A 206,137-nucleotide genomic window follows, 5' to 3' on the forward strand; every position below is an offset into this window, starting at 1 on the left:
ACATGGACTCTCTACAGAACTTCCTTCCCAGAGAGATACACCAGATGTGATCACTATAAGACCCTTTAAGGCAGTGTTTTTCAAAGTTTGGGTTGCGACCCAGTACTGGGTCGCGGCATGTCAGGCACTGGGTTGCTCTGGTCAGCACTGCCAACCAGGACATTAAAAGTCCCATCAGCGGTGCTGCCCAGCTAAGGCAGGCTAGTGCCTACCTGCTCCAACACCGCGCTGCACCCCAGAAGCAGCCTGCAGCGGGTCCAGCTTCTAGATGGGGGGCCAATGGGCTCCGCACACTGCCCCTGCCCCGAGCACCAGCTCTGCACTCCCATTGGCTGGGAATGGGAGCTCGGGGGGCAGTGCCTGCAGATGAGGGCCACATGGAGCCGCTTGCGAGCCTCTGTCTAGGAGTCGGACCTGCTGCTGACTGCTTCAGGTGCAGCGTGGTCCGCGGTGCCAGGACAGGCGGGAAGCCTGCCTCTGCACCCCAGCTGCACCGCTGACCGGGAGCCGCCGGAGGTAAGTTCATACCCCAACCCCATGCCCAATCCCCTGCCCCAGCCCTGAGCCCCCCCCAAACCTGGAACCCCTTCCTGCATCCCAAGCCTCTCATCCCTGGCCCCACCCCAGAGCCTGCACCCCCAGCCCAGAGCTCTGACCCCCTCCCGCACCCCAACCCCCTGACCCAGCCCACAGCCCCCTCCCACACCCTGAACCCCTCATTCCTGGCCCCACCCCACAGCCCTCACCCCCGCACCCTAACCCTCTGCCCCAGCCCTGAGCCCCTCCCACATCCCAAACCCATCATCCCCAGCTCCATTGGGTTGTGGGCATCAATAATTTTCTTCAACTGGGTCCCCAGAAAAAAAGTTTGAAAACCACTGCTTTAAGTCAATGCCCAGAATGGCTGTTGTGTGCTCAAGTAAGGTATGTTACGCATATCACCACCTAGTGGCTAGACACTACAGTTTAACATTATGTTACAGCTTGGGCATAGTTTTGTGTGGCCTCTGTGCCCTGCCCTCAGTATGCAGCTTGTGCTGGCTCAGTCAGGTATGGCTCTAACAAGATGGATCACTGAACACATTGCCACTGGACTGCTGTCGCCATTTTCTCAAAGATCATGAGGAAAGCCTCCAAGGCATCCTCGGGGCTCATTTTCACAAGCCTCACTTGCATGACCACAGTTGCTGGGCCTACGGCCCCTGGAGGGTAAACCCTGGAAACTGTCTGAGGTTGCACAAGGGCCATTATGTCTCTGCTGTTGTGCCCCTACGTCCTGGGCTGACTGTTGGTGCTGAGCTGCCAGGAGCTGCTGCTACTGAGGTGAGGGTGATTCTTGGTCATCCACTTCAGAAGACATTCCAAATACACATTGTCACTGTCTTACCACCCCATGTCCTTAGGACTAGGGTGTTCGACTGTTCTGGGCATGAAAGCCTCCCCCTTCTTCGAGGGTGAGAAGATCATGCTCGCATTCACCACCCAGGTTCATTCCCCAGGATATCACCTGGGCCATGACCTTCTACTCTCCCAAGCTACTGCTCAGCATCCTCCAAATGTTCTAAGAGACGAGGTATCCAAGCCTCTAGCTATTATCTTTGGGAAATCGTGGGAGGCGGGAGAGATTCCAGAAGACTGGAAAAGGGCAAATATAGTGCCCATCTATAAAAAGGGAAATAAAAACAACCCAGGAAACTACAGACCAGTTAGTTTAACTTCTGTGCCAGGGAAGATAATGGAGCAAGTAATTAAGGAAATCATCTACAAACACTTGGAAGCTGGTAAGGTGATAGGGAATAGTCAACTTGTGGAACTCCTTACCTGAGGAGGTTGTGAAGGCTAGGACTATAACAGAGTTTAAAAGAGAACTGGATAAATTCATGGTGGTGAAGTCCATTAATGGCTATTAGCCAGGACGGGTAAGGAATGATGTCCCTAAACTGTTTGTCAGAGGGTGGAGATGGATGGCAGGAGAGAGATCACTTGATCATTGCCTGTTAGGTTCACTCCCTCTGGGGCACCTGGCATTGGCCACTGTCGGTAAACAGGATACTGGGCTAGATGGACCTTGTTCTGACCCGGTACGGCCTTTCTTATGTTCTTATGTTCTTATAATAGCCAGCATGGATTTGTAAAGAACAAATCATGTCAAACCAATCTGATAGCTTTCTTTGATAGGATAGCGAGTCTTGTGGATAAGGGAGAAGACTTTAGTAAGGCATTTGATATGGTCTCACATGATATTCTTATCAATAAACTAGGCAAATACAACTTAGATGGGGCTACTATAACGTGGGTGCATAACTGGCTGGATAACCGTACTCAGAGAGTAGTTATTAATGGTTCCCAATCCTGCTGGAAAGGTATAACAAGTGGGGTTCCGCGGGGGTCTGTTTTGGGATCAGCTCTGTTCAATATCTTCATCAACGACTTAGATATTGGCATAGAAAGTTTGCAGATGATACCAAACTGGGAGGGATTGCAACTGCTTTGGATGATAGGGTCATAATTCAAAATGATCTGGACAAATTGGAGAAATGGTCTGAGGTAAACAGGATGAAGTTTAATAAAGACAAATGCAAAGTGCTCCACTTAGGAAGGAACAATCAGTTTCACACATACAGAATGGGAAGAGACTGTTTAGGAAGGAGTATGGCAGAAAGGGATCTAGGGGTTATAGTGGACCACAAGCTAAATATGAGTCAACAGTGTGATGCTGTTGCAAAAAAAGCAAATGTGATTCTGGGATGCATTAACAGGTGTGTTGTGAGCAAGACACGAGAAGTCATTCTTCTGCTCTACTCTGCACTGGTTAGGCCTCAACTGGAATATTGTGTCTAGTTCTGGGCACCGGATTTCAAGAAAGATGTGGAGAAATTGGAGAGGGTACAGAGAAGAGCAACAAGAATGATTAAAGGTCTAGAGAACATGACCTATGAAGGAAGGCTGAAAGAATTGGGTTTGTTTAGTTTGGAAAAGAGAAGACTGAGAGGGGACATGATAGCAGTTTTCAGGTATCTAAAAGTGTGTCATAAGGAGGAGGGAGAAAACTTGTTCATCTTAGCCTCTAAGGATAGAACAAGAAGCAATGGGCTTAAACTGCAGCAAGGGAGGTTTAGGTTGGACATTAGGAAAAAGTTCCTAACTGTCAGGGTGGTTAAACACTGGAATAAACTGCCTAGGGAGGTTGTGGAATCTCCATCTCTGGAGATATTTAAGAGTAGGTTAGATAAATGTCTATCAGGGATGGTCTAGACCACATGTGTCAAACTCAAGGCCCGCGGGCCACATCCGGCCCGCCATACAATTATATCCGGCCCGCGAAATCATTTTATATATCTGTTTTTAATGGCCCTGTGATATGACGCCCCAATAACACACAGTACAAATCCCATGATGCAGTGCAATTGCCGCCAACGGCAAGCCGCGGTTCAAGTTCGCGGTCTGTTGATGTATACAACGCTAATATCAAATCAAAGCTAGACCCCAACAATGGCCAAGAGAAAAATTGATTCTGAAAACCGAGGCTTTCAAAGCCGGTGGGAGAATGAGTATATGTTTACTGAAATTGCAGGTAAACCAGTGTGTCTCCTTTGCGGGAGTAATATCGCTGTAATGAAGGAGTATAACCTAAGACGGCACTACGAGACGAAACATGAGAACAAATTCAAAAACCTGAGCGCAGGACAGAAGCTACAAAAGGTAGAGGAGTTGAAGAATAATTTGACATCCCAGCAGACGTTTTTCACCAAAGCAAAATCACAAAGTGAAGCTGCTGTGAAAGCAAGTTTCATTGTGGCCGAAGAGATCGCCAAATCAGGACGGCCGTTTACCGAGGGGGAATTCGTAAAGAATTGTATGATGAAAGTGTGCGACGTCCTTTGTCCAGATAAAACGCGAGCGTTTGCAAATGTAAGCCTCAGCAGAAACACTGTTGCTAATCGGGTTTGTGAGATGGCGACTGATTTGAAAACACAGTTGACTGAAAGAGCAAAAGATTTTGTTGCATACTCCCTTGCCGTGGATGAAACTACTGACGCGACTGACACTGCACAGCTGGCGATATTTATCCGTGGTGTGGATTCCAATTTGTGCGTAACAGAGGAAATACTGGACATTAAATCGATGCACGGGACAACGAAAGGAGAAGACATCTTTGGAAATGTATTTCAAAGTGTAACCGACATGAAACTGCCGTGGGAAAAACTCGTTGGACTTACAACAGATGGCGCACCTGCTATGTGTGGTGAAAAAAATGGACTGGTGGGAAGGATGCGCTCAAAGATGCGGGAGGAGAACTGTGCCGGTGAGTTGACAGTGTATCACTGCATCATACACCAGGAATCGCTGAGTGCTAAAGTCCTAAAAATGGATCATGTGATGAACACTGTAACACAAACCGTCAACTTTATCAGAGCCCACGGTTTAAATCACCGCCAATTCCAGTCTTTTCTGCGGGAAATAGATAGCGAGTTTGGCGATATGCCATATCATACGGAGGTCCGGTGGCTAAGTCGGGGAAAAGTTCTCAAAAGACACTTTGAGCTGCGAGAGGAAATCTGCCAGTTCATGGACAGTAAGGGGAAAGACTGCACAGTTCTGCGGGATGAAAAGTGGAAATGTGAGTTGGCGTTCCTGGCTGACATAACGTCGCATCTTAGCGCTTTAAACCTTCAACTCCAGGGACGGGAGCACATAATAACCGATATGCATGATGCAGTGAAGGCATTTCAAGTGAAGCTGCGCTTATGGGAGACACAAATGCACCAATGCAACTTGTCTCACTTTCCCTGTTGCCAAGTAATACGGAACCAAGAAAGTGCCACAGTTTTCCCAAATGCCACCTTTGCTGAAAAACTCAGCGCGCTGCGCACTGAGTTCGCACGGCGCTTCAGTGACTTTGAGGCACAGAAAAGTAACTTCGAGCTGCTTCGCAACCCATTTGCAGTCGATGTGGAAACCGCACCTGTAGAAATGCAGATGGAGCTGATAGAACTGCAATGTAACGGGACACTGAAGGCAAAGTACGACACTGCGGGGCCAGCACAGTTCACTCGCTTCATTCCTGAAGCGATGCCGCAGCTCCGCCAACATGCGGCTCGAATCCTGTCCATGTTTGGCAGCACATATCTGTGCGAGCAGCTGTTCTCTGTGATGAAAATTAACAAAACGTCACACAGGAGTCGCCTCACTGATGAACACCTGCAATCGATCCTGAGAATCTTCACAACACAGAACCTAACCCCAAACATAAACGAACTTGTTGCAAAGAAAAGACTCCAAGTATCAGGCTCTGACTAAATAGGACAAGAAAATGGAATGTTATGATTTGTTATGATTATACTTTTGCTTTAAATTCAATTTTTTATTTATATTTTCAGATTTTTTAATATTCCAGCATGTACAGATTTTGAATGTATTGTATTGACAGGATATTTTTTTATGAAGAGCAAAATATTTTAAGTTGAAATGTATTTATTTTGGAATGATATCCTGTATTTTGGTTCATATTAATGGTTAAAAAACATAAATATTTAGTCTGTTAAATAAATGGTTATACTGTTCGGCCCGCGAGTTTTGAGTTTTGGCCCCCTGTGCAATTGAGTTTGACACCCCTGGTCTAGACAGTATTTGGTCCTGCCATGAGGGCAGGGGACTGGACTCGATGACCTCTCGAGGTCCCTTCCAGCCCTAGAATCTATGAATCTACCACCCCAGTCCAGATGTAAGCAGCTCAGCTCTCCAGTGGAGCCCCGACACCCCACTTCTTTCAGATGGTCAGCAAACAGCCCACCTGTGGCACAATTTCCTTGTGTTTACGGCCCTCTTCCTTCAGAAAAGCTTCTGTTAAGTTGTGGCTACAACCAATCTCACAGGCTAATAGGAGGCAAAAGTCCTATCAAAGGTAGGTCAGCATCGAGTAGTCACGCCCTCCTTTCAGGGTAGGACCATCAGGCAACAGTCATACCAGGAACACTTGCTTTCAGCCAGCCCTCTCTCCAGGACCTGGACACTGGAGGTCTACTCTCCTCTCTGACCTACCACCAACTGTGTGTGTGTTTTCTTTTTTTAAGCTTCTCCCTCCAAGTCTGACATCTCTCACAGGTGTGGTGGGCAGGCTAACTGAGCATTGTGGGCTCATTTACACAGTGTGGCCCCAGTGTAGGGTTTGTATACCTCATCACATGAGGGTGTGGTTTATCCCCCAGGTATAGAAGATTTGGCCCAATGTAAACATATTTTCTCATGTATCCCAAGAAAAACGAGTTTTCAGGGAGCAAATCCACTCACTGCTTGGCAAATCCACATCACAGAAGCAATTCAGAACATCTAGTAAATAAACATCATTGGTCAACCGATGAGCAATCCAATAAGTTTTCTACATAACAACTGTAGTAGGAAGAGGGCCTGAAACATAAGCCCTTGTATCAGAGGCCTAGTATGAGGCCCGAGGCCTAGGCTAAAGTAGTGGGCAAAGCTTTGCTGAAATAAAGCAAAGTCAGGCTATGAGCTAAAGGCAGGCCCTGCTCACAGAATCTGGCAAGAACAGGGCTAATATTGCAAAAACACACATTCCTAAGAGGTGCTAGGCACAGAGCACTTACGCAAACACATTCCAGAAGGGTGGTACCAGAACACCTCGATACCAACACATTCCCCAAAGGTAACGAGAACACACTGATCCCTCCTAAAGATGAGGTCAGGATGACAATGTGATGAATAGAGATGTTTTGATCAAACCAACATGTACAGGATAATGGGTGGTAACAACCCACGTCAGGGGGCAGTAACTAACTATGTCAGAGGAACAATACGTAACTTGTTTGTATTGCTGTATAAAATGGAGTCTCAAAGGGAGTGTCTTTGGCCAGCTGAGGGGATAGTGGAAAGTCCTGCCATTAATTGAGCTGCATACATTGTCATGGGCATACATAGAATCATAGACTTTAAGGTCAGAAGGGACCATTATGATCATATAGTCTGACCTCCTGCACAATGCAGGCCACAGAATCTCACCCACCCACTCCTGTATCAAACCTGTGTCTGAGCCATTGAAGTCCTCAAATCATGGTTTAAAGATTTCCAGGTGCAGAGAATCTTCCAGCAAGTGACCCGTGCCCCACGCTGCAGAGGAAGGTGAAAAAAACCCAGGGCTTCTGCCAATCTACCCTGGAGGAAAATTCCTTCCCGACCCCAAATATAGCGATCAGCTAAACCCTGAGCATGTGGGCAAGACTCACCAGCCAGACCCAGGAAAGAATTCTCTGTAGTAACTGAGATCCTGCCCCATCTAACATCCCATCACAAGCCATTGGGCATATTTACCGCTAGTAATCAAAGACGAATTAATTGCCAAAATTAGGCTATCCCATTATATCATCCCCTCCATAAACTTATCAAGCTTAGTCTTGAAGCCAGATATGTCTTTTGCCCCCACTGCTCCCCTTGGAAGGCTGTTCCAGAACTTCACTTCTCTGATGGTTAGAAACCTTCATCTAATTTCATCCAGGGCTGGCTCCAGGCACCAGCATTCCAAGCAGGTGCTTGGGGCGGCAATCTGCAAGGGGCGGAGGTCCGTGTGTTTTTGCCCCCCCCCCCAGCAGCACGCCGAATTGCTACCGCGGACGGCAGGGGCAGTCCGTGTACCGTTAGGGCGGCACGTGCGTTTCGGTGGCGGCGGCAATTCGGCGGCAGCTTCTGTCTTCAGCTGCCTGCGGCGGCTGCCTCCAGCTGAAGACAGAAGCTGCCGCCAAATTGCCACCGCCGCGGAAACGCGTGTGCCGCCCTAACGGCACACGGACTGCCCCCGCCGTCCGCAGCGGCAATTTAGCACGCTGCTTGGGGTGGTGAAAACAGGAGAGCCGGCCCTGATTTCATCTCTAAACTTCCTGATAGCCAGTTTATATCCATTTGTTCTTGTGTCCACATTGGTACTGAGCTTAAATCATTCCTCTCCCTCCCTGATATTTATTCCTTTGATATATTTACAGAGAGCAATCATATCTCCCCTCAGCTTTCTTTTGGTTAGGCTAAACAAGCCAAGCTCTTTGAGTCTCCTTTCATAGACAGGTTTTCCATTCCTCGGATCATCCTAGTAGCCCTTCTCTGAACCTGTTCCAGGTTGAATTCATCCTCCTCAAACATGGGAGACCAGAACTGCACACAGTATTCCAGATGAGGTCTCACCAGTGCCTTGTATAACGGTACTAACACCTCCTTATCTCTACTGGAAATACCTCACCTGATGCATCCCAAGATCGCATTAGCTTTTTTCACAGCCATATCACATTGGCGGCTCATAGTCATCCTGTGATCAACCAATACTCCGAGTCCTTCTCCTCCTCTGTTACTTCCAACTGATGCCTCCCCACCTTATAACAATAGTTCTTGTTATTAATCCCTAAATGCATGACCTTGCAATTTTCACTATTAAATTTCATCCTATTACTATTACTCTAGTTTACAAGGTAATCCAGATCTTCCTGTATGATATCCCGGTCCTTCTCTGTATTGGCAATACCTCCCAGCTTTGTGTCATCCACAAACTTTATTAGCACATTCCCACTTCTTGTGCCAAGGTCAGTAATAAAAAGATTAAATAAGATTGGTCCCAAAACCAATCCCTGAGGAACTCCACTAGTAACCTCCCTCCAGCCTGACAATTCACCTTTCAGTACGACCCATTGTAGTCTCCCCTTTAACCAGTTCCTTATCCACCTTTCAATTTTCATATTGATCCCCATCTTTTCCAATTTAGCTAATAATTCCCCATGTGGAACTGTATCAAATGCCTTACTGAAATCGAGGTAAATTAGATCCACTGCATTTCCTTTTTCTAAAAAATCTGTTACCTTCTCAAAAAAGGAGATCAGATTAGTTTGGCACGATCCACCTTTTGTAAAACCATGTTGTATTTTGTCCCAATTACCATTGACCTCAATGTCTTTGACTACTTTTTCCTTCAAAATTTTTTCCAAGACCTTGCATACTACAGATGTCAAACTGACAGGCCTGTAGTTGCCCGGATCACTTTTTTCCCCTTTCTTAAAGATAGGAACTATGTTAGCAATTCTCCAGTCATACGGTACAACCCCTGACTTTACAGATTCATTAAAAATTTTTGCTAATGGGCTTGCAATTTCATGTGCCAGTTCCTTTAATATTCCTGGATGAAGATTATCTGGGCCCCCTGATTTCGTCCCATTAAGGTGTTCAAGTTTGGCTTCTACCTCGGAAGTGGTAATATCCACCTCCATATCCTCATTCCTATTTGTCATCCTACCATTATCCCTAAGCTCCTCATTAGCCTCATTAAAGACTGAGGCAAAGTATTTGTTTAGATATTGGGCCATGCCTAGATTATCCTTAACCTCCACTCCATCCTCAGTGTTTAGCGGTCCCACTTCTTCTTTCTTTGTTTTCTTCTTATTTATATGGCTATAGAACCTTTTACTATTGGTTTTAATTCCCTTTGCAAGGTCCAACTCTACATGCATTGAGTGTACTTGTATCAGCTGTAAGGCACCAATACCCTGCTTCATCGACAATAAACCTGGCCGGGTGCCTTCATACCTTAATGGAACTTGTGGTCATTGGGCGGTTTGCTCAAGGTCTGCTGTGCCAGCTGTCTGCGCAGAGCTGGGACGACACACAGAGAGAACACACACACACACACAGCCAAATATCTGATGACATCAATATAAATGTTAACTGGTATATCATAAATTATAAATGTTGACTGTATTAAGTAGTAAATATTGCCTGTGAGATATAGCAGAGACCTGAGATGAGATAAAATGCCAGAAAGTCACAGACTAACAGCAGTATTTTACAAACTCTATATTACTTTTGTTTATCCTCAGGCAATATTTTACCCAGCACAAGAAAACAGTCACAAGTTTTTATTAGACAGCATGATTTTTAAATGTGAGTGTTGTAAATCTTATTTAGAGAGATCTCCAAAATGAGATTTCTATGCTGCTCTGGGGCATTCCTGTTTTTAAAAGCACAGGGTATCTAAGCCAGACGATAACTTGGATTTATAATTGGTCACATGGTTCTAGTTCAGCCACTCAGAAGCCAGGAGAAATACAACTATGCATTAAATATGTATTTGTCATCTTTAGCCTGCCATTTGGATATCTAAAACAAGATTTTGACAAGTTACTGTGGGACAAATCCTGGGAATGGAGCAAAGCTCAAGTAATAATAATTATACCTAGCTCTTATCCAACACTTATCATTAGATCCCAGAAAGCTTTACAAATGTGGTCAGCAACATTAACATCATTTTACAGCTGGGGAAACTGAGGCACAGACCAGTGACGTGAAAGGGATTTTCTCTGCCTGAAAACATTATGGAGATGAGGGAAGTATCCGCAGCATCAACTGGTCAGAGCCGCAACCATCATTTAAAATATAAGGGGGAAGCAGGAAACATAACCCAGTGCTCACCTCATGTGGGGTCTTGGCCCCGTGGATCTGCCACTGACCAGCTAACCATCTTCCCATCCACAGTCAGCTGCAGAGACCCACCATGTAGCTCTCCCCTGTGGCACAAAGAAGATTTGAAATCCCTCTGCATATTTGACACATAGCATTTAAAAATGATTTTGATACTCCCATGTACCCTGGGATATGTCCCTATGATAAGTGTATTGGTTAGTACATGGCCCAGCATTACTAACATATCTGACACTTGTATTTGTATATCAGAAGTAACAATAAGAATACTAGAATATAGGGTTAGAAGGGACCGCAAAGGTTCATCTAGTCTAACCCCCTGCCAAGATGCAGGATTGGTTGTTTCTAAACCATCCAAGACAGATGGCCAACCAGCCTCCTTTTGAAAACCTTCAGCAAAGGAGATTCCATAACCTCCCTAAGCAGTTTGTTCCATTGTCCCACTCTTCTTACAGTTCGGAAGTTTTTCCTGAGATTAAATCTAAATCTGCTATTCCGTAGTTCAGTGTTTCTCAAACTGGGGTCACCACTTGTGTAGGGAAAGCCCCTGGCGGGCTGGGCTGGTTTGTTTACCTGCACCGTCCTTAGATCCAGCCGATCGCAGCTCCCACTGGGTGTGGTTCGCTGCTTCAGGCCAATTGGGGCTGATGGAAGTGGTGCGGGCCAAGGGACTTTACTGGCCGCCGCTTCCAGCAGCCCCCATTGGCCTGCAGCGGCGAACTGCGGCCAGTGGGAGCCGCAATCGGCCGGACCTGCGGATGGGGCAGGTAAACAAATCGGCCCGGCCCGCCAGGGGCTTTCCCTAGACAAGTGGTGACCCCAGTTTGAGAAACACTGCTGTAGTTTGAACCCATCGCCTCTTCTCCTGCCCTCTATGGCAAGAGAGAATAACTTTTCTCCATCCTTTTTATGACAGCCTTTCAAGTATTTGAAGACAGTTATCATGCTCAATCTCATCTTTTCCAAACTAAATCCTTCAGCCTTTGCTGTATGGCTTGCATTCCATCCCTTTGATCACCTTGTCACTCACCTCTGGATCCTTTCCACTTTCTTCACGTCCTTTCTATACATGGGACACAGTACTCCAGTGGAGGTCTAACCAGCCCTGAGTAGAGCAGTACTATCACCTCCCATGACTTGTATGCTATGCCTCTGTTGATGCAAAAAAAGAAAATGCAATTTTAGGTTGCAACAGCATTGCATTGATGACTCATGTTGAGGTGGTGCTCAACCACAACTCCCAGATCCTTGTCAGCAGTGCCACTGCCAAGCCAGTTATCCCTCTTTCAGTATTTGTGCATTTGGTTTTTTTTCCCTAAGTGCAGCACCTTACATTTGTCTTTGTTAAATTTCATTTTGTTGTCTCTCCCAGTTCTTCAATTTATAAAGATACCCCTGAATTTTAGCTCTATTCTCCAAAGTGTTAGCAACCCCCCACCCCGTCCCCCAGCTTTGTGTCATCTGCAAATTTGATCAGTATGCTCTCTATTCCTACATCCAGGTCAGTAATAAAGATGTTGAACAACACCGGATCCAGAATTGATCCCTGTGGAATCCCACTTGAGACCTCCCTCCAATCCGACATCATTCTATTAATAGTTACTCTTTGTTTGCGGTTGTTTAACCAGTTATGTATCCACCTAATTGTAGTTCCACCAAGCCTGCATTTCTCCAGCTTACTTATCAGAATGTCATGTCAGACTGTGTCAAAAGCCTTGCTGAAGTCCAGGTACACTATGTCCACTGAATTCCCCCTATCCATCAAACCAGTTGCCCTGTCAAGAAGGCAATCAAGATGGTTTGGCATGATTTGTTCTTGGTAAATCAGTGTTGGCTGCTAGTGATTACCCCTTCGTCAGGAAGGAAGAATGGGACCCAAAACCACAGACATTTAGGAACCCCTAAATGTCTATATCTATATGGACCATCTCGTGCAGAGGTGGGCAAACTACAGCCCGGGGGCGCATCCCACCCTTCAGATGTTTTAATCCGGGCCTCAAGCTCCTGCCTGGGAGCGGGGTTGGGGGCTTGCTCCATGCGGCTCTCAGAAGCAGCGGCACATCCCCTCTCCAGCTTCTACGTGTAGGGGCTGCCAGGGGCTCCGCACGCTGCCCCCGCCCCAAGCGACTCCCCCGCACTCCCAGCAGCCAGCCAACGGGGCCAATGGGAGCTGCAGGGGTGGAGCCTGTGGACGGAGCAGCACGCAGAGCTGCCTGGCTGTGCCTCCGCATAGGAGCCAAAGGGGGGACATGCTGCTGCTTCCGGGAGCTGCTTGAGGTAAGCACCGCCCAGAACCTGCACCCCGACCCCCTCCTGCACCCCAACCCCTTGCCCCAGCCCTGATCCCCCTCCCGCCCTCTGAAACCCAGTCCCACCCTCCTGCACCCCAGAGCCCACCCCCCCACCAGAGCCCTCACCCTCTCCCACACTCCAATACCCCATTTCATGAGCATTCATGGCCCACCATACAATTTCCAAACCTAGATGATACCCTTGGGCCAAAAAGCTTGCCCACCCCTAATCTAGTGTGTGATTGGACACAGCTATATTAAATAACCTTATGAGAGGTAGGGATTCCCTTCCATTTGAGGGTAACTAATCCCACCACAAGTAATGATTGCAGTATCTTCTATCTGTACCCTTTAATTTAATTGTCAGAGATTAAAGCCTGCCATAAAGCTGGGCATCAATTTCTGTTGTCAGACTTCAAAGAGAGCTCCTGAAATCTCCTGCCAGAATCTATGATCATCTCTGTGGTTTTTTATTTCATGCAGCATTTGCATCTTCGTTAACATTATTTTTGCTCACTTCTGCGCAGCTTGCAAAATACATTCTTGAATCACAAAAAACAAAACGCTCTATATTTGTGATTCTCCTTTCAAATAGATTAAATCACACCCTGGATACAAGTGAGTGATTTGCAGTTGCCTGCCTTCCACTTTAATAGATCACTCCAGAATATTAAAGTTGAAATTTCTCAGCTGAAATCATAATGTACAATATGGATTATATGTTTGAGACTTGTTCTTACAAAAAAAACTATCAAGGTTTCAAGGCTGTTAGCTATGTAGATTCAGACTATTTCCTTAGATCTTTCAGGCCATGAGTGTCAAGAAGCAAATTAATTTTAAATCTGTCAGCTTGTCCTTTTTAAGAAAAATAAAACAAGTGGTAAGTTCTGAATTTCTTGACGTGAATGATGCAGGGCTCTTTCACATTAATTTACCTGCTCTACACTTTTTTCAATCTGCTCTGTAATTACTAATTACAAAGAGAATTAGGATCCAGAGTTGAATCAAGGTAAAGAACACTTGGCAGAATTTCTGATAGAAACTACAAATGATGATGGCCTTGATTTCTCAAGTATGTCTTGTCCTTGTATTGCTAGTTTTTGCTCCTCAAGACTCAACAGAATGAATGCAATGCTGAAAAGTAAATCAACATCACTTCATTGTTCTCAAGCAGAGGTCATAGAGGCAACCCCTTTGTGTGTGGGCGTGTGCATGAAGAATGGTACATTTACCATTAATCTTTTTACTATCTTGCTGATGGTTCTCTCAGTGCAACTGCAGGACAGGTGCATTTTTATTCCAATGTTACCCATCACATCTTTATTTATGTGGTTCCATATCTAGCACTGTCTGAAATGCTCAAGACTGGCTTTGAACTCCGGGTGGCCAGAGAAAACATTGTGTGTTCCATGGCAGGCAACTAGTTTCTAGAGCAGCAGTTGGCTAGGTCAAGGATCTCAAGAACCAACCCCATCAATACTTATTAGTCAAAATGGATCACAGGCAATGTTCTTTTACTGCTTTTCCCAGCTGCAGTTCACTCCCTTTTGGTCCACCTGCCCACCGCACTGGAGAAGGGAGGGTGTTCAACAGTTGTTTTCAGTTCCATTACTGTCATGTTGTGTTCTCACTAGAGAATTGGTTATGACTCCAACTGCCTTTGCAACAAGAGCTCACTCCTTCAGAAAGTAGCCAACAGAGGTTGGGAAAAATCTCCAAAGGCCAGAATAAACCCAAAGCCAATGACTTTTTTCCCCCAATGGGAGAAGGAAAAAGAACTTGAAGAGAAGCAGCACTGGAGTTCGGGATGGTGCCTAAAACCCAGATTTAGGCATGACTGTGGTCCAATGCGCTCCCACTCAGCTGCTGCCTAATCCTGCAGGCACCTAAACTCACCCAACACCTAATTTTTTGCTGTAAAAGTCCCCTAGGCACCTGCGCTGGTGCCTCTGAGCATGCACACTACTCCCTCCAGCAGCTAAAGCACTCACCCAGGATGTAGGAGACCCCCACTCCCCTTTCCATTCTATCCCCTCCCACACACCTGGCCAGATGAGAATGGCACAGACAGGGGAGTTCCCTGGGCCATCAGACAGTCTGTGGTAGATTTCTCTCACTCACTGTTGGTGAAGCCATTCCACAGGAAGAGTGAGAATGACTCTATAGTCCACTGGTTAGGCATACACCTGAGTGGTGAGAGACCCCTGACCTACTCCCTTCTCCTTATGCAGAAGGGGGAATTGAACCATGGTCTCTCACATTATAGCTGAATGCTCCAACTTCTGTGCTAAACAGTAACAAGGGAGGCTTGTACCAGCAGGCAAGCTGTTTCTTACGATAACCCACTTCACCCCCTAAACTGCCTGACTCCAGGAGACATGGTCCCAGCTGCAGATCACAAGCAGCAACAGGCACCTCTCTCACCAGCATCTCCCTTTGGTTAGCTTGGGCAGCTCCGTGCCTAGCATGCTGGCTTTTGTGGATCACATTCTCAGGTGCCTGTCCCTCCCTATTCATCGTATAGGGAGCCTAGGCACCTAACTCAAGCTTTGTGTATTGATTTTCAAGATACCTAAAAGTTAGGTGTTGGAAAGCTCAGTGTTGCAACACCTAACTCCTTTTGTAGATCCAGGCCAGAGAGTCTCCTGGACAGGGAGAGGGTCTCAGTTAGAGCTCTGTAACCATGTACTTGGCCTTGAGACACAAAGCACATGGCCTAGGTCACCTATTATTGCCCTTGGGGCCACTTGAGAGCAGTCATTCTGGGAAATGTAATTCCCCAGGAAGGACCGACTCCATAGGTCATGTGACCAGGGAATCAGGTGACTGACTGCCTTTTGGGGACTATATAAGGCTAGCTGGCGCTCAGTATTGGGGCTGAGGTTAGATACTGAAGGTAGTTGGGTTTGGTGTTTTTTTTGGGGGGGGGGGGGTTTAATGGACAAAGAGGCTGTGGTGATATACTGGGAAATCTCCCCGGGTAGGAGGATGTGTTTTTTCCCTTCCTAACTTGCTGGAAGCTGTAAAAGTCTCTTAGCTAGGACCAAGTGATGTGAGTTGCTTGTCTCTCTTAGAATCATTGTGTGGTAAGAAAGGCAGCTCTAAACAAAGGGCCTGAGAGTGAACTGTAATCTGGACATTATTTTACTGTCTCTTGCTGATGTATCTGGCCACTAGTTTACTAGTTCTGAAATGATCCCCTGCAAGTTCTGGTAAAGGTTCAGTGGAGCTATGGCTGGAGTTTATAGACTTAGGAGTGCTGCCCAGAAGACAGTGCAGCCCTTGTGCACTAATGAGTGGGTAGAGCTCCTGTGGAGGTGGGGGGTGGCATGCTACTTATACAATCTATAATGTGTGTGTGGAATTTACTGCCATGAGATTCTATTGAAACCAAGTGCCTAGGATGAGTCAGTACTTATATGGATAATGAGACCATTCATAGTTATGTATGATAGGATAAAAGTGTATATGAAAAATAAACCCTCATGGTTTAGGGCAGTGGTTCTCAAACTTTTGTACTGGTGACCCCTTTCACAGAGCAAGCCTCTGAGTGTGACCCCCCCTTAGAAACTAAAAACACTTGTTTATATATTTAGCACCATTATAAATGCTGGAGGCAAAGCGGGGTTTGGGGTGGAGGCTGACAGCTTGTGACCCCCCCATGTAATAACCTTGTGACTCCCTGAGGGGTCCTGACCCCCAGTTTGAGAACCCCTGGTTTAGGGTATGACAACCACTGATGGCCTGGAGTTAAGAAGAAATTTCCTATATGAGCAGATTATTCCATAATTGTTTGTTAGGGGGTTGATTGCACCCTCTTCTGAAGCATCTTGGTTTTTACTAAAGATTTACCACCAGTCTGATCCAGTATTAAAGCTCCTGTATAAGAACAAACAATAACATCTAGTTCTCATCTCCTCCCTATTAGAGTCGTAATACTTGAATTTACAAAGTATACATGTACCCATTTTTTATTCCCTTTCTTTCCCATCACCAGGTTTAGGTGCTCAGGGCACTGCATAAATAGTTACCTATAATAACAAACAAACAATAAAATCATTTATTTATTTATTATATATATATATTTATATATAATTAATTACACATGCTAAGAGCCAGATGAAATATCTGGTATCATTAAAAAAGCTGAACCAGCGGGCCACCTGTGATTGAAACAAAACTGTTCTGAAAGGAAGTGTTTCTATGGCTTTTTTTATTTAGCATTAGTAGAGATGAGTTGAGTTAGAAGAGGAAGAGAAAAGCCCAGGGCTCATCAGAGCAAAGACCTAAATCATCTTAAGCTAGGGTGACCAGATAGAAAGTGTGAAAAAGCAGGGTGGGGGGTGGGAGGTAATAGGTGCCTATATTAAAAAAAAGCCCCGAATATTGGAACTGTCCCTATAAAATCGGGACATCTGGTCACCCTATCTTAACCAAGAATGTAAAACTGATCTAATTAAAGAAGACTATTGTTGCAGTTTAACGTGTATAGAACAATACTTAGCCAGAGGACTCAAAATGCTTTATAACGGAGGATAAGTTTGATTAGTCCCTTTTTATAGATGGGAAAGCTGAGGCACAAATGATTTACCTAAGGTCACACAGTAAGTCAGTAGTAGGCCAGAACCTGGCTGGCCTATTTCCCAATCTAAAGCCCTATCCATTGGACCATGTTGTGTCTTATGCTCTATGAATAAGATGTATTATAGCAGCTTGTGATCGGATTTTAAGATTTGTTTGTTTTTTTACTGATTTCTAATGGGACAGTATTCATTACATCACATGCTGAAACTATATCATGATTAAAATGTTTATTTGAGAAAGATTATAATAAAATATTTCTAAAATGATGAGATATGAGATGTGACAAAAGCATTTACTTTCAGCAAACCTCTAAGGAAAAAACACAAGGAAACATTTTGGAATTTTTCTCTCTCAAAACTCTACATGTCCTCAGATTAGCCCTTCTTATAGTCTTTTAACTGTAGCCTTTTAATTGCCTGTGGAGACCATTTGAAACAAATCTGTTTGTTAGCTGAAGATTCAATAACAAGCTTCCTAGAGTGGGTGGTTGTAGCTGCTTCTTTCCTTGTAGGAGCATATATCATCAACTGGAAATGTGTATAGATGAAATTCTCTCTCTATTTTTAAATACAGGTACTTTGCTTATTTTTAGGGCTAGACTGTGACATAACCCATAATAAGGGTAGCATGTAGCTGTGCCATGCACGGAGCATCTCAGGGAAGGAATTATGGCTCAGGAAGCCACAATCCCTTCATGCTTCCTCCATTCTGCAATGGTCTAATTGGCCTGTATGAGCAATAAATTTCCAGCCTCCCTGTGCTAGCTCAGTTCTGCTGGCAGATGCACTTTGGGAGCCATTACTCACCCACTTACTCTGGGGCACTGCTTACTCTTGATTGTTCAAACTACAGGAAGGAGGTAAAGAGGTTCTTAATTCCTCCTCATGCCGCAGTGCAATTGCTATGGTCAGGTATGATCTTGACCTAAAGGACTACCGGAAACGATAAGAAAATTCTATACTCTAATACTGTTTTGTGGCAGACTAATTTTTAAGAGGACAGGGCTCAGTTCTGCATGGTGCTGAATGTGTCCAACGATGTGCTGAGAGCCATCAGCCTTCTCTGCGCTTCAGTGGCAGTTGAGCACTCTCGGCAAACAGCATTTTACAGGATCAGGCTCCTAGTAGTGTATTGCATGCAGGGCCGGCTCTAGGATTTTTGCCGCCCCAAGCAGAAACAATTTTGGCCGCCCACCCGTTTTTTTCTTACCCCACCCCCGGCCCCACCTCAGCTCCGCCCCTTCCCCAAATCCCCAGCCCTGCCTCCTCCCCCCAAGCTCTCAAGCCTGGGAGGGAGGGCAAGCAGTGGCGCGCGAATCAGCTTTTGGCGCGCGAGCGGCAGCAGCGGGAGGTGAGGTAGGGCGGCCGGGGCACATTTTTAGGGGCGGCATTCTGGCGCCGGCCATGCCGCCCCTAAAAATGTGCCGCCCCAAGCACCAGCTTGTTTTGCTGGTGCCTAGAGCCGGCCCTGATTGCATGAAAGGGGCCCAGTAAGCAGCAGCTGCCTTACTATGCTCTAATATGAGGCTAAACAATTATTACAAAGTGATAAAGAAATGTACTTCATCTTTATCAAAAATATTCATGTGGGAATCTGAATGGCATCCATAGGGATCTATACACGCAAGTAACTTCCATTAAGGTTTACCATTATGCTTTACCTAGGGAGGTGGTGAAATCTCCTTCCTTGGAGGTTTTTAAGGCCCGGCTCGACAAAGCCCTGGCTGGGATGATTTAGTTGGGAATTGGTCCTGCTTTGAGCAGGGGGTTGGACTAGATGACCTCCTGAGGTCCCTTCCAACCCTGATATTCTATGATTCTAAGGTTAACAGAGATTGTACAGACATGCTCAGAGTAAGGGTTCCAGACAGTTGCTTTCTGGCCTCCAGATCTAGTCTTGAAACCATTTTAGAGGAAAGGGCTCACAGGTAATGTTGGGTAAAAGTTTAATTCTTATTCACATTTTGCTGCAATTAGCTTTAATCACTTTTTCTCTTGCTGCTGCGAATTTTAATGCGTCATGGATCGTGGAATCTGGTCTTTCCCCCTGCAATCTGGTCTTTTGTGGGCTTTTACCCTATACTATACAGATTTCACGGTGTAGACCAGTGTTTTTCAAATTGGGGGTCCTGACCCAAAAGGGAGTTGCAGGGGGGGTCACAAGGTTATTTTAGGGGGGTCATGGTATTACCACTCTTACTTCTGCGCTGTTTTCAGAGCTGGGCGGCAGAGGGAGGCGGCTGTTGGCCAGGTGCCCAGCTTTGAAGGCAGCACCCCGCCAGCAGCAGCGCAGAAGTAAAGGTAGCAATGTCACACCATGCCATCCTTATTTCTGCGCTGCTGCCTTCAGAGTGAGCGGCCGGAGAGTGGTAGCTGCTGACTGAGGGCCCAGCTCTGCAGGCAGAAGGGTGGCAATACCATACCATGTCATCCTTACTTCTGCGCTGCTGCTGGCAATGGCTTTTCCTTCAGAGCTGGGCTCCCAGCCAGCAGCCACCGCTCTTCAGCTGCCTAGCTCTGAAGGCAGTGCAGCCACCAGCAGCAGTGCAGAAGTAAGGGTAGCAGTACCTCAAACCCCCCTACAATAACCTTGCAACCACCCTACAATTCTTTTTGGGTCAGGATTTCTACAATTACAACACTGTGAAATTTCAGAATTAAATAGCTGAAATAATGAAATTTACGATTGCTTTAGTCCTATGGCCGTGAAATTGACCAAAATGGACCATGAATTTGGTAGGGCCCTAATAAGGATACAGCACATATTAAAAGTATCTGCTTCTGGTGTTTTGCTCTCTGGACCTGGACACTTTCCAGATAGGATTCTTGTAGGGTTTCAATTTCAGGATCTGATCCTATTCTCATTGAAGTCAATAGCAAAATTCCCATTGATTTTAGTAAAAAGAAGAACAGGAGTACTTGTGGCACCTTAGAGACTAACAAATTTATTAGAGCATAAGCTTTCGTGGACTACAGCCCACTTCTGCAGTCCACGAAAGCTTATGCTCTAATAAATTTGTTAGTCTCTAAGGCGCCACAAGTACTCCTGTTCTTCTTTTTGCGGATACAGACTAACACAGCTGCTACTCTGAAACCTGTCATTGATTTTAGTGGATGTAATACTGGGGCCTTCATGTAACAGCTGTTACATTAAAATGTAAGATCAGAGTCTGGGCAGGTGGCAACCTTCCTCTCCGCATAATTAGACAAGCTGGGTTTAAAACACAGGGAAGCATTTTAGCACAATTTTAAAATTTTCCAACCAGCTCTACTAAGTACACAGTGAGCTACAAGTGTTTCCAAATCACTGAGTGAAACAGCTCTTGGTCTTACTTGAAAGGAAAGGGTAGAGGATTCCATAGGAGTGTGGTTGGCTTGGGAGACAAAGTGGTGCCTGCACAGCTTGCCTCGGCCTAAATTACAAAAGAACCCGGAATCCACCTACCCAGCGTTCTAGGCAAACTTTTCACACAGTCCTAATTTCTTTGTGGATTTAAGGCTGAGGAAATGCATGTCACAGCCCCGAGCATGGAAGTGGACAGTTCCTGTGCTCACTTTAAAGACAATTAAACTGATTTATAATGTCTAAAAATGCCAACCAGTTTTGGGGAGTGGATTGGAGGTGTGTGAAGCGAAAGGCCTCCCACCTTCAGTCAGCAGAAAGTGATGGAGTGGTGGGACAACGCCTGCCCCCTGTCACTGAAAGTGTTTGCTTTCTTTTCTGATCATTTCTCAATTGGAGAAGTTTAAGTTAGATAGTTACCAATTTCATTCTCATGAGCCCATTTCCTGGGGAAGGGTCCACCAGGGACAACAACAGAATGCCCAGAGTGGCATTCCATTGGGGTGTGGGAAAAGTATCCCCTCTCAGAGCAAGAAGCAGTCGCTGTTGCTGTATATCCCAGAAAGTTCACAAACCTTATTTATAGCAGCAAATCAGAAAGGCTATTTTTCTAGGTAGAGTCTTAAGGGAAGTACACAACTCATTGACTATAGCAGAATTGCTGCTGCTAACTTCATTACAGCAATGCTAAGTCAAAATGCTGTGATGCTAATTCTCTTCCAACTTTTTTTTGCTCTTTGCTAAAGGAAGTATCTTAATTGTGTAGCTGAACATACAAGTGTGACATACGACTTATTATCAGAACCTGTTTTTTTTTATGTACCATAAAACTCCATCTGTCCTCTCATCTGCAGTTGGCTACGGCCCTTATACCACACAAACACAGAACAAGAATAAGTTATTTTAAATACCCAGTGTATTAGTCAAAACTTGATGGTTTTTTGTTTTGTTTTTAAATACTGTCAACCCAAAATTGTTTTTTCATTTGTGGGCATCGAAGAGGAGTTTTATGTATGAGTTAGGATGGTGGGCATCAAATAATTTTATCCCAGAATTACTAACATCATATAGCCAAATCCTCAGGTGCACCTAATAAGCAGGGGGGACACAGGTGGCTTTCCACCATCTTTTGGGGAGGTCGGGGAGGGGAGGAACTGGAATCCTGTTTGTCGCCCAACAGATAATTAGAGAAGCACAAGGCTTCTCTAACTTATGCCAGAAGTAACCTCTGCCTGGGGGCCATTCTGCCAGCCCAGTTTCTCTGAAGCACAGCACATTACAGCCCTGCCTCCTTAGATCTGCGCTGACAGCACCACGAGCAAGTAGCATAGAATCAACTACAACACCTTGGGATTCCCTTATACCAGGTGTATCTCAAACTGACAGTTTAAGACAGTATTTTGTCTCCTTGTGCAACCAGAGCATGGATCTGTCCAAAGTTCTGGAGAAATAAAGATCATGTTAGCTGTATTATTAATTTTCTTGTGTTATATTTGTAGGGATGTAAACTCATTAGTTGTCATATAAAGTTTTTTACCGGGCGTTAGAAGATGCCCAACTTAGTTAAACAAAAGAGCTCAGTTAATAATGAATAATTTAATCCTGGTTCAGCAAAGCACATACTCATGCATTTAACTTTAAAGCTTGACTTAACTTTGAATATGGATGGACTTATGCACATACTTAAAGTTAAGTGTGTGCTGAAACACTTTGCTGAATAAGAATGGACTTAAGCTTGTTCATAAAGGCTTGGGGCATTTTTAAGTATGGAAAAGTGCAACTCACTTCTGAAAACCTGACCATTCTCTCTCTCTCTCTCTTTTTTTTTTTTTTAAAGCAAACTTGTGATTTATAGATCAGTTTTAGATGCAGCTCAGTAGAATCTTCAGGAGATAACCATGATGCTGAGATAGTCCCTTGGATATATAAAGTGCTTTCCACTTATTTCATATATTGATTAATTTGTTCCAAACTTCTAGACTAAATAATTTGTATTCAAAACAATTTCATCCTTTATTCTGATCAATTCTCATAGCATATTCTCTGGATAACTTGATCAATGACTGTCAGGCCCAATTAATTAGACTTTTTTTGCATTGACTGCAAAGGAACAGGCTCAGAACCATAATGAGGAAGCACAACATAGACAAAGACCTCCAGAAAGAGTTATGGGATAAAAGAGGACTACAACTGAAGCTGGATTTTTCTTGGAATTAGCACATTATAGAAATGAATATGGAAACTGTGCTATGTATTCCGATGATCAGAGAGAAATTATAAAAATCAATCCCTTATTTAAATTAAAAATGTGATAAGAGTGGATTTAACCAAAATGCTGGCCCATTAGGGAGATCTTGTTTAGCCTTATTATCATATGCTCTACAGCAGTGGTTCTCAATCAGGGTACACGTATCCCTGGGGGTACACAAAGGTCTTCCAGGGGTACATCTACTCATCTAGATATTTGCCTGGTTTTACAACATGCTACATAAGAAGCACTAGCGAAGTCAGTACAAACTAAAATTTAATGCAGATAAATGAGAAAATACGCAATTTTTCAGTAATAGTGTGCGGTGACACTTTTGTATTTTTATGTCTTTTATGTAAGTAATTTTTAAGTGAGGTGAAACCTGGGGTACGCAAGATAAATCACACTCCTAAAAGGGATACAGTAGTCTGGAAAGATTGAGAACCACTGCTCTACACTGTGCTATTCAGTTAGAAATTTGGAAAAGCTTTAAAAGATATGACAAGAGAATATTAGAATATAAAACATAAGGGAAAAAACAATTAAACCATTTTTTAAAAAAAATTCATTTCCAAATCCAAAATGTAACATATGAAATGAAAAATAAGAAAGGCTTCTAGTTATAGAGAAGAGGACAGAATCATACCACAAGAAAAATATGATACATCAGGGAGGAATCCTGGCTCAATTAGTGGATGTTTTGCCATTGACTTCCATGGGATCAGGATTTCACCCCATATCCTCTCAAATTCTTTTGTATTAATTGGTAAGAAATCCTATCAAAGTTAACTAGAACTGTCAGATCTACACACTGGCGTAAAATATTCAGCATTACAGATATTTTCCATTTTTTGAGAATTAATAATTTAACAACTCAAGTAGCTCTCTTTAAAAAAGTCTACTGCCCTGCTCTCCTTGAATGAAAATATAGGATCCCCTGAAAGAGCTATGTTTGATATTAATGTAAGCCTTTACACTCCCCTCCCCCAAATGTACATCTCCCAATGTGTGTGTATTAAGTTTGTTTTTTTAGCCTCCTAATTCCAACATTAATCACTATTTTTATTCAGGCCTTCTTCATTCTATAGCGTCCAATGGATTTATTTTAGTGATCTTACTTATTATTGCCCAAAATAAAATAGCAACTCTTCTATCTACACCACATGTCTTGGAAGCAAAACCCATTACCTGGCAAATATTTCCAAATGCAGGAAAACACTAGATTTGACTGCAAGGCATTTTAGTCAGAAACAATTTTTAGCATTCTCACCCTTTTAATGTACCTTCAGACTCCACTGATTTTTAAAGGAGAAGCTAAATCCCTTACAAGATGGAGCCCAGTAATCCTATGTGTGAGTAAAGAGTAGATGGCAGTTGTTGTGTTAGTGGCAGGAATAGATTTATACAACAAAACTATTAGGATCCCATCCCTCCCAGAATGAACATTGAGTGAAATCCCGCCTAAATGCCAACTTAATTGGTTAGAGACATGGATCTGATCTTGCTCCCACTGAAGCTGATGCCAAAACTCCACAGACTTCAATGGAGGTCATTTCTATATTTATATTTCAGCAACAGGCTCTGGGGCGGCAGAGGAAGGAGGAGAAGGAGAAATAGTGCCTACTTCCTATTTGCTGGTGCTGCTTTCACAATCAATAGTGACTAGCTTTTTAATGTTCTTTTGTTTACTTTCTGCTTTGAGCTTTTACTTTCTAAAAATAAAATAAGAGCTTGGAAACAGTCAAGTTCAAAATTCAGAGTAAGAAAAATGTAACAGCTGCCCTGACCTGTATCCTATTTGATTTATTTAAATGTGTCATTCTGCCACCTGAAGAAATCCAGATTATACGTCTATGTAGTAGTAATAATGTAAACCCCAATCCTGAAAAAAAATATGGACATGTTCCACTTCATGGTAGTACCCACATATGTAAAATTAAGCATGAGCACAAGTGTTTGCAGGATCAGGGCTTTATATAGAACCAGACATTTAGATGCTGATTTACAAATAGAGGGCCTGATTCTCCACTGCCTTTTGCTTCTATAGTCATTTGCACTTGTGCAAAGTGCGGGGTAAAATGCTACTCAAGCAGAATCAAACATTTTACATTCATTGTGCACTCTTTTTGCAGATGTGTAAATGACTGCACCAGGTGCCAGACAGCAGAAAATCAGGCCCAGAATAAGATACATTTGTGGTATAGAAAAGTGAATAGGAAGAGTAGTTGGGAAAGAAGAGAAATAACAGCAGGTTACAGTAAAGTCTCAGCTGGTGTAAATTGTAATTGATCAATTTATTCCAGCTGAGGATTTGAACATCTATGTGTATCACAATCAACATCTGTAATAACTTCAGCTTTTGCAAGGAAAAAAAAGGGAGGGGGGGTAGGATAGATGTGCTTTTTTTTTCCCCTTGGAGATCAAACTCTCTTGAAAGACTGTTCCTTGAGGTGCCCACCTGATCCTTAGGCAGAACCTTGCCAATGAAAAGATTCTTGCCCTTCTCCAAAATGAAAGGAAGGATGGAACCTAGAAAAGGAACACTGAATCCCTGAGGAGCTCCCAAAAGGAGGGAAAGCACCTATACATTTTTGTGTCAGCAATCTGCACTCTTTTTCCTGGTCTCTCTACCTAGGCATAGCAAAGCTGCAAGGTTGCCTTTTCATTTATATGTGCCTTTATCTGAATTTTGAAATGCCTGGTTTTGTAAAATTAAACAGGGAAAAGGAAATTTAAAGAGTATTTGTTTCAAACTGCTCCAGCCGTCTCTGCCAATGCCGTTCAATGCTGCATGCTGCCTCGAACCTGGAGACTCCCCCGCTATGGGTCAGTGCCTTTGGACTACCACAACAGGGCAAGCTTGCAGCTCAGAATCGGGTTCTGTGTTCCCATTCCCTACTCACTTGTACTGTCTTATCTACTTTCTCCTGCTGACACCATCAACTGCCACTGGGCTACATGTGAGAAAAGAGAAATCGTTCATATTTGAGCTGATTCCTACTATGTTTCTGAGCAACCAGTTCTATGTTGAATCTTTAGGAGCTGTGCATGGGAGCGATTTTACAGAATGTAGGCAAACGGGCTTTTCCTTACATATGGAACATGAATCCTTCATGAAACTACTGGTTGCTGCTCAGATTGCAAATTTGCTTGGATTTAATGGCACCACAGGATGTAGTTTACCAAGCGTGTTTTGGAATAACTTTTGCTGCATTATTTTCTCTGAGTGCCTTTTTTTTCCCTCCAGTCATTGCACCCCAGATTTGTAGTTCATCCAAACTTCATTCAGTGGTCAGGATTAGCTCCCCTACCAGGACTGTATTGAGGGCAGTGCTCCTGTTTTGACAAAACCAGAGATGTTTAGAGTTTTGATGGACCATGACACTGGCTCTCCAGCCCCTAGTTCTACACAGAAAAAATACTGCCCTGCTTGATATGAATAAAGCACAAATGCCTCATCAATTTTGAGCATGTCAAGTGAATCCCAATTCTGGCCCCCACAGCTGTGCTGAGTCTCTTCTTGTGTAAATCTTTCATGCAAAAGCAAAAACCAGTAGGAAAGACTGTCAAAACAAGGCAGAGTTTTGCCTGCAGGAAGATGAGCTATGCTGCTGCAACCTACAGAATGAATGCCAAGTGAAATACCAGTTACATAGGAATACATTGTTTGCAGATAATGTAGCACAGAGTTTTGCTAAAGCTTGAGGTTATTGAGAAAAAAGTCACATGTTTTCCTAAATATTATATATTTAAAATGAATAGTTTACAACACGGGAGGAGAAAAACCAACAGATTATCACAAACTTTTTTTTACCGTGACTTTTTTGCTTAGTCTCTGGTTTAATGTATCAAACACTACCTCTGATTTTCTGAATTTGATAGTTTGGAAGTTTAAGCAACTGCTATTTGAGAGAAAACCAGCACCAGAGGAAGAAATATTTGCATCAATAATGAAGAAAAGCACAAATGCTACTTAGCACTTACATAGCACTTTTCATGTTCAGTGTGATTTACAAACATTGGCCAATTGATAGTAAATTAAACAGTATTATCTCTTCATTCTTTTGTGACTAATGCTCTGGCGGGGGAATCAGGCGATTTCCTGGTTGACTTTAAGTAAACTGGTGAATTTTAGCATACTGGCTCCTTCACATGGAAGTATACCACCTGTTCACACACACAATTGCTCTCTGCTGTGCACAGGCCCTTATGCAGGACCCAGGACCCTATTTAGCTATCTTCTAATATCTTGCTGCAATCCCATTTCAATCTGCCTTTCCATTTAACGTATGAAACACAGACACAAATATTTCTTGATAGCAAACTGCTATACAGCTGCTACAGGAAAGGTGGATGGAATCATTTTTATGTCCATCTTCTCTGCTGCTATCCAGAAAATTCTTAGAAATAAATTATCTCTGTAAGATTGATCTTGGCCCTAATTTTCCCCCGGGTTCTTTGGAGTAATGTCAGCAGAACTTTGGTAAAGCCAGTGTTCTAGCAAGGCAAATCAAAGTGCAAATTTCCTTGTGTCTGATAACTGTGGAAAAAGTATCCACTTTTGCAAATGCACTTGCAGACCAGAGTCATCAGCCTGGATCCTCAGCTTCTGTAAATCAGTGTAGCTTCACTGACATCAGTGGAGCTATGCAAAATTTACACCAGCAGGGGATCTGACCCATTGTGTGGATGTGGATCATAACTGCTTCTTAAAGGGGAAGGCTACTGTGGATGCAGTGCATTATAGGTGCTTTTCCCGTGCAGACCGTTCAGTTGCCAATGGTCCAATTCACATAGCATGCATACAGCCTTAATCTCTCTGCTCCTAGTTCCTTATCTGTAAAATGGGTGCAACAATACTTCTCTATCTCACAGGCATGTTGTGAGGTTAAGTTCACTGATCTGTGTGATGAGCTCAAATGCATAAATAGATAGGTAATAATTATTTGTCTAAACAACTGCTATGTATAACTGTGTTCCCTTATTGTAAGCATAAATAGACTTAAGAATAGACTTAAACAAAACTGATTTTGATTAATCTAGTGAGAGTATGCCTGTCACATATGCCTGACATATGCAAGCATTGAGGCATGACTCACCCTTTAAACAATGATTCAGATTAGCTTTCCTTGTGGGCTGTATGTCTTTTGTCTGCCTTTGTTTCCAAAGTCTCTGTAATCATCTCACAAGAGCAGTGATGGTTAAAACAACATTAAAATGAGACCTTTAATAGAGCCTGTACAGCGGAGTTCTTGGTGAAGGGCAGAAGGGCATGTCTCTATTGTTCTGCTGAAAAATCAAGAAGTCTGGGATAGAGGGTCATTTTAAATTGGGAAAATAAAAAAAGCAGAGTGACATGGATGAGTATAAAAGTGTTACTGCTGGAAGGGCAATATTGCCAAGTGATGTGACCTTATATTTGGTTACTGCATAAGAAGCTATTGAATGTGGAATAGCTGAGAGTAGTAATACTGACTTCCCCACCACCACCACACCCCACTCCCCCACCCCGTTTGCTTTTACTGAGTCAGGACTGCATGATCTCAATAAGAGACTAAATTTTGGAGGGTGTTTTATTTACACAAACATGAATTTTAATGGCTCAATTGTGCAGTTTGCACACAACTGTGTTAGGGCATGGCACAGAACAAATTGCATTAGGATGACACAAATTGTTTCTCTGGTGCACTGGTCCCACTCGATGGTCGGTTGCATAGGGGTGCTGAATTTAGGGTTGCCAACTTTCTAATTGCTTGAAAACCTAACACCCGTACCCTGCTCTGCCTCTTTCCCCAAGGCCCTGGCCCCACTCAATCCTACTCCCTCCCTCCATCACTTGCCCCCCACCCTCCCATCGCTCACTTCCACCTCTCCTGGGACTCACCGGCTGCCTGCAAAGCCAGGCTGGGAGGAGCTGATGCGGAGCCTGCCCAATTGGGGCACAGCGGGGGCCGGTCCCTGGAGCAAGGGGCCAGGGCAGAGAGGGTCAGTCCCCATAGCCAGGGCAATCAGGGCACGACATGGCAGAAGGGGGTGGACAAGACCGCCCTGTCCCCCCAGGCAGTGGCACCTACCTCTTAGGTCCAGTCAGTGACAAGTTCCCTTTTTGACTGGACATTCGGATTGAAAACCAGACACCTGGTAACCCTACTGGGATTATGGCCTTGACTCCTTCCCATCCCTTTTTGGGAGATTTGCTCCCTGAAGGAGCAAAAACTGAACAGTCCCTGCTCACAGAGATTGCTGTCGTGACCTGCCCTTGTGCAAGTGCAGGGAAGGCTTGTTGTATACCTCCCTTCCCATGCATCTGTAAAAAGGCAGATCCTAGTCTAGCACTCAGTATTTTGATGGTCATGGCAATGGTCACTTATCACATGTAACCTTCCATATCCTACTGCGCTAGATGTACAAATAACTGTAAAAAGCTTTCCAGGTAGCAGGCTAGAGGCTGTGTTGAGACTGAATGGGACTTTTAGTCCACCTTATGTAAAATAAAATGCCCTCTGCCAAATGTTCAATAATCCTTTATCAGCTGCTAAATGACATTGAATGGAAGGGAGCCAGAGGTGAAAGTAAGCCGGTACGGTACGGTATGGCGTACCGATAAGAAAGTGGCTGCCGTTACACAGCCGACCATACGGCAGGGCTGCTGATGGGGGGCGGGGGAAAGCAACAGGGGCAGCTGCCCCAGGGTCCGGCAATTTAAAAGGGCATGGGGCTCCTGGCCCTGGGGCTCCCGACCGCTGCCCCGCTACCCCAGAGCTCCGGTGGCGATTTAAAGGGACCAGGGCTCCCGGCCACAGCTGCCGCCACTGCACCAGCGCCTGGAGCCCCAGGTCCTTTAAATCGCTGCCGGAGCCCCAGGTGGCGCGGACTGGGCAGTGCTAAAGGGCTGCCTGGGGGAGTCTGGCCCCAGCCCTGCCCCTTCCACCCGAGGCCCCACCCCTTCCAGGGGCCCAGAGCCACCCCCCTCCCCCATCTTGCCCAGGACCCCAGCCACCCTGCGTACCGGTAAGTCCGTTACATTACTTTCACCTCTGAATGGAGCGCCACACTTCCTATAATAGAACAATTAACTGATCTGTTTTTTGTGGCCAGACAATTTGGTCCAAGGTTCAGTCCCTTCTGTCTGCCGCAGAGTACTGAAATGTAGTCAGAATAACTAGAGTCCTTGTAAGAAAAGAAAGTGAATAAAAGAACTCTCATTATTTGAGGGAGGTTGCTCTACCCCTTTAAATTGAGTGTCAGAGTTTGCAGTGGATTAGAGTATATAACTTGTAATGCCGTTTTCTCTTTCTCTACCATCTCTACTGTCTATACTCGGAACTGGATCTGAAGAAAGGGATATTAAGAGCAATTCCAGACTGTTCATACGTTTTATTTCACACAGTAGAGCTCTGAGGAGGAATGGAGCTCACTAATTTGAGGCCCCCACTAAACACAACCAGATTATTTAATCCAACTTTTACATCCAATAACATTTTAAAAAATATTTAACTTAATGTGTCTCCCTTGTCCTTATTCCTCCTCCTCGTTTTCTTTCCTTTTTCACTCACTTTGCTTCCTTTTACTTTCTATTGTGGTTTATCTTTTCCTCCGTTTTATGTCTCTCGTCTGTCTATTTTGTCTTATATTTAATGTATTGGTTTGAATTTCAGTACATTTTTTTCTCTCAAATCATTCCATTTTCATTCCCCCTTTCTCTTTCTAATGGTGCCTTACTTCAGCTCCTTGACCCCCCTTCCCTTGTCCATTTTCTTTCCTATTTAATACTTTGCTGTGACCTTCTTTTCTCTCCCCTTTATTAAATTTCTCCCTTCTCTCTTAAGCCTCTGTCCCCTCCTTCTGTCCCCTATGTACTGCCCCTTTTTAGCTTCTCTTTCAAATGAGGCCAGGAAAGGAAGAGCAAATAGAGCTCTCCCACTGCATTGGGGAACTGACTTCTCCTCAAACTCCCTCTGGCTTTAACCACTTGCGTTTACAGTAAGTTCTCATTTAAAATGGAACAAGGAACTTGAATGAAATCAAATTCCTTCCATTCCTACATGCATAACTTCCCTTCAGCAGCATCAGTTCCATGTCACTCTGCTTCTCCTGCCTCCCCACAGAGTGTTACATTTATGGAAAAAAGCTACCTCAATGACTTCATCTCTGTTACTGCAGATGGCTTTCCAGACTCTCAGCCTTTTGTCTCTTTGGGCTGCTTTAAGCTGGTGCTCCTAGTTCAGCTCAGCAGTCAATGTTTCTTTGTGTGCTTAAACCACAAGCATTTTTGCCATTCATGCCTTGGCTACTTCAGACTTTTTTCCAACTCTTGCTGACCAACCTTGTTACCTTAGGGTAAACCCTGGTGTCAGCACTCAGCACTAGTAACCAGGCTCTGCACTGACAAGTTCCTTGGTGACTTGAGATGGAAAGGAATACTTCCACCCACCTGGACAGAGCGGAGCAGCAGTCATTACACAGCTGCTCCTGTAGCCTCTTGGCTAAGAGAAGAATGGCAAGTGGGTCCACGTAGTCACAGATCCAGTGGCCCTCCCAGTCTCCTTGACTTCAGTAGGAGCTGTATATGCGTATATGAAGGTCAGAAATGTGGCCCTCATGTTTATCTTTACCTTTTCCCTAAAGCCTCACTCAATTTGAATATTTTCCATCCTCCCAATTTTGTTGTCTCTGTCTTTTTTGGGAGTTTAGGCAATCCAAACATGATATTTCAGGAACCACTCATGAGAGTAGGTAAGGATATGAAGGATTAAGCATTCAAATGGTATTATATGGTAACCGAGCATAAAAATACAACTGTAAGGTGACTGGATTGTAAGCTCTGTGGGATGGGGACTGTCTCCAAATATGTATTTGTACAGCGCCTAGCACAACGGGGCCCTGATCCTGAGTGGATTCTCTGGGTATTCCCATAATACAAATAATAATAATGTTAAGTACACAAGTAATGACTTATTATGGTGTCACGATGTGAAGAAAATTACTCTTTAAAAGATTAGTTTCGAGGGTGGGGGGAGGGGAAATTCCAGTATGAAAGAAAATGCAGAAACAGTGCAGAAGGAAAGAAGACATCATAGTAGGAGACAGGGAGAAGAATACAACGCACAGGCACTGACTTTTGTTTTTGCTGGTGGGTGCTTTTGACGAGGTGTGTGTGTGTTTGGGGGGGTGGCACTCTGCCAGTTTTGGGAGGAGGCTATTTTCAGCATATTTATACACTTATTTCAGATTTTAGTTATTGAATATGTGTCTACCATTGGTATCTTAACAATTTAATCATTATTAAAACAATAATGAACTACATCATTACATTATCACGAATTATAGTATCTTAAAATCATTGCACTCACCTACAAGCTGTCGTCACTAACGTCCCAATTTAAAGACATTACGTCTCACTATAGCTTTCTGAATGAAACTGTCATCACACTGTGGCTCGTGGGTGCTCAGTACAGGGTTTACAATGGCCCGAATGGCACTGTGGTGCCGTGTCCATGCACAAAAGGGGCCCCGGCACCCACCCCTGCTCATCCCTTCCCCCCAAGGCCCCACCACCACTTGGCCTTTTCACCCCAAGGCCCCATCCGCTGCCCGCTGCTCACTCCTCTCTGCCCCCTCCTCACCATGCGAGCAGTAGGCAGGACCGCGGGGGGAAGATGCTGAGTGGGAGCAGGGCCTCAGGGCAGAGCACGGGCAGGGCCTCAGGGGGAAGAGGCCAAGCAGGGGCAGGGGGCATTGGGACGGAGCAGGGGCTGAGTGGAGGGCAGGGCCACAGTCCAGCCTCCAAGGCTCACAAAAGATTAATCAGGTCCTGTGGGTGCTGAGCACACCCTATTTTTTTCAATGGGTGCTTAAGCCCTGGAGCTTCAATAAAATCCACTAGTATTAATAAATGTGCTGGTGACTGTGTCTGCTTAAGGACTAAAGGCATTTCCTGCAGTACTTCAGGAATAACTTTCATGCTATTGGAGTAGGCAACACCAGCACAAACACTACCCTGCTATGGAACTACTGTTCCCCAACAAATATCAGTTATGACCAAAATAAGATTATATTTTCCATGGTTATGTCAGCTATAGAACTAATTGTCAAACACAGAAATATCCTATTAAAGATGTAATAGAGGGCATCCCATCCCATGTCCCCATCCCAACTCACAAATGCAGAGAGCACTTGGAACTGGTGCAGTTCTGCTGTGCAAATGGATTTGAGGGCTTCATGTCTGGGGTCTTCTCCTGCATGCTACAGAACATAGCTCTGTGGGGGCTCCTGCCAGGCAATGGATCGGGAGTTTAGGGACAGGAGTGAACTAAGTAGAAGTGTGCCCGGTGAATCCCCTGCAATTGCAGCTGCCATTCTGACCTGCTCATTGAGACCATATAGCTGCAAAAGCCACTGTCATGTTGCCCACAGAGCAAGATTACTACCTACAGCCCGCTGACTGCCCCCTTCTCTGGATCTCCCCATTGCTAAGGATAGTTATTTGAGCAATCTTCTGGGGCAGGATTTGATCCTTGGTCAGCAAATGCAAGCAAGTAAGGAGAAAAACCACAAAGTGGAAACAGAAAAAGGAGACACCAAACTCTTCAGAGTCTTTAGATTATAGGGTAAGTATTTTTATAAGGGAAATATTTGTGTTATAGGATTAAATAGTTCTACACTATCCTAGTGACTTTACTGGCCTCCAGAGCCCAGGGCAGCAGGTAATGAATTTAGAATCACATACCATACTGAATTGTTATTATCAACACGTATAGATGCAGCCTTGTACCTGATGAATGACACCTGCTGTGAAAAATGAGTGATTCTATTTTTGGAAGGTATTTATCTGGTATTTGGAAGGTAGCTTTAGATGTATGTTATTCAATGTGATTCTTTAAGCAAGGTAGTGATCTTCTATGGATGTGCAAGCATGTGACTGTATTATACATGTGCGGTACATTTACAATAGTGCATCTTAGATCCTTAATGGCAATGACAGAGTAGAGAGCTGGAAATAAAATTAGCCAGGAATGCAGTTTTGGGCCTAGTCCCTACAAAAACTGGTGGGAGTGTGGCCAGGAAAGGAATGCAGACTTGGCTCAATATGAGTAAAGAAAAAAATATAATTTTGTTTCTGGAAATTAAATTTTTTTTACAGATTTAAAATGGATGAGATTCTGCTTACCATTCAGGAAATTATGTTGCAAATTTGCCAAGCCACTGACAATTACAACATAGCCGTCATGGAAAAGTTATTGACTTTTCTTTTGAAAACTACATGCACTTCCCCGCTTCCTGCGCAAACTGTGCAATTGTTTCTTTGATCCTTTGATCCACATTCATCAACAAAAACCTACACTAAAAGATACTTAGGGCCAAATTCTCAAACACGGCCTCTAAATCTGTACAGGCATATTTTGCATACACACTCATTTGCAGGTGCAAGTGGGAGTTTATGTGGGCAACACAAATAATTTGTGTATCAGACTAGTTGATCTCCACGCACAAATACAGACACCTGCCTGCCAGGGCCGGTGCAGCCACTAGGCAGACTAGGCGGCTGCCTAGGGTGCCAAGTAGTTGTAGGGTGCCAAAAAGCAGTGCCCCAAACATTTTTTTTAAACAGCGGAGCACAAGGCTGCCACTGCTCCCCGCCTCCTGGCTCCAGAGGGGCTGCCCGCGGCGCGGCCAGTCCCTCCCCCAGGGTGAGCAGTCGGTGGCCGAGCGGGGAAGGCAAGGGTCTAGCGCTAGCAGCTGCGCCTTCTTCCCCGCGCCGCGGGCCGAGTCGGGCTCCCCCGCTGCCCCTGAGGCTCTCAGCGGCGGTGGCAGCAGGCTCAGGTGTGGGGCCACCGGCTGCCTGTGCCACCGCCGAGAGCCCCGGGGGGCGGCGGGGAGCCCAGCTCGGTCTGGTGCGTGGGGAAGAAGGCGCATCTGCGCTCTGCTCTTCGGGCGGAGAAGCTGGGTGTCTACTCCACCTGCAAGGTACCTAGCCAGGTCCAGGGAGCTGCACGGGCCCCCAGAGCGCCGGGAGTTGGGCAGGTCCAGTCCCTGGCCTGGGGAATGGTGTATGTGGGAGCAACCCGGGCACCCCTCCCCCAGCCAGCGCCACTCCCTCCAACACCCACCGACCAGCTACCTTCTCCCCTGTGCACCCCTCGCCCCAACAACCCACCCTGTCCTGCCACTTTTGCCTCTGGGCAACCTCCACCCAGCAACACCCCCCCCCCAGCCAGCCACGGTCACCTTCACCCCTGCATCAACCTCGGGACCCTCCCCCACCTGCCATCTCCCTTCTGCCCACTCCTCCCTTGTGCAAACTCCTCCGTGCCACCTTCACCCCCCTGCAACAATCCCGGGCACAGACACACCCCTGCCTTCAAGCCCTTTGCAACAACCCCCTCCTGCCCACTTCTCCCTTGTGCCACTACCTCCCTGCCACTGCACCCCCTGCAATGAGCCCCTTTTGCCTCTGTGTAATCTCTTCCCTGCCACTACACCCCCGCCGCCTCCAACTGTTGGCCACCTCCAGCCCCTGCAACAATCCCATGCACCCCCCTCTTTGCCACCTTCACCCCCTGGAAGATCCCCCATACGACCTCCCTCTTTGCAACCTCCCCCGCGCCCCTGTGCCCCCTGCACTTTGTGAACATCTGGGCCCCTGGGGGGAATTTGGCCATAGGAAGGTGTGGACTGGACATCGGAGGGGGGCGCAAGGTGGAAGTTTTGCCTAGGGCGCAAAATATCCTTGCACTGGTCCTGCTGCCCGCACAATAGCGAAGGCAGGTTTGAGGCCAAAGTGAAAATGTGGCCTATGAACTGATTTCTACACTGCAACTAGATCCCCATGGCTGGACAGTGCCAGCCGACTTGGGCTCGCAGGGCTCAGGCCGTGGGCTGTTTCATTGCAGTGTAAACTTCTAGGCTCGTGCTGGAGCCCAAGTCCCTCACAGAGAGAGTCCTGTACTTCTTTCTGTAGGAACACAGAACTGCTTCCCAATAATAGGAGCTACGCAGTTTAAAGGGGGAATAAATCCCTATGGTTTAGACTTGCAGCAGGATTTTAATTTATAAAGGTGGCCCATGTACTGCCCTCAGGCTGCAGCATAACTGTCACTGTGGTCAAAGGGAGTTCTGTGCGGGATCATGGTTAGTTTATGCCCTAAGAAATCAAACCTCCCACACTATGCTCAGTAGGCACAACAGAGTAATATCACGGCAGCATCCTGTTATACCTAAGAATTAAAGCTATAGCAGAATAAGGATTTGTCTATCTCCCTAAATTGTTACCATTCTTCTTGTAGGAGTTACTTGTCCATGCCTACTGTAGTGCTGCGTATAGGAACATTCTGAGCCAGATTCTTTCTGATGCAAAGGTGCCAGAAAGCAGCTGAATTTCCCCAGTGGGAGGAGAGGCAAGGTACCTGGTTCTGACGCCATTTTCCTGCAGCACTTGGATTAGGGAGCGTCCCGTCCCAGGAATGGGAAAAGTAGCTTTACTCCCACAATCCTCAGTCAGCACTTTGGGGCACATAGCCAGTGACATAGATCAGAAAAGCCTGGTAGCTGCTCTCCTCTGCATCAGGGCTGGCCTAGAACCCGCTCCAGAATTAGAGCCAAACCAGCTTTCTCTCGCCCTCTTGCGGCCAGTGGAAACCAGGCACAGCAGAGAACCTAGCACTGTATTTGTTGAGAAGAGCTTCCACTTTGGGGGAATTATATAGCTCATTGTGGACAAAATGCCCCAGATTCCTTCTTTTTTTCTCTATCTACAATTATCCTAATGAAATCTAGATTCTTACTTCCTATCAGGAGGACCAATATCTCTATAAGCACCTGCCTCCTGGTCAGTACTGCCACTTCCCATGATTAGAAGATTTAGTCACACTTCTAGCATTTTCCTTTGATCTTTAGCTTATAGGGATTCACCAAAGTTCCTTTGAGGTGACCCGGCACTCTGTCAAATTTCATTTCATTCTTTTTTCTCAAAAAGACAGCCAAACTCTCATTCCCACTTTTTCAGCACCTTATTGTGTACAGAACAAAACATACCTGTATTCTGCTTAACTAGCAAATTATGCATAAACAAAATAAAACTCTTACTCACTTTTTGTTTCATGTTTTCAGCTCTACTAGCTTTCCAAACTAACCAACTTGCTCTATGCAAGTATTTTTTGCAATGTTCCAGTGGTACGTTATGATACCTCATATGTCTCTAAATAGAAATACATGTTTGTTCTTATTTCATATATTATTTAAACAGTGAAACCTCTCTCTTTCCAATGGAGACACATTGCTGGACATGCACCCATCATTCATAAAGTTCATATTTCCCCAGACTAGCCACAGAGACTAAGCATTCTGCACATGTCACAGTTTTATACATATGTATTAAAGGTTGGAGAAACAGGAGTTTTTTCAGGTCAGGGCATGTTATGGAAAACTGTAAGAAGAGCAGGATTTTGGCACTTTAATTTGTTTAAACTGATCCATTTCCAGATCCACCCAAGCTCTGTTATTAAATACCGTACAGTACAGTACATCTCAGAAGAATAATTCCAATTAAAAAACATGATTTGTTGCTAGGCTGCACTTCTATATATATGCTAACTGCAGACCACTTTCCCCTCTTTAGCCATCATTTCTAACCTTGGGCCAGATTATCTGGCTGATACTAACAGTACAGGAGGTCATTGGCATGCAGACACCTTCCTTATCACATGGATAGTGGATTAGCCACCTCTTTGGCACTGTACCCCCTACCCAGACCCAGCAAAGTCATCTCTGAAGTATCACGGCTCAGGAGAATTGAGCTGGGGCCAGGAATGGGAAAGCCCGGGACTGAGCAGGAGTTATTTCATCCATTTAGCCATTCAGTCCATTCATCTCCTGTATTGTACAGTGCAGCTATCAGATTGGGGTAGTGTTAGGCCATTTGCTCAGAAATCCAACAGTTTTGCTGGATTCATCTTTGTGCAAATCTGATTACAAAAATTAACATGGCTGTAGAGATTTAATGGCTGTGGTAGCAATTTTAGGTAGAGACAAACTCAATCCTGCTGTCTCATCAGTTCAGGCACCACAGTGATCAGCATGGAATTGACACTTAGATAATAGTCTTCAGTTACTTTCAAAGATGGCTTCCTGCAAATTCCAGGGCAGGAAATCCTCCCCCGGCCAACCCTGACCACTCTTCTTCTTTGCTCATCCTCCCTTCCACTGCCAGTCCCAGCTCCACAGAACGCTTCTCACCCTCACCTAGGGTTACCATACGTCCGGATTTTCCCGGACATGTCCGGCTTTTTGGGCTCCAAATCCCCGTCCGGGGAGAAATCCCAAAAAGCCGGACATGTCCGGGAAAATCGGGACATGGGGGCCGGCGGTCGGCCGGGCCGGGGGCTTGGGGGCCGGCGGTTGGCCGGGCCGGGGGCTCGGGGCCGGCCGGGCCGGGCCAGGGGCTCGGGGGCTGGCGGTCGGCGGGGCTGGGGGCTCGGGGGCCGGCGGTCGGCGGTGCCGGGCCGGGGGCTCGGGGCCGGCCGGGCCAGGCCGGGGGCTCGGGGGCCGGCGGCTCGGGGGCCGGCGGTCGGCCAGGCCAGGCCGGGGGCTCGGGGGCCAGCGGTCGGCGGTGCCGGGCCGGGGGCTCAGGGGCCGGCGGTCGGCGGGGCTGGGCCGGGGGCTCGGGAGCCGGCGGTCGGCGGGGCCGGGGGCTCGGGGGCTCGGGGCCGGCTGGGCCGGGCCGGGGGCTCGGAAGCCGGCAGTCGGCCGGGCCGGGGGCTCGGGGGCCGGCGGTGCCGGGAGCCGGTGGGGCCGGGCCGGGAGCTCGGGAGCCGGGCCGGCGGTCGGCGGGGCCCGGCCGGGGGTGCTTGGCCGGGGGCCCGGGGGCTGGCGGTGCTGGGCGGGCCGGGGGTGCTCGGCCGGGGACCGGCAGTGCTGGGCGGGCTGACCCAGGCTGGAGACGTCGGGGGGGGGGGCAGACTGGGCCGCGTCTCCTCCCCCCACACCCCCCTTACCTGCTTCAGGCTTCAGCAGGGGAGGGGGCGGAATTGGGGCGGGGACTTTGGGGAAGGGGCGGAGTTGGGGGCGGGGCTGGGGGTGGGGCCCCGTGGAGTGTCCTCCTTTTGGAGGCTTAAAATATGGTAACCCTACCCTCACCCACCCATGGCGTCTCCCTTCTGTTGCCACCCCTGAGCACATATAATTCTTGCCCTTTCCCTCATGCAGTATCTAGGGAATACTGAGGCCTGACACCTGGGATCTAGCAAATCTGAAAAAGTGGAGTCACTGCATCCTTGAGATGAGCGGCCACTTTTTTGAACATATTTGTGTATCCTTAAATAATGCACTAAATAAACCTTACAGAAACATACTTTTCGCTAAACACAAAACAATATAGGTAAATCAGATAAAAACCTTACAAAGAATTGCACTGAAGAATAAATACAACCATAAAAATATTTCATATTTTGCAAATGAAATTATATTAAATTTAAGCTCAAATATGGGTCAAATATCTCAGATATTTCTGGATTTCCTCTGAATTGATAAGTAATATGTTCTAATGGGATGCACGCATTCATATCCTCAATCCATTCTGACACTGAAGGTACAGATTCCTTTGTCCCACAGCCTCATTATACATGTTTTTGCTACTGAGAACAGTACTCCAATAATTTTATTTTTATATCTATTTAATATAACTTCTTCTAACTTATTTTAAATTCAGACAGCTGGATTAAATAAACTAAACACGTTCAGCAAATCTTGCATATAGTTGATCACATGCAGTGGTACTGGAACAATGTGTATAGCCGGGTGCTAAGAGCAATTGAACCAAACTGTAAACCCTGTATATGATGGAAATTATTTCAAACCAGGGAGTGCGGCTGCACCCCCAGCATCCCTATTCCCAGCACTTGTGATCACATCTGACCAAAACTTTGCGTTTCTAAATCACACACATAAAATTCTCAGTCTCTACGTTATTGTTTTAACACAGTTCTTCATGTCACGGATATTTATTTTTGAATGATATATAATTATGTTCAAATGAAAAAAAGTCATCTTTTTAGTTGACTAAGTTGTTTAGTGCTGTACTTATCAATAATAATTTAACGCACTTGTATACCAACCTCCAGTCTTCCTCTAGATAATTTTTCATTCTGTCTTCCTCTTGACCTTTGAAAATATCCCTCATAACTGCCACTCAAAAATCTATATAAATTAGAAGTATTTAATGTAAAATTCATGAGGCTCTTCAGTTCATTTAAAACTATACTTAAAAAATGTCTGAGTAATAAAAAGAGAAAAATAGAATATCCCACTTTCATTTTATCATTGAAAAAGAAATGAATATTTCCTTGCCAAAGATGGCCATTAAACTAACTATGTCTTTCCCAACCTTTTTTAAAAAAGGATATGCCATCTAGAGTTGTTATTTAATGGCCGTAAGGGAGATACATTTTATTTTCTTATATATTATTAAACCATCATACCAAAAATAAAGTCCTGGTATCACTGGATCAAGATAAATTAAGTCCTTAATTTAACGTAAACAATACACAAAGAAAGCCTTACCTCAATTATAATGTTTTACAATATCCATTTACACACTTATCAAACGTCCCTGTCCCTAGGAAAAAAACAAAACAAAAAACCAACCAACCAAACAAACAAACAAAAAGGAGGAAACCAATAGTAATGTATTAGGTTTGAGGCTTTGTGTAAGTTGGTAATAGTTTCATATTGTGGATTTTATATGAGTGTTAAAAAAAATGGACAATTACAAGATAGATTTCTGGCACAGAACGAGTCCTGTGCCTCTTCTTCACCTTACTATTTCAGCAGAACTTTCAATTCATTTATTAAGACTAGGTAACCAAACAGAAAGGATTTGTTTAGGGGAAAGTAAACATGAGATATCAGATAATACCCAGATCCTTTCATACCCTTTAAGAAGAGCTCTCCCTAAACTTCCTGGACCTGATTCTTATTGACACTAAAGTCTCTTTACACACTTGCTCCCACTTAAAGCCACCTTTACACTATCAGAGTGCTGGAAAGGGACCTTAGTACAGAGATATGTTTTTAGAAGATTATCATTTAGAGATGCTTGCTCATAAGCATGGGCGGCGGGTATCATAGGCTGGGGTAGGGTGTGCCTTCCCAAACAGCTTAGCGGGGCTCCACCCCCAGGCCAGGCCTCCCCTGCATTCCAGCACTCTGCCTTGGCTGGCTGGGGCTGGCCGCCCCACCTCCCTCAGGGAGTCAGGGCGCTGGTGCTGGGGCCACGCTGCCAGGAGCACTGGGGCTGGCCATCCCACCCAGCTGCCCAGAGCACCAGGGCCGGGAGTGCTGCTGCCCGGTGCACTGGGGCTGGCTGTGCCACCCAGAGCATTGGGGCTGGAGCCTCACCCCCTGGCTGTCCGGCATTGAGGCTAGGGCCCGCAGTGGAGTGCTATGGGCTCCTGTGGGGGTGGGGGAGCAGTAGGAGGGGCAGATGGGAGGGCAGATGGGGAGGGGCTTTGGAGGAAGGGGCGGGGCCAGGGGCTAGCCTCCCCCAATGTCCGGGTCACCGGCCGCCCATGCTCATAAGGGACCGTATTATGAACATAGGAATTTGAAGATGTGCCCTAAAGGCAAGAGCTGGGAACACCCCATGGCTGTGTGCAGCAGTTCACCAGAGAGATGCTCTCCGGTTTGTTTTGTTAAAGTTTTATTCCTTCTCATTCACTGATTTGCTATTTAATGAACCCCAAGATTGTTACACGAAGTGCCAATGAGAATCAGACCCCATGTTCAAACAACTCCTGCTCTCTTCAGATTAAAAACAATTCCACATTTTTAACACAGATTTAATTTAAATTCTCAGAGTCTCAGTGTTCAGAGACATGTCCTACCAGTGTTTCTCAAACTGGGGTCGCTGCTTGTTTAGGGAAAGCCCCTGGCGGGCCGGGCTGGTTTGTTTACCTGCCCCATCCGCAGGTCCGGCCGATCGCGGCTCCCACTGGCCGCGGTTCGCCTCTGCAAGCCAATGGGGGCTGCTGGAAGTGGTGCGGGCCGAGGGACGTACTAGCCGCCGCTTCCAGCAGCCCCCATTGGCTTGCAGCGGCGAACCGCAGCCAGTGGGAGCCGCAATCGGCCAGATCTGCGGACAGGACAGGTAAACAAACCGGCCCGGTCCACCAGGGGCTTTCCGTACACAAGTGGCGACCCCAGTTTGAGAAATACTGCTCTATACACATACTATTCTTAAATTGTGTCTCTCTTCTTGATACTTTTCACCTCCATATACAGCCTTGATTGCACCAGAAGTTCTGCCACTAAGATTCTGTGTACAGGACAGAAGACACCCACCTCTACCCAAATTAAAATGAGCTGACTTGTTCTATTAAACCACATAGCCATTGTGACTGAGATATAAAGTATCTTGATTTGTTGATGAGGTTTATCACTTGGCTATATTTAGTATGCACAGGAACTCCCATTATTGCCAATCAATGGCCTTTTCCTCTCTGTAGGAATATGGTACTTCAAGAGATGTTGACATTTTGAGTAATGTACAGTGCGTTAGGTAACTCTGTAATATTGTCTGCTAAGAGTCTACTTTAGATTAATCCCACTTTATACAGGGATAACCAGAAAAGACAGAAGACTCTGTAATTTATCACCTGGGGACTTGACGAGTGGTTTACAATCATGTGAGTTCCTGCAGTTGGCGCATAATTTAGAGTCTCTGCCTGTATTTAGATAATAAAAATGGTCACTTTCCCAATGAAAGAAGATATCTGTCATTGTAATAGAAAAATAAAAACATCCAGCAGTACTGGTGCCAGTTGCTCCCTGAACACTTCTAAAATTAATCAAAGATTCTGTCCTCTTTTGGTGTCTTATCCCTGCCAAAAATCCAGTTAACTTCCTAACTTCTAATAGTTCTTTAACAGTTAGTCAACATATCTGGTTATCTGTCCCAAAGATATGGAGAGAGAGAGAAGTTTTATGTAACTCATTTGCCCTAGATTTATCTCTGGTCGGCCCTTATCTTGTAGTACTATCTAAACCATACGCATACTGTATTTCACTCTTGGCATTGGTTTCTTTTCTGTTCCTATTTATAATTGAGGATATAAAGATATTATTTTGTTGAATTTTTTCTGTATAACCCCTTTGAGAAGCCAATATCCACTCTTCTCTGAAGCTGGATAGAATCATCTTGCCTTCTGCGTCAAATTTAGGCTCCATGTCTTCATTTTCAAACCCATACATAACTTATCCCCTACCTGCCTCTCCACTCTTCTCTCTTGTCGGGTCCTTTGTTGCCAGTTAGCTCAGCCTAAATCACATGACTAACCAGCCCAATCATGTACTTGTCCCACTTTCATGCAGGTGCTTTTGTCCATGCAGCATCCTAGGCATGGATTCTCCTATCTAGGCCAATCCACTAACTACACTGCTGTCCTCTTCTCTTTCAATTCCCTCCTTAGAATGTTGTTTATATTACAGAAGTACCTAGAGCCCTAATCAAGATTAGGGCCTATTGTGCTAGGCACAAACCCATAGTGAAAGACCCTGTTACAAAGAGTTTATCATCTAAACAGACTAAGGGTGAGAGGGGGCTGGCACAGAGCAGGAAAGCGACTTGCCAAAGATCATTCAGCTGGTCAGTAGCTCGGACTAGAGCTCAGTCCTGTACCTCAGCCCAATGCTCTCTGTACTAAACCACACTGCATCCCTATTCAGTCATATACAAACCCTTTCCATGCTTCCCACAGTTGCCTGCACATGCCCTCTCTCCCCTACTCTCATTCCACATCCCATTCTATACACACCTTCTTTTATGCCCCCAGGGGCTTTTGATCCCCCACTTCCCCGCATGACTTGCTACTACACTGCCAGTTCCCTGCCTCCTCATTAGAGCTCTCTTCTTGCCTTTTCCAGAGCCTCCTTACATGACTAGAAAACATGGCTCCATGCCACCCTTCCATGTCTCTCATATTCTTGTAATTTCATTGTGCACTCAGATTTCCATTTGAACTGAATAGCAAACTGCTACTCAGATTCCATTCTGAACAGTAGCTGCGTAGGGGTAACAAACCCACCGAAAGGATCTTTGCTTTTTTTGTCTTTTTAAAAATAAATAACCAAAGAGAGGAAACAGGCAGAGGTCCATCATGCCCCAAGAAAAGCCTGCATTGCCAAGCAAAACTTTCAAGTATTTAAACCATGACTAAGCAGTAGGAGTAGGAAACTTGCAAACCCAAGATTTGAAAATATTAAGCTAAGTTTATGTGATGTAAAATCAGGGCTGTTTACTGTTCTTGGAAGTAGTTAACAACCCAGTATAATTTCGCCAACTTTTAAGAGCAGAATGTCATCCCTGATACATTGCTTCAGGAAGAGCTGAAATTGTGATTAGTTTAAATCACACTAAAGTTATTACAGTAACTATTTCACTCACTCACATAGAGCAACTTACAATATTGAGGCTTATAAGGCATAACTTTGGAGAACACTTTTGAAAACACAGGGCCAAAATTTGTCCTTTTATACAGGAGTACAGGTCCCACTGAATCAAAATTTTCACTGGTGTAATTCCGGTGACATCAACAGAGTTAAACCTAATTATGTCCCTTGTTAATAATGTCCCATTGATTCAATCGAATCAATGGAAATTGCAGGTACATTATCATCTGAGTGTAGAATTAGGTTGACAGTTCAGCTCTGGACCCATACTCTGGTGTTTAGTTTGATACTGGTACATTAGAATGAGAGGTATTTATTGCTTACTGAAAAATTAGAAAATGTCACACTGAGACAACTTAGATCATCATCACCACTTTTCTGTGGATCCATAGAGTGGTTATCATTCAGCCAGGGCCGGCTCCAGCATTTCTGCTGCCCCAAGCAAAAAAAAAAAAAAAAAAAAAAAGCCACGATCGCAATCGGCGGCGGCAATTGGGGGGAAAAAAAAGCCGCGATCAGCGGCAGCAGTTCAGCGGCAGGTCCTTTGCTCCTAGAGGGAGTGAGGGACCTGCCACCCCGGAATTGCCGCAGGTGCCGCCCCTCTCCCTTGGCCGCCCCAAGCACCTGCTTGTTAAGCTGGTGCCTGGAGCCAGCCCTGCATTCAGCTGTAGCAGAATGGATTAGGGGTAGGTTAATAAACTGACCAGAGTAGTGGAGTCAAGCAGAATTTATATAACTAAGCAAAAACTGGGTGATTCTGTTATTTAATACATTTTTAAAGTATTAGGAGTATCTGACAAGCCTTCCCAAGCTTAGGAGGTTAATTTTCAATGACCACGTCCTTATTCCCCCAAAACTGTTTGGTTGTGGGTTTCAGCTGCTGTTATTTTGTTTGGGGTTTTTGGTTTGGTTTGGTTTTTTTTGTAGGGGATGTTTTTGCTCTCCTCTGGCAAAACAAATAAACAAACAAATAAAAAATAAGGTATTATAGGAGGGCTCTTTGTCGAGCCCATTGTAGTTAAAGTTGTAAGATACTTTAATTAACCTTATTTTCATGTTAAGAACATTTTGAAACATTTCCCTTTGCTGGCTGAAATTTTTCATGGTTAGGCTTTGCCCTCCAAATGATTTTTTTTTTCTGGAAAGTTTCAGCATAGTCCACTGAACAATTTTTGAGTTACGAGAAAATGAACATTTAATTTTTCTCATGGTCAGAAATTCTAATCAGACTTTTCTTTTGATGGAGCCACAACAAAATCTATTGAAGTTTGAAACTTGTAGCTTAGTATGGGCACAGTCCTAATGCTTTTTCTTTGATTTAGAGGAACTTTTGACAATTAAAAAAGCTATAAGCAACTGAAAAAAATCACTTCTGAATTTATTTAATTGGAATCTGATATACACTGAAGAAGGACTTAATGACTTAATTCTCTCTTTGTAACATAACTATGACCATTCACCCTACCTGGCCTGATATGAGGGCTCGGACAGAGGTAGGGACTGTTACTGTCATGTTGCTATTAGGTCTGTTTATATGTGGATGATTGTAAATGTTTCACTGAAAGGCACACAGTAAAATCTCCCCCTCCCCCAGTACTCCCTTGACATCAGGGTCAGGATGCGAAAAACTGAAGGATTTGGTTACCTTTCTGCCATTTTAATTGCATTCTGCAATAGTGAAGCTTTTGTTTAAAAAACATGTTAATCTTTTTCTATTGTGAAGTTAGTGCCATCATAAATTATGTGTTGCTGTCCTGTTTACTGAACCTGGCAGATAGCTGTAACTAGGGTAACCAGATGTCCCGATTTTATAGAGACAGTTCAGATATTCGGGGATTTGAATTATATAGGTGCCTACTACCCCCCACCCCTGTTCTGATTTTTCACACTTGCTATCTGGTCACTGCAGCTGTAACCAACCAACAACCAGCAGTAAGAAAGATGACAACTCACAATTCATGTACCTCACTGAAGCGTGAACCTTAGCTTCAGAAATCTTATTTCCTACACAGACCCTATAAAGATACTTTGGAAAATATTTTACTGTATTTAGTATTTTATTTTATTGAAGAGCATTGTGCAAAATGAATTTCACATTACTCCGTGTTCTTGTCTGCATGCAATACTACTGGCAATTGATTTTCTGATGGTGCATGAGTTCCTAATGCAAAATCTCTCCAGAAGATTTTAGGGTGAAATTCATTTCTGCCACGGAAAGCCCACATAATCTGGTTTTATACAGGAGAAATATATGTGGACAGTGCAAGTAAAATCAACTCCACCCCACATTTCAGTGAATGAGAGAAGATGAAGTGGACTTCCCACCCCACAGCCACTACTCCAAACTATGAGCTAGAGTAGGTTTGCCACCTTTCTAATTGCTGGTAACTGCGCCCCTGCCCCGAAGCCCCAAACCTGCCCTGCCTCTTCCCCCAAGGCCCCACCCCTTCTTTGCTTCTTTCCCCCATGGCCCTGCCCCTGCTCTGCTTCTTTCCCCAAGGCCTCATCCCATCGCAAGCTCCTCTCCTCACTCTGCCCCTCGCTCGCTGGATCATCTCAAGCAGCTTGCCTGCAGGTAGGAGGCAGCCCTGGCTGAGCAGGGGTGGCATGGGTTAATGACCCAGCACCTCCCCTGCCCTGAGGTAACTGGGCTTTTGGTTTGGGTGTCACTTAGGATTGCCAGGTTCCCTTTTCAACCAGACTTTTCATTTGAAAACTGGGCACCTGACAGCCCTAAATGGCACCTGGACACAGAAGCCAAAAACTGAACTGTCTGGGTAAAACTGTAGCAACACTAGTAATGGCCACTACCTCTTCAAAGGGTTGCCAACCCTACAGGATTGTCATGGAGTCTCCAGGAATTAAAGATTCATATTTAATTAAATATTATGTTGTGATGAAACCTCCAGGAATACGTCCAACCAAAATTGGCAAACCTACCTCTTCATGCTACTTGCACAGGGTGTCGGGACTACTGCATGTGGGTAAATACTGACTTTTGGCCCCTTCCCTCTCCCTCCTTTGAACTGTGTACATTGTAACCCTCCACACTGGCCTATATAGGACTAGCAGGCAGACACGAGGCCAGATCCTCAGCTGATGTTCTGCCCTCTCTTTGTGCAGCACATAAGGGTTCTACTGACACCAACACTGTGCACATTCTCCATCCCTGACTTCAACACATGCTGCAGTACAGGGTGTAAATGTGCGGAGGCTCTTGTGCTAGCGGTACTCAGAACTACCCACTAATGAGTGCAAGTCTACAGAGTGTTATCTACGTGAGTCAAAAAATATTGTATAGTGGGGCAGCTGTAGCAAATATTTAGAGGGCTTATTATATTTTATAGATGTTAAATTGATAACACTAGTTTTCATGACTGTTGTATTTAATGCATATTCTGCTGATTAGTTCAAGAGTAGCTGAAGACAGTGTATGTTTGTGTCAGTGCACAGAGCTGTCTTTCTGTCCCTGTGCTTAAAAGGTAACCTCCTTTCATTCATTGGAAACCTCTGGGCCCGAATCTGATTGCAAGTCCACTTGCATAAATAAGAGAGAGTCTGTTCGAGACAATGGAGTTATATCTGTGTAAAATCAGTGTACTGAAATCAGAGTCAGGCCTTGTGTGCTTTAACAATCTGCCTTCTCCACAAATACATTTGAGGAGCAAATGTGTTTCATTGCTGAAATGATATTGCCTACAGTATCTGCTGTTGTTGGAACACTGTGAGTACTTCTGAAGAATAGCCTAATTATAGTCATTTAAGAATTTTTTTCCATCTGTTCTGCTCAATTACAGATCCCCCCATATTCTCCTTATCTCCTCCCATCCCCCATTGATAGTTGCCTTTTTAACACTTTCTCCCCCTCAGACTTCTCCCATCACATATTTCACTGTGAAGTCTATTCTCCTCTCATTGTCTGAGTACGGTTTCCATTAACTATTAAGTTAAAGGATACTCTCGGGTGGTTTATACCCCAAGCTTTGGCTTTGCAAAAACAACAAAAAATTTAAAAACTTTATATGACTAGAAATGTTTCAATTTGTTTGTGTTTAAACATCCTCCTGCAGCCTTTGCAATTAAATCATTACAGCATTTTACATGAGAATCAGAATGTGGAGCTGACTAGCAACTGACTGGAAACAAAAGTGAAGCTGTCTATTTTCATTGTCCAAACTGAAAGTAAACAATAATTGGCAAAAATAAAATAGATTTTAAAATATCTTTTAATTTTAATAGTCTATGATGATTAGTTTGATAAGCATGGCAATTTATTTTTAAATGTACAATTTAACTTGACAATCTCTTTATTGTTAATGGTCTTATGGGAGTTATGTATATGGTTGGACAGAGATGAATATATTTCAATAGAACATTCATAATGCCTCATTGACAACCTGCTGACTTTTGTAGTTAAAGCTACATTGAACCAAAACATTAGAATGGGTTGCCAAGAGATAATCAAGACTTGGAGTCTTTAAATCAAGACTGATGTCTTTTTTAAAACATATGCTCTAGCTCAAGATGTTGGGCGAAATCCAAGAATCACTGAGGAAAATTATATAACTTGTATTATGCAGGAGGTCAGAACAGATTATCATACCATTACTTTCTGGTCTTACATTCCATATACTTAATAGATTTTATCAGAGAAAGTAATGTGATTTGAGCGTTATCCTGTAAGTTCCACATTTTAAAACCCCGGAACAAAAATTTCAAACTTGGCTTCCTAGCACTAAATTAAGGCTTAGGTATCCTATTTTATGTTCATAATAACTGCTGTTGCTCTGTACTTCAGAAAAGCATGCCATCTGTTTAGATGCCAGAGTTATGGATTCAGGTGCATAACTATAAGCACCCAAGTTTTAAAATGTTTATTATTACTTCTATTCTTTATTTAACCTTGAAGATTCACTGTTAACAGTCATGTTTTGTTATGTGGGTTAAATATTTGGAATAAAAGGATAGGCAAAAGAGCAGGCATGGATGGTTAGCCATGGAGAAGGACCCACAGGAGGTGAGCTTTAAGGGAGTATTTGAATAAGGAGAGGGAAGTTTATTGGTGCACTGAAGGTAGGAGGCTATTCCAGATATAGGGGGTGATGTGATAACAGGTGCAGGGTCGTGAATGGGAAAAGTAATCAAAGAAGGTGGTAAGGAGGGAGTAGTTAAGAGAGTATATGAGAAGCAGGGGTGACATTGTGCCGAGCCTTGAAAGTGAGGACAGGAGTTTGAAATATGGGCCTAATCCATCTCCCATTGGAGTCAATGGAACAACTGGGTATCAGGCCCCACATGTTGGGGGGACTGGTTCTCTAAAGTCCTCTGAAATAGAGAGGCAGAGGATTCCAGGTGAAATCTACTGAGAGTCAGGATCCAGGGTCATATCTCCAGAGGTTTGTCTTGACTAGGAAAGGCAGTCAAGTTTAGTTCAGATTAGCTAACCCATGCTACCTAAACCTGACAAACTCAACCTTTTTTCTAGTGTAGATGCAGGTTTTACCTGGTTGAATTGTAGCCTGGGCTTCAAGCTAAGGGTGTTACTCTGCATTTACCCAAGTTTAGCTAACCCATGCTAGCTATGCCCATCCTAAACTCAATTACTTTTCCTAGTCAAGGTAAACCCCTGGTAAGAAGGGTGTTAATGCCTGCCATTTTGTTCAAACTACTTGAATGAGAAAACATTGCTTTTATAGGCCAAGACACCCATAGAGTTCCAGTGGAAAAAAACCCATAGTTATTTCAGTGACAAACTATGGCCATGTGTACGCTACCACTTTTGTCAGTAAAACTTATATGGCTCAGGGGTGTGAAAAAACACACCCCTGAGCGACATAAATTACACAACAGAAGCGCTGGTGTGCACAGCACTGTTGGCAGGAGAGCTTCTCATGCCTGACATAGCTGCTGCTGCTCGTGGAGGTGGTTTTATTATGTCAACGGGAGAGCTCTCTCCCGCCAGCACAGAGCAGCTACACGAGCGATCTTACAGCGGCACAGCTGCATCACTGTACAGCTGTGTCACTGTAAACTCGCTCATGTAGATATGGCCTCTAATCCTGTTCCCTACCCACAATTTTGCTCTATGGGAAGTCTGCGAATGCTCAGCCACAAGATGCCAGAGCAGGGGTAGACTTCAAGACTTTTCCACATCCAAACAACTGTTTCACACTTTCTCGAATCTATTCAGCAACTTTTTCAAATCATGCCCTTCTTTCTTCCCTCTTTCCCTGCATAAACCTTCTTAAAAGAAAACCTCCCTTAGCTCCCCTGTCTAGTGCTTGACCTACCTTGCATAAAAGAGAAAAAACAACCTGCCGTGACGAATAAGATTTGAATGTAAGACTAATTTACTCCCTTCCTTTGAAAACCTGTGGAAGAGGTAAAGTTTTGTTTAAAAATGTACCAGGTTGATGATGCAGAAAACCCAACTCATTGTCCCTTTGCTTGTAGAGATTAGCAGCCAGGCAGAAAGGCAGGAAACTTGGCCTTCTATTTGGACAGAGCCTGAAGATTCATTAGGCATCCTAGCTCCAAGCACCCACAAATCCCTTTGCAGTCCTTTCAGGCATCCCTCTACTTCTCCCCTGGCAGTATGGGCTCTGCTGCTATTTGTCTCCCCGTTGATGATTGTGCATTACCGCCCCCTCTGAGTCAGTTATAAACTGCAGATGGGAAGTCAATATTGATAACTCTGAGCAGCATTTACTTCTACAGAGATTTCTTCCAGAAACATCACAAGTCTGTTGGAGAAGCATACCACCTAGAGCTGCTCCTTGTAGGCCTGGCTTGACGTGGGTGAGGCCTCATTTCTTGGTAGACAGGATTAGGGAGGTACATGGATCAGCAGGCTGGACACAGAATGTCTGTATTCAGGGCCGGCTTTAGGCCAATTCCACCAATTCCCCCGAATCGGGCCCCGCGCCTAAGAGGGCCCCGCACCCAGTGGCAGGGCCACCCAGAGTGGGGGGCAAGTGGTAGAGAATCCCTTCCCTGGCTAGAGGCGCCTTTTTAATTTTTACTCACCCGGCAGCGCTCCGGGTCTTTGGCGGCAGGTCCTTCACTCGCTCTGGGTCTTTGGCGGCACTTTGGCGGCGAGTCCTTCAGTGCCGCCAAAGACCAGGAGCGAGTGAAGGACCCGCCGCCAAAGACTAGGAGCGCGGCCCGGTGAGTACAAGCCTCATGTGTTTTTTTTTTTACGTGTTTTTTTTTAGTCATCCCTACCGGGGCCCCGTCGAAACTGTTCGAATCGGGCCCCGCACTTCCTAAAGCCGGCCCTGTCTGTATTACCTAAGATGGGGGAAGGGGGGGACACTCGGGGAACCATTTACCATGGACAAGATAACAATGGATAAGATAAATAAGGAACATAAAGATGAGATAACAAATAAATTGTACATGGACAGAGTGGGAACAGAGCATGTTGTACAAGGATTGGTTCCTACAAGGTAACCAAGCCAATCCCGAAACGTGTGATGCAATGTATAATACATGCAATCTAATGTGTAAATGTATATAAAGGAAGAAGTTTGCTATGTAACTTTGGATGTGTGGTGTGCCCTGTAACCACCCCCAGTGCTTGAGCCTAATCAACTCATGCACAGTTTGATGGTATAGCTATAAAGAAACCTCAGTGATGAGTTCGGAGTTAAACTGAGTTGCTGGGAAGTGAGTGGATAAGGTCTCAGAAGCCACCCCAACATACTCCTGAGTAGATAGGGACTCAGTGGCTACGCCAACACTCCTCACATTCACCCCCCCACCACTCGCTCCAGCTAACAGAAATCACATGTGGTTCCAAACAAAAATTGTTCATGTGAGGGACTGCCTCCTAATTGGAGTTAGGGGAACATGTTGAGTACCAGGCGATGGATGCCAAGTATTTGTCCTTGTTTGCTGCCCCTTTTGACATGGAGTGTAGAGCAGCAAAGGACCCAAGGTCTGTCCCATCATTTGCACCATCACAATCTGCAGTATTAATTAAATGAATCCTTACCCATCTTCCTTCACTTGCTCAAAAACTTCAAGAGGACATCTTCAAACTACATTTACTTGGTCTTCCATCTGCTGGTTTTCTATTCTCTAGTTTATCTTTACCACTCTCAGTGATCCTTATCCTTTGTCATTTTGTTTTTCCTTTACAGTAACTGAAGATTATTTTGCCCTCTGTATAATGTACACATACAAAGACCATTCCAAATATAGGTTTTATATTTAAATTATTACATGAACCATGCAGAAAAATATATTACTAATGATCTTTAAAGACTGAAATTCAAATGATCAGATTCCACATGCAGCATTATGAGCATTAATAAAGGCAAGGAAGACTGAACTTGGTAAGTTTTTTGGGGAGATGGTATGATGAGGTTGCCTACAATGGCATATGGCCCATCTGCAACTGCTGTGAGTAAATGTCTCCAGCTGCTGGACATGGGGCAGTAGATGGGGAGGGCTCTGAGTTACTACAGAGAATTCTTTCCTAGGTGTGTGTCTGGTGGTTCTTGACCACATGCTCAGGGTCTAATTGATCACCATATTTGGGGTCAGGAAGAATTTTCCCTTAGGTCACATTGAAAGAGACCCTGGTGTGTTTTTTTTTTGTTTGTTTGTTTTTTCCGTCCTCTGCAGAGATCACTTGCTGGTTTGAACTAGGTAGTAAATAGTGGATTCTCTGGAACTCAAAGTCTTTAAATCAAGATGTGAGAACTTCAGTTACTCAGCCAGAGGTTATGGGACAACCACAGGAGTAGATGGCTGAGGTTCTGTGGCCTGCACTGTGCAGGTCAGACTAGATCATGATGGTCCCATCTGGCCTTAAAGTCTATGAATAAGACTCTTATGGACCAACTTCTAGTTGGAACAAATGGGATTGCTACTTTGGGTCATGCATCTCTCATGTCTGGAAAGCAATTTTCTGGAGTACTTATATGTGGTATCAAGTCTAAGCAGTAAATGTACTTTCCATAATTAAACTATAACAATTTATAATTACCTCAATACAAGTTCTAATTAGTTTTTTAATGGTTATTGTTTTCACAATGCAATTTAAAGTATCAGTAAATGAATATATCAAGAGAAATTCTTGCTCTACTTTTGGCAAATCTGCATTTTGCTAGCTACCCCAGTGTTACATATGTAATGTATGAATTAAATAAATTTAAACCAGCTTCACTTTTTTATTTGTGCACTAAAAGTTATCACCTTCTGCAGGATAATGTTAATTAAGGTCTGCATTCTAATTTTTGTATATCCACTTGTGTCTTGCAGATTGCCCTTCCCAGCTCAATGGTGCATATTCCACAAGGAATTCTGTTCTACAGATTTTGAAAATACATGGCCATGTTCTGGAGAGATTTGGGTATTTGTGCAAAAGGACTGGAATACCAAATCATGTGGTATGTACTCATAGGAAGTCTCTTTTTTCATGACCTTACAAGGCCTGCAGCCTTTATGCGATACCTTATTGTGCAATACAGGGAAAAATACATCAGAAACAAAAAATGTCTTCTGCTCCACTCCTCATGTGATGCTTTATTCCCTCACACACTTTTAGTTTGCCAAAGGGTCATTTAACCATTGTTTGGCAATTTCCAAAGGGGGAAAAAATGCTGGGTTACATCCAAAGGAAGGGAGGAGCTTTTTAAAGTTTTGTATTTAATCTGATTATAAATACACAACTTCACCCTTTTAACATTAGTCATGTCTGTGCTAGAAGGGAGAGTACAAAAGTGCCTGACTAAAGAGTGCAAAATTTTCCATAGTTCGGAACTGTAGACAGGCAATTCAAACTAACATTTCAAATATATCATACTCGGCATAAGAAAGCGCAGCAAATCAGGAGCAAGCCTAAAAATAAACAACTTCTCCTAGGATCTAACACATTTCCTTATATCTCACTGGCTACTTTTCAGAAGGAGTATTAGACAAAAATAATACAAGTGGGAAATAAAGAGAATGACCTACTTTACAAAAAAGAGCTCTCTGTAAAGGTTTTGCTCTAATTGACGGTGTGGAGTTGCATAACCAAATAAGGAGTTACTGTTTATGCCTGTAGTAGCTGAGAACCTTGCTTTAGGTAATGGAGTTCTCTGGCCTGATATGGTTCCCACTGAAATCTCTAGCAAAGCCCCCATTAACTTAAATGGGGCCAGGGCCCATAGTCCTCATTATGGACCCAGCCCTGTTATCCTCCGGTCATGGGACAATCAATTAATCTCATGTACTGGGAGATAGCCATCAAGATTTAGACAGGGAGGAGGCAAGGATACAATGTTTTATGTTGCTATGGCTTTCCATGGGATCGGAATATTTCTCCTAGTTGTGGATCAGTGGTTTGTGATGTTACTCTTCAGTTTCAGAATTGTACCTTAGAAGACGGGGCTGTTAGTGAAAATATGGTATTTAACACTTATGCCTTAAGTAGCTTGTTGGGTTATAGTTGGCTAAACCTGAGGATTCTCACTTCCTATAAGGGGTGAGAAGGATGGTCTTGTAGTTGAGTCCTGGGTATAAGAGCTTGTGAGGGAGGGGTTCTGTGGCTCTACAACAAACACCCACTGTCATCACCTAACCCAGTGGTTCTCAAACTTTTGTTCTGGTGACCCCTTTCACATAGCAAGCCACTTCGTGTGACCCCCTTATAAATTAAAAACATGTTTTATATATTTAACACCATTATAAATGCTGGAGGCAAAGCAGGGTTTGGGGTGGAGGTTGACAGCTCGCAACCCCCCATGTAATAACCTTTGGACCCCCAGTTTGAGAACCACTGACCTAACCTCTTTGTGCTTCAGTTTCCTCAATTATAAAAAGGGGGGAGTGATATTTATATCTCTCCTTGGTGTTATGAGGCTTAAAGCATTAATATTTATAAAGGGGATCATCAGATGAAAGGCTCAGAGTATTATTGTTTTTAAAGTGTGCATATACCAGAGGGTTGTAGGGTACAGCGATCCTACCCTCTCTAACCTGGTCACTATGGAGGAGAGCGGCATAGCTAAAGAGTTTTAAACCCACACTCTACATCAGGGGTCGGCAACCTTTCAGAAGTGGGGTGCCGAGACTTCATTTATTCACTCTGACTTAAGGTTTTGTGTGCCAGCAATACATTTTAATGTTTTTAGAAGGTCTCTTTCTATAAGTCTATAATATATAACTAAACTATTGTTGTATGTAAAGTAAATAAGGTTTTTAAAATGCTTAAGAAGCTTCATTTAAAATTAAATTAAAATGCAGAGCCCCCCAGAGCGGTGGCCAGGACCCGGGCAGTGTGAGTGCCGCCGAAAATCAGCTCGCGTGCCGCCTTCGGCACGCGTGCCGCCTTCGGCACGCGTGCCATAGGTTGCCTACCCCATCTACATTTTCTGGCCAGCTTAAACTGCGGTCGTTCCTTAGGATCTGGAACACAGCAAAATTAGCAAAGATCAACTGCCGCTTTATGCTCTGTCGTTCACTGTGCATATGTATAAATATAGCTAAGTTGATATTTGCTCTCCGCATTGTGAAGAAACCCTCCCTGTTTTTTCTTCTTCTGTGCTTTCTCTAGCCCCAGCGTCTCCTTTTGTTGGATCCTCGCCTGTCTCCTCCCACAGAAAGGGGGGGGTGGGAAGAAAAAAGGTCACGTATGTTTGGAAAAATATGTAGGTCAGTGGAACATTTCCTGCACTTGTGCAAAGGGAGGCAGGGGAGGGAGCGCTCCTCTCCTTCTCTCTGCAGCTTTTTCTTCCCCACCCTTTTCTTCCCAAAAGCAAAACCACCCGCTCTTCAAAAGGGGGGAGACGGGAAGCGATCAGCGGGTCCCTTTTCAGCCCTGACCAATTTTGCAGCCCAGCTACCTTTTCCTTGCAAGAGAGTCCGATTATAGCAAAGCAGCCCCCGCCTCCCCCCTCCAGCTAATTCGGCAACCACGCATTAGCCCTCCCGCAGGAGCTGCACCCCGATGATCGCCGGGCGCAGGCCGGGCTGCGCCCCAAAAGCTCTGCTGAGCGGGGGTGGGGGACGATGCAGGATTTGCTGGGAGGATGCTCCCTCCTCGCCCCCGGGGCACCAACTTTAAGGAGAAGTCCCGGGATTGCAGCCTCCCTGCCTCGCCCCTCAGTGCATTTAACTTAATGCACCAGGACGGACCCCAGCCAGCAGCCCCTCTGCCCCCCTACTTCCTTCTCCTCGCCCCGCAGCAGCCCGGGGTGCCGGCTGGTTGGCGGTCCCGGTGGAGCCCGCGCTGCCGCGTGTCTCTGTGCGGTGCGGCGGGGAAGCGGGAGCCCGGCATGCGGCGTCCCCTTGCACCATGAGATACAGCGGGAACAGCAGCAGCAGCAGCCCCAGCAGGAAGGCGGCGGCCAGACCCCCGGGCTTGTCGTGTGCGAGGACGAGTTTGCCGGCTCCCGAGCCTGGCCTCTTGCGCGAGTGGAGCAGCCGCAGCGGCACCGGGAGGCACCAGAAAAGCGGCGGCATCAAGCCCAGCAGCAGCCGGTGTCAGAGCGGCCGCGGCTCCCGCGCTCAGGTCGCCACAGCGGACAGCAGCAGCAGCTGGGCTAAGCCGGCCCGCCTCCCCCAGCACCCCAGGTAAGGCGCATCCCGCCGCTCCATGCCGGGGGGGGGGGCAGACAGCGAGCCGGGGACTGGCTCCTCTGTGTGTGTGTGTGTGTGTGTGTGCGCGCGCACTGACACACACGTCGCTGGGTCAGCCCCCTCACACTCTTCGCATTTTCTGCGCCCTCAAGGACAGGGAGACGCGTGTGGACACACGCACAGCTCCACTCTGGGCATGATAGGCTACCCCCGCCTGAGTCGAACCAGAAGGGAACGAGACTGAGCCCTCAGGGCTCTGCCCCAAGCCGCCACCATTCGCCTAAGCCTGGGTTTCATGCTGTGGGCGGGGTTTGATCCCCTGTGGCCCTCTGGCAGAGGCACATGTACGGAGCCTCACACACGAGCTTCCCTTCCTGGCTAGCAGGATGGAGGTTGTGTATTCTGGGTTACTCACTCATGTCAGGACGCTGTATAGCAAATGGTTTGCATTTTAATGGACATCACCTCTGACAGTAGGAGGTGTAAGAACTTGGGTTGTCAGCTACTGTCCATTCAGAAAACACACACACGTTCGTTTTAGTTTTTGAGTATTTGGCTTGAACATGGAAAGTGAGTTGGGAAAGCACTGATGGTCCCATGGCCTCAAAAATTATCATGTGGCTGTATTCAGACAGAGTTGAAGAGTGATCTGGGGATCTGGGCATTGATGCTGCAGTCCTTATTCAAGCAAAGTTCCCACTAAGGTCAGTGAGAGTTTTGTCTGAGGACTGGGCCACAAGGTTGTCATTTGCCAAGAGCTTCTTGTAATTTAAACCGTTTGTCAGTTTTCTTCTAATTTTCTTTTCGTTTGCAGACCAGAGAAAAGTTGCTAAATAGACTTCTAACAACATGGACCTTGTTTCTTAAAGAGTTGTGTAGCGTTCTTTTCCTGTCAGGGCACTGGAGTGATTTAGCAATTAGTGAGGATGCTAATCCAAAAACTTTACTTGATATTCCTTAACTGCTTACAGGATGATATCTTACTTTCACTCCAGTGATTTAGAAATAATTAGCTGTTATAAATATTATAGCCAGCAGAGGAACTTTAATCTTTTTATGGTACTAAATCTCCAGAAAGGCTATAAAACCCCTTAGTGTGGGCATGCATAAAATGAGCTTTAAGTGTACAAATTCAACAAGTGTCCACTGTGGCTGTACCCTGAAGTGGAAAATTGTCTCCTTCACTCATGTATGAAATGCTAATTTGTTTCCCATAGTGATGTTTGTTTAGTTAGATTAAATAATTAGTGATTGCAGTTTCATGATGTAATCAGCTCAACCATTGATCTGTGTCTGTTTCTGAAACCTATTGGCTGGCTAACGAAAGGCCCAAACAACCAGACTGCATTTAGGAGTAATGTTATTCATGTGAGTACCCACGAGTAACCTGCATGTGTGAGGGTTTGGGGCCAATAATATATGTCATGAACTTAACACTAACACTGTTTGTCTGTTCTTGTATTTTAAGATACAGAGCTATGATTTCATCATCTTTTCAGTAAAATTTTCAACAAGTTTTTCTGTAACTTAATTATAAGCAGTGCAAGTAGTGACCTCTATAGTTAAGGTTGCCCAACACTTCCCATTATAAATCTCTGTTTTCAACCGCTTAACTTTGTGAAAAGTAAATGTTTTGGGCTGAAATTTTCCATGTTGGTGTCTGCCTATGGCTGATTTTTTTTTTTTTTAATTTTGAGCTAAAATAGTCCAGTCACTTCTGAGAATGATAGTAGGGAAAAATATTGTTTTGTCCATGTTAAAAAAATAAAATCTTACAACCATTTCTTTGGAAGCTCTAATGCCTCCATGATTTTGAGCAGGGAATTAAAATTTGGCAGGGATGTTACCCCGGTGGCAGGGATGTACCTTTTGTTGCTTCTGTGAAAATGTATGCAAATTTGGCCAAGTTATAAGCTTTTAAAAAACCTCAATTTGCACATGCTCAGTGGAGATTTGTTAGAGTTCAGCTGCTAAATTTTCTGAAGACTCTGCGCTGAGCATGCTCCATCTCCTCACAGCTCCACTCTGTGCATGTGCCATCTCTACAGAGTGACTGATCATCCTCCAACCTAAGGCTGCAGGGGCTGAGCAGGCAGCTTCCCTCTGGTTGCTCCTCCTCATTTCCAGAGGCTGAAGTGGTGCTGAGCACCAGAACTGAGAGGAGGCACTGTGGAAGAGATGGAGGAAACAGCTATGCTCAAATGAAGAGGAGTGATAAGTAGTGGGGAGAGGGGAAAGAGATGCAGGAAGGGAGGATTTGGGCATGCAGGGGTTAGGAGCAGAAGTGTGGGATAGGGCAGGAGCTGAGGGGGTCAGAAGATGGGGGGATGGGAACAAGAGGTGGAGAAGGGCAAGAACTGGGAACGGGGAAAGACAGGAATGAAAATGGGTTGGGAGTTGCAGAAGAGGGGCAAGGTTGGGAGCTGGGGGAGGGGTAGGAATCCAAGTGGATAGCAGCAGGCGAAGAGACAGGGGCAGAAGCTGGGGAGGACAGGTACAGAAGGATCTGTAATGACTAGAGCACATTCCCCTCCAGAACCTGGAATTGAACCGATTATTCTGGCGTCGGAACATTCCTTTGATAGCAATTTGTTGTGAAAGCTACTGGCAAAGTGTGTCTCCATCCTCTTCTACTAGCAGGTCCATATAGAAGATAACCTTCTACTGCTACCAGTTACTCTGTTAACTCAAGTGATAGAGGACTTTGCTGTGGATCTAAAGATCCCAACCCTGCTGATGACCCATGTGGGGCTCAATATGCTTCATGATGAAATTTTTGTTTTTTCAATTTTAAAGTTTTAAAAACCTTTGGAAATTGCATAAAAGTACATTAAAAGAATATTAAACTTGCAAAATTCTATGGAAAAATTGTATATGGTAATGTAATTAAAGGCTATCTCACAAGAGGGCCAAATTAAGGTTACATGGGCAGCCTTAATTGTGGTATTTCCTAACTTTTGAGCACTTGACTTGGCAACCTTAATATACTTTTCATGTAGGGTTTTTATATAATGAGCGTAAAGATTTGAAGAGCTACTGTCAGTTAAATACATATTTGTTTAAACATAATTTTCAACCTACATACCAATTACCCGTATTATTACTATAATTATTAAAAGTGAAATAATTTTTAAAATCCAATATATTTGTCACTATGTATTTTCTATGTTTACTTTTTGTACTTCTCTCATCTCATCCTGGACAATGTAGAATTTTAATGAATTTGGTTTTACTTTTGTTTATAGTTAGTTTCACTTTCAGGTTCCTAGTGTTGCAGTGTTTGAGTTTCAGATTCTGCAGAGGAATATTTATTTGTGTAAACATAGCAGTTTCTGTTGGTTTGATTTTGTTTTGCTGTTGGCCCTAGGTTTTATAAAAAATTGTTTATTATAAAATTAGGGTTAGATCCTTCAAATACTTATTTTTGTGAATAAGTTCTCTCACACAAGTAGTTCTGTGGAAATCAATTCAAGCTGACAGTACCCTTTTAACAGATTTGTTATGAGACTGCTTAATTACGTTTTAAAAAATAAATGGTTTATTGTCTGACTTAAACAAAATACAGAGGTATTAGTCTTGCTGATATTATGTTATTATCTCGTATGTCACAATATTTATTCATAGTATAAGGCTCTGGTCCTGCTCTGTGATTCACTGTGGACTGCTGAGCCTGCATGGAGCCCAGTTGGTTTCATTGGGGGAAAGGAAAGGAAGGAAGGGGGCAGGATGGGAACAGAGAGTGGCAGCTTCGTTTCTATCCACTAGGAATTAATCAAAGATTTCTAAAAAGTCATACCGAATCTTTTCAAATTTGTGTGAGGTCCCTCTTTGAAATGTTACCTGCTTTTTAGATGCCAGGTCAGCCAAGTTGCTGTGCCAAGCGTCTATCCCTGGCAGCAGTCTGCTCTTCCATCTAAGCAATATGAGTCATTGGGCTACAAGCTCTGTTCTAGAGAACCAAGCTTTCCTTGAATTGGAGCGTTTCTGAGCTGAAGGGATATATGCCAAATGTAGTTCTGGGAAATAATTTTTAAGTTGTCTTGTTATTATATAAGTCCCAAAACATGTGAGTAAGTGTGGCTCCAGGTGATGCACATTTTCAGCAGCAATCTGTTTAGGCAAGGCCCATGCACTGTAGCCTATGCAGGGACCAAGTATATTTTTTAATGCTAGACTATTTTTATCATAATGAACAAAATTTACCTTTTTTATCTAAAGACTTTATATTGTTGCCAGCTTCTGGATGACAAAATAGTATTTTTTTAAAATTAAAAGTCATTCTGATAATATTTGCTAGCTTTTAGATGAATTCATCCTGATTTTTTAAATAAACAATCTCTCACTATTTTTAATCAGTTGATAACACTACTCTGTTGTCTGGTACAGACACCAAAGTTGGCAGTTTTTTCAAACTAGCAAATACACACACTTGACTATACTATACTGGGTGGACTGATTTAAATCAAAAATATATAAATCACCAATTTTAATAATGATTTAAATCAACAAGCAGGAAACCTTGATTTAAGTGATCAATTTTAATCATGTGTTGTATTTATGCTTTTTATTTTCCTAAAGAGAGGTTGATTCTCACTGGTTAATTAAAACATGTTGCATTGTAACTAACTATATTCTGTACTCTAAATTTGGTGCATTTTTTTTTGCTAACCAGGAGGATATCTACACCTATAAACATTTAATGAAGCAATTATATAGCTTAACTAACATTTATTCAGATTCTTAACTTTTAGATTTTTTTTAGTATGTTAGAAAATACTGAAATATGCATTTCTTAGTTACCATAATTTTTTACTTATGATTTGTGTCAAGCTCTATGTGAATGGAAATTCAAATTCAATCAAAAATGCACAAAAACACAATTTTAATGTTTTAAAATCAAACTTAAATGTGCTGGATACTTAAGAAAAAAAGTTTATCAAAACATATTCTACATTCAAAACTGATTTATTACACAAAGGAAATATCTGTAGTTAATGAATTGCCCTGCTTGCTTCTGGTCACCATGTCCTTTAAGATTTTAGAACCAGTAGATCTCATCCTATCACATCTAGTTTTTCTTCATAGGCTGGAAGAGGAAAACAAGGTTTCCTGCTTTTTTCAACTCCCACTTGGTTTCTTAACTTTAAATGAACTAGTCATTAAACTGAACTAGCTGAATAAACTGAAATGAAAAAAACATTCTCCCTATTTCTGCAGAAAAGGCTACCACTGTCAAAAGCTAGTTTAGAATGTCAACCAAATCGGTGGTTTGATTCTATTTTAAAATTGGCAGAGGTACTACTCAATATTTGTTGTATTTAATTTACATTATTTTAATAGTTTAGACCTTAACATAAATTGTCAATTTCAAATTTAATTTTAAATAGGTTTATTTAAAAAAATCTGTTTAATTTAAATAAAAATTTCTGATTGAAAAAAGCCAATATTTTAAAATAATTGATTTTTATGCATCCTGATATTATAAAATAAAACTGCAGACTCTTGTACTTTTTCATGTTAGAGTGTTGTTGTATAGGCAGTTGGGAAAAAGCAAAATACAGTCCATCCTCGCTATAACAAACCTGTCAGGATCCAAGCCTTCGTTGTAACCAGGGGTTCATTATAGCAAAAGGACAATCAGAACGAATCATAAACTGCTGGAGTTTGTTAATGAAGTCACCTTGGATAGAGGCGTTAGCTTAATTAATTAATATTAATTAAGGCTACAAGTTGGTCAGGGAGGGAGATTTTTGGTGACCTTTGCGACTTCAGCCCCTAGTGGAGGAGCTCCTGGTTGTCAGCTCCCCCGCAGAAGCGGGACTCTGGGCTCCCAGCTGTCAGCCCCAGGTGGTGGGAGACAGAGTGGGAGCCCACTCCTTAGTTTCTGCCCTTGGGCTCAGCCCTGGATAAAAATTATCCATGAATATGCAACATCCCTCCCCCCCTTTTTTTAACAGTACAGTAATGAAGGGCATTATACCAAGGGTGTACTGTATCTAAAATCACTCCTGAGTTTTGTATTTCTTGTTCAAGCTGTTTTGTGTTATTTAATAAGCAATATTAACCACACTTCCCAATGGTGACAGCGAAACAGTGTATTGGACAGTGATTCTGTTGAACTAATAGACATCTCTTTTTCAGAGAGCTGTCAGATTGTTCTGTCTATTGAGCAGATCAACGGTACAGGTTCTTGGGTGCTCTGTAATCAACATTCAATCAAGTTAAAAATAAAATATACAAAATAAAGCCTGAAGATAGAACCTAAATTTGTTAAAAATGTATTTTCTAATTTGGCAGTCACTTTTACAGGTCTGTCACTATGATTTATTCTGTTTTAAGAAAGCATGTACTTCATTATTCAAACTTCATATTTTTATATTCCTTCCTCTAAAAAAACTGGACCTCACTGGATAAGTGGAATCACTGGGAAGAAAATTGAAATTTACACATCACACCAAAATAATTTTTTGCATAAAAAGTTTTTGACACAATCATATTGGGTTTGATTTAATTTTGATATTTTGCAGTTGATGAATTGTCCACTATATTTTCTCTTAATTCACACTTTGAGACTCCAGGCAACTTTTTACATTGAGGGCTTCTTTTCAGAATGAAGCTCTCACTTTGGCTGTCTGAATCAACAAGTGCTGTGGAGCCTCTGAATCAAATTCTATGAAACTTAACATTGCTGGGTTATCTGACTTCAGTCAAATACAACAAGTGGATTGACCATTCAAGGCTTGCTTGCACAGTAGATCCATTGACTAAAGTGGGAATACTCTCACTGATATGTGATAGTGAACATTATCTCTTGTATTGTACAGAAGAATTGGAATTAATTTTGCAGTTGCAGGAGTTGATGGATATTGCATCTCATTATTCATAACCTTTGTTTTTGCAAAGTTATCAGTTTGAGGGCAGGATATTTTTTTTTGTTCTAACTAGATGTATCTTCTTCACTGGGCCTTATGGAATAAGTCTGCAGATTCTACTTGTGGCATTTTGTCTATTTCTGGTTTTCTCATCCAAAACAGAAAAAGGTTTTATATTAGAGGCTTTACATTAGACAAATCCATTTGGCATTTATACTTCTAGTGAAAGTTTCTTTAATTTATGGTGACAGAAAAAGTTGTTTTATTATTTCTGTATGGACCATTCTTTACCTTTTCAGTAACTCCATCCTGTTCATCAGACCAACATCTATATTGCTTCATCTTCAGTTATAAAGATAAAAAAATTTTCTATTCCTCATATTTTAGTGATCTTGTGCTACATTTTCAGGTACACTAATAAACCTTTTTAAAAATAGAGAAAAGCCATTTTCTTATTTACATATGGTATTTTCTCAGTGTTTCTGCAATGTACAGTAGTATGTCCAACTAGATATCCCGATCAAACAGTAGTTCTTTTCTAATTGAAACATGCTGGTGTATTTCCAACAATTTCAGGAAGAGTAATGCAGAGTACAAAGATTAGTCATACAAGTTATTGTTTTAACAATTGTGGTGTTTTTACGATAAAGATTAGAAAGTCTCCATTACACTGTATATTGCTACTGAATTCTTTTGATTTCCACTGAAGTCAAAGGAAATTTTGCCTGAATAAGATCCATAATACTCAGCCCTCAATCTGATTGGTCTCCGAGTGATAATAATCAGTTTAATCTTATCTGTTTCTCTCAAGCACAAGGGCCAGGTTCTCAGCTGCTGTAAATTGGCATATCTTAGTTGATTTTAACAGCTACAATTATTGAAATGAAAAAAAAAAACTGCTGAGAATGAGGCCCCTAATATCCACAATTTCCTTAAAAATATATAGTGCAACCTTTTCAACAACTAAGTACCTTGCAGGTATTCAAACTTGCCAGTATTCAACCCTGAGGAAGCAGAATTTCATTTGTGGCCTGATCCTGCAGTCCTTATTAAGGCTGGGTCTACACTACCTGCCTGAATCGGCGGGTAGAAATCGACCTCTCGGGGATCGAATTATCGCGTCCCATCGGGACGCGACAATCGATCCCCAAATCAACGCTCTTACTCCACCAGCGGAGGTGGGAGTAAGCGCTGTCGACAGGAAGCTGCAGAGGTCGATTTTGCCGCCGTCCCTACAGCGGGGTAAGTCGGCTGCGATACATCGAATTCAGCTACGCTATTCGCGTAGCTGAATTTGCGTATCTTAAATCGACCCCCCCCTGTAGTGTAGATTTAGCCTCAGGCAAAGCTTCCACTGAGGTCAAAGGGAGTTCTGTGTGACAAAGGGCTACAGGTTTGGGCTTTTGAACATTTCTGTCCCCAGCTTCTTAGGTAGGGGTTACCTGAGTTAAAAGCAATGAACAACAATATGGAGTGCTTACTATATATAGCGATTTTCATCTGAAGTCCTCAGAGCAAAGTAAGAATTTAACCTGTTCGTTGAATCTGCCAAAGCAAGATTATACAGGTTTTCTTTTGAATTTTTGAAAATTATTCAGATAATATCCACACCCATACTAACAACTGCATTTCTTTATTCAGTGAAATTTGACTGAAAGACTGATTCACTAATGCTGTACCCCAACGTGGTTGTAGTTTGTGTATTTGCAAAAATCAGTTAACAGTGTACAACATTTTTTTCTTCACCCTATTAATCCCAGCTAAAATGGCATCATCTCACAAAGGCAATGATGAGGGGCCTATCCAACAAAAGTATCCGTGGCTTCTTGAGTCACAGAGGCCGTAGATGATTTTACCTGGCTCCTCGATGACCAATGTATGTAGGAGAAAAGATCAGCCTGTTGTGGTGGATCTAAAAACACTCCTGCATGCTGTGGATTTGTGGAACCGCTTGGAGGGAGGACAATCATGTAAATACACTCCTTCCCTCCTGTATTCTGTTACCTCTCAGTCCATGGACTCTCCAAGTAAGCAACAGGGACTGATTCCAGGTGCCCTACAGGTTGTCTTAAAGGAAAGATGGGAGATGGAGCCTCTCATTTCTCAGTAACTGGACTGCAAGATCTGCCTCCTCTCTTTTTCAGTTCTCTCCCACCTTTGTCTATTTTTTTTTCTATTTTTTGTAAAAAAAAAAAAAAAAAAAAAATTTGGCATGGGGAAGATAGGAATCATCTCTGATCCAATGGATCTTTTTTTCCCCTACCTTCCAGGCTGACCAATACAAAGCTGTTATCCTGGGAGAAATCTTTGTCTTTGGGGTACATACTTCCTTAGCTTAGTCCCCCTGGATGAGAACATTGTGGAATGTCCTGAGCAGGCTCTGTGCATGCCCAACATCATGGCCCTAATTCAGGAATGTCACCCTATTCAGGACAAAACTTAAGTCTATGCTTAAAGTTAAGTACATGTGCTTGAGGTTGATCAAGTGCTCTCCTGAACGGGGATGGGCTAAAGTACATGGTTATGTGCTATCCTGAACCAAGGCCAGGACGTATATTTCAGTGAGGATGGGTGGATGGGAAGGGAGCGGTGCTAAGCAGCGAAGTTAAGCACTACATGGCTGCTAATAAGTGGGAAGTACCCTCTGAAAGTCAGTATAGTACAGAGGAGCCCAAGTGCTTTTCTGAGCCAGCAAATTGGAAGTTACCCTTCATCTGGATATGGCCCTGAGGATATTAGCTGCCCTGAACTTTTGGCTATCCATTTGCTTTATTATGCGTCTTCTCCTTTAATTTCTCCATATGTAACAAGGATGGCATGAGCAGATTTATAATTAGAAGTCATTTATTTTGTTTCTTCAGCTTTATAACTTTTTAATATTTTCTCTTCCACAAGCTCTAAAAGAAGATTTTGTTCCCAGTTCCTCATACATTATATCTGATGTGATTTGTGTGTTAATTTATCAATTTGTTGTTAAACAGACTGATAAATGTTGATTCTGTTTGCTAAGTCTTTGGAGAATTACCTTGTATTACATTTGTTGTGGAGGATTTTTGTAAAATATATAAACTATTTTGTCAATATGCAGTGTTGTAGCTGTATTGTTCCCAGGATATTAGAGAGACAAGGTGGGTGAGGTAATATCTTTTATTGGGCAAACTTCTGTTGGTGAGAGAGAGGAAGGGAGATTGAGACTGGGAGTCGTTGGGATGGGAAGTGTGGGCAGGGGAAAAAATAGTATGTGATCATGTAATTAAAGACTGTATCATAATATGTATGCACGAGGGGGCTGAATTAAGGGTCTGGCATTTCCTAATTTTTGAGTGCTTGACTTTGCAACTTTAATGTAGTTTTTTGTGGGTAATTTCCTAGGTTTTTAAGAAAGTAAACTGAAGTCAGAAATTCTGTCATGTGGCATCATATTGACACTCACATGGTTCATTAGCATCACTGATCCCCACTCCTCAAGGCTCCTTGTCCAAGTCACTCCCAGTTCCCCCATTCCCAGATCCTCATCTGATCTCTCTCACTCCCCCACAGCTTCCAGTCATCCTCCTGCCCACATTCCCCATCCCCACTGGCTCCTTGTCCCAATCTCCCTCCCCAGGCTCCTTTTTCAATGTCAATGCCCCCCCTCCCCTGCAACCTGCTCCTTGTCTTAGTTTCTTTGTCCAATCATAGTTCTCCCGACACACCCCAGCTCCTTGTCAGATCAGTCTTCTCTCATCTCCTTCCCCTCGTCCCCCTGGTTCTCAGTCTCAGTTTCCTTGTTCAGCCAGTGCCAACCCCTCCACCCCAGCTCCAAGTCCCAATCTTTCCTCCACCCCAACTCCCAGTCCCAGTTTCTCTCATCTCCCCCTACAAGTCTCCAGTCCCAGTTTTTGTCACTCCCAACTTCCCCTCCAAGCTTCTTGTCCCAGTTTACTTCTCCTGCCCTCCCTACAGGTCCAGCTCTTGTTTATTTGAATCATGAAGCTTCATCCTCCATTCTGACTGGGCCCAGCAGGGAGATCATAAGAGCACAGACAAGACAGTCTCCCGTTCTCAGTTCATGTGCTTGGACCCAGCATGGCCTGCATAAGCCCAGAGTTGCAATTGTAGGGGAAGTCCTGCTGAGCCCTGGAATAGAGCATGCTCAGTGCAAAAGTAATCTTCAGGATGATAGCTGCTAAAATCTAAGAAGTCTCTACAGAGCATTTCAAAGGCTGAATGTAGGCAGATTTTCACGTGGACAGCAAAAGGCACATTCCTGAGACAAAAGTCACCCCTCTACCAAATTTCAAATCCCTGCTCCAAAGCATGAGGGCCCAACAGCTTTTTTTTTTTTTAATGGATAATGTATTCTGCACTAGCTACATTTTCAGAAATGTCTGAACCATTTTCACTAGAATTAAAGAACAAAAATCATCCTGAAGAACACATCTGGCATGTAAAATTTAAGCCCAAATGGTTAAAAATTGGTAAAGTTATAAGCAACTGAAAACAGGGGCTTATAATGGAGAATGTTGGCACCCCTAATAATAGGCAGCGCTACTAGTCCTGACCATAATTACTCTAGAACAATCCACAGTTCCCTAGTTATTGTTTGGTTTTGAGGTCTCTAAGACAACTGTGACACTGTCATCCAAGAAATGGCAGATCAAAAAGCAAAAGATTGACAGAATAAGAGATTTTGTCATCAGTGAGTAAACCTAAAGAATGGCTGGGCAAAGAGACTGGGGGAAAGCCTCCAGAATGGTTACTAACTGGATAAAAGTACAGAAAAAATGTATGGCTTAAAGTAAGCTCTCCTCTATAAGATGTACAATATAAACTTTGGAGGAACATGTTGTTTTCTATAAACCCTACTGCTGATCTAAGCGTGAGAATGAAACCAACAATTAAGACTATTCAACATACTAAGCATTGGAACTCGCTTACTTATTTTCTACTTATTCGGTCAAAAACTGATCATCTCGCAGAACTATTTTTTAAGCTAGCTCCTCAGAGGCCTTACAGTACCCTCCCCCCCCCCCCGCCCCCCCCGGGCTGCATGATGCAAAACATTCATCTTTATTCACTAGAGGCAAACACATTTTAGGTCCAAGGAAAAGGTGAAAAGATCATTTTGGTACCTAAATCAATTTAAGTTTTTGCAGACTAAACTGTGAAGGCTGCCTTTTTCCCCCTGAATAAAAGGACTACAGAAGCAGTCAAAAGAGGCAGCAATTTTTGATTTTTTTTTCTGCTGTTGATAAAATAGAGAGACAAGATGGGTGAGGTAATATCTTTTATTAGACCAATTTCTAATCTCAGTGCCATCCTGTCCCACCCATGTCCTTGTCCCAGTGTCTTTGTCCAGCCAGTCCTAGTTCTCCCTGTGCACTCTGGCTCCTCATCAGATTTATCTCCGACCCTCCTCAGCTCCTTTCATCTACTCCGCTGCCTCTCAGTCCCAGCCTTTCCTATCTCCTCATCCAATTTCAGTCTCTACTGAGCACTGCTGAACTATGATTTTTTTCCAAACATGGATGTGGATGGATTTTTACAGGAACAACAAGGACATATCTCTGACATAAAGACCACACACTGCCAAATTTCAAATTCCTGCTCCAAAGAATGGAAGCACTGGATCTTTTCAAAGAAAATGGCACCAGAATTTTTTTGAATAGACCATGTATTTTTCATTAGCCTTGTTCTTGGAAATGGCTGAACACTTTTAACTGAAAATTTCCAAAAAAATCAGCCCAAGGCAGATACCCAGCATGGAAAGTTTCAACCTGAATGCTTAAAGTTTGGCAAAGTTATAAGCCCTTCGTTTTCAGTTTAAACTGATTTTTACCGAAAAAAATACCAGATTTTAAGTATTACTTGTTTTTTTTCCATTTTTCATCCTACTTTTGTATCATTCAACTGTATAAAAAATAACTTGTTTTATTAGGAATACAATACATTGCATGAGGTACATGTATTAAGATTATACATTAGTCTGTGTGTATATGCAAAGCTGCCTGTTGAAGTAAGGCTATGTATTAGTCTAGAAGATACACGTAATAAACAAACAGGCATACGCACAAGTTCTGAAGTCTGTGCACACACTGATAAATCTCACCCCCACCATGTACACATTTCAAACTGTTAGTGGATAATGGTGTAAAGATCTGACACACTAAAACGGGAAGAAAACAAAAATCTATATCAGAATACGTTTCAGAACACAAGGAAGTATTCGAAAGTTTTAATAAAACAAAAACAGGAGAAAAGGATGAAGTTGAATGTATGTGCTGCAAATGGTGTGGCCCAATTATTAAATGTAATTATTTATAGGCTACTAGTTCTAAGTCTACAACAAGCAACAGAGGGTCCTGTGGCACCTTTAAGACTAACAGAAGTATTGGGAGCATAAGCTTTCGTGGGTAAGAACCTCACTTCTTCAGATGCAAGATGTCCTTCTTGCATCTGAAGAAGTGAGGTTCTTACTCACGAAAGCTTATGCTCCCAATACTTCTGTTAGTCTTAAAGGTGCCACAGGACCCTCTGTTGCTTTTTACAGATTCAGACTAACACGACTACTCCTCTGATACAAGTCTACAACAGTAAACTGTTTATTCAAATGAAAATTTTATTTGGGGATTAGAGATTTTTTATTGTTTTCTTAAACTCAGTGGTGGCATTGTGTTTTGAGTTCTGTTTTAGTTCTGCAGCAAACCACATTGAATTCCATTAATCAAAGCATTAATCTACTGAATACTTTTCCCCCCTGCCCATCCATTCACCAAAATAAACCCCAATATTTATCCATAAAAATTATTAATAGTTTTATCCACCAATTTTCATCTGTTTTTGTTCTAGTAATAAACACTGATAAATTCCCGTGAAAAATTAAATAAAATAAAAACAGAAAACAAAGGGCCCTAGTTATAAGCAACTGAAAACAGGGTCTTATAATGGAAAATGTCATGCAACCTTAACTATATAACTTAATAATAGGTGGTGCTAGCTGTTCTGCCCATAATAAGGTATAATGGTCTAAACAGAATAGAGGGAGAAATTAACATTTTATCCTGCAATAAAAATGACCTTTTCCTTCTATAAAGTGCTCAAGGCTAAAGGTTTTCTGCCTTGATCACTCTGTGATGTTATAGTAAAGTGTATTGAGGGGCAAGCCTTCCTGTTTTCTCAAATTACTGTTCTTTTTACTATAAAATTTAGGATGAGGGAAAATGTAAAAGTCACATTTATTCTTAATTCTGAGATCTAAAATCAACAGGCTACCAGTGTGTATATACAAAGAAATGAAACAGAAATGGTATTACATGCACATTATGGGCTGAATCCAGAGTTACACCTGCAGAAGGTCTGGCACAGTTTAGGGGTCCAAAGGTGACTTTAAGCTGAGCTGGTCAGCAGGTACAGTGTACAGTAGTCGAAAGCTAAATTATGCTGGTGGCTAACAAGCCCCCTCCCCCCGGAGACATTCTGGCAGCAGGGGGTTGGGAGGGTGCAGGCAGGGCCGGTGCTACCATTAAGGCGAACTAGGTGGTTGCCTAGGGCGCCAAGATTTGGGGGTGCCAAAAAGCGGTGCCCCCAATTTTTTGTTTACAGCATTCCTCCCTGAGCGCGCGGTCGCCAATCCACTTCTCCCGCCTCCCAAGCTTGCAGCGCCAATCAGCTGTTTGGCGCCACAAGCCTGGGAGGGGAGGAGAATTAGAGCAGGGGCGGTGTGCTCGGGGAGGAGGCGGAGCAGAGGTGAGCTGGGGTGGGGAGCTGCCGCGGGTGGGGTGGGGGGGGGGCACAAGGTGGAAGTTTTGCCTAGGGCGCGAAACTTCCTTGCACTGGCCCTGGGTGCAGGGATGCTCTGGTCATGTCCCTGTTCTCCAGCCACATCCCCTATGCTGGTGGCCAAGATGGGGGATGACATAAGACTCACTACAGTGGCTCTATGGCACCTAAGCCAAGGGGAATCCTTCAAGGAACTGTGTCCATTGGGTTTAAGTCTGCTTTGTGCCAGGCAAGCAGTACAAAGCAGATTTAGGGTGAAATCCTGGCTTCTTTGACTTCAGTGTGACCAAGATTTCTCCCTCAATGTTTTGGAGTATTTAGGACTACCATTGGGATGCTCACCATGACTAACTATAAATTAAGGTTGTGTAACAGTTTCTATTCTATCTCTGTTTCAACTGCTCATAAATTCCTGAAATTTTCACCTATCAGGCAGACATTTTTCAGGTTTGGTGTCTGTCCCAAGGTGATTTAAAAAAAAAAACCAATAATAAAAATGGTTTCAATGTCTGAAATAAATGAAAAAATACTTTCTCCATTATAAAACAATTCTGATAACGTTGTTTCTGAACATCTATACAGCGAAAAAAAGATAGAGTAGAAAGATTAAATTTGGCTTGGAAATTGTAATCTGAGTAAATTTAATGAGTAAATAATTGAGAAACAAAATAAATATTGAATCCCGCGGCCTTTTTTGCAGTCACTTTTCAGAAAAGAACCACAGTTTAGGAGGCATTTGTTAAATTAAATTACATCCATTTTGGTATAGGAGTAAAATCAGATTTGTCAAGATTTTTTCTTAGCGATAGCTGAAGTCATATATTACTGATGATCATAAATAATACACTGTTTTCTTTTTAAAGCCATGCATATTGTATCTGATTGACTATTAGTTCATATTTCAAGTTATTAAAATGGGTATAAGTATATATTTAATATGAATGATTTCAAATATCATCCATATGTAACAAAACTTAAGCTTCTAATTAGTTCCTGATCTTCTAATTCCATCTCTTTCAAACAGATCAACAGACATGAAAGAAACTTTTTATGTACACATTTATAAATTATACACTGACAAAATCTAGTGCAGAAGACATTTTATTCTTATGAATTTGTTCTTTGTAACAGGCAAAAACAAACTTTAGGAATCTTGCTATTACAAAATGTTTTCTCTCCTCTTGCATGTGCTGTCTGGCAGTATGTTTCTGAGTTAGCAAATCCAGGCTTACCTTTGAACTCACGCTCATGGCCCTTTTGCTGAAGAAGGGACTTAAATATATGCTTAAAATTAAGCACATTCTTAATTACTCTGCTGGATTGGAGACTATGTCTTATAATAATCTAACGGTGCTATATTTCTTGTTACTAATGTATATTTTCCCCCTTCCATCCAGTATGCCTACATAATATAACCCCCTTTATGCCCCTTTAACCATATTTTTGAGGAAATTATTTTTTTAGCTGCAGAGACATAATTTATGGATCAGACTTTATAGTATATTGCTGGCAATCAGATATAATAAACAGAAATCAGTATGTAAACTAGGTTGTGCTTTAAAGCTTGAAGGACAGAGGCATAAGTGTCAACTACAGTGAGTTTGCAGATATTTGCATATGCAAGGGTCAGATAATGTAACTATTCCTGAATAATAAACCTGTCCTTTTTTCTAACTAAAGAGCATAAAAACCTTTCAGGAGATAGTAGTGATTGACCAATGTTATAGGTGATGCATATAAGCTAAAATTAGTTGCAATTAGTCAGACACTGTGATGAGAGTTGTGTATGAACAGAGCCCTACATCTTTCTTTGTCACTATGCAAGGCTCCCAAGCTCTAAAAAAGAATAATGATGTAAACAAGAAGAGTAAAAACCTTCATTGTGTACATACTTCAAATCCTGCCAAACTGATGCATTAACTCCATGGTTTATGGACTTCAGTCAGCAAAAAAGTGAGCAAGCTCATAATTAAAAGTTTGATTTGTTTTTCATTATTAAAAATATTAAATACATTTAAAACCATTTTAGAGGCATTGGACATTGTTAAAAACATTGGCTAATTTGAAAGTGAATTTAAATTATCCATACGTTCAGTTAAGAGAAATGTTCTTTCATGTAGAGTGTGGAAACCAAAAGCTCTTCCATAAACTTTCAAGGGACCCAGTTAACATTTTCTGAAGTCCAGCCATTATAGCTACAGTAAATACGCTGTTGTCATGGTAATACACTGATCAAAGTCTGAAGGAAAAAAACTCAGGCGTTGTTATGCTTCATAGTGTGAGATGAAAGGATGGCCTGACTAGAAATAAAATAGAATTGATAAGCATTTAGTTCAAGTTGATTTTCCATCCTTCCAGAAAGGCATATTTAATTTGAATTTTAAATTAAACTATTTCAAAATAACTATGTGATTTCATATAGTTATTCAAAGTATAGTTAGTACTCAACATTATGCATGTCAACATTATCATGAAAAGGCAACTTTTTGATGCAGATAGTACTGTATAGCTGAAATCCATTTCTCTCAGTTATTTTGGACAAGATTAATACTTTCCCGTATGCGGCTATGCAGAGGAGTAAGGGGCAGTACATCAAAGCACACTATGGAAATTTTAGTGTGTGGTAGCAGGGTCCACATGGCAACTTAATGTGTGGCAGGCCAGTGCGCTGTACATTCACACTGTGGTTTTTCACGCACTAAGTCTCTGTCCAGAGAAGCCGTTAGATGCCAAGGTGCTAGGGTAATTAAAAATTACCTTAGATATATTCCACAGCTTGCTTTTTTCCCCTGAACTACAGTCAGGATGTGGGGGAAAAAAAGCTATAAGACAACAAAAGGAAACAAGCAAATTAGAGTATTAAGTGAACCAGGATACCCTACAGATAGACTGTAAGTAGAGTGTAAGGGCAAGGAAGAAGTTTTCATCGGTCCTGAAGCAGCATTTAACTTTGTGGAATATCATGTATCCAAAGGAAAAGGCCAGAACTTCAAAGACAAAGGAGACAGTGTCCCTTCAATACTGCTTGCACAAATTTAAATTTGTGCCTGGCATGCATGCATTTAAACACAGCCTTTAATTATATTGATTTGGTGCATACTAATTGTCAAATATCATCCAATTTTTTGACAACCTTAGGTATACATAATTTTCTCCTCTATATTACTGTGTGTGTGCCAGGCAAAGAGAGTCAATGAAAGATGTGCATAGAGGACATGATCCACAACCCTTTTAAATCAAGCAAAAAGCTTCTGTTGGCTTCAGAGGGCATGAATGAAACAAGGGCTTCTGTATATTCTAAATTTTCCTTTCAATTTTCTTTGATTGCTATTGGAGGATAGTATTGGCCTAATGCTTTTCTGCCTCGTGGGCTCTCTCATATAGAGTAACACAGGGTTCTATTCTGGCACCCCCGCCTGCTCAAGATATATCAGAGGTAACTACGTGAGATGGTTTGGGTTATCTGCTGTGCTATTATTATTCTGATGATGTTCAGTTCTGCAGTACACATGTTTCACTGAATGCTGAAGTTGCAGTTTTTCTGTTTTCCAAGTCTGTGTTGGAGATCAGGTCTTGGATGAGAGCTTGTGGCCTGAGGATCAGCCTAGACATGAAGCTGGTTGGGTGACAGAAGGATCTTCAGGATCTTTTGACTGAGGAAGTCTGCTTTTGTCACTATTGCTTAGAGTCTTGGGGTGTTATTGGAAGCTGTCTGCTTTTGGAAATCCAGATCGGGGAGCGGAACAGTAACCAAGAATGCATTTTTCTGTTTAGACCTGGCTAGGGGGTTGTGACATTTCTTTTCAGAAGAGGATTTAATAGGGGTTTAGGTATCTAAATCATCAATGAGTTGCCTAAAATAAGTATCCAAATTTGCAATTTCCCCCATGGTATTTTACATACTTGAAATAGAGTATAAATGTGGTTTATTGAATCCTTAGTCATGTTACAAGAGTAAGGGTGAAATGGACCTGTTTACTGTTACTGTTAGTTTATTACAAACCAAAGCCCTGTTGGTTTCACATGGACAGACCCTTGTGTCCAGGCAGAGCCCTACTGAAGTCAGTTGAAACTACAGTCTTCCATCCACAGTGAGCCCCAGGGCCTGATCCAAAGCCCAGTGAAGTTAATGGAAAGTATCTCACTGATTTCAATGGGCTTTGGATTGAGCCCATAGTAAATAAGATCATCATATTTTCATGTATACGGTTTTAAAAAGAAAAAAATATCATTAAAACAGCAGCTAAGAAAGAAAACATATATGAACTGTAAGGGGCTGGCTGGTTAGAAGATTAGCAGTGGACTGTATTATTTTCATGGGTCTAAGTGAAAATGTGAAATTGACCATTTTCAGGGAAAAACCAAAATCTCTGCAGAACCCATAATCCGACTTTCTGCTGCTTCATTGCTTATTGTGTTCAAGCACAGAAAAGCCTGAAATGTAGGTGTTATTGAGGGCTAGTCTACACTAGAATCGCTACATTGGCTTTCCCGTCAGCATAATTACTCCACCTCTGCTTTTTCACACTCCTGAGCGATGTAAGTTATATCAGCATAAGTGGTAGTGCAGACCTGCCCTGAGTAATCAGTCTAACTGAGGTACGGGATAACATGCAGGAGGCAGGTAGAGATGTGACCTTAGCCTTAGCCAGCTGGCTTATTCTTGGGCTTTCTGAGGCTAATCATGTAGACCAAATGACGGAGGGTAACAAGGGAAAAAGCAAATAACCTTGGAAGGTAAGGAGAAAGAGAATCTTCCCCTCCTGCCTGAAATTTCTACAATACCACTGATAAATAATAATGTTCTTAATTCCACCCCCCGCCCCTCCATTTCTGAATAGTTCATTCGCTCTCCTAGCAGCAGGCTCTGGCTACCCTGATTCCCCTAGATGAATTACTACTGTAGATAAGCCAGACTGACTTTAAACCTTGAGTTACTGTGCATGGAGTGTAAAACATTGAGACAGACAAAAGTATATTCTAAACTAGGAAATATTCCTGCCAAATTTCAGCAGCTGCTATATAGAATCATACCATTTCATGTGTTAGATGATGTGCTATTTTGCACTGTCCATACATTATTCCAGTTGATCCTCAAACAAAAACTATACTGTACTTGCTACATAGAAGCCTAATCACATAACGCGTAAGAAACATTGATTCTGCTGTAACTATTCACTGGGAAAAAAGGTAACTGAGAAAGTGGTGTTTGGCACAAAAACTGTGCAATGAGTAATAAAAAAAGTAGTTCTTTTTAAATTGTTGGAAACATTTGCATTTGCTAATATTCCACTCTGTGCTCTGAGTAATACAATTTTGCATTCCTACCTGAAAACAAACCTTAAATCTACGTTCGTAGAGTGGAAAGTCCAGAATACGTATTGTTCAAAAACACAACAAATTTTAATAAAATATGTTGTGCATAAATTACTCTTCGATTCTTGGACCCAGATTCTTGGCTACTGCAGAGGAGCAGACAGCACAGGAACAGGGGGGATGGCCTTTTTACTCTCCCATTCCTGAGCCTGATATATGCCAGGCTAATCCTGTGAGCTGCCAGTGGCAGCCAATACGACAATCAATATGACAAATGGGCATCTGCAGGGACATATGGATGCCTACCCACACCACCGTTCCATGCCCACACTGTCTACACTAGCTGCAGGAGGAAGTGTTTGGAGGTGGGGCAATGTAAGACCCACAATGCTGGCTCTATGCTACTGAAGGATCCCCCTGCACTGGGATGGCTCCTCCAATGACCAATAAAGCCAACTTTAGGACCATGCTCTGCAGGCAGTGTAGCATCAGGCAGATGCACTGCACTGCAGGATGTGGGCCTGTGACTTTTTCAAAGAAAAACTCCAACAAATTAAATAGTAAGGGCAGGTTCTGTGATTCTTCCTTCAGGTTTGTACTCTTTGGCTTGTGCTAGACACTAAAATATGTCTTTGTTCAATTTATGGCCAAATCCACTACTGTAGTCAAACCTCAAAGAGCACAAATAGGAGGTGTGTGTGTGTGTGTGTGTGTGTGTGTGTGTGTGTGTGTGTGTGTGTGTGAGACTTAAAGCTCACCTTTGCACTCCCCAGTCTTCCTGCTGTGTCTGCTAGTCCACTTTTGCCCTATGTTAGAACAGCCTGAGTGATGCGCTAACGTACACCAGGCTACAGTGGCCACAGGGAGCTGAAAACACAGGTAAGGACTGGCATAGTGCGGAGGTGACCTGGCCAAGCCCCCTCCCATCTGACTATGCCCTTTTCCCCTTCTATACTGGCAACAAGGAGGAGATGTGGGGTAATAGCTTCTACACTGGCACTGCACCCCTGGAGGATCATAAGGTTTACTGCCAGAAAATGCCAGTGGCTCAATGCAAAGCATACCCTTGAATCATACCCCAAAGTATCTTGCCCTTAAAGTTGTGCTGTGATATTTGCTATTTTGCTTCATGAAAAAAATGCAGCCTTAACTGTCTGTGTGTAGGCAGGTGTTTAAGTATCCAAAAAGACTAATAGAGTCTTTCACTTCCATGTCACCAGTTCAAATTAAGCTCAGATTGGTGATGATCAAAAGACTCCTTCCGATGTGTGTCTGGTGGCTTATATAAACTTATCTGGATCTCAGTACTTCATCCACCAACGGTGGACACATCACAAAAACACTATTACAATTCATACTACTATTGGTGGTTCTTGCACTGATTTTGAGAACAGTAAAAATGCAGTTTGTTTAATTTAGATCATTAGTACCGTTCCATTAAGATGATGCCCACTTTCCTGAGCAAATAATTACAATGCTATTTACTTCCTCACTATGTTTTTACAATAGAGCTGAATCAGTTAATCTGATTCCAGTGGAACTTGATATTATAATTATTTGATGAGCTCTTTAAATTAATTCCATTTAGACATTCAATTTAATGCCATTTACCCTGATGGAGTTAAATTAGCTATGACTGACTTGCTATGGCGCCAAAAGAGAAAAGAAAAAAAATTTCGGATTAGATACCTGAAATAGGTTTATATATTGATATATAAAAGCTGCACAGTATAGTTGTAAAAAGTGCCATTAGTTATCACCTAAATAGAACCAAATCAGTCCCAAAGTCCCTCTGGCTTTTTTTTTTTTGGTATTTGGAGATAAGATCAGGAGCCAGTCCATTTCAACACAACTACTGTCCAGATAGATCAGATGTTATATACTTCATTGCTATGGCCTATCAGGTCTTGAGCCATCTATGGGAATTCCACTAGGTTTAAAGCAGCCTCACAGTATACCTTCAAAATGATTCTCTCATTGAAATACGTAAGACTTAAAGCTCTAGGCACACTTTTACAAAGCACAATTACTACACAGGCTATGCCTCTAGATCTGATGCCAATTCATGAGATGTCAAGTAAAAACAGTGACCCATCTTTAGAGGATCTCTATTGCTTGTTAATCTCCGAAAACTGGAAATCTGTATGGACAATTCTCAAAGGGGAAAAGTGATCACTTATTGTAGTAGCTTTGTGCAGGTCAACCCTAGAAGCACTACATTGGCGCAGCTGCACCGATGCAACTGCGCTGCTGCAGCGCATCTGGTGAAGATGCTCTATGCCAACAGGAGAGCGCTCTCCCATTGGCATACCTCTGCAAGGGGTGGTAGCTATGTTGCTGGGAGAGCGTCATAGCACCAGTGTGGACAATGCTTAGGTCATTGTAACTTCTGTTGCTCAGAGGGGTTTCTTTTTCACACCCCTGAGCAATGTAAGTTAAATCGACTTAAGCGGTAGTGTAGATCTGCCCTGTGTTTCTCCAAGATGATTATATGTATGGACCCTTACTCCTAGCCCACCTTCCCCACTTCCTTGAAGTATCAGGTTAATGATTCCTGAATTAGTGGAAGGAACTAAAGTGTGATTTGGAGCATTTTATACCCTGGGGGGACCTGTACTAGAGAGAAGAGGTATGCCATCCCATAGACTCTGCTTGTGAAAAGCTTTTGAGCTCGTGTGTGAGGCATTCCCTTCTCCTATGAACCTCAGTACCACTGAGATGTCTGACGAGTAGCTATACTTTTACTGTAAAAATCTAAAAGCCTATGTGTTATTTCCATAAAGGAACCATGCGTCCCAGTTTTACAGGTGTCCCAGGGATTTCATTCAGGGCATCTGAAATGTCCCCGTTTTATATTTCATCAACCAAAAGTTTTTGTAACTACAAAATCTTTGTACAAGATGTATTGCTACCCTGGTATCAAATGTTTAGTATGCGCCTCCTTCACTTATGTCACATGCCAGTGTGTGTTTCACATCGAACATTGCTCAGGATCACGCTTGCGAAATGTGCCAGGCCACAACATTACACTACGAATCTGATGAGTTGATGACCACATCTAGTCAGTGCAAAGCCTCTGTTCCGGACTTCTGGTAGTGAAGGAGGGAGGGGAAGGGGAGGGGATTGGGAAGAGAGGTGGAATATTTGGTGGTGCTTCTCTCCTCTCTTTGGCCTCCCTAGCCAAAGAGAAGAGAGCAGCAAGGATCAGAGGACCACAGGAGAAGAGGTGGAACGCAGACTTTCTTTGTTCTTCTCTAATGCCCTGGGGGAGCCTTTCCAACCCAGATGGAGCAGATCAAAGAAAGGAGCCAGAATGAGTATTTTGAAGCCCTAAAAAATGTTGTCACAAAAGTGTCCTCGATCTGTATTTTGAAACTATAGTTCCTTTATAGTGCTATGCCCTCATCACTCGCCCTCCCCCCCAAAAGGCTGTGATCAGAGTAAAGGTTTGTATGTTTTTATGTGATTTTGAGAAATTGGACATGTGTGTTGTGGGCTTTTGTAAGCTGAATGTGGAAGAGAATTTATTATGGTGGTGAGGCATCTATAAGAGAGTTTGGGAGTTATGATGTTTGGGTGATAAAATATGTGAATTGTGGTTGTTCTAAATGTTCTTGTAACTGATAATGTCCTTGATTTTTAGTAATTGTTTTGATGGAAAATGTATTTGAGCAAGCTTAGTTCTAATGTAATGATTTTGTGTGCGTGTGTGTGTGTATAGGCGGGGAGAATTTCCCTGTTTCTTTAAAATGATCTGTAAAATGAAGTCTTTCTCACTCAACAGATATGTGTGTACAGTTCTTTGCATTTGCTATTATTTAATTTCATCTTATTGATATCAGACCAATTCTCCAATTCATCAGGGTAATTTTGAATTCTAATCCTGTCCTCCAAAGTGCTTGCAATCCCTCCCAGCTTGGTGTCATCTGCAAATTTTGTATGCATACTGTCCATGCAATTATCCAAATCATTAATGAAAATATTGAATAGTACTGGACCTAGGACAGACCCCTGTAGAACCCACTGATACATTTCCCAGCATGACAGCAAACCATTGATAATTACTCTTTAAGTAGTCTTTCAACCAGTTTTGCACCCATTGTATATAGTAATTTTATCTAGACCACATTTGTGTAGTTTGCTTATGAGACTGTCATGTGGGACTGTATATATCACATCTACAGCTTCTCCCCATCCAGTAGGCCAGTAACCCTATAAAAGAAGGAAATTAGGTTGGTTTGACATGCTTTATTCTTGACAAATGCTTATAAATAGATTGTTTAATAATTTGCTCCAGTATCTTTCCAGGTAATGAAGTTAAGCTGACTGGGCTATAATTCTCCTGGTCCTCTTTGTTCCCCATTTTAAAAGACAGATACTATGTGTTCCCTCCCTGAGTTCTCTAGGACTTCACCCATCCTCCGTGAGTTCTCAAAGATAATCAATCACTAACAGTTCTGAGGTTGCTTGAGCTAGTTCCTTAAGTGCCCTAGGGTGAATTTCATCCAGCCCTGCTGACTTGAATAGATCTAACTTATGTAAATATTCTTTAACCTATTCTTTCCTATTTTGGCTTGCATTCCTTCCCTGTTGTTGTTAATATTAATTGTGTTAAGTATCTTGTTGCATTAACTTTTGCAGTGAAGACTGAAGCAAAATAAGCATCAAACACCTCAGCCTTCTTGATGTCGCCTTTATTAGTTCTCCTTCCCCTCTAAGAAAAAGACCTACACTTTCCTTCATCTTTGAGGTGATGGGTCAGTCCCTGGCATAAATTAGAGCAGTCTGGCAGGGTGCTGGAACAATTTGTGTAGTGGGGGTGCTGAGAACCATTGAACCAAATTGTAAACTGTATATAATGGAAACCACTTCAAGTCAGGGGGTGCTGCTGCACACCCAGCACCGCTACTTCCAGCACCTATGCAGTCTGGAAGTTGTTTTAATTTACACCATTGATCAACTGGGCATAAAAGAGCCCCTAGCATGCTGCCTTTTTCCTTGACTACATCCTTCCACTGCCCTCAGGAGGCTGACATGGGAGACACCAGGCTTTATGAAATCCAAGGATTTCCCTGCTCAGGGGGATTAATCTGCTTTGGGACAGCTGTGTGCCAGCCAGGTGTTCCCTTCCAAAACTACCCCGGAGCATGGGAGAAATGGGCTTTTGATGTTCCACTCCCCCTAAGTGCCTCACTTAGTTCATTGCTGGGTCTTTAAATACATTTTAGCTTCCTTCTTATTCAGCACAAGACTCCTTGCAAGCTCCACTCCGCTGAGATTTTGAGGGTTTAGATTATCACATTTTCCATCCATTTGGTAGGGAGGTACATAAGGTTGGGTTTAGCAGTGCTTAGATTAGCTGTTGCATAGAGTGGAGTGTTAATGTTGCTTGTGTATATTAAAGTAATGACAATGCTGAGGATAGGGGAAAAGAATCCCACAGGAACAGAACATGAACATTAATTATAGGGAAAAAATATATTATTAACATCAGACCTCATGCTACAGGAGGTCCCAGTGTGACTATTATGGGAACTTAATTACTACCTTCCTTTACCTTTTCAAGTCAACTCTTCCTCATAATGAGAATAATTTCACCATTGCTATCACCAGTGTAGTCAGACATTACAGAAAAATTATCTTTCCTGGTATTCCAGTGTGTGTGTGTGTGTGTGTGTGTGTGTGTGTGTGTGTAAGTGCAATAGGTGCACCTAGTCCCCTTTACGATCCCTTGTGTCTTACTTCATTGTTTACAAAACACTGTGATATCCTCGGATAGAAGTTGCTCTGCGATAGTAAATGTGAAGTATTGTTAAGGCCACACAATGTGGCAGTGCCAGGAATATAGTCCAAGAGTTCCTGGCTGCCAGCCCTCAGCCCAGCCAGTGAGCCCCTCATAGTCAGTCCTCTGCTTACATTATCTGTATTGGCCCATATGCAGTGATATTAGATTTACATATTCCAAACTAAATAACTCTAAAAATAGCAAATCAGCCTTTCCAAAAATAATTAAAGGCACCAGTCCTCTTTGGGGCCAAGTAAATATAATAAATTTGGAGATTCTGGGCCCAAACATTTTAAAATATATTATGTTCCTTTCACCCCCAACTCCCTGCAAAAAATAAAAAGACGAAGAAAATTTTAAATAGTGAAATACTCCAATTTTATAAGCAGCTGTATCTCACAATGCTTTTTTCAATTCCTTGCAAGCTTTAAAAATATCTTTACTGGCTGATAAGTGTACATGAAAAATTTCTGCTGGATTTTTTGATAAATTCCTAAGTAAATTCAAAACTGAAGTAAGAAAGCTAGTTATTACTGAAACATACATAGTACCCTCTATGCCAGTGGTTCTCAACCTGTGGCCCACAGGGTGCTTGCAGCCTAATCAGCACACAGCTGCGGCCCATGTGACATTCTCAGGGCCATACAGGTAGTATATATATTTTGTGGAGTGACCCACATAACACAGAGAGAGCTGCATATGCGGCCCACAGTGGTAAATAGGTTGAGAACCACTGCTCTATTGAGATATAGGAATGTAATGAATTGGCTGTGGATACATTATTTCTATTGCTTTCTTGATCACCTTATAAATCACAAGTGACGGAGTGTGAGGGAAAGTAGTGAGTTATGAAAAGTCATCAATTCCAAGAGGAAATTATATATAGGAATCCCATTAATTATTTTATTTGTGCATCAGCATTAATCATAGAACCAAAAATTAGTGGTAGCTTAGGTTCAAATGATCATGACTTGATCACATTTGTAATGTGTAAACAAAATAAAGTCCAAACCAGTAATAAAGTTGGTGCTTTAAAAGGCTGAGTTTCACAAAGCTGAAAATAATTATGAGCCAAATCAGCTAGCTGGGAGGGAGAATTTAATCAGAAAAATGTGAATAATAATTGAGACTTTACTGGATGCCTAAAAAGCCACAATCAAGGAAGAAGGTTAAAAAATTGGCTGTCTTAGAGGGGAAGTGAAGGCGGCTCTAAAAGTATCTTGATCACAGTCTATAAGTATCTACATGGAGAACAAATATTTGATAATTGTCTCTTCAGTTTAGCAGGAAAAGCTATAACATGATCCCATGGCTGCAAGCTGAAGCTAGACAGATTCAGACTGATAATAATGTTTACCTTTTTAACAGTGCAGGTAATTAACCATTGGATCAACTTACTAACATTGTGATGGATTCTCTATCACTGACAATTTTTAAATCAAGCTTGGATTTTTTTAAAGATATGCTGTAGTTCAAAAGGAATTATTGTGGGGAATTTTTATGGCCTGTGGTTTACAGGAGGTCAGACTAGATGTTCACATTAGTCCCTTTTGGCCTTGGATGCTATGAATTTATGAATTTTGCGCTCTCTGTCTCTCTTTGTGGTAATCTTCATTGGGAGTTTTGTTTCTGAAATCAGAAACAATTGATCTCACTGTAGCTTTTAATTTTCCCTTATAATTTTTTAAAAATACAACTCTAAATTGAGGGCGTATTTAGTGTGTTTGATTTCATGTTAAAAATATTTATTTTATATCAAGACAAAGCTTGAAACATTCACAAAGTGATAAAAAAAATGTATCTGCATGCCTCTGCATATTGTGGAGAGAAACAACCATCACAGAGATCCCAGGGGCCTTTCCTTTTCAAAATCTTTTGGAGGGCACACCAGTGCCCTCCTGTGTCTCAAGATAGTCCTGGAATAGAGTCCAATGTTGATCATGCTCCCCCATACTTCCAATAAAGATTAGCCATATTTTTCCCTCAAGACAAGATTGTCTTTTAGTTGATGTACTCACTGGCCTCTCTGTGGTGTCTTTTTCCAGAAGAATAAAATCCTGTGTCTCACTGCAGGGTCCTTATTTGGGGTGAGGGGTTGAAATCACTTTTTCTTTATTCTGAAGGGCAGCAACCTACTAACAGAAACTTCAGGTCCAAATGTCCACTTCCAGAAACATATTGATTATGTCCTCAATTATAGTTACTAGCAGGTCCCTAAATTCCTGTATCTAGAAGGGTTTAAACATCTAGCTATACATAATCCCAATCTTCTGTGCCCTTATACCCTCAGTCCACATTCCCCTACACTTTGCTGGGTAGAGAGAACTAAATCTCCTGAAACTCAAAGGATATTAATAAATTAATTGGTGAAATCACACAAATAACTCCTTTCATCTGCAGAAAATAGATATCTTTCAGGCATCCAGCTGGATTCTGCACCAATATATGACTTCATTAAATAAAAGAGAAGAGAGTTAACAGTAATTGGCCTGGTAACAGGGGAAGTGATGCTGAAAAGCTAACTTACAGTGTAATGACTGCAAAGGGTTTGGTTAAAATTATGACACAAAAATAAATTAATGTACTTTATTCACTAAGGATGAACTTCACCCATAGACTTCTGTACCACATAAACCCCATATGGGTGTTACGCAGGGTGGTGAGAACAGTTAGAGGGGCTGCACATTTGTTCCTGCGTCCCAATAGCGCCACATGTTCTGGCCCCAAATAGGGTGGCATGAGAAAGGTGATTGGGAGTGGAGTGGGGCTGCAAGATCCACTCTTATGTGGATCCAGGGGTCCTATAACCCCACACAGAACTGCAGAAGGGTTGCTTTGCAGTTCTGTGGCCTGACTCACAGACTGAGGGTGGGTGGGATCCATCTCCCCAAGTTTCTGTGTTGTTCCTTGCACACAGCCTAAGTATTTGGGCTTTTCACAGGGTGTATGAATGAATTTTGCTCACCGGCAGATTTTCACATAGGGTGACCAGATCACCCAGGTGAAATATCGGGACGCCGGGGGGGGGGGGGGGGGGGGGCGCAAAAAAAAAAAAAAAGCCGCCGGAGCTCCACGCCCCGCCCCCCCACCAGCTTGCCTCCGCCTGTCTCGGAGACACTCTGCCACAGCTCAGCCGCCGTGGGCCCATGCCCGCCCTGCTTGCCCCCCCCAACACACACACAGACACCGGTCACCCCTTCCCAGGCTGGGGGCTGCTCCGGCTGCCGGCGTGCAGGGCCGGGCTGGAGGGGGCCGGGCAGCGCTGGGCACGGAGAGTGGCGCTACCACGCGGCGTTTGCGGGCCTGGGCTGGACTCGGCTGCCGGCGGAGGGGCCCTGGGGCGGCTCGAGAGGCAGGCGAGGTCCCGGGAAGACGCGTGGCCGCGGAGGGGCTGAGCTCCTGCCGCGCCTCGGGAACCCCTGGCGCGGCAGCTGCAAACGCGTCTCGCTCGCCCCAGCCCAGGCCGGGCCCCTCCCGCCGCCGCCGCTCACTACCCAGCCCAGTGCGCCTCATCCCTGCGGCGGGACGGGCAGGGGACCGGCTCCCCCACCCGCTGAGGAAGAGGCTCTGCACGCCAGCGGCCAAGCTCCGGCTTCCGGTCCCTCTTCAGTCACCCGCCCCACACGCTGAGCCAGCTGCGGCCAGGGGAGCAGACCGAGCTGGCTGCAGCGTGCCCAGAGAGTGCTTGGGGAAGAGGCGGGGTCAGGGCAGGGATTTGGGGAGGGATCCAATGGGGGAAGAAGGGGGCGGAGTTGGGGCGGGGGGGGTGCAAGCGCCTGAGCGGAGGGCAAAAGTGTTTGTTTGTCCAGTGTCCCGGCCGAACATCAGTCGGGACGCGGGACAAACAAACAGATATCGGGACAGTCCCGATAAAATCGGGACGTCTGGTCACCCTATTTTCACACTATGGGACTGAGGCCTGTTATACATTACAAAGCTAGGTCAACCTAGCTACAGTTGCTCGGGGTGTGAAAAATCCACATCGCTGAGTGGTGTAGTTAAGCCAATATAACCCTCAGTGTCGATGGTTGAATTCTTCCATTGACCTGGCTATCACTTCTCGAGGAGGTGGATTACGTACATTGATGGGAGACCCTCTCCTGTTGTCGTAGGTAGTGTCTACATTGAAGCGCTACAGTGACGCAGCTGTAGCTGTGCTGCTGTAGTGTTTCAAGTGTAGACAAGCCATTATTTTTTTTGCATCAGGAAAAATATACAGTATCTTGTTCTTATGCAGTTAGGACAGCACCCCAAGAGAGGAGAGAATCATACATTTGCCCAATGTGCTCTCTTAGAGTAATATCAGTGGGATATATTGCAGTTCTATCAGACATCAGTGAACTGCTTTCACCAGTTTAGTCTGTGCTGCAAATTACAGAGGAAGAAATAGATAAGCTTATTGTACTGCACTGAGTCGCATTGACCCATGTGATCTTCCACACTATTGGTAGATAATGTGATTGCTCTGGAGCAGGTCAATGCACATTCTCACTTCCAGTTATTTTGGGCCAGTGCAAACTTACCGTACCATGAAAAATTGCATCACATAACATGGCACCCAGAAGATGATGTATGCCGCTACTGTGATATTTTTATTATGCCTCAGAGAAAACCCATTTTAAAGCACAGCTACAAAAAGAATTGCCAGTCTTACAGTGAAAAGACAAAAAGCAACCAATATATGTAATCTAATACATGGGGGCCAACATTTTCCTTTACATAAGTTGGCAGATCTGCAAAAACCCAGGGTATCAGCTACAGCTTTCTGAACATGTTACACTTCCAGTGGGAGACAGGTAAATGTGAATTGAATTAGAACCTAATGTCAGGTTTTGTAATAATGCCTGTCTGGCAGGTTGTGAATTTCTGATGGAGGAATAAGAGAAAATCCTGGCACAAATATGTAGTCTTGCGATATCGAGGGACCAACACACAACATTAAAAATGTTATTAACTCACGAGGGAGTTCCTTTGAATTGACTCTAGAGCAAACATTGCACCCAATGTGATACACATAGTTGTAACTGTGTTCGTACAGGAATTTAAATCATTAGGCCAAATTCTGATGCACAGCGTGGAACATAGCCAGAGAGTAGTGCAGACTGGCCAAACTCCACACCCAAAGCTTAGGTGGATCCTGAGTAACACACCTGCTGATGGAAGGCTACATAGCTGCTATGTGTCCACTCACCCAAACTCTCTTCGAGAGGTAGAGTGTGTAAGCCTGATTCTAGTTTCAGATCAGTTTTACACTAGTGTAACTCGGTTGATCTCAAAGTAGTTACTATTGATTTACATTGGTGGGAATGAGAACAGAGTCAGGCCTTGTGTATCTAGTCCAGCTAGATGCTGCAGGGTGTGTTGGGAGAGACAGTGATTCCATGACATCGCAGTTGGAACCAGTGGAGTGGGTTCCCCTGATAGAATGTCAGGTTGGTAGTGAAGATTGAATGGTTTGTTACCCCAGAGTAGGTCAAAGTTCAGACTGGGCCAAAGGTCATCTGGCTTGATAGATTCAGAATATGGAAAAGCAGCTGTCCCCTAAGACATAACAGGACCATCAGGTAAAAAGATTTGCTCCATAGTGATCGGGGCTGAGAGAGAGAGAGAGAGAGAGAGAGCAACCTTCTGTGACTTGACACAAAGCTACATTTTTTAAAAAAGATCTCGTTGGGGACACCCGATCTTGACCCTCCTTTTTCTTCATAGGCTTCAGGTGGAAGTCGTTGCCATCTCAAAAATAGCATGGAGAAGGGCTGCATACAGGAGTGGCCCTAGCCATTTTGCCAACCAGGGTGGGAAATATCTGTGTCTTCTCTCCCGCCCCTCCCCCCACAAATAGCAGAACAAAAAACAACAATAGCCAAGCAGCAGCACAGCTCTCTGGCCTCCCCTGGAAGTTGGCGCTCACAGTGACCACCCTACTCACCCACTCCTAGAAGTGTCCCTGGTTGATCTGGAAATGAGACTGTTTACATGGAATTTCTGACTCCCCTCCTGCTCAGGTCCCCTATCAATATTCTGTGACATTGAGTCAAAGTTAGAGTGCCATCTACTGAATCATCGGTGCCATTTCCAGCAGTGCTTGGGTTTTTCTTCAAGATCTCTCATCCAAGTTGTCACCCTGCCTGACCCTGTATATCTTGTGAGACTGGAAAGCATCCCAACAAATTCATAGCAAGCTAGCTATGAAATTAGGATCTGTATTAGTAATGGGTAATGGGCATGGTAGAATCTTTCAGTATTTCAGAAAGAGTACAGTAGAATATTCTACTGTGGACATTCTGCCAGAGCTCTGATCCAGAATCTCTAGTTGAGAATCCATATTTTTTCTAACGAAATAGTAATTCATTCAGATAAAAGCTAATGACCTGAACTTCGAAAATTATATGTGTTAATTGAGCACACATACAATTACCTGCTGTAGAAAGGCATATAATGCAGTTTTACTCTTAAAACAATGGGGAAAATCCAGAAAGGAGGCTTTGACAAATGTTAGGACTTCCATAATAAAAAAGTTGTTGTTTTAAAAAGTAAAATGGCAATATTGAACATTATGGATTATGGTATATTATGCATACTGCATAAAAGGACTGGCAGTAATTTTCAAAACACAGGTTGCTTGCTCTCTGTAATGTTGTGTTTCACAAATTTATGGTCATTCCATTAGTTATCTATCAAATAGAATGGACATCACAAAGTATTCTGCATTATTATGAGACTGTGAATGTTGTGCTCTTGGCATTTCTAATAGTTTTGTGTCACTGAAAAGATCTGGAAAGAATCATACATTCAGTCAGTCCACATAATGTTATGCAATATTTTCTTACTCCCTCCTTAAATATCATCCATGTCAATTTGACATGTACAAGATAAAACAATGATGGGATGGGAAGTTAGGGAGAGAGTTTTTGTTTATCGGGCTGTAAATTAAATGACGTGTTGTCACTCATGGGCTGCCCCCTTCCTAGATGGTGAAAAGGCAGGCCCGATTCAAGACTTCTTTAAATTCTGTTGAACTATTAAGAGATGCTTTCCAGTGATACTGTTGGTAGAATCTCCATTTCTCACCTACCCCTACCATTACTGCTACCTTCTTTAGACTATGTATAGCAGTTTCATGACATAGCTTCACTGGTTGCTCCTAGGTCTTCTATATAGCCACACAAAACACTAGCATTACATATCTAGGCCGACATTTTCAAACTTGGGTGCCTAAAGTTAGGCATTTAATCCCACATTTAGTCACCTGAATAAGTGGACTGACTTTCAAAGGTGCCGAGCACCCACACCTGCAACTGGTTTCAGTGACTTGTCACCATTAGGAATTCTCTTGGCATTTCTTAATAGCCTCAGTGTAATTCAGAATACTTTGTGAGACGCATTTTATCTAACAGATAACTAATATAACCATCGTATATCTATGAAAAAATTAACATTACAGAAGGGGGCTGCATCAGATCAGTGGAAACCTCTGAAAATTCAATCACTTATGTAGGTGATTAAATATAGATTTCGGTGCTTAATTTTGAAAACCCAAGTTTAAAAATTTTGTCCCAAGCCCAGCCAAAAAAATTTGTTTGGATAGACACCAATGAGGAACCCAAAGAAAATACAACCTACTAAAAATACAGTATAGAACTGTATCAGAAGCCAACTCTCTCCCCAAGCCAGGAGGAGAGGGAAGGAGTTTGCATTAAAGATTGATTTTTCTCATGTTTTTTATAACATTAGTAAAAATGTTTTATAACTATAGTTCATGGTAAAAATATTGGTTAAGCTGCAATCCTCCATACATTAGGGGTATGTGATTTGTTAGTAATTTAGAGGATTATGCATAGTGCTAGAACAAGATAATTGGATTTACAAAATAAGCAAGATTGAGGAAGCTGTCTGGTACACTGATGTGCGTAATACATCTTTATGACCACGAGTCCGAATTTAGTAGCTATATTACCATCCCTCATATTGATATTTCCAACTGAAAAGGCTGAAAGGCTGAAAGAAATAGAAAAATTCTCTAGTATCATACACTGCTATTTTTTCTCTCTATTTAACTGACTATAAATTTACTGCAAGCCTTCAAGTATGGTTTTAAGAACTGTGACTTCTGTCAAAATAATCTCTTTGTTAACATGGGTTGGATTTAGACCCTGACCATTTGAAGTTGCTGAGATTAAAGAAATAGCTCATATTAGTCAAATATTTTCTGAGTTATAAAGACATAAGAATAAATGTAAGGAATACTGCCGTATTACTAAAACATTGGCTTTTCTGCAATGCCTGTCTTTCATCAAAGCCATGGCAACGTAAACCCTTTTCGGCCCACTGTAACGGTGTGGCTTGCCCTTGGGCTGGAGAGCCTGGGGTCAAGACAATCCTAATTACAGAATGGACACCTCATCTTGAGGGGAATCAGGCAATTTTCTATAAAGTGCATAAGGTGGCTGCAGAAAGGGAGGCTGTAGTGAGACTGCAGATTGTGAGAGAGACTCCTGCAAGGAAGGCTCTGAGACCTAGGGAATTGCTCTAGCTAGGAAGGGCTGGGAGTAGCCTGCTAAGGGAGGAAGGACTCCGACCATACCAGGGGTATTTGGATTGTACCTGGCTGGACGGTGTTCAGTTATGAACTTTGCTACCCTAACAAGGGCTGTTGTGACTGGACTGGAAAAATCCAGTGTGACGTTTATTTGGGGATCCAAGATGGGAAATTGAGGTGAGGGGCTTTGTGCTGGGCTGCCACATCCACCCACCCAGATTCCAGTTTCCTAGAGGCCAATGCATCTGTTAGGCTTTCACAGAGTCCCAAAATTTATCAGAGGTTACTTACACCATCTCCAAACCAACTGACTTCATCACTTGAGAAATATGAATGGATTATATATTACAATACAAAGTGTTGATCCATTTATCCATTAGAATTATGTCTAACTTTTAAGAGGTCTGTTTTTTCTAGACGATGTAAATCCTCAGCAGATGTAAATTGGGGTAGCAACATTGAAGACAATGGAACTATGCAGATTTACATAAGGTGAAGATTTGGCCCAATTGCAAGTGTGTTTATTAAACTTCAGTGTAATCTGTCTAAAAGTTTGTTATAGCAAATAAAAGAACAAATAGTATACAAATACAGTATCTGAAATAAGGAGCAGGGAGTGACCATGTACAAATTTATTTGGCAAATGTGCCGGACTTATTTTTTGGGTGTCCCATGATGCTCAGAGTGAGGTGATTTAACATTCTGCGTTGGGATGTATATTCAAAGGATTGAGATTTGGATGCCTAATGCCCTCAGGCCCCTTTGGAAAATCCGAGCTCTAATTTCTGGGATTTTAGAGGCTCCCTACTGCATATTTTTGAGGTACTGTACCACGTTCAGTCATAGAGAGGATAAAGTGTAGTTAATTCTCTGCACTTTAGGTAGTTTACATTGGCAACATCTGAGAGGTTTAGGAGTTCTGAATTTTACAAATTCACAAGGTCTTGGTGTTCAGATTAAACATTTTTTTTAACTTAAGTATGAAACAATAGGAACCGGCATAAAAGCTCTCTCAGGAATTTACCCTTTGAAGTGTGTAAAGGAAGAAGGTTTAGGAAAAAACACCCACATTGAATCAGATATTGTTTAAAAAAGAAAATCCAAACAACCTGTAGTGATGGAGCCGAAGTATAAGTCATTTAAAGTGGAATGCTGTGATGTCAGTAGGCTTGTACTAGTTTTTATTACATTATCTAAGATGCCTTACTTTATATTACATAATTATAACCTGATTGATCGAGTTACCTTTCCATTTCACTGGGGTGGGTCAGATTCCAGAACTTTACTCACATTGAATAATGTTGTACTGTATATGAAATTCCATTAAAATCCATGTACTACTTTTGAAGTAAAGTGGTATTCTTTCTGAGTAAGGATATCAAAGGATATAAAAATCTGGCACTGTTTTTGTCCATAACTATTTTTGTTCTCAGTAACTGTTAAAAATATGCAGCATTATGTAACAGCTAACTTTTCATGTTGTTCAGGGATATAGGCACATACTTAATATTTCTATATGAATTTTGAAATTCCTGGCATATAAATGTCAAGTTGGCTTGAAGTACTAGTAACTTCTAGTTTTCATTATGGTGAATGAGATAAACATTATTTGGAACTGGGGTCAGCTTCCACTGAAGTCAATAAGGCACTCCAACTGAATTAATCTGCAGTAAGTTTGGGACCTTAGCGTGTGTGGCCTACTTTATTTTGCACAGTACTTGAGACTGGGATGTTTTTCACCTTTGTGAGCTAGCATGGCAGTATTTGACTAAAGTTTTTGTTTTTTTATTTTTATTTTTCCAATATCGTTTCATATCTGGCAGAGGCATAATTGAGTAGTAGTATGAGTTGGGTTAAAGTTTGTTATGGGTTCAGTTTATACCTATGTAGCACCTCCAGATCTGGTTCAGACACAGAGTATAGCCGTATGTAGGGCACCTTGGCCCTGGGCTATAGGTCCGTCGGGCAGTCATAGTCTCTATGTGGGAGTAGTAAGTCTGCATTCTTCTTTCCGAACACATCCAAGTAGTCACAATATTTGTCAGAGAAGCTGAGGTTCTGGCCTGGAGCTACTCCCATCTAGCTAGCCCCTGCCATCCAGGGTTCTGTTTCTGAGGGTCTCCTCCTATCCTGGGGCCCCGGGGACAGGTCACCTAGGGTTGGTTGCTTTGTTGGAGTCACTTTCTGACAGTATTCAAAGGATAAGCTAATGCTCCTTCACCACCAGGAGATATATGGATCATGCTGTGCCAACCAAGGAATGCCAAGAATTATCTGGAAGAGCAGTGAGCTGATCACATTGAAGCATATCGTTTCTCGGTGCCCTTCCACTCTGGCCTCTAAGGGGATGGTCTGCTGAATCTCCTGTTCAGACAAGAGGGGTGACCCATCAATCATTTCCATGGATTTATGTGAAATTCAGCCGGACGGGGATCTGCAGGGTTTTGGCTGCCTCAGCATCTGCAGGGTTTTGGCTGCCTCAGCATCTATAAAATTGGCAGCAGCCCAAGAGTCTATCATTGCTAGTTCCAGCAATGATTGGAAATCTGAGGAGACACTCTGGTTCTACTTGAAGGCGGGGAGTGGTTCTGGAGCATGGAGTTCTGGTGGTGTCCAGGTCAGACCCCCGTACTGGGCCAGGGCTCGTCCATTTCCTGAGGTCTTCTGAGCTGGACAGGAGACAAGGGCGTGTCCTGCTCCCCCACAATACAAACAGAGATTCAGCTGCCCAGGTTGATGTGCATTGGTTCGGGACTCAGTTCTACTGGCCATGGCATGGAGGGTGAGCAGCAGGATGTGAGGCCACCACTCCTTTCCTCTTTTCATTGATACTGCCAAGAGTCAATGCACAGGGTGAGGTCAATAAAGGTGCCTGGGTGGGTGGGGTTTTCAATGTGGGCCAGCTCATCTTGTACTTCATCACTGAGCCCCAGGGAGAACTGGTTAAGTTGGGCTGCCTCATTCCACCCAGCATCAGCTACAAGCCGTCAGAAATGGATGGCATAAGAGGTGGCCAGCCCTTGTTCCTGGTGAGGCTTCCGGAGGGCAGCCTCTGCAGAACGGATGTGATGCTGGTCATCAAAGAGAGTTGCAAAGGCTTGTAAGAAGGCATCCCAGTCAGAGAGCATGGGGCTGTTCTGCTCCAACAGGGGGGAAGCCCAATTGAGCGCCTCACCAGAGAGCAGGCTGAGATCCCCACCTTAGTCTGGCCTGTGGAGTATGTTTGGGGGCAGAGCAGGAAGAGCAGCCTGCACTGGTAAAGGAAAACACAGAATTTACGATGATCCCCATTGAATTGTTCAGGTTGTGGCACCACAGGGGCTGGTTCCGGTGATGCATTGTCCGGGCCCGTAGTGACACCACTTCTCTCTGTGAGCATGCGAGTTGCTTGCGTAGAGGCCATGCTCCAGCAGTGAGCTGTGCCACTCGAACCTGCAACTTGGTTACTTGCTTGCACAGGTCCTGTGCTTCCAATGCACACTGCATAACATGGGTCTGCAGTCTGAGGTTCTCTGCCGGCAGACAGGTGACTTGGTCCTGTGGGTCCCTGGCCCTCACGGGGCTGCTGGTTGGAAGGCGTCCTGCCCCTCTATTGTCTGTGAAGGGGTTGGATGGATTTTGGGGGAAGGGTGGGAGCGAAGGGTGGTCTGAGTAAACTGTCACAACCGCGATGTGGGCGGTCAGACCTAGTGGTCAGAGCAGGGGTCAGGTACCAGCAGGTTGGCGTCTGAGACAGGCCAGAGAGCAAACCAAGAGCCAGGCATCAGGAGACAGGCAGAGTTGCAAACCAGAGTCTGGGGTCTCTCACAGGGGGACTGAAGCGAGTGGAGGGAGGGAGACAGGCAATCTGTGCTATTGTTCTGATAACTCCCTGTCATGGCTTCCTGGCTTAGTACTGGTGTTGGCCAATCAGTGGGCTGCGAGGAGCTGCCACTCAGGTTGTGCTGGGCAGTATTTGCTGCTGAGGTTATATTCAGCCTTGGGGTCCTCCCTCAGGAGCCTAGTCAAGCCTCCTATGTTATGTGGAGGCGTGAGCAATCCAGAACCCCCATGTTCCCAGTTTCTAATCCTGCAAATTCTTACAATACTAGAGGCCTTCAATTTCAGCTTCCAACTGGAACATCCCCAGAGCCCTGAAATTTGACTAGCTACTCATGTCAAAAAGGAGCAACTGTATTTTTCTATTAGCTATGAGCAAGGTTTGGACCTTTAGTAATTTCTCTTTATTAAAACACAGCAATTAAGAGAACATACTAAAAATTAAGTTCAGCGTACACTCTGTGGACCACATCCTGCTCTCAATTGATGTGTGGGAGGAGGACAGGCTAAGGCTTTTAGAAATCTTTATTTCAGAGTAGTTGATAGGAATAGTTTAATATACACTATGAAGTAAGGATGTGCTTGAATATGAATGATAAACACTGAAAAGAATGGCTATAATTCTGTTTCATTACCCAATTGTCAGAGCCTTAAAACTGCTGTGTGTAGATATTTAATATGTTGCTAAAATGCACTAGTAATACCTAGAAATACAATTGATTTTACTATCACTTCAGATAAAATGTACAGTACAATGAGGAACAGAGAATGAAATGGATTCTAGAGCTGGTCCAGAACTACTTGATTCGTGTGGTTTTTACTTCAGACTATAAATTTAAATTAAATGTATAACTAAATCTATGAAACTTGTTCAGTCGCATGTTCTCCAAGGATCACTCTCTTCCCCAGAGTTTCAAAATGAGCTGGATACAGGAGCAACTTATCTGAAAGGAATAGGAGTGGGGTGCAGAATATGCAGCATGCTTTAAAAGGGGTGTCGCAGATTGGTCGATCCCTGTACAGCTGTGGAGCTAAAGGAGGTATGGTGGACAGCATTTCCCAAGTGCTTTTCCTGGAGCGGTGTGGCTCTCATGCACACCTAGACAGAGTTGTGACTAAATGCCACAGTCAAACCCATGGTAGAAAGAAACCTGAATACAAATAAAACAAAGATTGTAATTAATGAGGATTCTGAGAATTGCAGGTGTGTGTTTTTCTAAACGGATGCAAGACTATTATTAACAAATTAACAATTCTCATTTGCAGTTTCCCTTTAACTGTTTAACCGCCCACCATCTGCACGATGGGGTCTGATATATACATCAACAGCGCCATTCCCTTCTCTGCCCTAAGTAATACAAATAAAACCCTTAAACAATTAAACTGTGTAATAGAGAGTGTGAACCCCTGGATTTCTGTGGTACATACCGCGCTTTCTTGGAAGCACCAAGTCAAGTGTATTCTGCACTGATGGACATAGTATGTTATACTAATGAGAGGTTTCATTTTAGCCCTTGAGATTACTGTTCCTATAAATTCTAACAGAAAAGTAATCTGGTTTTCAAATACCGTGTGCAAATGTGCCATCCCATCTGCATTCTAGAATAGACACTGCAGAGGCTGAATTGGTGCAATAGAGGGCAATCTTTATAACACAGGGTGTCTGTGCTATCGGTTATATAATTGTGAGGAAAAATTAGCCAGCACATCTGCCATCCATAGGGTAGAAAATAGGTGGTCTTATTTCATCCTTGTTCTGCACCATATGTTAGTAGTTTATATCAATGCAAAACATATACAAAATAGATGTAAAACATTGCCATTCTGGTTTAGGAGTATTTTGTGTTCACTTTGCACTGGTGGAAATGATTACACAACACACAGGCAACAAAGAATAGGCCCTAAGAAGAGTTTTGGAGGTTAGAAAGAGGAATTTTGCTGACTGGAAGACTGAAAGAAAAAGACAGATGGTAAAATTTAAAATAAGAGGTTCTAGCAAGTAAGGTTAAGTAGAGAGAGAGATATTAAATATATAAATTCAGGCAGAATCTCTTTATAAAAAGGGTGATGAAATATGGAACAAACTTTCAAACTCAACAATAGAATAGAAAGTAGAAATGTAAGTGGTTAATGAGGAAATTAAGGGGACTTTGGATGGAAAGCTTTGGGGTGTAGTCACTAAATAGGTTTTTGGATTTAAACAAATGATATAGAGTAACAGACCATATATGTTTTCCTGCTTAAAAAAAAAAAAGATTCCTAGGCTGTATATTAAAACTGTTGAAAAGATATAGGATTTAAAAAGGTGGTTACCCAATATAATAATTGGAATAATTGATGTAGTTTCCTAATTATTAATGTTGTTAAATAGTAGGGTACAGTGTAGACCAGATGAGCAAAATTCTACTCACCTAGAACAAATGATTTTTTTTTAATCAGTGAGAAATATTTTATAAGCTTTCTCACTTTAACCATCATCATGGTAAAGAACAGGCAAGTAGATTTTGTTTTTAGGCTGGTAGGTGTTCACGTCTCATTGTAAGGCTGATATACTGTACTCAGTGTGGTATTGTTCCTGTGACATGTTAAAAATTTCAGCAATGGACTTGCCCACTGGAAATTATTTTCTAATTACCAAGGGCTGAATTATACATTGTTCCGAACTAGGCGGTACAGTTAAAAAAAAAATGAACTGGAGAGCCTACCAACCAGGAAGAAGTTGCTATCCCTTGAGGTTACATTTACATTATGTAAGACCATGTAAAATGATAATGGAGGGATTTTCCTGTTTTTGTGCAGACTAGAGTTGTGAGGATTCTGCTTATATATTCTGCTGAACTTGAGTCTTAAGAGTTAACACTACCTTAAATAGAAAAAAAAATACAGGAATTGTGATATCCACCTTGGCACACTGAAAGTTTGGATTTTGTGTGTCGTACTGTGTAAGAAATATATGGTATAAAAACAAACCTTAGTTAAGCAACTGCTTAACTGATTACCCGTACCACCTTTCTTAGGATTCTTTTAATTTTTCTTGCTTATCTAAAGAAAAGGACCCAAGCACTGAATTTAGTTTTATTGAGTTATTAAATATCCTTAACACCAGCATCTAGTAGTATAGGATCTAAAAAGATAAAAATAGTACTGGACCATGATTTGGCTAACACAAACTAGAAAATTGGTTGATATAACCATTCTGGTTTTCAGAATCAAATCGCACAACTGCAATAGAAAATAACACTTGTACTTACTCACTATCTTGGGAAGGTGGCTTTGTATTGATTTTTGACTCAGAGTCCCTCAGATAGGGCCTCATTTGTGTCAAACTGGTTATTAATTCTGGTGTTGCCAACACAACAGAGGGGAAGAAAATCCAAAAGTAACGCATAAGACAGTTTGTTCAATTACTTACATGCCAGTTCACCAAGCTCTCCTTCCCAATAGACTGCTAATAGTCAACCCTCTTAATCTACTTCCCCACAAATTATACTAGCCCCAGGATCTGACTAACACTCCGAACTATTTCATATAAACCCCTACATTTATGACAGACTATATAGAAAGAATGCAATTCAAGAGGCTTGTATACTTGTTCTGTTTTATATTTGTATGCACCTAGAACTTGGAAGGCAGTATGAAACTGTTAACTCTGGTAGACACATATGCAGAGTTCTGTAGTCTTAGTTAACAACAGTAACTTGCTCAGTTTCAAAACTACTTTACAACAATCTTGACTGGGCTCCATTACAAAATAAGGATACATACTGTAACTCTGTGACAGTCTTTAAAGCACGTATATACATGCATGTACCACTCCTTTATTAGTTAGGTACCCTGTTTCAGGAAGTGGTCAGCTGACTGATTTGTGTTGTCACCCGAGAGAGAGCCTGCATCTTTGCTCAGCCATCAGCTTTCAGCTCAGTTATTGTTCACAGCGGGAGTTGACACTGCAAACATAGGTGTAGCAAAGGACGGAAACAACTATTGTCTGTTCCCAGTGTGCTAGTGGGCAATTGGAATTGCTGGAAAATAAAGACAATTAAAGATTCTGTCCAAGATAGGTATTTGATGTCACCAGGAGGACTCCCAGGTGACTGGCCCAGGACCTCAGTCTTCACCCTTCCACATGTCCATACTTTCAGGAAGTAATGTGCTGAAGGAGATAGGCCGTTTTATCCCATTTCTTATAGGTCGGTCCAACTTGGTTTCTCTTCTTGGAGGTGCTAGCATGGCTCAATCAGAGGGTGACCCATACTTCTGCCAAAGATTCAAAATATCCAACCAAAATGATAATTGTCCTCTCACCATCCAATCAGGGAACAAGACATCACCTTTAGAGTTTTTGCTGCTAGGACTGGAATTTTCCAGACTCTTTGGGCAACACATCTTGTCACACAGGCTTGTGTATGACAAGTTAGTCCATTGCTGTTGGTATGACGTGGTCAGCAACTTATCTTCTCTGCAAATCACTTTCTGTGAGCCCCTCTGTGGTGTATCCCTTGGCCAATTTTGCTGTTATTCTTGCTCAAGTTGCAGTTGCGCCATCAACACTTTACTAGCTGTTGAAATGTCCAGTTTATAGTTCATATAATTTATAAAAAGTTCCTTCATATTCTTTGATGCTCTTTAAACGTGTTTCAACAATCCATTATACAATGCAAAGTCATGTCAAGAACTGTAGTCCTCCAGCAGGCCAGAACAGGTGTATAAATCTTCTATGTATGGCTAAGCTGAGTCTGTGCATTATTAATCAAATAGCTACCTTTCTGATGATTCCACTCTGTGATCAAATGCCCTTATAAATACACTATTTTGGTTACAGTTCCTTTTATTTACTGCCTCTTTCAGCCCAGCTGTGTTTCACTGACATGATAGCATGAGCATGCTTTATGGCAAATATTAGCCTTACTTCTTCACTTTGTCACTACTAAAAGAAATCAATGTGAATGCAACCTGTTTCTTTTCCTAATAGGATTAATAAGGTAAGCCCTGTCATTAAAGTTTACAGTGTATTGTCCAAAGCTGAATCACTTAGTTGACTTCCCTTTTATACATATAACTTCATTTAAGCATAATATTAGATTCCATCTAGTTCCCTATTTTTCACTACTCTATCTGACATATCATATAGTAACTTAATATTTAATATCAATTTTTAAAGTTTTTTCTGTCAGTCCTCTGTCCTGGGTAATTCTTAAATAGTAATAATTCATAATTTTGGGCCTTAGTTACTACAACTGTTTTGTTTTTCAAATCACTGCATTCTTGGTAGTATTGCAAAATATTATGTCTTAATACAATTACTAATAAGCATGATATCAGCACAGACCTATGAATGTTTATATGTTGAGCTCATTGAATAAAGAAGTTTATCACTTATCTGTGAGGAAGCTTTTAATTACTTTTCTGAATTAACTCCAGAGGTGAATGGGTAGATAAAAGATGCTTTATTGTTTTCCTTTATCTTTATTGAGATGTCTGTATTTGTATTAAGCTGCACCTTTGATCTTTTATTCTTTCTTTGCATTAGTAATTGAAAAATATTTGAGTGCAAACAGACTTTAATATGTAATTTCCATTAGTCCATTGTAGTTGTTACCAAAAGCTTTTTTTTTATTTAGTCCTTAGCAGTGATAAATTCCACTGTTCACAGTGTTAGAATTGAACATTCAACAACATACTTCAATGAAGAAAACAACATAAGAATTGCTGTACAGAATTAGAGTTTTGATCCATCTAGTCCAAACTCTTGTCTTTGACACTGGCCAGCACTTCAGAGGAAGGCGTAAGAAATCCTGCAGCTGGCAGATGTAAAAAAACTCCTAACATGGAACAACTACACACAGTATGGGTCAGATTTGATGGGCCCCTCTGGGGATGTAGTGAGGACAGTGCAAGGAGCTTCTTCCATTTGCAGGCTCTGTGCAAGGGTATATCACAATCATGATCTTTCACAGAGCAGGATGTGCAGGCATAATCCTGGATGCACAATAGCTCCCAGATCCCCCTAGGTTTGTGCAGGTCTGCACTACGTGCAATGTGGACCATTGCCTGAATGCCACAATTTGGCCCTTTGTTTGCACTAGAAAAAGGGTAGCTCAGGTGAGGCACCAATCAGAGGCTTTCTATATTCCCTACCTCTGTAGAGAGCTGATATGCAGCTACCAACCTGATAGAGGGAAAGGTTGGGTCTGGGCAGGGGAACAGATGGTTGAATATGGGAGGGAGCTTTCACCCTTTCCTTATTAAGCTCCCTGAGTCAAACCAGCCTCTTGTGAAAAACCACAGCATGGCTAGTGTATGTACCTAGTACATGCCTTCAAGTTCCTATGTGATGGCATGCTCTCTGTGCCTTCTCCATTCCAGCCCCAAAACTCTTTCATCTCCTTCTACCACACATGTCTATGTGCCTTTTACTGTACTGCCCTGTATGACTGGAATGCTTTCCTCAAACCTGTTCACCAAGTCACATGCCTGGACTAATTTAAATTCTTCCTAAATACTCCTTTCTGTCACCTTGACTACAAGCAATGGAGGTGAAATGAAAGGTAAAAATAACAAAAGATGTGTTTTTCAGTGAAACCAACTTGATATATCCATGTCTTACTGTGCAATCACATGATCTTGTTGTTGTTACCCGAGGCTTTCCTCTCTCCCATAACTAGGGCCCTATGAAATCCGTTTTAGTATTGTGGATTTTTCAGTGAATTATTTTCTGATTTTGTTTTTTTTCCATTTTTTAAAAAATTAACTCTGGACCCACGTCTGCCACTGGGGGGCAGAGAGGGAGGCGCAGAGCTCCTCTGTCCCCGATACAGAGCTCCTCCAGCAACGGGACTGCAGCAGAGAGAGAGAAGGGATTCAGTGTTATAGTTTTGATTCTGCAATTCTGTCCATTTCATAGGGCCCTACATAACCTTTTCAGCGAGACTTCTATTGTCCCCTACTTTAAACTATGGCTCTGACCCTGCAAAGATTTATACATGTGCTTAACATGCATGGTGAATAGTCTCAATGCAGTCAAATGGGACTACTCAGTCCATAAAGTTAAGTACTTGTGTAACTCTGTGCAGGATCAGGGTACTTAAAGCTTTACTGCCTAGCAGAATTTTAGGAGAGGGGAGCAAAAGTACCACAGACTGTCTTTCACTGGGTGAGTGTCAAACTGCCTTCTTGGGTGTAGGGAGCTGCAATTTGCATTCCCTTGCACCCAGGGAGATGAATCAAACCTAAAAGAGGTCCAATTCATCTTTAATGTTCTGTCTACTCCATTTGTCATATCTTGGAAACAGGGCCGGCTCCAGGGTTTTGGCCGCCCCAAGCAGCCAAACATAAAAAAAAAAAAAAAAAAAAAAGCCGCGATCGCGATCTGCGGCTGCAATTCGGCGGGAGGTCCTTCGCTCCGAGCAGCAGTGAGGGACCGTCTGCCGAATTGCTGCTGAACAGCTGGACTTGCCACCCCTCTCCGAAGTGGCCGCCCCAAGCACCTGCTTGGTAAGCTGGTGCCTGGAGCCGGCCCTGCTTGGAAAGACCTGCACTTTCTGACGTACAATAAAGTATATGAATATCTTGAATAAACAATGCATAATTTTTGTTAGGAATGTGCCCTTTGTTAAGTATAAAGTTCAGCATTATAATTTTGTTAGTCTCGTAATAGAGGGATCAAAATGTTTATTAATGGCACTCAGAAGCAGAGAGTTTGGTTAAATTAGCTACAAAAATATAATTATTATAATTAAGATTGCAAAGTACTAATGAAGTTCTGTAACAGTTACTTCTTTTCCTCAGAGATTTACTTTGCAAACCTGATTTGAATTTTATATTACATAGGGGAATTCTCTATCATTGTAAAAGGGAGACCATGAATGAAGGCTCCCTACTGTTAGGGCTGTGCTGAGGACAGTGAAGCCCAGTGCAGGGGTGGGATGGTTAGTGGTGCTACGGGGAGTTGCTTGGCAGGGGAGACCACTCATTTAGATGTGGTTCCTGGTTTCTCTCTCTCCTTGCACTAAGAGATTTCTGTGGACCTAGGGTTCCCTCTAATATCCCTCATGGGGGGACAGAGAGGGACCAGGCAAGTCCCCAGAATTAAAACAACAACTTGATGTCTTAGCAGGGGAGGTTACTGGTAGTAGAACTGAGTCCTTTTCCCCCCTAATCACCTAGGGTTTCCTTTGCCTGGTTAGGCCCCATACTCCACTCAAGCAGACAGCTGTATAAGAGAACAGTCAACTGGGAAATCACTGTCGTGGGCCATGCAATCTGTTCAGTCTCCTGGCTGGTAAAAAGTCAGCTCACTGTGGAAATGAAAATAATAATAAACAGCAGAGCACAGGAACTGCAGTTGCAGCTCATGCCTGTGTGGAGTGTTCCTTGCTCCAGCACCCCCGACCCCCTTCCATATGCACTCAGGCAAGGAAAGCCACAGTCTGGCTCTTCATGTGATTGTGACGTAAAGAAAGAATTCTTGAAGGTGACCGATTGAGCAACCCAATGATACTGCTTGCTGAGTATGGCACTGCTGAGGGTGAGTAAAAAGAACAGATTTGTCCACCGCCTGATTAAAAGAGTCTTCTACTGAACAGTGATGTGTTTCTTAGATACATTACAGCAACGTATTTAAGCGACAATTCTTATTAATAATTATTTTCAGCAAGTAAGAATGTCTTACAGCTAATACTTTGAAGAAGACATATTGGCATGGAGCCAAACTCCTCCCCATTGTAAACTCACTGGAGTCAATTGAGTTATACTCCGGATGAATTACTGCATCTGTCATGTAAAAACATATATCCAGCATGCTTTACTGTACACTTTCAAACAAAGGACTCCATTCTGCTTCATTTGAAGTCTATGGTAAAACTTGCATTGTCTTTATGGGGCTCAATTATGAAATTGCTGCACCATCCCACAGGAAGCACCAAGAGATGCCCGTCCTCCTAGAACTTGCCTGAGTGCAGGAGGAGCTACATCCTTTCATCCAAACTCCATCCCACAGCCCCACCTAGCTGGCTAGCCAGTATGCAGTCGGGCAGTGCTATGGCTCAACCTCCTCCTCTTTTTGCATCTTTGGAGGAAATAGTGAGGGAGAAGTGCCAGTCACATTTATAAATTAAATAATGCAAGGTTTTAATTCAGAGCTAGCTGAAATAAAACATTTGCCTGATCTACTCACAAAGTGACAACAGTTTAGCTAAAGGTCAGATGTTGCATGAGGTTAGTTAAACCATGCAGCTTTGTGTATGGACACTCTTACATTGGTTTAAATTTGTTTTACATTAGTTTAACTTGGCCCAGTTCTATACCATTATAAGACAGTCCACACACAGAGTTGCCCTGGTGTAACCAAATCAGAGGTGTCACAATTACAGGTGCTAGCTGCATTTCTCTCCTCTTTCTGATCTCTCTCAGTGCATCCCCATAGGTGTCAGGCCTTGTGTCTATACCAAGAAGGCTAACGGCATTTTGGGCTGTATAAATAGGGGCATTGCCAGCAGATCGAGGAACGTGATCGTTCCCCTTTATTCGACATTGGTGAGGCCTCATCTGGAATACTGTGTCCAGTTTTGGTCCCCACACTATAAGAAGGATGTGGAAAAATTGGAAAGAGTCCAGCGGAGGGCAACAAAAATGATTAGGGGTCTGAAGCACATGACTTATGAGGAGAGGCTGAGGGAACTGGGATTGTTTAGTCTCCAGAAGAGAAGAATGAGGGGGGATTTGATAGCAGCCTTCAACTACCTGAAGGGGGGTTCCAAAGAGGATGGAGCTCGGCTGTTCTCAGTGGTGGCAGATGACAGAACAAGGAGCAGTGGTCTCAAGTTGCAGTGGGGGAGGTCCAGGTTGGATATCAGGAAAAACTATTTCACTAGGAGGGTGGTGAAACACTGGAATGCGTTACCTAGGGAGGTGGTGGAGTCTCCTTCCTTGGAGGTTTTTAGGGCCCGGCTTGACAAAGCAGCAGGATCTGACTGGCTTCTGCACCTATAATTTGTCTCTCTGGGAGTCTGTGTTATACAGAGATCAGACAAGCTTCTTAAAACCAAAGTATTGTTTGTTTAGCAGTAGGAACAAAACATTTAGAGAAAAGGGATTTTAAAACAACAGTCTTCACACGTCTTTCTTATCTAAAGGCTTACTATCACCTTATAGTAGCATAGGCAGGCCTAACTTCTTCCTACGCCACCGTTGGTCACGTGTTTCAGTCTGGTCACCTGCCCACCTGCCCTTCACCACCCTCTCTTGAGAGGGGCAATGCCTTTTTAAACATATTCTGTTTGATCTCCTGGTTCCCAGACCTTGGCCCTGCTTGTTAAAACCAGTTTTGTCAGTTGGCTGGAGCCCCAAGGTAGAATCTTCCAAGCTAATAGTTCGGGAATTGTCTTTTAACAACCCGCACGTGTTTACCAATGGGTGGTTTATCTTGTGCCATTGTTTCCCTTCCTACTTGTTCTCCTTTCTGTCCCTTATTAAACTACAGCAATATAGTCATACAGTACACATCCCAATAACCAGGTCAATATACAATATTCATAAATTATTGCAGAGCAGCTGCAATTCTGTCACAGCTGAAACATCCCACCGTTAGTTAAACTGGTGCACCTTCTGTGTGTAGACACATGGCTAATGGAATCTCTTCTTTGCATCATTTACTCAGACACATTTACAGAAATGTAAAGATTAGTTTCTATTTTAAAAATATACTACCAAAATAGCTGTACATGATTCATCGCCCCAGAATTATTAAATGTCACATCATGCAGAGTAAGAGCAAAAATGTCATCATGTTATTGATGCAAGGGCAGTGGATTATTGGCGTTAATATTTGTATTTATTTTCACACTTCAGATAGGAAAATAATTTTTTTCTATATTATACCTGACTTAGGGCTTGGTTTTGCCTCTTCTCTGCAGCTACATGGTTACACATGTGGGAGGGCGTAACATGATCTATGTAACTCCAGTTGTGCCTTCCACCTAAGGCTCAAGTATGTTATTGGGCATAGAGTACAGCAATGATGTAGCTCCCACTTGACAAGGCAGGATGCTGGGGCAACCTGAAAGGGCCTTCTTCATCTGCAGCAGTCCTAGGATCTGCACAGATGGAGCCTGAGTTCCTGCAGCGGGTAGGGCTCTATGAATCTTCAAACCTCTGAGCTTTGAAAGGAGATGAACTTCATGGAGTCGCCTATGTACTTTTTCCTTCCTGGGGGCTTCCCCTGGGATCAGGAACATGTGACTTCATGTTTGGAAATATATTTACTGGGGCAGATCTTCAGCTGGTATAAATTGTCATAGGTCCATTGAAGTCAGATTCTTCTCTGCTGTAAATGTCTCTGAAGTCAGTAGAGTTACACCAGAGATGAATGTGGCCCATAAACTTAAAAATCCCAAAATGATTTGGTCCTTTGCAAGCCATATATAAATGGTTTACTAGACAAAGGGAGGATAATGAGTTCAGTCTATTTCAGCTCATGAATGTCCTGTTTTGAATTTAGTGCTACTGTAATCTGTTGATTTAAAAGCATATTCTCTTTATGGTAATATTAGCAAACAAAATCTCCTTCTACATGGTTGCATATAGAAGAGGGAATTGTGTGGATAGGATTAAAAGGATCCTGTCAAGTTTATTGCTATACCAGAAAAATAGGCCTACCTTGACAGTAGTCCCATCTGGAAAGGCTTACTTTGTGGACTCCTAGGGCTCTACTGTTGTTAGTGTTTTCCATCCCCTGCAGACCAAACCAATTAAAAAGCAGCCTATGAGGTTTTTGTCAGACTAACAATTACGGAATCAGTGCACATATATGCTGTTGGTGTGTATGCACTAGCTCAGTGTTTGACGATCACAATTAAATGGTTGCAAAAATAAAGAAACAAATTTTGGCGGGATTTCAGAACTCTGAATATCTTATAGTTGAGACTATTTTCAAGGCAAGCTTTTTTGGGCTATTAATTATTACACTGTTTCTTCAAATTTCTATCAACTAATCTAATCACCAATCATAGGGGTATCTATGCAGGATGTCTCAACACCTAAGCCCCAGTCCTGCAAAGATTTACACACATGCTTATCTTAACCCTATGGGACTACTCAGAGTGCGTGAAGTTAAGCATATTTGTAAGGCTTTGTATAATCAGGGCCCTAGATACTGCAGTTTCTAGTACTTTATAATACCTAAGACAGACAGGTAGATGGGTACATAAAGTTATCAAAAATTATACATCTTTGCAATTGAGGGCTTGTCTCGGGAGAATGTTTTCTATTATCATAAAGAGATATTATCATATATATTTTAATCGTGTTCTAAAAATGACACAACGAACACATAATGTTTAGACCCAGTCTGTATTAAGATGTTTGTCTTGCATTCCTTTCTTAGATGACAAGTATAAAACAGGAGAGGCAGGTCAGTGTGGGGGCATGCTATATTCCCTGCAAGATAGCAAAAACTTAGTAAAATAGGCCCTGGGAGTTTATCTAATGTGTGAACATATCCAGTGTAACTGACTTGCTTAGGGTGTTCCTGATAATAACGAGATTTGAATATCCAGAATTGAAGTACAAATCAGTATACCTTATTGTCAGACAGCAGGGCTCTAGTATGTTGTGCGAGTAAACACTTAGTACAGTTGGGTTTTTTAAACCTGTGGTCCACAGACTGTGGGGCGCACCTCTCTAGGGAGGTGCAGAGGAATGTCCAGGGAGCACAGTGGGGCCCAAACCAGCCCCCACAGGGGCAGGGCCGGCTCCAGGGTTTTTGCCGCCCCAAGCAGCCACCCCCCTCCCCTCGCAAAACAAAAAACAAACAAACAAACAAAAAGACGCGATCGCGATCTGCGGCACTTTGGCAGGAGGTCCTTCGCTCCGAGCGGGAGTGAGGGACCCACCGCTGAATTGATGTCGAAGAGCCGGATGTGCCGCCCCTCTCTGGTGTGGCCGCCCCAAGCACCTGCTTAGTAAGCTGGTGCCTTGAGCCGACCCTGCACAGGGGGCAAGGAGGGAGCGCCACCCAGCCCTGCTGTGTCCCCAATAATTATTTATTTTTTGTTATAGAAAAGAAAAAGTGTTTCCCCATGTGTCCTCAGTCTTTTCAGGACATTTTTGTATTATCCAGAAATCTTTAGTCTAGTTCACCAAGTGGGGGGCTGTGCCCCATAAAGCCCTGATTTTCAGTCCCAATGATGTCACTGCTTTACTGCACCAGCTTGGCAAAGTCAATTAGGAGCAATTTTTTAGAACACTTGGAAGAGCTCTTGGGGACACATGGTGGTGTAGTAAGTATTTATAATCTGAGACATTCTGTCTGGGCAGGGCAAATGTAGACACAGTACCTTAATGGGGGGTATTGGCAGAGCCATCCTTTGCAGCTGCACTGACTTCTGCTTGAGGTGCAGCATACACCCTCTGCCTTTGTTGATGGATGCTAACTGACATACCTGGTTGACTACTCATCCTTGGAACTGCGAAGTATTTCCAGACATGCTGGACCCTCTGCCTCCCCTGCATTCAGGAATGCTAATGGTAACAATCTACCTAGTTCTTGCATAGTCGTGCAAGTAGGGTGCAGTATCTGTGCAAAAGGAGCCAGAATATAGTTTTAAACTGCTCTGTGCCTCAGTTTTCTTTTCTGAAACGTGGATGATAATACTAATTTACTGCAGAGGATATCATGTGAGTGTGTTCCTTTGAAATTGTCTGGTTGTATAAATGCTAAGCATTATTATTTTTCCCAATTGGACATGTTTTCCCCCACAAAGTGTGCAGTGAGCTATGTTATTATTATGTGTCCTGTGACAAGCCCAGGTTCATCATCACTGTAGTCAATTCAGAGTGAGAGGTGACTGTGAACAGACATTACAATCACATCGTCAGTTCATCACAGGGACCAATGTTACTGAACTGACCTACTTTTGCTGTACGCCTACGGAACGCTAATCCTGTTTAGCATTGCTGGAAGGGGACAGGCGCACCAAGGAGCATTCTGAGTTGTACAGATGGCAGCCTTCACTGATGAATGTTACTTTAATTTGTTAGATCTTCTGTTTTCTGTAGTGTTAGGGGTGATCTGGGCAAAATTTAATTCACGTGATATATTTGGCCCATTCACCAAAGGTTGAATAATATTAATAATTAATAAAAGTAAAAATTAATAAACATTTATCTAGTGACCTTCCATCAGAGACCCCAAAGGACTGGATAAACTTTACAAACTATGGATAAGGGAGAAGCTGTGGATGTGGTATACCTAGACTTTAGTAAGGCATTTGATACGGTCTCGCATGATATTCTTATCGATAAATTAGGCAAATACAATTTAGATGGGGCTACTATAAGGTGGGTGCATAACTGGCTGGATAACCATACTCAGAGAGTTGTTATTAATGGTTCCCAATCCTGCTGGAAAGGCATAACGAGTGGGGTTCCGCAGGGGTCTGTTTTGGGACCGGCTCTGCTCAATATCTTCATTAATGACTTAGATATTGGCATAGGAAGTACGCTTATTAAGTTTGCGGATGATACCAAACTGGGAGGGATTGCAACTGCTTTGGAGGACAGGGTCATAATTCAAAATGATCTGGACAAATTGGAGAAATGGTCTGAGTTAAACAGGATGAAGTTTAACAAAGACAAATACAAAGTGCTCCACTTAGGAAAAAAAATCAGTTTCACACATACAGAATGGGAAGAGACTGTCTAGGAAGGAGTACGGCAGAAAGGGATCTAGGGGTTATAGTGGACCACAAGCTAAATATGAGTCAACAGTGTGATGCTGTTGAAAAAAAAGCAAACATGATTCTGGGATGTATTAACAGGTGTGTTGTGAGCAAGACACGAGAAGTCATTCTTCCGCTCTACTCTGCTCTGGTTAGGCCTCAGCTGGAGTATTGTGTCCAGTTCTGGGCACAGCATTTCAAGAAAGATGTGGAGAAATTGGAAAGGGTCCAGAGAAGAGCAACAAGAATGATTAAAGGTCTTGAGAACATGACCTATGAAGGAAGGCTGAAAGAATTGGGTTTGTTTAGTTTGGAAAAGAGAAGACTGAGAGGGGACATGATAGCAGTTTTCAGGTATTTAAAAGGGTGTCATAAGGAGGAGGGAGAAAACTTGTTCACCTTAGCCTCTAAGGATAGAACCAGAAGCAATAGGTTTAAACTGCAGCAAGGGAGGTCTAGGTTGGACATTAGGAAAAAGTTCCTAACTGTCAGGGTGGTTAAACACTGGAATAAATTGCCTAGGGAGGTTGTGGAATCTCCATCTCTGGAGATATTTAAGAGTAGGTTAGATAAATGTCTATCAGGGATGGTCTAGACGGTATTTGGTCCTGCCATGCGGGCAGGGGACTGGACTCGATGACCTCTCGAGGTCCCTTCCAGTCCTAGAATCTATGAATCTATGAATATGACTCTTCTCATTTCTTCTTCTTTCTTCTTCTTCTCAGTGTGTGTGCAATGTGCCTCAGGTGGCATGTGACTAGGATTCATCATCAAATTTGATCTGCTAGGTTGGATCATTAGCTTCCCCGGCTTGGGCCGTGTACTGACGAGGAATGTGACATGAATGTTTATCTGTTCCCTCCCCCTCACTTGTCTCACTTATACCAGTGTATCTCTGTTGAATTCAATAGGGTCTGGATTGGCTCACGACTGTGAGTGCCAACCTCAGGGCAGATAATCAACAAGCAGGACAGAGACCCCAAACTGGTGGTATGTTCTATAATTAGATTTCACCAATTCAGTAACAAGCAACATAACCGTCTTACCATGGAATCAAACAGTCCCCTTGGGCATTCCAGTCTATCTTGCCACCCACGCAAGCTGGACCATGTGATAGATGGTCCTTTACACCAAAAATCACAAAAAATATTCAGGTAACTCCCAGTCCCAAAGGACCAGTCACTTACCCCAAGTCATTTGTACTCAGATCTCAAACCAAAGACAATGTTTGTAGCCAATCCTGTAATAAACTAATTAAAGATTTAATTAAGAAAATAAATGAGTTATTTACAAGGTTAAAACAGGAAACACACACATACATGAGTTACAGTCTTAGGTTTAAAAAGGTAATATAAGCTTCTATAATAACCAGTTCTATGTGTCCTTTAGGGCTGACCCATGCCAAGCAGTATGGGGATCTCAAGCTTATGTTTAGGAATCTCTGTCCCTCAGACTCTGGACAGCATAGAGACCAAATTTCTCCTTGTCAGGGATTTTTTATATCCTTCACCCCAGAGAGAGTTAGGAATGCAGTCAACAAGATTTTTGTTCTTCGATGCTACACAATGCCCCATTTGCATTCAGTGGGCCATCTTGTGTGCAGCCTGAGAAGTTCTACCTTAATTAACATTCCTTTTCCTGTTTGGTGAGTTACACAATTACAGAGGGTTACAATGTACACACTCAATATAACTTCATACCATGGGATACAGATATTATAAGTAGGATTAAAACATGCAGTATCCTACAAGGATTCCATAAAATCTAAACACTAAACACATTCTTAAAACACTGATATCTGTTTTAACTATACTAACCTACAGGTGAGCCAGACTGGTTTCCAGCTATGCATTTGTTAGCATTCAGTGAGGCCCTGGTCCTTGGCATGAGCTGGCTCCTGATCTGCCAGCATCACGGGTTACTCCCAATTTACCTGGTGAGAGGAGATTTATGCTGTGTATATATAGGGCTCAGTTCACTCATCACTGAAATACAACCATCTCCAGGATGGAATGGAGAAGCAGTTTAATAGTGCAAAGCTATACCATACAACAGCTTCTACAGATAAAAATAATTCTTTTTTCCAAGTAACCATTTTAAGTATGTAGAATGTAAGGAATATAGCCAAAATACATTATGTGCCTTTTCTTCTTTTATTATAATCCCATAATCTTCAGATGTATTACCTACAATCATCTCCTCATCCCAAAGCCAGGCCAATGGAACATTAATATACGTCATACTCCATAATTTTAATACCCGTATTTGTTTTCTTTAGATATTTTTGTGTTGCTTCAACCCTGAAAACATGTGAAGAGCCATTATAAACTGAAGCATGAAACTCGGTGAAATATCAAATTTAGAAATATAATCACTCCATTTAAATAACTAACCAGAAAGGTACATTTAAAGAAATATGTAAATCTTTTTTGAAAATTTTGATGAATATCTTCTATGTTCTTGTAATCTTCTTATTCCGTGTCTGGTTTTAAATGTAATCTTTTTTTATGTAAGGATCATTCATAAATATTGAAAATGTAAATATTTTTAAACCGCAGAACAAACTATTCTCTGCCAAGAATCATTAGCCTTCATCAAGTCTAGAAAGTACAGTTTTCTTTTTACTGTGTTTTGTCCTGTTTGAAAACCCAAAACATTCTCTTTCCTAGTAAAAACAAAATTCAGCACGCTGTTATTGAAAGGAGGATGATTAAGTTAGACATGCTTGGGCAAAAATAGCTCTAAAGCAGTACACTTACCATTCCTGTGGATTTTACCTTTGCACTTAAATACAGTAATTCCCATAGCAATTGCTGCATTACATGACACCTAGTAACTTTGTTAATGCTACTATTCTGCCACAAAAAAATCACAGGGCCTTCTCAAAATAAAATGCACATTAGAATGAAAAGGGATTTTTTTATATTTGTTAGTTACGTTCTGGCAATTGTGCTGTAGACAACTCTGTTTTCAGTTCTTTAATTCAATTTGTAATTTTTCATTAACTTTTCTTTTCCCTTTTGTGTGCTATTTTTAGCAGTAAACTGTAGCATGTTTTTGTAACAGTTCAGAGGGTTATATTTGGCCAAGATGTAGCAATAGGTTGAATTCCTGATTCAGATTTGATTTGCGCTCAAATCTGGTCATTTATTCTGATTTACTGTATTTGTATTCAGACAAATCCAGCCTAATAGTCTATCTGTTGCTTTGATTTTTCTATGGCATCCAGCATGGCAGGACTATCTAAGTGCGCCATCCAAAAAAAAATAAGAGTTAAAATCAGGTGCTTAACATGCTCACTGCCGTCTTGCGGCTCTGTTATCTCTCCTCCTACTCCTCACATGTTAACCTTGCTCTGGTAAAACAGCAGGACATTGAAGTGAAGTTTAATAAATATTAGTAAGTTTTACTTTGTTTTGGCGCAGTCTCATAACTCTGAAGAAAAGAAGACAGCTGCTAGCTCAGAGTCAGAATGAAGCTCACTAAGTCTTGGTAAGATTCATTTTGAAGTCCTACTGTGGAGCAGCCAGTGAGACAGGGAACATGGAGATTAGAGCAGGGGTTCTCAACCTTTTTCTTTCTGAGCCCCATGCTACAACATGCTACAAAAACTCCACAGTCCACCTGTGCCACAACAACTGTTTTTCTGCATATAAAAGCCAGGGCCAGCAGTAGGGGGGTAGCAATCAGGGCAATTGCCCGGGGTCCCCCACCATAGGGGGGCACCACAAAGCTTAGTTGCTCAAGCCATTATCTTTGAAAACTCATGATGATTGGGGGAGGTCCCAGATGACTAGAAAAAGGCTAATATAGTGCCCATCTTTAAAAAAGGGAAGAAGGAGGATCCGGGGAACTACAGGCCAGTCAGCCTTACCTCAGTCCCTGGAAAAATCATGAAGGAGGTCCTCAAGGAATCAATTTTGAAGCACTTTGAGGAGAGGAAAGTGATCAAGAACAGTCAACATGGATTTACCAAGGGCAAGTCATACCTGACTAACCTAATTGCCTTCTATGATGAGATAACTGGCTCTGTGGATGAGGGGAAAGCAGTGGACATGTTATTCCTTGACTTTAGCAAGGCTTTTGATACCGTCTCCCACAGTATTCTTGCCAGCAAGTTAAAGAAGTATGGGCTGGATGAATGGACTATAAGGTGGCTAGAAAGCTGGCTAGATCATCGGGCTCAACGGGTAGTGATCAATTGTCTAGTTGGCAGCCGGTATCAAGCGGAGTGCCGCAAGGGTTGGTCTTGGGGCCAGTTTTGTTCAATATCTTCATTAATAATCTGGAGGATGGTATGTACTGCACCCTCAGCAAGTTTTCAGATGACACTAAACTGGGAGGAATGGTAGATACGCTGGAGGGTAGGGATATGATACAGAGGGACCTAGACAAATTAGAAGATTGGGCCAAAAGAAATCTGATGAGATTCAACAAGGGCAAGTGCAGAGTCCTGCACTTAAAACAGAAGAATCCCATACACTGCTACAGACTAGGGACCTAGTGGCTAGGCAGCAGTTCTGCAGAAAAGGACCTAGGAGTTACAGGGGACGAGAAGCTGGATATGAGTCGACAGTGTGCCCTTGTTGCCAAGAAGGCTAACGGCATTTTGGGCTGTATAAGTAGGAGCATTGCCAGCAGATCAAGGGACATGATCATTTCCCTCTGTTCGGCATTGGTGAGGCCTCATCTGGAGTACTGTGTCCAGTTTTGGGCCCCACACTACAAGAAGGATTTGGAAAAATTGGAAAGAGTCCAGTGGAGGGCAACAAAAATGATTAGGGGGCTGGAGCACATGACTTATGAGGAGAGGCTGAGGGAACTGGGATTATTTAGTCTGCAGAAGAGAAGAATGTGTGTGTGGGGGGGGATTTGATAGCTGCTTTCAACTACCTGAAAGGGGGTTCCAAAGAGGATGGATCTAGACTGTTCTCAGTGGTACCAGATGACAGAACAAGGAGTAATGGTCTCAAGTTGCAGTGGGGAAGGTTTAGGTTGGATATTAAGAAAAACTTTTTCACTAGGAGGGTGGCGAAGCCCTGGAATGGGTTACCTAGGGAGGTGGTGGAATCTCCTTCCTTAGAGGTTTTTAAGGTCAAGCTTGACAAAGCCCTGGCTGGGATGATTTAGTTGGGGATTGGTCCTGCTTTGAGCAGAGGGTTGGACTAGATGACCTCCTGAGGACCCTTCCAACCCTGACATTCTATGCTCCAACTGCCTAGCTCCTGACCCTTCAGCCTCCCCTGTATCTTAAGCACAGCCTCTCTCAAACTACCGCAATGTGGGTGCTCTGGGGTCACATGCTAACCCTTCAAGGACATATGATAGGTGTTGCACATAACACAGAGACAGACTTTGCACAGGATTCTAAAACACCAGTGCTCTTTACTTAAGAGCTAAAACATAAGATAGTGCCCCTCTTGGGGGACTGTTTAGGTTCCCCCCACCTCATCAGACTCCTGCAGCAGCGTCCCTCTTTTTGAGCTGGTGAAAGTGACCAAAGACACCAAATAGATCAGCTTCTGCCTTTTATAACCTTTCAGTCCCTTTGTCTAGTAATTCCCAGATCAGCCTAGTGAGTTGGTTGCCAGAAGACCATCCCCAGACAAATCAGTAAAAAGACAATGGAGAAGACAAAGGGCTACATATTCAAAATGGAGTTTGCAGCTTGATAATGAGAGAATTATAAATTGTAAATTGACAAATTACCCAAATTCATATACTACTCCCTGAAAATCAGGCCCAATTTGTTTCAAGTCAGGCATCTAAAAACTGAGACATACAAGGGCCATTATGCCATCTGGGGATTGCTGGAGCTTAACAGCACTGCAACTGCACACCTTCCCTGGACATGCCCCCGACTTGCTTCCTCCAATGGAGGTTATGAAGGGGGTGGCTTAGAGGTAAATTCACTGGCTCTATGCTCCCTTGGATTTTCCCATGCTGGGGAATCCACAGCACACTGTTCTGGCAGCTTTGTGGAGGAAGATTTGTTCCAATATGTACATGAGGTGAGCTGAAGGTTTCTTTCTTTCTCTTTAGGTATGTTCTCATTGTGGACTATCAATTTCAAATGCTGACTGATTTGGTGGCTCACTTCAGTGAGAGACTCCTGATAGTCTTCTCTGCTGATTCAAGCTGCTTACTATCTTTTGCTTACTATCCACCTGCTGACTCCTGCCATAAGAGTAAAGGCACAAACATGATTGTCATTGCTAAGTACTCTTATGGCTAGAGTCAGCAGGTGGGCCTATTATTCATAGGGTTGCAAGTTCTTAATGTGTGAGCACTGTTCAGTCTTCGAAGAAATACTGTATTGTTAGTTTTATGATGCAAGTTCTTTTGGGAGGAGCTGTTGCAAGGAGCAAACGCATTTGTTCTCTGCCTTAATCACTCTAATGAGAGAAATCTCTGGGACTCAGTTCCGAAAGAGGGTGTTCCCTGTGTGCTGTCTGTGACCTCCTTCCTCTCTGTTCAAAGACTGGTTGGTATACTATAAAATAAAAAAGTTGGACTAAGAATATACCCAGACTTCATGTCACTGATTTCTGCTCCAACAGGAAGCTGGCCTGCAAGGCCCAGACATCTTCTACAGCTCCTCAGAGGGGTGACACAACTATTTAGCAACAAATATAATTTGTTCTGCCATATCTATTTTATTGAGCAAACAGTTCTAATTTCATATGCCAAATACAGACTCACAAACGTTGTTAGCAACACTTAAGGTGCTCTGGAGATTTGACTGTGTCAACAAATGGATGTGGAATCAAAGTGACAACTGGATAGTGTCTGATACTGGCAGCATCACAGCAGCTCCTAGATGTGACATCAGTCAGTGAGAAAGCCAAATCCTGTTCAGAACAGAAGAGTTAGGTCTATTGCCAGTGAGTATGGGCATATGCTTCCCCCACAGTATAATTCCATGTATGCTGTAGATATCCAGTAAAACAGTTGTTCTTTTTCCTCTTCATTAATAAAAAAGTATAAAATGGTAACAATTACTGCAGTACTCAGAATCAGAGTTTGTGTTCAAAACAGTGGAGAGGCCTAACCTAGTGATTTGAGCAAAGGCTTAGGGATTTAAGGCAAGGAACTTCTGGGTTCTAGTTCTTGGTTCTGTGACTGCTTCTGTGTTCTTGGACAAGTCATTTAACCACATTGCCTCAGTTCCTACCAATGGGCAAATAATTTTAAAAACTATTGAATTATTTGTTTGAAAATGTCACTCCGTTTGTAAAATATATTATTTGAGAATATATTTGTCAGTTCGGTTTATCAGTCTGACTCTGTGGCTCAGTGAATAATTTAAAAAAAATATTTGTTGATTAATTTTAGAACGGTAATGAATGTTGTCAAATAAATTATTTGCTAAATAATATTCAGCTGGCTATATGAATTTCCCCATTATGAAATGTGGCTGATGATACTGACCTGCCTCATGGCGGTGTTGTGAAGCCTGATTAGCTAAAGTATGAAAGCTTTATGAGCACTACTTACTATTATTTCTTTGTCTATATTCTGGATTACAGAACACAGCAATTCCAATTGAATTCCAATTCAATAAAATCCAACACGTGCCCTCTGTATTTCCTATTTATGATCCTCCACTACCCAATTAAAATCCCATTAAGCTTCTCACCTATGGTGGCTTTATCCTCAGACCAATGAACAGCAGCTTTTAACCTCCTGCTGCATTTGTATTGTTACAAAAAATTAACAGGATAATTTGCATATATATCTCATATTTCTTAGCTAGCATGTGTCTCATGAGCTAATGGAGGATGACTATCTACTAGTTACTGACAAAATTATCCATAATTCTTCCCATTGATCAGTTTTCATTTTTGTTTTTAAACAAATATACTTGAGACAATAAAATTCCTGAGCAAAATCATATGTTGAAATCATATTCGGCCTAAATAATGCATATTCATGAACTTGGCCCTCCTTTTTTAACTTTTTATTGTATCATGCTTCTTAAATTTTGTGGAATCATTTAATGGAAGGACTAGTGACATGGGATGCCAATTTTCAAATGACAGTGTAGGAAGTCTAAAGTTTGAAACATAGTGCTGTTGATCCTGAAAATCCTTGCGTGGGGTGCAGCAGGTGCATAAGGGTTTTGTGCTCTGATACAAGTGGGAGTACATGCCTTGAATGGACACAGGTAATGATAAACGCAACGCTTTGGTCTCCTCACTGCTTGGTATTATGTCTCAAGCCTCCCTTCTTCAAAAGAGCACTTGGCAAAAAAGGGGCAGGCAGTGGACAGAGAATGAATGTATCAGGCTATGTACACGTTACCGCTTACATCGGTATAAGTTATGTCGCTTGGGGCATAGGCGCCGACTCCATGGATGCTCCAGGGCTGGAGCACCCAAGGGGAAAAATTGGTGGGTGCTCAGCACCCACCGGCAGCTCCTTGCCCCTCCGCCCAGCTCACCTCCGCCTCCACCCCTGAGTGTGCCATGTGCCCACTTTTTCCCCCTAGCTCCCAGCGCTTGCGCTGTGAAACAGCTGTTCCGCGCGGCTGGGAGGGAGGGGGGAGAAGGGGGAATGCGGCGTGTTCGGGGAAGAGGCGGGGCCAGGGCGGGGATTTGGGGAAGGAGTTCAATAGAGGCAGGGAGGGGGTGGGGTTGGGGCAGGGAAAGGGTGGAGTTGGGGCGGGGCCGGGGGCAGGGGGTGCGAGCACCCACCGGTGCCGGGGAAAGTTGGTGCGTATGGCTCAGGGGTGTGAATAAGCCAACCCCTGTGCAACGTAAGTTACACCGACCTAAGCGCTGATGTGGATAGCACTATGTTGGTGGGAGAGTTTCTCCTGCCCAACATAGCTACTGCCACCTGCGGGGGCTGGAGTAATTAAGTCAACTTAGAACATCTGCACTAGCAGTGCTACAGCAGGGCAGCTGCATCGGTGCAGTTGCACCACTGTAAGCTCTGTAGTGTAGCCGTAGCTTGAGGAGACACAGCTTCATCCTCGGCTGTGCTGAGTTTACACGGCTTTTTACCGGTCTTGCCTACATGATTTACCTATTTTACCTACTCTTCTTATGAGCTATGGCTGGCATTTGTCTGTATCTATTGCAGGCTCAAAATTGCTCATTCTTATAGAAGTAATGGACATACACCTTATGTCAGATCAAGAATTTAGTCAGTATCTGACCATTCTGTTCCGAAAAGGTTAATACTGACAGGTATGGTACATGTTCAGTTTTGCACAGGGATTGCATTTTTTCTGTGTGGCAAGTCAAGTTGGTCTAACATAGCATTGACAGCTGCACCGCTTAAAAACCTATTGAACTCTAAAAACTAAGCTCAAGTCAGATAGTGAGAAGGCAGTTCAGTCTCCAGGCCCATTCAACCCCTGACCTCTCGGCTGAGACTTCAACAAGGGTCTCAGATTTGTTAGTTGCAAGGCTAGATTTTGCAACGTGGAAACCTGTACTCTAGGAACCAGACTGTGTCAATAGGACTTAAGTGCATGCTTCAGAGCTTTGTGGAATTGGGCCCCTAATGCATCCTCATATTACCTTTGCTTTTGGGGTTCCTGCCAAGCTCTTATAGGAACTTTAAGCTTCCCCCAGCTGGAGGAACCACCTGAGAGGGCAGCAGTGGAAACAATACCTGCTTTTCCCCAGGGGTGAATCCTCTTTGGGACAGGGGGCCTTGAGTCTGCAGAGGGGTTTCATATTTACCTCCCTGCATCTAGCCCAATGGCTTTCAACCCGTGGTCCATGCCCCCCCCCCCCCCCGGGGGAGTCCACAGACTATGTCTAAGGGGTTCGTGAAAGGCTGTCATTACCGTAGAGCAGTGGTTTTCATCTGTAGTCCGCAGACCCCTGGAGCTCTGCAGACTATGTCTGAGATTTAGAAAGGGATCCGCACCTCCATTTGAAATATTTTCGGGGTCTGCAAATGAAAAAAGGTTGTAAACCACTGATCTAGCCTAGTAACTTGGAGAAGGTATCCACAGTAGACAGATTAGACTGTAAACTTTTCAGAGGAGGGACTGCCTTTTTGGTATGTGTTTTTACTTTGCCTACCACAATGGGGCCTTAATCTCTGATTGGAGCCCTTGGATGCTATTGCAGTACAAATCATTAATAATGAATCATAACATCTACAATAGATGGTTCTTAAAATTAAGGACTGAGTTTAAAACCCTGCTGACACACTTATTTGTCTTGGGTACTGTCAGTCTGTTATTACAGTAAAGCAGAAGTGACTCTGAGATTAACCTGAAGGTAGAGCTAATGACATGACAAGTTATAATAACTCTGCATTCTTTCAACAGAAAAAGCTATTTAGACAATCTCATGGATGAAAATGAGAAAGACAGGGCAAAGAGGTGAGCACTTTTTTTCTTTTATAACACTGTTCATTTTGTTGTGAACCTAAGATTTTATGTTGCTGCAAAAACTATTTTTCCATCCTAATTAATCAAAAGGGAGAGAAAAATAAAGCCAAATACAACTTGAAAAACTGATGAATCACAAAGCACTATTATCAGCCATCCTTTAAGAATAAAAGCATGTCAATAGTGCTTCCTCTGAAAAATATCAGCAAGGCAAATACAAGGGTTATTTTTTCACATTACTGCATAGGATCAACCGAGGAACCTACAGAACGCTATTTCTGCCACAATACAACTGTCTAGTCTACCATGTGTATAAAATATCCATGTTATCATATAATCTTTTACGGAAAACACTTTGTAAAAGAAACACCGATTGTTCATTGAAAATAATGAGGTTTTCTTATTATGTTACTCAGTTTATACATGGGTAATTATCTGATAATAATTTTGGGAAAAAATAAAACAAAAAATGACTAATACTCTCAAATCACCTTATCACCAAAACCCAATATAAACATTATAAACATTACTTCAGACCTAAACATAGTCTCCTTTCATATGTGCTTGTTATGGATTGGGTTAAACCCCATTGAAGCTAGGCTAAATGATGGTGCAGTTAAATGCCCCTTTGGTTAGTAATAGTCAAAACAATAGAAGCCACCACCAAACACACAGATCCACTTAGCAAGACTGAGTCAGAAGCTATGCCATGCAGGGTGAGGGGTTTACCGGGATTGATACAGCAAATGCAGGGGTTAAAGGATTGATTGATGGAGCTGTTGTGTGTGTGTCTCTGTTTTTGTGGAAAACCAGAGAAAACACTAGAGAGCAAGGGCAGAAAAACCAAGGGCACAATCAGAACAAGCACTGGGAATGTGGTCTTAAGAAAACGTAAGCGAGAGTTTAGGGAAAGAAAAAAAAAAAGCTAAGAGAGACAGCTTTTGAGCTGAGTGCTGATTGGAAAAGGTGCCTGCTACTGTGAGCAAAGACGCTGTCTCTTGTTGTTTCATTCCTGCTGTGTTCGGGGGAAAAGGTCTTTGTACATTCTTTGTAAATAAACAGTATTGCTTCAAAGAAACATCTGGTTCCATCACCAATTACTGCTCCTAACTGGAACAACCCACAAGACGCTGAATTTTTGGCTAATTGATTGGGTCTAAAGCAGTAACGTGCTATTAACTACAGTGGTAAAGTCACAGTTAATACATACACAGGAAATTGCTACTAACACTTTGTAGGGGTTGCCTTTTCAGGTAGAAAATCATTTGTTGCAGTAAAACTCCATAATAATTGGCTGGCACCAGGAGTGTCACAGAATCTGTTTGCTAGCAGTTTTTTTGGACGTGTGATCAGTACTGCAACCAGCAGTTTAACTGGTGTAGAAGGAGCCTTAGGTTGCGTGTATTTTTTTCCTTTTGTTCTTTCTAATGAAAGTATTTCCAGTCCAGGCACAACTAGTTGGTCCAGGCTCGTCTCTTTTGATTCTTTTCCTGCTTCTTCCCTCCTGCAGCCTTTTTTCACTAATATAGGTCAGAACGCTCTGCAGCCCGGCTCAGCTGTTCTCCTTTGCTTCTTTTCTAATTCGTGCATGCTCGAGATACAGAAGCCCACTGTTTGATACCAGGAGCAATGTGCTGACCTAACTGCTGCAACCACTTAGGACTGCAAGGAATGTCTTCTGAGGCAAAGGGCCTATCAAAGTTTTCCCAAAGCCACTGTGCCAACAACACTCTTCACAAGGGACTTAATGCATGAGAGTTGCTAAACATAGTATTATTAATGCACGCTGCAAAGAAGCACAATGTAAGGATACGCCTAACCATCTGTAAATATGTAGATATCTGTGAATGGAGGAAGAGGATGAAGGGAATGGATGCCTCATGCCACATTACATCATGAAAAAGATGTCTTTGGAGATGGTATATCTCAGCTGAAAGTTTCATACAAAGTGTCAAGAATTATAACATTGCTGGAATGCGGGGTTGTTTTGCAGGGAGTGGGGAATGAAGCAAAGGGGAGAATAGGGGGAGGAATTCCAGATTTAACTGTCACTACCAGTTCACACACTTAGGTTCAAATTACTTTTATGATGCATGCAAGGCAACCATTAAAAAGGGGGTTAGCGAGCAACATACACACAGAACGGACATAGGAAAACACATATCTTAAATAGTGGTAGTTATTACCATCTGCTGATATTTTAATGCCTCTTTTTTTTTTGTAAGGAGCATTTTTGGTGATATATAGGGTCAAGCCTTTGTTAATATTTACTCAGAATCAAAATTCCATTCAAACAGTGTATCTTTTTCCCATCAACATATGCCATATTGCTTTGAAGATAACCAGGAGATACATAACCTGGACTAATGGTATGAATTGTGCAATTAGAATTTGCTTCCTTTAATAGTTTGATATAGTTTGTGTCGATGCTCTGCTCTGCAAGAGCTTTCAACACTGCATTGATCTCTGTGCTGTCGAGCGCTGCACTACAGATATAACCTTGTTTGATACTCCCGTTCGCATCCCAGTTAAGAAAGATGTGAAACAAGGAGACACGGTTTCACCAAAACTCTTCACAGCCTGCCTCGAAATGGTAATGAGGCAAATGAATTGGAAGGGTGGAATCAGCATCAACGGAGAACAATGAAACCATCTCAGATTTGCAGAAGATATTGGGTTGATCACAGAAAATTATATCAAACTACAGAAAATGCTGCGAGAACTCAACACAAAAAGCAGCCAAGTCAGACTGAAAATTAACCGCTCCAAAACAAAATGTATGCGGTCTGATACCTTACCAAAAGTCCAAATAACAATCAAGGGAGAACAAAAAGAAGAAGTTGAGCAATATGTCTATTTGGGCCAAGAAATTAACATGTGCCACGATCAGGAAGGTGAACTCTCGCAAAGAAAGAAAGCTGGTTGGTGCGCATTCAGTTCTATCAAAGATGTCCTCCAAGGAAAAATCAACAAGGCAACATGCGGCAGCCTCTTCAACTCAACAGTACTGCCAGCAATGTTGTATGGCAGCGAAACATGGGCACTGATGAAGACAGAGGAGCAGCCACTGTCTGTCACGGAGAGGGCTATGGAAAGAAGAATTCTGGGAATTTAAATGCGAGACTGAGTCCCCAATGAAGTGATCAGACAGCAGAGTGGAGTGCAGGATGTCGTTGTTGAGAGCAGGCATAGTAAAATGTGATGGGCCAGGCATATAACGAGGCTCACTGACAATCGATGGACTACAGCTGTCGCTGAGTGGTACCCACAGGAACTGAAACGACCACTTGGCCAGCCTCCAAAGAGAAGGGAAGATTTTATCGTGAAAAGACATGGCTGCACATGGAGAAGGAAGGCCAGGATACGAGACGAATGGAAGATGTGTTGTGATTGGCGCAATCTGTATGAGGGCTGAAGGACTGATCCATCAATGTGATCAAGGTGAATAGTATGAAATTAAGATAAAGACAACTTCAGCAGAGTATCAGGGATAGTGCCCTAATAGTGAGATTTACTAGACTATGGAATAAGTTTCCAAGGGAAGTGATGGAACCTGCATTGTTCAGGACATTTAAATCTGGACTGAACAAAGCACTAGCAAATATAGAATCCTGCATAGGCAAAGGGATAGATTAGATGACCTAATCAGGTTTTCTGTTTTCTTCCTTTAAGGATTCTACTCTGTTTATAGATTTGGCTCTTGGTAGAGTTATTTCCACTACAGAAGTTTTCAGATTTCCTTTGTGAATAAAATGTCAAGTGTTAAAAATAGGTACTTTCTGGTTTCTGTCAAAACATCTTTTACTTTCTGGGCAAGCAACACATACTCTATATATGGTTGGGGAGTTTCAGTTTTTGAAGGAATGGGAGCCTTCAAGCTAACCCGGGCTGAGGATTGAATTACATGAAAATAAAATGTTGGTTTTCTTTAAATCTACTTGAATTGTTCGGAAATACGATGAAGGTGGATTGAAATCTTGTCCCAAAAGTCTTCTGCACGTGTAACAGGAGTAGCTTAAATCCATTAGACAGCATCCACCTAACCTTTTGTGTTCAAAGCTGTAAAATAACCAAAGATTGGCTTCTTTCCAGTGCATCTCAAAAAGTATTCAGGCCAGAGAGCAAGACAAACAAAAATTACACACACACACCCCCCGTCACTGGTAACGTATGGAAGCCTCCATTGTGATACCTCTACTGATAATATTTATTGCCATATTGGTTCTTAGAGGAATGTCAAAGTTGGGTTAAATTCTATTCTTATTTACACCAGTGTATGCCCAGGTTTCTTCATTAACTGCAGTGGTATTACTGGATTGATGCTGGTGTTACTTTTAGAAGAAGTTGGCCTGTTAATTATTAAATTCTGTCTATTTTAAACCACATTTTTAGCTCGTTATACATTTAAGCCAAATAAATCTTAGCCTATGATGTTCTTGTTTGCCTGGAACCTTTCAATGGAATAAGCAGAAGTTCGGGCATGTTTTACAGTTCATTTTCTGCCTGGTCATATAAGCCTAGGAGACACCCTCCTAGAAAACTGTCCATTAACGTACATAAAAAAATGTTCATACTGGGAGACCAAAGGTGCACTGAAGAGTACAATTCTTAGTTTACAGATTAGTGTACAATAAATAAAAATTAAAATACAGCTACTGAGCAGATTGTTAGAAACAATAATAGTAGCATTACGGTAGTGTCTAAAAGCCCCAGATGAAATTGGGACCGCATTGTTCTACTGTACAAACACATAAAAAGAGACAGTCCCTGCCCCAGAGATGCTGGAATTAAGAGTTTGGGGGGTGCTGCCGCAACCCTTGGCTTGAAGTAGTTTCCACTGTACGGAGTTTACAATTTGGTTCAATGGCTCTCAGCTCCCTCACTATAAAAATTGTTCCAGCAACCCTGCCCTGCCCTGAAGAATTTACAATTTAAATAGACAAGACGCATAAAGGGAGTCGTATTATCCCCATTTTACAGATAGAGAATTGAGGCACAGTGAAATTAAGTGATTTACCCAATGGCACATATAGCGTCTGTGACAAAACTGGGACTTGAACCTAGAATCACAGTCCAGTGACTAAACCACAAGACCAACTTTCCTTTCTACAAATAAACTTGTGCAGGATGCTTATAAACTGCCATAGTTTTTTTACTTTTTTATCTGACCAAGAAATAATTTAGGATACCTAAGTGTTTTGATCAGCCCAAAAGTCTGAGCATTATAAATTGTTTTCTGGGCCAACAAAATGTGTTGCCATATTATTTACCTTGTCTACTTACAATCTTCCTTTACGGAAAGTACCTCAGCATAGAATGCATGAATTTTGAGTACACACACACATATGAAAACCAGTGCTCACAAGACAAGCTTTATGATTTGTCAGAAAACAAGGACATGAAATTCCTCCACATCTTGTCCTGCTGCTGGAGTGATAGGGGGAGGACAGAAGAGCCAACATGTGCTCACTGAGTGAGCACAGGAATAAGATAATAAAGTCACAGAGCAGAGATGGGAATAAAATCCAGCTCTGTTGTTTCCCAGCCTAGCACTATATCCATTGGACCATGCTGCTTTTCAAGATGTCCCAGCAAAGAGGTCACAAAGATGACAGTGAGAAAGGCCAGTTCTTGGTTGCTTATTTAGCTTTGCCTGGTGCCAGCCATCAGTGTTCAGACACTGATGCATAGAGAGTTCATTTTCTAAATAATATGTTGCAAGAAGAATATGTAATGATTACTCTTTCTAGGTCCATTCATTATTTTTTTTCATACTTATAGGGCTTCTCGTAACAAGTCTGAAAAGAAGAGACGTGACCAATTCAATGTTCTCATCAAAGAGCTCAGCTCCATGCTTCCAGGCAACACCCGTAAAATGGACAAAACTACAGTGCTTGAAAAAGTCATTGGCTTTCTGCAGAAACACAATGGTAAAAATTGCTAAACCTATCCATGCACCGTCAAACTGTACCAAATCCTTGTTACTCCAGTGATGGTCAGAGTGGCTCAAGTGGTTAAAATTTCATAGTAAGATTTTTTCCAAGTCATAGTTTATGCCGAGAAAACGTAAGGGTACCATGCAACTCAAATCAGTCTCCTCGGCTGCTCCTTGGTACAGGGTAGTACTTATCCTACTTGCTCTGTAGTATAATGCCTGTTCAGACCTGATGGGCTTGCTCAAGACTGCCTTTCTTGATCACAATGCTCCTTTTGGTTGTTGGGCTCAAGTGAATGAAGCAGGTCAGTCCTCTGACGGTCTAAGGCACAGGATGTGTGCCTCCCTAGCTGACTGAATATCAGGCAGCCAGAGAAGAAATGCAAAGGGCACAGAGCTCTGAAGTGGACCTGTGAGCTAAGCAGGGGAGGGACTTGTGCTCTGAACAAAAAAGTGATCAGGAGGGAAAGAGGAAGCTCCCTTCGCCTGACACCAACAGACTTCTGACTGGAGGGGGAAAATATTCTTCTTAGCTTCTCTAAAAGTAGATGTAGGGAGCCAGTCTGTTCCCTCCTGGGGTATTGTGAAAGGTGGCTGTGACTCCTGCACACTGTGGGCCCTGAGTATGAAAAAGAATCAGCTTCTGAGGATAGGGGATAGGGGAGTTATCATATGAGAAGCTCGCCTGTGTGCCTCTGTACATTCCTGGTGTAGAGCTAGTGGGTTTGGAGTGGGGTTGTTTTCCCTGGATAAGCCAACCTGCTACTAAGACAGCATCCATAGTCTTGTCTCTCCTAGGTCTCAGTTTCTACTTCATCATGCCCACTACACCTTTTAACAGATGAAAATCCATCAAGGATTCTTTTTAAAAAAAAAATTGGAGAAAGCGAAGGCTCAAGGTTGCAAATTTAAATAATTTTCTATACAGAAAATATCTTAAAGAAAGATGACATGTCATTCTTTCTGTCTGTAAAATATTGATCATTTTTTCTCTGGCACTTGGATCCATGTGCCATCACACCAAGCAGACTGAAGGGTGAATAAAGGAGGGGAGCTCAGAACTAATGTGTGCATAGTGTAGTACAATGGGAAATTCTGACATTAAGGGCCAAATTTTTAAAATTGGTTTAATAAATTGTATTCACAAATATTTGCTTGCATAAATTTTGGGGATTTCTACCCAATGTGCACAAGCAAATACCAGTTTTTCATTTGCATAACATGTAGGTGCAAATTTTGTTTGATTTTGAGGCCATTTGCAAATTTGGCATAGAAGAGCACAATAAAGACAGCTGCTGAATAGTGATGACGGCCAGACATTTATTTTAAAATATATCTGAAGGGTGAATTTTTATTCTCATAAAAACGTGTCAGCTCTACCATTATATCTCAGTACTGATCTCTAACCCTTGCTGTTCCCTTGGGGGCCACTGAACAAAAACTATAAATGTGCTGAATTGTACCACTCGTCTGTGATGTGAGCAAAGTTTAGAGACAGATCACCTCTTGCTGAAGGAATCCTGAGGCTAGGGTGGAATACTGCAAATTTTGCCTTGCAGAGGCTGATGGTTCTACCAAAGATGTGGGGTTGCCCCTGCCTCATACCCCATGAAATGGGGAGATGCTTCAGCCCCCACAAATCACAGAGCCCTTGAGATCTTGGGAAATGATCTGGAAGTCTTGACCATTCACTTGAAGGCTTTGTGCAGGATGGCAGTGGCTCTCAACCTTTCCAGACAACTACACCCCTTTCAGCAGTTTGATTTGTCTTGCGTATCCCAAGTTACACCTCCCTTAAAAACTACTTGTTTACAAAATCAGACATAGAAATACAAAAGTGTCACAGCCACACTATTACTGAAAAAATTGATTACTTTCTCATTTTCACCATATAATTATAAAATAAATCAATTGGAATATAAATACTGTAATTACATTTCAGTGTATAGTATATAAAGCAATATAAGCAAGTCATTGTCTGTATGAACTTTTAGTTTGTACTGACTTTGCTAGTGCTTTTTATGTAGCCTGTTGTAAAACTTGGCAAATATCTAGATGAGTTGATGTACCCCCTGGAAGATCTTTGCATATCCCCAGGGGTACATGTACCTCTGGTTTAGAACCACTGCAATAGGGGGAGATCTGCACACGGAGGGTTCCCTTATGCATGCACATCAGCCTCAAATCAGGAACAAGACTAAGAGCACCAGAATACCGTATCACTTGTAATCTAAGCCAACTTTGACAGTAGGGCACAATTACCAACTTTCATGCGGTAAATAAGCTCCCCGACTTTCACAATAAGCCAAAAATCAAGCTAATCCCATTTCAAAACCAGGCCAAAACAAGCCAGTTCCTAAGAACCCCAACACTCTATGGGACTAGATCCCCCTGGCATGCAGTCGGGGACTGTGGTGGGCCCGCTGTGCACCCTGACTCTCTCCCTCCCTTGCCCCTGCTTGCCCCCTCTTGCCCCAGCTTGCTGGGAGCCGATCAAAAAAAAGAAGCAACAAGCTACAACGAGCAACAAGCTACAAAGCAAACAAGCAACAAGCTACAAGCCAAAAACTAGCCAACAAGCAATTCAAAACAAGCTCAATTTCTGCGTTTTTATCGCGGGTTTGGCATGTCTGCAGTAGGAACTGATTCTAATTTGATAAGGCCTCTTTACACTGCTCAGGTAGTGTATACACAGTTCTGGAACAGTGTAAATGGGCCACATCTCCAGATGTGACAGTCCTTACGCCCATTTGGAATCCCAGTGACTTCACTAGAACTCCATATGGGTGAAGGGGTCCAACCTCACAGAGCAGCTTGCAGGACTGGGGCCTAGTGAATTAGTCTATGCCACTTTGCTGTCTTTTATTCCTTGGACAATCTTTCCACCTTCTCAGAGTTGAGACATATGGGTGTAATGAAGAAGCAGATAAAACTCTTACATCATGACACCAACCTAATTAAGTCACAAATGTCAAAATAATTGAGGAAAGAATGATAGTTAATCTGTTATTGCAGTGATGGTTTTCTTTTAATGAAATATTGGCATAGACAAGATGATTTGATGCAAGAGGGCATGATTGGGACATCTGAAAGTTTCATTATATCTGTTATTCTTTTACAGCTTCTTTGGTGACCGTAATGATATATCTTTCTTTTTAGCTGCCCAAGGCAGAGTAAAGGAAGATGTTAATATGCACACTTTAAAAAATCAACTAAAGAACAACCACATAGGAACTGAATAAGTGTAAATGAAGTATCAGATAGCGCCAATAATTTACTCAAAAAAGGCATTTGACTTTCTTTTACCCAATTGTTCTCTGTTTAGTAAACAGCCTATGATTGTATATAGAGGTTGGACTGAATTGCTACTGGTTTTGTACTCTTTAAAAAAAAAGAAAGAAAGAAAAATACTTTTCAGACAAAAATCTATTATTTAAAAGTTTAAATCAATAGTAGATATGCAACATACTACAAAACAAACAATACAGTTTAAAAACATTGCTTTATCCACACTGCATATGATAGTTTTATTTGTTGTATTCAATACTATTTTCTCTTACATTCAGCTTTCTAAACCAATAATTTAGTTATAACAGAAAAGCAGATCAATTTTCAGATTTCCTGCTGAAGAAACAGTCTCTTTCTATTAATCCAAGGAAGCTTGCCAAAATTCAAATAATTCTTCCAGAAATTGATTTTTCAAATATGCCATTTTTTCCATGGTAGCATCCACTGTAAAATATTCTGCATTTTGCAGGGTACATAATAAAGAGCTGATTGGAGCTGATCCTTTTTTCCCCAGCCATCTGCTGAACATTCTGGGCCGGTAAAGCCACTGCATTGTGGTATCAAAACAACCCCACCAATGCTGAAAACATTAATTTAGTGGGAAACAGACTGCTGCAGCTCCACTGATAAAAGCACTAACCTGTGCTTGTGTGTGTGCTTTGGTTTACTTCCATGAGACACTTCACACAGACACTGTTATAGGTTTACTGCCTTTTAAATCATTCAGCCATTTTTATGTTTGTGGTCAGTCTCTTGAAACAGAGAGAACGTCTAAGTGCTCTATAAATGTTGATAGATTAGGTTAATCAGAGTAGAGTAGAGAGGCCACATTTACCCTCCACCGGACCAGCAGTGCTAGTGCTCAAGTGTACTTTTATTAGAGCTGGGTGAATATTGAACAGAATATTAGGCAAATTTTGAGAAATGAATCAAATAATTTATCTGACAAATACATTCTTACATTACTTACCCACTGAGGTCCATAATATACCAGTACTAATTGGAAATGTTATTTGAAATAAATTATTCAACAAACTCTCATTTGGGTTCAGTCTTAACTACAGAGCTGTGATTTATAATTATCGTACACTTGCACTTCTCCGAGTGAAAACTTACAAGGGACGAGTGCCCTAGGAGTGTTTATTGGACGGTGCTTCCATGTGGCAGAACAGAATGCCACCATCAAACCACCAGACAGGTTCACAGTCAGATTTTTATTTTAAAGGATAGGAGATTGCATTTTCCAACTGGTTTTTGTGAGTGAAGCTCTGGTTTGCTCCCCCATCCTCTGGCCTATACTGCACTGTGGAGCTGGCTGGAGATGCTGTGAGGGGAGAAGGATGCTCCATCACAAGAGATGTTGTAAATTGTACATTCCATCTGTGCACCAAGCAACTGGGGAAGCAATTATGGTTTCTAAGGCACAGTCCTCCAGCTTCCTCAAGGATGCTTTTCACTGCCCCTACTCGGCGTTGTGGCTGTAGGCCAAAATCTAGCCCTGGGTTATTCCCATCCTGAGTCTGAAACTCAGTGAACCGTAACTACATATTTGATATATGCTAATCCTCATCCTGATTTTAATTTTGCTCAGGCCTTTTTTTTTATTCAGTATTCACCTAGGTAACACACTGATTGAAAACAATGGCCATTTGACTGCAAACTCCCATTGAAGACAATGGGGTTTGGCCGAATGAAAACTGAGTAAGGACCTCCGGACATGGCCCAATGAGGATATTATCCATATTCTTGCACTGCATGCATGTCCCATGCTTGAAAATCTCTATTCATTTCAAGCGATACAAAATATTCACATCCCTTAGCAGCAGTTTGTATAAAGTTTTGCAAAATATACTTTTTCTTTGGATTTAAAAAAAAATTGTAATGTTGTTATTTGTTTAGAAGTCTCAGCACAGACAGAGATTTGTGAAATTCAACAAGACTGGAAGCCTTCGTTTCTCAGCAATGAAGAATTCACTCAGCTGATGTTGGAGGTAAAAATGCATATACTTTTGCTATGGCTGTGCACATTGTTCTAGAGCAACAATATGTCTGTGATGCCAAAAAGAGAAGAACTTTAGATTTTATTGTACTTGACCATAAAGCAGAGCCACCGTGAAACAAAAAGACTGGAAACCAATACAGGGTTCCATTCCATGCTTGGACACTGCAGTAACCGAAGTACTGCAGTCAATAGAAATCCACTTTTTAAAAAATGCTACACACATATATTAAATGTAATACATAAAATAAATTCAAATTATGATTTACATTTTATTGCTACAAATATAAGATAGGGAAAGGGAAAGCTTGCCATATCTCTCCTTTTTTGTATATATATATTATTATTATTTTATTTAACATTTATACTGCATTGGCACCTAAAGGTCATCCATGCCACAACCCTATTGTGCTAGGTATTATACAAACATAGAAAATGACAGCCCCTGTTGACTTGACACCATTAATACTGCCAGTGCAATCATTTCCAAAGTTCCTATCAAAGACATCTTTATTATAATAGGGAGCACAAGCACTTTGCAATTATATTCTATTAAATTACATTTAAATTATACCATAGGAGTTTCTAAAACTAGCAGTGATTTTTAGGGAAATGACTCAATGATGTTTGTGTAGGTTTGATATGAAATCCAAATGAGCTGCCAAAATGTAATTTTCTATCTTATAAATAACTACAGCTTTGTTAATTGTCTTTTCTGATACTAAAAATGTAAAGGTTATCTGGTTTTGGAGTGTCATTTAATAACCTGTTTTCACTGCATATTTGTTTTCTCTGCTGTGATTTATGGATGTTAGTATGAAGAAAAACGGGTGAATGGACGTGATTCACTGTATGGGTGCAGGGAGATACAAATAGTCAGCAGGAGCAACTATCCTGTCCTGGGAGTGGGTAGCTTTAAATTCTTTCTGAGGCGCCACTATTTGGTCACATTACCTTTTAGTTTTTCATGATAAGTTTTCTTCTTGTTAAATATTTAACTTCCCTTTCTGTTAATGCTCATGCTTTGAAGCAAATGGAAATAATTAACTAATAGTTTTGTTTGTTACAGCTGTTAGTTTGCATCTGTTGTATCTGTCTTAGGTTTTTCTATGGCACTCGTGAATGTCGCAGGCCAGTTTTTAAGGGACACTTCATTTGCACTTGCCTGGCATAATTGTAGATTCTCATTTCAGTGCACAGGAATTTACACACATAACTCCCTTCACATGGAATTAAAAATATTCCCTTGAGGTGGAAACAGAATGGACAGATGACTGGACAGATGACTTGGGTTCTTCTTCGAGTGCTTGTCCCTGTGGGTACTCTCTGTGGGTTGGAATGCACTCCGTGTGCCTGAGACCGGAAGTGTCCACCGGTCCATGCCTGCATCCTACCCCACCTCCTGCTCTAAACTGAGAGTACAAGGGGTGCTGCGGACTGACCACCTCTCCAATTCCTTTCTACCACTTGTGGTCTGAGAGGGAACCCCTCAGTGTTTGCAGCTTTTTGCTAGTGTTCCCACTCAAACTTTCTTGTATTGTATTCTTAGATACAGTGGATGCCTCTTGACAGCAACCCTGATATCAACAACTTCTAGTTAATAGCAACATTTTGCCAGAAACTAATCCCATACCATACCATCGACTTCATTGTTAACAGGATTTGGATATTGCCAGTGACATGCCACTTCTTCAGAACTTCTTTTAGAAAAAAGGCCCTGACTGCAGGCAGGTTTGTGAGGCTGGAGCTAGGGAAGGAAGGGCTGGGACATGTCTTCCTTGGCTTCAGCCCTGCAAACCTGCCTGTGCTCAGGGACCACACAGGAGGCAAGGGGATGGGAGCCCCACATCTCCGCCCAGTGGGGGAGCCCCTGCTGGAATACTGATGCTGCAGGCTGGGTGGGGAGGCTGTGGGTAGGGAAAGGGGCTGCAGTCCAGATGCCAGGGTTCTCAGCTGGGAACTCGCAGAGCTGCACGGTACCTTTCTCTGCTGCTGCCCTGCCCTCAGCTTCCCCTCCTCCTGGAAAGCCCCGGCATCCAGGCTGTAGCCCCCTCTCCCTGCGGCTGTCGTGCCTGCAGGCAGGTTGGGGGCTGCAGCGAGGGAAGGCACGTCATTGCCAATATCTGACACCGCCCAGCGAGTGCACTCTGTCCCCGAAAACAGTGGAGAAAAAGTACATTTGTGTTCCCACCCCATCCTGAACTCTGTAGTGGTCCAGGTTGGGGAGGCTTTAGCCAGGGTCCATGAGTATAATTGCACCCTCAGAAATCAGACCCGACTTCACTTGCATTTGGCACAGGACCCCATCTCAGTTTTGGTCCAGCTGGGCCAAATTTGCATGAGTGACATTGCAACCTGGTGTCTGGGGGCAAAGCAGCAGGTTGCAATGCCTGGAGTGGGAAGGTGGGCCCAGCCCCATGGAACAGGAGCTCCCACTGTGGGGTGAGTGCAGGGTGGGTTCGCTGTCCAGCCACCCTCTCCCTGGGTCTGCCCACCCCTCCTAACTGGGCTGGGATTAGGCTTGTGGTGCCAGAGCAGAAGGTGTTGCTGCAGGTGGTTGGTGCCTCCATGAAAGTTCAGTACAGTGCTCCTATTGCAGGGTACCTTCACTCTGAGGCTACATTCGCTGCAGGTCCAGGCTGCTAACGAGCATAACAAACTGCTCCAACCTAGGCCCACCCCTTCAGACCAGGGTCACAAGAACTAGATCTCTTCAGTAGGAAAAACAAATTTCAGCCAGGCCCCAATTCTGGGCCATCTTTGACTACGGGAAATTGTTGCCAGACCATCTCATCAAATGTTGCTGGATGCAGCGGATACGTTTTTTCATTCCATGGCGACTTCGGTCATCATGAGGTGCATGGCTGCAATCCTCGGGGTTCCCCAAGGAGGTCCAGGCAACAGTAGAAGATCTCCCCTTGTAGGGTAACAACCTGTTTAGCGAGAAAACAGATGAGTCATTTCATTCCCTTAAGAACTGTCACACACCACTCTGCTCCTTGGGGAACTGTATCCTGGCACCCCGGAGGAAATATTCCCAGCTGCCTCCTCCATCCTGTCCCTCTGCCCTTCTGTCATTCAAGGGTCTGTGAGCCTCCCTGGAAACATCAAAGGGTGCAAAGTAGCAGGTAAATGCACCACTCTTTAGTCCCAGATTCCCACCAACAAAGAATGCTTGAGAATCACCAACAAGTCTTCGCACTGCCCTTTCTCTGCACTGCCCTTATCCCACACTCTTTGGGGGCTGCCTGGTCCCTTTCCTCCTTATGTGGCATCACATCACATTGGATAAATGGGTCCTCAACAGCTTCTTGACTGGCGACACTATCAAATTCCTGTCTTCCCTTCTCCAAAATCCCATTCCCTGTCCTTCTTCAGGGACCCTTCTCACAAGAGGACTCACACACAGGAGGAGGACTCCCAAATCCAGCTAGATAGAGCCTGTGCCCCCTCAACTCAGGGGGAAAGGCTTTTACTCCAGATATTTCCTCATCCCCAAAAAGAAAGGGAGCTGGAGACCCATCCTACACCTCAGACAGCTGAATGTCTTCATGTGCCCATTTGAGATTCAGGATGACCACCTTGATCTTAATAATCTCCTCCCTACAGAAAGGCGACTGGTTTGCGGCTCTCAGTTTGAAGGATGCCTACTTTCATATAGACATTCATCCAGGACACAGGAGATTCCTGCACTTCACGCTGAGCCTCGAACACTTTCAGTTCAGAGTTTTTCCCTTCGGCATCTCAGCGGCTCCAAGAGGTTTCACTTTCTGTAGTAGCAGCAAGTCTGAGTCTGTAAGACAGCCCAATATTTCCTTACCTTGATGACTGGCCGCTTACAGTTCAGTCGTATCAGGAGGCGCAGATGGCGGTCCTCTCCTTATGCAATCGCTTTTACTTCTGGGGACTTCAGGTAAATCTAGAAAGGTCAACTTCAGGCCTCACACAAGTTTTAGAATTTAACCGGGTGAATCTGAACTCGATTTTGGGCAAGGCGTACTTAAGTCAGGATACATTCCTCACGATGAGGGATCTCACCACCTAGCTTCGACTCATCCCCTAGATAGCAGTCCGATCCTGCCTGGTTCTTTCCAGGCCATATGAATGCCTGCATCTACATTAGTGATTCTCATCCAGGAGTCTGGGGGCCCCTGGAGGACCATAAGTAGGTTTCAGGGAGTCCGCCAAGCAGGGCCGGCATTAGACTTGCTGGGGCCCAGGGCAGAAAGCCAAAGCCCCACCACCTGGGGTTGAAGTCTGGGGCCCTGAGGCGCATCACCCAGGGCTGAAGCCTAAGCCTGAGCAACTTAGCTTCACGCAGCCTCCTGTGGTGTGTGACCCCAGGCAGTTGCCCTGCTTGCTACCCCCTAACGCTGGCCCTGGCTTTTATATGCAGAAAAACAGTTGTTGTGGCACAGCTGGGCTGTGATTACACCATGTTGTGGGGGGGCCTCAGAAAGAAAAAGGTTGAGAACCACTGATCTATATGACAAGTCTGTACCTCTGGTGTCTTCAAACATGTTTGTGGATGGTTTACACTCCAAGTAGGGACACCCTTGACAAATGAGTCTTGCTTCCTCAGAACATCCTAATGTCATTCACCTGGTGGGAAATCAAAGACGCTGTCTGCATAGGGGTTCCTTTATTCCCCTACCACCAAAAAAAGACATTAATTATGGGTGCCTCCATGCTTGACTGAGAAGCTAACCTGGATGACCATCTAGACCATCCTGCACTTTATAAGAAACCAAACGGCATAACAATCTTTTCAAGCTTTGGACAGTGCATGAAGCTCGCAAGAGGTTTCTTCCCTTCATCTGTATTGCACATGTTGAACTCATGTCAGACAACATGACTAAAATATTTTATATAAACCAACAAGGAGGAGTGAAGTCTGCCCCACTCTGCATGGAAGTAGTCAAACTCTGGAACTGGTTCATCTGGCATCAGATCCCCATCTCAGCAGTGCACCTACTGGCAGTAACGAACATCTTGGCAGACAGCCTCTGCAGGCTTTTTCCATAAAGATCATGAGGGGGAGATCCACCCTTTGGCCATGCAGTACTTCTTCTGGTAGTGGAGCTCATTCCATCCTGGGACGTCTTTGTGACCCAAGCGACCAAGAAAGTGTCTAGTATAATGCTCCTAAGCTGCCCACAGGCACAACTCCAGAAGGATTCCTTCTTATAGTGATTGGACCCACCAATGTACGCCTTCCCTCCCATTCCCTTATTCCCTGGTGTCCTCAGGAAGATCAAGCAGGTTGAGAAACAGTAATCCTGTTAGCACCTTGCTGGCCAAGACAACTTTGGTTCACCACCTTCCCATAGGTGCCCATGCATACACCTGCCACCGGAGCACAGGGAGGTGCCTAACAGATACTGCTACTGAAATATCTTCTAGTCTTAGGCACAAGGAGCGCATGTGCACTCACAGTGAATAACCATTGGGACCACACATCTCGAAGAATTCCAGTTATTACAAGATAAGTAACTTTCCTTTTTTGCAGACTTTTCTTGTAGGGTAGTTACCAATAGAAGATAGTACTATGATTCTTCATGAGCCGGTGCTTAGTAGATATTGGGAGGTCCTGTTGAACTGCGCTCTCTCTCTCTCTCTCTCTCTGTGCTTGGTCACCCAAACAAGTCCTAACTTACTATGTTTGGACAAGACTCTGTTTAAAAATATTCTTTGTCCAGCTATAAAAGCTTGCTTTTTGCAAGCAATGGCTCAAAAAAAAAACCCAAAGTGTATTTGACTGCAGTGAAATGGCTGCTGTCTTGATAATGACCTGATCCCGCACCATTCTTGAGAGCATGAAAGCAGAAGCTGCTAAAGTGGGACTTTGAAACAGTACACGGAAGATCAAGACTATGGAGATAGGAGAGAATGCTATCAACACTGGCAGATGTGAAATTGAAGGAGAAGAATATGAAAGAGTTGATGACTTAGTCTATCTTGGAAGTACAATATCTGCCAAGGGCCAGCTCACTAAAGAAATGAAGGCAAGAAACAGTAAAACCAGAAGTTCATTTTCCTGTTTTTCAATCAGCTGGAAGAGTAAGAAGATGTATCTTGCACACTACAAAGAGATTGTACAATGCTATTGTCCTTCCAACACTACTGTCCACACCTCAGAAATGTGGCAGATGTGGAAGCACACAACAGGAAGCTGAATGGATTCCACCATGTTGTTTAAGAAGAATCCTGGGAATTCATTGGAGGGATTGTGTGAACAATGTGGAAGTGTGGTGCCCCTGGTTCAGCAGACTGTGGACTCAATAATTAGACAGACACTGCCACAGTGATTTTGCCATGTTATCATGCGACCCTGTGACAGAAGCACAAGGTACATCTTAGATTGGATTCCACCTGGAGGGAAGAGAAGGGATGGAGAACAAAGAATGACCTATCACAGGAAGATTGAAAAGGATGCTGCCAGCATGGAGACATCCTATGAAGGAATCAAACATCTTGCTCTGGACAGACAGTGATGGGAAAAATGGGTTGACTCATGTGCCAGTAGGCACAGGAGATTCTAAGTCTAAGTTTAAGCACCATGGGAATTTGGTCGCTGATTTAGAAGGGAACAGTATTAATTTATATCTGTACAATTGTAATTTTTACAGCTGAATAACCTTTGATGAGAGAGACACCATATTAATGTTAGATGGACTATTTTCAAATAAGTAAAATAAAATTATATATGCATACGTTAATTTGATTTCCCCACAGAATTATAATGTGAGTTAATTTGTATGATTTGCATACAGACTTAATACAAAACACCTCACCATAGTAACAGGCATAACCCAGCTGCCTTGCAGTGCCACTGTTCTCCTTCCTGAGTTAATTGCTATAATGCTTTTAGAAAATATTTTAAATGTATGACAGAAAAATATTATCTGCACCTAAATTTAACAGAACCAAACTAACTATAAGAGCTAGTGAACATAGTCTTCCACTGAGGTATAAATTATTGACCTGATTGTCAAAGGTTTGGAGCACCTGAAGATCTCATTGATGTAAGCAGGCAGGGGTGCTGAGCACTTCTGGCAACCAAGACATATGTTTATTTATTGAAAAATATTGATTATTTTTTAAAATGTCTTGAATTATATGGGAATTCCTGAGAGGTGCCAGGTCACCCTGAGTTCTCATTGGAGTCAATGGGACGTAAAGGTACTGAGCATCTCACAGGATCTACCCCTAGACTGTCATGATTTGGAGGTCATGCAATATAACATCATTAAAAGGTAATATTCCCTAGATTTGCAATAAGATCTTGCATTTAACCTATGAGCTCAATGTCACAGTAATCTGGCTTTTTACAATACACCTGCACAGTAACAGATCTCTCCAAAAGCATATGTATAAGCCTTATTCTAATTAGTTAATGTTTGTAACATTTGTGTTGCTCCAATAATGATCATAGAATCATAGAAGATTAGGGTTGGAAGAGACCTCAGGAAGTCCTCTAGTCCAACCCCCTGCTCAAAGCAGGACCAACACCAACTAAATCATCCCAGCCAGGGCTTTGTCAAGCTGGGCCTTAAAAATCTCTAAGGATGGAGATTCCACCACCTCCCTAGGTGACTGGCACCAATATCAGAACTTTGATTGATTGATTTATGGATCCAGACCTGCTCCCACTGAAGTCAATGGGAGTTTTGCTATTGGCTCATCAACTTCAGTGGGAGCAGGACTGGAGCTATGAATTTAATACTGTACTTGACCAAATACTGTAAATGCTTCTTATTTGTTTGCTTCTCCTTGTTGGAGTAGTAGATGAGGCCTTGCTTTAGATACACTTAGAAGGTTTAGCTTGAGATGGAATAGGCTATTGATTTCAGATATGGCTATGAGCAAAATATTTTTACATGATAAAATATTTTAGGGTGATATTTTCTCCGATGCAGAGGGCTGGTACAAGGCTTGTGCCCCCACTTAAATCCCAGGGCTGGAGAATCTGCTGCTGTGTGGGATTTAAGTAATGCTCAAGTTCTATATTGGCTCTCTGCACAAAGGTGAATTGTACCACTAATGAATAATCGAATACCATGATCTTTAAAATAAGTCACTCAGTTAAACCTGAAGCTAAAGCTTATTTGATCATTTCTCTTGCTTTTATTTACATGAAAGCATAGTAATATACAATGTTACATTAATACAAACAGATTAATTTTGTGGGTAATTATTATTTGAGATAGCACTGTGTCCTGTCATGATACTTTGATATTTACACAGAGCTAACTTTTTTTAATAAATTCCAAGGATCCAGGCTTAGCCATTTTGCATTATTATTAATTTAAAAACTGATATCTGAAATATTCTTGTAAGCCTTTTGTTGTCTCAGCTAGTATATTTTGCTGAACTACAAAGAACACTGTATAAGTGAGATAAGACTGTGAAATCAGAGAATTACTGTTGTGCAACTTGAGATAATGTTCCTACAACCTACTAATAATGTGGTGGTGAGATAACAGGTTTTGATCAATGTACAATGAGAATTACTAATAAAAGCCCATACTACTGTTAAAGAACTCTCCACTTGTGCATTTCTCTTAGGCATTAGATGGCTTCATTATAGCAGTCACCACAGATGGAACCATTGTATATGTTTCTGACAGTATTACACCTCTACTTGGACATTTACCCGTGAGTAATTCTTGCACACTCTTTTGCAGATACAAATTATGGGTCAATCCTGTAAATTCCAAAACCTGCATGTAGTGCTTATTCTTGTGAGTAGTAATCCCATTGATTTCTGTGAATATTCACTCTGGGGGCAGGACTGGGCCCCCAATTTATTTCTAGCATTGGTTAAAAAAGGGGGGGAGATGAAAATGTTGTGACTTTTTCCCATCAAAATTAAAAATTTATAATTTCTAAAAATATCCAACCAGTGATCTTTGGTTTTTTTTAGTATGATTCATACACTTCAGTTCCCTGTTGCTGTGAAACATTTAAAACTAGACAAGACAAAGCTCTGAAGGATATTCTGGTGCGGAGAGGGACAATATGACCTAACTTCTTTTCCATCTTTGGTTTCTAGGAAAAATATAAAATGGTTTCTAGTTAAGGCTAAGATTTAGTCACGGGTATTTTTAGTAAAAGTCATGGACAGGTCATGGGCAATAAACAAAAATTAATGAGAAATACCCATGACTAAATCTTCTCCTGGGGCCCTGCTGCTCTGGAGGGCCCTGAGGTGCCGCTGCTCTGGGAGGCACCTACTCCAGCGGTGGGGGGCTGACTGCCCTGACAGCCCACTGCTCCGATGCCCCTGGGGACTGCTCTCCCGACAGCCTCCAGGGCCACTTCTCCAGCCGTCCCCGGGACTGCTGCTGCTTGGACAGTCCCCAAGGCTACCCCCAGGACTGATGCTGCTCAGGCCAGCCACACCGGCCACTGCAGCTGTGGAAGACAAGAAGTTCATGGAAAGTCATGGAATCTGTGACTTCCGCAACCTCTGTGACAGAATCACAGTCTTACTTATAGTTGATGGGGAATAGTGCTGCTGGTGATGATGGCCTTCTGAGATGTGCATTGAGGGTCTGGTTCTACTCCATTGAAATAAAGGGCAAAACTCCTATTGACTTCAGTGGAATAGGATCAGATCCTGAACTGGTTGACTGATGTCACCAGGCTGTTGGGCTGTGAAGGACTGCTGCTGGTCTGGTCCAAAGGAAAGCAGGCCTTTTAAGGATTGTTCCCAGGAAGGTGGGAGTGGTGGAGCTGCTGCTCTATGTGGCTGTGTGTTGGGGGGGATTGGTTACTGGGTCTCGTGTCCCAAAGATGTTCCTGTGCTATATGCTGTGTCTAGCGTGGGAAGCAGGGGAAAAGAGTTGGTTTCTTTCTGCTCCTGCTGGTGATACTGGACTGGGACAGATGGTATGATAATTAAGGCATTAATCCTCACTCATTTTTAGTAGTTCAGTTTCCATATAAATACACAGCCAGAAGCAACAGGAAGCACTTCTATTCCACATGCCTTTTTTTTTTTTTTTTTGCTTAGGAAAATTGTAATTATGTTTTACGCTCATTTCGCCATTCAGCCAAATATGTTAAATATATTCCATCCAACAAAATATACCTAACATATTCCACTAAACTATAATACGATGAGTAATTATTTTCTCCTTAGGTGAAAGTATGTCATGAAATAAGGAGGGCTGGTGGTGAACATAGGAATATTGCTATGCAACAGTAACAAAGTAGCTCAAGCTAAAACCACCTACTTCATTTTTCTTTAGTCCTCCACAGTGCAGGAGTTCAATAATCTTTCTGTCATTTGTGGGCAGAGAGATTGCCTCTTTCTGTCTTACGGTCTGTTGGGCCCAATGATTTCCACAGAATTTCTTCAGTTTTCAAGGTTTTTCAGATGTTTGTCTCAGTGTTAAGGAAATGCTTTTCATTGCTTTCCCCTCTACTCTTGAATCCTACTGGAAACTAGGGATCCAATTCAGGAAAACATTCCTACTCAGGAAGGGCAATTAAGCATGTGTTAAAGTCCTACTGAAGTCAATGAGACTTAAACCCTATTTCAATGAGGACGTATTTAGGCAGGTACTTAAATACTTTCCTGAATTGTGATCTAAAACTGTAAACTGGTTATTCTTTCCTCGCCCTATTAGTCTTTAGCATGATAACCTTGTCTGAAATCCAATCCCAAATATGGAAATGGATCATTATTATTTATATTGTGGTAGCTCCTAGGAGCTCTAGGTATGGATTTTGATTTTGAGTTAGTTGGGGTTGGACCTGCTTTGAGCAGGGGGTTGGACTAGATGACCTCCTTAGGTCTCTTCCAACCCTGATATTCTATGATTCTATGACTTTATTGTGCTAGGCACCGTGTAAACACAAAACAAAAAAGATGGGACACTCCCACCCTGCAGGGACCTAGAGCCCGGGCTCCAGCCCGAGCCTTGAAATCTGAACAGCAGTGAAACAGCCCCGCAGCCTGAGCCCCGCAAGCCTGAGTCAGCTGGCACGGGCCAGCTGTGGGTTTTTCTTTGCTGTGTAGACATACAGAGTGTGGGCCAGACTGTGCAGTTAAGCCAGTGGCCTATTGGTGGCAGTACAGAGCCCTACCAATCCAGATGGGATTGTGCTTGAGGATGCACAATCCCTACCAAAGTACCCCTATGAACACAAGGGGAGTTCACGTGCTGCACTGTCCCTTTGGATGGTGTAGCACTCCTCTACCGTTTGCTTGACCAGCTCTAGCTGGGACAAGGGACATAGGCAGGGGCAAAGCCATGGACCCACCTCTTCCCTGCCTTCCTTTACTGGTTTGTGCTCCTGGAGGCAGTAAGAGGAGGCAGTCACTGCACATCCCAAAGCTCAGAAACTGCAATTGTGGCTGTGCTTTGCAGGTGGGAAGGCTCACTACACCCTCTCTTCCACAGTCTAGCCCTATATGATCAGCAGGGACTTCCTTTGGAGTGGGTTACCTTTAGAGGTTTAATTCTAATGAAGAAAACTCAAGCTTAGGGGAACTTCACAAGTGTTAATGGAGTTACACCAGAGATGGATTTGGCCCAGCGTGTACTACTTTTGTTCAGTATAATATCTGATGATGATGATACAGAGCACAATTTTAAGAAGTGTCTGCCTAACTTGTGTACCCACTTACCTATTTTAGACCAGAACAACAGCACATGGAAGTCCACAGAAAGATTCCCACTGACTTCCATGGGCTTTGGATCTGGCACTTTGTGTATTTAAGTGCCTATGGGCATGGAAAGTTTAAACAGCTGCTTATGAAAATTGGACTGTTTGGTTTCGCAAATAAAATTCAGTCCCAATTGCGGAAAATGGCAGGTTGGTGGAGAATGAGAATTCCACTCTTCTTTTGTTTTGATCATTTGTACTTTCTTTTCTTTGCAGTGTGACGTCATGGATCAGAATTTGTTAAATTTCCTCCCAGAACAGGAACATTCAGAAGTTTATAAAATATTATCTTCTCGTATGCTTATGGCAGATTCTGCCTCATCAGATTCCCTAAAGAGTACGTTTTGTTTTATCATTCCCACTAAACAAAAAGCATGGGAGAGAGAAGATTTCTCTCTTGCAAGGGTGGAGTCTCTCTGTGATATATGTCAGTATGAATATTTTGCATCTTTAGATATATTTTCATTCATTTTGAAACAAATGTTGCCACCAGAAATGATGCTTCTGTTCAATTTCAAACTAGATTCATTGCATTTATTTACTAAAGCAAGACTGCTTGCAGCTATGTTAATTATAAAATATCGTGTCTTAGGGGAGAGCTAAGGAAAACAGGTTTGACCATGGAAATTTAGAGAAGTTCAGTGGAAACAAATCACATCTTAATTTATGTTTCAACCTAGTACAGTTATATTCTGTCCATAGATACTCTAGTGATGCACACCTGTGTTTTACATTACATTTGAAATATGGGTAAATTAATCCGAATTTATTTTATCATTTAATTTTTTTTCATAAATAATCCTTTCACATACTTCATCTAAATTAGCTCTAAGAGTGGGGGAGGCAAAAAATATGGAACACATGACAATAGAATCTACACCATTTTTAAAAAATCTACTATATAGAAAACCCTCTGCTATTCCAATGTTAATTTTAAAAGAAATGGACAGTTTTCCCCCCAAACAGAAGACATGAAAAATCTGTGAATTATGGAAAGAAAAACCTAAATAAATAAGGGTTTTAAATTAAGGGCCTGATTCTGCACTCCATTATACCAGGTTTATGGCAGTGTAATTCCTTTAATAAAATTGGCATAATGGAGTGAAGAGTCAGGCCCTAATTCTGCAAATCAGCCATGAGAAAAAAATCTGTTAGGAGTGTTGAACATTCTGGGTTTATTTAGGGTTCTTTTCACAGAGGCTTCAATCCTGCAATTAGCATGCTGGTGGACTGCACTCAGTGGGGCTCTGAGCGAGTGTAGTCATACACTACTAGTTGCAGGATTGGGACCAAATTTTCCACTCGTGTTTAGTTTAAATAGCCTATTTATTTATTTCTCCTTTTTCTAACAATCCAGCTGACAATGATTTAGAGTTTTACTGTCATCTTCTGAGAGGAAGTTTGAACCCGAAGGAATTTCCAACATATGAATACATAAAATTTATAGGAAATTTTCGGTCTTACAGCAATGGTAAGCCTTAACTTTTGTGTGAATGAATGTTACTAAACATTTTATCTGTGCAAAAAAAATATATGTGGTTACGTAGAACCGACAGACTTTAACTGAAAAGGTTATTTCTAACGTTATGGGGTGAATTTTAGTTCACATGGAAGTTAGCAACTGATTAGTAACCGCCAGATGTATGTCGGTAAAGTCAGTAGCTGTGTAAATTCTCCCTGTCAATGCACTTCACTTCTAGATTGTGACCCCAGTTATCCTGTTCTGGGTATCTGCTACCTTTGTCTGATGGTGAAAGGCTTGGGAACAGTTTGATTACATTGACTAAAGGTAACAATGGATAAAATTAAGATCCCTAAGCTCACTTTCACCTCTGAAAATTTGACTCCTCGCAGGCTCCATTGCTGAAAAAAACTACTGAACTTTCCCCTTCACCACCTCTCCAGGGAATTGTTATTAAATGTTGTAGCACTTCATGACAAAGCGTATGATATTGTAGGCTCCCACGAAATCCCAGCCATGTTGTTAGATTTGCTCCTTGTGCCATTGCGGCCACTAAAGCATTTAGACTGGATCCTCTGAGATGCCAAGCAGGCTCAACTCCCATTGACTTCAGTGGTGGTTGGGATCACTGAGTACCTCAAAGGAGCAGATCTATGAATCCCAAACTGTTCAGTTTTGCATTCCGTCCCCAGTACCCTGTACTTATAGAATAAGAAGGGTAGAATTAAATTAAGCAAAAACCTTAATACAGTATATTCAGACTGAGGAGATAATTTTTCAAGGGACGAAGAATAATTTGTATGTAATGTGTTTTAACAAATAGGTTGCTATACAACTATTCAGAGACAGAAAAGAAACACTTCATTATTACTTCTTCTTCCCCTGCCCTGCAGAGTTTGCCTTAGATATTTTGTCTGAATTCCAAAGAGTAGTATTTCAGAAGTTGCTGTTATTGTTCCAAATGGGTCATCCTCTGCAAAAAGTCCTCACTGTGCTTTCCAAAAGCCACACACCACATTATGAAAAGCTTTCCTGCCCCATTTAACTTTCTGGTCTTGATCCATATGACTAAAACAGAAATGCACATACAGCATGGTAAAATGTATTTCTTACTTAGTTACATGTGATTTGTGGGTTTATTCATATAAAAACATAAAACTGCCTTTCTATTTTCTATGTTTATTCTCTTTACTGTGCTGAATGACGTGAAATTTAGCAGAATGACATACACACAAACTGAGCTGTGTAGCTTTCTAGAACAGAAGCTTGATTTCCAGTGATGACGCATAAGGATACATTTCTTACTTGGAGAGTTTTTGATCGATTGATCTACAGAGATTCTCAACTTTTCTCCATTCATGATCCTAAAACTGCCCTCTATTTTCCTACCATGACACCATATATCAGCGCAGAGACATAGCTCTTTAATAAAGGGCAGTTGCTATTGTTCAGAAAAATAACTTTTTAAAAGTCTGTCCCTGGAAAATTCTCCCCTAGTTTAGTGTGTTAAAAGGTTCTCTTTAAGGGCCTGATTTGAAGTCCATTAAAGTCAACGGGGGTATCTCCATAGATGTCCATTGGCATTGACTCAGACCTCAAATGTACCAATTTATAGCTTTCATATATTGGCAGGTATTGTTTTGTGCTTTAATTCATTTTTGTTCTTCCTCTTTCTTTTCCTTCTGACCTAGCTAAAATTTAAATCCAGGCAGGTTCCAGCATTAAAAACGTCAGAACTTTCCCCTTCACCTTTCATGGCCCCTTTTTCTAAATCTCTCCCTCCGTTCTTCTCCCTTTCATCCTCTCATCTGTCTCAAACCCTTCTGGTTGATAAGTGGAGTTTTGCGTCTCTCTGTCTCCACTTGGCAAGATTTCATCTCTCGGAATCTTTCTTTTTCTTCCATGTGGCAGAGATGTGGGATCGGGAAAATGCCACCCACCTACTTCAAACTATGGGATCAGTGGTGGTTGGGAAGCAGGAGAGCACAGGTTGGAGATAATAGGAGTGGCCCTATCTCCTCCAGAGGCTCTGTTGGGCTATTGATCAGCTGGAGGAGGAGAGAAGATGATTGGTCTCTTGCTTTTCCCTTTAACTGATTTAAACCTTAGCTTGGATCCTTAGGAGTCTGTTTTTCTTGTTTCAGCAGCTCTGCCTCGCCTCCCTTTAACTGTGGGTTTGGAACTGTGTTTAGCAGATGCTGTGGTTCTGACTGATTGCCTGTTTTAGGGAGTCACCAGGGAATTTCTTAGTTCCATTGCGATCAAATTGGCAGAGGCCTGATGGGCTTTTTGCCTTCCTCACAGCCTCCTGGAGGCACAGTTAGGTTAAATAGTCATAGAATTTAGTCATTACAGACGTCCCCCCAGGGTACTGGTAATACTTGATAGGGTTGTTAGTTCTTCACAGGTCTCTAGGGTGGTTAAAAAGATAAAGGGGCAGTTCCCAGAAGTAAAAGACCTGAGAATTTGCTGACAGGCCTTGTGCTCATGGGATAGGGGTGCTGTGGATGTGGGCTTGTGTGTATGCGAAAGGATTCAGAAGAGGAAGCTGAGTCATAGGGGTAGGCTGAGGAGAGTCTACCCCAAATTATGGATTGTATGGTAGGAGCCCTGTAACCTCCACACTGGAACCACTTAAAATGCCTGGTATGTGAGAGTATAGGTGACAGGTGGGTAGCTTCCCCCCCCCCTCCCCTTTGTGCCAAGTTTAATCAAGTTGTGGCAGTTTAAAATCCATCCAGTGTCTGTTCTCATTCACCAACATCTGTGTTAAGGGGAGAACTGCAGCATTCTCTTCTTGATTTTGGTTGGCCTCTGAGTTGTTAGAGGGCCCAGCAGCTTCAGTGCCATCAAGTTTTTGGTGTGAACAGAAGTGTGCTGGGTTTCCTGCTGTGCTCCGGGGGAGAAGGCTCAGTAAGGCAGGAGCGGGGCTCCCAAGAGTCAGGCTCGACTGCTTGGCAAAACTCTTTTCTGTTCCTTGGCAGGCTACCAAGCTGTTACTTCCCTGGTACAGAGGGAGCTGTATGTGATTGCCAGATGGAAATGGTAGAATTATCAATAGTAATACAGAAAAGGCAGAAGTGTTCAATACATATTTCTGTTCTGTATTTGGGAAGAAAATAGGTGATGTAGTGTCATATGATGGTGATAACAATCTTTCCATTCCACTAGTATCTTAGAAGGATGTTAAACAGCAGCTGCAACAATGAGACATTTTTAAATAAGCAGGTCCAGATAACTTGCATCCAAGAGTTTTAAAAGAGCTGGCTGATCAGCTCGCTAGACCATTAATGTTGATGTTCAATAAGGCTTGGAGCACTGGGGAAGTTCCAGAAGACTTGAATAAAGCTAATGTTGTGCCCATATTTAAAAGGGGCAAACAGGATGACCAAGGCCTGTCAGTATGACACTGATCTCAGGCAAAATAATGGAGTGACTGATACGGGACTCTATTAATAAAGAATTGAAGGAGAATAGAATAATTAATGCGAGTCAACATGGGTTGGTGACTTGGAAGAAAACATAAAATCATCACTGATAAAGTTTGCCAAGCATACAAAAATTGGGAAAGTGGTAAATAATGAAGAGGACAGGACACTGATTCAAAGTGATCTGGATCGCTTGGTAAACTGGACGCAAGCAAATAGTTTTAATGGGGCTAAATGTAAATGAGTATATTAGGAACAAACAATGTAGGCCATACTCACAGGATGGGGGATTCTATCCTGGGAAGCAGTGACTCTGAAAGAAATTTGGGGATTATGCTGGATAATCAGCTGAACATGAGCTCCCAGTGCAACTTTGTGGCCAAAAGGGCTAATGTGATCCTTCGATGCCTGCATAGGGGAATCTCGAGTAGGAGTATTTGGCACTGGTGTGACTGCTTCTGGAATACTGGGTCCAGTTCTGGTGACATAATTCAAGAAGGATGTTGATAAATTGGAGAGGGTTCGGAGAAGAGCCACAAGAATGATTAAAGAATTCGAAAACATGCCTTATAGTGAAAGACTCAAGGAGCTCAATCTGTTTAGCTTAACAAAGAGAAGGTTAGGGGGTGATTTGAACACAGTTTATAAGTACCTACACAGGGAACAAATATTTGATAAATTGTCTTGTCAGTGTGTCACGCAAAGGTATAACACGATCCAATGGCTGGAAGCTGAAGTTAGACAAATTCAGACTGGAAATAAGGTGTAAATTTTTAACAATGAGGGTAATTAACCATTGGAACAATTTCAAAGGTCATTGTGGATTCTTCATCACTAGCAATTTTTAAATCAAGATTGGATGTTTGTCTAAAAGCTCTGCTCTAGGAATTATTTGGGGTGAAGTTCTGTGGCCTGTGTTACACAGGTCAGACTAGATGATCACAATGGTCCCTTCTGATCTTGGAATCTGTAACTCTATGAAACAGTAGGCCGTGCTTTTTGGTTGGTGCTGTTCCCTCAGCCCTGCAGGAGCAGGAGTGTAAGGGAAACACAACAGCTTCAGTGACCGACTCAGATTGCTCTGTAGCTCACCATGGGGTTGAGACCTGCTGGTCTAATGATTAATTATTCTTTTTTCCATTAAATAAATACCAGTTTTCCAGCCAGTTTCCCTTTTTCTGCCAACCACACGTTGGCACCTCAGCAGGATGCGACGTCAGCACTCCTGGACAAAATGTCCACGGTAGAGGGGTGTGAGGAGTAGGAGGGGAGAGAGATTCCAAAGAATTGCATTGTGGTACTCTTCCCCCGGCCCCAGAATCTGCCTTTGAAAGTTGTTCTCGAAGGAAAAAATAATGAAGCTAGGAATAGGAAAACAATTAGCCAAGTACACTGGGAAGGAAGAAGAAAAAATGAAGCTTAATTAGCAAGATAATTCCTCATGAATGCATGCAAGAATGTTTTTCCTTGTAGCATTTGACAGCAGTGAACATGTTTTTACGCATGGGGACTTGGTAGAGGATGTTCTTCCTTTAGTAAAGATCTCTTATTTTTTTTAGTCCTTTGATGCCATTTCTGACCTAAGTTTTTAGCAACTTGTTTTGGCTCTTTCTGGGAAATATTCACTGAATGTACTCTGACCTCGTATTTCTACTACATTAATATGAGTTCCCCTTCAGCTTATTTCATGCAGGCTGTATCTGATCAGAATATGTAATTGTTAAGTTCTGATTCATGTAATGTCAGACACATTCATGATAGGAACAGTCAGTCTAATAAATCTTTTCCATGTTTCCTTTTCATTTAACCTTCACTAAAGTTGGAAGTTGCACTAGATCCATGTTGCCTCACATACTCTTATTCAAAACTTTTTTTAATAAGTCACTAATTTTCTTTCATGTGACCTTCCCTGAAGTATCTGCTCATTAACCTCAAAGGTGCATTTATTATTTTTAATTATTTATATTACAATAGTGTGTAATACCCCAACTGAGATGAAAGCCCCATTGCGTTGGGCACTGTACAATCACACATCTCCTGATTCCCACTCCAATGCCATATACACTAGGCCATGCTGCGTCCCTAGGAGATATGTTTGGTCTTAGAGCAGCATGTAAAGATGGACTTTAGTGATCTAATTCTGAAGGTTGAGATTTTCGAAGCCAACTAGAGCTTTTACTCACACAACCCTCACTAATTTCAGAGGCATGTCTGGCTAAATCCCCTAGTCAGTTCTGAAAGTCTCAGCCATGAGCTTTTTTTTTTTTTTTTTTGGTACCTTGGAGATGCTACAGAGACCCTTCCATATAATACAGTGCAGACACCTTGCATGCAACAGGCTGATTGTTTGACAATTATTTTCACTTTTCAATGATCCAGATCATATACCCTTGGCTCCACCCATGTAACAGTCCTCCACTCGTTGAACATCCCTCCTACACACAGAAGGAAGGCTCAAGACACCTTCCTAGCACCTTGTCCCCACCCCTATGCCCCAACTAAGTGGGAGGGGCTTTGTGAGGTCTGGAGTCTATGCAGCAGGGAAGGGAGGGAGGCAGGACGGAGATGCTTATGGCTCAGTGGAAATTACCCAGAAAAGTTAATATAGCCAAAGGCACATATTCACTCTTCTACAGATCTCCTTACCTCAGGGACTAGCCACAGACAGAGGGGATCCCTGGCAGCATATCTGTAATGAAGCTGGGCTGACAGAGAGGAATCGGGGTGCTGGGAGCCAGAACTGTTAACACAGGAACACTAGGTTTGGAGGCAGGTTCCATGGCTTTGACCACAGAGAGCCAAACCCTGATCCCTGATGATGTGCTGTGAGGCAATCTCTGTGACTGTGTCTTCATTGCAGAGTTAATTTAGCTCCAGTGGAGTCACCTCCTCTCAAATTAGCCTCGCTTGAGTGAGAGTGACCTCACTGTCTGAGCAGCACAGAGTGATTGTGTTGACAGCTGACAAATTACGCTAATTTAAACTGTTGCCTGTCTCCTCTGATGTGCTAGACACGTGTTTGTGTGTGTGGATGAGACGAGTTAGGGGCAACACTCGAGTGATAACTCGAGTTAGCTCTGCAGTGAAGACAAGCATTGTAAGGAAGTGCTTCTGAGCATAGGCGCCGACTCCGTGGGTGCTCTGGGGCTGGAACAACCACAGGGAAAAATTGGTGGGTGCTCTACGCCCACCGGCAGCTCTCCGCCCCACCCCCCTACCCCAGCTCACCTCACCTCCGCTCCGCCTCCTCAATTATTTTTTAGTAATAGGTGGTTTGGTGAGCTCTGTTATTAACAATGAAATAAAATTGATTACAATCTGTGATCGTTCACCTGTGGTATTGCAAGCTGTTGTCTCCTGAAAAACAAGGGACTACCAGAATATGGGGGTAAAACTCCTCTTTACTACTTGACACACAATTTAAAAAGTGTGTGGGGAAAAATAATTTTTTTCTTTGAGACGAACAACAACCCTTTGGTCTAGTGAACAACACTTCCAAGGCATACTTAAGGGGTAGGATGATATTCTACTTCTCCCACATAAAGAGAGCCAAACAAGCTGAGCTGGTGAATTTAATGGAAATGCTCAACTATGCTTATTCACCCACTTTGGTTAAACTCCAAGACCAGTGTCAGATATGAAATGAATAAAATAACCTCAGCACAGGCTGAATTTACTTTGGTTAGACTGAAACAGATGTACTGGGAATCTGGCAATAAAGCTGGGTAATTATTAGCACATGGCCTTACAATAAAATCACTAAAAGCTAAAAATCAATTCAATTCACTCTAGTCAGGGCCAGAGTGTCACTGGTCATTAAAGAATTAATGAACAATTCTCCAAATTTTACCAGTGCTTGTATTTAGAGGAAGACCGCCCCATCAACCAGTTCTTTGAGGAATACACCCAACATCTGCAGCTCCCCCCAACTAACAGAAGAACACTAAATTTGGCTTGATTTCTTATTACATTCCTCTGACATTATGGCTGCTGTAAGCAACAGGTATGGCCCTGGGCCTAGATGGCTTTCCAGCTGAATTTTATGCCCAGTTCAGGCACCCTGGCTCCCAAACTGACCGAATTATATACAGAAGCTTTTGTTAGAGGAACCCTGTCCCTCTCAGTGAATGAAACCTTATCTCAGTCACTCTTAAGTCTGGAAAAGATGCTCAGGAATGTAAACCAATATCCTTAATCAACTCCAACATTAAAATATTGTCTAAAATCCTAGCTGGACAATCAGAAAAAAGTAAAAAGGAACATAATACACGTGGATTTCATACAAAAGAGACATGAGTTGGACAACACCGGTCAGGTTATCGCTGTGCTGTCCTACTATCAAAATCCCTTGAAACCAATGGCAGTTGTGTTACCGGATGTGGAAAAACCCTTCAGTAGAGTAATTTGGAGATATTTGGTCCTCATTCTACACAAATTTGGATTTGGTCCCTCTTTCATTTCCTGGATTAGACTTTTGTAGTCCAATTTTAGCTCGCATGTCATAACCAATAACTATATCTCCTTTTCTTTCAATCTCCACCATAATTCTAGACAGGGCTGTCCCCTGCCCACCCCCACCCGCCTTTGATTTGGCCTTAGGGTTGCTGACAATACAAATAAGGTCATATCGGGGGATACAGGATATAAAAACAGGATCCGAGGAGACAAAAATCATCTTACATGCTGGTGATATGCTTTTATTCATCACGAACCCCTTCAGACCATCCCTAACATTACAAATTATGGAATTATTTGGGAAGATCGCAAGGTACAAAATTAATTGGCATAAGTTGGAAGCTCTCTGTCTCCCAAGGGGTGCATAATTATGCCATTTTAGATAATACTTTTTTCCTGGCAGCAGGTGCAAATCAGGTACTTGTGAGTCCTCTTTCCTAGGAACATAAAAGAAATAGTAAAAATTAATCTCAAGCCTTTTATCACACAGAAAGCTTTGGATTTACATAGATGGCTAGCCCTCCATCTATCCCTTTTGGGCAGAGGTAATATATTAAAGAGAATGTCCTCCCGAGATGTCTATTTGTTCTTAGCTCCTTGCCAGTTTATATTCCCCCAAATATTTTTTTTCAGATTTAACAACCTTTTAAAAACCATATTGAAGGTGTGGGCAACAAGCCCAGAGTATCCTTTAAAAAAAAAATACAGCTGCCTATTCTGTCAAGAGGCTTTGGTCTGCCCAACCTTAGGTTTTATTATATATCCTCAATTTTGAGCTAAATACCACAATGGCTGACCCCTCGACATGAGTCTGAGAAAAGGGACCTGATTGGGGGGGGATGGGACCCGATAACAGTCTTCAAATATATTAAGGGCTGTTATAGAGCAGATGGAGAACAATTGATCACCATGTCCACTGAAGGAAATAACAGGCTTAATTGGCAGCAAGGTTAGATATTAGCTTAGATAGGAAAAACTTGCTAACTATATGGATAGTGAAGTGCTAGAATAGGCTTCCCAGAGAGGTTTTGGAATCCCCATCACTGGAGGTTTTTAAGAATAGTTTAGACAAACACCTGTCAGGAATGATCTAGGTGCAGGGAACTGGACTCAGAGCCATCCCTTGGGAAGGGTGAATCGGGGCAACTGCTCCCGGCCCCGCGCTTTGGTAGGCCCTGCAGGCCAGTGCAATTGGCTGGCATGGTCAGTCCTGGAAGAGATGAAGCCATCACTTCTGCCCCGGGCCTCGCACCCTCCTAGGGATGGCCCTGACTGGACTTGACATCCAGTTCTTGAGGTCCCTTCCAGCCCTACATTTCTATGATTCTATGCTCTCCCTCCCCCAGGCTCCTCAGCCTGGCTGAGCAGGGGGAAGGGACTGTAACCCCACTGCCACTAGAATAAGTCCTGAACTCAGACCTCTACCATTTCCATAAAGAGAAATTCGTTACAATTTTTGCTGCTAGGAAAGCCTGGTATCTGGTTGCTTCTAAGTTTAAGTATCATCCCTTAGTACACTCAAAGACTTCGATTTGGAGTAAGTCCAAAATTTTAATTGCCCATAGTCCTGTTCTGTGGCTTAATTGGATTTTAAAAAAGGATTGTGAGCATAAACAACATAATTGAAAAGGATTCCTTCATGCCCTTTCCTCGCCTAAGGGAGAAATTCCAACTGGGCCCAAAGAAGAAATGGCAATTCCTGAAACTTAGACAAGCTCTGCAACTCCAATTTGGGCCAAATGCCCTTGCAACACTGGGCCCCCTTAGTTTTGGGGCTTTTTGAAACTGTTATATTGCATACCTAGGTCAGGGGCCAGAATGTATTCCTATCCATCAGGCAAAGTGGCAATCAGTAGTGACAATGATAGAAGGAAATAGGAACAAGAACTTTCAGTCTCCCTTACCAATATTCAGTGGACTCAGATTTGTTCCAATATACATCACTGCTCACTTGGAGCTAAGATTAATGCATCAGAAAATTATTTGGAGGATGTACTGGACTCTATATAGACTTTTCAGATCCAGAGCAGTCACCTGTGTGACAAATGCTGGCACTGCAATGCAGCAGCACTAGTTTATACCACATGTTGCCCCTGTAATCCATCTTTTTTTTGGACAGTGGTAAATATTTGGGCCAATTTCTTTCTCTTTATCAGGATGGAACTGCAGGCTGACCATGCCATCCTAGGCCTAACCAATCCATCTTGGAAACTAAAATCCTTCAAAAAACTTTGGTTGGAGAGCTCTGATGGTAGCTAAGTGCCTAATTATACAACAATGAAAGTTCCAAGTGTGCCAAACTATTGAAGAATGGTACCCTGACTTGGTGAGCTTGGCAGCAATGGAACAAATAAGGTTTTGCAGTAGAAACAAGATAGGCTTATGGATATATGATCCTCATTTTTTGGAATTATTGGAATAATCACTTAATCAATTAAATTGCCCAATGGGTAACCCTATTTTTGTGTGCAGTGCTTCCTAGTCCCCTCCCATCTTTCCAACTCATACCCTCTTAGTTCCTTTCCCCCTCCCCCTCCATCCTATCATTCCTCTCCTGCCTTCTTATTAATGTTTTGGGCATTTGCTTGATCATTTTCTCGCTCTCTATGCTCTTCCTCTTTCTCTTCCATTTCTCATTTTTTTCTGAAAGGGAATAACTCCGTGGATTAGTTTATGATTTTAAGTATCAGGGGGTAGCCATGTTAGTCTGTATCTACAAAAACAACAAGGAGTCTGGTGGCACCTTAAAGACTAACAGATTTATTTGGGCATAAGTTTTCGTGAGTAAAAACCTCACTATCCGAAGAAGTGAGGTTTTTACTCACGAAAGCTTATGCCCAAATAAATCTGTTAGTCTTTAAGGTGCCACCAGACTCCTGGTTGTTTTTATGATTTTACTTTACAAGGAACCCCAAACTGGGGCTCAACAACAACATGACCATTGTTACAAATGTCTTTAACCAGTCAAAGATTGTCTTTGTTTTATTACTTTTTGCCCTTAATAATGAAGATGTTTGGACTTATTTTGTTGTAAAATCCCAATAATTGACTCTCTACTCCAGGTTAGATTCCTTTCTTCTCTTTGCTGTATCTGTTATGTTTATCATCTGTGTTAAGATAAGCAATAAAGAATAAATAACACACACACTCAAAATGTAAACAGCATATATTAGAGGGTTGTATAAGAAACAAATGGTCTGAAACATTCTAAATTAAAATAAAAAGTGTGGGTAGACCAGTTGGATGCTGTGTCATTCTCAACTAGATAATGGAGCCTTTGTTTCATAAATATATTCCATTCATTTCACATGCAGTGATCTTTGTCCCCAAAGGTAGAAATATTTGTATCCATGGATTTTAGGGCTTGTATTCTTTTTTTAAAAAATTTTTGTAACATCTATGCCCCTAATATTCCTGCTCCTGATTTTTTAAACTCTTGTCAACAGTAGCTCTGCTCTGTCAATAGCAAAATCCCAAATTTGACAGATACATTTACTGCATAGCAATTCTTATCCTTTCTGGATTACATTTTCCTTTTGGGAATATAATGCACTATTCTATTTTGTAAATGCAAAATTTAGGACTGTGTTTTGCCTTTTTGTACAAACACAGAAGTATCTCTGATTTAAGCTTGTTCATACCAAATAACCTAAAATGCTCCAGTGGAAATACCAGCAGTATTTCTCAGCCCAAAAGCTTTTCTGTTGTGTCTTCCCCACTGAGCAAAGTTAATAGGCTCACTTACCAGTTTTTTAATTTATCACACCTGCATTTAGGAGACTTTGCTTAGGCCCTTTCGGCCTCTTAGGATCCATCCTGCATACATTTAACTATTAGAATTAAGGGTTACTATTGGGAATGGTCCTGTTGACTTCACATGTGACTGCTCATGGTGTTGAGAAGTATGCCTGGAAGTAACTTTTTACAGTGCCCTTAATATGAGTGTGTATCATGCCATTGATTTTTAAACAGAACTCCCTTCTGAGATTCAAAGTACTGCAAAATACTCAGTGGCATGATAAAGCCCATGTAGAACAATGCAAATTGCTGCTTATGCAGGTTCCTCCTATTTTCCTGCAGTTCATACTCCTTTTCCATTTTCTCCCACCTCTTTTATATAAGTCCCACAGAAGCCCTCATATAAGCATACAAATGCAGCAGCAGAATTGGAATACAAATTCTTAGGAAGTCCTAAGAGGAACAGCAAATACACACCTTACTTATGGAAGGAGAATATTTCCCTTAATTTTTATGTTAATAATACGGTCAATTATGCCCTTAAGGCTCAGGTAGAGGATGTTTCATGTCTAGAGATTTTTTTAAATTATACAGATGCTGACATCTGCACCACTTTCTTAAATGTGGCATTTTTCTTCTCCTTTGTACTTTTTGGCTCAGTACATAAACGAATCCACAATGGTCTGATCTGATTAATCACAGATGTGAATTCTCTACAGACTACTTTTTTTTTCTGTTTCTCACTGTTATTCATGTTATCAGCTATGTATTGGTATAGTGTGACTTTACCATAGCTTGCATTGGGTTCAAAAAGCATGTGTAATAAGTTGGCTTAATACATAAGCCAGTGAAGAGAAGTCCATTATAAAAAGCCAGTACAGCAGATACCCAACATAAAAACTGCTAGTGAACTACCCATATAGACTAATATACAAATTGGCTGAAAGGCAGCCTTTCTTCACCAAAGGGCACATTTGCCTCTGGTGTGTGGTACAGAAAGGAGCCAGTGTAGGAGGGCGTGGCCATCCCTCCCTCTCAATCTCCAAGGGAGGCCAGATCTCCTCCCCATCACACATTTAGAATGGTAATCTGTAAAAGGGGAGAAATTAGCTGTCTCTAGACCTCAGGCCCTCTGGCCTGGGCCTACCAGTTATCTGTCATCAGGGCTCAAGCCCTCAAGCAGGGCAACGCATGCAAACAGCATAAGGGGCCCTGAGGCAGGAGAGAGTAGTTTATAGTCCAGGAGCCCAGGCCCTTCAGCAGGGCCAGGCACCAAAAGTCTAAGGCTTCAGCCCTCAGGCAGGGCAGGGCAATACAGGGTCTAGTGTCCTAGCTCTGGAAGACAGTAGACTAACATTGGCCTAAGGTGGGGAGGCTGCCACCCCAGGGGTGAGGTGGCAAGAGGTTATGGGGACACAGGTCCACCCAACTCCACCAGGAACCAGCCCAGGATCCTAAGAGTGGCAGATTGTTCCACCACTGGGTCAACAGGGAATCCACCCACAACACAGTGGCCTGGATTCAGGCAGCAACACAGCCAGACTAGAGTAAGTTGTCCCTGGGCTATTTTCTACCATTCCCTCAGGGTGTACCTAGGTCCTGGGGTCACCCTCTGCCTCCCCAGGATATACCACCAGTGGCAGTTCAAGCAGCTCCTCAACATGAGGCATGTCTGGCAGCCCTGGTGAGTCCTGGGGACAGCAGAGATCTTCTGCAGGCTCCTGCTCTAGCAGCAGGTTGGAAGCATCTGTCTCCCTGCAGGACCCGCCTTTAGTATTTCCTGTTCCTGTTCCGCCCCTCTTCTTCTGGCGGGGTGGGCATGGCCTTTCTGCTTCCGCCCATCAGGGGTGTGTGCAGCCATCCCTCCCTGTCAATCTCCAAGGGAGGCCACTCCTCCTTGCTACAGCCAGATTGTGAGAAACTTGAGAAAATAGAGTCCAGGCCACAGATAGAGGAGAGAAAGCTCTATGGTAGCATCCCCCCACCTGCAATTGCTATGCAGATTGAACTCTATGTGTCAAGGAGCTTGGTCAGCTGAAGAGTGCAGGAGTCAGGGAATAGCTCCTCACCATGCAGGTTCTCCCAGGAATGTTCCAGGTCCCATTTGAAGTCTGTCGTATTGACTTCAGAGGTAGCAGGATTGTGATCTCCAAGCAGCATAACTTGGGGTGTAATTTTCTTTACTACACGTGCTCTGAAGAGCAGGAGTTCATCCTCTGTGACACTAACATACATTGGGATCACAGGCTAGCTAGAGGCAACTTGACGACTTTGCAAGCCATTGCTGAGAAATGAGGGCCTGAGGGGCATGCAGGTACCAATGGACCCTGAACATGACATGAGACCAGTGGAATCATTAAAGACACAGTTAGCAGGCCACCATAAAAAATTGTGGCTATAACCCTTTTCAGCCCCTCTCCCAGTCTACTGTGCCAAGAGAGAGTGGGGCAGGGACTCTCAAAAGATGCCCTACTCTGAAGACTAGAACTACATGCTAAAGCCTGCTAGATCCTGCTTTTCTTTTGCTTAAAATAATTATAATTTTCAAACCTCAGTGCTATTGGGAGGAAGGGACTGGGAAGGATTGGGAAGGATGAGCGAGAGGATTAGGGTGGACAGGGAGGCTGGAGAGGGCCCAGTGATGGGGGGCAGGTTGGGATGGATTGAAGGGAATGCTGGGGGCCAAGGGCTCAGGGAGAGGGTGTGGGTGGACTGGGGAGAGATTGAGGAGGAAGTGGGGACTGAGGGTCCCCACTGATCCAGGCTGGGAGTGGGGGGATTGGTAAGGACAAGGGGGTTAGGGTAGATGGTGCGGCTGGAGAGGGCCCAGGGCTGGGGAGGCTGGCTGGGATGGATCAAAGGGGATGTCGGGGGGCCTATGGCTGAGAGAGAGGATGTGGGTGGACTGAGGAGGAGTTGGGGAGTGAGGGGGGCTGAAGGTTCCTCATGGATGCAGGGAAGGATTGGGGAGGATGGGCAGGGATGAGAGAGAAGGTTAGGGTGGATGGGGGGCTACAATTGGGGTTATACATTTTAGTGTCTGAAGAAACATGCCTACTAACTCCATGAAAGCCTCAGTGATATTGGTCTAAATGTTTTGCCACCAGTGACTTAATAACACCCTTCAACCTCTAACAACACTTCTTTCATCTGCTGCCTACAAGTAATGCAGTAAGATCGCTAAAATGTATATTGTTATTGTGAACGGTGAAAAGGAGCAACTGGATGTGTAGGTTTTCTTTCCAGAAAGCTGTTGTAGATACCACCAGAAGGTTTGTCCTTACTTTTTATAAACACACTTCTTACTTTGAGTTAAGCTCTCATGTCTTTTTGCCTAACATGACTGACTTCGATTCAAATATATGCATATAAGCTTTAAAAGGTTTTGAAACACTCCTCTGAGTAAGATTTCTTATTAGTGCTTTCAAATCTGTAAAATATTCAGTCAGGTCAAACCTGCTAATCTTGCTTTTTCCCTTCCCAGTGCCTAATTCCACTTGTAACTGCTTTGATGGTGCTGTTCCACAGGCTTATAGAACATCACTAGGAAAACAAGTCTGTTTTGTTGCTACTGTTCGACTGGCAACACCTCAGTTTTTAAAGGTAAGTGCATGTAATGGAGTGCATTAGTCTTAGAGGTACTGTATATTCTTTCAATCTCTGTACATGCAAAATTCCAAATTTTACTAACAGAGTTGATCAGAATATAGAGACTTCACAATCATGAATCAAAATCCAATATAGAATCATAGAATATCAGGGTTGGAAGGGACCTCAAGAGGTCATCTAGTCCAACCCCCGCTCAAAGCAGGACCAACACCAACTAAATCATCCCAGCCGGGGCTTTGTCAAACCTGACCTTAAAAACCTCTAAGGATGGAGATTCAACCACCTCCCTAGGTAACCCATTCCAGTGTTTCACCACCCTCCTAGTAAAATAGTATTTCCTAATATCCAACCTAAAGATTCCCCACTGCAACTTGAGACCATTACTCCTTGTTCTGTCATCTGGTACCACTGAGAACAGTCTAGATCCATCCTCTTTGGAACCCCCTTTCAGGTAGTTGAAAGGAGCTATCAAATCCCTCCTCATTCTTCTCTTCTGCAGACTAAACAATCCCAGTTCTCTCAGCCTCTCCTCAAAAGTCATGTGCTCCAGCCCCCTAATCATTTTTGTTGCCCTCCACTGGACTCTCTCCAATTTTTCACATCCTTCTTGTAGTTTGGGGCCCAAAACTGGACACAGTACTCCAGTGAGTATACACTATATACAATGAGTAGGGTTATTGGTCTGTTGCAGGGTTGATGGAAATGGTGTTGGAAATGGTGATATATCTATTTCTTTATACTGGGAAATGCAATCAGGGGATGCCACTTGGATGCCTAGTGTGGCATTCCTTAGCTGTATTTTCCCAACACTGGGATGGAGCAGCAGAGTAGAGATGCTGACACCATGCCCTCAGTTGGCTAGACAGGTGCATTAAAATGACCCTTCCCACTCTTCTCCCATCATGACACTAGGAAATTCACTTTTTGAGGACGGGACACTGCATTCAGCCTAGCACCAGCCACTGCTGTTCTTAGTTGGCAAATGTAAGCTGCTGTATCGGCTGTCCTATCCTCTGAGTTTAAGAAATCTAATTGAGACAAATCTCATTTGACAGCATTGGTCGCTCAACCTCACGCCAATACTGCACTGGGATTTTTAAAGGCATTCTTGACTGATTCACAGCCCTGACTGTACAGTCTCCTCTGGAAAAGCAAGAATACTTCTCATAAACTGCAATAGTAGTATTCTTACTAATAGTACTCTGAATTTCCTTTCCTTTGTGTAGTTAAAACTCAACGTTAATGTTGCATTAACATAAACTGCCAATGATAATAAGTGACTGTGTGTTGTAAGTGACCTGGAAACGGCTCGGGGAGCCAAGAACTGCTGAAACAAATCTTGGCTCCTCAATTTACTTGCTATGACCTGGGACAAGTCATTTAACATCTGTGTCTCAATTTCCCACTCTAAAATACTGATCTTTCTGATTGTCTGAGCAAAGCGATGTCTAGCACTCTGCTCTCTCTCTCTGTTTGTCTGTAACATGATAACCTTTAAGTGCCACATCTGATCAATGGGGGTGGGCACAAAGGAGAAGAATGGGAGCACACAGACATGGGAGACATCCCCTCCCAGGCATGGGGGTGTGGATTGCAAGGAAGGAGATGAGAGGGTGAACACAGAGAACTTGTGGGGTTGAATGGAAGAATGCAAGGAGGCCCTAGTATGTGCAGTGAGGTCTGCCTAGAGATGCAACAAAGTGTGCAACCCTCTAGTATATTATTATTGCCATCATCGCTCTGGAGCAGGGATTTTATTTTTTCACAAAGAGGCCCCAGTCCTACCTACCATAATGTGTTTACTAATTATTAATATCACTTGCTCCTGTAGGCGTTGGGAGGCTTAATTAGGGCCAGGTTGTTCCTGGCTCTGGTATGAATGCATGTAGGAGTGGGACGTGAGAACAAGGTGAAAGGAACCTACCTCTTTATGCCCCTGTACAAAGGCTGGGCAGAGTTTCAGTCCTTGCACTCAGGATACCCAAGGACTATGCTTCCAGGTAGCATGCTCCAGTGGTTAGCATGTGGGCATGGGACTTAGGATACCCAGATTCAGTTCCCTGTTCTGCCACAGACTTCCTGTCATATACTCTCTCTTTTCCTTCAGTTCCTTAGCTGAAAAATAGGCATAATAGTATTCCCCTATCCCACAGGGATGCTGTGAGGATGAATGTATTAAAGGATTGCATAGTGCTCAGGTACAGTGGTAATATAGGAGGCCACATGCATACCTCAGATTGATCCACAGAGGTGTGCTGCCCCTTCTCACATAGGCCAGTGGTGTTGAATTTCTACAGGAGGAGAGAGCACAGGTTCAAGGGTGCAACAGCAGCTAAGGGCTCCTGGAGGCAACGTGACTGCTAAAAGCACAATGCTTCTTAGGGTGTGTCTGCACTGCGGTTAGGCACTTGCGGCTGGCCCATGCCAACTGACTCAGGCTCATGGGGATCAGGCTATGGGACTGTTTAATTGCAGTGTAGATGTTCGGATGCAAGGTGGGAGGGTCCCAGAGCTTGGGCTACAGCCCGAGCCTGAATGTCTGCACTACAATTAAACAGCCCTTTAGCCCAAGCCCCTCAGCCCAAGTCAGCTGGCATGGGCCAGCTGTGGGTCTCTAATTGCAGGGTAGACAGGCAGAGTTCCTGCCTGGGTTGTGCACTATCCTCTAATGTGGGCTCTTGCAATGCAGCAGTTGTGCTCTCGCTATCTGTAGAGTGCTTTAAAAACATAATATCCTAAATACTGTAAGAAATAATAATGATTATTAACTTGGCATGTATTGTAGAGTATTCTTTTCTTACCCTATGCAATAATGTTAGTATCAGTTTGTATTAACATTAGATTTCTATTCAATATTACTGGTTGACATCTGTACTTTCTATTTGATTATATTCCTCATACCTGCTGTGTATTCCTATTTAACAAGAAACAGATGAAGCTGAGAGATAAAGTTAACAATCTTAGTAAACAGATCTTCTTCCCAATGCAGGAAATGTGCATAGTTGAGGAACCTTTAGAGGAATTCACTTCAAGACATAGTCTGGAATGGAAATTTTTATTTCTGGATCACAGGTTTGTGAGCAGAAAAACATACTTGGTTTTGTTTGTATCTATTTACTGCTATTTTCATTAGCTAGATTCTGTCAAATAATATTATGCTTCACATCAAAATAATTTGAAGAGCCTGGTTATCAGCACTGTTATGACTAAAATTGCTACAAAAGCTGATGTTTGATTTCACTGATTCTGGAGCTGGCTGATTTTGTCTGTATTTATTTTTTCATCAATCTTTATTACACAACTATTGTGTATTAAAAATGTTTTTTTTTTCCTGAGAGTATTTTGATTAGCCAGTCCTTATCTGTATTAAAATGGCAGTAGGCTATAAGTCTAAGAACAACAATTTCCAACTAGTATACAGCTAATTGGTTAATCCAGAAATCAGAGGTAATAAATCCAAAAAGGCAGGAGGAGGATTTTGTGTGTGTGTAACCTGTGCATTGTAGAAAAATGTGCCATGAAAATATTACTTTCCAAATTCAGCCATGTGTGCAATTCCCATTGGGCCAGTTCTTGAGGATCACGGAGGGCAGCTTTGTGCTGGTTTGACCCATCTTGGGGCAGTCGGGCTGGCAAGGTTAGAGGTGTGAAATGGCTGCTCAGACGCTCCATGTTCAGGTCCTGCAGAGGCCCACAATGAAAAGAAGCTTATGCGTGTTATCTCCCTGTCTATTCCTCTGGTCTCATTGGGTACTCTTCGCCATGTGGGAGCCATAAAAGCTGCTGTTGCCTAGAAAAGTTGTGGTTCTAATGAAGTCACTTGCCCCAGGGGAGAAACAGGGAAAGGCCTGAGAATGGGGCGGTGCTCCTCAAAGCAGGTTCTTGAGAGGATATTGGGCATTCCTTGGGGGCTCAGTTCCCTGTTACCTTTTTCCTGCAAGGGAGATCTCTGTCTTACGGGTCTATGACCTCTCTAGCTGGCTGGCAACTTTGTTCAAGAGCTGCTAGCTAGCTCTGGCACTGGGTGGGGAGAGATATTGCTCAGCTCCTTTGCTGTCTCTCCAAGTCTAACTCAGCCAAGGAGACTCTGCCTCCCCACAACAGGGACATCAGGGTGACACCACATTACTCATGTCACCATTCCTTGGTGACACCACTGCCATGTAAGGCAGTTGGATGGGGACTGAAGTCACAGGCAGTGCCTTGAGGGGGAAGGAATTACTATAGATCAGTGCCATGGTTGCTCTCCAGTGGGACTTCCTCTCGCAGGATGCCCGTGCCACTCTGCAGGTGTGGAACCCAGACAGGGAGCTGAGTTACAGCTGAGCTCCCTGCCCATAGAGCAGAGAAGTCAGGATTTGACCCATTGATTTCAGTGGGAGTTACGCATGTGTAAGTGAGACTGACTTTCTGAATTTCCTATTTAATAGAGGAAAAGTTGCTGTGTGTTTCATTGTTTTGATGAAATAATTTGTACTGTGCCCATATGCAGAGCGCCGCCTATTATAGGATACTTGCCCTTTGAAGTGCTGGGTACTTCTGGCTATGATTATTACCACATAGATGACCTAGAACTCTTAGCAAGGTGCCATGAACACTGTAAGTATTGTATAGTGTAAGCTCATATGAATTCATTGGCATGCCTGTTCTCAGTAAAATGCAGCTTCAGTTAAGATAGGTGTAAACTTGGCGGACCAGGTTCTTACCTCTGGTACACTGCTATAAACCTGTGAACTGACTTTAGTGGACTCGTTTCAGATTGAGTGTGCGGTAGCTGATAAGACTTTGGCCTAGAGTTCTTTAGCACTTAGAAGGCCAGATCCTGCTTTTGTTATTCACACAAGTAGTGCCAATGACAAGCAGTCAAGTGGACTCATTGCATGAGTGAGGCAACCAGGATTTGAGCTACATTCTGTTATTCCAGTAAACTCACACAGTCTTGGAGAAGGTCAGACTTTATTATCCCTGGTGTTGTTCAATATATATTTAAAATCAGGGATTATTTAAATGTATTCTATTAGGATTTTTAAAAAAACACCATTTGCTAAGTGAAGAAATATAAAAATCAAGCAATCTTATTCAAATAATGCTTATAGCATTGATGGTAATGTCTCAGTCTTATTACTCCGCTATGGAGTGAATACCTTCAGTCAAAATTAGTTTTGGGATTTTGACATTAAAATAGAAGGCTAAATGCATTGAAGTGTGAGACCCTTGATGTTAATAAAACTAAAGCAGGGGTGAATTTGGCCCAGGAGGGTTTAAAACATTCAGGACAAGTGTAAACTACAAAATTAAATTGACCTAAATTACATCAACGTACAATCACCACAGTAATTAAATCGCTTTTGCGTATCCACACTAAACTCGCTGTGTTGGCGGTGTGCGCCCTCACCAGGAGCACCTGCACTGATTTAACTGCCAGTGTGGGGCATTGTGGGACAGCTTCTGAAAGGCAGCAACAATCAATGTAAGGAACGCAGTCTCTAGTCTACAGTGACATTGCATCGACCTAGCTACATCAACCTAAGCGCTACGCCTCTCACGGACGGGGAGTTCTTAAGTTGGTGTAGTGGGCGAGTTACATCAGTGGGAGCTACATTTTAGGGTAGACACTTACAGAGTTAGGTTGACGGACCTAGCTGCCTTGCATCAACCTAACTCTATAGTGTAGGCCAGGCCTCAGTCATGTCATCTCTGAAATCTTGACTGGCTGGGGAATTCCATTCAGTTTCAAATGATTTTCGTCTATGCCTTATGTTATCTCAGTGTATAGACTTAAGGCCAAATTTTGCATGGATTTGAACTATGTCATAGAAGCCAGTGGATTTGCACAGGGTGTAAGTCTGCACAGGATTTAGTCCACCTTTTAAGGCATTCATATGCTGTATTTTTCTGCTATGGAACTCAGACCTTTCACATACAGTATTATAGTCTTAGAAATCAATGCCAGGTGCTTATTTGGCTAATTTGTGACCGGCACTTAAAACACAGAAAGTTATATAAAAGTTGTAGTTATTAATACATGGACATAGTTAGCATTCATCATATTTGTGCTATTTATAAGTATACTGTTGTATATTTAAAATTTCAGAAAGGGATACCTGGTGACATACATGATATGTGCTTTTACCATAAATCCGAGAGAGATTTCTTATGAAACTTTTAAAAAGATATTTTTCACATTTTAAAATTTGTTATATGCGGTGTCCATTTTCTACTAACAGTGATGCAGTTTGGCAAGGGAAAGTCTTGTTGTTACCGGTTTCTGACCAAAGGACAGCAGTGGATCTGGCTGCAGACCCATTACTATATCACCTACCATCAGTGGAACTCCAAACCAGAGTTCATTGTATGCACACACACCGTAGTAAGGTAGGAAAAAGACGTAGTTATATTTGTCACCATTGTAATCAAATCAGACTCTAGGGACCTAAAAGCACAAGAACATATGGACATTTTAATGATTTCATAAAGTCCCCTTAAGAGTCTTTCACATAACAAAACTGAAGTCTGAATTCTGTAGAGAAAATAAGCTTCATTAAACAAATATGATCAGGTTAAGTCTGTCTTCATGCTGCATGTACCATATGAGAACAAAATTTGTCAGTCATCAGACTCTTAAAATCAGGGGCCAGATTATTGGTTGCATTTGGCCCCCTGTGCGCCAATCCTATGATAGAAAGGGGCCGTGAAGTATCACATTACAACTACTGGAGAATTCCCTCTTCTAGGTGTAACCCACACACCTCCTGGGTGTGGTGTTTTGTCCCATCTACTGGCACTGAGGCCGAGAAAGAGAGAGATTAATGAGTTTGCTCTACAGCCTTAGCTAACAGCCATATGTTTTTTAGCTCATGCAGTAGACGCTCATGCACTAAGCTCCAGATACCCCAGGTTCGATCCCAACGATTGGGGTCTGTCACTGTTATAAGTGGGGGCTCATCTGGGAGTCTCTGAAGCTTGTGATATGCTTACTTAGTTAGGGGAAGTATGTAACCACACACCTCCTGAGTGTGGTGCTCTGTCCCATCTAGTGCCACGGGGAGGGAGGGAGAGAGAGAGAGATTGATTTGCTTTACAGTCATATGGCTTTTGGCTCATGCACTAAGATCCAGAGGCCCCAGGTTCGATCCCGCCTGCTGACAACTGGGGTCTGTCAGCGTTACATAGGGATCATCCATGCATGCTGTATGGCAAATGTAATGGCAGTAGGCCGCCTCTCTAACAGCATCTGACACAAGCGCCAAGGCTAAAGAAAAGAAAGAGTGAGGCCACAATATTGATTCATTCCAGCTGTTCTTGGCTGAGGGAGTGGCCCCTTGGGGCCAGAGGTGACTAGGAGTAGGTTAAAGCAGTTGACCAGCTCGCAAATAGGGAAATTGCAAATTTGGCTTAAAGCTACCGTTCATCCCCATCCCCTCTGCTCAGCTGGAACAGAAAATCAGGACATTCAACTGTATAAAATAGTACAATACAGCTTTTGGGTGTTAATGCAGTGTAGGTGACAGGGTATTTCCAGTGTTGCTTTTGAAACAGACCCCAATAAGGAGGAGGCGGCATCATTCCCTGCTTCCTACACAGTGTTAACATAAAGAACCAGAAAATTAAAAAACTTCAAGCATATTTCAGAGTAAATAAAATTCTGATGTTTTGGGGACTTAGACAATCACAAGCCACTGAGGTCCTGATTCTGTCCCCTGTTCCATCCCCGACACCCCACTCCAGGAGCATAAAGAGGTCACAGTAGGCTAGGCAGGAGAATCATAGGGCTGCTGTAAGTGGCCCGATGCTGCCCAGGCCCCGTAGGATCCAGTGTAAGGGGTGTGCTAGGAGCAGTTGTAGCACTCAATGCAATGGGGTTGTAGGGCTGCAGAGCAGCCGATAGACAGCCTGCTTAAGAGTGGGGTGGGATGGAAGTGAGTGATGAAGGTTTATGTGGCAGTGGAGGAACAGGCTTAACACTTAATTTTCATTTCCTGACATTCTAATATTTGGGTTTTTTTAAAGTGTGGAACTTTTGTAAAGAAATTGTAACATTGTTTTGAGTTGGACTCAGGGCCGGTGCAAGGAAGTTTTGCGCCCTAGGTGAAACTTCCACCTTTGCCCCCCCCCCCCAGCCCTGTGGCAGCTCCCCACCCTGAGGCACTGCCCCCACGGCAGCTCCCCCCCCCGCCCTGAGGCACCCCGCAGCAGCTCCCCCCACCCCAGCTCACCTCTGCTCCGCCTCCTCCCAGAACACACCGCCCTCGCTCTAATTCTCCTCCCCTCCCAGGCTTGTGGCGCCAAAGGGAGGGGGCATAGCAGAGGTGAGCTGGGGTAGGGAGCCCTGCGTCAGCTTCCCCCCACCCTGAGGCACCCCCTCAGCAGCTCCCCACCCCCTCGGCCCGGGGAGCCGTGCAGTAGCTCCCCACCCCCGCTCACCTCTGCTCCACCTCATCCCTGAGCACACCGCCCCCGCTCTAATTCTCCTCCCCTCCCAGGCTTGTGGCACCAAACAGCTGATTGGCGCCACAAATCTGGGAGGCGGGAGAAGTGGAGCGGCGACCTCGTGCTTGGGGAGGGGACGTAGGAACGCTGTAAAAAAAAATTGGGGGCACCACTTTTTGGCGCCCCCAAATCTTAGTGCCCTAGGCAACCGCCTCGTTTGCCTAAATGTAGCACCGGCCCTGGTTGAACTCCAACAAAACACACTTTCAGCCTTAATGTTTTTTTAACAAATGTTTTGTTTGTGAATGGATATATAGAGGGGGTTGAGCAGAAATTGAAAATAAAAACACAGTCCTTCAAATCATATGCATTAAATGTGACTTGATTTCATTTATCACAATGATTTACAACAACATATAATGTTGCTCTGTTTGTTTAAAATGCATTTTATAAAATAAAATTATGAAATGTTACTCATGTAGAATTATATTTTTCAATTAGTTATGCAGATGTTCGAGTGGAAAGGAGACAAGAACTGGCCTTGGAAGCTGCACCCTCAGAAGTTGTTTCTTCAGCACTAAAGGTATAACCAGATATGTTTTTCATAAACATGCAGTAATTGTGACCCATTGTGTTAACATTTCCAAAGATCTAGTAGCAATGCTGATCTAGACATATTACCTGAATTTTATACTCCAGAATTCATTGAGCTCTTGAACAATTATTTAAGTGAACTGGAGATGAGCATCAAAGGACAAACTTAGAGATCAGAGAGAGTGGTGAAACACAAAGCCTGGGCATTGGCATTGTAAGCTTTACCATGCGTCCTTGCCAACATGCTACAATTTGACCTAGAGGGACCATTTCTGAAAGTGAGATTCCTTTTAGAAGGATCATCTTGAGATTGTTTTTCATGCACAAGAATACTGCATCCTGCATATGAATGTAGAGTGTACAAAAGTTATTTATAAGCAGGACCCTGTCACGATAATACCTGAGTCTTTCGTGTAATATATCGCAAAAAGCATCTGAAGTCTTCCTAGATCAACACATGGCGATACCAAGATAAGCCAATTTTAGGAGGAAAAATTCACTCCTGTGTTGACTTGTCTGCCAAATTCCTGCCTAGAGTGGATCAAAGAGTCACATTTATTACAACCTGAAAAACAGGCTTTAAATGAAATTGCCAACTCATCCTTAACCACACACTGACATGCATATGTCTGAACCTGTCCAAAACGTACTATCTGAAGAACAAAGGGTCCAATTTAGTGCATTGCTGAGTGGTTCTGGGTGTTGTCACTCACCACTGAAGGAAGAAAGAGATTCTGCAACTCAAAGGACTGGACTAAAATTGAATAGCCTGCAAGGTCTTTCCACAACAGTAAAAGCTCATTCATATGCAATTGGAAGGTATAGCAGAAGTAGATGTCATAGACATTCTGGCCCAGGTCCTCTGCTGCTGTAGATTGCAATAGCTTCATGGAAGTCAGTTTATACCAGCTGAAGATCTGACCCTACAAGTACTGTTAGATACATGACAGAACACCATACCCTGTCAGATGTAATATGATGGGTTTTTTTTTTTTAATTTTAGGACAGTGGCTTAGGCTTGAATGCCGAACTGCACTTTAATGCGCTTGAAATAGGCGTCTCAGTTCTCAATACTAGTCGGACACCCTCTGTATCATCTAGAAGCTCACGCAAATCTTCCAACACTCCCATGTCTGACCCTGCATGTAAGTAATGTTATTATGGAGCTCCTGTATCAATACTTTATTTTAAAATTAGCTAAATTACCCCAATTATCATTCCTGGTGGTATAGTAGTTACTGGTGAGATGCTGAAGGTGCTGACGACATGTCCATTAATTCCATCGCCCATGGACGGGTATGTATTTAATTGAAGGTGGTAAAATGGGCTGATGTAATCATCCATGTCTTTGGAATAAAGGAGGCTAGTTATGAAGCCTGTTGCTGTTGAGTTCTATGGAGATGAAATTTACAGTTGCTAGGCACAGTTCCAAGCTATAATATTATACTGTGTTGGAAGTTAGTAAGGTCATCAGCTGGAAAGTTCTGAAACTCAAGGCTAAATTCAGAAGTCATGCATAAGGTTTTAGTAAAGCCCAATGGTTCTCAACCTATTTACTATTGTGGGCACATGCGGCCTACAATGTGTTATGTGGGTCGCATCCAATACTACCTGTATAGCCCTTAGGCTGTCACATGGGCCGCAGCTCTGTGCTGATTGGACCACAAGCAGCCCACGGGCCACAGTTTCAGAACCACTGGTACAACCAAATGCACGGTGATACACGTAGGAACAAAGAATGCAGGTCACACTGACAGGGTGGGGGACTGCATTCTCGAAGCCATGATTCTGAAAGGATTTAAGGGTCATGATCGCTATCCAACTGAATACAAACTCCCAGTGAAATGCTGTGGCTGACAGCATTAATACAAGTTTTGGAAATATAAATGGAATTCTGAGTAGGAGTAGGGAGGTGGTATTACCTCTGCATAAGGCATTGGTAAGACCATATCCCCACTACTGTGTCCAGGTGTGGTGTTTGCACTTCAAAAAAGAATGTTGAAGAGGTTCAGAAAAGAGCTACAAGAACGATTGAAGGTCTGGAAAACATCCCTTACAGTGAAAGACTTTAAAAGCTCAGTCTGTTTAGCTTGTCAAGGAGAAACTAAGAAGTGAATTGATCATAGGGTGTGAGTACCTATAGGGGGAGAACAATTCTGATAGAGGGCTCTTTAATCTAGCAGGACAAAGGTATAATGAGCTCTAATGACAGGAAGTTAGAGCTAAATAAATATAGACTAGAAATAGAGTACAGATTTTTGTTAAGGTAATCAACCATTGAAACAACTGACTGATGCATGTGGTGTATTCACCATCACTTGAAGTCTTTAAATCTAGATTGGCTATCTTTCTAAAAGAGATGCTCTAGCTCCAACAGAAGTTATGGGCTTGATGCAGGAATTATTAGATGAAATTCAATCACCTGTGTTATGCAGGAGGTCAAACTAGAGGATCATAATGTTCCATCCTGACCTTAAAATCTATGAAGTGGTGTAAGTTAGACTCCCATACATGCACTCAGACCCAGGGCCGGCTCCAGCTTTTTTGCCGCCCCAAGCGGCGGAAAGAAAAAAAAAAAAAAGGAAAACCCGATTGAGCTCTCGCCGAAGTGCCACCGAAGAGGAGGAAGAGACGGCGTGAAGGACCCACCACCGAATTGCCGCCGAAGACCTGGACGTGCCGCCCCAACAACTGACGGACTACCACCCCTTTCTATTGGCCGCCCCAGGCACCTGCCTCCTTCGCTGGTGCCTGGAGCCGGCCCTGCTCAGACCCCATACCTGCACACACTTATGTATCCCATAAACTCCTGAGGCAGAACCCAAGGGGTGGCACAAAGGTGCCTTTAAATGCTAGGTTTGTGTTCTCCAGATTTGAAGGCATCATTTAGAGCAGGGGTTCCCAAACTGTGGGCCATGGACCAAAGACGGGCCACGACACAGTCCCGGGTGCCCCCTAAACTGTATTTATTGGTGGACTGGAGGCCAGCCATGGCCCGCACCCAGGGCTGGAGGAGCCCAGCATCTTCGGTGGGTGGCAGAGGGCAAAACAGAGCCACTGGGTGATGGGCGCAGGGTGAGGAGAAGGGGCTGGCCCTGAGAGGCAGCAGCTCCCAGGGCAGCTGGAGGAGGCTGGATGGTTCGTGACCATTCCTGCTCCAAGCCACTGCACCCCATGATTCATGGCTGTCAGGCCCCCTGGGGTATTGGCCCCGTGCCTACCCCTATCCCCACAAGACCAGGGCTCGGCAGTGTTGCTCTGTTTCCACCTGGACAATGCTGTGATCTGGATTGTCAGGTGATGGCTGGGCCTGGCCCGAGTGCCTGCCTTTGCCTGGCACTGGTGGCCCCCGAGCCCTTCCCTCATTCCCAGGCAGGGAGTGTCTGTGAGAGCACCTGCCCTGCCCCTTCACTCTCTCGCTGGCTCTGGCCCCTGCTGAGGTGAGGGGCCGTGCACGTCCTGCGGTGCCCCTCTCCCTGACAGATGCATGTTAACAGTGGGCCGCAGTGCCTATTGTAGCTGCACAGGTGGGCCTCAGAGGAAAAAAGTTGGATAACTCCTGAGTTAGAGCAGCATCAGGCCACTCTGACTTAGGTCAGCAGTAACAGCCCATGGGTGACGTTCTGATGGCCCAGGATCACTGGAGCTGAAGGCCCTTTAGCCGTGCCCCTGACACACCTGGTAAACAACCTCCTGTCATGTGGGCTGGAACAGAGTGCCATAGAACCAGCTATGCGAATTCTACTCCAGCCAGAGATTCACCTATGAAAGAGGAACCCTCACCTGCCCTTTTGGGACTCCTTTTTGGACCCTTTGCTGCACTGGATGGAGCACAGGCTGAGTCTGGTCCAATATATACCTTAACATTTGTGTGGATCCTCATTATCAGCTGTCAACTGTCTTTGGAGTCATTGGTTCCCCTTGACTCCAGCTGGAGTTTGATCAGACCCTATATTCATGGGCAGTGGGTATAATAGGCTATAATGGTGCTGCTGTGGCCGCCAGAGCCCCAGTTGCGAGATTTTGGGGGGGAATTTTTTTGCTTATTATGCCCCATGCGGCTGAGGAAGCGGTATGTGATATCCAGCTTCTTAGGTTCATTAGTAATCTCCCTGGACTCCGGCCGAGCGGGTCGGGGTGCTTGGGCCTCCAGCCGGCCTGGGGCTCCTCCGGCCCATGGGCAGGGTGCTCGGGGCTCCAGCTGCGGGAGGGGGGAGGTGTGGGCAGAAGGGGCGGAGCTGGGGCTAGCCTCCCTGAATTGGGGCTCCACCTGCCGCCCATGCCTATATTATTACCAACCATATCTCATCATTCTAATTTTATATGGTGATTATTCTTAAATACGAACAAAAAATTCTCTTACAGCCACACCAACAAAACTGATCACAGAGTCTAACATTCCCTCCTTGCAAAGAGCACCCAGCATACAGCAGGATTCATCCATGCAAAGACTCAGTCAACCTGTCACTATTCAGGTAGGTTTACAAATGGGCATCAAAATAAATGGAATTTACAAGGAGGAGTTAGATAAAAAGTCACATGTAAAATATGCCACAGGTTCAATTCAACAAATAAAGACAGAGCTATGCAAAGGCAGTCACATTAGGAGAAGACCTGAGATTTAAAGTAGCCATGCATATGAATAAAGTTTGTTTTATTTTTTTTAAACCTAGGCGTCTTTGCCTTCTCAGCCATCATGTGAGCTTCTCCCACAGCAGCTGCTGGCCCAAGCAGCTTTGCAAAATCAGCCTACATCTATGGCACAGGTTAGTTGGGGGCTTGAAACTGGAATAGGTTACTTAACCATCTCATGATGTTTTCCCACTTCACCAACCAAAGCAAGGAATATAGGGACCCTCCCAAGTAATTTTGTCCTAAAACTACACAGGCTATAAAACTTATAGTGGGAATGTCCTCTGGATTCTAAACACACACACACACTTACTTAAATCTACCAATCTGTTGCTGAGAATCTTTTTAAAAAACAAAACATTAATCTCTCTTTTACAAAGACCCTTAATATTTGTTTTGCTCTGATGATGCAGAGAGAACCAGCATCAAAGAAAACACAAATTCAACAAGTCCCATTCCCTGAGTTATGCCATATCAGTGTTGATGCAGATGAGGGACTAACTCCTCCATTGGGATCCACCAGCATGGATCCCAGAAGTGGGTTTGGTTTTTGCTCTGAATATCCAACTGGTCTAATAACCATACAGGTTCCCTTGGTACTTGATTAGAAGGAATAAAGAATTTCAATACTGTGTTTTCTCATAACATTGTTTCTGTCCTTCCACAGTTTCCCAGCGATGGAGCCTCTCCTGGCTCTGTCGCACACCTCTACTCCTTTTAAGAAGCATATGTTGTTCCCTTATAGCTTATGCCCAGGAGGCTCTGGAGGACCACTGATTTAAAATAACAAAATCCCATTTCTCCTTTAAGTTTAATTTGCCTCCATGACTCCACACCAGCGTATAGTGAATCAGTAAATAACAACCCAATTTATCATCTCTTAACATTAATTTTCTTTTGCAGATGTTCTTGTCTGCTAGTCTCAAATTTTGAAACAAATTTATTTAATTTTATTTTTATATAAATTCGAGTATATTTCCCTCTTGAATTTCTGTATTCACATTTCTTCTCTGCCTTCAGAAGTGAATCTAGAGAGGAGATGCCTCCTTATTTGTTTCCCACCAGCCCCAGCTGTCCCACCTCATCTCATTGGGATCCCAATTCCATTCCTTTCCACTCCAGTTCAGAGTATAATCTATTCTGTTCTGTTCAGGTTCGTATACCATGCCCATCACCATAATATCTGAGCACTCTCCAGTCATGCCTTAAGCAATTTGACAGACAAATATTTGTTCTCTCATCCTCTCCCCACAGGAGAAGCATGTGCAGCGGAGTGTCACATTTTGCATTTACTGCTCAAACCCTCCCCTCCTCCTACCTCCACTTTCTCCACATAAGATCTCACCAAGAGAAAACTGACAAAATACAATGTGACCATCTACCTCCCCTCAGCTTGCCTTGCCTTCCCTTCCTACAACTCTCACCTCTCTTTCCCCTGCCACAGATTGATAGGTCAGTTATTGGTTCAGTAACAGAATGCCTATGGACTGGCTGAAGTTTAAGTGGAAGCAAACCTGTCTCAACACTGTTATCTAGCAGTCATCTTTTGGACAGCTAGGCTCAGCCAATCATTACAGCAAAAGCCCAAGGGGCAGGACTTTTTCCACTCATTAATGCTTTCAGTGAGGGCTGCAAATAGACCATGGCTAAAGTCAGGGTGTTGTCACTTTCACCCTACATAAGAGATCTCTAGAAAAAGGTAGCAAGGAGGATTAAGTTACAGAGAACTAAGGCCACTTGATCTTGAATGAGGTTATCCATGTGGGGGTTTAAGGCACTTTAACTTATGCACATTGATTCGCCTTAACTTTCCTTAGTGTCCCCACGTTATTGAAGACAATCCCTAAGAGTTAGTTATTTCTTGTCTTCCTGCATTCCTACAACATTTTACTCTATATCTGTTTCAGGAAGTCACACCTCTGCTAGAGGCAACAAAAACTTATGGTCTGGTTCTTCTTTACTCTAATTACCAAATTAAATTTCCATCCACTTTAAGATCTCTTTACACTGCCAGAACCATGGGCGGTGGGTGACCTGCTGGCTCAGAGAGGCTATCCCCCGGCCAGCCTTGCCCCCCTTCCCTTACCAGAGCCCAGACCTCCCCTGCAGCCACCAGTCCCCCTCCTCCCAGCATGCCAGGCAGGTGGCATGCAGTATCCCCCTCCAACCTCTCCCCTCCCCTGAGCACAGGGCAGGCAGCCCACTCCCCCCGTGAGCGCCAGGGGGCTCCCCAGCACTGGGCGGACCCAGCCATCCCAAGTCCCGGCCACACCTGCCCTAGCCCCAGCCCGCTTCCCTGAAGAGGAGTAGCCGGCCTGCCTGGGCTGGGCTTGGGCCAAGGGGGAAGGGCAAGCAGGAGGGGACCTTCTGGTGGGTGGGGCCATGCTGGGCTGTTTGGGGAGGTATAGCCCCCCCCAGCCTACGATACGTTTCACCCATGGCCAGAACCTTAGTGTAAACTAGACTTGGGCTGCAAGAGCATAGGCGCCGACTGTGTGGGTGCTCTGGGGCTCAAGCACACATGGAAAAAAATAGGGGGTGCTCAGCACCCATGAGCCATAGTGGTTCCTGACCCGTCCCCCCAGAGTTTCATACCTGAGGGCTGCTCACAGCACATGCCCTAGACCCAGACGGAGCTTGAAGCCTTGGCTACACTGGCAGTGTCCAGCGCTGCAACTTGCTGCGCTCAGGGGTGTGAAAAAACACCCCTGAGCGCAGCGAGTACAGCGCTGTAAAGCGCCAGTGTAATCAGAGCCTGCAGCGCTGCAAGCTATTCCCTTCAGAGAGGTGGAGTACATACAGCGCTGCGAGAGCTCTCTCGCAGCGCTGGCGTCGCGACTACACTCGCGCTTCACAACGCTGTGAAGTCCCGAGTGTAGCCAAGGCCTCAGTGTGGAATGTGATGAGTTCTGTGCTGCTCTCAGCTTCCACCCTGGGGGCAGGGAGTTTGTTTATAAACGGAGGCAGGGTGATTAAGATAACAAAAGGCCTGTCATTACATTAAATTAAGGATCATTAGATGATCCTGAAAGCATTGCCAGGCGCTCCAGTTAAAAGATAGGAAACAAAGGTTAGGAATAAATGGTCCATTTTCAGAATGAAGAGAGGTAAGCAGTGGTGTCCCCCATGGGCCTGTACTGGGACCAGTGCTGTTCAACATATTCATAAATGATCTAGAAAAAGGGTTAAACAGTGAGGTGGCAACATTTGCACAGAATACAAAATTACTCAAGCTAGTTAAGTAGGGTTACCATATTTCAGCACTGAAAAAAGAGGACACTCCACCGGGGCCCTGGCCCTGCCCCAACTCCGCCTCTTCCCCACCCCCGGCCGCACCCCAGCCCCGCCCCTTCCCCAAAGTCCCTGCCCCAACTCTGCCCCCTGCATTCCCCCCTTCTCCCTCCCGCTCTGATCTTGGTTGGGGGTTGCTAAGTGTTTCCCTGCTCCCCACTCACCCTGCAGCCTCTGCACCCCCCCCACCACTGCAGCCTCTGAGACCCCTGCTCCCCACTTGCCCTGCAGCCCCTGCACACCCCCACCCCTGCAGCCTCTGCGCCCCCCCACCTGCCCTGCCCCTGCGCCCCCCTGCAGCCTCTGAGACCCTTGCTCCCCACTTGCCCTGCAGCCTCTGCGCCCCCCCACCCCTGCAGCCTCTGTGACCCCTGCTCCCCACTCGCCCTGCAGCCCCTGCACCCCCCTGCCCTGCTCCTCCTCACCCTGCAGCCCCTGCACCCCCCCGCCCCTGCAGCCTCTGTGACCCCTGCTCCCCACTCACCCTGCAGTCCCTGCACCCCCCTGGCCCCTGCAGCCTCTGAGACCCCTGCTCACCACTCGCCCTGCAGCCTCTGCGCCCTCCCTGCTCCTGCAGCCTCTATGCCCCTGCCTGCCCTGCTCCTCCTCGCCCTGCAGCCTCTGCACCCCCCCCCCCGCCTGCCCTGCTTCCTCGCTCACCCGGCAGCCTCTGCCTGGCGGGGGCTTCAGACGCTCAGCGGCGACCGGGGTGGCACGGGTCCCTGCAGCCCTGGCCACAGCCTCCTTACTGCCACCGCCGAGCACGTTCCCCGGCCTGTTGTCCCCGCCGGAAACAGCTCCCGCGGCGCCGGGTTCCGAGCCGTGCGGGGCAACAGGGCCACAGCAAGGGTCCCCCAGTGGCCGTGGGGTGCCCGCCTGTGGGGGAAGCCCGAGCACCCCCTGCCCGAGCTCACTACAATGTAGCCGGGGCAGCTGGGCTGTGCTGCGGACCCAGCGGATTGTGCTGGGACCGGGCAGACCGTGGCTTATGCCTCCCTATTTCCCCGGACATGTCCGGCTTTTTGGAAATTCCCCCCGGATGGGGATTTGAGCACCAAAAAGCCGGACGTGTCTGGGGAAATCCGGACGTATGGTAACCCTAAGTTAAGTCCAAAGCTGACTGCAAAGTTACAAAGGGATCTCACAAAACTGGGTGACTTGGCAACAAAATGGCAGATGAAATGCAATGTAAATGCAAAGTAATGCACATGGCAAAATATAATTCCAACTACATATACAAAATGTTGGGTCTAAATTAGATGTTACCCATTGCAGTAGTCTGGAAGCACTATGCTTCCATAGTACTGCAAATTTATAAGAATCTTTCTCACTGTGCCTGTATAATCCGGAACTGTGGAACATTCCTTCTCCAGCTTCAGAAGATTTAAAAATTATCTCCAGTCATCAATGGGATAGACACAACTGAATAATGTAGCTGTCCTTAATGTGCATCAAGACCATACTAGGCAACTAGATATAAATAAGATTGCTGATAGTTTCATCTAGAAAGCATCAGTGAGACGTAATGTCTTTAAACTGGAACGTTAATGACGACAGCTTGTAGGTGATTGCAATGATTTTAATATACTGTAATTCATGATAATGTAATTATGTTCATAAAAAAATTATTAAAATAGTAAAGATACCGATGATAAACACATATTCAATAACTAGAATATGAAAGAAGTGTATAAATATGCTGAAAATAGCCTCCCCCCAAAACTGGCAGAGCCCCTTTCTTCCCCCCCCCCAAACATATACACCTCTTCAGAAGCACCCACTAGCAAAAACAAAAGTCAGCGCCTATCAGCAGTGCAAGTAGGCCAGTACGCTCCAGTACGCCATATCAGCAAGATATTTATAGCCGGAACGGCATACTGGAAAGACACAGCAGCAGCCCCCGGAGGAGAGGGCTGGGGGGCAAGGCTAGGAATTCTGCTCCTTTCCTTGCTGGGAGGGGCAGCAATGGGGAAAGGAGCTGAACGCCGGCAGCTTCTCTGGCGACTGTACCACCCGCAGCCTCGCCCTCCAGCCCTGTCCTCCGGCTTGGCTGCTGCTGTGGTACACAGAGGGAAGACGGAGACGCAGCTCCGTGGAAGGGCAGGGGGCGGGTCTGGGGGTTCTGCTCCTTTCCCCGCTGCAGTTCCCGGGACAGCCCTGCCCTGAAGTCTCCAGCGCAGCAGGAGGAGGACAGAGCCCCCCTGCCCCAGGTAAATGGGATGGATATGGAGACAGGGAGAGCATGGGGGCCCCAAGCAGGGCTGGCTCCAGGGTTTTGGCCGCCCCAAGCAGCCCCCCCCCCCAAAAAAAAGCCGCGATCATGATCTGCGGTGGCAATTTGGCGGGAGGTCCTTTGCTCCCAGCGGGAGTGAGGGACTGTCTGCCGAATTGCCACCGAATACCTGGACGTGCCGCCCCTCTCCGGAGCGGCCACCCCAAGCACCTGCTTGCTAGGCTGGTGCCTGGAGCGGCCCTGGCCCCAGGCTGGGGGCAGGGTGGTGAGGAATCACATTGAGGGTCACGTGCCTCCCTTAGCTAGTGCCCCTGCCTGTACTGGTGAGAAATGGATTTTACTTGCACCACTGGCACCTGTGTGCAAGAGTATGTCTACACACCCAAAAAAACCCAGCGGCAACAGGTCTCAGCCAGGTCAACTGACTCACCCTCTTGCTGTAAGGCTAAAAATATCTTTGTAGATGATTGAGCTGGAGCCTGGACTCAGACCCAGCAAAGGGGAAGGATCTCAGAGCCCAGGCTCCAACCGGAGTGTCTACACTGCTATTTTTAGCCTGCCAGCACAAGTCCCAGGAGCCAGTCAGTTGACCTGGGCTTGGAGACTCACTGTCATGGGAGTTTTTGCAGTGTAGATGTACTCTAAATACTTTGCCTATGAGGACTTTATTTTAAACAAATATTTTTGTCCTGGCCTGAATACAGTTTTATGTATGACCTGCTTGTTAGCCTATGGTTTTTAAAATGAAATCTAAAAACACAATTATGACTGAATGTAGTTTGAATGTAAATGATCATCTTAAAAAACAAATCCTATCTATTAACATATTAGTTGATTTGTCTTTTTTACAGTAATGCACTAAAAAATCCCACCAAAACAGAGTGCATGCTAATGAATAAATAATAGTCATTATTGTGTCTGAGAATGCACAGATGTTACTAAAAAGGAGAAAGAGTAGAAAGTGTTGCTGTCTTTCATATCAACGCAACAAATCGGGAACAAAATGATAAGCTGAATCCAGATCTCACAAGTTTTGTCTTTCACATTTAGCCATATTTGTTATTTATTATTGTATGGAAAACTGGTACTTTGTGATTTTCACTTTTCTGAGTATACCACAGAAACTTAGAATTATTACAGTGAGATCAGTAATTTAATCAGGCACTGATGTTAGAGTTAGAATAAAAACGAGGAGTCTGGTGGCACCTTAAAGACTAACAGATTTATTTGGGCATAAGCTTTCATGGGTAAAATCCCACGTCTTCAGATGCATGGAGTGAAATAGTTAGAATAGTATGTGGAATGCCTTGAGTTAAGCTCTATCATTTGTTATAAGGTTGATGCTTGTTTCCTAATTAGTTTAAGAGCTTTTGGGGTAAATATTGTAAGGTACAGGTTCAAGGCTGCTCGCCTATCCTCTTAGGAAAACAATGGAACCTTTTCCTGGTAGGTGCCTTTGCTAGGCTGTGGTATAACTGTTTTCTACACTAAATCACAGGATGGCAGAAAGATTAATTGAACAAAAAAAAAAAAAAAAAGTGTTTCTAAACTTCAGCCTTTAGTGACATATGTTTAACAAACCAGCTAATTGTTTTTGTTTAAATGTGCTAGTAAAAGAAGAAACACAAAGAGGAAAATATGGAATGAAATACTAAAAGTGAATCTAGCTAAATATGAGAACATGCTGATTGAAATAAATCATCAACATTTTTAATCAGAAGCAATGTCTTTTGGCTTTTACTTTCTACAACAAATTTAAAACTAATATCTAGGCATACAAATTATTTATTAGAAAATTTTTTGAGGAAAATCACATTTGTTTCCCAAAGCATCTAAAAAAAGTCCATGTGAATTGGAATGAGTATTTTATAGCCTGGTTAGGCAGTCGGAATGAACCATTTGCCGAAAAAAAAATTCTCTGTCCTTAAAAGGCATCTCTTCTATCAGACAGTTTTGAAAGAGAAGTTTCAAGCCTCAGTAATAGAATTCATATGGGGGAACTAGCTTCCACGAGTGAGTTTTAAAAAACAAACCCACCTCTCTCTATCCATGGTGGAGCAGGGATTAGCTTTGACTAATCCAATCCCGTACTGCTGGATAGCATAGTTACACTCCCTAATGGTATAGTACCAAGAGGATCCAGAGAAACATTGGGTCAGCTTTGAGCAAAGTGGAGTTTGATGCTCTTTTGGAGCCACTTATCTTGTTCTCCAAACAGAGGTTTGCACTCACCCATGAGTCAGGTTAATATTTTCTATTTGGGATAGAATAAGAGTTAGAGCTAGTCCTGCCCTCTAAGGAATTTCGAGTCTGTTTTTGAGCTGAGCAGAGGTGCTGGATTTAATGTGATGGGGCTATTGTTGAAAGGCAAAAATGTTCTGGATACCAATGCTTTAGGGAAAACTCAACTTAACACATGGTTCAATATTTGCCTACCTTCAATTAGCACCCTGGGACCAATCCTGCAAGGCACCGATTACTCCTCACTCCTGCTGAAGTCTATGTGGAGACTAGAAATCTCTCACAGCAACTGAAAGTGGGATGTCCCAATATCTGAGCTCTCCAGGACTGCCAACTAACCTCAACATAGAACATACTAAATGAATGAGAAGATGGGAGGATTACTGGGGCAAGGAAATCTGTCTGAACAGTGACCTTTGATTTGGTGGAAAGTTACCTCCCCTTCTATATGTGTAAATATAAAGGAAAATCATTTTAAAGTTCTCTTCCCTTCTCCCCTTCAGAAAGTTTACATGGATAATTCAGATATTGCTGGAGGGAATATGGGGGAGGAGGTATTTCCCTTCACATATGGAACTGCTTTAAAGCAAAGCAGTTCTGTGAATGAAATCTCAATATCATAGGCTAGATCCTCAGCTGGTATACCAGCATAGCTCCACTGAAATCCAATATGCTGTACAGACTCACCAATACCAGACTGCCCCTTGATTCTTTCCCCCCACCCCTTGGAACTGTAAAGAATGGGGTCTATCAAATGGTCAATCAAAGATGAGACATCTAAGATCACAGAGCACAAACAGAAAAAGGTGACGCTCATCAATACTGGGGTCCAGTCTGCCACTTACCCTGTCCCAAGCTGTGTTACAATCTATGGATCTTTTATAGACCCCTTTTTATCACGTTACAAAATATAGTTAGAAATGTCACCATTGACATCAGTGAATCTGTCTAGACAGTTACATATTCCATTACCCCTCCCCCCAAATTTCCAGCTACAAAAAATTTAAACAGTTTTGACCTAATTACAATAGAGTTTAGCACAAGTCTTCAGACAATCATTTTGTTTTGTCCTTTGCATTGGATACATTTTCAAACTTAACATTTTTGGCAAGATGATTCACGTCCCAATAACAAAATCAATTTGCTATCAATTTCCATTGTTTCTTCCCTTACAATATTTTTAACCTACTCCTCTTTTGTGCGGCTTTGGGTAACTTGTTAGTCCCATAGCATGACCTAACAAGCATATATGCAGTTAAAAAAAAACCACCTTCTGCAGTTCCGAAAATTGATTATTCCCTCAGACATATGCTCAAAGCTAAATGTGTCTTTTAGTTCCCTTGATGACTTCCCTTGAGTTGCTGGGAGCTCTTAGGCCTATGTGGCAGCAGCATAGTTCTGTCATTAAGTAGGTGGAATTCAGACATGGTGTGAGCAAGTGCAACACCATTAATTTCAGAGGATCCAGCCACTGACATCTTTTTGCCCGGTAGCACATAACCATTTTAAAAGAACCCACTATCTTAACCTCTAATGTCTTTTGGTCAAAGCAAAGCGTTCTTTGATTGAACCATGGGAATCAAAAGAATCCCCCAGGTAGAACTGCATGTTTCAGAAAGGTGAGATACACATTGTGATGGGTTGGATCACAGAAACCCCCTTGGGAGCTGCCACCTGATGTGCAAAGACTACCCCTGCTCCTGTTTTCCCTGCCAGCTCAGGACTCCAGCACCCTGTCTTGTTGAGCCAGACTCTCCCATCTGCTCCAACACAGACCCAGGGTCTGAATCACTTGTCCCAAAGCTGCAAGTTTACCTGAAAACAGCTCACAGAAGTGTACTTTTCTTTAGCACACAGATGCCCAACTCCCAATGGGGTCTAAACCCAGATAAATTGTTTTACTCTGCATAAAGCTTATGCAGAATAATTGTTCGCCCTCTATAACACTGATAGAGAGATATGCACAGTTGTTTGCTCCCCCAGGTATTAATACATACTCTGAGTAAATTACTAAATAAAAAGTGATTTTATTAAATACAGAAAATAGGATTTAAGTGGTTCCAAGTAGTAACAGACAGAACAAAGTAAGTCACCAAGTAAAATAAAATAAAATGCGCAAATCTATGTCTAATCAAACTGACTACAAATAATCTCACCCTCAGAGATGCTTCAGTAAGTTTTTTCTCAGACTGGACACCTTCCAGGCCTGGGCACAATTCTTTCCCCTGGTACAGCTCTTGTTGCAGCTCAGGTGGTAGCTAGGGGATTCTTCATGATGGCTCCTCTCTCCCCTTTGTTCTCCTCCACCCCTTTATATATCTTTTGCATAAGGCGGGAACCCTTTGTCCGTCTGGGTTTCCACCCCCCTCTCACTGGAAGAGCACCAGGTTAAAGATGGATTCCAGTTCAGGTGACATTATCACATGTCACTGCAAGACTTCATTACTCACTTGCCAGCACACACGTATACAGGAAGACTCACAGGTAAACACAGCCATCTGCAGACAATGGGAGTCATCAAGATTCCAAACCATCATTATTGGCCCACACTTTACATAATTACAATAGGCCCTCAGAGTTATATTTCATATTTCTAGTTTTAGATCCAAGAGTGGTACATTTATACAAATCGGATGATCACACTCAGTAGATTATAAGCTTTGTAATGATACCTTACAAGAGACCTTTTGCATGAAGCATATCCCAGTTACATTATATTCACTTAATATCATGTTTTTATAAAATCATATAGACTGCACAACGTCACACACATTATGGAAAAGTTTACTGATTTTAAAATGTTACCCTGTAGCTTTTTCCAAAATGTTGCTCCTATTTTTAGAACATGAATGAACTCATCTTATAAAGGACACTCAGGAACTGAGCCAGTGCCCACTGAAGTCAGTGGTAATCTTTCAGTTGACTTCAACGGGCTTTGGATCCTACCCTAAACACCAGCTAAATATAAGTATTTCTTTGTTATCATATGCTAAAATCTTCTGCAACTATTGAATGAGTTCACATTGTACTATGTAACTAATATTTGATGATTTACGCTCTTATTGAATCCTACTACTGTGATCTCTGTTTTATATAATATTGAGAACTGCCCTCCTCTATTGAGTTGATGGCAGCTATTAACTTATGTCATGTGTGAAAGTAATATAATAAAAACATTAAAATAACTCCAAATACCACTCGTGTATAAATACAGAAGGTGTTCACAACTAATGTAACTGGAAATCTCATTATGGTACCAAAAAAAAAAAAAAAATCAATAGAAAAACCTGATATCACACCATCATTTCTACTTGAAAAAAATAGGGAACTGTTACTATTAGTGTACTCATTTAGACTATATGACACTCCAAACCAAGACCTGGTCTACATCTAAAACTTAGGTTGACCTAGCTATGTTGCTCAAGGGTATGAAAAATTCACACCCCCTGAGAGACACTGTTGAGCCAACCTAAGCCCCAGTGTCGATACGGCTAGGCTGATGGAAGAATTCTTCCATTGACCTAGTTACCACCTCTTGGGGCAGGGACGGATTCTTTAGTGATAGAAAAATCCCTTTTGTCACTGTAGCAAGTTTCTAAACTACAATGCAACAGCAGTGTAGCTGCTGCGCCATAGCCACTGTAGTGTTTGTAGTGTAGACATACCCAAAGTGCTCCTAAACTTACTTTTGTGGGATGATGCTATCTTTTAGTGATTGCTCAGTGTTATAGGCTGGTACACAGTATTGCACTAATTCCTCATCTGATTGAGACTTTTTGGTGACACTTAAGTACTAAAGTACCATCTGACGATTAATAAGAGAACGAAGAACCCCCTTCAGGAGGAGATCAATGTAATCAGGTAATATCGATGAAGCTCTATCATTTGAACAGATATGCCTGAGATGGAAAATAGAAAAGAAGATTCTATGGTGTCCAGATGTTAGCATATATAAAAATATATATATTGACTACATTTTGCAAACAAGAAACCTGTACAGAATACAATAGCACAGAGCACAATTCCTACCATAATGACAAGAAAGACACATGGTTGTTTGTTTTCTCTTTAAGTTCTCGGCACAATTTAACATGTTCCAGACTATCAAGGAACAGCTGGAGCAGCGAACTCTGATCCTGCAGGCCAACATTCGGTGGCAGCAGGAAGAGCTCCATAAAATACAGGAACAGCTCTGCTTGGTCCAGGATTCCAGTATACAGGTGAGTAATGTCAGTGTCATCACAAGAGGCAAACAGATCGTTTTCAGACTATTTCTTAGTGTGGGCTGTTTTCATTTTATTTTCAGAGTCAAAGAAATCTGAACTTGGGCAAACTAATTCATATGGATCAGGATATCATTCTGGGAGCCTGTCAGTCACAAAAATCAAGACATGCTAAGGGCTGTCTGTATAGGAGGACTTGTCCCAGCAGTCACAAGAAGAAATGGAAGGGCTGGTGGTCTTTCAGATTAGTACTCCATAATGGAGCATTTTATCTAGTGAGACTTCAGAATGATCAGTTCTCATCAAAGGGTGTTCAGGCTGTGACAATGAAATCACCACTGCTTTGATGATGTCTTCATTTCACTAGCTTCCATTCACTTTTTGCTTCAGGTTAGATCTACTAGTCCTCAATATTAAGTTGAACAGCTCTGCCTCTGCCTACATCCCTTCTCTACTCTTCTGCACGCCAAACCCTACATACGCACCTTCACCCAAGCTTGTCTCTTTCACTCACTCCCAAATCAAGTAAAGGTGTAGGATCTGCAAGGGCTTCAGGCCACATATACTTAAGGACAGGGTGGGACATGGGTTTGAAGGCCCTGTTAATGGAAGCAGCACTTCATAGGTCTGGTAGGGAGACGTTTGAATTCGATTATCTCTGTCCATCATTGATTGTACCCATAAAATTGGGTGCAAATAGAGGGGAGTTACTATCACACAGATTTCTGTATCTGTTTGAGTGGCATATGCCATATAGAGAACACAGGCATGCTGCATGATGTAAGCATGGAGGGACTTCCTTCTGCTCCCTGGAAGGAAGGGAGCCTGTAATACAGCCTCCACTTTCTCCCTTCAGCTGTTTCACTGGCATTCCTTCCCCATTTTCACTCCTTTTCAGGATGAATAATAGATAGCTCTGTGGAGAAACTAGCCCTATTTTCATTTTGTACACAGGATCTTCAGAACTGTAGAGCAGAAGTCAGTCAAGTAATACTCTCCCAATTGGAGAGATGTTGAGCCCAGTACTGTGTATTAGTAACTGTTTCCAAGAGCCCAGTGTGATGAAAGATGAACTAGCAGGAGGGCTCTGGTCCTTGAACAGAAGTGTTAAAAAACCCATTAAGTCTCTTTTACTGACAAATGAAAGTACAGAAGCAGTAAGTATAATCTCAGATATCTGAAAGGATGCAGTGCCTGCTCCAGATTTAAAAATAGTGTAGTTAATGACTAGTGCATCCAGAGAAAGGCAGAAGGACTGAATCTGGCCAGTATGCTAGAATTACAAATGAGAACATCCATACCCACAAATAACGTACAAGCCAGTCTCTCTTGAAGGTGAATGAATCTTCGGCTCTTAGTGCTATGCCTTTCATCAGCATCCATTTTACCAAAAAGATAGTATTGATAAAAGATGCTGGCTTGATAGACCTGGAGGCAGGGCTGCACAGAGGGGGGGCAAATAGGGCAATTTGCCCCAGGCCCCGCCTCCCCCCATCCCCCGGCACCTCAGTGCGCCACATCAGGAGGGGCCCTGGACAGCACTGCAGCAGCATGGCTCCAGCGGGGCCTGAGCTCCTCCCACTGAGTCAGAGCTGCGTGGTAAGGGGTGGGGCTGCGAGCTCCGTTCCCGCTGGAACCACGCTGCTGCAGCGCTCTCCAGGGGCCAGAGCAGCTCCTGGACGCAACACGCTGAGGATCCGCGAGAGGCGGCGGTAACCCAGGAGCGGCCCTGGACAGTGCTGCTGGAGGGGGGGGCGGTCAGAGGACAGGGAATCGTGGACGTTCCGGGGGTTTGTCAGGACTCTGCAGGGGGGTGGATAGGGGTCAGGGCAGTCGGGACAGGGAGGGTTGGAGGGTTGGTACACCTCCTACCTCCTTCCCAGCCCTACCAAGTGAGACCCGCCTCCCCTGTATTCCCCAAGACTCCAAAGGGGTTAAGTCAGTGGTTCTCAAACTTTTGTACTGGTGACCCCTTTCACATAGTGTGACAAAGTTCCTCCTCTACCTTGGTGGGTCCTGCACTTATTGGCAGATTTGCTCGCTTCACAGATTCACCCTGTGGGTCAGGAAACAGTCCAGAGACCTTCCCCTCTGGTAGAAGCTATAGTCCAGATCAATTCCTCCTGTGTTTGATCAGAAGTTGGGAGGTATGGGGGGAACCCAGGCCCACCCTCTACTCTGGGTTCCAGCCCAGAGTCCTGTGGACTGCAGCTGTTTAGAGTGTCTCCTGGTACAGTTGCACAACACCTACAACTCCCTGGGCTACTTCCCCATGGCCTCCTTCCAACACCTCCTTTGTCCTCACCACTGGACCTTCCTCCTGATGTCTGATAATGCTTGTACTTCTCAGTCCTCCAGCAGTACACCTACTCACTCTTAGCTTCTTGCACACCTCTTGCTCCCAGTTCTTCTCACTCACACACACTTCCTCTCCCCTGGCTTGGCTGGAGTGAGCCCTTTTATAGCATCAGAGGGGGCCTTAATTAGAGTCAGGTGCTTAACTGCCTCACCTGACTCTTAGCAGGTTAATTGGAGTCAGGTGGTCTATTAGCCTGGAGCAGCCCCTGCTCTGGTCGCTCAGGGAACAGAAAACTACTTATCCAGTGGCCAGTATATCTCCCTTCTGCTACTCTGCTGTTCCCAACTGGTCTGGGTCTATCACAATAGCAAACTCTGAGTGCGACCCCCCCTTATAAATTAAAAACACTTTTTTTTATATATTTAACACTATTATAAATGCTGGTGGCAAAGCAGGATTTGAGGTGGAGACTGACAGCTTGCGACCCCCAGTAATAACCTCGTGACCCCCTGAGGGGTCCCAAACCCCAGTTTGAGAACCCCTGGGTTAATTTAATTTTAGCACCCTGTGTCCATTCACATGCATGTGCTATTTTGAGCATTTCAGTTTTCACAACATAGGCTCATCCCAGATTCTGGAAGAAGCTCAAATGCTCAGTTCGTGGAGTATGTACATAGTCTATACTAAAGACAAATCCACAGTAACCTTCTCCAGTTTGTGAGGGACTCCAGGGAGCTAGTCTCTAGGAAACAGATAAATTCATGGAGGTTAAGTCCATTAATGGTTATTAGCCAGGATGGGTAAGGAATGGTGTCCCTAGCCTCTGTTTGTCAGAGGGTGGAGATGGATGGCAGGAGAGAGATCACTTGATCATTACCTGTTAGGTTCACTCCCTCTGGGGCACTTGGCATTGGCCACTGTTGGTAGACAGGGTACTGGGCTGGATGGACCTTTGGTCTGACCCAGTATGGCCATTCTTATGTTCTAACCTAAATGAACCCAAAGTTATGGAGACAGACATGAGTCAAGGAAGCCAGCAGAGTATCAGAAACCTGGAAAAATCTCTGACTGGATGGGCTCAGGCGTTTGGTTCAAAAGTTTTGGATTTTTTTTAAGCAGAATTTTTTTATTGTTTCTTTAAACAATCAAACACAGCAAGCAGCAAATATTTGGCCACACACTTCTGAAACCTCAAACCATGTTCAGGTTTTGGCAGACTAATTTCAGCTTTTCAATTAAAAAAAACCACAACAAATTTTGAAGGAAAGCAGACATTATCCATGATTTTTTTCTGCTTTTTAAAACCCCCTAGTTTTCAATCCAAAAAAAGTTTGGACCGAAAATATTTGTTCAAACCTTTTAATGAGCTTTAGTGCCTTTTAGCACTAGCTGATGCTGAGAACCAGTGATATCTTGTAAAGGTGACTTGAAAATAAGTTTTCTCAAAACAGGGTTTGTGCTGAGATGGTTAAGGTTTTTAAATGTTTATTTTTCCCAGGGCCGCCCAGGGAGGAGGCCGCAGGAGCCCCCACGAGAATATAGTATTCTATAGTATTGCGACTTTTTTTTATGGAGGGGGCCCCCAAAATTGCTTTGCCCCAGGCCCCCTGAATCCTCTGGGCGGTCCTGCCTGGAGGGTTAAAAACTTCTGGATTTCTACAGAACAGCAAGAGTTGAACAGTGGCAGTTCAAGCTTTCTCATATTGCCTTGCCAATGTGATTCAGCCATGAGGTGGAGGAAATCCCTCTAGGAATGAGAGGGCAGCTGTGCTTCCATGTCCATTCGCTCCTTGGCTAATTGGTTGAGAATGCTAACAAGGTGGCCAATTAAGAAAGATTTGTAAGATGCTTCTCCTGACCTCGCACTCTGCAAAACAGTCCTGAGACATGTCATTATATGCAGTTCAGAGATGGCGTTGCTAGTTTATCTATTTGGATATGCTCAGTCTGAGGAGTGTTTCTTTCTACTTTGTGAGATTGTAGTAGTTATTTTATGCTGTGGTATCACTGTATTTAAAAGGAACCCAGATAGGACTACCATAAATTAAATATTTTGTGAAAAAAATTACTGGTAAATGTTGTACCAAGTATGTAATGTTTTCTTGTTTTTAAGTTTAACTAGCAAATTGAAATATCCACTGCACCTCTGATCCTCTCTTTAGTGAAGCCCTTTGGACTGATGATTAAGAACCCCAGATTCATTTAGCATCTTTTAATGAGCTATGTTTCAAAAAATAAAACACTATAAGCTTAATTCAGACCTCCTGTGAGCAGTCACAACTCCATTATGTGACCTATGTATTTAATACAAACTTTTTTGAAGGTGTCATCGGCCTATAGAAAAACTGCCACTAGGACCGTTACTTTACGGTCTATCAACATTTCCATTAATTGCTTCTTGCTTTTAATTTAGAGGTTTTTAATTTGACTGTAACTTTTTATCTGAGCTAAAACTTGGCATAAAAGAGGTCAGGTTGGGAGTGGATCTTTGTTTCAATAAAAATAATATAGACATTTTTAAACTAACATAATTTAATGAACAAGTCATATGTATTTTAAAAATTAGGTAAATACGTACTTATATGATGCACCAAAACATACTTACACAAAGGAAACACAATTTACCATGTCAGCTCTGTTGAAGAAATGTGTGTTGTCTTTCCAAAAAGGAAGTGTAAGGGATGTGACAGTTTAGGGAATTGGTAATACAAAGTGTACATTACTAGACATACCTCAGATGTGTTGTAAGGCATGAGGCTAATAAGGAATCGTGATTCTGATTTTACCTAAACCAAGGTAAATCATGAGTAACTCCTTGAAATTAATAGTTTTACGTAAGTGTAAAACTGGTGTGAAATCAGAATCGGACCGAAGAATGTCTGCAGCCTCTGATGTGGCATGTCGATCTCTGACTAGGTTTTAAACACTACAAAGACAACTTGCAACATTAATAAGATACTGTTTAAAACGATGGCTTTTTTTTTCTGCATTACCGTAACAATAGAAATAGCCCCTAGAAAAACAAAAGAAACTGCAACTTTTAAGACTGCATCACTTTGCAGTAAAATAAGTAGTGTCGAATTGTTTACAGAAGCACTGAGTAGATAACAGGTGCTCTGTTAGCTTTTTGTCATAATATTTTAAGTGCCCCTCATGACCTGACTAGGCGTAACACCAGGAGATAGTTATCTGACTGGAAGTTAGACCGAAGTATAGTGCTCACCAGTTTATTAAGGCTTGGTCTACACTTAAAAGTTACGTTGGTATAGCTCTGCTGGTCAGGGGCATGAACAAACTACACCCCTGACCCGCATAGCTACGCTGACCTACTCCCCAGTGTAAATGCAGCTATGTTGAGGGAAGAGCGCTGCTGTTGATGTAACTGATATCGTTGTGGGGGCGGGGGATGTTTCTTTCTATTAGTGTAGGCCAGCGGTTCTCAAACTGTGGGTCGGGACCCCAAAGTGGGGCTGGCATTAGACTTGCTGGGGCCTGGGGCTGAAGGCGAAGCCCAAGCCTCACCGCCCGGAGCCAAAGCCCAAAGGCTTCAACCTTGGGCTGCAGGGCTCAGGTTACAGGCCCTTCACCTGGGGCTGAAGTCCTTGGGCTTTGGCTTTGCCCACTCCCACCTGCCTGGGACAGGTTCAGGCTTCAGTCCCCCTCCTGGGGTCGTGTAATTAAACTTTTGTTGTCAGAAAAGGGTTGTAGTGCAATGGAGTTTGAGAACCCCTGGTGTAGGCTGTGTCCACACTAGGGAGCTATGCCAGCATACCTATGCCGACATAGGCTCCATAGAGTAGACATAGCCGTACATAGCTTTTCAGGGACAAGGGATAAGCCATGCAACATTGGGAGCTTGTGCCTGGCTGTGACATCATTAAAAAGACTCAGCCAGACACTCCTTTATGGTGTTGAACTATCGGAGACAAATTTGAAGGCAGCCTGTAACGATGCAGTTCTGGCAGGATCCAACTTGAGTGTCAATTCAGGACAAACTACTTAAACAGGGCAGTTACAGCCCAAGGCTGGGGTTTTTCCACCTCTAAGGTAAACCAACCAGCCAGACAAAGAGGACTTTGGTCTCACCCCACTGACTAACCACAAGTCACACAAGCAATTCCCTTAGACACTCCAGTTTCCCAGTATCACCACCAGTGCCACTCGTTATGGGGACAAATGGTTATGAAAACCCACACCCCAGTAAAAGAGAAAAGGTTCTCTTGATCCCAAAGGACCGAGCCCCAGACCCAGGTCAATATACAAATCAGACCTTACCCACAAATCACGCTGTTGCCAATCCTTTAAAATCTAAAATCTAAAGGTTTATTCATAAAAGGAAAAAATATAGATGAGAGTTAGAATTGATTAAATGGAATCAGTTACATACAGTAATGGCAAAGTTCTTGGTTCAGGCTCGTAGCAGTGATAGAAGAAACTGTAGGTTCAAATCAAGTCTCTGGAATACATCCCCAGCTGGGATGGGTCATTCAGTCCTTTGTGTAGAGCGTAAGTTTGTAGCAAAGTCCCTCCAGAGGTAAGAAGCAGGATTGAAGACAAGATGGAGGAGAGGCATCAGCCTTTTATAGTCCTTTCCAGGTGTAAGAACACCTCTTTGTCCTTATTGCGGAAAATTACAGCAAAATGGAGTCTGAAGTCACATGGGCCAGTCCCTGCATACTTTGCTGAGTTGCAAGGCGTATTTGTCTTCTCTCAATGGGTCAATTGTATAGCTGATGGTCCTTAATGGGCCATCAAGCAGGCTAGGCAGAGCTAACACCAACTTGTCTGGGATGTCTCCCAGAAGCATAGCATAAGTTTGAAATACAGACCGTATACAGCCGATATTCCTAACTTCAACTACAAAATTGATACACACATATAGACAACATAATCATAACCAGCAAACCATAACCTTGTCTTAGACACCTCATTTGACCCCCTTTATACAAGATTTGGTGCCACTATAGGACCTTGGTTGCAACCATGTTCTATACGGTCCCAGTTCAAATAAATAACGTGACACAGACTCAGCTTTCTTTGCTAAAAAGAGAGGCCAAGGATTGAATGGGCACAGAATTAATCTCCTATCCCCACAGGTGGTCCCTCCAGAACAGAGTTAATGCCCATTGAACTGCTGCTACAGTTTTGTGCTTTGCTGTGTGGAGAGAGGACTTCAGCCTTCGGGCACCATTCATGAACAGTGAATATACTTAAAAAAAAAAAAAGATTGCACAATGTATATTCTAAAAAGGGCATATGATACACAACTATAGCACAATGTTAATTAATTTAGAAATATTATGATCTTCCTTTTAGGATATGAGAGCTTATTTCAGAGAAAAAGAAAAAAAAAGTTCTTCTTTTTTCCAGATGTTTTTACAGCAGCCAACAGTGTCCCTGAGCTTTAGCAACATACAGCAGCCAGATCCTCAGCAGCTACAGCAGAGGTCAAGGGTCATTTCTCAGCAGCAGCTTATCCCCAGTCCTCAACTTCACGGGCAAATTGCATCTTCCCAACCAGCAAACCAGCAAATATTAAGAGAAGCAAATGTGGTATCAAGCCAGGTAAACATATTATTTCACTACAAAGAAATGAATATGGATACAAGCCACTGAAGTCATTACTGAATGATCACAGATAACGACATCAGTATTGTAAATAGAAACGTGTGGCCTTTTTTATATTTCCTTCTAAACAAAAGCTTCTCCCCATAGCTTTCTCCTTTACTTTAAGACCTGTTTTTTTTAAAGATCTGAACCAGGAGCATTATGCAGCCAGCTTGTTTCTGCTTTAAAACTGAACAGGGGCGTGTGTGGAGACCTATTTTTCTTTTATTGTTCATGAAAGGTGACAGGTTGACAACCACGGAGACTGGCAGTATCTGCAACAGCAAGGCAACCTTTCCAGCACCAAAAAAGTGCTTTAACCTTGTCCTGGTGGCTAGTTCGCTGACACACCCAGTCAGTCGTGGCCTGAGACCATCAACACAGCCTATTTATGGCTAGTTATGATGGTGTATTGTTGATGTGTGGGGCTTGCCCATAAGGAACTGAACTGAGAACACCATCTTACAAGAGCAACAGACTCCTGCCCAGAGAAATAAAATTAAACTCTTAACTAGTAGCAATTGAGAGCTGTGATTCTGCGAGTATGCTCAGCATAGTTATCTTTCTGCCTTATTGCAGAGCTTTCTCTGCATTTCCATTGTTCCTTCTTCAGCATGATCCCAGCACACACCCCTATTTCTGTTCACTTACTGCTGTTCGGTGAACACATTTACAACTGTACCTTCAAATCACGCAGTGGTACCTCTTAACCTCCTGTGCCCTTGTGTTAAACAAGTCTATTAAAATGCTCCCATGGTTTATAATAATAAAAAAAATCAGGGTGGATAATCGGAATTTTTTGATAAAATTATTTTTGAGGAAACAATGTTTCTAAAGATAGTTTTAATTAAGATACATTATAGCTCAAAGGTATCTCATCGTGGAATAGGGATTATAAATTCTAATTCTGTAGTATGAGACAATATATTCATGTAATGTTTAAGAAAAGTTTTGTAAATGAGTTTCAATAGTTCATGGATTAGGGACCCAATCTTATGGGGTTCCAGGGGCCTCTGTATAGATTGTTTAGGTTAATCTTTCTATCTACCCAATGGGACTCAGTGCTCAGTCTAGAAGATACCATCAGAGATGCTTAGTTTTGCAGTTCTCAAACTGGATTTGTGTCTCCAGAGATAACATGCTTGTTAACAGCAAAAATGTTTTTACATAAATAAATAAATAATATATAGAGATGAGAAATAACAGACCTGAAGCCTATTGTCCCTCTCAAATTTGTGTACACAGAGTCAATCCCTTACCTCTCTCTAAAAGTGCAAAGTTTCAAAAGGTTCAATGAATAGAAGTTTGTTGGGGGCGGAATAGATCTGGACAAGGAGAAGAAGTCTGGAGATAAATGTGAGAAGGGAGGGACAGGCAGTAGAAACAAAAGTGAACTGTTTGAGCAGCATATTCCAGAAGTCTTGAGGTCTTTCTGAGTGTAGCCTTCATTGATTTGAGATCTACCATACCATTCTCTCACTAGAAGGGAAAACCTATAATGGCAGCAGGCCATAAAAGAGACCCAGTTTGGGAATATTTTAATGAAATTCCTCTACCTGTGAGTAAGACAGGCATGCATGCAAAATGCAAACAGTGCAACAAAGAAATGCAAGGCCTGGTTGCCCGAATGAAACAACATCATGAGAAGTGTTCCTTCTCAGGAGGAAGCTGCATTGAAGATGATGAAAGGAACATATCTGAACATGCAGGATCTTTAGGTTGGTAAACTTTTTTATTTCATACTTCTCTCTTAAGGGCTGACTGTCTTCCTTCTGGACTATTCTTGCATTCTCATGTTTGAGCAAAAAATATAGTTGTTACTCTATGGTACTATTTTAGATGCAGTTGTGATAAAAAATAAATAGCTGAAATAGGCAGATCTTCTTTTTACAATTCAACCTTTAAAGTTGTACTGAGTGTCAGTGAATGTAATGAGTGGTACTAAATGAGCAGTATGGTAATAATAATTAAATAACTGCATTGTCTTATTTTGTTTAGGAGAATCCATCCTCAACGTACAGGATTCTGAAGACTATCCACCTTCAAGATCACCATCATTTTCTATAGTTTCAGACTTATCTGCCAATGATAGTATTTCAGTCACATCATGTATGTCACATAGCCACAGTATATCACCTGTAGCAAAAAGAAGAAAAAATCTCCATCATCCAGAAACAACCATAGATAAGTTTGTGATAAGAACCAGCAGATTACAAAAAGAGGTAATTGATGAAAAAATTGCCCAGTTTGTTTATGCAACAAACTCTCCTTTCCGTATGATTGAGAACCCACACTTCATTAACATGGTTCAGTTATTAAGACCAGGATACAGTCCACCCAACAGAGCAGATGTCGCAGGCAAATTGCTGGATAAAGTGTATGAAAGAGAAATTGAGCAATGTGCAGAAGATCTAGAGGGTAAAATTGTTAACCTGAGTCTTGATGCGTGGAGCAATGTCCACAGTGATCCTGCTGTATGTGCTTGTGTGACAACAGAAGAAGGGAATGTCGATACAGAAACAATTGATACATCAGGAAATGCACAGCAGCAGAATACTTACAAGAAGTAGAAGTAAAAGCTATAACAAACTGTGGAAAAAAAATTCAAATGTCTAGTACGCAGCTTGGTCACAGACGATGCTGCAAATGTATCCAAGATGAGAAGAAATTTAGAAGGGAGTCCCAAGCTAATAACATACAGTTGCAGTGCTCATTTGATGCACCTCCTAGCCAAAGACTTCAGTGTTCCTAAGGCTAATGTTGTTGAAACTGCAAAATACTTCCGTAACAACCACTTTGCAGCAGCTGCTCTGAAAAAAGTGGGAGGAACCAACCTAACTCTCCCACAAGATGTGCAATGGAACTCAGTAGTGGACTGTTTTGAGCACTATATCAAGAACTGGCCTAATCTGATGACAGTTTGTGAACAAAATTGTGAAAAAATGCATGGCACTGCAACAGCCAAAGTTGTCAACATTGGGCTTAAGAGAAATGTTGAACACGTGCTGAGTACCTTGAAGCCTATTTCTGTAGCCTTGAACAAAATGCAGGGAAATAGCTGTTTTACTGCTGATGCTGTTGAAATTTGGAAGGAACCGAGTGAGATCTTAAAAAGAGAAATATGCAATGACAGAGTTAAATTACAAGCATTAAAAAAATGAATGGGACAAGCACTATCTCCAGCTCATTTTCTTGCAAATATTCTCAATACTCGGGACCAGTGTCAAACCTTAAGTGCTGAAGAAGAGGAGCTGGCTATGACGTGGACATCCAGCAATCGTCCCTCCATAATGCCAACCATAATAAACTTCAGAGCTAAGGGTGAACCATTCAAGAAATACGTTTGCTGATGATGTTTTAAAGAAAGTCACACCAGTGAACTGGTGGAAGTCACTTAAGCACTTGGATTCAGAGACTGTTGAAGTGATAATCTCACTTTTAACAGCAGTAGCTTCTTCTGCCAGTGTAGCAAGAATATTTTCTTCCTTTGGACTAATGCATTCCAAACTGAGAAATCATTTGGGATCTGAAAAAGCAGGAAACCTTGTTTTACTTTTCCAGATTATAAACAAACAGGAAAATGAAGGTGAAGACGACTGAGTTAGCTGCAAAAGCCAATATTTTAAGTTTCTCGTGTTGACCTGGCTGACAGTCGATTTAATTTTTGTTTAAAAAAATATATATTTCATTTAACTATTTTAGTTAAAAACAATTTTAACAAAAAAAAACCCTGATTTTAAAAATCTTGAATGTTTAACTAAATTCAAAAATTCACATGCTTATTTTGTTAAAATAGTATATGTTTGCCATTGAAGAAAAAAATCCAGAATACATAAAGTTGTTGTTTTAGTTAAATAAAACAATTTACATGTCTGTCTGGTGATGTTCTCCTCCTAATACAGCATGGCAAGAAAATCCTCCAAATATTAATGATTAACCTCTTGAATTGGAGATATTTCACCTCCCAATGACTTCATAAATATCTGCTTCAATTACCTTTGGTAAATGAAATAACCAAACAATCATTCATTTTCTGATGTAGCTGTAAAACTAATCTGAAAAGTTTTCAAAATAAATCACTTTAAAAATGTATAGTGTGTATCTTCTAAAAATGAAACCTACATCTATCTCTGAGTTGTGAAGAATATGTATTACGGTTATAACAACTAACAAGAATGCACTTTTATGTAGAAATCTATGATTAAATTGAGTCTTCCTGACTAGTGATTTAAATCAATTTGATATAAAGCAAATCCACCCTGAAAAAAATCCTTTTCTACATAGTAAGATTTATTTCCATCACAGGGCTTAAATGACAATAGTGATCCCTTCTAATTTTGCTTTGGTGTTGTCTTGGGGGTTTCTGTGTTTCCAGAACTGGTTCTTAGAATTACAGGGCCTGCTTTGCTTTCAGAGTACTCTGGTTTCAGAGTCAAATACTCTGAAAAGTCTATAAAATAAAACATGGTGAAATAGTTGTGGTGCATATGTGAGGGTAATAAATAACGTATTACAGACTTTTAAAATGTATTATTTGTACTGCGATAGCACCTGCCTGTGTACACACACACACACAGGGCACACCTCATCATGTAATAATTAAGGTTATGCTTGTGTCACATGATCACCGTATGTGATTTTTAAGTCTTTCTCCAAAAACTGGTCAGGAATGACTTACCTTTCCTTTGACAGGTTTCAGAGTAGCAGCCGTGTTAGTCTGTATCCGCTAAAAGAACAGGAGTACTTGTGGCACCTTAGAGACTAGCTTATGCCCAAATAAATTTGTTAGTCTCTAAGGTGCCTCAAGTACTCCTGTTCTTTTTACCTTTCCTTGTCTACTTTCACTGTCTTTCCTGTCATCACTCTGTGCAGTTGTTCTCAGACCCCAGTTTGCCCCCAGACTTCCAGGAAAACAACTGTAATGTACCAGATCAGGACATGTCAGTCATTCACTTCTTCTGCCCAAATAGCCCTTTCTATTCTGAAGTCCAATCAGAGTATATAACAAGGGTACCTCCTATAACACACCATAGGTTTTGCTCATATATTCCCTGCCATAATAAAAATCTATAGTTAGAGAGAGTGTGTGTGTGTGTTTTAAAAATTGTAGTTTAGAATCAGAAATCAATGAGAAGTGCACAAGTAATGCAGAACACCAGTCACTCATCCAGCAGCCTAGCTTCACAATTTACCAATTCTGCTGTGCTCCCACAGGCTGTGAACATGGCTCCATCTGCTGCTATAGCACAGGATAGCAACCAGTGTCATGCTAGTCCAGATTTCAGCCAGGACCGACAACTGAGGTAAATGATTTTTAATAAATTAATCAATTCTGCCCTGACAAAAAAGCTGTCCATTTATCATTTTACTACATGATAGATGAGGATTCTGAACACTAAGGAGGGTGAGGTATGTTAACAAAGTTGTGGAGTGAAAGGCACTAGAACCTGAGGTCTGCAGACCCCTGGGGGTCCGCAGACTAAGTCCAAGATTTCCAAAGGGGTCCACACCGCCATTCAAAACTTTGTAGGGGGTCCTCAAATGAAAAAACATTGAAAATCACAGCACTAAAATGAAAATACGTATGCCTTGAAAGAAAAAATGGGTTAAAAATCAATAGATTACCGAGAACTAGATTGTGAGTTGGAATACATGTTCATGCAGTAACTTAGTTCTTCTCTTTCCCATGTGCAAGACTGTTGCTCAGCCAGCCTATTCAGCCAATGATGCCTGGCTCCTGTAATTCAAGACTCGCTTCAGATATCAGTGTGGCTGGACGCCAGGCTAAGTATGTTACTTGTGAAAAATAAAGCACTGAAGTGACTTTTGAGAGAGCATGGCCTTTTATAATGAGATCTTCCAGTACTAGTAAACATCAGTTCTGATTCTCTTTGAGTACGAGGCTTCTAGGGTTAATCTTACCCTTTCTGGTTGGTTCAGTGTCTAAAATTACTATTGTGAGAAACAGAATGTGTTAGTGGGATTTCAGCAAGCCAAGAATAGGGAACCTTTCTTTGTTTCTCTCTCTCACATTTAGTACTTGTCCCAATGCTGAGTTTCTGATCCACCAAAATGAGTACGAGGAAATATACTAAATATCTGAGCTCAGCGTCAGTACTGACCCACCTTGAATTGCTAGGGCCTGATTCTCCTCTCACTCTAGTCTGACATCAGTGTTACTCCACCAGGGCCGGTGCAAGGATATTTTGCGCCCTAGGCGAAACTTCCACCTTGTGCCCGCCCTCCCGTTCTCCTCCCCCTGGAGCATCGCTTATTATAAACTTTCACAAATGAATGCTGCATAATGTGGCATTGTTCATTAGAATTAATACATGTTCGGCTTGAAAATTTATTAATTTCATTATTTAGTCTACATATTTAATGAAAATAAATGGCCTTGGGTCTCCTGCATGTGGCTAGAGTCCCTCCTGCCTCCCCACCACCCCTCATGGATCTGGAAAGGGCTGTTTTGGGGATCAGAGCACAGAGCTGGGAGTCGGGATCTGTCTTCTATTTTCCACCCTGGCACCAACTCACTGGATGACTTCAGGCAACTTACTTCCCCGTTCTGGGCTTCAGCTCCCCCCAGCGCTAAGGTGTGAAATGGTTCCTTGCTCCTGGGCTGGATAGTGCAGTGCAGGTGGGAGGGGGTGTCTGAAGGCCTGTCTTCCCCACAGGCGTGAGGCGAGGACAGAGTTCTAGCCTCCGTCTTGACCGTCCTGGTTGCTTTACTCTGCCCCACGCCAATTGCTGCTGAAGCCCCTTACTCAGAGAGCTCTGGCCCAGGGCAGAGGCATCAGTGTCATTCTGGGCCTGATTTTCAGAGATGCTGAGCACCTGCGGTTCTCCCAATGTCTGTGGGAACTCTGGGGTTCTCAGTATTTCTGAAACTCAGGGCAATTTATTTCGAATACTGAGCCTGCAAAGGCAGCCTGGGGGCTTGGGGAGGAGGCAGCTCCGGGCTGGCAGGGGAGGCGCGGGCAGGCAGTGATGTGGGGCGCGGCGGCAGGGCCCGCGGTTGCAGAGGATGCCCGCAGAGGTAGGTGCTAACACAGCTGCAAGCAGCCCGTCCCCCCGCCAGGAGCAATAGTGTAAAAAAAAATTGGGGGGCACCGCTTTTTGGCACCCCCAAATCTTGGCGCCCTAGGCAGCCGCCTAATTCTCCTAGTGGTTACACCAGCCCTGATTTACTCCACTGATATCAGTGAAGTTTCTCCTGATTTACCCAAGTGCAAGTGAGAGAAGAACTAGGTGCCCAGCATCTCGGTGCTACATGAGAAGCTGCTAAATGAACCAAATTAATTTTCATTCCTTCCAAACCAAAGGAGAAAACATAGTTGTGCTCAATTTCTCATTCACAATCTTGTTCCTGGTCTTCCTCCTTTCCCTTTCCCATTCCCTCCCCCGACCTTGTTCTGGAGAATTTATAATCTGTGCCAGGCCTAATCCTGTAAAGTGGCTCACAACTGAACCCTATGTTAATAGGAGATGTTTCAGGAAACCTAAGAAGATGCAGGATTTTAGGCTGATAATTCATTAGCTGGCATTCTTCCCTCTGAGTCAGTAATTAACCAGTTCCTCAACATATTGTTCGGGGAAACGTGCAGATAGAGGTGCTGTCTTTCAGATGAGTTTGAAATTGAGGTCCCTATCATTAAGGGTCCAGTGACACTATTTTAAGGATAAGGATTTTAGCCCTAGTACCCTGACATCACATCTGATTTTTCAACAGTTTATTCTTGATTTTTTTTAAATAGATATTCTCAAAACCAACAATTGTTTCAAAGTCTGGAACTGCAAACTTCCAGCAGCAGTTCACCTATAGTGCTGATGGGACAGGCAGTGTTACATCCACGGTTTTCTGCATCACAGCCTTCTCAGACATCATCTCTGCAACCTATGCAACTCCAGCAACAGCAGCAGCATTGCTACCTTCAGGTGGGCTAGAACAGAAAGGATAATAAACACTTTGTATCTGTGCAATAATATGCAAAGCAGTAAAGAACTTATGATCTTTAGATGGCAGAACAAATGGGGTCTGATCATGCTCTCACCAAAGTCAGTGGAAGTTTTGCCATAAACTTCATTGGGAACATGACTGGGCATGTGCTACATAGATTTCCATACTAAAGATGTTAAATTTTGCAAATATCATAGAAATTAAATAAGGACCTGAAATGTTATGTGAACCTTTCAAACACACCAATTAAGCATTAAGCTAAGTCAAAATATATTAAAAAAAAATACCAATACTGTAAATTGGAAAATTAATATGGCAAACCCAAATGTACTTAAATCACAGTCACAGTCAGTCAGAAAATTGTCATCATGGGGTTAAACTTTAGTGTCTCATTGCTTCTGTATTAAATTTCCTCAGTTTACAAGTCAAAAGATGATTTTTCTAACTGTGCTTTTTCTAACTGCCAGTACCACAAATTTGAAATGAGATCTGAAAATCCAGGTGGGTTTTTTTTACTATCTTTTACATCATCACATTTGGCATTAAAGTTTCTGAAGGTGGAACTCAGGTGATAGTGCTGTTGCTGATGTGCTAAGCCAAAACAGAATCCAGCTACTATAGTTGTGTTGAAGCTACAACTTCGACTGAGTTGAGTGCAACCCTGGAAATAACTGTATATGAAACATCAGTTCACTTTATTTAATAGTTTTAGATGCATATCAGGCAAAGGACTTCAACAGTGGTGAGGAACAGGACATTTTATAATGATTAGACTGGGGCTAGGTATCAGAATTCCGGAGTTCTATTCCTAACTCTGCTGTTGTCTCTCTGTGTGACTTGGGCAAACTGTTTAATTTCTGTCCATCTGCAAAATGGGCCTAAGGATACTTACAGTACAGGAGTGTTTTATGTGGTAATTAGTGTTTGTAAAAGGCTCGCAAATCCTGAAAGATGATATGGAAGAGCAAAGTATTATAGTTATTATTAAATAAGTCATCACAGACCAAAGAACTACCCATATCAGGAATATATATACCAGTATAAAGTGCAGCTGGGTTGGACTGGAAATGGGTTGATCAGATATTGAAGCCAAAAGCCAATTTCTAAATCTAATATGCCCTCCAAAGGATTTCATCTTGTTTCATGGACTCTAATAGCTTCTGTGCTGTGCTCTCTATGCTTTTTTTCTCACCCTGGACAAAGACTCCCTGAATAGCTCTTCTCTCACAGTAATCCCTATTTAAATAAACAAATAAACAAACAAACAACCTTCTTTTTTTTAACCCATATTTCTCCCTCAAGGGGCAAGGAGCATACAGCCTGAAAAAAACAGGTGATATGAACCAGCTAATTGATTTATTCTTTGGGACTAATCCAACCCATATTGAAGTCAACAGGAGTCTTCCTATTAACTTCATCTGAATTGGGCCTGTAAAGCTGATCCCAAACCCTATCTCATAGAACTGGAAGGGACCCTCAAAGGTCATTGAGTCCAGCCCCCTGCCTTCACTAGCAGGACCAAGTACTGTTTTTTTCTGCTCTAGATCCCTAAGTGGCCCCCTTGAGAATTGAACTCACAACTCTAGGTTTAGCAGGCCAATGCTCAAACCACCAAGCTATCGCTCCCCCCTGAAGTCAATAGCAAAATTCCATTGATTTCAAAAATCTTGGGATTAAAATCTTGTAGACTGAAACTGATGGAAAAGCCACTTCTGTGCTATTGGACAGATCCTATTCCCATTAAAGTCAATTTTAGAACTCCCATTGACTTCAATGGTGCAGGATCAGGCCCTATTACCTAAGCTAACCAATACCAGGACACAGTCTATGAAATATTTAGCCTAAGAATAAGGCTGCAAACTAATAATTTCCTAAAATACCTTTCACATTAAGAAACAAGAACTTTTGTATCAAATCACACAAATGAATTTTCTTTTATCTGTAGGTGCAGACACCAAGTCCTTTACACAGTGAGCAACCCGATCCTTTGCTCCTGCCGTCCTACTCACAGCAGCAAGGAAATATAGGATACCATCATACACAGCAGCAGCCACTGCCACTTGCTTCAAGAAGAACCAGTAGCTTGTCAGAATCATCAAATCTACCACAGCCACTATGATAGAGTCCCACACCAGCAAAATCAATGCACGATTAGCTATAACCCATAGACCTGTGGGGCAGGAGAGAAGAAATGACTGAACCTACAATTTTGACTTTTGCACATGCATTCATTTCAAAGCTCCATGGCAGTAGCAAACCACAGAGTGCGGACTGCAGCAGACAATGCAACAGAAAAGGAGTTGGATTCAGTTTGCACTGTTTCATGACAATATTATGTATCATCAGGCTGAGTGAAAATAAATACGAATACTATCCTGTGCAAACTCCATCACTGATTGCTGTGCGGCAGGAGAACATTCTTGTTGGTACATCATTCTGAGAGCACTCTGATTCCTAAAGATTGTGGACAGACACATGAGGTACTTGGCCTACACTGTTTCAGTTCATCTTTTGTGAAGAAAAGCAATGGAACAAAAATGTATAGAGCAGAGAACAAGAGATTATTTTTATTATGATTATTATCGTTGTTTTGCACAACTGCACAGAAGATATAACCTAGGCACTTTCTATAAAGAGAGATTTGTTTTGTTATTCTGGTGGCCAGACTGGTACATCCAATTAAACAGAAAGCCCAGTCACAGTTAAAAATGCTACACAATCTATACCCCTTGATTTATAACCTAAAGGTATTAAAGCAGTTTACCCTACCAGCAATTTTTGATTAAAAACAAAAAACACTGGACTGTTTCCTGTTTACTCTGTGAATTGTGACTGCGAAGGAGAACTAAAAATATAAGCACAATCATGCAGCTGTATTGTTCCAGAATTCTAGTAGACTCTTTGCTAATATAAAGTGGGTCTTTCTGCAATATGAACAGCCCACTTACAACTGGTCATAGCAACAAGTATCTGAAAAATATGCACTGTGTTTTGGCCCAATGACTAGGGATGCTGCAAATTATCACATATCTTTTTCATGATAACATTTGAATTTTCCTTTAAAAAATGCACTTTTTGCTTTTTTGTATGTTTTATGTTTCTAAGAAAGATTTTATGTAATTATAAAATAAAAAGTAGTGTATTGTACAGCTGTTGTAATAATGACCTATTTCTATATAAAATAAAATTATATGGAGTTATGTGGAAATTATTTTGTATATGAAATATCAACTCATTTCACAAGTATAAAGGGTTTTTTGTGCTTTTTATTTATTTATTTTTGTGAGTGGCTATTTAGTAATAAATTAATGAATTGCTGTCTCATGCTATATACATCCTCAAATAATTTTTTTCTTTCCATTTAATAATGCACATTTGTATTTGCTCTGGAGCATAATAAAGTAACTGAAAAGTTTTACTACAGAATTTACATACATTCTCCTTCCTATGGCGGTTTAACTATGTAATTCAATTTAGACCTGAAAGGCTCGCTGTAACCTCACCAACTGTTTGATGTTTGTTTCCAAAAAAACCTATTCTGACAGTTGTTCCTCTCCTTGTTTCATCACAGGTAACCAGAATAATACTGCTTTAGGAAGCCCCAAAAGATAACAACATTAAACTTGTACCTGTAGGTAACTAGTTCCTCATCGGGAAATATCATTTCACTTAAAGTTCTCAAGACACTATGGGGCAGAGCCAAGGTTTTAGTTTTAGCCAAGGTAGCCATGGGGTAGGAGACAAAAATATGGCTTAAAGCTTTGTTAGTGCTTTCCTGATCCTGGAGACAGCTAGAGACTGTTTTGCCTCTGCCATAAATTAAAGCAGCTTGAGGGCTGCCCCAACCCAGAGGTTCTCAAATTGGAGGGGGCGGAATGTATTCTGGGGGGCAGGGGGCGTGAGAAGCTTGGGGGGGAGGGAACTTACTGTGCACATTCAGAGCTGGGCGGATGGAGAGCAGTGGCTGCTGGCCAGGCACCTGGAGGTGCAGGGGAGGGATAAACTGCTCCAGGTACAAAGGAGGAGGGGGTGCTATCAAATATGCTTGAGAACCACTGCTTTGAAACCTGCTCTAAGTTATGTTGGCTACAACTGAAGCCAAAGGGCTGTTGCACTGACAGGGATTACCAGAGTGCAAGGTGCTCTGGCCATGCTCCCTTCCTTCTTTGACTCCAGATCAACAGCGCTGATGGGCTCGTGAAGTGTTTCCACCACTTTCTGTCTTGAATCAGCTTCACAGCTTAACTCATCGTTAATCATTTTTTGTTCTGTCATTCTTCACAGTGTCTAGCCAAGACATCCTTAGTCTTCCTCTGATTCTAGTGCTTTACACTCTGGTATGTCTGACCATGTGAAATATCACATGTCAAAACCATCCAGTTGTCTTCTTTAAATCTTCTGTAACAGTGTTATTTCTTGCCCTAGCCATTTGCTTATTACTTCTTTTTTTTTAATTTGGTGTAGACTTAACCATAGGTGCAGGAACAAGGGAGGGGTGCTGCTGCACCCTCTGTCTAAAAGTGGTTTCAGTTACATAAAGGGTTTACAGCAGGGGTCAGCAACCTCTGGCACATAGTAAGCACCCTGTTTACCTGCCACATCCGCAGGTTCAGCCAATCGTGGCTCCCACTGGCCACGGTTTGCCGTCCAGGCCAATGCAGGAAGCACCCCCACTATAAAAATTGTTCCAGCACCCCGGTCTTGAAACTCTCAATATTCCCCTCACCAGTTCATTTCTGCAGTCAATAATCTTGTTTGTTGGAATCTTATAGCCAGGGGCAAAAACCAGTAGTTTACGGGAGGAAACGATAAACTTGCCATGCTTGATTTCCAGTTAACTGTTATACAGGAATATGATGCTCTTAAGAATAGACTGAGGGCCAATGTCCATCCTTTCTCAAACTCTGTCGGGCTCACTTCTGCAT

At 42.9% G+C, this 206,137-nt stretch overlaps 1 protein-coding gene across 3 annotated transcripts; it reads left to right on the forward strand.

Moving 5' to 3' along the window:
- Nucleotides 1-56,526: 56,526 nt before the first annotated feature.
- Nucleotides 56,527-204,541, forward strand: NPAS2 (neuronal PAS domain protein 2). 3 transcript variants are annotated; one of them, XM_005283251.5, is made up of 21 exons: nt 56,527-56,937; nt 120,047-120,100; nt 125,891-126,039; nt 131,232-131,323; nt 139,900-139,989; nt 143,227-143,347; nt 144,368-144,481; nt 159,578-159,696; nt 162,692-162,774; nt 164,195-164,301; nt 165,930-166,077; nt 168,634-168,715; nt 169,730-169,871; nt 173,092-173,201; nt 173,400-173,492; nt 185,197-185,343; nt 193,016-193,210; nt 198,467-198,555; nt 198,948-199,040; nt 201,010-201,190; nt 203,158-204,541. In XM_005283251.5, the coding sequence occupies exons 1-21, from the start codon at nt 56,660-56,662 to the stop codon at nt 203,329-203,331; spliced, it is 2,661 nt and encodes an 886-aa protein (XP_005283308.2). In that variant the 5' UTR covers nt 56,527-56,659; the 3' UTR covers nt 203,332-204,541. The 3 variants fall into 3 exon arrangements, with proteins under 3 accessions (XP_005283308.2, XP_005283309.2, XP_065436962.1); XM_005283252.5 differs by lacking the exon at nt 173,400-173,492 and having other exon boundaries at nt 203,158-204,419; XM_065580890.1 differs by lacking the exons at nt 198,467-198,555; nt 198,948-199,040; nt 201,010-201,190; nt 203,158-204,541 and adding an exon at nt 195,251-195,455.
- The last annotated feature ends 1,596 nt before the right edge of the window (nt 204,542-206,137 follow it).

The sequence above is a fragment of the Chrysemys picta genome, chromosome 1, assembly GCF_011386835.1.
Source record: "Chrysemys picta bellii isolate R12L10 chromosome 1, ASM1138683v2, whole genome shotgun sequence".
Taxonomy (NCBI): domain Eukaryota; kingdom Metazoa; phylum Chordata; order Testudines; family Emydidae; genus Chrysemys; species Chrysemys picta.

Bases quoted from the DNA above. Each gene is read 5' to 3' on its own strand.
- NPAS2 (XM_005283251.5), top strand. From the start codon at position 56,660: ATGAGATACAGCGGGAACAGCAGCAGCAGCAGCCCCAGCAGGAAGGCG. The intron at 162,775-164,194 runs GTTTGTGAGCAG...GCCCATATGCAG, and splicing joins TTTTTATTTCTGGATCACAG to AGCGCCGCCTATTATAGGAT. The intron at 173,202-173,399 runs GTAGGTTTACAA...TTTTAAACCTAG, and splicing joins GTCAACCTGTCACTATTCAG to GCGTCTTTGCCTTCTCAGCC.